Source organism: Rattus norvegicus, chromosome 18, assembly GCF_021556685.1.
Source record: "Rattus norvegicus strain SHRSP/BbbUtx chromosome 18, alternate assembly SHRSP_T2T, whole genome shotgun sequence".
NCBI classification, from domain to species: domain Eukaryota; kingdom Metazoa; phylum Chordata; class Mammalia; order Rodentia; family Muridae; genus Rattus; species Rattus norvegicus.
The window spans coordinates 15,188,746-15,457,490 of record NC_141551.1 but is presented as its reverse complement, the minus strand read 5'-3'; the positions used below and the strand labels follow the sequence as shown (position 1 = coordinate 15,457,490).

The window sequence follows — 268,745 nt, the reverse complement described above, 5'->3', positions numbered from 1 at the left end:
TTGCCTAGGAAGCTCAAGGCCCTGGGTTCGGTCCCCAGCTCCGGGGGAAAAAAAAAAAAAAGATGTCGGCCTGCTTTCGGTCTGCCATCTCTCCGTTGGATTTTCTCGAGTCTGGTTTCCTCTTCTGGCACATGAATGGTGCTCTCAGGTCCACTGCCTTCGCTGTTCTAAGACTAAGGAAATCCTCTTGTCAAGCAGATTTTTCTCCTTGTGTCTCATTAGCTAAGACTGCTGTGATAACTTATGCGTAGGCGACGGGCGCATGAGACTAGCATTATGTGTAGGAGGTAGAAGAATGGGATAAGTGGATGGAAACCGTATCAACAGTAGCATCCACCTCAACAGGTCATCCGATTCCTGAGTGTGTAAGATGAAACGCTAAGGAAAAAGCCGGCTCATCTCATTTCTTCCAAGATGGTACCCAGGCCATCTGGTTCTTCCTGCCGTGGAGTAGGCTCTTCCATGATGGACTGAACTCTTTGAAACCTGCTGCATTTTTTGAGGAGATTCCTGACTGGAATTATAGGATGTGCTTTAAAAGATATCTGGAAAAAAGCAGTCAGAGCCAAACTCTGTCTCCTTCACATGGAAATGACTTCCTTGATTTTTGACCATTCAGCATCCCTTCAAAAGAAAAGTTTCAATTTTCTGTTTTTTTGCTTCCTCCCCTTATGTAAGTCACAAGCATTGTTTGTGTGATACTATATTTAACGTGGATGAAGTTGTATGATAAGAGAAAAAAGACAGTGGGTAGAATATGTTTATTTTAAAATACACATCAATTACTTAGTCGCAAAAGATATGTTCAGAACTAATAGCCAGGATTGGGATATCAGCCAAACTGACACTTGAAGCCCTTTTCAAAAATTCCCCCTTATATATGCCTTATTTAGCATTTTTTTTTAGATTTATTTATTTATTCTGTGTATGTGAGTACACTGTCACTGTCTTTTGACAGACCAGAAGAGGGCATCGGATCCCATTACAGATGGTTATGAGCCACCATGTGATTGCTGGGAATTGAACTCAGGTCCTTAGGAAGAGCAGTCAGTGCTCTTAACCGCTGAGCCATCTCTCCAGCCTCTTATTTAGCATTTATTGTTCTCAATTATGCTAGTGCCGTCAAGGGCTCTTTCCTCATCTCAAATACATGGGGGCTGCTTAAATGTGAAATCTCATAAATTATTGAACACAGGGTAGGGGAGCAAAACATAATTATTTTGGTACCTTGTATCAGTTACTCTTGTGTCATTAAAGGAGGAAGGATTTATTCTGGCTAACAGTTGCAGACGACTTTCAGTTGGCAGAAGTGGGGAAGGCATGGTAGAGTGCCCTCATCTGTGGCTGACGGAGAGAGCAAAGCAGCATCTGCTGACATCACTGTGGATCGGGAAGCAGAGAACGGCTGGAATTGAGATCTGGGTTAACAACCCTCAGTAGCCTTTACCACTGAGCCATCCCACCCGTCCACAAGATAATTCTTATTATCAGTCAGTTTGGAAACTATTGTGGTTTGCCCTGGGGTTATCTGTGTTTTGATGCTAATTTCACTGCTCCAAGTCACTGCTAGTCACTACTCAGGACTCTGGTGACTTCATCAGAACCTTCTCATTTAATTTGTAAAATACAGGTGAGGTTCGGTACAAGATAGAATGAGGCCTGTCATTGGACGAGAAGGAAGGTGGGCGGGAGAAAAGTTTGAGGGAAGGGGAGGAGACTGGAACAGAAAGGAGGAAGAGACAGGAGAGACTGAGAGAAGCGGCAGTGGAGAGAACATGGAAGCTGATGTTAAGATTCCACTCTGTGTATTTACAGTTGTTATACATGGTGTTAAGGGATGGATGTGTATAGGGCTTTGTATGTCTAGGTGGGCAATTATATCTTATCAATTGGATCTAAGGTTATTCTGTTGTGTGGTCTTTCATGTGGAGAATTGAATTCGGGAGAGATGTGTGTTTCTGGCATGGAAACCTGCCTTGGGAACTAGATAGGTAGAGAGATTGCTGCCAGGCTCAGAGAGAGGCCTTCGGCAGTGTGATATGGGATGGAGCAGAGCGGGTGAGAGGCTTTGCTGACTGAGTTTGAGATACCTATCAGATATCTTGGGGCACTGCAGTGCCGGACCTAGTGGGGGATAAAAGACAGCATTTTATTTTTTTATAATTTTACAACAACAGGAAACTGTCTTAGGATTTTATTGCTGTGATGAGATACCATAACCAAAGCAACTCTTTTTTTTTTAAAGATTTATTTATTTATTACATACATGATGTTGTGCCTGCATACCACAAGAGGGCGCCAGATCTTATTATTGATGGTTATAAGCCACCATGTGGTTGCTGGGAATTGAACTCAGGACCTCTGGAAGAGCAGACAGTGCTCTTAACCTCTGAGCTGTCTCTCCAGCCCCAAAGCAATCTTATAAAAGAAAACATTTCATTGGGGCTGACTTACAGTTCCAGAGGGTTAGTCCATTGTCATCATGATGGGAAGCATGGCAATGTGCAGGCAGATGGTACCAGAGAAGGAGCTAAGAGTTCTACATCTTGATCCACAGGCGGCAGAAGGAGACCATGTGCCACACTCAGCATAGCTTCAGCATAGGAGACCTCAAAGCCTGCCCTCACAGTGACACACTTCCTCCAACAAGGCCACGCCTCCTAATATCACCACTCCTATGAGCCATGAATTCAAATACATGAGTCTATGGGGCCATTTCTATTCAGACCACCACAGGAACTGTGATGTGGTAGCTGGAGTATTGACTTTGGGGTCACGCATATTTGCTCAGAAGTTTTATCTATTCACTAAACAATAATGTCTAGATTGTTTAAGTGTTGGAGATAATGGCAGAAAATTGAAACTGATAAAAGTTTCTCTCCCCTTTATCCTTATAGACTTTATCATCTGTTGTAATTCCCACTCTGGGTTTCTGAGCAATGAAGCTTAATCCAGTGCATCGTGCAAGAAACTCACACACACACACACACACACACACACACACACACACACACACACACATGTCCCACGCTATCGTCTCGCCAGCAAGAACGCACGCGCAGACACCAGGATCCTTCTGTAGCAAAGCGTTTATTGCATCTTGAAGAGGAGAGAGCCGAGCCCCAGAATGGCGCTGCTTATATACACCCTAGCGCGGCGCATCCACATCTGATTGGTCGCTTACCCATGATCTCATAGGCACGCCCCGGGGTGGGCAAAGACTTGGCGCGAACACACTCTTGCACATGCTCACACAGTTAGCTTTCTGAAAGGAAGTCGGGCTGACGCAGCGGAAGCCAGCGCCATCTTGTGATGGCGAATGCTATTGTGGCTTTCCACAAACACACACACACACACACACACACACACACACACACACACACAGAGAGAGAGAGAGAGAGAGAGAGAGAGAGAGAGAGAGAGGCAGGAGGGGGGATTGATTAACTCTAGTCGGGAAGAACCTATTGTTTCCACTAAGTGAAGAATTCAACATGGAAAAAATGACAACTTTTGTTTGGTGGCTATCGTGATGGTGGCAGGGAACTTGTTTACATGGCTTTACATTTAAGTGAGAAATTGACGTCCTGGCCACTCAAAAGCAGTCAGCTTTTGTTTCCTTAAATTTGGAATTTCTGTATTTATTCTCTCATTGGCTGTTGTCAAGTTTCATAGATTGATTTTGAAAGATCCCTGGAGCGGGGGAGACCCTCACTCAAGTCTCGGGATGACGTGACCCCCCAAGAACTCACGTGAGACCGTCCTTGCTGTAATCACATGAGGTTTATTGATAGGAACCAGTGCCCTGGGGGTAGAGGAGTTCGAAGTCGAGTAGCTGGGAGAAGGAGTATTTAAAGGAAGAAACCACAACTCAAGGGGGTAGGAAGGGCATCATTGGAAAATGTTGAGAATACCAGTGAAAAATCACAAGGAGGAGCTTCCTGTTTCTCAAGATTGTTCTTTAAGATTTTAATCTAACTTTAAGGTCAGCCAGTTCCTGGGATAGAGTTGCCGAACCGACTGGTATAATTCTTCTGCTTTAAGCTTTTTGTCTGGGGGGGGGCAACCTTAAAACTTAAAACCTTTCACCACCACTCACTATTTAGTTCAGGCTGGTCTTGAACTTTTTTTAATGGGAAATTGAACCCATTGACCAAATAAAGGTGACCAGATTCAGTTTTCTTTGGACCTCAACCGAAAACACAGTTTTCTTTGTACCTTCTCACTGTCTTTGATTCAGGTACACAGGTTGGCTTTGAGCATGACCTTGACCCCTCCACCTTCTGAGCACGGGGGTAGGTGGGGAGCAGTTACAGGAGCACTCCCCAGGCTGTTCATGAGGTGCTGGTGACAGAACCCAGGGCTTTGTGCCCCCTGCCAAGCAAGCCACATAGTGGCCATGATGCTTTACATGACATTTTATATAGCCGATGGTTATTACCTCAAAAGCCAAAATGGGCACATTTTTGCTCCTTTTAAATATGCTGCTGTAGGACCCAATCAGCCCTATGTCCAGGAGATCCCACTCACAAAAACAAGGAGACGGAGAGACGGAGATCGATGTAATAAGCAAGAGGTTTAATGATCCAGTACACTGGGGTGGCCCTGTAATTGGGACAGAGGCAATCCCGAAGAACAAAGGCCCACACCCTTTATACTGTTTCAGGTATAGGCTTTAGGTTACAGCATGAGTTGGTTATTTCTCATTGGTGGGGCCTATTACTTTTTTAATTCATTGATGGCCGCCTATTTTCCTTTGAATACATTGGAGGCCCTTGGTGGGGAAATATCTTTGGCTTGCAGAGGGGGTGGTGAAGGACCCCTGCTGATGGCGGTAGCTCATTTCCTGGAACAGGGTGTTATCCTGAATTCCACCTGGTGTTTGCCTAAGACAGGCTTACGTTTGAATCTTATATTGCACACTTAAAGTCTTTTGAAAAAAAGTGTATCGGTGTACTGGATTCCTTCAAGGCTCTGGTTTTACTCTAAGGTATGATTTTTGGGAATGATGAAAGCATGCAGCTCAGAACACCCCCTTATTTTACTGTCAGCCTGATGCGATTCTGTTTCTTCTTTCCTGAATTGTGCTCTTGAACACAATGACATTTCAATATCTATCCTTCCCAAAACTCTAGCGCTTTCCACTGGTGACAGCCATTTGACGTCCCAAGGCACTCATTTTCTCCATCTCCTCCCTTGCCTCCGGCCTGCTATCAGAACTGTTCTTTATCTTCTGTCCAGAAGGCTTCAAGCTTTCTTATCTCTTTGCCCTCCTTCTCTGAGGAGTTCACTCTTTTACTGATAAATAAAATTCACATTCCGTCCTCGACACGTCTACGATACCAAAAAAATTTTGACCCTTTAAATATTTTGTTTGTGCATGTCAGTATGCTTGTGTGTGTCTGTGTGTGTGTGTGTGTGTGTGTGTGTGTGTGTGTGTGTGTCCAAGAAAGCCAGAAGAGGGTGTTGGATCCCTTAGAGCTGGAGTTACAGATGTTCGTAGCAGTGTGGGTACTGGGACCTGAATTGGGGTCCCAGAGTGGCAAGGGCTCTTAACTGCTAGCCACTCTCTCCAATCTTCTAATTTTATTTTTAAAATTTATTATCACGCATTAACTGTATATAACAATGAGATTCATTATAAAGTTCTCGTAGGAGATAGAAACTGTCACGATCACAGTTGCTGGCTTCTCCACCTCTGCCAACACTTACATTTGGTTCCCCAGGACAGTCTAAAGCACTTAGAGGAAAGTGCTTAGAAGCAATTAATTACTTTTAAAAAGCTTTCATGAAGGGCAAACCTAAATGAAAGGGTGACCTGTGATTGAGTTAATCTTCCCCTTGGCATCCAAACCAGAAGGAAAGTACTTTTCTAGTGCATTTTTGGGAGAAGAATATACATGAGGTAGCTCTGAACTCTTGGGATCTCTACAGCTCTAGATATGGCCTGACACACCCAGGAACCCATACAGTCCTTTTCTAAATTAAATTCTAGATTTGTAAACTTTGATCCGGAGCTGGGGATCGAACCCAGGGCCTTGTGCTTGCTAGGCAAGCACTCTACCACTGAGCTAAATCCCCAACCCCTTAGTCTTAAGTAGCAGATAAACTTCCAGCGGTTTGATAACAGGGTTATGGGTGATTTATTGCTTTCTGTTGAGAATAGTCTTGAAGAAAGAAAATAGAAAAATACCCTAACTTTCTTTCTTTTTTTTTTTTTTTTTCTTTTTTTCGGAGCTGAGGACCGAAGCCAGGGCCTTGCGGTTGCTAGGCAAGTGCTCTACCACTGAGCTAAATCCCCAACCCCAATACCCTAACTTTCTATATGCAACTGTATCCATTATCAGGGGTGCTACTAACACTCATTGCAATTAGGTAAGCAATGAGGCCCTTTGCTCAGTTAATTTACTCGTTCTGTACTTACTTCTCTCATTCCATGCTACCCTTTCCTTTGCCTTCATTCTGAAGAGTATCTTTAAAACAAGATTTTATTTTATTTAAATGCTGTCTCTGTGCATGTCTGTGTAATATACACCATGTGTTCAGGAAATCCCAGGAGACCAGGAGAGGGCATCAGGTGCCCTGCAGTTGGGGTTACATGTGGTTGGGAGTTGCCTGATGTGGGGGCTGTGAACTGAACTAATGCCTTCTGGGAAAGCAGCAAACTTGCTTAAGCACTGACTCTTCAGACCTGAGACTGTCTTTAAAAACCTTTTTTGCTCTTTGTTCTTGAAAAAAATACTAAGCTGACAAGTCAAGTCAGTTTATTCCGTGTTTTAAATATAACCGATCTTTCCGTTTCCTGGGAGACTGCACAGGAAGTAAGAACTCAAATAAAAATGGTTTAAAAGCAGGCCAGGCACTCCTTAGGTTTCACTCAAGGATGCCGTTAACGAGTGGTTTAGAGGTAAGCATGTCAGCTTGGTAGAATAAAACAAATTAGGAAGGTATGCAGATTAATGTATTTTGCTATTGATCAACTCAAATCCCACCAAATAAACAACTAATTTAGTATATGTGTCCTATAATCTATTTACCTAAAATTACTGTTTCCATATTCTGCTGAAAGATTACGTGCTAGTGACATCTTAAAGGCTTGATCCCCGGTGTGAGGCCACAGAATTGTCCCAGCCTCACACGGTGTATCAAAGTCTGAGCAGAGGGACCCCCTCCAGGGATAAATTCTTTGGCCAAAAATGGAGGATTTACATAGCCACAGAATCAGCAAGTTAACCAAACTAAAAATATCTGTTAGCTTTTGTTGCTGTCCCATTTCAATGAGTAGTTATCTATGTTAGTTAAATACACCCCATGTTAATCATGTGTAATTGGGTTGAAAGGTCATTAAGTGAGCTTGAACACGTCCCCGCCTCGCTCCCCTGCAACCCCCCCCCCCCTTTCTCCCTCACTCCCTGCCGAGTGAGGACGTTGCTGTATCACACCATTATGCATGAGCAAACAAGCGGTAATTGGTAGCAGCGGATCCAGCTGTTGATTGGTTGAATCCGATCCTCATCTCCGCTGCTTTGAAAACAGCCTGCTGGAGCCCGTTCTTTGTTTACCACACTCTCAGAGGCCCGGAGTTAAGGAGCCTTTCTGACATCCGCGAAGGCTGAGCACAGCCATCTGGTGACATTTCGCTGGAGCATGCTGCCCCCTTCTGGCCACACACGGCAGGCCTCTTCAGAAGATGCGGGTAGAGCCTACAGTGTGTGTAGTTTCTCACCATATCCACTAACAGATAAAACAAAACTAGCCTTGGAGAACGTCACTATGATGTTACACTGACACTCTTTCTTAAAAATTGTATCAAAAATAGATTTCCCCAATATATTCTAATTATAAACTAAAAATATATGAGTTTTTTTTTCTTTTTTCTTTTTTTCGGAGCTGGGGACCGAGCCCAGGGCCTTGCGCTTGTTCTACCACTGAGCTAAATCCCCAACCCCGCGTTTCTTTTCTTATGCGTTCCTTTCATATCGTGTAGCTTTGGTAGGCCTCAGAGTTCCACTGTTTTGGTCCTTCGTACCCACTCAGTTAGGAGTTACTGAAGCACCTTTTGGTCCATCTCCGAGTCACCTTACTAGCTGTTGACATCGACTGTGTGCTAGGCGCCAGCTCCTGCCAGCCCTACCCTCACACTGACCTTGCAGGAGCTTCTGCTCTTACACCCTGGCAGGACCTGCTGGCTCCTTAGCAGACAACAGTCTCTGTTTCCACTTCTGCATGACCAGCTGTCACATCTGTGGCAGAGAGCTAATTCGATCCAGCTACCAACTCGTCACCAAAATCCGTGTTGGCTACCTCACATCCAGGGCTCTGTCTTTGGGATGTCTTCATGGATGTGTTAGAAGGCATCCATGCAATCACGTCTTGTACAATGAGCTGTGTTTGGAGTAAGAACCAATAGAAGGGCGTCAGTGCCTCAGTCATGATCCTCAAGGAAGGGTGGCTCCAGGGGAGTCAGGGAGTCTGCCCAGTGTCCTTTTTTTTTTTTTTTTTTTCTTTTCTTTTTTTCGGAGCTGGGGACCGAACCCAGGGCCTTGCGCTTCCTAGGCAAGCGCTCTACCACTGAGCTAAATCCCCAACCCCTGCCCAGTGTCCTTTTACAGAGTCTGTCTGGTAGTCTTGTACCTGCCATAAGCCTTTGCTTCTCATCCTCACATCTGTAGCTCTGATGTCTCTTCTTATCCTTTTTTTTTTCTTTTCTTTTTTTCGGAGCTGGGGACCGAACCCAGGGCCTTGCGCTTGCTAGGCAAGCGCTCTACCACTGAGCCAAATCCCCAACCCCGTCTCTTCTTATCCTTAATGACCATCCACACTACATCACGAGTGGGTCAATCCAGTCAGGGACTCGTAGCTTAATGAGTTTGCAGGAAGGAGCTTTGTCATATATAAGATCTAGCTAGCTTTCTTCTTGTGTAGTGGCTTCTATGACCTGAGCAGCCTTCCTCTGCCTGCATAGCTGTGTATCTGCGCTCCTTCTCTGGATGCCTCAGGCGATATGCAGGAGTGACTGTGTGTCATGGCCTCTAGAACCGTGGACTCAAACACTCTTTTCTCCTCTTCAGGAATTTTGTCACTGTGATGGATACTAGCTAAGTTACCCAGTGAGTCTAAAATTTATTCTCCCCCCCCCAAAGACTACATTTGTACCGTATTACTTACTAAATAGTTCATCTTTCCCCTGTCAATTTCAGATGGCACACTATCCATATACCACATCCTTCTACCCATGTGGTTTTTATTTATATTTATTTATTTATTGCTGATAGTACCGAGGATTGAACCTGGGACCACATTCATGCTGGGCAAACACTCTGGCACCAGGCTATGTCCCCCGCCCTATGTGCTTTAGTTCTCGGTTTTCTATTCTGTTTTGTTCCTTTGGTTTTGCCTAGTTATACTCATGCAAACACGTACAAAGCTTCTTAACTGGCATTTTGCATTTGTGATTTTGTTTTTGTCTGTCTGATGAACGGCACGGGGTTGTACACACCTTGTGCTTTGGAAGTAACCTTCTTGAGGTAAGATCGGAACAGGTGCCAGAGCTACCTGTCTCTCCTGGATTTGTTATGGATTTGGTGTAACGCTACTTATGTCAATTTGGTCCCCAGAATTACTCGGGAATCCACTTGTCTGCATGTAAGACGCTGAAGGACCCTGCCTCCAGTTGGTTTTGTTTGGTAAATGAAGTTGCTGGTGACTAATGGCTGGGCAGAGACACAGAGGCAGGACTTTAGATTCCCAGGGACTGAGGAAGGAACGGGAAAGGAGAGAGCTGCCATGCTGTGAAAGGAGTAAAGAGCGGGCTTGAGAGGTGCAGAAGAGAGAGCACAGCCATCATGTAAGAGTCGGGGATCATGGCTGAGGATGGCTGCAGATCTGGGTCTGGGGCAGCCAAGATGGGATATAGGCTTTAGTAAATAATACTTAGGAATATTGGAGGGGACAGTGTGTTAGTCATGTGGAGGTTAAGAAGTGGCCCAGCCATTGAGCTGTTTAAGACATATTAAAATATAAGATTCTCTCTCTCTCTCTCTCTCTCTCTCTCTCTCTCTCTCTCTGTGTGTGTGTGTGTGTGTGTGTGTGTGTGTGTCTTTCAGGAACCCAGAGCACTGTTGCGTGAGTAGCGAGGAACATGCACCGCCTCTGGGTTGATTTGAGTAGGGTTAATTGGCTAACACTGCAGGATATGCTCCATGCCTGTCCTCTGTGTTCATCCTGCAGTCCAGAGATTATGACTTTCTTTTTTTAACATGTGTTTAAAATGTTTCATCAGCCATGTATGTTTGATCTAGACCATACAAGCAGCTATAGACTGAAGGAAGGCTTGATTTTTACCTATCTTTGCAACATGGGGACGATCACCAAGCATCCACAGAGTGGCTATTTTTTTTTTTTTTTTTGGTTCTTTTTTTCGGAGCTGGGGACCGAACCCAGGGCCTTGCGCTTCCTAGGTAAGCGCTCTACCACTGAGCTAAATCCCCAGCCCCGTGGCTATTCTTTTAATGTATCATTCTAGTTATTCTTACTGTAAGGAGGCAGATAGTGTCCTGTTAGTTCATTTTTTTTCTTTTCTTTTTTTTGGAGCTGGGGATCAAACCCAGGGCCTTGCGCTTGCTAGGCAAGTGCTCTACCACTGAGCTAAATCCCCAACCCCAGTTCATTTTTTATGGATGTTAAGACTAAGGTGGAAATGGGGTAAATTAAATTTAAATGAACTTCAGCTCACACAGGAAATGGGGGAAAGATAATTATTTAATTTTCAGTTACATTTATATAACTATAAAATACATACATACATACATACATATATTATGCCATTATGTATGTATGTTTTTTTTCCTGGAAAGATAGGAAATTCCAAAACTGCTAGGGAGAGGGCGTATGCATCCTTGTCCTATGTCCCTGAAGGTTCGATCAGATAGATGTAAGCACGGGGGGAGATGCTCTTAAGAGTCAGATAAAATATAAAGGTCAGTGATGTGTCTATCATGGGGCCAGGAGTTCCGGGAATGGGGCCAGTTAGGAGCTGAGAATCAGCCTCCCCAGTTAGACCAGCACCTTTTGTCAGACCCTGTCTAACGTGATTATTTTGGAGCTTGGAGTCTAGCGAAGGTTTTCACGAGCCTGGGGATTGCTTAGATGTCGCGCGCCCAACGTCTCGCCAGCAAGAACGCATGCGCGGACACCAGGATCCTTCTGTAGCAAAGCGTTTATTGCATCTTGAAGAGGAGAGACTGAGCCCCAGAATGGTGCTGCTTATATACACCCTAATGTGGCGTGTCCACGCCTGATTGGTCGCTTACCCATGATCTCATTGGCATGCCCCGGGGTGGGCAAAGACTTGGCGCGAACACACTCTTGCACATGCGCACACAGCTAGTTTCCTGAAAGGAAGTCGGGCTGGCGCAGCGGAAGCCAGCACCATCTTGTAATGGTGAATGCTATCTCGGCTTTCCACACTTAGAGAGGTAAACCGTGGATATTTTGAAAGGTTCAGCTCCTAAAACAACAGCACTTACCTGTCTTCTACCTTCAGCCCTGTGATAGGCCACTGTATTTTCTTGAGGCAACTTTTTTTGTTGTTTCCCCTGCCATGGTTGTCTCATGTAGTCCAAGATAGCCCCCAACTGTGTGTTTTGGGCTGGCTATTGAACATGAGATCCTCCTGCCTCAATTCCCCAAGGGCTTCAAAAGAAAACAAAACAAAAACAACAAAAACTTCTTTACCAGTATATTGGCTTTTCTCCTATTTCTTTCTTTGTTGTGTTCTGAGTTGATTCTTTTTGGGTCAATTCTGGCACTGATAAATACCAAGAACTCAACACCTAAGGTCCATAGCTAGTCTGCCTCTTGCTATGTATACATATCACATACATGCGTGTACAAACACACATACACACACACACACACACACACATGTGCACGCACATACACTTTAGCTTAGTTTGCAGAAAGAATTCATTTACCTCACTTTGATCTGGGATCAGAAACTAATGATGTAGCTTAAAATATGTCTTAGTATTTGTGTTCAGACTTAGTAAACAGGGACTCAAACAGCTGCCAACCTAGAGCTAACTTTGGTTTTTCTTTCTTTCAAGCATCCTATCATCATCACTGGTGGTGGTATTATTATTATTATTATTATTATTATTATTATTATTATTATTATTGTGTGTTCTGAAGTCTTGAGAAAATGTCAAGGACAAAGATTAAGATATCACATGCAAAATCTAAGTGCACTTCCAGGCAATGTAAAGTGACTCATTTGCTCAAAACCATAGCTTGTAAGCAATATCAGCTACAGCCATTTAGGGTGGCTCACACCCACAACCATGGCAGGGGAAACTGAAACAGGAGGATCAGGAGTTCAAGGCTAGCCTGAGCTACATAGAGTGACTTTAGCCACTTTAGCCACTCACCTGCTCTAGGTATGTTCGTTTCTGGGAGCTTAAAAACAAAAATATCCATTTGTGAAAGGAAAGGGCCCTGTAGCCCATTGGATTGGGGTCCCCCCAAATTTACACATATGGAGTTTCAGAGAAACACACTCACAGTTTTATTCAAGTCGTATCACGCACATTGGCCTGGGCATTGCAGCAGACTTCATTAGCATTTAATCAAGTGTCAGACTCCAGCCATCCCAAAGCTGGCAAAGAAACCAGATACAACCTGGCTTCTTTTTAAAAAAGGAAGACAAGGCATTGGTGTGTTTGTGAATGTAGACAAGGCATTGTGTGTGTTTGTAGGAGTCGCCATCTAGGTCACAGAGATCTAATTCAAGTTGTCAGGCTTGGCAACATTTTTGACCTGTGATGTTTTCTAGGGAATGGCTTTAAAAGTCGATCATGAGAGCACAAGGTGTAAAATTGAGAAGTACGTAAAAAAGCAACCTTCAATCCATGCCCCGTGTCCACCGCTGGGTCCTGCCCTGTGTCACGCTTCTATGTCATTTACCTTCGACAGATTTTTATAAACATCGATTTAAGTCACTCATGGAAAATGATTTAAATGAGGAACAGTTTCTTCTGTCCCCCTTTCCTTCCTCTTTCCTTCCTTCCTTCCTTCCTTCCTTCCTTCCTTCCTTCCTTTCGATGTGACCTTTGGAAAATGGAAAAGGTCTTTCCTCTTCTCTGCCTTTCTGAGAGCAGAAATGGAGTAAGTAAGCATGCCATCTGACAGAGTGCACATCTGCTCTGAGCTTGCTTGGGGTAGACCTGAGGCTTGATGAATTATGGAAGCCACTTCTGGTAGGAGGAAGGCTCAAATCTGAGCTAATCACTGGGGTCCAGCCATCCAGAGTTCTCAAGGGAACAGCCCAAGCTAAATGCCTTCCTTCGTTGATCATCAATCTAAATAAAAACCCGTCTGTTCATTAAACTGAAAGGGGCCATCTGCTTGGTTAATCGAGTCTCTCTTTCCTTTAGGCTGGTTATCACTGTCTAGACACCTCTTTACTAATTATAAGAAGCTTGAACTTTAGGTTAAATAAAAGCTAATTTTATCTGGAAGCATGTATGGGTTATTCCGTTTGGTTAAACAATCTGGGGGGAAATAAACCAAATTTGGTGTCATTTTACATTTGACAAAGATTGGCTATTTAGAATCCAGATTGACATTTGACTTTTGCTGAGGATCTTTGTGCACTCCCAGATGAATTGTTTTATGTTTTTCCTTGTCTTAACTTGGCAGAGGGGGTGGGGAATGCTTACAACTCACCGTTTAATTTTAGAGCCTGTCAGTCTCCTTTCTTTATTAAGCATATGTATGTTGTAATGGATCCAGCTAGAGGACAAGGTGACATTAAGATTCCAGTGTTCTCGGTCTATTGTGCATGACTTAGTGTGGAGTGGGCTCAAGGTTGAAAGGAAACACAACTATTGAAAGATACTTCTAGAACGTGGTGGGATGCAACACGGGCACAGGGAGGGGGCTCTCCTTGAGATGACAAAACCCCTGACTTCCTATGTCTGGATGGCATAGAATCAGAAACAAAGCCAGCCTGTTTCCACCCCACTCCTACACATCTTCAGTGTGCCCCTCAGAGCTAAAGACTTTAAATATGTCAAATCAAATTTTTTTGGCAGCTGAGGTGTATACAGAGCGTTACATACAATTTAAAAGAGTAAATTCTTTATTTTATGTGTTTCTCCTACTATTAGGCTATTGGCTCACTCCACGGAGCTCTGTGAAGCCTGAGAATAGGACACTGTGTATCATGGCAACCACTCCAACATTCAGGAGCCTGGAGGGGGACAGAATAAACAGAGACCCAAGAACAGCACCCTGGTTTAGTCCTGCCCGGCAAGGACCATGTGTGGATCCTGTGCAGACCCAACCTGCAGCCCCTCCATGCTACCTTTTCTGCCCAGGGAGAAAGACCACATGTCCAGAAACTGGGCTTGGGGCCACACAGAGAATTAATTCTAAGGTCGCTGGGACTGGAACATGCTCTAGGATGGAGGTGTCACTAACCATGAAGAGGAATGCTGTGACAGAAAGGACAGACACAGGGCCCCCAGGACGGCCTCTGCGTTCGGTATAGAACTTGACCCAACAGAAGAGAAATTGAGCATGTCCCTGGATACGTCATAACAAAGTGACACGTCCATCCTGGAGGCTCTAGAGAAGGGGTTCACCTCCCTAATGCTGCCACTCTTTAACACAGAGCCTCATGTTGTGGTGACCCCAACCTTAATATTATTTTCACTGCTACGTCACAACTGTGATTTTGCTACTGTTATGAGTCATCCTGTAAATATCTGTTTCTTAGGTGATCTCTGTGAAAGGGTCATTCAACCTCCAGGTTGAGAAACGTTGCTCTAGAGTGATATGGAAATGTTTACTGTGTGCTGTATCCTCCATGAAGTAATCAGGCTGCTACACTGAACAGAAACTTCAGGGCTGTGCCAAGGACTGCACTGCTAATGAGCCGGCATATCTGCACCGCATATCTGCTCCACGTGTAACTTCTGCAACATTGTTGCAGCATTGGTTACAACAGTAAAACTATTGGGATTTTTTTTTTTTTTTGGTTCTTTTTTTCGGAGCTGGGGACCGAACCCAGGGCCTTGCGCTTCCTAGGTAAGCGCTCTACCACTGAGCTAAATCCCCAGCCCAACTATTGGGATTTTTGAAGTGACTGGGTAAATAATTTATGGTGTGTTCATGTGTTGAAATACCATGGACTTCATAGGAATGAAGGGTGGCAATGATATCACTGTGAAATCCCCCTTGAGAAGTACTTTAAGTGAAAATGAGAAATTTGTATACAACATATTCCTACCGGGTTAAAAAAAACTAAGACTCCCGGAGAAGATTACAAACAGTCATAAAGCTGGTGCCCATTTCTCGAAGTGACACTTCTGAAGGGCTGAGTGCCAGTTCCCATCCGTGTGCCTCTTGACTTCTGTTACTACGATTCTAATACTTTATTTTTTTCAATTTCTTGCTTATAATCACGCAAACAAATTACTATCATAGATGAAAGAGAAGCAATCCTAGATTTATTTTGTTTCACTCCAGGCTAAGGCAAGTTGTAAGCTTCCTTAATTGTCATCTAAACTCACATTTAATTGTGACTTAACTCCTGAAAATACAAGTCTTTGGCATTGGAGAAATCCCTTGATTTATGCACAGAGTTTTCATGTGCCCTCTGCAGTGCCTTATTCAAATTAGTAAGTAATCAAATTGCCAAGTTATGTTTATATAACTTGGAGTTCTAATTAGTTTAGGATGTAGCTCATTTACGTGATGCCGCCTTACAAGCCAAAAGTAGTGTCGTAATTTTTAATTAAACGGTTGTCTCAGATCAGAGCTACTGAATGTTTTAACCTTCTGCTTTTTTGAATTTGAAATCTCCCTGTTTACTCTAGAGGACCAGATTTTGCGTATCTGTCTCTTGAATTTTGCCAACCCCCACCAGGAGTTATCAGATTGAAGTTGGGCGAGCGCTGGGTGTGTGTTGGGGGGGGGGCATTTGATTGGTTTGGAAATTGTTTTCTCTCTCTGTAAAGTTTGGCAAGCAGAGTAGGGTATGAACAACCTGGGTTTTGAAGTTGGGCCAGACTTAGAATGTTGATGCATTAATTAGCAGTTACTTTATGTGACTTACTAGGTGTGTATCCTGGACGTTAGCATTTCTAACAGGCAGTTGGCTCACCTGTAAGACAGGTATGAACTTTAGCCCACCGGAGAGCAGGGGAAGTAATAAGAGCAAATAGTGAAAGGACTTGGGGAGGAACTGGCATCGCTGCTTTCCACTGTGGCCTTTAATTTCATGTGGGACTTTACACTGAATACTCAACGCTGTCTCGGCATCACTCAAAGTTACATTCTACAGATAACTTCTTTCCATTTCTCTTGCTGTTTGGCTCAAGGTCTCATGAAGCTCAGGCTGGCCTCGAACTTGCTATATAGATGAGGATGACTTTGCTTGCTTGCACCTCCTTACTGCTGGGGTTACAGGCATGAACCACCACACTTGACTACAGGTGACTTCTCAATAAATGCATGAGGGTCCATGAGGAAGTTGTGGTTATTAAGATCAATATACATTGAATCCACCAGTCCTGGCTGGTTTTACAGGCTAGAGTCATCTGAAAGGAGGGAACCTCAGTTGAGAAAATGCCTCCATAAGATCCAGATGTAGGGCATTCCCTATGGTGCGCTCCCTGGCCTGGTGGTTCTGGGTTCCATCAGAAAGCAAGCTGACCAAGCCACAAAGAGCAAACCAGTAAGCAGCATCCTTCCATGGCTTCTGTATCAGCTCCTGCTTCCAGGGTTCTGTCCTGTTTGAGTTCCTTTCCTGGTTTCCTACAATGTGGAAATGTAAGCCAATACTAAACCCTTTCCTTCCCAACTTGCTTTATGGCCATGGTGTTTCACTGAAGCAATAGAAAGCCTAATATTGTATGTGAAACTTTAAAAAAATAAATAAAAATATTATAAAAACAAAAGCATATGTCACAGAATGGTTGGCTACAGTAAAGAATAATTGATATTTTATGGTGACAAATTCCCTTACTCTGTACATCTGCATATCTACTCTGTAGTAATACTGGTGGATATTTATTAGTATATCCTAACCACAAGGGTCTTTGCAAATGATTAAAGATAGTATAAGTTATGTGACTTCATCCACAAGTGTCATTATTATTAAATGTCTTTATTATTATCACTGTTATTATTGTGTAAGTATTGATATGTGTGGGGATACATAAGTGCTATGTCCTGGATGTGGAGATCAGAGAATGACTGTGTGTAGCTGGTCCTCTCCTTCCACCTTTATTGTGTTTCAGAAATGGATCCCAGGTTGTGATGCTTACGTGACATCTCTCTGGCCAAGTAGTTTCAGAACTGCTTAAAAATCAGAAGTCCAAAATCACAATAAAATTCTCTCATCAATCAATTGGGTTTCCTTCTGGGAACAAGCAAAAGTTCCATAGTTTAATCCTACATGTAAGTGTGTGTGTGTGTGTGTGTGTGTGTGTGTGCGCGCACACGTGCACACATGTTTATATGCACATGCATGTGGACATCCTTGGGAAAGCACCAGATCCCTGAGGTGGAGTTACAGGCTGCTGTGAGCTCTGGTCCTTTGGAGCAACAAGAAGAGCTCTTAACTGCTGAGCCATCTCCCCAGTCCCTACAGAGTGCTTTTAACGTTGGTAAATTGATCTAAGTACTAATGACACAGACATCCTCCCTGTATAATTGTTCCATACAGACAGAACATTGAAAATTATAAAAGCTATCATGCATTATCTAGTGTCAACCTGTGAATCTTTCATCTGATCTCATTTAAGCATTAGCTTGCATCATGCAAAAATGTGTAATATCGTCTCCATTTTGTAGATTAAGGAACTCAGAAGAGGTGAAGAAGGGAGAGAAGTCATTTGAGACTACACAGGAAGATGTCACAACCCGCATTTGAGGCCGTAGTCAAGGACATCAAAGCTCTCATTCTTTTTCAGTCCTGAGGCAGTTTCAGGACCTCCTCTTCCCACCCTCTGGGGGACTCTGCCTCTTAGTGAGGCAGCCCAGCCCCAATCTTGTGCCTTAGGAACTGAGGTCACCATACCGCAGTAGTGTTTTATTTTCTAGTGAATGACAAAACATATTTATATGACACAGTCTATTTAAAAATATTTCTATTTTACGTGTGTGTTGCCTACATGCTATGTCCTGGATGTGGAGGCACACCGCATGAGTGCCTGATGATTATGGAGGAGAAAAGGATGCTGGACACCCTGGAACTGGAGTTGACTGTGAGCTACCATGTGGCTGTTGGGAACCTAATCTGGGTCTCCTACAGGGGCAGCGACTGCTCAAACTCCTGAGCCGTCTTTCCAGCTTTGACAAAAAAAAAAATGTTTATACTTACGAAACATGATTTGTTTAAGATTTGTGGAATCCTTTAGGGTCAAGTCTCTTCTGTTCTCACGAGACGTGCACATTCTAAAAAACAGAAACAGACGTTTATTGTTTTTCTCTTCCTGCAGTAAAGGCCATAGAATAGCTCATGGATTTACATTTATATTTTATGAGTGGGATATGAAAACATTCATTTTTCCTTTCCCAGAGTCTCTGTCAGAGAATAACCTTTGCAAGAAATAGTGGAGTTGGACTGAGAGCCATGATTTAAACTCATGGTTTAGATGCCATGATAGGTTTTGAGAGGTTTTTCAGGTTAGAGTTCATGGCTCCTGGGGCTGGTGCTCTCTCTCTCTCTCTCTCTCTCTTTCTCTCTCTCTCTCTCTCTCTCTCTCTCTCATTCCCTCCCTCCCTCCTCCTCTCTTGGTTTTTCAAGACAGGGTTTCTCTGTGTTGCCCTAGCTGCCCTCGAACTCTCTCATGGACCAGGCTGGCCTTAGGCTCAGAGATCTGCCTATCTCTGCCTCCCAAGTGCTGAGACTAAAGGTGTGAACAGCCACCACCAGACACCTCTCAGCTCTTGGGAAACTGAGGCACTCCTGAGGCAGTGGATCATTCAGGGCACCTGTGTATCTGTGCACTCCCAAGAAGTCAGTGATGCACATGGAAGCTTGGCTGGACACTTAGTCTTAGACCTTAATCTTATGTACCCTGTATAGCTTGCAGAAGTCACTGTGTCCTGGCAACTACAATGTATTCTTCCTGGCGACTGCCACTGTATCCTATTTCTGACAAAAAGCCTGATCGTTTGCAATAGACGCGTCTCAGCTTCTGTCTTGCTGGGACCCCTCCAACCCAGACTGGTTTTCACTTCCACCAACCCTGCCAGGAGACCCTGGTTTGGTAAGTATGTGCTGCCACCAACAACCTCTTTCGTAGTTTTGCTTTTGCTTTGTCTTTGCACAAAGCTGGTGTTTTATAGTTGCTGATCTGACCGAATGTATAATCACAATATTCAAGCATTTCCAATCGTTTTCGGCAACTGTGGAAAATGTCCATGTTTCCCTTTCTTCTTTAATGACATGGGATATTGGTGGCTTCAGTCCTGCCAGAGGAGGTAAGTTTTGATCAAAAGAAAACTCCAGATGGTATGCTGGTATGCATAGCAAGAGAAGTTGAAACCATGAAGAAGGTTAGGCAAGCGACAACTTACAATTCATCTCCTAGCCCTTGGGCCGTCAGAGCACCAGTGGTCGGAATGGCTCCTGTCACCGTCTTGGACAAATTCCACAGCACAGAGTGTCCACCACTTACGGTAAAGAGATCGCCTCTTCCCATCCTTGTGACTCATAATTTTGTTGTTTGTTGGATAGCATTTGTGTTTCTTTCTTTTTCTTCCCTTCTTTTTTTTTGGTTTGGACATAATAAAATTTGTATTAACAGTCCTGGAAAGAAAGTTCAGGATTAAGATGTCAGGAGATTGGGTGTCTGGTGGGGGTCACTGTGTGGTGTATGCCTGGTACCTGTTAGCCATGTAAGGTTCTATATTTTTATCACTGTAGTCACTAATTTCACCCAAGAGATGACAATTTTCTAGTGTATACTCTCGTTTTTAAAAACAGCACATTTTGGTAGCAAGATTACTTCTTAGGAAAAGATATCGGTAAGGTTGTCTGGCCAGAGAACTCCAGGTATCCACTTGTCCCGAGCCACCAACACTGGTGTCATAGATGTGCATAACTAGGCCTGGATGCTGGGGCCTAACATGGATGTTGGGACCTTAATGCAGGTGTTAGCACCTGCACAGCTTACCCCAGGAGCTGACTTCCTACCCCCAGTAACAATTACTATTTTGATACAGTCTCATGTAACCCTCTGTCCTTGAGTGTATTATGTGACAAGGCTATCTTGAACTCCTCATCTTCCTGCCTTTGCCTCCTGAGCACTAGGACTTCAATCTTGTGCTACTCTATCAGGCAGGGGCTGGTACATACTAACCGTATATATCCACAAAGGCAGAGCATGGAGACGGGGAGGGGAACACAGTCCAGAGTGATTTGTATGCTATGTGGAGTGTGTGGTCCACAGGTCAAATCTGTATGGCTGTCCATTTTATTTAAATAAAGTTTTATTAGAACACTGCCAGTAGTTCTTCATTTATGTAGTATCTGTGGTGATTTTTTCTTATGACACGACAGCAAAATTTAGTCATTGCCCATGAACCTAGACTATGCGGCTTGGAAAATGTAAAATGTTTACTGTTTGGTCCCACATAGAAAAATGTCTGTAAGGCTCCAAAGTAGTGTTTTTGTTCTTTTTACATTCATGTATTTCCATTGTCCAATAGTGAATGTGTTAGCTACAGATCTGGCAGAAGTGTTTTCAGCTACAATTTTCCCTCCCCAGACTCGTGAGAGTCTGTAGGTCACAAAACTCCCATGAAACAGCACATTGTACCGCCAAGGAAGCTGAAGGGCTGCCCAGTGTCACAGAATGAATTGCGACTGTGTCTTTTGTGGTGGCACTGGGGACTGTTGACACTAATATGAAGATTACCTTCAGAGCATTTATGCAAGATAATTTAATTTTAGAGCCCATAAACAAGCCAGAGTTATGTGGTTTGACAAAAGGTCTCCTTCTGTGCACGGACCCCTGCCAAAAGCATGGTGAAACCCCGAGGCACAGAAACCTTAATGTGCAGATTTACATGTGGCTGGCAGACGTCACTAACGTCCACCAGGATTGTCGCTGCTATTGGAAGGCTCGCAGGAAACACAGACAGTTCTCAGATATGGAAGGCCCTTCTTCCCCATTGCAGGGGTGGGGGGGGTCCTCATCTGAATAAGTACACTCATACCAAAGACCTGCAGGCCATTTTTCTTTAAAAATAAAAATACAGATCCCAACGATGCAAACCTACTCCGTTCTTCCAGCCTCTTTTCTATTTACTTGGAACCTTCTTTGTTCACTAACTGTGTCTGTTTCCGATACCAGCTCCTACTTGTGGGGCCCTGTTTTGCAGTTTCTAAAAATGCGGTAGTGTGCAAAAACAGTGAGGTCTAGCGTTGTCAGAGACTAAAAATTAAATTTGACTTATTGGCCAAACTTTCCCGGAGAAGCTTCAAATGAGAAACAACTGTTTCTTTCAGCGTAGTTTATAACTATCAGGTCAAATCATGGTGAACATATTAACCGGGGGTGGGGGGGAATCAATAGAAAGAAAAACCTTAATTAATTTAAAGTTACTAAAGTCATGAGAGCAGCCATTCAGCGAGGCACAGATAGTTAAGGGCTTGTACCACAAGCTCCGAAGACTGATGGTTTGCTCGGTGACCAGTTTCACTCAGCAAGTACCACCTAGAAGAGCCTTTCTGTAGGGCAGGCCCTGCTTCATTGGGCTGTCCTGGAGTCACGGTTCTATCCTGCCTGTAAACTTCAGTAAGGATGCTGGTTTGACTATTGTCTCATCGCTACATCAAATGCTATGCAAGAACACCTTGAGGAAAGAGGGGCTTATTTTGGCTCGAGGTTTAAGGGTACAGTCCCTCACGGAGGGGAGGCCATGGTGACAGGGGCTTCAGGGGTACAGTCCCTCATGGAGGGGAGGGCATGGTGACAGGGCCTCCAGGGGTACAGTCCCTCATGGAGGGGAGGGCATGGTGACAGGGGCTTCAGGGGTACAGTCCCTCATGGAGGGGAGGGCATGGTGACAGGGGCTTCAGGGGTACAGTCCCTCATGGAGGGGAGGTCATGGTGACAGGAGCTCCAGGGGTATAGTCCCTCATGGAGGGGAGGGCATGGTGACAGGGCCTCCAGGGGTACAGTCTCTCATGGAGGGGAGGGCATGGTGACAGGGGCTTCAGGGGTACAGTCCCTCATGGAGGGGAGGGCATGGTGACAGGGGCTCCAGGGGTACAGTCCCTCATGGACGGGAGGGCATGGTGACAGGGGCCCAGGGGTACAGTCCCTCATGGAGGGGAGGGCATGGTGACAGGGGCTCCAGGGGTACAGTCCCTCATGGACGGGAGGGCATGGTGACAGGGGCCCAGGGGTACAGTCCCTCATGGAGGGGAGGGCATGGTGACAGGGGCCCAGGGGTACAGTCCCTCATGGAGGGGAGGACATGGTGACAGGGGCTCCAGGGGTATAGTCCCTCATGGAGGGGAGGGCATGGTGACAGGGGCTCCAGGGGTATAGTCCCTCATGGAGGGGAGGGCATGGTGACAGGGCCTCCAGGGGTACAGTCCCTCATGGACGGGAGGGCATGGTGACAGGGGCTCCAGGGGTATAGTCCCTCATGGAGGGGAGGGCATGGTGACAGGGGCTCCAGGGGTATAGTCCCTCATGGAGGGGAGGGCATGGTGACAGGGGCTCCAGGGGTACAGTCCCTCATGGAGGGGAGGGCATGGTGACAGGGGCCCAGGGGTACAGTCCCTCATGGACGGGAGGGCATGGTGACAGGGGCTCCAGGGGTATAGTCCCTCATGGAGGGGAGGGCATGGTGACAGGGCCTCCAGGGGTACAGTCCCTCATGGAGGGGAGGGCATGGTGACAGGGGCTCCAGGGGTATAGTCCCTCATGGAGGGGAGGGCATGGTGACAGGGGCTCCAGGGGTACAGTCCCTCATGGAGGGGAGGGCATGGTGACAGGGGCTTCAGGGGTACAGTCCCTCATGGAGGGGAGGGCATGGTGACAGGGGCTCCAGGGGTATAGTTCCTCATGGAGGGGAGGGCATGGTGACAGGGGCCCAGGGGTACAGTCCCTCATGGAGGGGAGGGCATGGTGACAGGGGCTCCAGGGGTATAGTCCCTCATGGAGGGGAGGGCATGGTGACAGGGGCTCCAGGGGTATAGTCCCTCATGGAGGGGAGGGCATGGTGACAGGGGCTCCAGGGGTACCGTCCCTCATGGAGGGGAGGGCATGGTGACAGGGGCCCAGGGGTACAGTCCCTCATGGAGGGGAGGGCATGGTGACAGGGGCCCAGGGGTACAGTCCCTCATGGAGGGGAGGGCATGGTGACAGGGGCCCAGGGGTACAGTCCCTCATGGAGGGGAGGGCATGGTGACAGGGGCTCCAGGGGTATAGTCCCTCATGGAGGGGAGGGCATGGTGACAGGGGCCCAGGGGTACAGTCCCTCATGGAGGGGAGGGCATGGTGACAGGAGCTCCAGGGGTACAGTCCCTCATGGAGGGGAGGGCATGGTGACAGGAGCTCCAGGCTCCTTAGTTGGTTACAGTACATTCACAATCTGGAAGCAGAATAGAGATGGATGCTGGTACACTCTTCATTTCTCTTCTTTCTTCAGTCTGGAACTCCAGCCTATGGGATGATACCACCCACACTTAGGATAGGACTTCCCCTTTCAGTTAATACTCTCTGGAAACATCCTCATACATATGCTCAGAGCTTTGTCTCCTGAGAAATTCTAAATTCTGTCAAGCTGGCAAGATCAACCATTGCAGATTAGATACTTAATATTTTGACTCATTAACTTAATATCTAGGACATGAACTTTAATCACTATGGCATCTCATCATAAGATACACAGCATATGCAATTTCATTTTACAGAATACGCACAGTAAAAACTTCACCTAGAGTTAAAATAAGCAGGTTAAAATGAGATAACACCGGCGTGCTGGACAGATGTGATGCAGGCTGTGTGCTGTGCGTGATGGGAAATGACAGCGCTCATTCACTGCTAGAGGAAGTTCCAATCACACAGAAATTTGGGGGACAATGTAACAGCATACAGATGGATGCATTCTTTCCACTCGGCAGTTCTACTCTGAGGAGTTAATTCTACGGACACACTCACACACATGTGCAAAGCACATACGACAGTATTTATGGCGGCATTGTTACAACAGCAGAAGGCTGGAACAACGAAGTCTGTAATACATCTATTATGGGTTGAGCTGTGTCCTCTGAAAGCCACATGTTGACGTCCTGACACCCCTACAGCCTTAGCGTACTTACTAAGGTGTTTAAAGATGTATTTGGAGGTAAGACCTGCAGAGGGGCAATTCCATTAGAAGGAGTCATGAGTATGGGGCCCTAACTCAGTGTGGCTCCTGTTAATGATGAATTTGGGGAGCAGGAAGAACCTTGATGTAGCAGCATGGTGTAAGTGAGTCATTTTCCAGTGAGGCCTCTTCATTTGTTTTTGTGACATTCATTTGTTTTTGTGACATTGTCATTGCTCATTGGATTCTTGATTTTGGGAGGAGGGACTCAAAGAGCTTTGAGCTGCATCTTGAATTAACAGAGTCCCCTGGTAGGATGGATACTGCATTTGAGCTGAAATTAGGAAGTTAGAGGGGGGCTGGCACACGCGTGCATGTATACATACATGCAAACACATATGCACACGCATACATACACACAAACACACATCCATATGCATGTACCTACTGTGTGCCAAAGGGAAATCAATTTTGTCCTCAGAATCAGATATGTTTAGTTAATCAAAAACTTGAACACAACCTGGATCTCATCCAGCATGAAAACACAGATGTGGGAGATCCACCACAGAGGAGCATGGGAGAGACTTCCTAACGTCACTGAAGTTCTTTGATTTTTATAGTTTTATGGAAATCTATCATAGTGGCTCAAGCAGTCTCCAAACAGAATTGATTTTCTTCCAAAAGTTTACTTATAAGTTGTCAGAACCCAGAACTTACTTCTGTGTAAACAATTCTATATTGTTAGTCCCTTCCCAGGCTTGCTCTTAAAACCCTTTGAAACATACGTGTACCAAGCAAAGCTGCTATAAACCAAGTTTACTAATACTCAAAGGCTCTTTAGGGGCCTTCAAGTTAGTAAAACCGCTCGGTTGTGGAGTGGTTCATACAGGCTAAGTGACTTGGTTAGTGCTACCCAGCAGAGCTGCAACTCCAGCTCCTGACTTTTTAAGGCCAGCTACTTTCCCATTATAATGTAATTTATAAGATCAGACCACTGCTTACCATGGCATAGCTCTGGAAATGATTAGTTCTGAATAAGTAAACACCACTTTAGGCCTTGGGAAATGCCTTCCTATGTATTGGGCTTATGATCCCTTCATAGCAATCCCATGAAGAGAACAGTAAAGCTCTTGGAGATTCAGTTAACTGTTCGGTGATGCACAGTGAATGGAGGACTTGGGGTTAGAGCTCAGCCTGTCTTAGTTGGAGGCCAATGGCTGCTCTTCCACTGACTTAAATAAGAGTGTAGTCTGTAGTCTCTGCATTAGGGTATCCATGCAGGAAGCACATGGCTGGGCAGGTAGGAGAAAGGTGGGGTCCATTGTGGAGATTGGTGGAATCTTCTAAAGAAGATTGCAGTGTTCATTGACAGACAAGGAGGGACAGGGCTTGTAGAGGGGACCAAAAGCTCTGGCATTGTAGGTAGGACACCCATTGTCATGGGGAAGCTGCAGTTCTCAGTGATGGCAAGAATGGCCGTGTGGGCGAGTTACGCTTGCTGGTGCTTTGTTCATGGCAATGCCTGGTCATAAAGTTGAGTTTTACTTCAGTAGATTGTGTAGCACATAGCCCATGCTGTCATTTGAATCTTGTGTAAATCAGATCCTGGTCTTGTTAGAAGCTGAACAAGTTAAGCATTTAACTTGAATCCCTTAATAAGATACTTCTGGGTTTAACAAAGCACTTCTCTTAAAAACAAGAACCACAGGATACCTTTCCTGGTTGCTTCCCTCCCTTTTCCTTTCCTTTCCCCCATCCCTAGACTCCCTTCTTTTTCCAAGGTTGGGAACCCAATCTGGAGCCCAAGCAAGCTAGACAAGTACTCAACCCTAAGCTATATCCTCAAGCCTACCTTTTTCTTCTTTTTAAAAATGTATTCCCGGGGCTGGGGATTTAGCTCAGTGGTAGAGCGCTTACCTAGGAAGCGCAAGGCCCTGGGTTCGGTCCCCAGCTCCGAAAAAAAGAACCAAAAAAAAAAATGTATTCCCATTTGAAGAACTAATATATTGACGAAATTTTCCTCTAACACACACACACACACACACACAGGCACAGATACACACACACAGAGACACATAGACACACACATACACTCACACACAGTCATACTCACAGACATGTACACTCACACAGACACACACACACACAGACACATAGACACACGCTCACACACACAATCATACACACAGACACATATATTCACACAGAGACACATATAGACATACACAGGCGCACACACACACACACACACACACCCCACAAGTTGTTGTTTTTTTTTTTGGTTCTTTTTTTTTTCGGAGCTGGGGACCGAACCCAGGGCCTTGCGGTTGCTAGGCAAGCGCTCTACCGCTGAGCTAAATCCCCAAGCCCACAGCACAAGTTTTGTTTTGCAGTGCTGCAGTTGGACCTGGGCTTTAGGAGCCCTAGGTGAGGGCCTCTCTCCGAGCCACACCTCAAGCCCCTGCCTCATGCATAATTCCACCTTTGAAGGAAGGAACGCTTTGAAAGGAGACCAGTAAGTGTGGAAGAAGCACCTATCTCAACTGCAGGCAGAGTAAGGATCTGCACATGGTGAGCAGAAACTCCCCGAGTCAGAGAGATAAAAACCTTTTGGGACAATGTCTGGGAGTTCGTTGCAGTAGAGGCAAGGGTCTGGACAGCTGTGGTTAAGGATGCTGGTAGGAGTGTGTGCGAGCTTCGAGGATGCTTCTGTAGGAGCCCTCTGCTGGCTCAGTAGTAAAGATGGGGTAGATTCCGAGCTACAGCTTGGCGGACAAGGATGGCAGGATAAAGTCTGTAGCAGAGCCTGTGGTGTGGAAGCTCACTCCGGAATGAAAATGATTTCAGAGCGTGGCGCTGAGCGCCACGTGCCACAATGGAAGCATTATGTCATGTGCGAGCTTCATTTGCATTCCTTGGAGCTGAATTTTTATTGTGAAGGTCTGTTTGCTCACTGATGCTTTCAATTTATTACTCTGCCATTGCAAAATGTATCACTCAAAGTTGCTGGTCCTGTTACTGTCAGGAAAGGGAGGGAAACCTGCCCCCAACCCCCACAGCAGGGCAGGGCATGGAACTTGTGAAATGACTGGAGGCCTTGCTCGCCTTCCAGTCAGTTATCTTGCCTCCTTGTCTCTCTCTTTTCAGCGATTTTTATTTTTTCTCATTCTATATTGCTTTCATTTTCTGTAACTCTTTTCTTTCTTTGTTTCTGAAACCCACCCCCATATTGTGTATTTTTGTGCTTCTCTTTATAGGATCATTTTTGTCCTGTCTTCTCTTTTTAGCCCTCGGGCTTAGAGTTCTCTCATGCTCTTCCTGCAAGCTTGCTTAGTGGCCTCCCACTCAGTCTTTCTTGTCACCTGTTCTTCCTTCCTCCCTCTCAGTATTTACTGCATTTGGCCTGTGTCTGTCTGTCTGTCTGTCTGTCTGTCTGTCTGTCTCTTTCTCTCTGTGTTATGTATGTGCTCACATGGATGTGTGTGTGTGCATGTAGGTGTCAGAGGTCAGTATTGTGCCAATGACTGGCTTTGGCATCTATTTGGTGGGTAAACTGAGGCAGGCAGTCACTGGGAGTCAGAGCCGCTGATGGAGTGGATCTAAACACCTACAGGAGCTGTTGCCAAAGACAGCCAGCTGTTAGAGAAGTTACTCAGGGAAGTTTTCTGAGGGAACGAAGCTTAATTTATTGGGGCTGGCTCTCTCTGTGGCAGCAGAAAGACTATGAATTCCTTTAACTCCTTGGGGCTGGCAAGAAAGAGAAGGAAAGAGAAAATTCACACACACACACACACTCACTCACACACACACTCACACAATACACTCCCTCTCTCTCACACACACTCACTCATACACACACATACACACTCACACACACTCTCACACACACATTCACACACACTCACACACACACACTCACTTCCTCTCTCTCTCACACACACTCTACACACACACTCTCTCTCTTACGCACACACTCACATACACACACTCACACACACTCACTCCCTACACACACATACTCACACACACTCTCTCACACACACTCACACACACTCACTCCCCCTCTTACACCCATACACTCACTCATACACACATACACATACACTCTCTCTTACACACACACATTCACTCGCACACACACATACACACACTGGATGAAACAAAGGAAGAGTTCATACACATAAATAACATACATGCCTATATACATACACATATACACACATGCATATAGACCTACATACAGACATGTACACATCCACACATAGAATAGTTAGAGAAAAGCTCCAGCAAGCAGGCTCCAAGTATTCCACATATCCATAAATAAATGCACACAATTGGTGGATGGAAGGAACAATGTTCCAACCCCCATCCTCACAAACTTACACACACACACACACACACACACACACACACACACACACACACACACAGTTGATGGATGGAGAAACAACGTTCCAGGCACCCATTCTTTATTCTTCCTTCCATAGCCTATACAACCCAGCAAAATCTTTTAAGCTGTACACAATTGCATTGTGATTACGTTTTAGTTTTCTTCTAGTGAATGATTATGAAAAAGCTGTGTTTTCCGATACCTTTACAATAACCTAACATAGTACAGGTAAAGAAAACAAATTATTCTTAAAAAAAAATCCATGTACATTCATGACCAAGCAACTTGTTATAGATTTAAAAAGTGAAAGCTAGCGAGGTCGTTTTCTCAGTCTCTTACTGGTAGCCAGCCATTTGTGGTTACAAAGAAAGAAGTAATTATTTTATTCTTTATCTTTAAAAGTGGCCTTGTAAGAATCTTACAAGTCACATCAGCCAGTGCTGGTCCCCTGACCATATGGGTCCCTAGCTTAACTAATAAGAGTGTGCCCTTCTAAACCTCAAATTGTTCCCTAAGATTTTCTACTTCAGAATCAGTAGCAAACACATCTCGACCTAGCTTCACTAACAACTTTATTTTCCCAAACATTTTCTAAGTGTGGTAGTCACTGCTGACAGTGTGCACCTCTATGTCCTCTGGGGTGGTGATGGAATCACTAATCTGCTCTGGCAGTAATGCCTGAAAGAGATCAAGCATTAATGCTGTGAATGCTAGAGAAACTATCCAGTGAGGGGACTGAAGCCCCCTTAAGTTTTCGTATAATTCTTAGATTAAGAGGGATGAGAGGGCAGTGGGCAGAGAGAATTCTGTAACAGCATAAAGTCCTCTGGACCGTGCCACACAGAGGCCCACCCATGTGTCTGTAGCAACCCCTGGTCTGCACTGCACGAGTCCTAAAGCTGTTTGTCATTCCTCCTGCATGGCCCTCGCAGGACCGCATGTCTTCCTCCACCTCGTGTTTTGAGACAGGGTCTCTCACTGAACCTGGAATTTATCAATTTGACTAGACTGGCCAGCAAGTGAGCCCAAGGATCCTCATGTCTCTGCCACACCCCCGTGGTGGGTGACATAGTGACGTGAGCCACTACACCTATTTACGTGGGTGCTGGGATCTGAACCCAGCCTTTATGCTTGCCTTGCAGGCACCCTTACTGTGCCATCTCCCCGGCTGCATGGACGCTATTTGATTTAAATTCCTCCTTGGATTCAGAAAAAGAGGCTACTCTAACCTTATACACCACATCCCAAAATGCTTAAGAACGAGGGACAACTTTCCCAGTAAATACAAGCAGGTCAGAACTGCTGCGAGCAGGAGAAGCAGTCTTCCCCAGGGATGACTGATCATCCAGGTGCTCATCCCTGAAATCATGTGCAGACGTGACACTAACTGGACCAAGCAGGTTTATGCACATATGGCCCCCTACATGTGTACTAATAACAATTAGAGACACAGAGGCCGTAAATCTGAAAGGGAGCAAGGACAGTTATGGCAGGGTTTGGTGGGAGGAAACAGGGGCAGAAATGATGTAGTTATATTTTAACTGGGAAAATAAAACATTGGGGAGAAGGTTACGTGAACCTAAATATTTGTCACATCTGTGTCACCAGAACTGCCCAGAATCCCTTCAGTGTCTTCAGTCCCTCGGGCAGGTCTTCTTATTGGTTATGGGCTTGTAAGGCATCCTCAAACTATTCCTTTGAGGGAGACAACACAACTTTGTGGGGGACATGAATGGTCAGACAGATGGGAACATGGGCTGAGGCTCTGTCCGTAATTGGCACTGTATTTCGGGGAGCCTCTTACCACCAGCTATTGATTTGATTTTAGTTTTCAGTACCCCGGGCTCACAGAGAACCATGCTGGATCATCTGCTCACCCACTGTTTCTCACTGTCTGACTCTCCCTTCCGCCCTGTTACTATCAGAGTTTTTTTGTTTGTTTGGTCTGCAATTTCTTTGGTTCTGAAACGGGTGCGGAAACGGTTGCGGGGAGGAGGGGGCTACACCTCTATGTCAGGGTTATAACAAATGTACCCTATCTGCCATCTGGGATGTACTTATGAAAACCAGTTTATTCCCTTCCCATTTCCCTTCTCCCATTTTCCCACGTGTGTATGTGGAAGCTTGGGATGGGTTTCTGGAATCTTCCTCCACTTTGATCTTCCACCTTTTTCCCTGAGTCAGGGCCTATCAGTCAAACCCAGAGCTCACCGATGTGGCAAGTCTAGCTCCGGGGATCTGCTTGCTGAGGCTGGAATTACAAGCCAGAATGCCGTACGCGCCCTGCTTCTGGGGATCCAAGCACAGGTCCTCACGGCTGAGAGGCTAGCACTTAAAATGCTGAACCATCTCCCTGGCCCTGATTTTCTTCTTAAGTGTGACATCATGAACAAATTATTTTAGTGGACTTTGAGAACTTTGATGAAATTTAAAAACCTAACAGACCATAATTTTGGTAACTAAAAGATGCTATCGTTTGTTGGTCTAGGTAATAAATTTGATTTCACAACCTCTGTTTTAGTAACATAATCCAAAATGTAACAGTTCTTGAAACTAAATTTTCTAGGTCTCAAATTTTGACAAACATTAGAAACTTCAAGTACTAAGGGGTTCCTCCTCCGTAGATGTGTTTTAAAAATAGCATATTCTAGTCACTAAATTTAAATTTCCTTTTCTGGTACATAAGGTCTGAAGTGCTCTCTAAGTGAGATTTCCACATGCTAAGATGAGAAACGCTGCTTCTGGTAGCTACCGTAACAGCTTCCCTAATGCACGGCCCAGGGAACAAAGAGTATCCTATGTGGGAAAGGGAGGGACTTAGGGGGGCGGCTTACTGGGGAGTCTAAGAGAACTAGTGCGGTGAGCCAGGAGCACTCCTTATCCTGGCTGTTTGTCCCCTTCCTGAGGGAATTCCCAGCCTTGAAGGCTTTAGGGGAGAAGTTCAGCTTAGTCAGAGCAGCCCTGTGGCCAGTCACAGTCCCTCAGAATTGTGGACAGTGAGACGGTACAGTGGGTACATCCAAGCTTGACCATCTAAATTTAATCTTTGGAACACACGGTGGAAGAGAGAACTGACTTCCCGAGGTTGTCTCCTGACCTCTGTATCTGTGTCGGGGGCTCTCATTTTGATAGTTCAGGTCACTTTGTGCACGCTCACTTGCTCAGTCCTGGGCACTTGCTTGTCAGGTACAGGGAATTTAAAAGGCTAAAGCCGGTCCTGCTCTGCGGGGTTTAGTAGAACTGATTACAGGGACGTGAGGTGGTGTACTAGTGAGTTGAGGGAAGAGCCTTGTGTCTTAAGGAAACACAAGCTTGCCTAGGAACAGGGTGCCAAAACCCAGCCGGGCCTCACAGCCTCCCATGCTAACGCACTGCCAAACTTCTACGTTGGTGGCTGCTAGCCTGCCCTTTCCCATTTTCCATTCTTCTTTCTGGATACTTACCCATAAGTGACTTTAAATATTCTTTACTGAGTTTAAATACTGTATTTTTGTCTAATTCTGATGGGCTTGTTCTCCCCTTCGGTGATGCAGATGCAGGCCAGATTAGACCAGATTAAAAGCAGATATAGGCGGGTTTATTTGGGGTTAGCTCCCTGGCGGGTTCACTGAAGTCATGCATCCAGGCTCTAGATTTTATAGAGTTTAGGCGAGGAGTGATGACGTGTCACTAGGCGCTGGGCGTGGTCGAAAAACTGACCTCCTGGGCGGATACTCTTGAGTGGATTGCCAGAAACACGGAGGTGAAGAGTGATGTTGTGTTAGCCCAGATTTTTCCCTATGTAGGCGGGGTAGTTTTTCTGGCCAGCAGGGATGGGGAGTGGGGCGGACGGGGGTGGGGGGAGAAGGGCAAACAGGGTTTCCCAGCTTGTTCAGGGGTTCAAGCCTAACAGTTACCGCTACTGCTATTTTGCTAAACATTTCAATATATCTTTCTTCCATTTCTTTTCTTTTCTGTCCATTTCAACCTCACTGGAATTAAACTGATTCCTGTCTGTATAGGACATAGAATATTAGTGTTAAGTAATACCGAGATCTTTAAAGGTATGCTGGACTTTGAAGCAGCAATGTTTAGCTCCCAGTGCAGAGCCCTTCTGAGAACTCCGGGTGCAGTTATATACGTGGAAGGAATATGTGGGGTCCGTGTGAGCTGTAGGCCTGCCAAGCCTTTCCCATTCTTGCCAAAGGCGAGTCTAATCTTTCCATTTTAGTGTGGACCACCCACCGGTACTTGATTTTAGGGATTGTTGTGACTTAAAGGGCCAACTTAGAAGATGTGACAAAGCTCTTGGCTGTTTCTTTCTTGAAAAGAGTCGCCATGTTGGGAGAAAGCCCAAGACACACAGAAAAGCCTGTGTAGTGGCTCTGGCCTCCCATCTTTCATTCTTCCCTACATAGTAGCATGCTTTCTAGTTTCTTTTAGGGTTCACACATGATGCCTTCTAAACTTGTTCTTTTTTCCTTTAATTTAAACTAGAGGTTCAAGTTTTTAGACATTTCTTCCTTCTTTTATAGGTTGTTAAAACTACACGTTTCATTCTAAATACTGCTTTAGTGGCCACTCACAGTTGGGGGGCAGTTCAGCTTGCCTTTCCTGCACATGGCCTGGAAATTCGTTCACACCAATATGTTGGGGAAAATCACGAGATCCACTTTATTTGTTCCTCATTCATCAGGAATTATTGTTATCACCTGATGTCCAGTGGTTTGAGAACCATCGTTTCATATTTGTAGTTCTCCAACCCCAGTACTTTTTGAGTAAGCTGGTAAAAATGTGGTTCTTATTAATCCATCATGCTTGGGAGCAAGAATTCACATGCATTTTAAAAGTAAATGTTCTCACTGATAGGCGTTTTTGATCACATCATGGCTATTCTTTGGCATATTTATCCTGAAATGTCTTCCCTCCTATTTTCCAGACTCTCCTCTCCACGACCCGGTGTCACGTGGTGTTTGGACACTCACTCCTTTCCATGAACTTCTACTTTGCCATCATCGTTTACTTTACTTTTTGCTCGGCTTCTGTCCACTCTCCTCTGTATAAGCACTGGTGCCAGGAAGCAGAGATGGATGGAGGGCTTGCTGGCCTGTCAGGTTAGCCAAAATGTCAAACTCCAGGCTCAGTGAGAGACCCTGTCTCAAGAAATAGGTGGAGAGGGACTGGAGAACTGGCTCAGCAGTTAAGAGCACCGACTGCTGCTCTTCCAGAGGTCCCAAGTTCAAATCTCAGCAACCACATGGTGGCTCACAACCGTCTGTAATGGGATCTGACGCCCTCTTCTGGTGTGTCTGAAGACAGCTACCGTGTACTCACATACATAGAATGTATACAGACTTAAAGTTGTAGGATTGTCATACAGGGGAAGGCAGGTACAAGATAGAAGGAGGCCTGTCATTGTATCAGAAGGAAGGATGGGCAGGGAAAAGTTTGAGGGAAGAGGAGGATACCGGAACGGAAGGAGACGGGAGACTGGAGGAGGCTGCAGAAGAAGTCGTGGAGAAAACATGGAGGCTGACTTTAAGATTCCACTCTGTGTATTTACAGGTTGTTATGAATATTCTTAAGGGATGGATGTGTATAGGGCCTTGTATGTCTAGGTGGGCAATTATATCTTATCAGTTGGATCAGAGGTTATTGTGTTGTGTGTTCTTTCTTGTAGCAATTTAAGTTTAAGAAAGTATGTGGCGGCTGGAGACACTGGGCCGCCACAGAATTGGGATGTGTGCTTCTGGCAAGATGTCTACCAGACATCTTGGGGCACTGTGGTGCGGGATCTAGTTGGGGTAAAAGACAGCCTTTTTATTTTTTATAATTTTGCAACAACATAAAGCATGTACTCACATACTTTGGTAAAACAGCTTAGCACATGCTAGAATTATTGTAATTTTCAGTACCAGCAACTTACTTGCAGATCTGAATATACTAATTGTGGTTCTTCATTCACTGGAAAATAGTGAATATCTGACAGGTATATTTAAGCTTTAATTAGTCACTTAGACCTGTGCATATTGAGTAATGGGGAAAACAAGTTCTTCACATTTACCTCCAGGAAGAAATGAGGCTGGGTAGATGTCATGGGAACTGAAGACTCCGTAGGAGAGAGAGAAAAAAAAACAACAAAGTTTTTCATGTCTGGGTGGACATTTATTCTCATTCTCATGTGTAGGAAAAATTATAGTAACTCATCTACTTTAGCCACCAAGAGAACTGGGCTCGGTTTACAAATGAAATAAACATTTTAAAACAATAGCTTGTACTTTCCCCCTTTTATAAAATGGTTTGAATGATGCAGCTGAAGCCCAAAAAACAAAAACAAAAACAAAAACAAAACAAAACAAAAACCCAATTGTTTATTGACTCACAAAGTAAGGGACTGTAGAGAGTTGATCTGGGTAACTCGGTTAAAGCCCTCTGGAAACCTCATAGACATACCCAGATGTGTACTCCCATGATTATATACTTAAGTATGCTCTACATATATTTAAGGTGAAAGTGAAGGTTAACCATTTTGGTGGTTAGAATGAGAATGGCCCTTGTAGGGTCATATGTTTAAATGCTTGCTGCCCAGATAGCAGAACTCTTTGGGAAGGATTAGGAGGTGTGGTCTTGTGGAAGTGTGTTACTGGGACAATGGTTTGAGGTTTCAAAAGCCCACAACATTCCCGGGCTCTCTGTCTGCCTCATGCTTTGTGGATCAGATGTAAGCTCTTAGCTGTTGCTCCAGCACTGTGCCTACCTGCCTACCTATTGCCATGTTCTTCACCGTGACGCTGATGAACACCAATATTTTTGGGAATCATGACCCCCAAATTAAATGCTTTCTTTCATAAGTTTCTTTGGTCATGGTGTCTCGTAACAGCAATAGAAAAGTATTAAAGACAACCAGCCATCAGTAAACACAAACACAGTAAAATTACTACCCTCGAAAAGCCTGCATTTGTGTGTATGTGTTCATGCGCATGCTTGTGTGTGAGTGTGTACATGGTAGCATTTTACAGAAGCATCTGTGTAGTCCCACAGTAGGTCAGTATTGCTCTCTTTAAGGCTGACCGAGGAAGCAGTTGTAGGCTTGCAAGTGTAGACTTAAGAGCTGTTACTTAAGCTGAATTCTGGCTGCACGTTTTTGCTGTTTTGTTTGCTGGTTTGATTGGTAGGCGGTTTGGGCTTTCTTCTAGAAGTATATGTTACGTAAAGCCTACCCAACCCCAGAAGAAGACTGAAATAGCATCTTCAGAAATCCAAGTGTGTTGCCAGTATTTTCTGGAGAGGAAGATGTAGCCATTTGGAACATGTTGGAGGAGGAGAGTTGGAGAGGAGCCTTGGCATCTCCCGTGTCACACAGACTCCAGGTGTGTGTTCTGTAGTGTGGAGGGAGGCTTGATCATAAAACAGAATTCTTACTGAGTTTTGTCTCTGTGTCTGTTGAGTAACTGCCGACTAAATCTGTGCTTTAGAGAGATAGCTAAGTGGCTTTTGAATCTTGGGCTAAGGACATTTTTTGGATTGCTTTTCTTTGTTGCTTTGTGGCCCTAGACTCTCAAGCTCTTTCAGAACTCTGGCAGGAAATTTAGATTTAATCTCAAGAGTCAGTGTTTTGTCTGGTGTCTCTTCTAATGTAACCCAGATGTTGGGATGGCTTTATTTGATTTGAACACTCATTGACTCCGCTCTGCTCCTCTTCTCTTTGTAATGGGAAACAGTCTAACTTCAGTGTTCATTAAACTCAGAAACTACAAGTTGTAATCTTGAGTATGTACATGGAGAGGGGGATATATTTAGGCTATGTACACAGATGACAAACCCTTAAACTGTAGCAGTGTTTGAGGGAAAAACACCTCCTGGGGAGGGTGCAGACACAGAAAAATAAACAGATAGGAAAATGAAGTGTCTGTTGGAAAAGTGTCCCTCCAGAGTGTTCTTGTTTTGAGCTGTGTCAGTCCGTTACCTGGATGGTCTGTAGTGTAGCTGAGATAGAACGTTCTAGCACATTCTGAGTTCACACTGCTGGTGCTTTTCCCTTTAAATTTCCACAAATCGTCTAGGTAGTCTTCAGCGACTGTCCCAGTGTCCAGGTTCTGCTCTGTGCAGTGTAATAACCGGCTCTGACCAGTGACTCCGATACAGTGACCCCAACTATAGCTACTTGTTGCTTAACCAACTATCCGAGTTTTTACTTCAGCTTAGTAGCAAGTTTATTTAAGAGATGAAAAACACCCACTGTATAATGTGGGCACATTCTGTGAGTCTTTGTATGTGGTTTATGTATTGATTCTTTACTGCCCTAGTGATATGTTCTTCTTATATTAAAAAAGAAAACCCAAAAAGCAAAAAAACCTGTCACAAAGTAAGCTCCCTTCAGATTTATGTGACTACAGACACTTGCGTTTATTTATTTGTGTTAGTAAGGAAAACAAACACATACATGTGTCCTCAGGCACCACAGATTTTTATGCTCTTATAGCTATGACTAATCATGACATGGTCTAGATGACCAGAGATGGAACAGTGCCTCTCCTGGGATGATGTAGCCATTGGTCAGTGCTTCTCCTGGGATGATGTAGCCATTGGTCAGTGCTTCTCCTGGGATGTAGCAGCCATTGGTCAGTGCTTTTCCTGGGATGATGTAGCCATTGGTCAGTGCTTCTCCTGGGATGTAGCAGCCATTGGTCAGTGCTTCTCCTGGGATGATGTAGCCATTGGTCAAAGCAGCTAGATGACTGGCGTCATTCTGTCATTTGTCCAGGCAACTGCATGTGTTCTGTGAACTTTTCCTGAGGAGACAAACAAATACTCACTCATCCTAGATAGGGCACCAATGATAAACGATTCTACCCAAGTGTTGTTTGGTGAACCAATAAGCTTAATTGGGGTTCATTACAAGAGTAACATGGACAATTTATGGGCAGTTATGTTATTGAAGGAAAAAAAATGATCTCTTTTCCTTAGTGTCTTAGTTGGGTTTTATTAATGTGAAGAGACACCATGACCAACTCTTGTTTAAAAGGCAACTCTTTTAAACAAAAATATTTAATTGGGGCTGGCTTACAGTCTCAGAAGTTTAGTTCATTCTCGTCATTGGGGGAAGCATGGTATTATGCGTGCTTACTTGGTGAGGGAGTAGCTGAGAGTTCCACATCTTGATCCAAAGGCAGTGGGGGGGGGGCGGTCTTCCTCAGGCAGCCAGGAGGGAGGTCTCACTGGGTGGAGCTTTAGCATAGAATATCCAACCACACTCCCACAATGACACACGTCCTCCAACAAGGCCACACCTAATAGTGCCACTTCCCATGGGCCAAGCATATACAAACCACCACACTCAGCAATTCTTAACTGCCTATATATCAGGAAGGGGAGGGGCCTCCTAAGTTTCTCCCTACCAGTTGTTAACTGCCTAGACACCTTCTGGGAGGAGCAAGGTCTTGTGATTTCCTCCTCTATTCTATGGTGAGAAGTTAATGTGTCCAGTCTTCTTCAGGTCTCATACTAGTAATCAATAGGGTAATGACCATGTTCTGCCCTGAGGACTGCATTCCACAACAGGGCTTTAACCAGGTATTAGGAACTGTCTGTATGGCTGGTCCATATACCTTCCCCAGGCCCTTGTAGCAGTTAGCTCAGTACCCTCAGGACTGGCAGTATCTGTGGAACTGGACCATTTAACAAGCATTTTGGAGTTCTGTTCACGTCTCCTCTGCTGCGTACCAGCGAATGTGCCAATGTTACACGTGGTGTGTAGAATCAACAATCCATGGGAAACAACATTTAACATCACTTATTGTTTTGATACCGAGATTTTCTTTGAAATTTAAAGCTTCTATCATGTGCTCTTTAGATGGTAGGCATCTGACTTTAAAAAACTCCAACAGCCCATTATCAGCTGGTCCTTTAAAAATAACAAATGTGAACTATACCGATGGCAACATTTCCTGAGTCAGTGATGCTCCTATCACTGTGGGCAGCAACTTAGCGTATCTGGTAAAGAACTTTATTATTTCTGTAAGTCTTACTTTGGTACAATTTGTAATTCATTTTCCCCTGACTCCTGATTGTCATGCCCAAGCCTCTAAGCAGCCTTGCCCTTGGCCAGACTCTGCATGTTATTCATGCCAGGATAGATATAATAAGGTAAATAGAATGTACTGATGAGGAAAGGACATGGCTGCTGTTGAGAACAGTCTGAACTAGAGTAGCAGATAGTAACATCGTGGATCTCTGAGGTTCTGCCTGACATGGATCCTCTGCCCAGAGAAGAACATCTCTTCTGAGAAGGATGGCTGCTTCTAGCTGGGCTTAGAGCACTTGTAGAACAAGGGGCAGGAACATGGGATAAAGGCAACATCAGACCTCTGCATTCTCTCTTCTCATATGTGTTATGGACTTTCACCCTTGTCCACTGGGTGGTGGGAGGTAAGAGAGGAAATAAAAGCAAACAGGGAGAGCAGGATGTTGTCAACAGCAAGGACTGGGATGGTTTTGTTAGGGTGGATTTAGCTTAGAGACATTTGTGTAGCGAAGATGAAAATGTTATCAGACTTCTGACAGTAGGAAATCGTGTGTGTGTGTGTGTGTGTGTGTGTATGAGTGTATGTGAGTGTGTATCCTTGTGTGTGTGAGTGTATGAGAGTGTGTGTGTTTGTATGTGTGTATGTGTGTATGTGAGTGTGTGTATGTATGTTTGTGTGAGTGTATAAGTGTGTGTATGTGTATGTGAGAGTGTGTATCCTTGTGTGTGTGACTGTATGAGTGTGTGTGAGAGCATGTATGTTTGTGTGTGTGTATGTATGTTTGTGTGCACGTGAGTGTATGAGTGTGTGTGAGTGTGAATGTGTGTGAGAGAAAGAGAGAGAGAGAGAGAGTGTGTGTGTGTGTGTGTGTGTGTAAGGTTGATTGAAAGAGGACGCTAAAGAGGTTGTAGGAAGCTTTGCTCCCTTCGGTGTCTCACACCTTGTTCCCTCTCTTGGTGGCTTTATCCCTTGTGGCATGTTGGTCAGGCAACTCAGTGGGTTTGTATTTGTATCTGACATGTTTTCTCTAGTCTGAAAAAGGCCATAAGACTCCAGTATTTCTGACAAATGCTCTTCCAAAGTGATGATCTGAGTTCTTCAACCAAGATTGCTTTGATCAGCTTGGCCATCTTCGACACTGCATATTCCATAGCTATCTGTCTTTGGCAATAGCAGGTCATGCCTCACACGGCTGAGGTAGTTATAGTTGTCTCAGGATGTGTTGTGGTTTCTGGGTCTTATTTAAACTTAAAGTTGTTGGTATTCAGAAGATTCTTTTTTTTTTTTTTTTTTTTCGGAGCTGGGGACCGAACCCAGGGCCTTGCGCTTGCTAGGCAAGTGCTCTACCGCTGAGCTAAATCCCCAACCCCTCAGAAGAGTCTTATGGTTTCATTGTAAACCATTCCCCTCCCTCAGGTGGTGCTGTTTTGAGAGTTGTAGAATCTTTGTGATGTAGGTCCTCTTTGGCAGAAGTGTGTCAGTAAGGGAGGCCTTGAAGGTTTTTAGCTGGACCTGCTTTTGGTCTCACCTTCTTCCTGTTTGTCACCGTGATCTGGCCTTGCACTTCTGCCCACATGAACTGAACTGCTTCTTTTGACATGTTCTTTCCACCATGATGGTCTAACATCCCATGAAACTGTGAGTTATATTATGCCCTCCCTCTGTCCTTCATACATGTTTAATTTCTGAGATTATAATATACAATATCTCTTTCTTCCCTGTCCTCCTCCCAGACTCTCACATGTATCCCTCCCAGCTCTTCTTCAGAGTTATGGACTCTCAGTTCCCCCCTTTTATTTATTCTTCTCTCATACATTACATCCTGACTGTAGTTCCCTCCCTGTCCTCCCTCCAGTCTCTTTTTCTCACCCTCGCCCCACCCCACCCCCTTTCCTCCAGATTCAGCCCCTTTCACCTGCCCTCAGAAAAGAGCAGACCTTCCAGGGACATCAAGCAAATACAGCATAACAAGCTCCAATAAGACCAGGCATTTAGGGCTGGAGAGATGACTCAGTGGTTAAGAGCACCGACTGCTCTTCCAGAGGTCCTGAGTTCAAATCCCAGCAACCACATGGTGGCTCACAACCATCTGTAATGGGATCCGATGCCCTCTTCGGGTGTGTGTGAAGACAGCTACAGTGTATTCATATACAAAATAAATAAATAAATCTTTAAAAAAAAAGATAAGGCATTTATTCTCACATCAAGGCTGGAAGAGGCAATATGGTAAAAGTATCCAAAAGGCAGGCACAAGAGTCAGAGAGCCCTGACTCCCATTGTTAGGAATCCCAGAACACCTAGCTTCACAATCATAATGTATATGCAGGGGACCTAGGCCAGAACCACACAGGCTCCATGATCTCTCTGAGAGGATCTAGGCCAGAACCACACAGGCTCTATGATCTCTCTGAGAGGATCTAGGCCAGAACCACACAGGCTCCATGATCTCTCTGAGAGGATCTAGGCCAGAACCACACAGGCTCCATGATCTCTCTGAGAGGATCTAGACCAGAACCACAAGGCTCCATGATCTCTCTGAGAGGATCTAGGCCAGAACCACACAGGCTCCATGATCTCTCTGAGAGGATCTAGACCAGAACCACAAGGCTCCATGACCACTCTGAGAGGATCTAGGCCAGAACCACACAGGCTCCATGATCTCTCTGAGAGGATCTAGGCCAGAACCATACAGGCTCCATGATCTCTGTGAGCACACTTGAGTCCAGTCAGTTGATTTTGTGGGCCTTGTTCTTGTGGTGGCCTCGATCCCTCTGGTTCTGTGATCCTTCCTCCCCTCTGCAGGACTCCCTGAGCTCAGCCTAATGCTTGGCTCTGTGATCATTCCCCCCCTCTGCAGGACTCCCTGAGCTCAGCCTCATGCTTGGCTCTGTGATCCTTCCCCCCCTGTGCAGGACTCCCTGAGCTCAGCCTAATGCTTGGCTCTGTGATCCTTCCCCCCCTGTGCAGGACTCCCTGAGCTCAGCCTAATGCTTGGCTCTGTGATCCTTCCCCCACTCTGCAGGACTCCCTGAGCTCAGCCTAATGCTTGGCTCTGTGATCCTTCCCCCCCTGCAGGACTCCCTGAGCTCAGCCTAATGCTTGGCTCTGTGATCCTTCCCCCTCTGCAGGACTCCCTGAGCTCAGCCTAATGCTTGGCTCTGTGATCCTTCCCCCCCTGCAGGACTCCCTGAGCTCAGCCTAATGCTTGGCTCTGTGATCCTTCCCCCTCTGCAGGACTCCCTGAGCTCAGCCTAATGCTTGGCTCTGTGATCCTTCCCCCCCTCTGCAGGACTCCCTGAGCTCAGCCTAATGCTTGGCTCTGTGATCCTTCCTCCCCTCTGCAGGACTCCCTGAGCTCAGCCTAATGCTTGGCTCTGTGATCCTTCCTCCCCTCTGCAGGACTCCCTGAGCTCAGCCTAATGCTTGGCTCTGTGATCCTTCCCCCCCTCTGCAGGACTCCCTGAGCTCAGCCTAATGCTTGGCTCTGTGATCCTTCCACCCCTCTGCAGGACTCCCTGAGCTCAGCCTAATGCTTGGCTCTGTGATCCTTCCCCCCCTCTGCAGGACTCCCTGAGCTCAGCCTAATGCTTGGCTCTGTGATCCTTCCTCCCCTCTGCAGGACTCCCTGAGCTCAGCCTAATGCTTGGCTCTGTGATCCTTCCTCCCCTCTGCAGGACTCCCTGAGCTCAGCCTAATGCTTGGCTCTGTGATCCTTCCTCCCCTCTGCAGGACTCCCTGAGCTCAGCCTAATGCTTGGCTCTGTGATCCTTCCTCCCCTCTGCAGGACTCCCTGAGCTCAGCCTAATGCTTGGCTCTGTGATCCTTCCTCCCCTCTGCAGGACTCCCTGAGCTCAGCCTAATGCTTGGCTCTGTGATCCTTCCTCCCCTCTGCAGGACTCCCTGAGCTCAGCTAATGCTTGGCTCTGTGATCCTTCCCCCCCTCTGCAGGACTCCCTGAGCTCAGCTAATGCTTGGCTCTGTGATCCTTCCCCCCCTCTGCAGGACTCCCTGAGCTCAGCCTAATGTTTGGCTCTGTGATCCTTCCCCCTCTGCAGGACTCCCTGAGCTCAGCTAATGCTTGGCTCTGTGATCCTTCCCCCTCTGCAGGACTCCCTGAGCTCAGCTAATGCTTGGCTCTGTGATCCTTCCCCCCCTCTGCAGGACTCCCTGAGCTCAGCTAATGCTTGGCTCTGTGATCCTTCCTCCCCTCTGCAGGACTCCCTGAGCTCAGCCTAATGCTTGGCTCTGTGATCCTTCCTCCCTCTGCAGGACTCCCTGAGCTCAGCTAATGCTTGGCTCTGTGATCCTTCCCCCTCTGCAGGACTCCCTGAGCTCAGCTAATGCTTGGCTCTGTGATCCTTCCCCCTCTGCAGGACTCCCTGAGCTCAGCCTCATGCTTGGCTCTGTGATCCTTCCCCCCCTCTGCAGGACTCCCTGAGCTCAGCCTAATGCTTGGCTCTGTGATCCTTCCCCCCCTCTGCAGGACTCCCTGAGCTCAGCTAATGCTTGGCTCTGTGATCCTTCCCCCCCTCTGCAGGACTCCCTGAGCTCAGCTAATGCTTGGCTCTGTGATCCTTCCCCCCCTGTGCAGGACTCCCTGAGCTCAGCTAATGCTTGGCTCTGTGATCCTTCCCCCCCTCTGCAGGACTCCCTGAGCTCAGCCTAATGCTTGGCTCTGTGATCCTTCCTCCCCTCTGCAGGACTCCCTGAGCTCAGCCTAATGCTTGGCTCTGTGATCCTTCCTCCGCTCTGCAGGACTACCTGAGCTCAGCCTCATGCTTGGCTCTGTGATCCTTCCCCCCCTCTGCAGGACTCCCTGAGCTCAGCTAATGCTTGGCTCTGTGATCCTTCCCCCTCTGCAGGACTCCCTGAGCTCAGCCTAATGCTTGGCTCTGTGATCCTTCCCCCCCTCTGCAGGACTCCCTGAGCTCAGCCTAATGCTTGGCTCTGTGATCCTTCCTCCCCTCTGCAGGACTCCCTGAGCTCAGCTAATGCTTGGCTCTGTGATCCTTCCCCCCTCTGCAGGACTCCCTGAGCTCAGCTAATGCTTGGCTCTGTGATCCTTCCTCCCCTCTGCAGGACTCCCTGAGCTCAGCCTAATGCTTGGCTCTGTGATCCTTCCCCCTCTGCAGGACTCCCTGAGCTCAGCTAACGCTTGGCTCTGTGATCCTTCCCCCCCTCTGCAGGACTCCCTGAGCTCAGCCTAACAGCTTGGCTCTGTGATCCTTCCCCCCCTCTGCAGGACTCCCTGAGCTCAGCCTCATGCTTGGCTCTGTGATCCTTCCCCCCCTCTGCAGGACTCCCTGAGCTCAGCTAATGCTTGGCTCTGTGATCCTTCCCCCCCTCTGCAGGACTCCCTGAGCTCAGCCTCATGTTGGCTCTGTGATCCTTCCCCCCTCTGCAGGACTCCCTGAGCTCAGCCTCATGCTTGGCTCTGTGATCCTTCCCCCCCTCTGCAGGACTCCCTGAGCTCAGCCTCATGCTTGGCTCTGTGATCCTTCCCCCTCTGCAGGACTCCCTGAGCTCAGCCTCATGCTTGGCTCTGTGATCCTTCCCCCCCTCTGCAGGACTCCCTGAGCTCAGCCTCATGCTTGGCTCTGTGATCCTTCCCCCTCTGCAGGACTCCCTGAGCTCAGCCTCATGCTTGGCTCTGTGATCCTTCCCCCCCTCTGCAGGACTCCCTGAGCTCAGCCTCATGCTTGGCTCCGTGATCCTTCCCCCCCTCTGCAGGACTCCCTGAGCTCAGCCTCATGCTTGGCTCCGTGATCCTTCCCCCCCTCTGCAGGACTCCCTGATCTCAGCCTAATGCTTGGCTCCGTGATCCTTCCTCCCCTCTGCAGGACTCCCTGAGCTCAGCCTCATGCTTGGCTCTGTGATCCTTCCCCCCTCTGCAGGACTCCCTGAGCTCAGCCTCATGCTTGGCTCTGTGATCCTTCCCCCTCTGCAGGACTCCCTGAGCTCAGCCTCATGCTTGGCTCTGTGATCCTTCCCCCCCTCTGCAGGACTCCCTGAGCTCAGCCTCATGCTTGGCTCTGTGATCCTTCCCCCCCTCTGCAGGACTCCCTGAGCTCAGCCTCATGCTTGGCTCTGTGATCCTTCCCCCCTCTGCAGGACTCCCTGAGGTCAGCTAATGCTTGGCTCTGTGATCCTTCCCCCCCTCTGCAGGACTCCCTGAGCTCAGCTAATGCTTGGCTCTGTGATCCTTCCCCCCCTCTGCAGGACTCCCTGAGCTCAGCCTAATGCTTGGCTCTGTGATCCTTCCCCCCCTCTGCAGGACTCCCTGAGCTCAGCCTAATGCTTGGCTCTGTGATCCTTCCCCCTCTGCAGGACTCCCTGAGCTCAGCTAATGCTTGGCTCTGTGATCCTTCCCCCCCTCTGCAGGACTCCCTGAGCTCAGCTAATGCTTGGCTCTGTGATCCTTCCCCCTCTGCAGGACTCCCTGAGCTCAGCCTCATGCTTGGCTCTGTGATCCTTCCCCCTCTGCAGGACTCCCTGAGCTCAGCCTAATGCTTGGCTCTGTGATCCTTCCCCCTCTGCAGGACTCCCTGAGCTCAGCCTAATGCTTGGCTCTGTGATCCTTCCTCCCCTCTGCAGGACTCCCTGAGCTCAGCCTCATGGTTGGCTCTGTGATCCTTCCCCCTCTGCAGGACTCCCTGAGCTCAGCCTCATGCTTGGCTCTGTGATCCTTCCCCCTCTGCAGGACTCCCTGAGCTCAGCCTCATGCTTGGCTCTGTGATCCTTCCCCCCCTCTGCAGGACTCCCTGAGCTCAGCCTAATGCTTGGCTGTGTGATCCTTCCTCCCCTCTGCAGGACTCACTGACCTCAGCTAATGCTTGGCTCTGTGATCCTTCCCCCCCTCTGCAGGACTCCCTGAGCTCAGCCTAACGCTTGGCTCTGTGATCCTTCCCCCTCTGCAGGACTCCCTGAGCTCAGCTAATGCTTGGCTCTGTGATCCTTCCCCCCCTCTGCAGGACTCCCTGAGCTCAGCCTCATGCTTGGCTCTGTGATCCTTCCCCCCCTCTGCAGGACTCCCTGAGCTCAGCCTAATGCTTGGCTCTGTGATCCTTCCCCCCCTCTGCAGGACTCCCTGAGCTCAGCTAATGCTTGGCTCTGTGATCCTTCCCCCCCTCTGCAGGACTCCCTGAGCTCAGCTAATGCTTGGCTCTGTGATCCTTCCCCCCCTGTGCAGGACTCCCTGAGCTCAGCTAATGCTTGGCTCTGTGATCCTTCCCCCCCTCTGCAGGACTCCCTGAGCTCAGCCTAATGCTTGGCTCTGTGATCCTTCCTCCCCTCTGCAGGACTCCCTGAGCTCAGCCTAATGCTTGGCTCTGTGATCCTTCCTCCGCTCTGCAGGACTACCTGAGCTCAGCCTCATGCTTGGCTCTGTGATCCTTCCCCCCTCTGCAGGACTCCCTGAGCTCAGCTAATGCTTGGCTCTGTGATCCTTCCCCCTCTGCAGGACTCCCTGAGCTCAGCCTAATGCTTGGCTCTGTGATCCTTCCCCCTCTGCAGGACTCCCTGAGCTCAGCCTAATGCTTGGCTCTGTGATCCTTCCTCCCCTCTGCAGGACTCCCTGAGCTCAGCTAATGCTTGGCTCTGTGATCCTTCCCCCTCTGCAGGACTCCCTGAGCTCAGCTAATGCTTGGCTCTGTGATCCTTCCCCCCCTCTGCAGGACTCCCTGAGCTCAGCCTAATGCTTGGCTCTGTGATCCTTCCCCCTCTGCAGGACTCCCTGAGCTCAGCTAACGCTTGGCTCTGTGATCCTTCCCCCTCTGCAGGACTCCCTGAGCTCAGCCTAACAGCTTGGCTCTGTGATCCTTCCCCCCCTCTGCAGGACTCCCTGAGCTCAGCCTCATGCTTGGCTCTGTGATCCTTCCCCCTCTGCAGGACTCCCTGAGCTCAGCTAATGCTTGGCTCTGTGATCCTTCCCCCCCTCTGCAGGACTCCCTGAGCTCAGCCTCATGCTTGGCTCTGTGATCCTTCCCCCCCTCTGCAGGACTCCCTGAGCTCAGCCTCATGCTTGGCTCTGTGATCCTTCCCCCTCTGCAGGACTCCCTGAGCTCAGCCTCATGCTTGGCTCTGTGATCCTTCCCCCTCTGCAGGACTCCCTGAGCTCAGCCTCATGCTTGGCTCTGTGATCCTTCCCCCTCTGCAGGACTCCCTGAGCTCAGCCTCATGCTTGGCTCTGTGATCCTTCCCCCTCTGCAGGACTCCCTGAGCTCAGCTAATGCTTGGCTCTGTGATCCTTCCCCCCCTCTGCAGGACTCCCTGAGCTCAGCTAATGCTTGGCTCTGTGATCCTTCCCCCTGTGCAGGACTCCCTGAGCTCAGCTAATGCTTGGCTCTGTGATCCTTCCCCCTCTGCAGGACTCCCTGAGCTCAGCCTAATGCTTGGCTCTGTGATCCTTCCCCCCCTCTGCAGGACTCCCTGAGCTCAGCCTAATGCTTGGCTCTGTGATCCTTCCTCCGCTCTGCAGGACTACCTGAGCTCAGCCTCATGCTTGGCTCTGTGATCCTTCCCCCCCTCTGCAGGACTCCCTGAGCTCAGCTAATGCTTGGCTCTGTGATCCTTCCCCCCCTCTGCAGGACTCCCTGAGCTCAGCCTAATGCTTGGCTCTGTGATCCTTCCCCCCCTCTGCAGGACTCCCTGAGCTCAGCCTAATGCTTGGCTCTGTGATCCTTCCTCCCCTCTGCAGGACTCCCTGAGCTCAGCTAATGCTTGGCTCTGTGATCCTTCCCCCTCTGCAGGACTCCCTGAGCTCAGCTAATGCTTGGCTCTGTGATCCTTCCCCCCCTCTGCAGGACTCCCTGAGCTCAGCCTAATGCTTGGCTCTGTGATCCTTCCCCCTCTGCAGGACTCCCTGAGCTCAGCTAACGCTTGGCTCTGTGATCCTTCCCCCTCTGCAGGACTCCCTGAGCTCAGCCTAACAGCTTGGCTCTGTGATCCTTCCCCCTCTGCAGGACTCCCTGAGCTCAGCCTCATGCTTGGCTCTGTGATCCTTCCCCCTCTGCAGGACTCCCTGAGCTCAGCTAATGCTTGGCTCTGTGATCCTTCCCCCTCTGCAGGACTCCCTGAGCTCAGCCTCATGTTGGCTCTGTGATCCTTCCCCCTCTGCAGGACTCCCTGAGCTCAGCCTCATGCTTGGCTCTGTGATCCTTCCCCCTCTGCAGGACTCCCTGAGCTCAGCCTCATGCTTGGCTCTGTGATCCTTCCCCCTCTGCAGGACTCCCTGAGCTCAGCCTCATGCTTGGCTCTGTGATCCTTCCCCCTCTGCAGGACTCCCTGAGCTCAGCCTCATGCTTGGCTCTGTGATCCTTCCCCCCCTCTGCAGGACTCCCTGAGCTCAGCCTCATGCTTGGCTCTGTGATCCTTCCCCCTCTGCAGGACTCCCTGAGCTCAGCCTCATGCTTGGCTCCGTGATCCTTCCCCCTCTGCAGGACTCCCTGAGCTCAGCCTCATGCTTGGCTCCGTGATCCTTCCCCCCCTCTGCAGGACTCCCTGATCTCAGCCTAATGCTTGGCTCCGTGATCCTTCCTCCCCTCTGCAGGACTCCCTGAGCTCAGCCTCATGCTTGGCTCTGTGATCCTTCCCCCCTCTGCAGGACTCCCTGAGCTCAGCCTCATGCTTGGCTCTGTGATCCTTCCCCCCCTCTGCAGGACTCCCTGAGCTCAGCCTCATGCTTGGCTCTGTGATCCTTCCTCCCCTCTGCAGGACTCCCTGAGCTCAGCCTCATGCTTGGCTCTGTGATCCTTCCTCCCCTCTGCAGGACTCCCTGAGCTCAGCCTCATGCTTGGCTCTGTGATCCTTCCCCCCTCTGCAGGACTCCCTGAGGTCAGCTAATGCTTGGCTCTGTGATCCTTCCCCCCCTCTGCAGGACTCCCTGAGCTCAGCTAATGCTTGGCTCTGTGATCCTTCCCCCCCTCTGCAGGACTCCCTGAGCTCAGCCTAATGCTTGGCTCTGTGATCCTTCCCCCTCTGCAGGACTCCCTGAGCTCAGCCTAATGCTTGGCTCTGTGATCCTTCCCCCTCTGCAGGACTCCCTGAGCTCAGCTAATGCTTGGCTCTGTGATCCTTCCCCCCCTCTGCAGGACTCCCTGAGCTCAGCTAATGCTTGGCTCTGTGATCCTTCCCCCTCTGCAGGACTCCCTGAGCTCAGCCTCATGCTTGGCTCTGTGATCCTTCCCCCTCTGCAGGACTCCCTGAGCTCAGCCTAATGCTTGGCTCTGTGATCCTTCCCCCTCTGCAGGACTCCCTGAGCTCAGCCTAATGCTTGGCTCTGTGATCCTTCCTCCCCTCTGCAGGACTCCCTGAGCTCAGCCTCATGGTTGGCTCTGTGATCCTTCCCCCTCTGCAGGACTCCCTGAGCTCAGCCTCATGCTTGGCTCTGTGATCCTTCCCCCCCTCTGCAGGACTCCCTGAGCTCAGCCTCATGCTTGGCTCTGTGATCCTTCCCCCCCTCTGCAGGACTCCCTGAGCTCAGCCTAATGCTTGGCTGTGTGATCCTTCCTCCCCTCTGCAGGACTCACTGACCTCAGCTAATGCTTGGCTCTGTGATCCTTCCCCCCTCTGCAGGACTCCCTGAGCTCAGCCTAACGCTTGGCTCTGTGATCCTTCCCCCCCTCTGCAGGACTCCCTGAGCTCAGCTAATGCTTGGCTCTGTGATCCTTCCCCCTCTGCAGGACTCCCTGAGCTCAGCCTCATGCTTGGCTCTGTGATCCTTCCCCCTCTGCAGGACTCCCTGAGCTCAGCCTAATGCTTGGCTCTGTGATCCTTCCCCCTCTGCAGGACTCCCTGAGCTCAGCTAATGCTTGGCTCTGTGATCCTTCCCCCTCTGCAGGACTCCCTGAGCTCAGCTAATGCTTGGCTCTGTGATCCTTCCCCCTGTGCAGGACTCCCTGAGCTCAGCTAATGCTTGGCTCTGTGATCCTTCCCCCTCTGCAGGACTCCCTGAGCTCAGCCTAATGCTTGGCTCTGTGATCCTTCCTCCCCTCTGCAGGACTCCCTGAGCTCAGCCTAATGCTTGGCTCTGTGATCCTTCCTCCGCTCTGCAGGACTACCTGAGCTCAGCCTCATGCTTGGCTCTGTGATCCTTCCCCCCCTCTGCAGGACTCCCTGAGCTCAGCTAATGCTTGGCTCTGTGATCCTTCCCCCTCTGCAGGACTCCCTGAGCTCAGCCTAATGCTTGGCTCTGTGATCCTTCCCCCTCTGCAGGACTCCCTGAGCTCAGCCTAATGCTTGGCTCTGTGATCCTTCCTCCCCTCTGCAGGACTCCCTGAGCTCAGCTAATGCTTGGCTCTGTGATCCTTCCCCCCTCTGCAGGACTCCCTGAGCTCAGCTAATGCTTGGCTCTGTGATCCTTCCCCCCCTCTGCAGGACTCCCTGAGCTCAGCCTAATGCTTGGCTCTGTGATCCTTCCCCCCCTCTGCAGGACTCCCTGAGCTCAGCTAACGCTTGGCTCTGTGATCCTTCCCCCCCTCTGCAGGACTCCCTGAGCTCAGCCTAACAGCTTGGCTCTGTGATCCTTCCCCCTCTGCAGGACTCCCTGAGCTCAGCCTCATGCTTGGCTCTGTGATCCTTCCCCCTCTGCAGGACTCCCTGAGCTCAGCTAATGCTTGGCTCTGTGATCCTTCCCCCTCTGCAGGACTCCCTGAGCTCAGCCTCATGCTTGGCTCTGTGATCCTTCCCCCCCTCTGCAGGACTCCCTGAGCTCAGCCTCATGCTTGGCTCTGTGATCCTTCCCCCTCTGCAGGACTCCCTGAGCTCAGCCTCATGCTTGGCTCTGTGATCCTTCCCCCTCTGCAGGACTCCCTGAGCTCAGCCTCATGCTTGGCTCTGTGATCCTTCCCCCTCTGCAGGACTCCCTGAGCTCAGCCTCATGCTTGGCTCTTTGATCCTTCCCCCCCTCTGCAGGACTCCCTGAGCTCAGCCTCATGCTTGGCTCCGTGATCCTTCCCCCCCTCTGCAGGACTCCCTGAGCTCAGCCTCATGCTTGGCTCCGTGATCCTTCCCCCCCTCTGCAGGACTCCCTGAGCTCAGCCTCATGCTTGGCTCCGTGATCCTTCCCCCCCTCTGCAGGACTCCCTGATCTCAGCCTAATGCTTGGCTCTGTGATCCTTCCTCCCCTCTGCAGGACGCCCTGAGCTCAGCCTCATGCTTGGCTCTGTGATCCTTCCCCCCCTCTGCAGGACTCCCTGAGCTCAGCCTCATGCTTGGCTCTGTGATCCTTCCCCCCCTCTGCAGGACTCCCTGAGCTCAGCCTCATGCTTGGCTCTGTGATCCTTCCTCCCCTCTGCAGGACTCCCTGAGCTCAGCCTCATGCTTGGCTCTGTGATCCTTCCTCCCCTCTGCAGGACTCCCTGAGCTCAGCCTCATGCTTGGCTCTGTGATCCTTCCCCCCCTCTGCAGGACTCCCTGAGGTCAGCTAATGCTTGGCTCTGTGATCCTTCCCCCTCTGCAGGACTCCCTGAGCTCAGCTAATGCTTGGCTCTGTGATCCTTCCCCCTCTGCAGGACTCCCTGAGCTCAGCCTAATGCTTGGCTCTGTGATCCTTCCCCCTCTGCAGGACTCCCTGAGCTCAGCCTAATGCTTGGCTCTGTGATCCTTCCCCCTCTGCAGGACTCCCTGAGCTCAGCTAATGCTTGGCTCTGTGATCCTTCCCCCCCTGTGCAGGACTCCCTGAGCTCAGCTAATGCTTGGCTCTGTGATCCTTCCCCCCCTCTGCAGGACTCCCTGAGCTCAGCCTCATGCTTGGCTCTGTGATCCTTCCCCCTCTGCAGGACTCCCTGAGCTCAGCCTAATGCTTGGCTCTGTGATCCCCCCCTCTGCAGGACTCCCTGAGCTCAGCCTAATGCTTGGCTCTGTGATCCTTCCCCCCCTCTGCAGGACTCCCTGAGCTCAGCCTCATGCTTGGCTCTGTGATCCTTCCCCCCCTCTGCAGGACTCCCTGAGCTCAGCCTCATGCTTGGCTCTGTGATCCTTCCCCCTCTGCAGGACTCCCTGAGCTCAGCCTCATGCTTGGCTCTGTGATCCTTCCCCCCCTCTGCAGGACTCCCTGAGCTCAGCCTAATGCTTGGCTGTGTGATCCTTCCTCCCCTCTGCAGGACTCACTGAGCTCAGCTAATGCTTGGCTCTGTGATCCTTCCCCCCCTCTGCAGGACTCCCTGAGCTCAGCCTAACGCTTGGCTCTGTGATCCTTCCCCCCCTCTGCAGGACTCCCTGAGCTCAGCTAATGCTTGGCTCTGTGATCCTTCCCCCTCTGCAGGACTCCCTGAGCTCAGCCTAATGCTTGGCTCTGTGATCCTTCCTCCCCTCTGCAGGACTCCCTGAGCTCAGCTAATGCTTGGCTCTGTGATCCTTCCCCCTCTGCAGGACTCCCTGAGCTCAGCCTCATGCTTGGCTCTGTGATCCTTCCCCCTCTGCAGGACTCCCTGAGCTCAGCCTAATGCTTGGCTCTGTGATCCTTCCTCCCCTCTGCAGGACTCCCTGAGCTCAGCTAATGCTTGGCTCTGTGATCCTTCCCCCTCTGCAGGACTCCCTGAGCTCAGCCTCATGCTTGGCTCTGTGATCCTTCCCCCTCTGCAGGACTCCCTGAGCTCAGCCTCATGCTTGGCTCTGTGATCCTTCCCCCTCTGCAGGACTCCCTGAGCTCAGCCTCATGCTTGGCTCTGTGATCCTTCCCCCCCTCTGCAGGACTCCCTGAGCTCAGCCTCATGCTTGGCTCTGTGATCCTTCCCCCTCTGCAGGACTCCCTGAGCTCAGCCTCATGCTTGGCTCTGTGATCCTTCCCCCTCTGCAGGACTCCCTGAGCTCAGCCTCATGCTTGGCTCTGTGATCCTTCCCCCCCTCTGCAGGACTCCCTGAGCTCAGCCTAATGCTTGGCTGTGTGATCCTTCCTCCCCTCTGCAGGACTCCCTGAGCTCAGCTAATGCTTGGCTCTGTGATCCTTCCCCCTCTGCAGGACTCCCTGAGCTCAGCTAATGCTTGACTCTGTGATCCTTCCCCCCCTCTGCAGGACTCCCTGAGCTCAGCTAATGCTTGGCTCTGTGATCCTTCCCCCTCTGCAGGACTCCCTGAGCTCAGCCTAATGCTTGGCTCTGTGATCCTTCCCCCTCTGCAGGACTCCCTGAGCTCAGCCTAATGCTTGGCTCTGTGATCCTTCCTCCCCTCTGCAGGACTCCCTGAGCTCAGCCTCATGCTTGGCTCTGTGATCCTTCCCCCTCTGCAGGACTCCCTGAGCTCAGCCTCATGCTTGGCTCTGTGATCCTTCCCCCTCTGCAGGACTCCCTGAGCTCAGCCTCATGCTTGGCTCTGTGATCCTTCCCCCCCTCTGCAGGACTCCCTGAGCTCAGCCTAATGCTTGGCTCTGTGATCCTTCCTCCCCTCTGCAGGACTCCCTGAGCTCAGCTAATGCTTGGCTCTGTGATCCTTCCCCCTCTGCAGGACTCCCTGAGCTCAGCCTCATGCTTGGCTCTGTGATCCTTCCCCCTCTGCAGGACTCCCTGAGCTCAGCCTAATGCTTGGCTCTGTGATCCTTCCCCCTCTGCAGGACTCCCTGAGCTCAGCCTAATGCTTGGCTCTGTGATCCTTCCCCCCCTCTGCAGGACTCCCTGAGCTCAGCCTCATGCTTGGCTCTGTGATCCTTCCCCCCTCTGCAGGACTCCCTGAGGTCAGCTAATGCTTGGCTCTGTGATCCTTCCCCCTCTGCAGGACTCCCTGAGCTCAGCTAATGCTTGGCTCTGTGATCCTTCCCCCTCTGCAGGACTCCCTGAGCTCAGCCTAATGCTTGGCTCTGTGATCCTTCCCCCTCTGCAGGACTCCCTGAGCTCAGCCTAATGCTTGGCTCTGTGATCCTTCCTCCCCTCTGCAGGACTCCCTGAGCTCAGCTAATGCTTGGCTCTGTGATCCTTCCCCCTCTGCAGGACTCCCTGAGCTCAGCTAATGCTTGGCTCTGTGATCCTTCCCCCTCTGCAGGACTCCCTGAGCTCAGCCTCATGCTTGGCTCTGTGATCCTTCCCCCTCTGCAGGACTCCCTGAGCTCAGCCTAATGCTTGGCTCTGTGATCCTTCCCCCTCTGCAGGACTCCCTGAGCTCAGCCTAATGCTTGGCTCTGTGATCCTTCCTCCCCTCTGCAGGACTCCCTGAGCTCAGCCTCATGCTTGGCTCTGTGATCCTTCCCCCCTCTGCAGGACTCCCTGAGCTCAGCCTCATGCTTGGCTCTGTGATCCTTCCCCACCTCTGCAGGACTCCCTGAGCTCAGCCTCATGCTTGGCTCTGTGATCCTTCCCCCCCTCTGCAGGACTCCCTGAGCTCAGCCTAATGCTTGGCTGTGTGATCCTTCCTCCCCTCTGCAGGACTGACTGAGCTCAGCTAATGCTTGGCTCTGTGATCCTTCCCCCCCTCTGCAGGACTCCCTGAGCTCAGCCTAACGCTTGGCTCTATGATCCTTCCCCCTCTGCAGGACTCCCTGAGCTCAGCTAATGCTTGGCTCTGTGATCCTTCCCCCCCTCTGCAGGACTCCCTGAGCTCAGCCTAATGCTTGGCTCTGTGATCCTTCCTCCAGTCTGCAGGACTCCCTGAGCTCAGCTAATGCTTGGCTCTGTGATCCTTCCCCCCCTCTGCAGGACTCCCTGAGCTCAGCCTCATGCTTGGCTCTGTGATCCTTCCCCCCCTCTGCAGGACTCCCTGAGCTCAGCCTAATGCTTGGCTCTGTGATCCTTCCTCCCCTCTGCAGGACTCCCTGAGCTCAGCTAATGCTTGGCTCTGTGATCCTTCCCCCCCTCTGCAGGACTCCCTGAGCTCAGCCTCATGCTTGGCTCTGTGATCCTTCCCCCTCTGCAGGACTCCCTGAGCTCAGCCTCATGCTTGGCTCTGTGATCCTTCCCCCCCTCTGCAGGACTCCCTGAGCTCAGCCTCATGCTTGGCTCTGTGATCCTTCCCCCCCTCTGCAGGACTCCCTGAGCTCAGCCTCATGCTTGGCTCTGTGATCCTTCCCCCTCTGCAGGACTCCCTGAGCTCAGCCTCATGCTTGGCTCTGTGATCCTTCCCCCTCTGCAGGACTCCCTGAGCTCAGCCTCATGCTTGGCTCTGTGATCCTTCCCCCCCTCTGCAGGACTCCCTGAGCTCAGCCTAATGCTTGGCTGTGTGATCCTTCCTCCCCTCTGCAGGACTCCCTGAGCTCAGCTAATGCTTGGCTCTGTGATCCTTCCCCCCCTCTGCAGGACTCCCTGAGCTCAGCTAATGCTTGGCTCTGTGATCCTTCCCCCTCTGCAGGACTCCCTGAGCTCAGCTAATGCTTGGCTCTGTGATCCTTCCCCCTCTGCAGGACTCCCTGAGCTCAGCCTAATGCTTGGCTCTGTGATCCTTCCCCCTCTGCAGGACTCCCTGAGCTCAGCCTAATGCTTGGCTCTGTGATCCTTCCTCCCCTCTGCAGGACTCCCTGAGCTCAGCCTCATGCTTGGCTCTGTGATCCTTCCCCCTCTGCAGGACTCCCTGAGCTCAGCCTCATGCTTGGCTCTGTGATCCTTCCCCCTCTGCAGGACTCCCTGAGCTCAGCCTCATGCTTGGCTCTGTGATCCTTCCCCCCCTCTGCAGGACTCCCTGAGCTCAGCCTAATGCTTGGCTCTGTGATCCTTCCTCCCCTCTGCAGGACTCCCTGAGCTCAGCTAATGCTTGGCTCTGTGATCCTTCCCCCTCTGCAGGACTCCCTGAGCTCAGCCTCATGCTTGGCTCTGTGATCCTTCCCCCTCTGCAGGACTCCCTGAGCTCAGCCTAATGCTTGGCTCTGTGATCCTTCCCCCTCTGCAGGACTCCCTGAGCTCAGCCTAATGCTTGGCTCTGTGATCCTTCCTCCCCTCTGCAGGACTCCCTGAGCTCAGCCTCATGCTTGGCTCTGTGATCCTTCCCCCTCTGCAGGACTCCCTGAGCTCAGCCTCATGCTTGGCTCTGTGATCCTTCCCCCCTCTGCAGGACTCCCTGAGCTCAGCCTCATGCTTGGCTCTGTGATCCTTCCCCCCCTCTGCAGGACTCCCTGAGCTCAGCCTAATGCTTGGCTCTGTGATCCTTCCTCCCCTCTGCAGGACTCCCTGAGCTCAGCTAATGCTTGGCTCTGTGATCCTTCCCCCCCTCTGCAGGACTCCCTGAGCTCAGCCTCATGCTTGGCTCTGTGATCCTTCCCCCTCTGCAGGACTCCCTGAGCTCAGCCTCATGCTTGGCTCTGTGATCCTTCCCCCCCTCTGCAGGACTCCCTGAGCTCAGCCTCATGCTTGGCTCTGTGATCCTTCCTCCCCTCTGCAGGACTCCCTGAGCTCAGCCTCATGCTTGGCTCTGTGATCCTTCCCCCTCTGCAGGACTCCCTGAGCTCAGCCTCATGCTTGGCTCTGTGATCCTTCCCCCCTCTGCAGGACTCCCTGAGCTCAGCCTCATGCTTGGCTCTGTGATCCTTCCCCCCCTCTGCAGGACTCCCTGAGCTCAGCCTAATGCTTGGCTGTGTGATCCTTCCTCCCCTCTGCAGGACTCCCTGAGCTCAGCCTCATGCTTGGCTCTGTGATCCTTCCCCCTCTGCAGGACTCCCTGAGCTCAGCTAATGCTTGGCTCTGTGATCCTTCCCCCTCTGCAGGACTCCCTGAGCTCAGCTAATGCTTGGCTCTGTGATCCTTCCCCCCCTCTGTAGGACTCCCTGAGCTCAGCCTAATGCTTGGCTCTGTGATCCTTCCCCCCCTCTGCAGGACTCCCTGAGCTCAGCCTAATGCTTGGCTCTGTGATCCTTCCTCCCCTCTGCAGGACTCCCTGAGCTCAGCCTCATGCTTGGCTCTGTGATCCTTCCCCCTCTGCAGGACTCCCTGAGCTCAGCCTCATGCTTGGCTCTGTGATCCTTCCCCCTCTGCAGGACTCCCTGAGCTCAGCCTCATGCTTGGCTCTGTGATCCTTCCCCCTCTGCAGGACTCCCTGAGCTCAGCCTAATGCTTGGCTCTGTGATCCTTCCTCCCCTCTGCAGGACTCCCTGAGCTCAGCTAATGCTTGGCTCTGTGATCCTTCCCCCTCTGCAGGACTCCCTGAGCTCAGCCTAATGCTTGGCTCTGTGATCCTTCCTCCCCTCTGCAGGACTCCCTGAGCTCAGCTAATGCTTGGCTCTGTGATCCTTCCCCCTCTGCAGGACTCCCTGAGCTCAGCCTCATGCTTGGCTCTGTGATCCTTCCCCCTCTGCAGGACTCCGTGAGCTCAGCCTCATGCTTGGCTCTGTGATCCTTACCCCCTCTGCAGGACTCCCTGAGCTCAGCCTCATGCTTGGCTCTGTGATCCTTCCCCCCCTCTGCAGGACTCCCTGAGCTCAGCCTCATGCTTGGCTCTGTGATCCTTCCTCCCCTCTGCAGGACTCCCTGAGCTCAGCCTCATGCTTGGCTCTGTGATCCTTCCCCCTCTGCAGGACTCCCTGAGCTCAGCCTCATGCTTGGCTCTGTGATCCTTCCCCCTCTGCAGGACTCCCTGAGCTCAGCCTCATGCTTGGCTCTGTGATCCTTCCCCCCCTCTGCAGGACTCCCTGATCTCAGCCTAATGCTTGGCTGTGTGATCCTTCCTCCCCTCTGCAGGACTCCCTGAGCTCAGCTAATGCTTGGCTCTGTGATCCTTCCCCTCTGCAGGACTCCCTGAGCTCAGCTAATGCTTGGCTCTGTGATCCTTCCCCCTCTGCAGGACTCCCTGAGCTCAGCTAATGCTTGGCTCTGTGATCCTTCCCCCCCTCTGCAGGACTCCCTGAGCTCAGCCTCATGCTTGGCTCTGTGATCCTTCCCCCCCTCTGCAGGACTCCCTGAGCTCAGCTAATGCTTGGCTCTGTGATCCTTCCCCCTCTGCAGGACTCCCTGAGCTCAGCCTCATGCTTGGCTCTGTGATCCTTCCCCCTCTGCAGGACTCCCTGAGCTCAGCCTAATGCTTGGCTCTGTGATCCTTCCCCCTCTGCAGGACTCCCTGAGCTCAGCCTAATGCTTGGCTCTGTGATCCTTCCTCCCCTCTGCAGGACTCCCTGAGCTCAGCCTCATGCTTGGCTCTGTGATCCTTCCCCCTCTGCAGGACTCCCTGAGCTCAGCCTCATGCTTGGCTCTGTGATCCTTCCCCCTCTGCAGGACTCCCTGAGCTCAGCCTCATGCTTGGCTCTGTGATCCTTCCCCCCCTCTGCAGGACTCCCTGAGCTCAGCCTAATGCTTGGCTCTGTGATCCTTCCTCCCCTCTGCAGGACTCCCTGAGCTCAGCTAATGCTTGGCTCTGTGATCCTTCCCCCTCTGCAGGACTCCCTGAGCTCAGCCTCATGCTTGGCTCTGTGATCCTTCCCCCTCTGCAGGACTCCCTGAGCTCAGCCTCATGCTTGGCTCTGTGATCCTTCCCCCCCTCTGCAGGACTCCCTGAGCTCAGCCTAATGCTTGGCTGTGTGATCCTTCCTCCCCTCTGCAGGACTCCCTGAGCTCAGCTAATGCTTGGCTCTGTGATCCTTCCCCCTCTGCAGGACTCCCTGAGCTCAGCTAATGCTTGGCTCTGTGATCCTTCCCCCCCTCTGCAGGACTCCCTGAGCTCAGCCTCATGCTTGGCTCTGTGATCCTTCCTCCCCTCTGCAGGACTCCCTGAGCTCAGCCTCATGCTTGGCTCTGTGATCCTTCCCCCCCTCTGCAGGACTCCCTGAGCTCAGCCTAATGCTTGGCTCTGTGATCCTTCCCCCCCTCTGCAGGACTCCCTGAGCTCAGCCTAATGCTTGGCTCTGTGATCCTTCCTCCCCTCTGCAGGACTCCCTGAGCTCAGCCTCATGCTTGGCTCTGTGATCCTTCCCCCCCTCTGCAGGACTCCCTGAGGTCAGCTAATGCTTGGCTCTGTGATCCTTCCCCCCCTCTGCAGGACTCCCTGAGCTCAGCTAATGCTTGGCTCTGTGATCCTTCCCCCTCTGCAGGACTCCCTGAGCTCAGCCTAATGCTTGGCTCTGTGATCCTTCCCCCTCTGCAGGACTCCCTGAGCTCAGCCTAATGCTTGGCTCTGTGATCCTTCCTCCCCTCTGCAGGACTCCCTGAGCTCAGCTAATGCTTGGCTCTGTGATCCTTCCCCCTCTGCAGGACTCCCTGAGCTCAGCTAATGCTTGGCTCTGTGATCCTTCCCCCCTCTGCAGGACTCCCTGAGCTCAGCCTCATGCTTGGCTCTGTGATCCTTCCCCCTCTGCAGGACTCCCTGAGCTCAGCCTAATGCTTGGCTCTGTGATCCTTCCCCCCCTCTGCAGGACTCCCTGAGCTCAGCCTAATGCTTGGCTCTGTGATCCTTCCTCCCCTCTGCAGGACTCCCTGAGCTCAGCCTCATGTTTGGCTCTGTGATCCTTCCCCCCTCTGCAGGACTCCCTGAGCTCAGCCTCATGCTTGGCTCTGTGATCCTTCCCCCTCTGCAGGACTCCCTGAGCTCAGCCTCATGCTTGGCTCTGTGATCCTTCCCCCCCTCTGCAGGACTCCCTGAGCTCAGCCTAATGCTTGGCTGTGTGATCCTTCCTCCCCTCTGCAGGACTGACTGAGCTCAGCTAATGCTTGGCTCTGTGATCCTTCCCCCTCTGCAGGACTCCCTGAGCTCAGCCTAACGCTTGGCTCTGTGATCCTTCCCCCCCTCTGCAGGACTCCCTGAGCTCAGCTAATGCTTGGCTCTGTGATCCTTCCCCCCCTCTGCAGGACTCCCTGATCTCAGCCTAATGCTTGGCTCTGTGATCCTTCCTCCCCTCTGCAGGACTCCCTGAGCTCAGCTAATGCTTGGCTCTGTGATCCTTCCCCCCCTCTGCAGGACTCCCTGAGCTCAGCCTCATGCTTGGCTCTGTGATCCTTCCCCCCCTCTGCAGGACTCCCTGAGCTCAGCCTAATGCTTGGCTCTGTGATCCTTCCTCCCCTCTGCAGGACTCCCTGAGCTCAGCTAATGCTTGGCTCTGTGATCCTTCCCCCTCTGCAGGACTCCCTGAGCTCAGCCTAATGCTTGGCTCTGTGATCCTTCCCCCTCTGCAGGACTCCCTGAGCTCAGCCTCATGCTTGGCTCTGTGATCCTTCCCCCTCTGCAAGACTCCCTGAGCTCAGCCTCATGCTTGGCTCTGTGATCCTTCCCCCCCTCTGCAGGACTCCCTGAGCTCAGCCTCATGCTTGGCTCTGTGATCCTTCCCCCCCTCTGCAGGACTCCCTGAGCTCAGCCTCATGCTTGGCTCTGTGATCCTTCCCCCTCTGCAGGACTCCCTGAGCTCAGCCTAATGCTTGGCTCTGTGATCCTTCCTCCCCTCTGCAGGACTCCCTGAGCTCAGCTAATGCTTGGCTCTGTGATCCTTCCCCCTCTGCAGGACTCCCTGAGCTCAGCCTCATGCTTGGCTCTGTGATCCTTCCCCCCCTCTGCAGGACTCCCTGAGCTCAGCCTAATGCTTGGCTCTGTGATCCTTCCCCCCCTCTGCAGGACTCCCTGAGCTCAGCCTAATGCTTGGCTCTGTGATCCTTCCTCCCCTCTGCAGGACTCCCTGAGCTCAGCCTCATGCTTGGCTTTGTGATCCTTCCCCCTCTGCAGGACTCCCTGAGCTCAGCCTCATGCTTGGCTCTGTGATCCTTCCCCCCTCTGCAGGACTCCCTGAGCTCAGCCTCATGCTTGGCTCTGTGATCCTTCCCCCCCTCTGCAGGACTCCCTGAGCTCAGCCTAATGCTTGGCTCTGTGATCCTTCCTCCTCTCTGCAGGACTCCCTGAGCTCAGCTAATGCTTGGCTCTGTGATCCTTCCCCCTCTGCAGGACTCCCTGAGCTCAGCCTCATGCTTGGCTCTGTGATCCTTCCCCCCCTCTGCAGGACTCCCTGAGCTCATCCTCATGCTTGGCTCTGTGATCCTTCCCCCCCTCTGCAGGACTCCCTGAGCTCAGCCTCATGCTTGGCTCTGTGATCCTTCCCCCCCTCTGCAGGACTCCCTGAGCTCAGCCTCATGCTTGGCTCTGTGATCCTTCCCCCTCTGCAGGACTCCCTGAGCTCAGCCTCATGCTTGGCTCTGTGATCCTTCCCCCTCTGCAGGACTCCCTGAGCTCAGCCTCATGCTTGGCTCTGTGATCCTTCCCCCTCTGCAGGACTCCCTGAGCTCAGCCTAATGCTTGGCTGTGTGATCCTTCCTCCCCTCTGCAGGACTCCCTGAGCTCAGCTAATGCTTGGCTCTGTGATCCTTCCCCCTCTGCAGGACTCCCTGAGCTCAGCTAATGCTTGGCTCTGTGATCCTTCCCCCCTCTGCAGGACTCCCTGAGCTCAGCTAATGCTTGGCTCTGTGATCCTTCCCCCTCTGCAGGACTCCCTGAGCTCAGCCTAATGCTTGGCTCTGTGATCCTTCCCCCTCTGCAGGACTCCCTGAGCTCAGCCTAATGCTTGGCTCTGTGATCCTTCCTCCCCTCTGCAGGACTCCCTGAGCTCAGCCTCATGCTTGGCTCTGTGATCCTTCCCCCTCTGCAGGACTCCCTGAGCTCAGCCTCATGCTTGGCTCTGTGATCCTTCCCCCTCTGCAGGACTCCCTGAGCTCAGCCTCATGCTTGGCTCTGTGATCCTTCCCCCCCTCTGCTGGACTCCCTGAGCTCAGCCTAATGCTTGGCTCTGTGATCCTTCCTCCCCTCTGCAGGACTCCCTGAGCTCAGCTAATGCTTGGCTCTGTGATCCTTCCCCCTCTGCAGGACTCCCTGAGCTCAGCCTAATGCTTGGCTCTGTGATCCTTCCTCCCCTCTGCAGGACTCCCTGAGCTCAGCTAATGCTTGGCTCTGTGATCCTTCCCCCTCTGCAGGACTCCCTGAGCTCAGCCTCATGCTTGGCTCTGTGATCCTTCCCCCTCTGCAGGACTCCGTGAGCTCAGCCTCATGCTTGGCTCTGTGATCCTTACCCCCTCTGCAGGACTCCCTGAGCTCAGCCTCATGCTTGGCTCTGTGATCCTTCCCCCTCTGCAGGACTCCCTGAGCTCAGCCTCATGCTTGGCTCTGTGATCCTTCCTCCCCTCTGCAGGACTCCCTGAGCTCAGCCTCATGCTTGGCTCTGTGATCCTTCCCCCTCTGCAGGACTCCCTGAGCTCAGCCTCATGCTTGGCTCTGTGATCCTTCCCCCCTCTGCAGGACTCCCTGAGCTCAGCCTCATGCTTGGCTCTGTGATCCTTCCCCCCCTCTGCAGGACTCCCTGATCTCAGCCTAATGCTTGGCTGTGTGATCCTTCCTCCCCTCTGCAGGACTCCCTGAGCTCAGCTAATGCTTGGCTCTGTGATCCTTCCCCCTCTGCAGGACTCCCTGAGCTCAGCTAATGCTTGGCTCTGTGATCCTTCCCCCTCTGCAGGACTCCCTGAGCTCAGCTAATGCTTGGCTCTGTGATCCTTCCCCCCCTCTGCAGGACTCCCTGAGCTCAGCCTCATGCTTGGCTCTGTGATCCTTCCCCCACTCTGCAGGACTCCCTGAGCTCAGCTAATGCTTGGCTCTGTGATCCTTCCCCCCCTCTGCAGGACTCCCTGAGCTCAGCCTCATGCTTGGCTCTGTGATCCTTCCCCCCTCTGCAGGACTCCCTGAGCTCAGCCTAATGCTTGGCTCTGTGATCCTTCCCCCTCTGCAGGACTCCCTGAGCTCAGCCTAATGCTTGGCTCTGTGATCCTTCCTCCCCTCTGCAGGACTCCCTGAGCTCAGCCTCATGCTTGGCTCTGTGATCCTTCCCCCTCTGCAGGACTCCCTGAGCTCAGCCTCATGCTTGGCTCTGTGATCCTTCCCCCTCTGCAGGACTCCCTGAGCTCAGCCTCATGCTTGGCTCTGTGATCCTTCCCCCTCTGCAGGACTCCCTGAGCTCAGCCTAATGCTTGGCTCTGTGATCCTTCCTCCCCTCTGCAGGACTCCCTGAGCTCAGCTAATGCTTGGCTCTGTGATCCTTCCCCCTCTGCAGGACTCCCTGAGCTCAGCCTCATGCTTGGCTCTGTGATCCTTCCCCCTCTGCAGGACTCCCTGAGCTCAGCCTCATGCTTGGCTCTGTGATCCTTCCCCCCCTCTGCAGGACTCCCTGAGCTCAGCCTCATGCTTGGCTGTGTGATCCTTCCTCCCCTCTGCAGGACTCCCTGAGCTCAGCCTAATGCTTGGCTCTGTGATCCTTCCCCCTCTGCAGGACTCCCTGAGCTCAGCTAATGCTTGGCTCTGTGATCCTTCCCCCTCTGCAGGACTCCCTGAGCTCAGCTAATGCTTGGCTCTGTGATCCTTCCCCCCCTCTGCAGGACTCCCTGAGCTCAGCCTCTTGCTTGGCTCTGTGATCCTTCCTCCCCTCTGCAGGACTCCCTGAGCTCAGCCTCATGCTTGGCTCTGTGATCCTTCCCCCTCTGCAGGACTCCCTGAGCTCAGCCTCATGCTTGGCTCTGTGATCCTTCCCCCTCTGCAGGACTCCCTGAGCTCAGCCTCATGCTTGGCTCTGTGATCCTTCCCCCCCTCTGCAGGACTCCCTGAGCTCAGCCTAATGCTTGGCTGTGTGATCCTTCCTCCCCTCTGCAGGACTCCCTGAGCTCAGCTAATGCTTGGCTCTGTGATCCTTCCCCCCCTCTGCAGGACTCCCTGAGCTCAGCTAATGCTTGGCTCTGTGATCCTTCCCCCCCTCTGCAGGACTCCCTGAGCTCAGCTAATGCTTGGCTCTGTGATCCTTCCCCCTCTGCAGGACTCCCTGAGCTCAGCCTAATGCTTGGCTCTGTGATCCTTCCCCCTCTGCAGGACTCCCTGAGCTCAGCCTAATGCTTGGCTCTGTGATCCTTCCTCCCCTCTGCAGGACTCCCTGAGCTCAGCCTCATGCTTGGCTCCGTGATCCTTCCCCCTCTGCAGGACTCCCTGAGCTCAGCCTCATGCTTGGCTCTGTGATCCTTCCCCCTCTGCAGGACTCCCTGAGCTCAGCCTCATGCTTGGCTCTGTGATCCTTCCCCCTCTGCAGGACTCCCTGAGCTCAGCCTAATGCTTGGCTCTGTGATCCTTCCTCCCCTCTGCAGGACTCCCTGAGCTCAGCTAATGCTTGGCTCTGTGATCCTTCCCCCCCTCTGCAGGACTCCCTGAGCTCAGCCTAACGCTTGGCTGTGTGATCCTTCCTCCCCTCTGCAGGACTCCCTGAGCTCAGCTAATGCTTGGCTCTGTGATCCTTCCCCCCCTCTGCAGGACTCCCTGAGCTCAGCCTAATGCTTGGTTCTGTGATCCTTCCCCCCCTCTGCAGGACTCCCTGAGCTCAGCTAATGCTTGGCTCTGTGATCCTTCCCCCCCTCTGCAGGACTCCCTGAGCTCAGCCTAATGCTTGGCTCTGTGATCCTTCCTCCCCTCTGCAGGACTCCCTGAGCTCAGCTAATGCTTGGCTCTGTGATCCTTCCCCCTCTGCAGGACTCCCTGAGCTCAGCCTCATGCTTGGCTCTGTGATCCTTCCCCCACTCTGCAGGACTCCCTGAGCTCAGCTAATGCTTGGCTCTGTGATCCTTCCCCCCCTCTGCAGGACTCCCTGAGCTCAGCCTCATGCTTGGCTCTGTGATCCTTCCCCCTCTGCAGGACTCCCTGAGCTCAGCCTAATGCTTGGCTCTGTGATCCTTCCCCCCCTCTGCAGGACTCCCTGAGCTCAGCCTAATGCTTGGCTCTGTGATCCTTCCTCCCCTCTGCAGGACTCCCTGAGCTCAGCCTCATGCTTGGCTCTGTGATCCTTCCCCCTCTGCAGGACTCCCTGAGCTCAGCCTCATGCTTGGCTCTGTGATCCTTCCCCCTCTGCAGGACTCCCTGAGCTCAGCCTCATGCTTGGCTCTGTGATCCTTCCCCCTCTGCAGGACTCCCTGAGCTCAGCCTAATGCTTGGCTGTGTGATCCTTCCTCCGCTCTGCAGGACTCACTGAGCTCAGCTAATGCTTGGCTCTGTGATCCTTCCCCCCCTCTGCAGGACTCCCTGAGCTCAGCCTAACGCTTGGCTCTGTGATCCTTCCCCCTCTGCAGGACTCCCTGAGCTCAGCTAATGCTTGGCTCTGTGATCCTTCCCCTCTGCAGGACTCCCTGAGCTCAGCCTAATGCTTGGCTCTGTGATCCTTCCTCCCCTCTGCAGGACTCCCTGAGCTCAGCTAATGCTTGGCTCTGTGATCCTTCCCCCCCTCTGCAGGACTCCCTGAGATCAGCCTCATGCTTGGCTCTGTGATCCTTCCCCCCCTCTGCAGGACTCCCTGAGCTCAGCCTAATGCTTGGCTCTGTGATCCTTCCTCCCCTCTGCAGGACTCCCTGAGCTCAGCTAATGCTTGGCTCTGTGATCCTTCCCCCCCTCTGCAGGACTCCCTGAGCTCAGCCTCATGCTTGGCTCTGTGATCCTTCCCCGCCTCTGCAGGACTCCCTGAGCTCAGCCTCATGCTTGGCTCTGTGATCCTTCCCCCCTCTGCAGGACTCCCTGAGCTCAGCCTCATGCTTGGCTCTGTGATCCTTCCCCCCCTCTGCAGGACTCCCTGAGCTCAGCCTCATGCTTGGCTCTGTGATCCTTCCCCCTCTGCAGGACTCCCTGAGCTCAGCCTCATGCTTGGCTCTGTGATCCTTCCCCCTCTGCAGGACTCCCTGAGCTCAGCCTCATGCTTGGCTCTGTGATCCTTCCCCCCCTCTGCAGGACTCCCTGAGCTCAGCCTAATGCTTGGCTGTGTGATCCTTCCTCCCCTCTGCAGGACTCCCTGAGCTCAGCTAATGCTTGGCTCTGTGATCCTTCCCCCCCTCTGCAGGACTCCCTGAGCTCAGCTAATGCTTGACTCTGTGATCCTTCCCCCCCTCTGCAGGACTCCCTGAGCTCAGCTAATGATTGGCTCTGTGATCCTTCCCCCCCTCTGCAGGACTCCCTGAGCTCAGCCTCATGCTTGGCTCTGTGATCCTTCCCCCCTCTGCAGGACTCCCTGAGCTCAGCCTCATGCTTGGCTCTGTGATCCTTCCCCCTCTGCAGGACTCCCTGAGCTCAGCCTAATGCTTGGCTCTGTGATCCTTCCTCCCCTCTGCAGGACTCCCTGAGCTCAGCTAATGCTTGGCTCTGTGATCCTTCCCCCCCTCTGCAGGACTCCCTGAGCTCAGCCTAACGCTTGGCTGTGTGATCCTTCCTCCCCTCTGCAGGACTCCCTGAGCTCAGCTAATGCTTGGCTCTGTGATCCTTCCCCCCCTCTGCAGGACTCCCTGAGCTCAGCGTAATGCTTGGTTCTGTGATCCTTCCCCCCCTCTGCAGGACTCCCTGAGCTCAGCTAATGCTTGGCTCTGTGATCCTTCCCCCCCTCTGCAGGACTCCCTGAGCTCAGCCTAATGCTTGGCTCTGTGATCCTTCCTCCCCTCTGCAGGACTCCCTGAGCTCAGCTAATGCTTGGCTCTGTGATCCTTCCCCCCCTCTGCAGGACTCCCTGAGCTCAGCCTCATGCTTGGCTCTGTGATCCTTCCCCCACTCTGCAGGACTCCCTGAGCTCAGCTAATGCTTGGCTCTGTGATCCTTCCCCCTCTGCAGGACTCCCTGAGCTCAGCCTCATGCTTGGCTCTGTGATCCTTCCCCCTCTGCAGGACTCCCTGAGCTCAGCCTAATGCTTGGCTCTGTGATCCTTCCCCCTCTGCAGGACTCCCTGAGCTCAGCCTAATGCTTGGCTCTGTGATCCTTCCTCCCCTCTGCAGGACTCCCTGAGCTCAGCCTCATGCTTGGCTCTGTGATCCTTCCCCCTCTGCAGGACTCCCTGAGCTCAGCCTCATGCTTGGCTCTGTGATCCTTCCCCCTCTGCAGGACTCCCTGAGCTCAGCCTCATGCTTGGCTCTGTGATCCTTCCCCCCCTCTGCAGGACTCCCTGAGCTCAGCCTAATGCTTGGCTGTGTGATCCTTCCTCCGCTCTGCAGGACTCACTGAGCTCAGCTAATGCTTGGCTCTGTGATCCTTCCCCCTCTGCAGGACTCCCTGAGCTCAGCCTAACGCTTGGCTCTGTGATCCTTCCCCCCCTCTGCAGGACTCCCTGAGCTCAGCTAATGCTTGGCTCTGTGATCCTTCCCCCCCTCTGCAGGACTCCCTGAGCTCAGCCTAATGCTTGGCTCTGTGATCCTTCCTCCCCTCTGCAGGACTCCCTGAGCTCAGCTAATGCTTGGCTCTGTGATCCTTCCCCCCCTCTGCAGGACTCCCTGAGCTCAGCCTCATGCTTGGCTCTGTGATCCTTCCCCCTCTGCAGGACTCCCTGAGCTCAGCCTAATGCTTGGCTCTGTGATCCTTCCTCCCCTCTGCAGGACTCCCTGAGCTCAGCTAATGCTTGGCTCTGTGATCCTTCCCCCTCTGCAGGACTCCCTGAGCTCAGCCTCATGCTTGGCTCTGTGATCCTTCCCCGCCTCTGCAGGACTCCCTGAGCTCAGCCTCATGCTTGGCTCTGTGATCCTTCCCCCTCTGCAGGACTCCCTGAGCTCAGCCTCATGCTTGGCTCTGTGATCCTTCCTCCCCTCTGCAGGACTCCCTGAGCTCAGCCTCATGCTTGGCTCTGTGATCCTTCCCCCTCTGCAGGACTCCCTGAGCTCAGCCTCATGCTTGGCTCTGTGATCCTTCCCCCTCTGCAGGACTCCCTGAGCTCAGCCTCATGCTTGGCTCTGTGATCCTTCCCCCCCTCTGCAGGACTCCCTGAGCTCAGCCTAATGCTTGGCTGTGTGATCCTTCCTCCCCTCTGCAGGACTCCCTGAGCTCAGCTAATGCTTGGCTCTGTGATCCTTCCCCCTCTGCAGGACTCCCTGAGCTCAGCTAATGCTTGACTCTGTGATCCTTCCCCCCCTCTGCAGGACTCCCTGAGCTCAGCTAATGATTGGCTCTGTGATCCTTCCCCCCCTCTGCAGGACTCCCTGAGCTCAGCCTAATGCTTGGCTCTGTGATCCTTCCCCCCCTCTGCAGGACTCCCTGAGCTCAGCCTAATGCTTGGCTCTGTGATCCTTCCTCCCCTCTGCAGGACTCCCTGAGCTCAGCCTCATGCTTGGCTCTGTGATCCTTCCCCCCTCTGCAGGACTCCCTGAGCTCAGCTTCATGCTTGGCTCTGTGATCCTTCCCCCCTCTGCAGGACTCCCTGAGCTCAGCCTCATGCTTGGCTCTGTGATCCTTCCCCCCCTCTGCAGGACTCCCTGAGCTCAGCCTCATGCTTGGCTCTGTGATCCTTCCCCCTCTGCAGGACTCCCTGAGCTCAGCCTCATGCTTGGCTCTGTGATCCTTCCCCCTCTGCAGGACTCCCTGAGCTCAGCCTCATGCTTGGCTCTGTGATCCTTCCCCCCTCAGGACTCCCTGAGCTCAGCCTAATGCTTGGCTGTGTGATCCTTCCTCCCCTCTGCAGGACTCCCTGAGCTCAGCTAATGCTTGGCTCTGTGATCCTTCCCCCCCTCTGCAGGACTCCCTGAGCTCAGCTAATGCTTGGCTCTGTGATCCTTCCCCTCTGCAGGACTCCCTGAGCTCAGCTAATGCTTGGCTCTGTGATCCTTCCCCCTCTGCAGGACTCCCTGAGCTCAGCCTAATGCTTGGCTCTGTGATCCTTCCCCCTCTGCAGGACTCCCTGAGCTCAGCCTAATGCTTGGCTCTGTGATCCTTCCTCCCCTCTGCAGGACTCCCTGAGCTCAGCCTCATGCTTGGCTCTGTGATCCTTCCCCCTCTGCAGGACTCCCTGAGCTCAGCCTCATGCTTGGCTCTGTGATCCTTCCCCCTCTGCAGGACTCCCTGAGCTCAGCCTCATGCTTGGCTCTGTGATCCTTCCCCCTCTGCAGGACTCCCTGAGCTCAGCCTAATGCTTGGCTCTGTGATCCTTCCTCCCCTCTGCAGGACTCCCTGAGCTCAGCTAATGCTTGGCTCTGTGATCCTTCCCCCTCTGCAGGACTCCCTGAGCTCAGCCTCATGCTTGGCTCTGTGATCCTTCCCCCTCTGCAGGACTCCCTGAGCTCAGCCTAATGCTTGGCTCTGTGATCCTTCCCCCCCTCTGCAGGACTCCCTGAGCTCAGCCTAATGCTTGGCTCTGTGATCCTTCCTCCCCTCTGCAGGACTCCCTGAGCTCAGCCTCATGCTTGGCTCTGTGATCCTTCCCCCCCTGCAGGACTCCCTGAGCTCAGCCTCATGCTTGGCTCTGTGATCCTTCCCCCTCTGCAGGACTCCCTGAGCTCAGCCTCATGCTTGGCTCTGTGATCCTTCCCCCCCTCTGCAGGACTCCCTGAGCTCAGCCAAATCTTGGCTCTGTGATCCTTCCTCCCCTCTGCAGGACTCCCTGAGCTCAGCTAATGCTTGGCTCTGTGATCCTTCCCGCCCTCTGCAGGACTCCCTGAGCTCAGCCTCATGCTTGGCTCTGTGATCCTTCCCCCTCTGCAGGACTCCCTGAGCTCAGCCTCATGCTTGGCTCTGTGATCCTTCCCCCCCTCTGCAGGACTCCCTGAGCTCAGCCTCATGCTTGGCTCTGTGATCCTTCCTCCCCTCTGCAGGACTCCCTGAGCTCAGCCTCATGCTTGGCTCTGTGATCCTTCCCCCTCTGCAGGACTCCCTGAGCTCAGCCTCATGCTTGGCTCTGTGATCCTTCCCCCCTCTGCAGGACTCCCTGAGCTCAGCCTCATGCTTGGCTCTGTGATCCTTCCCCCCCTCTGCAGGACTCCCTGAGCTCAGCCTAATGCTTGGCTGTGTGATCCTTCCTCCCCTCTGCAGGACTCCCTGAGCTCAGCCTCATGCTTGGCTCTGTGATCCTTCCCCCCTCTGCAGGACTCCCTGAGCTCAGCTAATGCTTGGCTCTGTGATCCTTCCCCCTCTGCAGGACTCCCTGAGCTCAGCTAATGCTTGGCTCTGTGATCCTTCCCCCTCTGCAGGACTCCCTGAGCTCAGCCTAATGCTTGGCTCTGTGATCCTTCCCCCCCTCTGCAGGACTCCCTGAGCTCAGCCTAATGCTTGGCTCTGTGATCCTTCCCCCCCTCTGCAGGACTCCCTGAGCTCAGCCTCATGCTTGGCTCTGTGATCCTTCCCCCTCTGCAGGACTCCCTGAGCTCAGCCTCATGCTTGGCTCTGTGATCCTTCCCCCTCTGCAGGACTCCCTGAGCTCAGCCTCATGCTTGGCTCTGTGATCCTTCCCCCTCTGCAGGACTCCCTGAGCTCAGCCTAATGCTTGGCTCTGTGATCCTTCCTCCCCTCTGCAGGACTCCCTGAGCTCAGCTAATGCTTGGCTCTGTGATCCTTCCCCCCCTCTGCAGGACTCCCTGAGCTCAGCCTAATGCTTGGCTCTGTGATCCTTCCTCCCCTCTGCAGGACTCCCTGAGCTCAGCTAATGCTTGGCTCTGTGATCCTTCCCCCCCTCTGCAGGACTCCCTGAGCTCAGCCTCATGCTTGGCTCTGTGATCCTTCCCCCCCTCTGCAGGACTCCGTGAGCTCAGCCTCATGCTTGGCTCTGTGATCCTTACCCCCTCTGCAGGACTCCCTGAGCTCAGCCTCATGCTTGGCTCTGTGATCCTTCCCCCCCTCTGCAGGACTCCCTGAGCTCAGCCTCATGCTTGGCTCTGTGATCCTTCCTCCCCTCTGCAGGACTCCCTGAGCTCAGCCTCATGCTTGGCTCTGTGATCCTTCCCCCCTCTGCAGGACTCCCTGAGCTCAGCCTCATGCTTGGCTCTGTGATCCTTCCCCCTCTGCAGGACTCCCTGAGCTCAGCCTCATGCTTGGCTCTGTGATCCTTCCCCCCCTCTGCAGGACTCCCTGATCTCAGCCTAATGCTTGGCTGTGTGATCCTTCCTCCCCTCTGCAGGACTCCCTGAGCTCAGCTAATGCTTGGCTCTGTGATCCTTCCCCCCTCTGCAGGACTCCCTGAGCTCAGCTAATGCTTGGCTCTGTGATCCTTCCCCCTCTGCAGGACTCCCTGAGCTCAGCTAATGCTTGGCTCTGTGATCCTTCCCCCCCTCTGCAGGACTCCCTGAGCTCAGCCTCATGCTTGGCTCTGTGATCCTTCCCCCCCTCTGCAGGACTCCCTGAGCTCAGCTAATGCTTGGCTCTGTGATCCTTCCCCCTCTGCAGGACTCCCTGAGCTCAGCCTCATGCTTGGCTCTGTGATCCTTCCCCCCCTCTGCAGGACTCCCTGAGCTCAGCCTAATGCTTGGCTCTGTGATCCTTCCCCCTCTGCAGGACTCCCTGAGCTCAGCCTAATGCTTGGCTCTGTGATCCTTCCTCCCCTCTGCAGGACTCCCTGAGCTCAGCCTCATGCTTGGCTCTGTGATCCTTCCCCCTCTGCAGGACTCCCTGAGCTCAGCCTCATGCTTGGCTCTGTGATCCTTCCCCCCTCTGCAGGACTCCCTGAGCTCAGCCTCATGCTTGGCTCTGTGATCCTTCCCCCCCTCTGCAGGACTCCCTGAGCTCAGCCTAATGCTTGGCTCTGTGATCCTTCCTCCCCTCTGCAGGACTCCCTGAGCTCAGCTAATGCTTGGCTCTGTGATCCTTCCCCCTCTGCAGGACTCCCTGAGCTCAGCCTCATGCTTGGCTCTGTGATCCTTCCCCCCCTCTGCAGGACTCCCTGAGCTCAGCCTCATTATTGGCTCTGTGATCCTTCCCCCCCTCTGCAGGACTCCCTGAGCTCAGCCTAATGCTTGGCTGTGTGATCCTTCCTCCCCTCTGCAGGACTCCCTGAGCTCAGCTAATGCTTGGCTCTGTGATCCTTCCCCCCCTCTGCAGGACTCCCTGAGCTCAGCTAATGCTTGGCTCTGTGATCCTTCCCCCCCTCTGCAGGACTCCCTGAGCTCAGCTAATGCTTGGCTCTGTGACCCTTCCCCCCCTCTGCAGGACTCCCTGAGCTCAGCCTCATGCTTGGCTCTGTGATCCTTCCTCCCCTCTGCAGGACTCCCTGAGCTCAGCCTCATGCTTGGCTCTGTGATCCTTCCCCCCTCTGCAGGACTCCCTGAGCTCAGCCTAATGCTTGGCTCTGTGATCCTTCCCCCCCTCTGCAGGACTCCCTGAGCTCAGCCTAATGCTTGGCTCTGTGATCCTTCCTCCCCTCTGCAGGACTCTCTGAGCTCAGCCTCATGCTTGGCTCTGTGATCCTTCCCCCCTCTGCAGGACTCCCTGAGGTCAGCTAATGCTTGGCTCTGTGATCCTTCCCCCCCTCTGCAGGACTCCCTGAGCTCAGCTAATGCTTGGCTCTGTGATCCTTCCCCCCCTCTGCAGGACTCCCTGAGCTCAGCCTAATGCTTGGCTCTGTGATCCTTCCCCCTCTGCAGGACTCCCTGAGCTCAGCCTAATGCTTGGCTCTGTGATCCTTCCTCCCCTCTGCAGGACTCCCTGAGCTCAGCTAATGCTTGGCTCTGTGATCCTTCCCCCCCTCTGCAGGACTCCCTGAGCTCAGCTAATGCTTGGCTCTGTGATCCTTCCCCCCCTCTGCAGGACTCCCTGAGCTCAGCCTCATGCTTGGCTCTGTGATCCTTCCCCCTCTGCAGGACTCCCTGAGCTCAGCCTAATGCTTGGCTCTGTGATCCTTCCCCCCCTCTGCAGGACTCCCTGAGCTCAGCATAATGCTTGGCTCTGTGATCCTTCCTCCCCTCTGCAGGACTCCCTGAGCTCAGCCTCATGTTTGGCTCTGTGATCCTTCCCCCCTCTGCAGGACTCCCTGAGCTCAGCCTCATGCTTGGCTCTGTGATCCTTCCCCCTCTGCAGGACTCCCTGAGCTCAGCCTCATGCTTGGCTCTGTGATCCTTCCCCCCCTCTGCAGGACTCCCTGAGCTCAGCCTAATGCTTGGCTGTGTGATCCTTCCTCCCCTCTGCAGGACTGACTGAGCTCAGCTAATGCTTGGCTCTGTGATCCTTCCCCCCCTCTGCAGGACTCCCTGAGCTCAGCCTAACGCTTGGCTCTGTGATCCTTCCCCCTCTGCAGGACTCCCTGAGCTCAGCTAATGCTTGGCTCTGTGATCCTTCCCCCTCTGCAGGACTCCCTGATCTCAGCCTAATGCTTGGCTCTGTGATCCTTCCTCCCCTCTGCAGGACTCCTTGAGCTCAGCTAATGCTTGGCTCTGTGATCCTTCCCCCCCTCTGCAGGACTCCCTGAGCTCAGCCTCATGCTTGGCTCTGTGATCCTTCCCCCCCTCTGCAGGACTCCCTGAGCTCAGCCTAATGCTTGGCTCTGTGATCCTTCCTCCCCTCTGCAGGACTCCCTGAGCTCAGCTAATGCTTGGCTCTGTGATCCTTCCCCCCCTCTGCAGGACTCCCTGAGCTCAGCCTAATGCTTGGCTCTGTGATCCTTCCCCCTCTGCAGGACTCCCTGAGCTCAGCCTCATGCTTGGCTCTGTGATCCTTCCCCCCTCTGCAAGACTCCCTGAGCTCAGCCTCATGCTTGGCTCTGTGATCCTTCCTCCCCTCTGCAGGACTCCCTGAGCTCAGCCTCATGCTTGGCTCTGTGATCCTTCCCCCTCTGCAGGACTCCCTGAGCTCAGCCTCATGCTTGGCTCTGTGATCCTTCCCCCCCTCTGCAGGACTCCCTGAGCTCAGCCTAATGCTTGGCTCTGTGATCCTTCCTCCCCTCTGCAGGACTCCCTGAGCTCAGCTAATGCTTGGCTCTGTGATCCTTCCCCCCCTCTGCAGGACTCCCTGAGCTCAGCCTCATGCTTGGCTCTGTGATCCTTCCCCCTCTGCAGGACTCCCTGAGCTCAGCCTAATGCTTGGCTCTGTGATCCTTCCCCCCCTCTGCAGGACTCCCTGAGCTCAGCCTAATGCTTGGCTCTGTGATCCTTCCTCCCCTCTGCAGGACTCCCTGAGCTCAGCCTCATGCTTGGCTCTGTGATCCTTCCCCCCCTCTGCAGGACTCCCTGAGCTCAGCCTCATGCTTGGCTCTGTGATCCTTCCCCCCTCTGCAGGACTCCCTGAGCTCAGCCTCATGCTTGGCTCTGTGATCCTTCCCCCCCTCTGCAGGACTCCCTGAGCTCAGCCTAATGCTTGGCTCTGTGATCCTTCCTCCTCTCTGCAGGACTCCCTGAGCTCAGCTAATGCTTGGCTCTGTGATCCTTCCCCCTCTGCAGGACTCCCTGAGCTCAGCCTCATGCTTGGCTCTGTGATCCTTCCCCCTCTGCAGGACTCCCTGAGCTCAGCCTCATGCTTGGCTCTGTGATCCTTCCCCCTCTGCAGGACTCCCTGAGCTCAGCCTCATGCTTGGCTCTGTGATCCTTCCTCCCCTCTGCAGGACTCCCTGAGCTCAGCCTCATGCTTGGCTCTGTGATCCTTCCCCCCTCTGCACTACTCCCTGAGCTCAGCCTCATGCTTGGCTCTGTGATCCTTCCCCCCCTCTGCAGGACTCCCTGAGCTCAGCCTCATGCTTGGCTCTGTGATCCTTCCCCCTCTGCAGGACTCCCTGAGCTCAGCCTAATGCTTGGCTGTGTGATCCTTCCTCCCCTCTGCAGGACTCCCTGAGCTCAGCTAATGCTTGGCTCTGTGATCCTTCCCCTCTGCAGGACTCCCTGAGCTCAGCTAATGCTTGGCTCTGTGATCCTTCCCCCCCTCTGCAGGACTCCCTGAGCTCAGCTAATGCTTGGCTCTGTGATCCTTCCCCCCCTCTGCAGGACTCCCTGAGCTCAGCCTAATGCTTGGCTCTGTGATCCTTCCCCCCCTCTGCAGGACTCCCTGAGCTCAGCCTAATGCTTGGCTCTGTGATCCTTCCTCCCCTCTGCAGGACTCCCTGAGCTCAGCCTCATGCTTGGCTCTGTGATCCTTCCCCCCCTCTGCAGGACTCCCTGAGCTCAGCCTCATGCTTGGCTCTGTGATCCTTCCCCCCCTCTGCAGGACTCCCTGAGCTCAGCCTCATGCTTGGCTCTGTGATCCTTCCCCCCCTCTGCTGGACTCCCTGAGCTCAGCCTAAGGCTTGGCTCTGTGATCCTTCCTCCCCTCTGCAGGACTCCCTGAGCTCAGCTAATGCTTGGCTCTGTGATCCTTCCCCCCCTCTGCAGGACTCCCTGAGCTCAGCCTAATGCTTGGCTCTGTGATCCTTCCTCCCCTCTGCAGGACTCCCTGAGCTCAGCTAATGCTTGGCTCTGTGATCCTTCCCCCTCTGCAGGACTCCCTGAGCTCAGCCTCATGCTTGGCTCTGTGATCCTTCCCCCCCTCTGCAGGACTCCGTGAGCTCAGCCTCATGCTTGGCTCTGTGATCCTTACCCCCTCTGCAGGACTCCCTGAGCTCAGCCTCATGCTTGGCTCTGTGATCCTTCCCCCTCTGCAGGACTCCCTGAGCTCAGCCTCATGCTTGGCTCTGTGATCCTTCCCCCCCTCTGCAGGACTCCCTGAGCTCAGCCTCATGCTTGGCTCTGTGATCCTTCCCCCTCTGCAGGACTCCCTGAGCTCAGCCTCATGCTTGGCTCTGTGATCCTTCCCCCTCTGCAGGACTCCCTGAGCTCAGCCTCATGCTTGGCTCTGTGATCCTTCCCCCCCTCTGCAGGACTCCCTGATCTCAGCCTAATGCTTGGCTGTGTGATCCTTCCTCCCCTCTGCAGGACTCCCTGAGCTCAGCTAATGCTTGGCTCTGTGATCCTTCCCCCCCTCTGCAGGACTCCCTGAGCTCAGCTAATGCTTGGCTCTGTGATCCTTCCCCCTCTGCAGGACTCCCTGAGCTCAGCTAATGCTTGGCTCTGTGATCCTTCCCCCTCTGCAGGACTCCCTGAGCTCAGCCTCATGCTTGGCTCTGTGATCCTTCCCCCCCTCTGCAGGACTCCCTGAGCTCAGCTAATGCTTGGCTCTGTGATCCTTCCCCCTCTGCAGGACTCCCTGAGCTCAGCCTCATGCTTGGCTCTGTGATCCTTCCCCCTCTGCAGGACTCCCTGAGCTCAGCCTAATGCTTGGCTCTGTGATCCTTCCCCCTCTGCAGGACTCCCTGAGCTCAGCCTAATGCTTGGCTCTGTGATCCTTCCCCCCCTCTGCAGGACTCCCTGAGCTCAGCCTCATGCTTGGCTCTGTGATCCTTCCCCCTCTGCAGGACTCCCTGAGCTCAGCCTCATGCTTGGCTCTGTGATCCTTCCCCCTCTGCAGGACTCCCTGAGCTCAGCCTCATGCTTGGCTCTGTGATCCTTCCCCCTCTGCAGGACTCCCTGAGCTCAGCCTAATGCTTGGCTCTGTGATCCTTCCTCCCCTCTGCAGGACTCCCTGAGCTCAGCTAATGCTTGGCTCTGTGATCCTTCCCCCTCTGCAGGACTCCCTGAGCTCAGCCTCATGCTTGGCTCTGTGATCCTTCCCCCTCTGCAGGACTCCCTGAGCTCAGCCTCATGCTTGGCTCTGTGATCCTTCCCCCCCTCTGCAGGACTCCCTGAGCTCAGCCTCATGCTTGGCTGTGTGATCCTTCCTCCCCTCTGCAGGACTCCCTGAGCTCAGCCTAATTCTTGGCTCTGTGATCCTTCCCCCCTCTGCAGGACTCCCTGAGCTCAGCTAATGCTTGGCTCTGTGATCCTTCCCCCCCTCTGCAGGACTCCCTGAGCTCAGCTAATGCTTGGCTCTGTGATCCTTCCCCCTCTGCAGGACTCCCTGAGCTCAGCTAATGCTTGGCTCTGTGATCCTTCCCCCTCTGCAGGACTACCTGAGCTCAGCTAATGCTTGGCTCTGTGATCCTTCCCCCTCTGCAGGACTCCCTGAGCTCAGCCTAATGCTTGGCTCTGTGATCCTTCCCCCTCTGCAGGACTCCCTGAGCTCAGCCTAATGCTTGGCTCTGTGATCCTTCCTCCCCTCTGCAGGACTCCCTGAGCTCAGCCTCATGCTTGGCTCCGTGATCCTTCCCCCTCTGCAGGACTCCCTGAGCTCAGCCTCATGCTTGGCTCTGTGATCCTTCCCCCTCTGCAGGACTCCCTGAGCTCAGCCTCATGCTTGGCTCTGTGATCCTTCCCCCTCTGCAGGACTCCCTGAGCTCAGCCTAATGCTTGGCTCTGTGATCCTTCCTCCCCTCTGCAGGACTCCCTGAGCTCAGCTAATGCTTGGCTCTGTGATCCTTCCCCCCCTCTGCAGGACTCCCTGAGCTCAGCCTAATGCTTGGCTGTGTGATCCTTCCTCCCCTCTGCAGGACTCCCTGAGCTCAGCTAATGCTTGGCTCTGTGATCCTTCCCCCCCTCTGCAGGACTCCCTGAGCTCAGCCTAATGCTTGGTTCTGTGATCCTTCCCCCCTCTGCAGGACTCCCTGAGCTCAGCTAATGCTTGGCTCTGTGATCCTTCCCCCCCTCTGCAGGACTCCCTGAGCTCAGCCTAATGCTTGGCTCTGTGATCCTTCCTCCCCTCTGCAGGACTCCCTGAGCTCAGCTAATGCTTGGCTCTGTGATCCTTCCCCCCCTCTGCAGGACTCCCTGAGCTCAGCCTCATGCTTGGCTCTGTGATCCTTCCCCCCCTCTGCAGGACTCCCTGAGCTCAGCTAATGCTTGGCTCTGTGATCCTTCCCCCTCTGCAGGACTCCCTGAGCTCAGCCTCATGCTTGGCTCTGTGATCCTTCCCCCCCTCTGCAGGACTCCCTGAGCTCAGCCTAATGCTTGGCTCTGTGATCCTTCCCCCTCTGCAGGACTCCCTGAGCTCAGCTAATGCTTGGCTCTGTGATCCTTCCCCCCCTCTGCAGGACTCCCTGAGCTCAGCCTAATGCTTGGCTCTGTGATCCTTCCTCCCCTCTGCAGGACTCCCTGAGCTCAGCTAATGCTTGGCTCTGTGATCCTTCCCCCTCTGCAGGACTCCCTGAGCTCAGCCTCATGCTTGGCTCTGTGATCCTTCCCCCACTCTGCAGGACTCCCTGAGCTCAGCTAATGCTTGGCTCTGTGATCCTTCCCCCTCTGCAGGACTCCCTGAGCTCAGCCTCATGCTTGGCTCTGTGATCCTTCCCCCTCTGCAGGACTCCCTGAGCTCAGCCTAATGCTTGGCTCTGTGATCCTTCCCCCCCTCTGCAGGACTCCCTGAGCTCAGCCTAATGCTTGGCTCTGTGATCCTTCCTCCCCTCTGCAGGACTCCCTGAGCTCAGCCTCATGCTTGGCTCTGTGATCCTTCCCCCTCTGCAGGACTCCCTGAGCTCAGCCTCATGCTTGGCTCTGTGATCCTTCCCCCCTCTGCAGGACTCCCTGAGCTCAGCCTCATGCTTGGCTCTGTGATCCTTCCCCCCCTCTGCAGGACTCCCTGAGCTCAGCCTAATGCTTGGCTGTGTGATCCTTCCTCCGCTCTGCAGGACTCACTGAGCTCAGCTAATGCTTGGCTCTGTGATCCTTCCCCCCCTCTGCAGGACTCCCTGAGCTCAGCCTAACGCTTGGCTCTGTGATCCTTCCCCCCCTCTGCAGGACTCCCTGAGCTCAGCTAATGCTTGGCTCTGTGATCCTTCCCCCCCTCTGCAGGACTCCCTGAGCTCAGCCTAATGCTTGGCTCTGTGATCCTTCCTCCCCTCTGCAGGACTCCCTGAGCTCAGCTAATGCTTGGCTCTGTGATCCTTCCCCCTCTGCAGGACTCCCTGAGCTCAGCCTCATGCTTGGCTCTGTGATCCTTCCCCCTCTGCAGGACTCCCTGAGCTCAGCCTAATGCTTGGCTCTGTGATCCTTCCTCCCCTCTGCAGGACTCCCTGAGCTCAGCTAATGCTTGGCTCTGTGATCCTTCCCCCCCTCTGCAGGACTCCCTGAGCTCAGCCTCATGCTTGGCTCTGTGATCCTTCCCCCCTCTGCAGGACTCCCTGAGCTCAGCCTCATGCTTGGCTCTGTGATCCTTCCCCCTCTGCAGGACTCCCTGAGCTCAGCCTCATGCTTGGCTCTGTGATCCTTCCTCCCCTCTGCAGGACTCCCTGAGCTCAGCCTCATGCTTGGCTCTGTGATCCTTCCCCCTCTGCAGGACTCCCTGAGCTCAGCCTCATGCTTGGCTCTGTGATCCTTCCCCCTCTGCAGGACTCCCTGAGCTCAGCCTCATGCTTGGCTCTGTGATCCTTCCCCCTCTGCAGGACTCCCTGAGCTCAGCCTAATGCTTGGCTGTGTGATCCTTCCTCCCCTCTGCAGGACTCCCTGAGCTCAGCTAATGCTTGGCTCTGTGATCCTTCCCCCCCTCTGCAGGACTCCCTGAGCTCAGCTAATGCTTGACTCTGTGATCCTTCCCCCCCTCTGCAGGACTCCCTGAGCTCAGCTAATGATTGGCTCTGTGATCCTTCCCCCCCTCTGCAGGACTCCCTGAGCTCAGCCTAATGCTTGGCTCTGTGATCCTTCCCCCCCTCTGCAGGACTCCCTGAGCTCAGCCTAATGCTTGGCTCTGTGATCCTTCCACCCTCTGCAGGACTCCCTGAGCTCAGCCTCATGCTTGGCTCTGTGATCCTTCCCCCTCTGCAGGACTCCCTGAGCTCAGCCTCATGCTTGGCTCTGTGATCCTTCCCCCTCTGCAGGACTCCCTGAGCTCAGCCTCATGCTTGGCTCTGTGATCCTTCCCCCTCTGCAGGACTCCCTGAGCTCAGCCTAATGCTTGGCTCTGTGATCCTTCCTCCCCTCTGCAGGACTCCCTGAGCTCAGCTAATGCTTGGCTCTGTGATCCTTCCCCCTCTGCAGGACTCCCTGAGCTCAGCCTCATGCTTGGCTCTGTGATCCTTCCCCCCTCTGCAGGACTCCCTGAGGTCAGCTAATGCTTGGCTCTGTGATCCTTCCCCCCCTCTGCAGGACTCCCTGAGCTCAGCTAATGCTTGGCTCTGTGATCCTTCCCCCTCTGCAGGACTCCCTGAGCTCAGCCTAATGCTTGGCTCTGTGATCCTTCCCCCTCTGCAGGACTCCCTGAGCTCAGCCTAATGCTTGGCTCTGTGATCCTTCCTCCCCTCTGCAGGACTCCCTGAGCTCAGCTAATGCTTGGCTCTGTGATCCTTCCCCCTCTGCAGGACTCCCTGAGCTCAGCCTAATGCTTGGCTCTGTGATCCTTCCTCCCCTCTGCAGGACTCCCTGAGCTCAGCTAATGCTTGGCTCTGTGATCCTTCCCCCTCTGCAGGACTCCCTGAGCTCAGCTAATGCTTGGCTCTGTGATCCTTCCCCCCCTCTGCAGGACTCCCTGAGCTCAGCCTCATGCTTGGCTCTGTGATCCTTCCCCCTCTGCAGGACTCCCTGAGCTCAGCCTAATGCTTGGCTCTGTGATCCTTCCCCCTCTGCAGGACTCCCTGAGCTCAGCCTAATGCTTGGCTCTGTGATCCTTCCCCCTCTGCAGGACTCCCTGAGCTCAGCCTCATGCTTGGCTCTGTGATCCTTCCCCCTCTGCAGGACTCCCTGAGCTCAGCCTCATGCTTGGCTCTGTGATCCTTCCCCCCCTCTGCAGGACTCCCTGAGCTCAGCCTAATGCTTGGCTGTGTGATCCTTCCTCCCCTCTGCAGGACTCACTGAGCTCAGCTAATGCTTGGCTCTGTGATCCTTCCCCCCCTCTGCAGGACTCCCTGAGCTCAGCCTAACGCTTGGCTCTGTGATCCTTCCCCCCCTCTGCAGGACTCCCTGAGCTCAGCTAATGCTTGGCTCTGTGATCCTTCCCCCCCTCTGCAGGACTCCCTGAGCTCAGCCTAATGCTTGGCTCTGTGATCCTTCCTCCAGTCTGCAGGACTCCCTGAGCTCAGCTAATGCTTGACTCTGTGATCCTTCCCCCCCTCTGCAGGACTCCCTGAGCTCAGCCTCATGCTTGGCTCTGTGATCCTTCCCCCCCTCTGCAGGACTCCCTGAGCTCAGCCTAATGCTTGGCTCTGTGATCCTTCCTCCCCTCTGCAGGACTCCCTGAGCTCAGCTAATGCTTGGCTCTGTGATCCTTCCCCCCCTCTGCAGGACTCCCTGAGCTCAGCCTCATGCTTGGCTCTGTGATCCTTCCCCCTCTGCAGGACTCCCTGAGCTCAGCCTCATGCTTGGCTCTGTGATCCTTCCCCCCTCTGCAGGACTCCCTGAGCTCAGCCTCATGCTTGGCTCTGTGATCCTTCCCCCCCTCTGCAGGACTCCCTGAGCTCAGCCTCATGCTTGGCTCTGTGATCCTTCCCCCTCTGCAGGACTCCCTGAGCTCAGCCTCATGCTTGGCTCTGTGATCCTTCCCCCTCTGCAGGACTCCCTGAGCTCAGCCTCATGCTTGGCTCTGTGATCCTTCCCCCTCTGCAGGACTCCCTGAGCTCAGCCTAATGCTTGGCTGTGTGATCCTTCCTCCCCTCTGCAGGACTCCCTGAGCTCAGCTAATGCTTGGCTCTGTGATCCTTCCCCCTCTGCAGGACTCCCTGAGCTCAGCTAATGCTTGGCTCTGTGATCCTTCCCCCCCTCTGCAGGACTCCCTGAGCTCAGCCTAACGCTTGGCTCTGTGATCCTTCCCCCTCTGCAGGACTCCCTGAGCTCAGCTAATGCTTGGCTCTGTGATCCTTCCCCCTCTGCAGGACTCCCTGAGCTCAGCCTAATGCTTGGCTCTGTGATCCTTCCCCCCCTCTGCAGGACTCCCTGAGCTCAGCTAATGCTTGGCTCTGTGATCCTTCCCCCTCTGCAGGACTCCCTGAGCTCAGCCTCATGCTTGGCTCTGTGATCCTTCCCCCTCTGCAGGACTCCCTGAGCTCAGCCTAATGCTTGGCTCTGTGATCCTTCCTCCCCTCTGCAGGACTCCCTGAGCTCAGCTAATGCTTGGCTCTGTGATCCTTCCCCCTCTGCAGGACTCCCTGAGCTCAGCCTCATGCTTGGCTCTGTGATCCTTCCCCCTCTGCAGGACTCCCTGAGCTCAGCCTCATGCTTGGCTCTGTGATCCTTCCCCCCTCTGCAGGACTCCCTGAGCTCAGCCTCATGCTTGGCTCTGTGATCCTTCCTCCCCTCTGCAGGACTCCCTGAGCTCAGCCTCATGCTTGGCTCTGTGATCCTTCCCCCTCTGCAGGACTCCCTGAGCTCAGCCTCATGCTTGGCTCTGTGATCCTTCCCCCTCTGCAGGACTCCCTGAGCTCAGCCTCATGCTTGGCTCTGTGATCCTTCCCCCCCTCTGCAGGACTCCCTGAGCTCAGCCTAATGCTTGGCTGTGTGATCCTTCCTCCCCTCTGCAGGACTCCCTGAGCTCAGCTAATGCTTGGCTCTGTGATCCTTCCCCCCCTCTGCAGGACTCCCTGAGCTCAGCTAATGCTTGACTCTGTGATCCTTCCCCCCCTCTGCAGGACTCCCTGAGCTCAGCTAATGATTGGCTCTGTGATCCTTCCCCCTCTGCAGGACTCCCTGAGCTCAGCCTAATGCTTGGCTCTGTGATCCTTCCCCCCCTCTGCAGGACTCCCTGAGCTCAGCCTAATGCTTGGCTCTGTGATCCTTCCTCCCCTCTGCAGGACTCCCTGAGCTCAGCCTCATGCTTGGCTCTGTGATCCTTCCCCCTCTGCAGGACTCCCTGAGCTCAGCCTCATGCTTGGCTCTGTGATCCTTCCCCCTCTGCAGGACTCCCTGAGCTCAGCCTCATGCTTGGCTCTGTGATCCTTCCCCCTCTGCAGGACTCCCTGAGCTCAGCCTAATGCTTGGCTCTGTGATCCTTCCTCCCCTCTGCAGGACTCCCTGAGCTCAGCTAATGCTTGGCTCTGTGATCCTTCCCCCTCTGCAGGACTCCCTGAGCTCAGCCTCATGCTTGGCTCTGTGATCCTTCCCCCTCTGCAGGACTCCCTGAGCTCAGCCTAATGCTTGGCTCTGTGATCCTTCCTCCCCTCTGCAGGACTCCCTGAGCTCAGCCTCATGCTTGGCTCTGTGATCCTTCCCCCTCTGCAGGACTCCCTGAGGTCAGCTAATGCTTGGCTCTGTGATCCTTCCCCCTCTGCAGGACTCCCTGAGCTCAGCTAATGCTTGGCTCTGTGATCCTTCCCCCTCTGCAGGACTCCCTGAGCTCAGCCTAATGCTTGGCTCTGTGATCCTTCCCCCTCTGCAGGACTCCCTGAGCTCAGCCTAATGCTTGGCTCTGTGATCCTTCCTCCCCTCTGCAGGACTCCCTGAGCTCAGCTAATGCTTGGCTCTGTGATCCTTCCCCCTCTGCAGGACTCCCTGAGCTCAGCTAATGCTTGGCTCTGTGATCCTTCCCCCCCTCTGCAGGACTCCCTGAGCTCAGCCTCATGCTTGGCTCTGTGATCCTTCCCCCCCTCTGCAGGACTCCCTGAGCTCAGCCTAATGCTTGGCTCTGTGATCCTTCCCCCTCTGCAGGACTCCCTGAGCTCAGCCTAATGCTTGGCTCTGTGATCCTTCCCCCTCTGCAGGACTCCCTGAGCTCAGCCTCATGCTTGGCTCTGTGATCCTTCCCCCTCTGCAGGACTCCCTGAGCTCAGCCTCATGCTTGGCTCTGTGATCCTTCCCCCCCTCTGCAGGACTCCCTGAGCCCAGCCTAATGCTTGGCTGTGTGATCCTTCCTCCCCTCTGCAGGACTCACTGAGCTCAGCTAATGCTTGGCTCTGTGATCCTTCCCCCCCTCTGCAGGACTCCCTGAGCTCAGCCTAACGCTTGGCTCTGTGATCCTTCCCCCCCTCTGCAGGACTCCCTGAGCTCAGCTAATGCTTGGCTCTGTGATCCTTCCCCCCCTCTGCAGGACTCCCTGAGCTCAGCCTAATGCTTGGCTCTGTGATCCTTCCTCCAGTCTGCAGGACTCCCTGAGCTCAGCTAATGCTTGGCTCTGTGATCCTTCCCCCCCTCTGCAGGACTCCCTGAGCTCAACCTCATGCTTGGCTCTGTGATCCTTCCCCCCCTCTGCAGGACTCCCTGAGCTCAGCCTAATGCTTGGCTCTGTGATCCTTCCTCCCCTCTGCAGGACTCCCTGAGCTCAGCTAATGCTTGGCTCTGTGATCCTTCCCCCTCTGCAGGACTCCCTGAGCTCAGCCTCATGCTTGGCTCTGTGATCCTTCCCCCTCTGCAGGACTCCCTGAGCTCAGCTAATGCTTGGCTCTGTGATCCTTCCCCCTCTGCAGGACTCCCTGAGCTCAGCCTAATGCTTGGCTCTGTGATCCTTCCTCCCCTCTGCAGGACTCCCTGAGCTCAGCTAATGCTTGGCTCTGTGATCCTTCCCCCTCTGCAGGACTCCCTGAGCTCAGCCTCATGCTTGGCTCTGTGATCCTTCCCCCCCTCTGCAGGACTCCCTGAGCTCAGCCTAATGCTTGGCTCTGTGATCCTTCCTCCCCTCTGCAGGACTCCCTGAGCTCAGCTAATGCTTGGCTCTGTGATCCTTCCCCCTCTGCAGGACTCCCTGAGCTCAGCCTCATGCTTGGCTCTGTGATCCTTCCCCCTCTGCAGGACTCCCTGAGCTCAGCCTCATGCTTGGCTCTGTGATCCTTCCCCCCTCTGCAGGACTCCCTGAGCTCAGCCTCATGCTTGGCTCTGTGATCCTTCCCCCCCTCTGCAGGACTCCCTGAGCTCAGCCTCATGCTTGGCTCTGTGATCCTTCCCCCTCTGCAGGACTCCCTGAGCTCAGCCTCATGCTTGGCTCTGTGATCCTTCCCCCTCTGCAGGACTCCCTGAGCTCAGCCTCATGCTTGGCTCTGTGATCCTTCCCCCCCTCTGCAGGACTCCCTGAGCTCAGCCTAATGCTTGGCTGTGTGATCCTTCCTCCCCTCTGCAGGACTCCCTGAGCTCAGCTAATGCTTGGCTCTGTGATCCTTCCCCCTCTGCAGGACTCCCTGAGCTCAGCTAATGCTTGACTCTGTGATCCTTCCCCCCCTCTGCAGGACTCCCTGAGCTCAGCTAATGATTGGCTCTGTGATCCTTCCCCCCCTCTGCAGGACTCCCTGAGCTCAGCCTAATGCTTGGCTCTGTGATCCTTCCCCCTCTGCAGGACTCCCTGAGCTCAGCCTAATGCTTGGCTCTGTGATCCTTCCTCCCCTCTGCAGGACTCCCTGAGCTCAGCCTCATGCTTGGCTCTGTGATCCTTCCCCCTCTGCAGGACTCCCTGAGCTCAGCCTCATGCTTGGCTCTGTGATCCTTCCCCCCTCTGCAGGACTCCCTGAGCTCAGCCTCATGCTTGGCTCTGTGATCCTTCCCCCCCTCTGCAGGACTCCCTGAGCTCAGCCTAATGCTTGGCTCTGTGATCCTTCCTCCCCTCTGCAGGACTCCCTGAGCTCAGCTAATGCTTGGCTCTGTGATCCTTCCCCCTCTGCAGGACTCCCTGAGCTCAGCCTCATGCTTGGCTCTGTGATCCTTCCCCCTCTGCAGGACTCCCTGAGCTCAGCCTAATGCTTGGCTCTGTGATCCTTCCCCCCCTCTGCAGGACTCCCTGAGCTCAGCCTCATGCTTGGCTCTGTGATCCTTCCCCCTCTGCAGGACTCCCTGAGGTCAGCTAATGCTTGGCTCTGTGATCCTTCCCCCTCTGCAGGACTCCCTGAGCTCAGCTAATGCTTGGCTCTGTGATCCTTCCCCCTCTGCAGGACTCCCTGAGCTCAGCCTAATGCTTGGCTCTGTGATCCTTCCCCCTCTGCAGGACTCCCTGAGCTCAGCCTAATGCTTGGCTCTGTGATCCTTCCTCCCCTCTGCAGGACTCCCTGAGCTCAGCTAATGCTTGGCTCTGTGATCCTTCCCCCCCTCTGCAGGACTCCCTGAGCTCAGCTAATGCTTGGCTCTGTGATCCTTCCCCCTCTGCAGGACTCCCTGAGCTCAGCCTCATGCTTGGCTCTGTGATCCTTCCCCCTCTGCAGGACTCCCTGAGCTCAGCCTAATGCTTGGCTCTGTGATCCTTCCCCCTCTGCAGGACTCCCTGAGCTCAGCCTAATGCTTGGCTCTGTGATCCTTCCCCCTCTGCAGGACTCCCTGAGCTCAGCCTCATGCTTGGCTCTGTGATCCTTCCCCCTCTGCAGGACTCCCTGAGCTCAGCCTCATGCTTGGCTCTGTGATCCTTCCCCCCCTCTGCAGGACTCCCTGAGCCCAGCCTAATGCTTGGCTGTGTGATCCTTCCTCCCCTCTGCAGGACTCACTGAGCTCAGCTAATGCTTGGCTCTGTGATCCTTCCCCCCCTCTGCAGGACTCCCTGAGCTCAGCCTAACGCTTGGCTCTGTGATCCTTCCCCCTCTGCAGGACTCCCTGAGCTCAGCTAATGCTTGGCTCTGTGATCCTTCCCCCTCTGCAGGACTCCCTGAGCTCAGCCTAATGCTTGGCTCTGTGATCCTTCCTCCAGTCTGCAGGACTCCCTGAGCTCAGCTAATGCTTGGCTCTGTGATCCTTCCCCCCCTCTGCAGGACTCCCTGAGCTCAACCTCATGCTTGGCTCTGTGATCCTTCCCCCCCTCTGCAGGACTCCCTGAGCTCAGCCTAATGCTTGGCTCTGTGATCCTTCCTCCCCTCTGCAGGACTCCCTGAGCTCAGCTAATGCTTGGCTCTGTGATCCTTCCCCCCCTCTGCAGGACTCCCTGAGCTCAGCCTCATGCTTGGCTCTGTGATCCTTCCCCCCCTCTGCAGGACTCCCTGAGCTCAGCCTCATGCTTGGCTCTGTGATCCTTCCCCCCCTCTGCAGGACTCCCTGAGCTCAGCCTCATGCTTGGCTCTGTGATCCTTCCCCCCCTCTGCAGGACTCCCTGAGCTCAGCCTCATGCTTGGCTCTGTGATCCTTCCCCCTCTGCAGGACTCCCTGAGCTCAGCCTCATGCTTGGCTCTGTGATCCTTCCCCCTCTGCAGGACTCCCTGAGCTCAGCCTCATGCTTGGCTCTGTGATCCTTCCCCCCCTCTGCAGGACTCCCTGAGCTCAGCCTAATGCTTGGCTGTGTGATCCTTCCTCCCCTCTGCAGGACTCCCTGAGCTCAGCTAATGCTTGGCTCTGTGATCCTTCCCCCTCTGCAGGACTCCCTGAGCTCAGCTAATGCTTGGCTCTGTGATCCTTCCCCCTCTGCAGGACTCCCTGAGCTCAGCTAATGCTTGGCTCTGTGATCCTTCCCCCTCTGCAGGACTCCCTGAGCTCAGCCTAATGCTTGGCTCTGTGATCCTTCCCCCTCTGCAGGACTCCCTGAGCTCAGCCTAATGCTTGGCTCTGTGATCCTTCCTCCCCTCTGCAGGACTCCCTGAGCTCAGCCTCATGCTTGGCTCTGTGATCCTTCCCCCTCTGCAGGACTCCCTGAGCTCAGCCTCATGCTTGGCTCTGTGATCCTTCCCCCTCTGCAGGACTCCCTGAGCTCAGCCTCATGCTTGGCTCTGTGATCCTTCCCCCTCTGCAGGACTCCCTGAGCTCAGCCTAATGCTTGGCTCTGTGATCCTTCCTCCCCTCTGCAGGACTCCCTGAGCTCAGCTAATGCTTGGCTCTGTGATCCTTCCCCCTCTGCAGGACTCCCTGAGCTCAGCCTCATGCTTGGCTCTGTGATCCTTCCCCCTCTGCAGGACTCCCTGAGCTCAGCCTAATGCTTGGCTCTGTGATCCTTCCCCCTCTGCAGGACTCCCTGAGCTCAGCCTAATGCTTGGCTCTGTGATCCTTCCTCCCCTCTGCAGGACTCCCTGAGCTCAGCCTCATGCTTGGCTCTGTGATCCTTCCCCCTCTGCAGGACTCCCTGAGCTCAGCCTCATGCTTGGCTCTGTGATCCTTCCCCCTCTGCAGGACTCCCTGAGCTCAGCCTCATGCTTGGCTCTGTGATCCTTCCCCCTCTGCAGGACTCCCTGAGCTCAGCCTAATGCTTGGCTCTGTGATCCTTCCTCCCCTCTGCAGGACTCCCTGAGCTCAGCTAATGCTTGGCTCTGTGATCCTTCCCCCTCTGCAGGACTCCCTGAGCTCAGCCTCATGCTTGGCTCTGTGATCCTTCCCCCTCTGCAGGACTCCCTGAGCTCAGCCTCATGCTTGGCTCTGTGATCCTTCCCCCTCTGCAGGACTCCCTGAGCTCAGCCTCATGCTTGGCTCTGTGATCCTTCCTCCCCTCTGCAGGACTCCCTGAGCTCAGCCTCATGCTTGGCTCTGTGATCCTTCCCCCTCTGCAGGACTCACTGAGCTCAGCCTCATGCTTGGCTCTGTGATCCTTCCCCCTCTGCAGGACTCCCTGAGCTCAGCCTCATGCTTGGCTCTGTGATCCTTCCCCCTCTGCAGGACTCCCTGAGCTCAGCCTAATGCTTGGCTGTGTGATCCTTCCTCCCCTCTGCAGGACTCCCTGAGCTCAGCCTCATGCTTGGCTCTGTGATCCTTCCCCCCCTCTGCAGGACTCCCTAGCTCAGCCTAATGCTTGGCTGTGTGATCCTTCCTCCCCTCTGCAGGACTCCCTGAGCTCAGCTAATGCTTGGCTCTGTGATCCTTCCCCCCCTCTGCAGGACTCCCTGAGCTCAGCTAATGCTTGGCTCTGTGATCCTTCCCCCTCTGCAGGACTCCCTGAGCTCAGCTAATGCTTGGCTCTGTGATCCTTCCCCCCCTCTGCAGGACTCCCTGAGCTCAGCCTCATGCTTGGCTCTGTGATCCTTCCTCCCCTCTGCAGGACTCCCTGAGCTCAGCCTCATGCTTGGCTCTGTGATCCTTCCCCCTCTGCAGGACTCCCTGAGCTCAGCCTCATGCTTGGCTCTGTGATCCTTCCCCCCTCTGCAGGACTCCCTGAGCTCAGCCTCATGCTTGGCTCTGTGATCCTTCCCCCCCTCTGCAGGACTCCCTGAGCTCAGCCTAATGCTTGGCTGTGTGATCCTTCCTCCCCTCTGCAGGACTCCCTGAGCTCAGCTAATGCTTGGCTCTGTGATCCTTCCCCCCCTCTGCAGGACTCCCTGAGCTCAGCTAATGCTTGGCTCTGTGATCCTTCCCCCTCTGCAGGACTCCCTGAGCTCAGCTAATGCTTGGCTCTGTGATCCTTCCCCCTCTGCAGGACTCCCTGAGCTCAGCCTAATGCTTGGCTCTGTGATCCTTCCCCCCCTCTGCAGGACTCCCTGAGCTCAGCCTAATGCTTGGCTCTGTGATCCTTCCTCCCCTCTGCAGGACTCCCTGAGCTCAGCCTCATGCTTGGCTCCGTGATCCTTCCCCCCTCTGCAGGACTCCCTGAGCTCAGCCTCATGCTTGGCTCTGTGATCCTTCCCCCACTCTGCAGGACTCCCTGAGCTCAGCCTCATGCTTGGCTCTGTGATCCTTCCCCCCCTCTGCAGGACTCCCTGAGCTCAGCCTAATGCTTGGCTCTGTGATCCTTCCTCCCCTCTGCAGGACTCCCTGAGCTCAGCTAATGCTTGGCTCTGTGATCCTTCCCCCCCTCTGCAGGACTCCCTGAGCTCAGCCTAACGCTTGGCTGTGTGATCCTTCCTCCCCTCTGCAGGACTCCCTGAGCTCAGCTAATGCTTGGCTCTGTGATCCTTCCCCCCCTCTGCAGGACTCCCTGAGCTCAGCCTAATGCTTGGCTCTGTGATCCTTCCCCCCTCTGCAGGACTCCCTGAGCTCAGCTAATGCTTGGCTCTGTGATCCTTCCCCCTCTGCAGGACTCCCTGAGCTCAGCCTAATGCTTGGCTCTGTGATCCTTCCTCCCCTCTGCAGGACTCCCTGAGCTCAGCTAATGCTTGGCTCTGTGATCCTTCCCCCCCTCTGCAGGACTCCCTGAGCTCAGCCTCATGCTTGGCTCTGTGATCCTTCCCCCCCTCTGCAGGACTCCCTGAGCTCAGCTAATGCTTGGCTCTGTGATCCTTCCCCTCTGCAGGACTCCCTGAGCTCAGCTAATGCTTGGCTCTGTGATCCTTCCCCCTCTGCAGGACTCCCTGAGCTCAGCCTAATGCTTGGCTCTGTGATCCTTCCCCCTCTGCAGGACTCCCTGAGCTCAGCCTAATGCTTGGCTCTGTGATCCTTCCTCCCCTCTGCAGGACTCCCTGAGCTCAGCCTCATGCTTGGCTCCGTGATCCTTCCCCCTCTGCAGGACTCCCTGAGCTCAGCCTCATGCTTGGCTCTGTGATCCTTCCCCCTCTGCAGGACTCCCTGAGCTCAGCCTCATGCTTGGCTCTGTGATCCTTCCCCCCCTCTGCAGGACTCCCTGAGCTCAGCCTAATGCTTGGCTCTGTGATCCTTCCTCCCCTCTGCAGGACTCCCTGAGCTCAGCTAATGCTTGGCTCTGTGATCCTTCCCCCCCTCTGCAGGACTCCCTGAGCTCAGCCTAACGCTTGGCTGTGTGATCCTTCCTCCCCTCTGCAGGACTCCCTGAGCTCAGCTAATGCTTGGCTCTGTGATCCTTCCCCCTCTGCAGGACTCCCTGAGCTCAGCCTAATGCTTGGCTCTGTGATCCTTCCCCCTCTGCAGGACTCCCTGAGCTCAGCTAATGCTTGGCTCTGTGATCCTTCCCCCCCTCTGCAGGACTCCCTGAGCTCAGCCTAATGCTTGGCTCTGTGATCCTTCCTCCCCTCTGCAGGACTCCCTGAGCTCAGCTAATGCTTGGCTCTGTGATCCTTCCCCCCCTCTGCAGGACTCCCTGAGCTCAGCCTCATGCTTGGCTCTGTGATCCTTCCCCCACTCTGCAGGACTCCCTGAGCTCAGCTAATGCTTGGCTCTGTGATCCTTCCCCCTCTGCAGGACTCCCTGAGCTCAGCCTCATGCTTGGCTCTGTGATCCTTCCCCCCCTCTGCAGGACTCCCTGAGCTCAGCCTAATGCTTGGCTCTGTGATCCTTCCCCCTCTGCAGGACTCCCTGAGCTCAGCCTAATGCTTGGCTCTGTGATCCTTCCTCCCCTCTGCAGGACTCCCTGAGCTCAGCCTCATGCTTGGCTCTGTGATCCTTCCCCCTCTGCAGGACTCCCTGAGCTCAGCCTCATGCTTGGCTCTGTGATCCTTCCCCCTCTGCAGGACTCCCTGAGCTCAGCCTCATGCTTGGCTCTGTGATCCTTCCCCCTCTGCAGGACTCCCTGAGCTCAGCCTAATGCTTGGCTCTGTGATCCTTCCTCCCCTCTGCAGGACTCCCTGAGCTCAGCTAATGCTTGGCTCTGTGATCCTTCCCCCCTCAGGACTCCCTGAGCTCAGCCTCATGCTTGGCTCTGTGATCCTTCCCCCTCTGCAGGACTCCCTGAGCTCAGCCTCATGCTTGGCTCTGTGATCCTTCCCCCTCTGCAGGACTCCCTGAGCTCAGCCTAATGCTTGGCTGTGTGATCCTTCCTCCCCTCTGCAGGACTCCCTGAGCTCAGCTAATGCTTGGCTCTGTGATCCTTCCCCCTCTGCAGGACTCCCTGAGCTCAGCTAATGCTTGGCTCTGTGATCCTTCCCCCTCTGCAGGACTCCCTGAGCTCAGCTAATGCTTGGCTCTGTGATCCTTCCCCCTCTGCAGGACTCCCTGAGCTCAGCCTCATGCTTGGCTCTGTGATCCTTCCTCCCCTCTGCAGGACTCCCTGAGCTCAGCCTCATGCTTGGCTCTGTGATCCTTCCCCCTCTGCAGGACTCCCTGAGCTCAGCCTCATGCTTGGCTCTGTGATCCTTCCCCCCTCTGCAGGACTCCCTGAGCTCAGCCTCATGCTTGGCTCTGTGATCCTTCCCCCCCTCTGCAGGACTCCCTGAGCTCAGCCTAATGCTTGGCTGTGTGATCCTTCCTCCCCTCTGCAGGACTCCCTGAGCTCAGCTAATGCTTGGCTCTGTGATCCTTCCCCCTCTGCAGGACTCCCTGAGCTCAGCTAATGCTTGGCTCTGTGATCCTTCCCCCTCTGCAGGACTCCCTGAGCTCAGCTAATGCTTGGCTCTGTGATCCTTCCCCCCCTCTGCAGGACTCCCTGAGCTCAGCCTAATGCTTGGCTCTGTGATCCTTCCCCCTCTGCAGGACTCCCTGAGCTCAGCCTAATGCTTGGCTCTGTGATCCTTCCTCCCCTCTGCAGGACTCCCTGAGCTCAGCCTCATGCTTGGCTCCGTGATCCTTCCCCCCTCTGCAGGACTCCCTGAGCTCAGCCTCATGCTTGGCTCTGTGATCCTTCCCCCTCTGCAGGACTCCCTGAGCTCAGCCTCATGCTTGGCTCTGTGATCCTTCCCCCTCTGCAGGACTCCCTGAGCTCAGCCTAATGCTTGGCTCTGTGATCCTTCCTCCCCTCTGCAGGACTCCCTGAGCTCAGCTAATGCTTGGCTCTGTGATCCTTCCCCCTCTGCAGGACTCCCTGAGCTCAGCCTAACGCTTGGCTGTGTGATCCTTCCTCCCCTCTGCAGGACTCCCTGAGCTCAGCTAATGCTTGGCTCTGTGATCCTTCCCCCTCTGCAGGACTCCCTGAGCTCAGCCTAATGCTTGGCTCTGTGATCCTTCCCCCCCTCTGCAGGACTCCCTGAGCTCAGCTAATGCTTGGCTCTGTGATCCTTCCCCCTCTGCAGGACTCCCTGAGCTCAGCCTAATGCTTGGCTCTGTGATCCTTCCTCCCCTCTGCAGGACTCCCTGAGCTCAGCTAATGCTTGGCTCTGTGATCCTTCCCCCTCTGCAGGACTCCCTGAGCTCAGCCTCATGCTTGGCTCTGTGATCCTTCCCCCTCTGCAGGACTCCCTGAGCTCAGCCTAATGCTTGGCTCTGTGATCCTTCCCCCTCTGCAGGACTCCCTGAGCTCAGCTAATGCTTGGCTCTGTGATCCTTCCCCCTCTGCAGGACTCCCTGAGCTCAGCCTCATGCTTGGCTCTGTGATCCTTCCCCCCCTCTGCAGGACTCCCTGAGCTCAGCCTCATGCTTGGCTCCGTGATCCTTCCCCCCCTCTGCAGGACTCCCTGAGCTCAGCCTAATGCTTGGCTGTGTGATCCTTCCTCCCCTCTGCAGGACTCCCTGAGCTCAGCTAATGCTTGGCTCTGTGATCCTTCCCCCTCTGCAGGACTCCCTGAGCTCAGCTAATGCTTGGCTCTGTGATCCTTCCCCCTCTGCAGGACTCCCTGAGCTCAGCTAATGCTTGGCTCTGTGATCCTTCCCCCTCTGCAGGACTCCCTGAGCTCAGCCTAATGCTTGGCTCTGTGATCCTTCCCCCCTCTGCAGGACTCCCTGAGCTCAGCCTCATGCTTGGCTCTGTGATCCTTCCCCCCCTCTGCAGGACTCCCTGAGCTCAGCCTCATGCTTGGCTCTGTGATCCTTCCCCCTCTGCAGGACTCCCTGAGCTCAGCCTCATGCTTGGCTCTGTGATCCTTCCCCCTCTGCAGGACTCCCTGAGCTCAGCCTCATGCTTGGCTCTGTGATCCTTCCCCCCCTCTGCAGGACTCCCTGAGCTCAGCCTAATGCTTGGCTGTGTGATCCTTCCTCCCCTCTGCAGGACTCCCTGAGCTCAGCTAATGCTTGGCTCTGTGATCCTTCCCCCCCTCTGCAGGACTCCCTGAGCTCAGCCTAATGCTTGGCTGTGTGATCCTTCCTCCCCTCTGCAGGACTCCCTGAGCTCAGCTAATGCTTGGCTCTGTGATCCTTCCTCCCCTCTGCAGGACTCCCTGAGCTCAGCTAATGCTTGGCTCTGTGATCCTTCCCCCCCTCTGCAGGACTCCCTGAGCTCAGCTAATGCTTGGCTCTGTGATCCTTCCCCCCCTCTGCAGGACTCCCTGAGCTCAGCTAATGCTTGGCTCTGTGATCCTTCCCCCCCTCTGCAGGACTCCCTGAGCTCAGCCTAATGCTTGGCTCTGTGATCCTTCCCCCCCTCTGCAGGACTCCCTGAGCTCAGCCTAATGCTTGGCTCTGTGATCCTTCCCCCCCACTGCAGGACTCCCTGAGCTCAGCCTAATGCTTGGCTCTGTGATCCTTCCTCCCCTCTGCAGGACTCCCTGAGCTCAGCCTCATGCTTGGCTCTGTGTTCCTTCCCCCCTCTGCAGGACTCCCTGAGCTCAGCCTCATGCTTGGCTCTGTGATCCTTCCCCCCCTCTGCAGGACTCCCTGAGCTCAGCCTCATGCTTGGCTCTGTGATCCTTCCCCCCCTCTGCAGGACTCCCTGAGCTCAGCCTAATGCTTGGCTGTGTGATCCTTCCTCCCCTCTGCAGGACTCCCTGAGCTCAGCTAATGCTTGGCTCTGTGATCCTTCCCCCTCTGCAGGACTCCCTGAGCTCAGCTAATGCTTGGCTCTGTGATCCTTCCCCCTCTGCAGGACTCCCTGAGCTCAGCTAATGCTTGGCTCTGTGATCCTTCCTCCCCTCTGCAGGACTCCCTGAGCTCAGCCTCATGCTTGGCTCTGTGATCCTTCCCCCTCTCTGCAGGACTCCCTGAGCTCAGCTAATGCTTGGCTCTGTGATCCTTCCCCCCCTCTGCAGGACTCCCTGAGCTCAGCTAATGCTTGGCTCTGTGATCCTTCCCCCCCTCTGCAGGACTCCCTGAGCTCAGCCTAATGCTTGGCTGTGGTTCTCTGTGTTTGCTTCCATCAGTTGATGGGTGAAGTCTCTCTGGTCTCTCTGACGATGATTATGTTAGACTCTGGTCACAGCACGTCATGCAGGTGCGACAAACTGTAGGTTAGAGATTTGATTGGTGTGCCGGTCCCTCCACCTGAGGCCTTGACAGGGTACAAAAGATAGCTGGCTCAGGCTCCTTGTCCCCCATTACTAGGAGTCTTCCCTGGTGTAGAATCTATGGAGTTTCCTTTGCACTATTCTCCTCGAATCTTTTTTGTGTATTTCTAGGAGTGGTGTAGCTGGGTCTTCTAGTGGTAGAGTTATTTCCAATTTTCTGACAAACCATCAGACTGATTTCCAGAATGGTTGTACCAGTCTGCAATCCCACCAGCAATGGAGGAGTGTTCCTCTTTCCCCACATCTTCGCCAGCATGTACTGTAGCTTGAGTTTTTGATCTTAGCCATTCTCACTGGTGTGAGGTGGAATCTCAGGGTTGTTTTGATTTGCATTTCTGTGATGACTAAGGATGCTGAACATTTATTTAGGTGCCTCTCAGTCATTAAAGAGTCCTCTGCTGAGACTTCTCTGTTTAAGCTCTGTACCCTGTTTTTTAATCGGGTTATATGTTGTTTTGGAATCTAACGTCTTGAGTTCTCTCTATATTTTGGATGTTTGCCCGCTATTGGATGTAGGGTTAGTGAAGATCTTTTCCTAGTCTGTAGGCTGCTGTTTTGCCCTAAAGACAGTGTCCTTTGAGCGCCACTGGTTCTGACTCCTCATCTTCACAGCAGTTTGCAGGACATCTCAGCTTTCAGCTGCTGCCATCCAACCCAGGATGTAACAGCTTCTCCTGGAGTCTTAGTCTGACTGGCGTTGGCTTCTGTGTTGTTTGTTGGGATACCCCCCCCCCATACCCTCCACACACATAAGAAAGATCTACTGTGTACCTAGAAAGAGTTGTGAAGAAGGTAAGTAATATCTTAACATGAAGTAGCACTGTGCAGACAAATTTTGATTCTTAGGACTCAGTGGAGGGCGCTTAGGGACAGCACAGGTTCAGGGATCACTTTGTGAGGAACGCTGGGTAAAAGGTGGCTATGCTTTTCCTAACTTGGCATTTTGTGTTTCTGGTTCATGGCCTTTTGGGGTTAGTCATGGTTTTATATAAGGAGAGTCTAAATTAAACACTGCCCTGTAATATTTGTTGATAGAATTGATTCAGCCTCTAAGCTTTAACCTATGAGAGAGGGGTAGCCTTTAACAACCATGATGCTTGCCTTCCATGAGCAGAGTCAGCCACATTTCATTTCTTCCTTCGTGATGATTTCATCTCTCCCATTCAGACCTCTTAGATGATCATTTTTCTCTGGTGTGAATCAAATTTCGTTCTCAGTGTTTATGGAAGGCAAAATGGATTTCCAGCAAATAACACTGACACGAGACTCTACTGTGGCGCCTTCCCTTTCTGTCATTTTTATTTGAGAACCGGGTTTGGATAAATGCTCTATATTGCCAAAGGCTGGGCATGTTAAATTTACAGATCAAATGGTTTCACCTGAAAACAATACTCTAGTAGGAAGGGCTCAACAGCAGAGCTCACGTGTAATGTGCTGGTGGCTGTCTCGGCCTGAGTGACACGGTGGGCTGCTGCTCTTCTCTTTTAATACTTTTCATTATTTGTTATTTTGTGTGTGAGTGTGTATATATGTTTGTGTGTGATATGTGAGTGCAGGTGTGTGTATGTGCATGTGTGTGCACGTGTGTGTGTGATATGTGAGTGCAAGTGTGTGTATGTGCATGTGTATATGTGCGTGTGCATATGTGCGTGTTTGTATGTGTGTGAATGTATATATCTGTTTGTGTGTGATATATGAGTGCAGGTGTGTTTCTGTGCATGTGTGTGCACGTGTGTGTGATATGTGAGTGCAAGTGTGTGTATGTGCATGTGTATATGTGCGTGTGCATATGTGTGTGTTTGTATGCATGTGAATGTATACCTGTTTGTGTGTGATATATGAGTGCAGGTGTGTTTATGTGCATGTGTTGTGTGTGTGTGAAATGCAGGATCTGTGTGAGGGCAGGTGTGGGTGTACCGTGGCACCATACCTGTGATGATCAGAGAACAGCTTTTGGGAGTCATGCTATGGTAGACTGTAGGGATTAAACTCAAACCCTCAGACCATCAGGCTTGTGCTGCAAGTGCTTTTACCTAATGGGCCATCTTACCATCTTTCCTCTTCTTAGACAGCAGAAGGTTTCTTCAGTTGCCTCAGAAGAAACCATTTAGGTAGGATGTGTGGATCCAGAGATTTCCTTTGCTCAACTTGAGGTCATAGCTCATCACGTCTCAGTGAACCAGAGGTGCCTTTGTTCTTCTGGGAGTTAAATGTAAGCCAGAAGAGTCTGGGTGTGTGGAGGGCGGGTCGGTCATCAGAAGAGGTGGTGGATAGAGAAGCAAAGGTGGTGGGAGCGACCTGAAAGGGGGCAGTGGTGTAGGCACTCACGGCGTAGGGTGACACTGCTTCCCACTCACACTTCCGTTAGCTACGGATGGAGAGAAACAGTGCCACGTGCCCACTGCTGCCACTAATCAATCACAGCCGCTGGTGATGGACTAGCAAGCACTATAGGGTACGTGAATGGCTAAACTCCACAGCCACTGCTTTATTAACCCCGCCCCCTGACAGGGTGCATTCACTAGGGGTTTGTATGCCTTTATTGTGTCAGTTAAGTCTGTGCTGGCTTCTAAGGTTGAGTTTCTCAGCCAAACATATATAGTCTAGATGGGTGTTTGGAAGCAAAAGTTTAGTACAGTAATTAAAGGGAAAATCTCACTAAAAATGCATAACTGTATACTGTGTGTGTTCCTCTATATGATGTTTGTTTTTTAGATAGGTCTCATTGTGTAGCCCTGACTGGCCTGGAATTCACAGAGAACCACCTACTTCTGCCTCTTAGGTAGTGGGATTAAAGGCTCCACCACAGCTGACTCACGTGTATAGCTTTTACGGAGCACTTCTTATGAGCATATCTTGGAGACACGGCTGTAATCCCTGTGTTTCAGTGAGGATCATGCATAAGTCCCAGGGAATAACGTGAAAAGTAGACAGACATCAGAGATGGAGCCTTATCTACTATGCCACTGAGCATACATGGGGAGTGTTGGAGAGACCATCCTTTTCTGAGCCTGTCTTTAGAGAACACACAGGACTGGCTGAGAAATGACTGAGATGGGACAGGTAACAAAAACCAGATATTTCTTCTCTTTTTAAAATGATAATTGATTAATTAATTAGTTAATTAATTAATGTGTGTGTGCATATGTGGAGGTGAGAGGATAGCTTGTAGGAGTTGGTTCTCTGTTTCTGCTGCGTAGGTCCCAGTGCTGAACTCAGGCTATCAGGCTTAGCAGTAAGCACCTCTACCCTCTGGGCTATCTTGGGGATCCTGGGCATTTATTTCTTATAGTTTTGGAGCTGTGGAGCCTAAGGATGAGGGTGCTATATCGTCTCATGATTAAAACACTTCACTAAATCCCTCATGACAAGGGAGTGCTTAGGAGCCCCTCGCCTCCCTACCTGCCATTACTGCTGTGTGGGGATTGAGTAGGTAACCCACACTTTGGGGGGACACACTGAACCAGTAACAATCCCCATATTCCCACTGTGTCACCACAAATGGCTACAGCAGTGTGCTGTGAGATCTCACCAGGCTCCTGGGAGCCATTATCCTGATGACCGAGTCAATGGCTAGTCTCTCTTCTCCAGTGTTTACAAGTAGGGAGTACAGAGGAGGTTAGGGAGTGTGATTTCTGTGTTAAAAGTGAACGGTGTGTCTGGTAAAACATGTGCTTTAAATGAGCCAAAGCTGGTTTTTAAATTACAGGAAATGAAAGACGTTTATTCCAAGGACATTTCCTATAACCTCGTCATTGGATGGAGCCCAGGTTTCCCAGCCCTCAAAACAAGGAAGGCATTTTCAGGAGGAAGTTTGGGGGAGGCAACAGGGCAGGAAGAGGAAGCTTTTATAGATAATGGCAACTTTTAATGAGCTTTCTTTAGCCTATGATGCCCCCTGCCACCTTGACACATGGTAGTTCAATCATTTGTGTAGAAGGAGGTTGGCCAGATGAGTTTTTCCTCAGAGCTCCATCTCTGGTTCAATGTTGTCCTGGCCCCTTCAGTCCCGGTCATGTGAAACCGTTGGAAAGGATGGGGAAGGGTATCAGTGCTCCCAGACTAGTGTCACAGCCAAGGCAGAGTTTACATGGTAAATGCAATTTTGGTTCTTTTTTTTCGGAGCTGGGGACCGAACCCAGGGCCTTGTGCTTCCTAGGCAAGCGCTCTACCGCTGAGCTAAATCCCCAGCCCCAAATGCAAGGTCTTTTAATGTAGTCTGGGAGCGGATGGAAAGGGGTATGTAGCTCAAAGACGTTCTCTCGGCGCATTGCTTTTAGGAATGAGAATTTCCTAGACCTTGAAGGTAACTCCGGAATCACGTGGTCTAATTCTCTCCTTTCACGTTTTATATTCTGTGAAGCTTACTAAAGCGATACGCTTGAATCATTTGACATCTATCACAGCAACCACATTCCTTTCGTATGACGCCTGTACAAACATCAAAGTAAAATCTGCCCTTCATAATCATCGTGCTTCCATAATTGCCCGTGGTTGCCTATGGCATGTTTCAGTTTCCCATGGCCCCATGGCCTCGCTGGGTAGTGCCCACTCGGGGTCCCTGCTAAAGTGCTGTCACATGACTGGATGCCCAATTGCAGGCTGAGGGAGCTAGGCATGGAACGGTGCTGGCTGTTAGCCAGGGGCTTGCCTGGAGATGGAGGTGGTCTTTCTGAAGGTCGCCTTTGGTCCAGAAACTCAGAAGTTAACCCTGCCTTCAGCTTACACACACACACACACACACACACACACACACACACACACACACACACACACACGGCCTCTAGAAAACAAAGCAGGTTTCAGAAAGTCTTAGCTTGGTTCTTTCCTGAGGGTCAGCTCCTCTGTGTTGGGCATTTTTGTCTTTCTGTTTCACAACATGTTTATATTTAACCCCGATCACCACAAGGCTCACCACCCTCCAGGCCTTTAGGCTTATGCTCCCACCTTGAAAGCACACAGAAAGAGGCAGGTAGGCAGGTAGGAGAGCATCTAATCACTTCGCCTAGAGTCTCAAACCATTTGGTTTCTGGGTTCCTAATACTACTCTTGAGTGAGTATTTCAGGACCATGTGACTTGCACACCCTGCCTGGGACTGTGCCAGCTGCAGGCTGGTACAGTGCTGAAATGCTTGGCACAAGGGTAATATAGCACTATTAATATATTCTGTGATATTTATATACTAAAGTAATATAACAATGTTATATATTACCTCCCTCACAGGACTCCTATTGAAGCAAAGATTGCTGAAGCTAGCTATCCCTTATTATCTACTCCATGCAAAGTATTCATAGCTGTCATTTTAATTTGCTTTTCAAAACAGCTGCGTAAGCTGGGTGTACTATACATAGTCAAATTAATAGGGCCTACAAGAAGGAGCAGTGGGTAGAGGGTGCTTGCTACTAGACACAAAGACCTACGTTTGATCTGTAGGATCAAACATGGAAATAAAAGGTGACTCTTGGAAAGTTGTTCTCTGACCTCTATGTACATAATGTGGCATGCATGCCCTGCCCCCAGAATAGATAAATGTAATAAAAATTAAAAATGAAGAAAGGAAGAATGGATGGCAGTTTACTGAAACGATACAGTTAGAAGTGGTGAGGCTGGGAGGAGCCCATTTACACACTTCCTCCTCCCCCTCCTCCCCCTCCTCCCCCTCCTCCCCCTCCTCTCCCTCCTCCCCCTCCTCTCCCTCCTCCCCCTCCTCTCCCTCCTCCCCTCCTCTCCCTCCTCTCTCTCCTCTCCTCTCCTCTCCTCTCCTCTCCCTCCTCTCCCTCCTCCCCCTCTTCCTCCCCCTCCTCCCCCTCTTCCTCCTCCCTCCTCCCCCTCCTCCCTCCTCTCCCTCCTCTCCCTCCTCCCCCTCCTCTCCCTCCTCTCCTCTCCCTCCTCCCCCTCCTCTCCCTCCTCCCCCTCCTCTCCCTCCTCTCCCTCCTCTCCCTCCTCCCCCTCCTCTCCCTCTTCTCCCTCCTCTGCACAGATAGCACGTGTGAAGCCATTTTACATGGAGTGGTTTTGAAGATGCAGCATGATTTGCTGTCTCCCTGTCTCCTTTCACATTTAGACTTGGGAAACTCACCAGCTGTCAGAGGATTTTCGCCAGGACTGGCTTTCAGATTTAACTTAACTGTTTGGTGCTGAGGATGGGCAATCTCGGGATTCATGCTAAGCAAATGCTCTACCTAAGTTCTACCCTGGGCGTCTCCAACACAATCTTAAGACTTCGAAGATTAAAAGCCAACTGTTTTACTCTGAAATACCGAACAAACAGAAACAAACTTCCCAGAAGCCTCACCCTTGCCATGCTTCGGGTAAGCTTGTGTCCCTGTGAGACTGTCCCTCCCTCATCCCCTGCCTGGATCCCCAGAATCACCACCCCAGGGCTGCTCCACCCCTGAGTCTGTTGACTTCTAGGGAACCCAGGTCCCTTAATCAGCAGCATTCAGCGTCTTCGTCTTCCCTCTAGTACTAGTTGGGCCACACAAGGTCACACCCTGCCATTCACACTGTAGCTGCATTAACACTGCAGGCAGTAGGCAGGGCTGGCCCTCTCCCCTACCCTTGAATTCTTCTTTGTTTTGGGAAGCAAGCCAGTTCCCAGGAGCTGTTACATGCCCAGTTGGTCCCTGAAGGACTGCATCCTACTGAAGTGCATCTTGTCATTGTGCCACCAGGATTAGCTGGGATAGTCACTTTCTGTGCTGAAAGAGTGGTTAAAGTCAGGCTCCCTAAGTCATCTTAGGGTGGCATCTAGCAGGAGCTGTGCAGAAATCCCTCAGGCCTTAGCATCAGTGTACTCAATGATGTATGTTTATCTCCTGAAGTGTGTGTGTGTGTGTGTGTGTGTGTGTGTGTGTATGCATGTGCGTGTGAGTGCATATGTGTATATGTGCATAGCAGGAGCTGTGCAGAAATCCCTCAGGCTTTAGACCTTACTGATATATACTGGACAGTGAGGATGTGGGTGGGGAGGGGGCAGAGGACAACCTTGGGTGGTGCTCCTTAGGAAACAACCACTTCTTTCTCTCTCTCTTTCTTTCTTTCTTTCTTTCTTTCTTTCTTTCTTTCTTTCTTTCTTTCTTTCTTTCTTTCTTTCCCTTCCTTCCTTCCTTTCTCTCTTTCTTTCCCTTCCTTCCTTCCTTCCTTTCTCTCTTTCTTTCTTTCTTTCTTTCTTTTTTTTTTTTGAGACATGGTTTCTCATGACTTGGCACTTGTTAAATACACTAGGCTGGCGAGCTCGTGAACTCCACAAAGCTGCCTGTCTCCATCTCTTTGAGATTACTAAGCTCCTGCAACTATGCCCAGCTTGCAAGGCAAGCATTTTACCAACTGAGCTACTCCCCAGTTCTGATAGATACTTTAAATTAAGTGATGATTTCATTTGGGCTGTGTTGGCTACTTGGAAACTCATGACTGCGTTCCCTTCTGTCCTGGGAGAGTCTAGGAGATGGGGCATGCATAGAACATCAAACTTCACTTTTGTCCTGACCATTTTTTCTTCCATTCTCTTCTCTCTGCTTTAATTGTGTATAATATGCTGCTTAAAAAAAACAAAACAAAACAGGACAAAAAACAAAACCAAAACAAAACCCCAAAGCAGTGTAAAGGGCTTGTTTTCTCTCCTACCTGAGGCAGGAAACCTGAACTTGGGAGGTCCAGAACTCCTCTTCCCGTAGGTAGCACCAGGACGCAGGAACCAGTGACACGGTTCTAAGAGGAAAAGATTGCTTCTCTCTGTTGGTCTGCCTTCATACCTGGCGTTCAGTTTTTAAGAACAAATCGGAAAGCTGGGCGTGGTTGCTTATGCTGTAATCTTAGCCAACGAGAGGCTGAGGCAGGAGGATTGTTTGAGCTCCTGTCCAGCCTGGTCTACACAGTGAGTTCCAGGGCAGTGCGTGGACTACGGCTGCCTGTCCTACAATGCAAAATCACAGTGAACCGAAGGTTGGACGTGGTGACTTTCGCCTCCCATGGTTTCTTGGAGGGGATTCCCAAGCTGTGCCCCATCACATGAGGCTGTGTCTTTTTCCTCCAATGACTGTGCCTGCCAACGGGGACTGTCCGTGATGCAGCCTCCAGCCTCTCCTTTGGTTTGTCGGACATAGGTTCTCCGGAGCAGTCACCTGACCAGCGGTGGTCACCTGACAGGAAAGGAACTTGGCAAGATTACCTCTTTTGTGTGAATGGTGCAGTCTTTGTGTGATGCTTCCAAAGCCTTTACTCTCACCCTGGCTCTGTGGACCTTTAGCTCCCATGTAGGACCCGGCTTCTCACCTTGCCTGTCCTATGAAGGCAGGTCCAGCCTGTGACTAACCTCATTTTACGAGGGCTGTTTTGGTTGGGCCAAATATGGCTAATAGTAAAAATAGGGTCAACCAACCGAAGGCCACAGGAGGGTCCTAAAAGTACGGTATCTCTTAGAGGGGGCTGTCTCTCATCCTGTTCCTTTCTACTCTCGCTCTTTCAGACAGAAGTTGTGTTGTGTGGCTCCTAGTAAAGGGGGGTTTGGCCAGCAAACCTCAAAGACACAGTTTTGAAACCTAGTACAGCTTTCATAAAGCCTGCAACGACTTGGGGCTGTTCCCATGCGTCCATTCACCTCCCCCATACATCTATTTTTTTTTACTGCTTTTGTGGAATTTGGCAGAGGACAGCCACACTGGAATATGACAGGGAGGATTTCATGGCAGCCTGCATGCCAGGTAGGGAATAGGTTTGCGGCATTGCCACCCTGCCAGTTTCTTAGCCGTCAACGACGTCACTTCATAAGGCCACCTGGCAAATGTAATTAATTTGTAGCTTACGGCTGGAGGCGAACTTGTGAAGCTGAATGTAATTTGGCTATAACGTAATGAGGCCTTTGCTTGCCAAAATCACGTTGCTCGATTTCCTCCATTGAGCAGTCAAATGAGGCAGAGCCCTTTGGATCTACACAGGCTGGAGGCACAGTCTCCCAGCCCTCGGATGCTCAGACAAACTAAGGATGTTTCGGCATCTCAGGTAGAAGCCGGAACAGAGAAGCATTCTGTCTTGCTTCAGAATTATTCTCTCAAGAAACTTGAATGAAATAAATGTTCTCTGGTAAAAATCATATTGGCTTTCTCTTTCACACTCTTACTTCAGGTGAGTGTGTCTGGGCAATGTTTATGACATCCATGAGTTTGTCTTGACATAGTGAAGTGGAAACTTAAGGGTTCTTTGGAGTTGTGATGGATGGTTTTGCTGGGGCAAACATGTGAAGGAGTGTTTTCCTGAAGTGGACACAGGTGAAAGAAGAAGGTAGATTCATGATGGGATGTTGGGCTGAAGCAGAGACAGGAGAGACAATGTTCTGCTAAAGCAAGCATATGAAAGGACACATGATGAAGGATTCTTTGCTGACAACATGCATGTATTGGTCTACCTTACATTGCATAGTTGAGCTCCATTTGTCAGGACTCTGAGGGCTCGGGCTGTTCGTATGCTCATGCTGAAGCAAGACACATGATGTTTGACGGGTATAAAGAGGATTCCACGGAGTGATGGAGACAGAGCTTGCTGGTGCAGCTAGCTGTGCAACACTTGTGGGGCTCCAGTCTTCACTGATCTCATTTCCTTGAGAGAGGCACAGCTAAGAACTTCTCCTGAAGTCCCTCTGGGTTCCTCCTGCTGACTTGTGAGGCCTGGCTGTCTCTGCTAGGTCATGTCACTGCTTGCTAACCTGACTCTACCGAATGGGACTGCTGGTGAATCTGTGAAGTATTTGCTAGTGGACCGAGCTGCTGCCAACCTGTGAACTGAACTGTTGATTTCCAGACAACACAGACGGGAGTTGCTCCAAAGAACCTTTCTAAACAGGTCCACTCCCCCATCCCCACCCTTTCTTTTCCATTACCTCTGGTGGGCTAGAAGGGAGGTTAAAGCATTTAAGAACCATCATTAAAAATAGGATTTGAAAACAAATTTACAACACACTTTAACCTATAGACACTAACAAGGGGCTGGCGAGATTCCTCAGAAGATAAAGATATTTGCTGTGCCATCCTGAACTTGGTCCTCAGAACCCAAGGCGGACAGAGAGATCCCGACTCTTGACAGTTGTCCTCTGGCCTTCACACATGTGCTGTGCTACACACCCCTGAAGATGATGATGGTATACTAGGTCAGACATGCCTGTAACCCCAGCACCCAGGAGGCAGAAGTAGGCGGGGCTCTGTGAATTCTGGTCTACATAGTGAGCTTCTGGCCAACCAAGGCTACATGGTAAGATCCCGTCTCAATAATAATAATAACAATAAGAATAAATATGAAAAAACATTCTTTATGTTATTATTGTGAAAACACAGAAAAGAACATAACTCACTTGATTTGGTACTTTTTTGAGGGGGTCACAGTGCATTTGTCTAATAACCATACACACTGGAAGAGAACAAGGGAAATTCTTCACATATCAATGTGGATTTTTCGGTACCTCCTAATTCCTAATTCCTATAGGCTTCCTCAGTGGTTGCAACCCTTTTACCAAGACAAACCTGCTCTTGGGGACTGAGCCTCGCTCCTCAAACCCTCTGCATAATTCTTCCAGAGTTGAGATGTACGCTCAGCCCTGGAAACCTTAAAACCCGTTGTTTTGTATAGATGATCTTCCAGCCCTGAGGCGAGGCTACGGTGTGAGGATGTGAGGTTACTTATTGCTCTGGAGGAAGTGCACACTTAGCTTGTAATTGTCTGAAAGAACACACAGGACTACAGGGCTGGTTTCTACTGATAGTTTGTACGCTTAAAGGTATATCAACGTGTCATTACTTTTCAGAAACACAGAATTTACACCCAGTCTTGCTAAAGGAGTTTAAAACGTTACAAGAAACCTGATTATGAGATTAAAATTTGAACAGATGTCACATTTTCTTTCAGAGGAAATAAAAGCCAGTCCAGCTACTAACTTCAGCTGGGCCTGCCGTGCTACATACAAGGGTGTGTCAGAGTCTGGGCCTGCTCTGAGAGCCTGGACACTTGAAGGTCCTTGGGGCATCTGTAGTTTTTCTCTTTCGGCACAGTTTCCCTTCAGGCATACACTGTAAAACTCTAGAGTTCCCAGTCCAGCAAAACAGGAACAGAGAGTTCCAGAGATGCCCTCTGGCACTGCCTTAGCACCGGAAAGCATTAGCAGTGTTTTCTGGTGACAGCCTCCACGTTCAGTGTGAGGAAGCTGCCTATTTAATTTTAGAGAACTGCATTAGTCAGGGCTCTCTAGAGGAACAGAAGGAATCTCTCTCTCTCTCTCTCTCTCTCTCTCTCTCTCTCACTCTCTCTCTCTCTCTCTGTATGCACATATATGTATATATACATATATATATGATGCACACACACATATAACACACACAGATTATATATCCTTTATGCATTCTAACAAATACCATATATGCATATTTGCACAGGCGTCAAATCATGAGATCCAGGGTTTAAAGTGGAGTTATTAGAATGGCTTATAGCCTGTGGCCCAGCTAATCTAACAATAACTGCTTATGAATAGAAGTTCCAAGAATCCAGAAGTTCTTCAGTCTACAGGGCTCAGCTGGGCTTCAGTAGACACTGGAGTCCGGAGCAAGTGGGTTCTAATGCAGGTAAAGGAACGGACTTGCTAGCAAGATGAGAGCAAGCTGACCGAAAAGCAAAAGCTTCCTTCTTGCACGTCTTATATATAGGCTTCCAGCAGAAAGCATGGCCCAGATTAGATCTGGATTAGCCTCAAAGATCCAGATCAGAAGTAAATCTTCCCGGTTCAAATTAAGCAGAAATGCCTCACAGGGGTATCCTCTATTTTTAGCTTCTTGTAAATTTCAGATGTAGTCATGTTGGCAACCAAGAACAGCTATCATAAGAACGGACAGGATAGATAGAGCAAATGGTAGGATTCTATTAATTCATTTATTCCGTCTATGGGCTCAGGAACTCCCTAATAGCAATGCTGTGAAATTCTTAGATGATTGGATCTAACAAGATGGTGGGAGCAAGCTATCTCACACTTGAACTGTAAGTGACAGGCTTTCTAGAGTACACCAAGTGCCTTCTTAGGGAGCTGAATCACACGTATTACTATTTATACTAGCATCAAAACATGGGATCCAGTGTTCAAAGCCCCGAGCTGTTGAATTAAAGAAGGCAGTCAGGTGCTTCAAGCACAGATCTCACGACTCCTGGCTCAAAGATCCCTGCCACCCATACGCCCTGGGAAGGAACGATGGACAAGTATGATAGTGTGCAGTCATGTCCCCATTTCTCACAGAGAAATCCCCAAAAAGAGAACAGAAGAACCTTGCCAAAGAGGGGTGCAGGTGCCGCACCTCTGGCTGGTGCCTGAGCAGCTGGTGGAAAGCCAGCTCCTTCAGGCTGGGGAGGGCAGCGGAGGCACAACTCAGCCGCCTGCAGTTCAAGTCTGCGAGGGACTATCACTTGTCCTAAAGTGTCATCTGGGCCAGTTTAAAAAAACATACACACATATTTGTGTTTATCATATTTATATTTTCTAAAGCTTCACTTTATATGTATAGGTGTTTTCCTTCCATGCATGTCTGTGCCATTCGTGTGTAGTACCAGTGGAGGCCAGAGGAGGGCACTGGACTCTCTGGCCCTGTAGTTACAGATGGTCATTTATTACCATGTGGGTGATAGGAACAGAACCTGGGGCTTCTGAAAGACACTACAGCTCTTAACCAATGAGTCGTCTCTCCAGCTCCCCCTCCTTCCTCTCCTCCTCCTCCTCCTCCTCATTATTATTATTATTATTATTATTATTATTATTATTATTAATTTATTTATTTTATAGTTTAAGGAAGGGAAAGGCACTCCCAAGGACTGAAGTTGTCCAGAGAACTTCGGAAGGTCTGAGGCTCTGGGCCCAAAGAGTTCCTTATTGCTCATTTACACAGCATTTGCTTTCTCTGACACTTGGCGAGCTTGATCCCTTCCAATCCCCTTCCCGCACATGCTCTGTTTTGCTTTGGGTGACCTGAGGTCAGAGGGGCTCCCACCTTTTTCCGTCACTGGTTTCTTACGTATGTTGACCTTATGCCTCAGGAACTCCCTTCTCTCCTGGGCCAATTCTAGTACATTTCTTTTCCATTTATTTCAGTAGTTTCCAGTTCCGTATTTCATTTATAAATCACTGTCGAGATTCAGCAATCAATGGGAGTTAAAGAGCCACAACATACAAGGAATTTATTCCAACTGGATCCTTCTGGTGGAAAGACTTCCAGGTTAGTTCAGTGTATTAGTCAGTGTTCTCTAGAGGAATGAAACTTGTAAAATGAATCTCTCTAATATCTATCATCAATGCATGTATTGATGTACATATGCATCTACCTACCTATGTATCTATCTATGTATGTATCTATGTATCTATCTATATATGTATCTATGTATCCATCTATGTATGTATGTATGTATGTATGTATATATGTATCTATGTATGTATCTATGTATCTATCTATGTATCTATCTGTATCTATGTATCTATGTATCTATCTATGTATCTATGTATCTATCTATGTATCTATCTATGTATCTATGTATCTATGTATCTATGTATCTATTTATGTATCTATGTATCTATGTATCTATGTATCTATGTATCTATGTATCTATGTATCTATCTATCTATCTATCTATCTATCTATCTATCTATCTATCTATCTCTCATTTAAAGGGGACTTACTAGAATGGCCGGCTAATCTAACAATGGTTACTTACCAATGCCTACAAGGATGCAGAAGTTCTTCAGTCCATGGGGCTGGATGTCTCATCTGAGCTTCAGTGGACACTGGAATCCCAGAGAAGTGGTCTCTAAGGCCAGTGAAGGAGTGACTTGCCAGCAAGAGCAAGCAGGCAAAGAGCAGAAGCGCCTGGCCTTCTTCCTTGTCCTTATATAGGCTGCCAGCGGGAGCCGTGACCCAAATTAAGAGGTGTCTCTTCCCACCTTAAAAGCTTTGGAGTAAAAGTGTATAGATCAGAAAGTGGGTCTTCCCACTTTCTATGATTTAATTAAGAAACCCTCACAGGTGTGTCCAGCCATTCAGGTTTTGATCTCAGATGCAGTCAAGTTGGCAACCAAAATTTGTCACACAGTTGCCTCCTCCCAGAGGCTCTTCTTCATCATGTCTTGTCCAGGTGGGGCAGACTGAACCTGCAGATGCCAGGCAAGCTGCTTTACTTACACGTACAAAGCTTCTCAAGGGAGTATTTTATGTTTTTTTATATCACACACACACACACACACACACACACACACACACACACACAGTGTGCTTGCTAGTTTTATGCCAACTTGACACAAGCTATAGTCATCTGAGAAAAAGGAACTTCGACTGAGAAAATGCTTCATGTAGGCAAGTCTATAGGACATTGTCCTAACCAGTGATTGATGGGGGAGGGCCCGGTGCATTGTGGGCGATGCGTCTGTAGGCTGGTGGTCCTGGGTTCTATAAGCAAGCGAGCAAACCTTGTGAAACTAACCGGTAAGCAGCACCCCTTTACGGCCTCTGCATCAGCTCCGCCCCCAGGTTCCTGCCCTGTGTGAGTTCCTGTCCTGGCTTCTCTCAATGAATCTGATTCAGGATTTGTAAGCCAAATAAAGCCTTTCCTCTCCAAGTTGCTTTTGGTCATGGTGTTCACCATAACAGTAACCTTAACTAGGACACTTGGCGAAATTGTAACAACCGTAAATTCTAAGGTATTACAGCTGTTACATTTGATTTCAGGTAAGAATCTATACTTACTTATCCGTGAACACAAATGAAGACACCCTCCCTTCCCTGTGTCAGTCAGCAACAGAGTATGGATTGATCTGTGAATCCACACAGACATTCTGTTACACAGACATGTGCTCCCTGGAAAGACAACTTGTTCTGATAAGAATGTAAGAATCTGTAAGTCTAGGCAGATTTTAACATATATTTTTTTATTAAATATGTAAAAAGGTCAACGCAAGTCAAGTTATTCACATATTCAGAGACAAAAAGCTATCCTATCATGCGACAATAGGTGGGCAATGTAAAATGAATGTGATGCGTCTGAATAAGACCTCTTCATCTAGTATGCCATTACTTATCGATATTTATAATTAACAATACATATGTTTACATTCCTTTCAGTTTACATTTAATATATAACAAAAGCTTTATGGTGTACTATTTAGTAAAGTAATCTGAATGCATATTAAACCTTAACGGAATAATGGAAACACCAGGAAAGGGAGGAAATCTTGGTTCCCTTTTGGAGTTTACTTCTCTCAGTTCAACAGGGTGTTTGTCTTTTGAACGTTTTTTTTTTTTTTTTTTTTTTTTTTTTTTTTTTTTTTTGTCCTGCTTCTCTATACTTAGGATGTGAGCTCTCTCTTCATCCCCTGCTTCAATCACTTCCAATCTGACAGTGGTAATGGAAGCCCTTCCAGCCAACAGTGGGTGCGGGGAAACTGAGGAAAAAAAAAAACCAACTTCTTGAGAGGGAGGAGCAGGGACCCATGCTGGGATGCCTCTGGACCCAGTGTGATGTTCGATGGCTGGGCTGGGGCTTAGAGGACTGTGTCCCCTGAATGCCGAGATAAGACAATGGATGTTCCGCCATCCATGAGTGGTGGGTGCCCAGAGGCAGGGGTGGAAATAACTGCGAAGGGTTCCCCAAAGCATCCATGGCACCATCTGGGACATAGCACTTCACCAGATATGTACGATGGGCACACGGACAGGAGTGGATGAATGGTCTGGCGTGAGCCACTAGGAAGGAGAATGGAGTACACCAGCTGGGGAGCAGTCTTTTCAGACATGTGGCCAGTAGGTCTCCAGCTTAGTAGTCCAGGGAGGTGGAAAGGAAGAGTGCTTCCAGCGAGAGGCACTGGGAGATGAAAGATCCTGACGCATCCCGATTCCCGGTACCCACTCAGGAGTGTGGCCATGAATCCCCCAGCCCTGGGTGCTAAGACGTCCTGGGCAGGTTCGGGAACCACCCAGGGGTCTGTGAATAGCTGCTCATTGTACCTCTTTAGAATAGCCATTGAAAAGCCAAAAACAAAGCGAGTGAATAAAGAAGGCTCAGGAGAGCAGCAAACCACGAGGCCTGACGCTGCTGCGTGGAGCACAGCCACTACCGCGGCCAGGCGTGGGAGGACGTCACTGCGAGGGGCGAGGCTTTCCAGCCTCAGAGAGATGCGCTGCGCTGCAGGGCTGAGTGAGCAGGAGAGAGAAGGAAGGAGAACCAGACGCCATGGAACAACTGTCCGCTTCTGCACAGTGTGTCGTGATCATTTCAAAAATACAAGCCATCTTTTCCACATGGGCCTCAGTTATATACTACGCTGCCGCGAAGGTTTATTTTGCAAAGCTTTCTCTTGGTGGAAAGCTTCAGCGCTAGGATTTAAGGTTAGTATCCCATCAATTAATAAAGAAATTTCAAAGCTTTATGATGCATAATTCAGAAATTTATTTTGAGACTTTTTTTTTTTAAGTGGAAGGTGGGGTGGGCACATTTGTTTCTTGTTTTTTTTCTGCACTTGCTGGCCATATGACAAGGGACAGCAAACCTAAAGCTAAAATCGAATAAAACGGAGGGAGTTGGGAAAGAATGCCATCTGTCAAGAGGGGAGGACAGGTGACCATCAGGAAGGAGACTAAGAAAATGTGCAAATATTAGTTAAAAACAAGGAATGCTTTCAATTCACTAATGTTTCCCGTTTATGAATTGCTGTGGTTTAGCAAATGTCAGTGACAAGGAGGGCCCCTTGTTGCAGAGAGGGTGGAGTCCTCACTCCAGAAGGTGATGGGGGTCATTGGCATTTTTGTGTGTGGCCACTCTTCTCCCTTGCTATCGATCAAGTCTTCGTTTCCAACCCTGGCAGCCAGCACCGAGTGAAGGCTGGCGTGTAGGGTACGCTCCCTCAAGTTCCCCTCTAGTATGGATTCCTTAAATGTGAACTGGAGGACTTGGGTTGAAGCCCTTACGAGGAGAAAAGAGGGATGAGGCAGGAAGCCTTGTGCCTTCTGAGACCACCCTACCCCCTTTGCAACTGCGGATTGCCAATGACAACATCTTTTGGGGAGTGGACCCCCCACCAAAGAAAGGACCCTGAGAAAGAAAATAACAGGAGAACCGGGGGAGAGGGGGGAGGCAGGGACACACAGAGCAAGGGCAGAGCTGAGATGGTATTGTCTGTGGAGCGAATGTCTGAAAACTAACGACTGTGTGGTTGTCTAATATGCTGCTCTATCAACACTGCTGGGCCCTGAAGTCATAGTTCTGAATCCATTTTTTCCCTTTAGTGTTGTGAGTAGAGGGAGAAAACTGTTTTCCCCATGACACAAGCTACTGTCATATGGCTTTCATATCAAATATCTGTTTCCCTTTGTTCCAATTAATCATCTGACCAAATTTATGAGAGGAGGTTAGACTCGCAAACATCAAAGCACCACAAATGCGCGTGACACCTACTGACACTGGGTTGAAAAATGCCAATATAAATACCATATATCAAATTACCATTGTTTCACACCAGGATAAAAAGGGGTGGTGGTGGTGGTGATGGTGGTGGTGGTGGTGTTGGGGTGGGAAATAGTTATGAGGGAGGAGCAGAACCAGTCTCAAGCAGCCAGGTGGTGAAGTTGAAGGTGAGCCTATGACCTGGCAGGGAGCTGACCAGAATAGCCATCTGCTAACGCGTCTTGGCAGAGAAGTGGGAACCAAGAGCAATGGCTGGAGGGTGCAAGATCACTGTCGATGGGAACAGGTTGGGAACAGCTGGTTTCTACTGCGCTCCAGGCCACACGCGTTGCAATTCTCCAGAAGAAAAGTCCCCACGCAGGATGGAATCGTCAAGAGCGGACAAGATGGCTCAGTACTCTTCCTGCTGCTGGGGCTGTTGGTCATGGGTTTGCTCCTCCACTTCCGGCTCCTCTGTTTGGCCCTCCTGAGGGATAGGGGAGAAGTTTTTAGCTAAACTGGTTCCCTTTCAGGCCCTGTGAGGTGTCAGGCCTAATCAGCATCAATCAGCTGAACACCGAGTTCTGGGGTTCGCCAGTCTCAGGCACGACTCAACACGCAAATGTTTCCCAGCTTCCGGGTGTCAGCCCCAGACACAGGGACACCGTCACATCCCAGTGCCATCCAAGGAGGACCCCTCTGCAAAGCACAAGCACCAGGTGTTAAGAACTCATTTCTTCTGCCGACTGTTTTCCCAGGAAACCTTTCGCAGGACAAGTTGTACACTTTGCTCTCCCCAGTAAGAGCTGATGGATAAGCCAGACACAGCCACTCCACAGCCTGTAACTACAAAGATGCCTCAAACAGGACCCCAGGCCTCTGCAGATGTGTAGGAAGGCTGTCCCTCCCCAACAGCCCATCATGCATTGCTTCTGACCTATTTCCTGTTCCCTCTGATGCTGTCATTCATCATGCCTGGGTGGTGTCTTTGTGAAGACGCTTTCTGTCACCTAACACCGATATGAGGCAGACTGAAGACACCAGAGAAGCAACTTGTTAGTTTCTGAGGGGAAGGAAGGGGAGAGAACGCATTTCACAGGCTGCTGTAGGCAAAGAGGCCCCTTCCGGCCCTGTGTTAGAAGCTCTGCCTCCAGGACCTTGCCATGCATCTTTAGGGTGTGTGAGGGCCTATCTGCTTACTTTCTGCTCCTGACTGGGAAGAAGACAGGATCAGCTTTCCTTCACTTAGCTCCACTCGTCCTATTTATTCAGTGAAGCAGATCACAGGCATCGTCTCAGCCTCAACTTTTGTCAAAAAGAATAATTAGTTCTTTACCACCCAAGCAGAAAGGGTGAGGCAAACTAAGAGTAGCTAACTGCCCCTCAGGAATGGCTCAGGACTTCAAGAAGCAGCCCTGCATGCATTCGGACATGTGACACACGGACTCCGGGTCCGCCAAGCCCATCCTCTTCCTATGTGGTCATTTCCTGTAGGCCACGGCAAGCTAGTTAGGATCCAATTAGGATCTAGTCATTCTCGGCCTCCACTGGGCGGGAGAAAGCCTCTCACGTCCCAAAGATGCAATGCATCCCAGCAAAAAGTGGAAAGGTCGTTTGGGAACTGCCTTGACTCATTTTTAACATGGTCTCATATAGCCCAGGCTGGCCTTGAACTCCTGCCTACGCTTCAGAGAGAAGGCGTCCAACCCTTAGTGCTTCCTTCAGAACAATGGCTGAATTCGTGGACTCTACTTCACGCCAGTGTGGGAAATACTACTGGTCTATGCCAGAGGAAGGAGGGGCAACCCATGTCTACCGCTGTCACAGAAGGAAGTCTCTGGAGATACACATGTACTCAGACACAGGGCACAGAACAAAGAAACGGGAGGAGAGACATCTGTTGGTCCAGGAAGCCTCTTTTAAGCATCAGAGCATTCTCGAGAGTCATCTTGGCCTACTGGGAACATCTCTAAGGACCTCTACACAGAAGTATATCCAGGGACCTATTCTGTCACTGTGGGCTCAAGTGCCTTAACCAAGAAGACACATGTGGCTGCAGTTGACTCGGGGCAAGGTGTGGACTTGGTGTTCCCAGCATGATGCTGGCCATTACTGCTGTCATTTCAGTCTTCAAGGAGGAAAGAGAATGAAACCACCCTATAACTGTCTTAATAATGATGCGTTAATCCTGGTTTTAATGCTGGATAGATAGTGGGCCGGCCTTTCTGAACTGGAGTCTATCTCTTTCAAGCTCATTCTGACCTGGAATTATAGACATCCCCCATCTTTGTGTGCCTGAAAATAGTAACGTAATGGTGCTTTCTGAACATCTTTCACTGCTGGCTTTCCAAGTACGCATTCATTATGGTATTAAAGGGAGAGATTGGAAACAAAGATCCAATTCAGGCAGGGCCTCACCATCTCCCTGTGTCAGACCTGCATCTTCCCTCTGCCTTCTGCAAGAAGCCTGAGGTTCTTGAGGTAGGTAGCCTTGTTCAACTGAATTGCCTCTCATTCCCTACAACGTTCAACACATGCCACGTCAAGAGGAAATTGGATTCCAGAATGGGTGCCCAAGACAAACTACCAGCCAAGACTGTATGGCCTTTTCTCAGAGACCATACAATGTTAAGGTTATGTGCAGTGACTGTAGCGTTCTCTGCCCAGCTCTGCAATTTGTGACCTGTGAGACTCTGGGCTTATAGTGCAACCACTCTACTCACGTAACAAGTTTAGCGTGTATTTCACTGATCATTCAACACTGCACTCATCTCATCTAACAGAGGAACAGGTAAGTTAAAACTGGTAACTTGCTTAGGTGCATGTTTTTCTTGTCAATATGGTAAGTATGAGCTGTGACTGTAATTTCTTAGTGTGAGAACGCTTTGGGATATGTTTCAAATGTGCAAATAATTAATAGACAGTCGCCCTTTCTACAGCAGGTGAAAGTGACATAAAACTGAAGACCTGAGGCTGATTCTAGCATTGCCCTTTATTGGCTCTTGGTCAACGGCCACATGATTTGGTCTACGTGAGCCCTGGCTATGCTTATGACCGTATCATTGTCACCTCCTACAACTGTCCCATCTTTGGAAGGTCTGGGTAAATATCCTGCTCTCTCTCATCCCCACTCTCATGCCAGGGCCCAGGGCTTTGCTCTGGCTGCTCATTTAACAGCATCTTCTGCCAGCTGCTTTGCCTACTGTTCGATATGTGGGGCAGTAGCCTTCTCAGCCTTGGCCAACAGTGGCACTATCAGGGGGAACTGGCAGTGTGGACAGTCACAGATCAGAAAGCAGGTGCTGGCTTCAGTCAGAACAGGAGTCCTGTGCTCCAGGGGAATGTGGGAGGGTCCAGGGTCCATTTCCCACATGAAAACATACTTTTGGAAGTCTCTCTGCCTAACCCCGTTTCCGTATTAATGGCCCCTGCTCCCCTGGTTAAGCTGCCATCTTTCGTTCTTGCTTCTCCCACACTGTAGCCCCCAACACGATGGGGATGCTGACTTACTCATCCTAAGCTCCCAGGCTGCCATACTGTCTTTCATACTGTGCCCTCCTCAGCTGCTTGTGTGGCCTTGTTCCTCACCACTAGTCAGGACCTCTCTCCTCAGGTCCAGGTTGAACAGGAGGTAGCGCTGCAGTCTCCAGCTGAAGAAAGCAGTTTCCCCCACACACCAGGCTGAAGTGCCAGCCATGGGAAACTTGGTGATGCCACACCTACAGAGACTGCCCCTCTCAGCACATGCTGATCAGGCAACCCTGGTGTAAACAGCAAACATGCCCAGAGCTGCTTTGCTAATGCATGGCACAAGTTGACTTAGGACCCTCAGGATGCAGTACAGCTCCCCCCCCCACCCCCCAGTGGTAGCGAGGCAAAACCTGTGCTGAGCACAGGACTGACATACTGGCTGGTACAGCACCAGATGAGTACTGATGTTTCCATGGCAACCCCGTACTTTTCTAAATGCCTCGCTGTGAGCACTGTTACTATTCTTCACTTTTACTCTACCCACCAGAAAGAGAGGCAGATTGGAGAGAGTGTCAAAGGATGATCTTGGCCATGGTGGATGAAAAACGAGGCCAGAGGTCACCAGAAGCTGATGTTCCTGATCCCTAAAGGGGAGACACTTAGCCTCATCCCCCCGTGTGGTGCCAGCCACGGTTGGCTGCTCTTTTCTCACCCATCTTGACTCTCACTGCTCATGTCCCCAGTCCCATGTCAACTTCCAACCCGAATGCCATCTTTACAGTGACGTCTGTTGGGGTCTCCAGGCCACGGTGTGTGTCCCACACAAGTTATTTATGTCTCTGTTGTCACACTTATCACGATCTGACACATTTTCCAGTCAGCTGAGTCCCTGGCTGTCTCCTTCCTTAGGTCTGTGAGTTCCTCTGAGGTAGCAGCTGTATCTATCTCTAGATAAGTAGTATTTTAAGGCCAGTGCACAGATTCCCCAGTGGCTGACTGTCTCAAAAAAGTTCTGAGGAGAAAGTCTTCAGTTCACTGTAACAGTGGCGTCCATGACAGTACTTCAGGAAATGAGCAACCGTTTGTCAGCTGGTTTACCTCGGCTAGCTGGTTGTCTACCTCGGCTAGCTGGTCTACCTCGGCTAGCTGGTCTACCTTGGCTAGCTGGTCTACCTCGGCTAGCTGGTCTACCTCGGCTAGCTGGTCTACCTCTGCTAAGAGGACCCACAGGTAGCAGGCAGGCAGCCAGTGTTTAAGCCAAGACACCTAGGGCCCGAGTTACAGAAGTGGGGGATAAACTAAGGATGGTAAAGAGGCACTGTACGCCTGGCTGGAGATCTGTTCTGGAAACTTCCACCAGGCTTCTACACTTCAAAGCTGAATAACCTGATCACCGCTCTAAGCTGGAGGTTTACATCTATACGTCATATTCTGGGATTTGCTTGACTCTATGAGTCAGTGACTAGTCACCAGCAAAAATAAATAAATAAAATAAAAGGAAGATCCCTTAGCAAACATTCCTAGGAAATCAAGCCATGTTCAGACAGTTTAGTTGAAGAGCACACATGTAATCCACTTTGATTCTCAGCCCATCTTCCCCTCTGGGAAAGCCAGCCAGCCAGCCAGCCAGCAACCTCTGTCATCTCAGGTGGTCACACGTCCTCATGCTAAGAGCCTCAAGCAATATACAGGCTTTTTTTCTGGACTCCCTACTCTTCAGACCCACACAGCAGCACAGACCTGCCCACCACCCACTGGACACAGGACATAGCATTGGGACAAACACAGTGGGACAAAAGGAGGATCTGAGGGCTGTGGGGGAGCATGGGATGACACGGAGACCACTGAGCATGCATTTCCAGAGGGAGGCCCTACAGGTAGGCAGCCTCTTCTGTAGACACACTCCTTCTAGCGCTGATTGTGCTTCAGGGCAGCCCCATGGAAGCAGGACCCGTGCACCTCAGGGATGAATGTGATGCTTAAAGACTCCAAGGTTTCTTGGATAACTCCTTGAGCCTTTAGCAGGGAAGTAGAATGGAGAGCGGGCCGGTGCTCACCTCACATGTGTGCTTGTGCACAGCATGGCACACACCCATCTGGCATGCTGTCTGCACACACATCTTCCCTTTCTTACTGTAGAAGCAAGGTCTAGAAACCTTGGTCTTAGGCCACATCACACTTGCAGCAAGGACTCCTTGTACACTGTGGATCAAATGCCTTGTTGCGCCTTATTCCCCTTGGGAATTTCGGAGCCTGTTATCTCAAGGGAATTTTCCAGACAGAGTTACAGTGTAATGTATCCTGAACTGGAACCCTAAGCCAGGGGCTGCATGTGAAGACACAGCTTCAGCCACACACAGGGCTGAAGTCTATGTTCCTTCTGGATAATATCGGTTCCTCTAACCTCTTCCTGGCTGTGAGATAGTTAAGTGGGTGTGTCCATGGCCTCGTCTCTCTTCCTTAACACATTTCTCTTCACGTGGTGATAATCCGAGGGCTAAGGCTTCACAGTGGTAAAGCCTGTTCCGGGCATGCACAAGACTGAGTTTGATCTTCAGAACTAAACTCCCCCCGCCCCGCCCGAAACAGAGATGGGAGAAAGAGCTCGGGTTCAGACTCTAGCTGCTTACAAAGTACCAATGCTCTTTTCTGTCTCGTTCCCTTTATCTAGAAGACAGGACAATATGTACTTGATAAGATTCTCAAGGGAATTAAAGCATCTGCTAAAGTGTTAAACATAAAGCCCAGGGATGCAGGTGTCAGCCTCAGACTCCAGTACGTGAGACGGGGTCTATGGAACCCACTGGACCTTAACTGATGCAGCTTTATGTCCGATGGCTCCTGGACCACATGCTCTGTAACCATGCCCACAGTACAAGAACCCTTCTGTGGGTCTAGTGGGTGGCAAGTTACCCTGTGTGTGGGGAACTGGAAGAGCGGAAAGAGATCCAGGCAGGGTCTCCTCAAACCACTCACTGGAGGAGAGTGAAGTTCTTGCCCATGCTCACCTGCCTATCTGCAGCCAGCAATTCAACTGGGTCACACGATTCACACATTCCAGGACCAGGCCTCCTCCCTCTTGGGATCAGCTCTGGCTTTCAGTAAGGTTTCCTTTCTGCCACGAGGGCACTGCAGGGAAGATCTAAGCAAGCAGGTGGGCCTTGCTCCTGGGAGTACCCACCAGCACGGACGGCAGCCACATACACTCAGCATCATGTGACGTACTCATTTGACGTCATTTCAAGCAAGCTTTAAGAGGCAGCCACTGCAACTGAGGCGTACCTCAGTACATCCACAATGGTCACAGGCACACTACAAACCAGCCTCCATGCTGACAGCCACATCTGGTGACATCATGGCTTCGGGATTTAACTAGACAGAGTTCCAAGGTTTTGAAAGCCACACTTTGAGCTACTAGTAACCAAGAAGTTACCAAAAACAATTTGAGAGGACAAAAAAAGCAATAGTGGGGAGGTCCCAAGCATGGCACAGCTCCCTGTGGCCGACGGAAGTTCCCAAGCACGGGAAGCTCCTGTAGCGAATGGAAGGTTCAACGTTGGAATTTTTAGGCACACGTGGAGCAAACATCTGCCCTTGGCTGGAATAAGAAAATAAACTTTCTGGTGGCTCACTATGCTCTGTGGGAACACTAGCACACGTGACTCTCCCGTAGTTCCCTCTGAGCACCTACAAGCCTCTGGGTCAGAGAGCCAAACACGGCACCAGCTTTGACCTAGGCTAAGGAGAAGCTTGACCCCCAGCCCTGGATTTTGCCTTCCCAAGCCCAGCTCTGAAGAAGGAGAAGCTTCAGTAGGTCTCTCATGTCTCCTTAGGCCGGGCTCTGCCCTCCTGCACACAGACTGCACTGACTTGGCTGTGTTTCTCTATCTGCCTGTCAACTGCCAGTCACAGTGTCCTTCCTGACCCCAGCTTGTTCTTCCCGATCCTCCACTCTTCCCTTTCTCTTCCTCTTCCTTCCCCTCTCCTTACTTTTCCTTTTGTTGTGCTGTTTTTGTTTGTTTGTTTTTGTTTGTTTTTGTTTGTTTGTTTTTTTGAGACAGGGTCTCATTAGGGTCTCATTATGTTGCCTGGCTGGCCTGGAACTTGCTATGTAGACCAGGCTGGCCTTGAACTCACAGAGATCTACCTGCCTCAGTCTCCCAGATTCTAGGATTAAAGGCACACGCCACTAAGCCTGGTTTCCATTTTTTAAAACAAAACAAAACAAAACAAAACAAAACAAGGTCTCATGTAGCCCAGGATAGCCCCGGATTCACTTTGTATTCTTGATACTCCTGCCTGCTCCACCATACCCAGCACACATTTATTACCTTCACAAAGGTATACCCGGGCTCTTCCCCCACACTCGTGCTCAGTGGCAGGGCCTGCCTACAAAGAAGTCTGTATGTAACAAAATAGACGGCCATGTGGCTCATGGGGTCAGGAAAATTGTCTTCTCGCTCAACCATTCTCAGAAAACAGATCCTCACACAACTCTTACTGCCCATTTGCTCAAGCTGAAGAGCTATTGGGGTCTGGCTGTGTGTTTTAGCTCCGGTCTCCATCTCTACCCAACTCCTCCCGAATTAACTGGTGGATGCATATCTCACAGGCACGGCAGATGACAAGCACATTTGTTTCTCTGGGACCACCAAGGCTGCCAGCTAGGTTGTAACATCACCAAGACCCCAGGGAAGGATTTAAGATGCCTCGTGAAAACTAGATAAGATGGATGAAGCAAAGAAGTGCAGGCTGACAGGAGCCGGATGTAGATCTCTCCTGAGAGACACAGCCAGAATACAGCAAATACAGAGGCGAAAGCCAGCAGCAAACCACTGAACTGAGAACGGGACCCCCGTTGAAGGAATCAGAGAAAGAACTGGAAGAGCTCGAAGGGGCTCGAGACCCCTTATGAACAACAATGCCAAGTAACCAGAGCTTCCAGGGACTAAGCCACTACCCAAAGACTATACGTGGACTGACCCTGGGCTCCAACCTCATAGGTAGCAATGAATATCCTAGTAAGAGCACCAGTGGAAGGGGAAGCCCTGGGTCCTGCTAAGACTGAACCCCCAGTGAATGGGATTGTTGAGGGGAGGGCAGTAAGGGGAGGGAGGATGGGGAGGGTAACACCCATAGAGAAGGGGAGGGGGAGGGATTAGGGGATGTTGGCCTGGAAACCGGGAAAGGGAATAACAATTGAAATGTAAATAAGAAATATCCAATCTAATAAAGATGAAAAAAAAAAACCTAAAAAAATAAAAACCTTAAAAAAAAAAAAAAGATGGCTGGGTGAGCTGCACTTCGAGCAGGGGTGGCTTCAGAACTCGGGAGCCGGGGGCTTCGCACACCCACCTGTTCGTCGGAAGCATACAGCACTTCCATTAGTCGCTGCACGAGGTCATCGTTTTCCTGCCCATGTTCCTGGCATAGCAGCTCAATCTCTCGCAACTTCCCGAAGTAGAAATCCCTCTCTTTCTCCACACCTTCCAGGGCGAGTTTCAGTGAATGAACCTGCAAAAGGCAGAGAAGGAACCCCCCAGGTAGAGTAAGAAATATGCAACCAGCTACGTCTGCATATGACAGGAAACATGGGGGGTTGGACACAGACAAGTGTAAGAGACAAGCAACAGGCCTGGCAGCCAGTCTCAGGAGCATGTGGATTACTTGCTACCAGAGTATTTATTATATAAACCTGCATAGCTGTACCTGGGCTTACACAAGCCTTTCCTCTCCTGGTTATATGTGCTGGACCACATCTTGTTGCTATGATCCAGGGTGTCTGTCTCTCTCTACAATGTCTTATGGTAGAACCCTACAATGTGATGGTGTCCCAGGGAGGGCCTTTGAGACATGAATGAGATCTGTGTAAGAAAGACACTTTAGGGATCCTTCCCAGCATGGGAAGACCATGAAGACCGGGGCCTGGCCACACAACTGATCTGCTGACATCTTGATATTAGATCTCACTGCCACCAATGGTAAGAAGGAAAATTCTGTTGCTCACACAACATCCAGCTTAGGGTACAGCATCCCAAACGGACTCTAAGCACTGTCATAGTCTACCGAGAAGGACGGTAAGAGAGTCATGTGTTTTTTTAAATGACCTCTTCTTTCTTCCAGTCACGGGTGTTAAAAGCCACTCCTCAGATGCCGAGACAGAGCAGACACACGCTGTCCATAGTGAGGGGAGATCTCGGTGCACACAGATGGGGCAGGGGTGGAAGGCTAGCTGTGCCAATCTGTGTCCAATTGTCCAGCTCTGGCTCTGTGTTCTTGCTGGAAGGGCAGGGTGGGTTTAGGGACTTTCTGGAATTATGAAATTTCTAACTTATAGTTCTGGGCCAACGACCAAGGCAGGACCACATTTGGGTGGTGTCAGTCCTGAAGAAGGCATGGGGGTGGGGATGGGGAGGAGCTATTGACTTTCAACTCTTAGGATGCGATTCTCGGACAGACACACACAGGTCCAAACTATGCCGTTTCTCATCCCCGAGAACCTCCTCTTTCGAAATACTTTTGTTTACATTTGTGTAGAGCAAAAATTCTAAGTGGTGGGTCATGACCCTACACTGGGTTATGTAACTGAATGTGCATGTGGCGGGGGGGCTTACCAAAAATATCTGGCAATAGTAAAAGTCTGTGGTGTTCACAATTAAAATTTATTAGAAATCAAATGCACAATGGAGGGGAGGTGCTACGGGCAGAGCGCCCCTGTGCCACACCACACGACGTCACTGAAGCTTTGGCTCTGAACGCTGAGGCTTCGCACTGCGCATGCTGTCATGCCACATAAGGAGATGCCTCAACTCAGTCACGGATGGTGGCACTTGCACTGCAAACACTGTTCCAACAGAAGCATGGTGGTCTAATTACAGAAAAGGAACACTGTCGCACCTTAGCAAATGTCATACTGTTAGATGAAGAAACGCCAGGTACTTAGTGTGCAAATTTGCTTGCCTTTGCTTTTGAGACAGAGTCCTGTCTGGCCTGGAACCCACTGAGATCCACCTGCCTCTGCCTTTTGAGTCCCGAGATTCAAAGTGTGTGCCACCACGCTAACTCCAAAGGACTATCTTAAAATAAAAATTTGTTATGATTTATTATCAGTTAATTTGACTTGTGTACCCTTTTATGGTCCTATAAACCTTGGGTCACAGGAAATTTCTGGGATGAAAAGAAGCTGTGGGTGCTGAAGGCTGACGAAGGTCTGGCACCCAGACACTGGGGAAGAAATGAAGCTCATGGTTTTCTTTAGGTGAGGTTTGTGTATACATACATACATACATACATATATACATACATACATACAAACACACACACAAACACACACACACATATATAATTCTGGACATTCTTGTGTGTGTGTGTGTGTGTGTGTGTGTGTGGTGTCTGTGTTAATATGTTGGGCCTTTGGTCCATGGAGCCACTCCTTCACCCTGCATCTATTAAAGAGATCTATGCAGGGATCTATGTAGACCTCAAGGATGCCCTCATAGCTACCTGCAAAGGCGAGTGGGTTAGTTTGTTAACCCTGGATTTTCATTCCCTTTAAGACTACACATTTGCAAAAGTACAAGGTAAACCAGCTTGCACTTCAGAGCGAAGAAAACTCCCTTCATTTTAGACCCTGTGTCTGAACTTAGCTAGAGGGTCCCTCTCAGCTCTGCACTGAGTCAGGTGGAAGGATTGTAGCATGTGGCTCCCTCACAGCAAGCAGAGGCTGACATTAGCGCCTTTCCACAGATACAACTTAAGGGAGGGTTACTGTGGCCTGCAGTACGGGAGTCAGAGGGCATCACGGCACAAGTGGTGTAGCAGAGGACGTGGTTTGTGACATCAGAAGCCAGTAGAAGCCAGCAGTTGCTGCTTGTTGCATGGTGCTGGCTAGGCACTAGTGACCCAGACCAGAAGTGGGGCTGGGCTAAACCCTTCAAGGCCTACCATGTTCAGCACCCTGCTTCTTCTAGCCAGGCCTCAGCACCTCCCCTAACAGCACAGCCAGCTGGGAACCAGGTGTTGAAACATGGGATGGGGGTGGTATCTACATTCATCACGGCAGACACACAGCTAACTGCCAACACCCAGGCTTTGCCTCTGGGTGCCAGTGGTTTACCTAGCACACTGTGGCTTCTGTGGAGGTACCCAGCCTGAGCTAGGCCAGACTGGCATTCCCGGAAGTTGTATGGACCTGTCAACACCCTCCTAAACACTGACAGCAGCTGGGCATGATGGTGCATACCAGTAATTCTGGTACTTAAGAGGCTGAGGCAGGAGAATTGCTGTGAGTTCAATACCAGTTTGGGCAACAAAGCGAAAAATAAAAATAAAAAAATCTTGCCAGTAGTTACTTTAAATGACCAGAGATGAGGGGGCAGATTCAATTCCATTTGAAGGTGTCATAAGAGACAAATGCCAGGCTCTCTCCTCACAGGTCACAGCAGATGGGTAGGTGACGTAGGCTGAGAAAAGTCGGATTCGAATGCCCCATAAGGGAGGTTTCCTTCCACAGGTTTCTGAACTCTCCCCAGCGTGTCCACAGACTGTGTCCTTCCAGGGGCGCCATGGCAGCAGTGCCTATAATCCACTTCCTGCTGGCTGACCCCCTGACCAGAAAGAATCCCCAATCTCCCTCCCGCCACTTCTGATTCACGGCTATCACTGGAATTGTGTAGTGCAGTGTGCGTGTGCAGTATATCACGGGAGACTGCCTGAGGAAAGGAACGGGGCCAAGCAAATGAAAATCCCCTAAGTTTATGGTAGTTGTCACTTTCTCTATTACCACCGTAAGTCATGGCCCCGCCTGTGCATTTCCACTTGGCTTTTCCTTCTCCCTGTGTTCTCTCAGTTCCAACACTGGGGCCCTTGTGTGGCTACCCATTAGCCTCAGGGCCTTCCTCCTGGAGGCGTCAAAGCTAGGCACCCAGACTCAGACCTTAGTAAGTATCTGCCTGGTCTAGCTGTACCCTCGCCTGTCCTCTGATGGATGGGGTGGAGGAAGGAATGTACGACCTTCTCTTTTCCTTCCTTCCTTCTTTCTTTCTTTAAATTATTTATTATGTATACATCATACAGCTTTCTGCCTGCATATATGCCTACTGGCCAGAAGAGGGCACCAGATCCCATTACAGATGGTTGTGAGCCACCATGTGGTTGCTGGGAATTGAACTCAGGACCTCTGGAAGAGCAGTCAGTGCTCTTAACCCCTGAGCCATGTCTCCAGCCCATGTACGACCTTCTCAACATCAAGGTGTTGGGACGGGGAACAGACAGTACTTTGGGAAGGACAACAGGTAGACTATTCCCCTCTCCTGTCCCTCTGTCCTCTCCAGTGGCCCTAAAAATGGACAAGGCCTTTTGGAAACAGACCCTCTGCATGTGATTTGAGAGTTTATGGAGCTTAGAGCCAGCCCCAAGAGAAGTGCCTGACTAGTGTAGGCTACAAGGCACTGGCATGACTAACAGACAGGAGGTTTCCACGTGGTCAGAATTTGGGCCACCGGGCTGGAAACTATGAAGAAGGGGGTGGGGGGTGGGGACGGTGATAGGAACCCTGAGCATGAGTTTCTAATGACTGCAGAAAAACTCAAGTTGGTCTGGGAAGGGGTACAGATCTAGACTATGATGAACTCAGGCTTGATTTTCACCAGGTCCCTGCGGATTTGTGTGGAGTCATAATCTTGTGGCCTGAGGCTCATTCCTGCCTTTTTTTTTTTTTTTTTTTTTTTTCAATCTGAGTAGAAGTCATTACTGAAAACCCTCCGGCTCCAATAGGAGATGAGCAGGTAACAGAACATTCCACAGTTACCCAATCAGAGCCCAAAGGTGGCTTAAGATTTTACCTCAAGTGCTAATGCGACCAGCTTGCAGTGCCCTTGTTAGGCAGCCGTCCGCCTCTGTAACGAATTCCTGACTGAAAACGCACACTTTTCAGACTCTTGTCAAGCAGGAAACTCGTCACTAGGACAGACCCAGCTAGCCTCTGGGTCTAGCCTAAGAAGTCAGAGACTCCTTCACAGTAACAGGGCCCCCGGTACGGGAAGCAGGCAGCTTCCACCGTGGGCACAGCACTGCCCAGTGTTTTAGTATTCTTAAGTTGTATTAAGAAAACTAGGCATTACGAGTTAGAAAACATACCTATGCTTTTGGATCAAACCCAGGGCCTCTTGCTTGCCAGATCTGTGTTCTACCACAAAGCTACATCCCACTCCCATACTTAAGGTTTTGGTTGGAGATGCCAATGGGTTTACCATAATTGTAAGGGGCTATTAGGTCAGAGGAAATGCATACTTAACACACAGCTGCCGTTCAGGGCTCCTGGGCACCCCACTTCTGCCACTGTAGAGGACTGGTGTTTTATTTAACTTTAGTACCAAGGTCTGGCGCTCTGGTGTGTAACTGCTGTCAGAGCTTTAAATGAGGGGATGGTGTCGCCCATCTTGCTATTGTTAGGCCCCCCGCCAGAATTAAGCATGGTCTCTATTACGTAAGATGGGCTCATCCACTAGCTGCTGAAAAAAAGGAAGGGATGGAGAGGGAGTCAGCTGAACTATAAGGCAGCCTAACACTTTTCAGACTGGCCAGGAGTGGGCAGGCTAGGCCTGCAGTTCAGGATGGGCACTGAGGAACCGGGAGCCAGGAGGGTGGCCTGCATCAGGCTGTGTCATCTTCCACATCCTCAGGTTTGGCGTCAAGCTTTGTGACTAATACTGCTCGTCACCAGCTTCCTGAGCAGGTTCTCCTCTTCTCACTGGCTGTCTTGCTTCTCTCCCTTACCCCAGGGCCTGCGGGTGTGACCTCCTCACCCCTCACGCACTGCACTATTCCCAGAGACAAGGGTGGAGGAGGTGAGGTACCTGTTCGTTGAGCTGTATGACCTGCGTTTCTAAATCTTTGTCAGATCTGGATGCAGAGCCGCTGGACGAAGCCCTTTTGGCAGACGAGGGACGAGAAGGTGTAGATCCCGGCTTGGCGGCCGGACTTGACTTAGCCGCGCCTAGAAGCAAGCAGAGTACAGTGTGAACACAGCCAGCATTGAAGAAGGTTTTCAGACACACTGCAAACGCATGATATAAAATGAGCTTCCTAAAAACCACAAGCAATGTGCCAACCCCTCCTCAATACAGTCAGAGCCTCCCCTTCAGCAAAAGCCAGTGTCCCCGGGCAAGAGCAGCTGCTCCAGTGAGCCGGTTAACCCTTTCCCTCCAGGCCTCAGAGCACAGCTACCATGGACCTGAGAAGAGGAAAGACTTTGGGTGCTGTGGAGATGGCCCAGTGAGTCAATCCTTATTGTCCAAGCCTGAGGAGCCAAGTTCAAATCCCAAGAACCTCTCTGAAGCCAGATGTGATAGCCTCTACTGTGAGACAGGAGGTAGAGACAGACTCACTCTGTGACAAACGCTGAGAGCCCTGTCAAGCAAGAGGGAATTCAAGGACCAGCACCCCAAGTTATATTCTGTCCTCTATGGTGCATGTATGCATTTGCTCCCACACATGAACATGTAAACACATACCGCATACACATGAATGGTTAAAAATAAATGACAGAAAACATTCTTTAGTCATCCCAAAATTATTATTTTAAGAGCAAGGCCCCATGACAGGCTCATACTTAAGAAGAAACACTGGCACGCAGGTATATGCTTTCTCTTCTAGTACACTCTATAGCTTCAGTAAGGGAAGGTCAGCGGTGGGGACATCTACATGGTAATGAGCACCCTGAGGCCCACTCTTGGTTTCTCAGGACCTTCTTGCAAATCTGCTGATAGTGCAGAGCCAGGAAGGTGAACTCAGGACAGCTTGTGGCAAGATGCGAAGATGCTCAGGGCAAGGGGCACAAGGACCACCTTGGAGGGGACAGTCTGCCTCACATAAGGAATGACGGCTGTAAGTTATGAAGTGTTTTAGAACATGAAGGCCACGAGGAGGGGAGGGAGGAGAGGGGTGTGAAGGGCTTATAAACTCATCACCAGGGAAAGCTGAGGAACTGCTAGAAGGAAGATATGTGGTACCCTAGTAAGGAGGAAACACAAGAGCTGCTCCTTACGAGGTGCGAGGCACGAGAGAGGGAGATAGGACATGTAAGGAGAGAGGCCTTCCAAGTGGCAAGGTCACCAAGTTCCTAATCATGGCACTGTTATTCCAGGTAAGCCTTTACCCACCGGGCACTTGACCTGCAGTGGACTTACTGTCTAGAACACAGGACAGCTATCGGAATAACTTCTGGAGCCAAAACAGAAGCAGTTAGGTATATACGAAAGAAAGCTCCCGTGCTTAGGGGAAAGAACCGGGCCTCTCCTGGGATGTGCCCTCTTGCTCTGTTATAACATAGTCCGACAGGCAACAGTTCTGGTTCTCCTGTCCACACGGATCTCCTGTATGTTCCCTCTGCCCAGTTAAAATTTCCACCACGGTCTCTCATCCTCCCCCTTCTAGAATGTTCTTAGAGGGCAAAGAACATGCCTCACTTATGTCAGCAACCCCAGTGGCTTGTAAAATGTTAGGCTAAATACCTTTGGTAAAGGAACAACTTTAGATAAACAGATAAACAGGCAATTAAAAACTTGGTCTGTGGTTTCCAACTTCAGTTTCCAGCCTTTCTGACAGAGGCAAGGGATTATAAGGGCAGGCATGTAACAGCAGCTGCAAGTTTCAACCAACACCCTAATTACAATGTAGCCAACAGAAAAGCTGTAAAATTTATATGATGTGTCTTCAGGTGCCTGGAGTCACTGGTTACAGACAGGAGTCATCCACACCTCTGGGAAGTCTTAACAATGTCACAGCCTTTAAAAAAAATATGCCCTTTTGTTACAACAGGGGGAAAGGGATCTTCTTTAAGAGCACAGGGAAATACCAATGTTTACCAAAGGTATTTAGCCTATTTTAGATGTGAATGGCCTAAATCAGTGTGTATTCTGAAAAGGGCGATCAGTGGGGCCCAGAGACCTCACCTACGTACAGAGTGGACCAGGGCACTTGGCTTGCTTAGGATGGACAAACTGCTGTGAGAACCTTTTTCTCTGGAGAGGCCCATACAGAATTCTAGAGAATTCAGAATGACTTCTCATTTCTACCGCACGGCTCCTTTGGCTGTAGAACAGACTATGGAGGAGGAGGAGGCAGGGAACAGGAGCCCTTCTTCAGAAGGGAAGAACACTTCTGCAATGACACAGCCCTTTTTGATTTTAACAAGATGGGCATTTTAATAGCTAGGAAGTCCAATGGAAAGGTACAGAGAACAGCGCTTCTTATCTAAAGACCCGTATCAAGTGTCTGCCGCAGCCAAGCGCAAGGACTGCTAAAATGATGATGATGCAGCCTCTCGTGGAGTGACAGTCACCTAAGATTCCCCGGGCTTGGGGTGCTCTCGGCCTTCTTGGGAACAAGCCAGTGTTCTGGGATGCCGTGCCCATAGGCTACATCTTCTCTGCATGCAGTACCCCTCTGCCTTTCATGTCCGATCTGTCTCCTTTGAGGAACTAGGACTTCCATCCTTCCTTCAGGTCTCAGCTTGTGCTGTCACATCCCCTGGAGGGCCCAGTGCCTTGAACTCTTTCCTCAGAGGCTGCACCAGCTGCACCACTGCATGTAACCCCATGAGGCTGGGACTTGTCTGTTCTGTTTGCCACTGATAAATACAGCAAATACAGCATCCGACCCGGATGACTTCTGGGCACTGCCACAAGTTGCTGAACACCTAGCAGAGACACTGAATCAGTGATGACACCCGGGAAGCTCTGAGGTATTGAAGCCAATGTCTAAGTCACAGACTGGAAGAGCCAACAAGAAAGAAACCATTTGGGTGTCAGCCTCCCAGCTGGGTCCTTCCTGTATTTTCTTTCCAGGCCTCTTTCCTAAGTTACGATGTGGGGTTCTTTCCATGTGGAATCTGGCCTCTCCACTGATGGAGTGAGTGCAGTCAGCTGATGTCTGGGTTAGGAGCCAGGTGGTTGGTGCTGGGCTGTCCATCTCTCTGTCACTGGCCTCTGCTCACAGAAAGTCCTTCCTAGGAGAGTGCATACATACTCACTCCAGGCAGTTCTCCCTAAGTAGGTCATCAAAATATGTGGCCGGTGACAGTGACTAAGCTCAGGTTACCAGGAAGTCATGGCCTCACATTTTGACATCAGTTCCAAGAGAAAAGAGCAGGAAGAGGGAGAAGGTTGTTAGAGGTCGTCTACGCAAAGCTACCACTAACTGTGACCACAGGGTACCATCAAATAAAAACTGAAACAAACTGAACTGTTGGCTACAGAGGAGAAGAGCCATCGCAAGGGACGCTGGGTGACATATTTCACATGGCTCATGGGCGAGGTCAGAGCTGGTGGCCGTGGGGCTGTAGCTAAGCTGCCTTTTACTTGTGGAAACATATCCTCACTGTGGCCAGAGCTCAGCAGAACCTTTCAGTAGTCTGGTTTTCCAAGTCCATGGGCCCAGCCTTAACACAGCACTGGTTTCTTGCATACTGCAAAGGTCAGCTGGGACCCAGGAACCGGGGTTTTCACCCTGGTCCACATCAGTCTCCCTTAGTCTCCCTCAGAGATCCCCAAGATGAGAAAGAGGAAGGCATGAGGATCAGACTTGGAGTTGTCAGCTGCTCCACAACACACACACACACACACACACACACACACACACACACACACACACACACACACATTCTCTCTCTCTCTCACACACACACACACACTCTCTCTCTCTCTCTCACACACACACACACACACACACACACTCTCTTTCTCTCTCTCTCTCTCTCACACACACACACACTCTCTTTCTCTCTCTCTCTCTCTCACACACACACACACTCTCTTTCTCTCTCTCTCTCTCTCACACACACACACACACACTCACCACACTCACACACTCTCTCTCTCTCACACACACACATATTCTCTCTCTCACATACATATGCACACACACTCTCTCTCACACACACACACTCTCTCTCTCAAATACTCTGCTACACTCATTCATACACTTATTCACACATACACATTCTTAAACATATACAAGCTCTTTCTCAATACTCTGTCACACTCTTATTCATACACACATTCACACACATACTGTTTTTCTCACTCTCACACACACTCTTAAACACATACAAGCTCTTTCTCACATACTGTCACACTCATTCATTCACATACTTACACACACACACACACACACACACACACACACACACACAGAGGGCACAGAAGCACAGCTCCCACGTGAAGGACATGGAGTGGAGCACACACTGGAAAACCCTGGTAACAGATCAAAAGAACTTTGCATTGGATATTTCAAATGAAGGAGGTTTTACAATTCTGATTAGATTGTTTGGAGAGAAGCAGATAGAGAGAAATCAATGGAAATGAAAGTGTCGCCCCTAATGAAAAAGCAGGGGGGGAGAACAGAATAAGGACGTCTTAGCGTCACCTCATGTACACGATGGAGTATGATACTCCCCTCCAGGAGTGGGTGCCTGAAACATCACACGCTGTGACTGATAGGGACAGACTTACACTCACGTAAGTCACACACCCAGAGAGTCGCCACATATAAAAGACTCTCATGTAAGTCACACACCCAGAGAGTCGCCACATGTAAAAGACGCTCATGTAAGTCACACACCCAGGGTCACCACATGTAAAAGGCTCTCATGTAAGTCACACACCCAGAGAGTCGCCACATGTAAAAGACTCTCATGTAAGTCACACACCCAGGGTCACCACATGTAAAAGGCTCTCATGTAAGTCACACACCCAGAGACGCCACATGTAAAAGACTCTCATGTAAGTCACACACCCAGAGAGTCGCCACATGTAAAAGACTCTCATGTAAGTCACACACCCAGGGTCACCACATATAAAAGACTCTCATGTAAGTCACACACCCAGGGTCACCACATGTAAAGGAAGACAACTGTGAACTTTGGCTTCTTCTTGTTCACTGACGTCATTCTTTCTTTACCGAGGACTACAGTAGGTAGTACCTTCAAGCTCAGCTCAGCTCAGCTCAGCTCAGCTCAGCTCAGCTCAGCTCAGCTCAGCTCAGCTCAGCTCAGAATACCTGGCTTCTTTATTGTGCCTTCTTCTCTTTTACTTTAAATATCCACACTCTAAAGTATATCTAGCTTCTGGGGCCAGGTATCTTTTTTTCATTTATTGGGACCAACCACCCTAAGGATATTATCGAGAAAACGCAGCTATCAGTATCTGTAAAATTAGTGTTGGTATAATCCAGTTATGTAAGCTAATTTTTGTTTTCCCATCTTCTCGAGTGACTGGTCACCTTGTCTAGTGTCCAGTCCTGGATTTAGAGGCCAGGTCCTCAATGGTGGCTGCCTTCTTCATAACCCGAACGCTTATCCCAGTCAGTGATTCTGCTGCTGTGTCTTCCCAGGTCTTGTGCTTCAAGGGTGCACATGTGGAAAACATTATGACTTTTAAAGGCCGTGCAGCCAGTCACTCTGACTACAGTTTAGACGCAGTTTTTTTTTCCCTCACAGCTATCAAACACTTCTGTTCCTTTTGAGCTGCATTTCATGACGTCCTGAGACTGTAATCAGCAGTAGCTCTGTTCTGCCCTTAAGCTATTCTACTCCCCCTTAATTTTCCCTTTCAAAATAAAAAGGGGGTTCAGAAGCAGAGAAAAATGGACATAAACTCTGCCCAAGTCCCTGTAATTCTCAAAAATTTCCCCGCCGGAGATGGACATGATTCACAATGCCTGTCTTTGAGCAGTCCCATCTTAATGAATGCTTTTAGGATCTGGGGCATAAATATGATTCTAAGATATTTTAACCACAGTTGTAAAAAGGGGTGAGTGGCTTGATTCAGTGTCTTCATGAAGTCAGAGCATCGCTGTGTCTAATGTCTGTAATTAGTAGCTTGCTTGATGTGTATGGAAAATGCTGCATTTTGGAGAAAGGAGGCTGGGTCAGTTCAGAAGGGAGAGAGAGAAAGAGGCGAATGAGAGCAGTGTTGTCTCTGCTTCTACCGGACAGTTCTCGAAGACTTTAGAAACTCTTCTCACAGTCCGCTGGACTCCTTTTACCAAAATCATAAATGAAAAGTAGCTAATTACATGACACTAATATCACGACAAGGACGTTAGTGTTAAACACAAGTGTATGGGCACACGCATCCCCTGCCCCGACACAAAGCCACTGACCTCTTCCTTCCTTTGGGAGACGTTCCTCTCCTGTTCCACCCCCACAAGCCTCCTTCATTAAAACCCCTTAGGACAGCTGAAACACAGCAGGAGGACAATTCCTTACGGATGCACTGATTAATCATGTGTGGATGAAATCTGACATCACTTCCTGGTCCCCTTCACCTTGGCACACATGTTTTGTCTTTTAATTGTGATAATGAACTTGCTTTAAAATCAAACAAAAGGCTAGAACTGGTGAAAGCAGCTGGGCTGGACTGAGGATGAGGAGAGGGGCCCCATGGGCACAGGAAGGCCTTCCTCTGTCATTAGTTGACACCAGAGCCATCAGACGGCAAGGAGACACACCACTCCCATATGATACTGACTTCTACAAATTCGAGGAATAAAGACTCCGTCTTCTGCTTCATAATTGGTGCCATTCCCTCACCTTGTAGACTGCCATTAATTTTACTCTGCAAGGGGAAAAAATATCAAGGTCTCAGAGGTGGCCAGGGCTCAAGGTTCATTATCAAGGGAATTTTAACAGGGTTCTGGGGTCCCTAGTTTTATGAGCCCATGGAAAGGCTGGCTGTTTATTTTGCAAGAAGCAATTCAGAGCCCTTCTGGCTGTCTTCAGCAAGACAGCCCGTAGCAAAGCCAGGCTGCAGCTCTTTGTACTCAGTATCAGCTGATAGTGGAAGCCTCTTGGAGCAGCCCAGACCTGCACAGAGCATGAACCACACTGATCCTGTGGGAACGAAGACCTGGCATAGCCCTGGGCATCCGTCAGCTCGTCTTGGGGTGACTGTGGGATGTGGCACTTACCGGCAGATCCCCGTCGCCCCATGGGTCCAAAGGACCCTGGACCTGCTGCTAGCTAAGTGGGGTGACTCGCTGCCACCCTACGGGTTTTAAGCTCAAGACAGGAAGAAGGATGTTGCTTTCCAGAGCTGGTGGATCCATGGAGTAAAAACACAGGATGCCTGGGGATGGAGAGAGCTGGCTCAGCGGTTAGAAACGCTTGAGTCTCCCAACGCCCACAACAACAGGCTCACAAACACCTGTAACTCCAGTTCCAGGGGAGATGACCTCCTGTTCTGGTCCCCAAGGGCACCTGCATGCATGCCGGTAGCCTTAAACTCACGCAAACACAATCACGCTACACAAACACACAATCTTTAAACACGGGAACTTCCCCCACCTAATTTTTGTTTGTTTGTTTGTTTTCAAGCAGGGTTTCAAGCAGAGTTGCATGGGATGTCCTGGAACTCACTTTATAGACTAGGCTAGCCTCAAACTCATAGACCCACTGCTCTCTGCCTCCCAAGTGCTGGGATTAAAGTTGTGTGTCACTACTCCTGGCTTAAAATCTGGGCGACTTTTACCCCAAAGCCTAGTACATAGCACCCACTTTGTTAGTACTGTCATTCCTCAGCAAATGAGATCTGGCTTAACAAGGCATTCAAACGTACTGGCTTCCTATTCCAGACACTAGAAAATGAACCAGCAGGGTTCAAAGGAGAGACTCATTTCTACTGGAACCTCCACCAACCTCTTGTGAGCTCCAAGGCACAGGATGTCCCTCCTCCACTGAAGGAAGGACATCAATGAAACTACAGTGACTATCGGAGTGAGATAGTGCAAGCATGTTCTTAAACTATCTCTCTCCATCAATCAGTCAGTCAGTCAATCAATCAATCACCATGTAGTTGGCAGGCTAAATAGATACTGGCACCAAGTAGTGAATGAAACACAAACGATGCCTGTCTGTGTGGAGTTTCCATCCCATCCGGGAACATAGCCGTAAACAGTAACACGATAAGATGGTAATTAATAGAGCCAATGAGAGCATCCCTGCTCCGGGATCAAGTAGAGCAGGATGGATGAAGAGGCCCAGTCAGCTGCCTGTGTGAGGATGGCTGGGCTGGGCGGTTAAGTGATTTTTACCTAAGCTCTCGGTTTTCTCCAGTTTCAACTACTCTCCTAGACCTGCAGGGTTCCACAGGCCACTGGAACTGAGTCTGCTCAGTAACTCTGTGTATCAACAGGGTAGCAAAAGCCATCAGCCAGGGGTGTATGTGTGTGTGTATGTGCGTGTGTGTATGTGTGTGTATGTATGTATGTATATGTATGTACATATATGAGTATGTGTGTTTATGTGTGTGTGCGTGTGTGTATGTATATGTGTGTACATATATGTATGTGTGTGTTTATGTGTGTGTGTGCGTGTGTGTATGTATATGTGTTACATATATGTATGTGTGTGTTTATGTGTGTGTATGTGTGTATGTTGTATGTGTACATATATGTATGAGTATGTGTGTTTATGTGTGTGTATGATGTGTGTATGAGTGTGTGTATGTGCATATATGTATGCATATGTGTATACATATATGTGTGTATATGTGTGTATGGATGAGTGTGTGTATGTGCATATATGTATGTATATGTGTGTACATATATGTATGAGTATGTGTGTGTATGTGTGTATGTATGAGTGTATGTATGTGCATATATGTATGTATATGTGTGTACATGTATGTATGAGTATGTTGTGTATATGTGTGTATGAGTGTATGTGCATATATGTATGCATATGTGTATACATATATGTGTGTGTATGTGTGTATGGATGAGTGTGTGTATGTGCATATATGTATGTATATGTGTGTACATATATGTATGAGTATGTGTGTGTATATGTGTGTTGGGATCGGGGAGCTGGCCACTTTAACAGTCTTACTCCTCACAGAGGGTAATGCCCTTTAGAATGTCCTCCAGGATCCCTGCAAAGGATACAGAAGAGGCAGGAGTCACCCTTTGGTCCTTAAGACCTCAACAAGAGAGAGGATTTAAACCAGGATGTGATGGAAGCAAACGAAGCAGCCACCTGACCAAGCAGGGAGAGGAACAGGCTGTGTGCAGGCCTACTGTGTTTGGGTTCTGTCTCACCAGCTAGGGGCCAGTGTGCAGGCCTACTGTGTGGTTTGGGTGCTGTCTCACCAGGTAGGGGCCAGTGTGCAGGCCTACTGTGTGGTTTGGGTGCTGTCTCACCAGGTAGGGGCCAGTGTGCAGGCCTACTGTGTTTGGGTGCTGTCTCACCAGCAGCTCAGGTTGCTTGGCGGAGAATGCACAGGGCAGAGTTACAGAGTCACACTGGAGGGCGGATGCCCAGGTCCTTCTGGCTTCCATCAGGATCCAGGACCCTGGGCAGAGGGTGTCAAAGGTCACGTCTCTGCTCTCAGAACAGACTGGGAGGGCAGACCCACAAAAGGCCGGTAAGGAGCAGTGCATTCATTCCTCTCGGTACATTCGCCACAGATTTGGTTTTGTCTGGGACAGCGTTTGAGATGTTGTAGTTTAAAAACCTTATTCTACTCTGTTTACTGCAGCTGCCAGATGCCCATTTTTACACAATCTATATTTTGGGTAATACTAGTGTTAACAGGAGAAAAAGAAAGGAAACATTCTCAGATGGGTACCATGTGCTACTGATTCCAAAGGGAAGGCAGGCAGAGACAGACCTGGGAGCCGGCCACGCCCAGTCACTGCTCTGGGGACATTATACAGAGTGATAAACGGCTCTGCCCTGGGACAGCCTACTACAGAGGCTCCCTGAAAGGCAGGCGTGCACACTGCTGAGGGTGTGGCCGTCACAGAAGAGTAAGCAGTACTGGAGGACCCCTCAGGACCCCCTCCCCCAGCTGACCAGCCTACACAAAGGCAGCCCCTGGGATGGCTGGGTGGAAGCTGAGCTCACAGAGCATGCCTGAGTGGGTGCCCTGACATGCTGTCTCTGTTGCCCTGCTCACGGTCCCTGCTGGCGATGATTACTTATTTTTAGGCAATCATGTGATTCTCCAGTGTTTTCCAGACTCTGCTTGAGTCACTTTGGTTTCAGAGAATTTCTCACAGAGGAGGAACATTCAAGGAAGCGCTTAGTGTCTCGAAATGGCTCAGGATTTTGAAATCATAACTTTTAAATAGCCATTTCAATGTGGAATGTATGTTTTGCAATAAACTGTTGACTTTCCATGCTTCTCGCACCTTGGTGGAAGATTAACCCGGCTTTCAAACATATTACATGCCAAAACCAATCACCACCTTGGCTTAAATTTGTATTTTTCAGTTGGCCCTCAGAGAAATAAAAACAATGAGGATTCTTTCACCCCGAGGAATGGTTCCCACATCCTATCCCAGCACTAATTGACAGCAGCAGCCCCTTGCCTGTTTCTGCAGTAGCGGGAAAGGGAGTGGCTGATGGAGCCAGCAGACTGAGCCAGCCCACAGAGAATAAAGACACACGGGTGTTGCCATGACGACACCATCGTGGGCGCCACTGCACTTCTGGCATGCAGCGCTCGTTTAAGAAGGAAGCTTATGAAGTAACATGGCCATTTCTGGGGTACCTCCGTGCTTAATTACTTTAGTTGTGCTGCCTTCAATTCCAGCCTGAGTGCCTGTTGACACTCAATCTCCCTCTTCTGATGGTGCTAAGCCTGTTGTGTTCCCAATAACACAATCTTGTCTGGACTTCCCAGAAAAGTGTCGGAGCTGTTCTGACAGGATGCGAGAGGGTGAACAGAGCACACTTCGGCTACCCAGTCTCCTTTACATACCGAGTCTGGCTTCTGTACCAGGGTTTGTGGCTTCTAACAGCCATCTACCAAGCCGACCACGCATGCGCATTAACAGTTCCCAACACTGCCTTTCCCCTTCACTCCCGGTGCACCGCTAATCCTTGCGCTGTGTTGACTATACTCCCCGAAGCCTTCACAGCACACACTGCAGCCACCATCTCAGGCTGCTGTCTTCTTTTCTCTGCAGTCAGAGCTGGTACTGAGGTTGTAAGCTGATATGTGAGCATGCCCCTTCTGTGTCTGGTCCCGTAAAGCAGAGCAAACACCGCTTTAGCCTTCCGGCAGACCCCATTATAAAAGTGCGAGCTCTGTGATCCTCTGTGACAAACCGTCCTGAACGTGATACCCATCCCAGAGATCTCTGCTGCTGCTTTCGCATTCACAGAACATCAATCCTAGAACACGGTGGTGGGGACCAAGAGACTTTGACAAAGGTGATGGGAAGGCACGCTCGCTGTTCTGTCACTATGTTCTCTCGCTAGCACACACACCGGGCGGGCTGTCCCTCCTGCTCACGAAGTAGCAGTTCCTGAGGAGTAAGCATTTTGTTGGAAAGGCCCACATTGGCGTTGTGCAGGTGACTTCCGGGAACCAAGCGAGAGTGGCCTGCGGAAAGAACCCAGAGAGACTCAGCCCCATGGGTCCACAAACAACAGCATGCGACTCCTTCTCCAGGCGAGCCACCGATGAGATCCTAGCCCTGTGGATGCTGGGTTGCTGCCTGTGGGTTGCAGATCAGAGAACCCAGCTGAGCTGTGCTGCACTGTGAGACACCACCTTTGCTGTTTCAAGGTGCCAAACTTTGACATTTTTGAAAGCGGCAACAAGGGACCTGTTTACCTCTACAGCCTCATGGCTCAAAACATCCAAGCAAAACGACATGTGCTTCACTGAACTGAACACATTCTCTTGTGACCTCAACACTCTGTTCTGTCTGGAATGTTCTTGGCCATGCCTCTCATCTGGCTCACCTCTACTCATCCTTAAGTCTCGGCTGAGGTTTTCTTTTCCTGGAAAACCTTTGTAGAAGCTGCAAGGCCAGTTCAGGTGGGTTTCCTCAAACACTCGTGGAGGGAGCACACTCTCCTCAGTTTCCTCCCATGACAACTCCTCCAAACATATGGGCCTTGTTGGGATCACCATGTACCTCAGAATCCCTTTCAATGTCTCAGCTGTCACAAAAATAGGAACTGTCTGCTGTTCTGGTGTTTTCTGAGCTGCTATGTAGATACTGTTGTTTCCTAAGTTACAGTGAGGTGCAGCACTGCAGACGACAGAAACAGCTGGACAGACTTTGAATGTGCAGATTTTCCCTTGACAGAAATGAATACTGCAGTGACTCAAGTTCAACAGACAGATGGGTTTCCCTGTGTCAGCCTGTGGACAGTGACTAAAAGACAGAAGTTCCTTCAAAGGGACTATGTAAAGTGCTATGCATTCATTGCCTTTTCCGGCTGGGAAGCTGGCTCAGTGGGGAAAGGCGCTTGGCCGCCCAAGCCTGATGACCCTAATCATGACAAGCCATGTATAGAGCCAGGTTCAGCCCGTACACCTGTAATCTCGCATTCATTCCTGCAGTGAGATGGATGCCAAGAGAAGAGTCTGGAAGCTTGCTGACAGTGGCCTGGAGGGCAGTGCAGAAACAGTGAGAGACCCTGCTTCAACGGGGTGGAAAGTGAGAACTCCTAAAGATTATCCACTGGCCTCTTTATAATGCTGTGACACACATGTGTACACACGTACACACACATACACACACATGATATATATATATTCACACACACAAATATACACATGCACACAAGCATGTGTACAGACACTATATATACATATATACAATACATATTCATATACAATACAAATACACACTTGCAGTCACACACAATATATATATATTCACACACACATACACATTTATATTTTTAATACAAATTTATATTTTTCACTCACATGCATACATGCACATTTGCATACACACAATATATATTCATGCGCGCGCACACGCAGACGCACACACACACACACACACACACACACACACACACACACAGCTCTTTACTTTGCCCGACATACTAAATGATTAAGAAAGACGCTTATAGCAAAAGCGGGTTCAGGGGCACGTTGTCACAGCCTGCTTGTGGGATGACGAGAGGGACTCCAAGAGTGACTGCGATGCCATTTCCCTTTGAGAACTGATGAGGTTCGCTGCCAGAAGAGAAGCCAACTCTCACTACTGTATTATTCAGAGACAAGGAGCAGCCTATGAAGAGGAAGACATACTTCAGCACACACAGCGAGTGTCCACGCAGGAACAACCCACGCTGTTTTATAAGAGGACCCAAGGCTGCAGGAGGGGCCACTACCAGTCCTCTTGGGTGGAAATATCTGCCAGTTTTGTTCGTCAGGCTTTTTTTTTTTTTTTTTTTTAATGTCAGTATCTCTCATACCATTTGTTCGGAGATGTATTTGGATGGGGAAAATCTGGAAACCGGAGCTAAACACTCAGGAACAAGTAACTTCACATTTTCTGCATTCATGAACACACTAAGATACAGTACACGTCTTCTCACTTAAAGTGACAACAGACAAAGAATGAGGATGCTATAGACATCAAAAGCATGTATGCCACTCCCAGAGTCATCTCTCAGTGATACCTGCAGCCTTCATCCTCCTTGTTGAACCTCACAATGTGGTTTTGTATGTTTCACTGATACACAATGTGTGTGTATACGTCTGTGAAGTCCGAGAGGAGGTCCAGGAAGGAGCAAGGGTTCTGGAATCAGCGTCACACCCCAGATCCCATGTCTCTTATGTAGACAAGTTACTGAAGTTCTGGTTCCAGATTCCCAGATGCTAAAACGAGGCTGATATTAACGGCCATCTGTCTGAGTGAGGCTAACCTGAAGCTTACAGCAGGTGGTGCTGACTGCCCAATGCACAGATACCCACGGATAGGACATATTCCTTCTCTAATTGAAATAACCCCTAAAGTTCATGAAAAAGTTTGACTGGGGTCGGGGGAGTGAGATTTTATGAGTTACAGGACAGCAACATTACAGCATTTTATAGCTTCTGATCTCCAGAATTTCTAAAAATCTAGTTTTAAAGAAAACTATGCATGTGACGTTGATTCAAGAAAGCAAATAAGGAGAGAGAGAGAGAGAGAGAGAGAGAGAGAGAGAGAGAGAGAGAGAGAGAGAGAACAACCAGGAACTGATTTCACATCATCTATCTAAAATGCCATGCCAGCAATCAAACTCAGACAATAAAGACAGACACTGTCAGAGGCTCCGATTTGACATTCCTGACTTCTTCTGGCTTCTTTGCTTGTGTTTTGATATTCTAAACTCAGGTGTCCTGAAAGTGCGATCTGGTAGAGTCCTACTCCTATGCTATGCTATGGTTTTGTGACTAATACTGGTAGGTGGCATGTTGTAAAACCTTGCTCCCCACCCCCACACCAAGATATATTTAAAATCCCCCTTAATAGAATAGTCTTACGAGGTGAAGCCTTCCAGAGGAGAGGAAGTCACGAGGACAAAAGGAACGCAAGCAGTATTCTTAGAAGAAAGGCTCAAGAGAGTTTGTCTTGAGAAGCACTGACTCATCCCCGGACACAGTGGAAGGCATCGTTTATGAACAGTTCTGTGGGAACCAGGTCCTCATCGGACACTGAATCTTCTAGCACCTTACTTTTGAACTTGCTGGCCCTCTTTGCAAGAAACATACTCCTGTTGTTTATAGGATGAATTTATGTAACTATAGCAGCTCAAACATCAGTAGAGAACTACAGGCTTGATTAGTGCTTGATAAGACAGTATCTAATCCCTAGTGGTATCTCTTCTGGGCCATTAGAGAATTTCCTTAAATTTTTCTCCTGGCCTTGACACAGCTAAGGGGTAGCGACCTCATGCAGGTCAGCAACAGAGCCTTGTCTTAATGTGCTGGCCATGGAATATCATGGTGGTGAGGGGCAGAGGCTGTGTGCTCCACTGATACTTGACAGAGATGTGCTTTCCTGACGTACAGAGTCAGGAAAGGTAAAGATCTCCACATTAATCGTGGTCAGGCACCACAGTTAAAACAGAAAACCAAAGTTAAGGAGAAAAGCTTGGGGAAAGGCCAATCATGTCGTGCACACGTTTAAAGGCCACAGGATCTTTTTTTTGGAGCTGGGGATCGAACCCAGGGCCTTGCGCTTCCTAGGTAAGCGCTCTACCACTGAGCTAAATCCCCAGCCCCAGGCCACAGGATCTTTAAAGTACTAGAGGAAATGCTGAAGTGATTCATTTAGTACAAACACTAGGAATGAATACACAATAAAGATCTTTACAGAGAAAGCTGACAATGTTTTACTGCTGAGCCTGTCACTGTAAGAAATGTTAACGGCTCCTCAGTTCAGAGAATATGTATGGAATGTAAATGTTCTGAAATGAGGAAACTGGATATGGTAAAATATAAAACCTAAAATTTTTAGTAACAGAGAAACAAACAGGAAACTAATAATAATTTGGTAGATTTAAATCAAGAAAAACCACTAGTTACACTAAATATAAATGGACTAATCACTCTAAAAGGCAGAGATTACCAAAGTGAATTAAAAGGCAGGGCCCAATTATATGATGGTTAAAGACACATTTTACCTATAAAGACGCAGATAGGTGGGTATTTAATAAATAAGGATATTTACCTCATTAAAAACCATTCAAACCATAAATATAAAAAAAACAGTAGTAGCTATATTGTCCTTATCGTTCTTAAGACAAAGAGTTGTTTCAAAAACATTAGTGCAATTCAATAGGACAACTTAATCATAAATATATATGCACTAGTAAAAGACTCTTTAAAAACAAAGCCAGAATTAAAGGAAGGCACAGTTTCACAACCAATGTAGAAAGACTAAAAATTATTTCTACAACAGTTATTTGGGATAGACAAGCCCCTCCCAGTAAACTGTGGAGAATCTGAAGTACACCGTCAAACTCCTTGGTTTTACGTAATTTGCCAAGGACTGTTCAAATGGATTGTTATATTCTTTTCAAATACATTTGGTACTTTAAAAGGGACATATTCCAAATGAGGCAAAACAAACAAACAAACAAATAAACCAAAACAACAACAACAACAAAAGCCCCACTGTGATTACTGAATCTCTTGGGTAAGTGTCATCTGTGAAGGCTGGGGTACAGAGATCTGTCCTGGAATCTGTGTGGGATTGAAGCTGGAACATTACAGAGATCTGCCTGCCTCTGCCTCCCGTGTGCTGGGATTGAAGGCATGTACCACCACACACGGTTTTGTACCAGCAACCATTTCAACCACTTTTAACCTAAAGAGGCCAGACCTTGTAACTGTTTCAAACCAGAGACACGTACATTTCAAACAATGGGACACGGGACATTTCAGATGAGAGCGCTTACAGCTAAGCAACCTGAAACGCCCAGACCCAAACCAAAACCAACTAACAAAAAAAAATATGAACCAAGAGCTTGAGCAAGATGGGGGTATACAGTTAGACTAAAATTTTTAAACACCAATTTGGGGGGGAGGGATTTTTGCACGGCTGGCTGCAGGTGGCAGGGGGTACTTTTTTCCTGTTTTTATTCTTTTGGGTTGATTACAGCGGAGGTGAATCTACGGCAACTCTAAGGATTCTGACTTGAAATGGCAGAGAAGCCTCGCTCACTCTCATAAAGAATGCACCAAATGTGCAGAGAGCACTGATTTTACACAGGAAGCCTTCTGTGGGCCACATAGGGCTGCAAAAAAGGACAAAAAAAACGTGTGCAAGAATCGGCTGCAGGCAGGCAGGAGGATCTGAAACTGGGAGAATTCAGAAGAAGGGGAGGCCCAATGAAGGAAAAAAAAAAAAAAAATTAGGGGGGGGGAAAGGGGAAAAAAAAATGGGAGAAAAGGGGGGGAAAAAGAATGCACCAAAGAAAAGGAGCAAAAAAAAGGGGAAAAGGGGCACCAAAAAAGAGAGAGCAGGAAACACAGGGAAGGAAAAAAGGCAGAAAAGGAAATTAAATGAAGGGAAGGCCCATCAGGGGGGAAATCTGGGAAAAACAAAAAGAAAATGATGGGAAAATGGAAAAAAATAAGGGAAAATGGAAAAAAAAAAAAAAAAAAGGAAAAAAAAAAAAAAAAAAGAAAAAGTAAAAAAAATGAAATGGAAAAGGAAAAAAGCAAAAAGGGAGGGTTGAAACAATCAAACGAAACCCTGATCTCCAGATGTAATGGGGGGGGTTGTTGGGGGGGGGGGGGGGGGGGGGCCTTGGGCCTTGGGGGTGCATTAAAGACATTAGGGTCGGTGTTCTGAATAGAGAATTCTAAGAGAACCCTGAGTCCTACTACATCACATTCAAACGGCCGGGGGGGTGGGGGCGGCGGGGGCTGGATCTGAAACACGGAGCCAGGCTAGCAGGCTCTCTGATCGACCTCTGAACTTGAGACTCTTAAATCTTTCACTGCTGTGCTTGGCACCTACAAATCCTGTGATAGGTCGGTCACGTGTCGGGAACTGATGTCCTCGTCTCTGTAAAAGGATGATGCTCTCAGTATCACAGCCTCATTTCCAATAATATGCATGTCTCGATCAAAGGGGAATGATTCTGAGAGAGTCCCTGGAAGCCTTGACTAAAGCACAGGCTTCTATTTATAGGTTTGCAGCACCGCTCCTGACTTTTGGGAAACATTTTGGTGGCCTTGTCTGGGGTGGGGCCTTGGAGGGAATGGAGGAATGGGGGGGGGAGGGGGGGGGGGGGGGGCCTGGTGGGGGGGGGGGGGCCTTTCTCCAACTACGGTCCTTAAAATGGTGTCCTGCATGTGATGTATGTCTTGTGGTAATTTTTCTCCAGTAACGTTTTACTGCCCCACAATGTCTAATATTCAGGACATATTTGAATAAAGGGGAGTGGAGTGTGGGCGCTCTGCGTTCCTGACATAAAAAATCCTATTTATTAACTGTCGATTTCAGTATGAAGCAGAAAAGAAAAAAAAAAAAAACAGAGGGAGGGGATGTGTGAGGAGAGAAGAAGAGGGGGGAGAGAGGAGGCCAGAGAAAGAGAAAGAAAGGGAAATGAAAAAAAAAAAAAAAAAAAAAAGAGGAGGAGAAAGGGGGGAGGGGAAAGAAAAAAAAGCCAAAAGTAACAGAAGGAAAAGGGGAGAGAGAGAGAGAGAGAAAGGGTTGCAAAGTTCTGGCTCACTTCAGGGCAAAAGGGGGGGGGGGGACCACCAAGCAGGGAGGGGGGGGGAGGATGAAGACCAAAAAGGTCCAGGGGGGGGATGACATGAAGGAGACAAAAAAATGGAAAAGGGGGTGAAAGAGGAGAAGCTTCTGAGAAAAATACATAAATAACTCCCCCCACCCCACCTCCCCCTGAAGGATGCTGACTGAAGCCCGTGTCCAGGGGGTGGTCCTCTAAGCTTTCCTCTTTCTCTCATCCCTGGCTCACCAGAGATTCTACTCTGATCTTACAAACCTGATAATGCTTCTGCTCCAGAAAAATACATCTTCCCTTTCCCATTAACTCCCCACTTGAGCCCTTGACCTCAGCGTCTCCTGAGCCCTTGTCTTCACGTTCAGGGTCATGGTAGGACTCGGCTCTCTACATACTATTTTCAAGTTTCCCTGTATCATATTTCTGCAATTAATATTCATGATAATGCTGTCCTTTAAACAAACACGAAAGACTGTGAGACACAGATGAAAGAATTCTTGGAGAATGGGGACAAGGCAACAGACTGTAGTTCTGCTTGGAAGGCAAGTGCTGGAGCTGAGGCAAAAAGAATTAAGGTCACAGTATGATTGTGGGAGGAAGAAGAGGATTCTAGGTCTCTCCACTTCACATAGTACTAATGACTTCAATTTTTCTGACTTTGTCTGTGTTCTTCCTTTCAAAAAAGCTTCTTCCCTTCACATATGTCTGACTCCCAGAGATCAGGGCTCAGTGCTTTTCCGTGGTGTGGGGGGTCACAGTATGATTGGGGGGGGGACACTGAAGAACTTTTGTCCAACTCATTCCCCAACACAGGCCTCTTCTCATCGCTCCACAGATGATTCTCAAGCCGAGCGACTCCTCAGCAGAGTTAGAGACCATGGGTCATTCTGTCTTCTTCTTTCTGTCCAACTCATTCCCCAACACAGGCCTCTTCTCATCGCTCCACAGATGATTCTCAAGCCGAGCGACTCCTCAGCAGAGTTAGAGACCATGGGTCATTCTGGGGAAGGCGCCCTCCCTTTATCTTTCTGGACTCTTCTGATCTTTTTGGCATTTTTTCTGCATTCCACGGACATTTCTTCCCCTTCACTCTGTGCGCACACGCACACACACACACACACACACACACACACACACACTGGTCATTTAGATCATCTTTTGGATACTGCAAAGAAACCTGAAACTCAGTATGTTAAAATAAACAGTGTCTTCTCAGCTCTAGCTCTCTTTCAAAACAAAAAAAAAACAAAAGAGGGGAGAAAGGGAAAAAAGGGGAAAGCCAGGAGGACCCAAAAAAAAAACAAAAAGCGAGTCAGAGATATCTCTCAGAGATATGTATTCTCTTTCTTCTCCTCCCACACTAACAGACTGGGCAAGCATACACACTGATCTTGTCACCTCTAACAATATTTTTTAAAACAATGTCAAAATCTTTTGGAGATGTCAGATTTCCAGGGGACACAGATTACCTGGCATATAGATATTTATTCCAATAGAAAAAAAAAAAGGGAAAAGGTTTCTAAGTAGGAAGCTAAAGTATGATAGATAATAAAGCTACCAATACTTACTATGACCCATAGCTAATCCATATCGACTGTAGTAGAATGGGTAGAAATAAAAAAATCTGTATCGTAATAGGTCTGATGGTGGGCTCTGCATTTGTGGTGGAAAGTTTTGGGTGTTTCACTGTTAATGGTCTAGCACACAATCGGTGTGTATAACAATGACCTCACTTCACAGGAACATATGTCATCTGGTAAAGTTGGTTGTTTACGGCAAGGATATTTCTAAAATATTTTAGAGGTTTTTTAAATCCATAAAAATTAAAATACTCCTCAAAGTTTTAGGTATGTATCCTCAATAATTTCAAATTTGAGGACAAGGACTCACGATAAATGATATGTCTGCAATAACATACAAACCACTCACTGATTCCCTTCGAACATCTCCATAAAACGACCCACACTTAGCGGTGTGTCAGTTCATAGTATGATCTGCTTTACTGGCAATTAAGCACTAAAATATTTTGGTCCAAATCTAAACAAACTACTCAAAAAATTTTCAGGACAAAAAACGAAATCTATCCTCAGGGTACTATCTTAGCAGGCAGCTATGAGACACGGCGTGCACGGCTGTGCCTTTTTAATATCCGATATCCAGATCATGAGACTCAGGACAAGTGGGTCATAGAACAATCAGAATGCTCACACAGACAATACTGAAAACCATCCAAAGGCATGAAAGTACTGCTACCCCCAGCACAGACTGAAGCACGGCACGGTTGGACCTGTTCCCTGTGAGGAGAAGGAAAGCTGTCCTCGCCACATACCTGCTGTGGGGGAGTTTGCATGGTGAGACTTCTTGGGCAGGTTGAAGATCTGCTCCCCAGGGTCAGGGGGAGGAATTGCATCCTGCCCTTGTCGAGCCTCAACAGGATCATACTCCTTCCCGTCATAGTTAGCATCGTAGAATTTCTTAAACCACTGAATAAAATCCAGGTTGTCTTGGAAACGCCCCTTCACCAGCTTCTCCACCGGGATTACCTGCAACGTCAGGTTTACCACATGAGTCACAAACCTCAGGTTAGCTGGGAGTTTTATGGGATTGTATCCTAAGAACCTCTTGCTTGCGATTCTCTTGTGAGCAGAAATTTTAGTGTTTTGTTTACTTTGATTCAGGTGCTTCTGTGGGAAACATGTGTGTCCAGTGCCTGCTGAGGCCAGGAGAGATCACTGACCGGATCCTCTGTAGCCATCAGATACTGGGGCTGGGAACTGAACCGGAGTCGTCTGTGCCAGTAGCAGGTGGTCCTAACCACTGAGCATTCCCCGGGCCCCACTGCCTGCAATTATTGACCACCGATTGTTCCCTGTCTTCTCAGCAGTATTCTATAATTAATATAACTTTTAACTATTTAAAGACTTGGTAAAAACAAAACAACCAACCAACCAACAACAACAACCCAGAAGCCCCAGAGTGGATTATCCTGTAAAACTGAATATTCCCTGAAAAAGGAATAACCCGAGTTGTCAAGACGAGGGGGACCTGCCAGGTCTGCTGTAGCACGTGCCTGTGATCCCAGCACTTGAGAGACTATGGCGAGATTATGAGTTTGAGAGCAAACTGAGCTAAATAGTAAGGTTTCGTCTCAAAAAGGCCAACCAACAAAACCAGAAAACAACAAATCCCAAGTCGAGGGACTTACCTCATGTATAGGGTATGTATAGTTATGTCAGGCCTGAGATGCTGTACTGTTTCCAAGTTGAAGTGTATTCCTATGGCCCAGTTGTATTGAGATAAACTCTTATAAGGAATATGGCTACCAGATACAGCACACGAACCAGGGGCAGGCCAGGAAAAACAGACACTGTGCTGATGGGGCATGTGGAACAGAGCTCATTAAAATGTAGACAAGCATCCCAGCTAACACAGCGCAGGACCCAGGAATGAGCCACCCAGGAGCACAGCTAGGGCTCCGTGGGAGCTTAGAGACAGAAAGGAAGATGCTCGTTAAGAGGGTCATGGAAGCACGCATCAGCTCCGGAGAGAGGAAGCCCGGCTTCTCGGAGTGAGCTTTCCACTCCAGCCCAGAGTCAGCCAGGATTCCCTGCTAACTCTTACAGGAACCCCTGGGATTTTGACAAAGGACATAGGAGGGACTTGACTACTGATCTGTAATTCAGTGGGTCACTGTGCGTTTTTATTAAAGGACATGGAATGGTTCCATGTGTCCCACATTGCACAATGGCTGGATTTTACTTCCCCTCTCACTGGGTGACGGGAACCATGAGAGAGCGAGGAACTAAGTTGTGACTCAGGATGCAAATGTGTGTGTGCATGATTCAGACAGAGGCCCGGTGCACGGGAACCAAAGCTTCATAGGATGATAGCATGAATGGAAACAGAGGAGACGAACTCTGCAACAAGTCCTTGCCACCTGGGAAACGATAAGCCATCGATGGTCATAAATGCCAAGGGGGCCACTTTAAAGACAAAGGAAAACAGTCTGTGCCTCCCTCCATGATCCACAACTTTACCAGCTCTGGGAAGTTTAACTCGGTTTCCTGTCCCAGGCATGGCTTCCTATTTCGGGGAGGGTCTTAACTCCAAGGAGAGAGCTGCTTGGGTACCTTCACGTCTGTGAGTGCCACTGCTGCAGTCTTAGGGTTCTCATGCCATGCTGGTGTCCCTCTCTCCCCTCTTTTAGAAGCTAGCACGATACTTTCTGGCGCCATGAACAACAATTAATGAAAAAAGAGGCCATAAATTTGAAAGAGAGCCAGGAGGGTTAACATATGGGAAGAAAGAGGAAAAAGGGAAGGAGGTAACAATACAATTATGTTATAATCTTAAAGGTAAAAGAAAGAATTGAAAAAAGAGAACAGAATCAATCAATCATAACTTGAACAAAAAAAGGAGGGAAGCAGCACCCAGGGTACACGCTCAGCTAAGTCATCGGTAATAAATTTCCCAAAAATGTTTAAGTGCAGATGTGTTACACACCAACAGAGGTGCAGAACAAAAAAGAAGTTTCTGGAAGGGACATTTTTCCATCAAGCTGCACCTGGTTCTGGTGCTGCCGTGTCCCCTCTTCTCGCTTCCCTTGAACCCTTGATGGAAGGATTCCTGCCCCATTCACACTTCCCTGGCTTCCCTGTGTATTTCATTACAGTTGATGCCTTTGGGATTTTACGGTTTGCTTGTGAAGAGCCTGACTGGGTAAGTGTCCTTCGTGGACAACTGAAGCAACTTGCTGCCTACGTGTGGAACCTTTACGTGATGGAGGCATGCAGAAGCTCTTGCTTCTCCACTTCACTTTGCATTCCTTGTTTCGGGGACATAAGCTTCAACCAAACCCTGGAGCAGACATGATAGGTACATGATACTGTGTCTCTCTAGGGATTTGACAATCCTGCGCTAGCATCTTGTGGCTAGGGGAGCTGATAGGCTGGGAGGACAGTCTCCTCCCACCGCAAACTTGGTTTTCAACATTCTTAGCTCTTCTGTGTGTCCACTTATAGGAAGATGCACAAAGCTCTCTGACTTGATTTACAGCAAGTTCCAGCCAGAAACCTATGGACTGGTGTTTCTCCTTTCTAATGAACAAGAAAGGATTTAAAAGGGAAAGAAAACAGGTGTTTCCTAAAAGTAAGGAGAGCTCCCATGGCTGGGTGGGCTGGGAAAGGACTACTTGGAAATTAGACAAAGGGGAAAGGAATAAAAGCTAAGACTTTTCAGAGAAACATTTTTTCTTTTTGATTTGAAATAGTGGTCTTGCATGTATTGTCCAGGATGTTCTGAAATTCTTAGGCCTGAGCAATCCTTCAGCCTCAGACTTCAAAGCAGCTGGAACGAACTACCCTGGGTGGCTAAGAGCATACAATATAGAAGATGAATTCTGACAAACGAAGAAGCCAGATTTTCTTGACATCCTGGGAGGAATGCTTCTTACTTAGGAAAGCAGTGAGCTGTATTGAATTATTAAACTTTCCTCCAGCCTTCATGTCTTATAACCTAGTATCTGTTTCTTACCCTGTGGCCTATTTATTCCTTTTATTAATATGTTTTTCAAAGAGTTTCGTTTCTTCTCTGCTGGCTTATCTCTTTCCCCTTATTCACAATTCATGGCTTGTTATGCTAGTTCATTCTAAGAGGTACAGCCAGTCATACTCTTCATGAGCGAGAAACCCTAAATAACGGACACATATTAGTAAGTGAACATCTGGATAGCAGCCAGCACTCCTGGAGAGACCAGTGGGTCTTAGCGCTGTAGGAAGCGGACACAAAAGATTTCCATCTGTGTCACTCTAAGGCAAAATTATAATCTGAAGGAGAAAAGCAACATTCATAAAGGCTGGAGTCTAAGGAATGCGCTATGCTGGCCGCTGTTGCCTGCATCCCCCAGGTACCTGAACCACAAGGAAGGAGGGTCCGAGTCCTCTACTACAGAGGAGTCCCGTTAGACAGTTAGAAAATGTAAATTACTTGCTTCAGTCTTGAAATGGAGATTCATATCCAGGATGGGTCCCCCAGTTAACAAGTTGTTTTTCCAAAGGAACAAAATGCTCAAAGAACTCCAGCGACATCTGGTAAACATAAAAGCTCCTCATTTGCAACACTGAGAAGGTAACAGCGGGCTATAACATTTAGGATTCCTGCTAAGAGGTTTGTCTAATGGCTGCAGGATTAAGGACTTCTTAAAACTAAAACCTCACATGCATAGGGAACTCAGAGCTGTTGTTTATGTATGTACAGACATCCTCCCGCCCCTCCCCGAGGGGGAGTTATCTAAGTATATCTCACATGGATGTGTTCTTAGACTTCTTCATTTTTTATTACAAAGTATTTAAGGGTGCTGGATAGATGGCGAAGGTATCTGTGGTGTTCTTTCAGAGGACTGGAGTTCAATTCCCAGCACCACGTTGGATGGCTCCCAGTCTCCTGTAACTGTGACTCCTGGGGAATCCCACAGCCTCTTACGGGCTTTGCAGGAACTGCACTTACACTACAGACCCACATATGAATGCACACACACACAATCCAAAACGAATGAAATATTAAAGGCAATTTTAAAGGGTACATGCCAGGGACATTAGCAAACCTCTTACCTTATCAACATTCATCCGTTTAAAGGACGCTTGCAGAAGTTTAAAGTTGTGGATATACTCGTGCTCCAACTTTGCTTGGAATTTTACTTTCTTCAAACTAATACAGCCCGGGAAGAGCATGTCCATGAACTGGCAGTAGGCCGCTCCTAGAAAGAGGCAATGAGAGGGACTGATAAGCCTGGCTTGTACCCAAGATGAGACGGCAGCCATGAGTACAGGCGATGTGTTACAGAGCACAGCCTCCTGCACACATTTTGCCACTACACCCTGTGGACAGCAGGGGTTGGGTAGCGGAGGGAAGAACCCGTCACTTCTTTGTCAGGGCCACCATGTCTTCGGTTCTCATGATGAGCATGTGGAGTCCTCCACAGATGCCAAAGCAGCTGTGTTAAGAACAATTCCTGCTGCGTCTATCAGGAAAGGGACACACCCTTGTCCTTTTATCTTGCTGCTGTCCTGCTCCCTGTCATCAAAGTGGACTTAAGAAGAAAAAGCACAGGACATGTAACCATGAGGGGGGTACACAGGGTCTTACAGGATGTGTGGCCCAAATACATATGCTCGTGCTGCTTCATGGCCATCCTGCAAAGTAACTCGGCTGGAAACTGTATCACCGAGCCTTCTAATAGCAGAAGCAGCTGCATGCCAACCTCGCTCTAGCCCAAGAGCAACAGGCTTCCCTCAGGAGCGTAGAGGAGGAAGCCAGCGATCTCCCGAAAAGCACAGATGTTCAGAGTCCTGCTGTTTACAACCGAGAGGGACGCGCACGGAAACGGTCAATGGGACCCTAAGGGAGAGTCTGTTTACCAAGGTTTTTACTCTTAAACATGAAGGAAGAACTATTGAAACGTGCCAATCTCAGCTAGGAAAAAAAAAAAAAAACCCCGGAAAGATGGCATTCACTTGGCTCTTATCTGAATGGCAAAGGCTAAGGACATTTAACGCCAGAAACTGTCACGACACCCGCCCCCCATCTCATAGAAAGAACAACTGTGTGCCAAGAGCGGGATCAAGTGGGACGTTTTCCTTTCTTTGCCGTCTGCAGAGAGCTTGCTCTATTTCTATGATGTGCTATTGATTAGTCTTTCTGGACCCTGAAGGGCCTCCCTCGTATTCGCCATCAAGCCTTCTGGAGGCCTTGTCTTCCTCAAGGGAGACTCCCCTTTGGCTAGGGCACCACAGCGTCTTCCACCAATCCTCAGCTGAGATGGAGTTCCAGGGAAGAGAAACCTAAAGGCTGTGGAACCAGAGACGCTGGGCTGGAGCAGCTTGTTCTTTGTAGGTAAGGCAATGAAGAATTGAAAGAGGCATCTGGCTTTCCCTTAGATGCCAACGCCATGAATTAAGCATTTCTTCTCAAGCAGATGGCTTCTCTTAAAAACAAGACAAGGCATAGCAAATCCAAACCCAAAACACCATGCTGGGGAGGTAAGAGGAAACATGAGGCTTGCAGAGAGGGGTTCGATTAGCTAATCCTCCTTTTAAAGGCGCCACCAGATGGAGCGCAGTTCACTTCCTCTCCCCCCTTGGTCTAATCCCGCAGGTGGTCGTGGGACACACCGGTCTCTGATGCACTCTGCAAAGTTATCCTCATTTTGCTGGAGGTTAGCATTAAAACTGCCTCTGGAGACCCTGCTTCAGACGACCGTCTGAATCCTTCACTTTCCAAATTGAAAATGAGCAGTAATTTTAGAGGGTGGGGTGGGGGTCAGTACAGTGAGGAAAGTTAGAAAAACCATTCACCATCTCTAACAGCCAGCACCAAATGGTAACCAACCCGTATTCCAACAAATGCCATTCTGATTTTTTCAGAGGTAGGGTCATACATTTACTTATAAGGTATAAATGAAAATGCTTTGAAAATGCAATCGTACCTATCTTTACATACACCTTTGTTTCTTCGGTGCTGGGAATCACACCCAGGGCCTGTTCGAGCTATGCAAGCACTCTACCACACCCAGGGGCATTTTCTGGGTCACTCGATATTCTCTCTCCAACGTTTTAACGGCATTCTGGTATTTACATCATGCTTAGCAACTTCCCCCAACCAACATCCCATAAATATTCATGCATAGATTCTGTAAGTGCTTTTATGATCTCCAGTTTTACATTCGGATTCTGGATCCATGTGGAATTTATTTTGGTTTGTGATAGAAAGTATGGTTCTAATTTTAGTCATTCCAAATGTTAGTGGGAATCTGTCATTTTTTTTTTTTTTTGACTCCTCTGCATTTGGGCGCATTCTTCCTGGGGAGATGCTACAGGGCCCCGCCTCATACCCCAGAAGGAGAATGTAGGTGAGTCTCCTTTTCCTGCCTTCGCACTAACACTGAGAGCCCGCGTCCCAGGCTCTGCTGGGCACGTTTCTATCCCCATCCAATGGAGGGAGTGAGAGAAATGCAGAGATAGGGGTTTAGCACTGTGGCAGCAGGATGTCTAGAGCAGAATGTAGTATCTTAGTCTACCATCCTCTTCTCCAGGCACAAGGAGGTTCCTTCAGCACTGACCTTGGCTTTCCAAGGATCCCAACCTACCCAACATCTTCCCTAGACATTCTTTTCTCCATAAGCTTGCAAAGATCACTTTCCGTAGAGCTCATTCCAAGCTGCCAACTGATACCAGCCAGGTCCTGACACCACCTGTGATGGGTCAGTCTACACTGGATTCCAGTGGATAAAGAACTCGTCGTTACTATGGTTACTCTCCTAATGCAAGTGCTGGGGGCTCTTTTTTTTTTTTTTTTTATCTAGGGAAGTCATTTTTCTTTGTCACAACATGTAACATACAAGCCATCTGGGCATACAACTGGAAAGTCTTATTGCTATTAATATTAAAATATTTTGTGGTAAAAGTTAAAAATAAGAGTCAATGTTTTTAGCATAATTTTTGCATATTTATATTCAGCCTCACTCATATTTTTAAAGGTGTAATTGTAGACTATGAATTGTGTGGCTTAAATGTGTCCTCACGATAGTCTTATCTTCTTTGTTATGTAAACTCTATGCTCTGTATTAACAGAGCCTGTGTTTTACAACTTCTCCTCTCTCACTGGGTGGTGGTGGTCCTCGTCCTTAATCCCAGCACCTTAATCTTGGGAGGCAGAGGCAGGTGGATCTCTGAGTTCAAGACCAGCCTGGACTACAGAACAAGTTCTAGGACAGCCAGGGCTACACAGAGAAACCCTGTCTCAAAAACCACAAAACAAAACAAACCCCCATAGAACAAGCAAAACGAACAGTGCTTCCCTCCTTTTGAAAATTAAAAAAGTAATCTCCATTTATTCCTTCCATTGTAGTTTTGAATTGAAAAGGCATACAGGAAATAGCCTTTAAAAACATTCAATATAACCCATACACTCAACCTTTCAAATGTGCGATTTGGCCAGTGGGTCAATGTATTCACATTCACAGGACTGTCAATCCAATACCAGGTCTCTAATTCCAGATTTTTAACACCACACGCAGACCTCACAGCCACTGGCACCACTCTCTCTGTTCCCCTCCCCTGCTCACTGGCAACTGTTACTCTAACTTCCACGTTCTGCCTTTCCCCAGATCTCACTTAAGGGGAATCTCACTTTGTGACCCTTGAGCTTGGCTCTTTTCCTCGGAGAAACCTTTTAAGGTGCATCAGACCTCCAACCCTTTCTGTGGACGGTATTCCACTATATAACTCCTATCACATCTATCGCTCCATCACCAGCCGGGCATCTGGGCCATTTGGGGACTGTCGGGCAAAGCTGCCGAGAACATTTGTAGGTTCTTGCGAGGCGTATGTTCTCATTGGCTGTGAGGAGGAGTTTCTGGTGAGTCACATGGTGTGTCTGTGGTAAACATCCTGAAGACTTGCCCATCTGTTTTCCAAGGCAGGCATACCATCTTATTTTCCCACCAGCTCTGTACGAAAAATTCCACTCCACACTGACTGCTGTCTGCTTGGATCCTCGATGTCCTAGTGGGTGTGGTTGGTGCCTCAGGTGGATTTCACTAATTACTAATGGCGCTGAACACCTTCCTAAAGCACCTCTGGGCCACCGTAGACTGTCTTTGGAGGCTTCTTTGCAAGTTCTTTGCCTGTGCTTACACTGAGGTACGCTTTGGTTGAGTGGTGGGAATCCTAAGTTCCAGACACGGCTCCTTTATCGGACATGAGGTTTGCAAACGCTTCCTGCCTTGTGTGGATTCTCCCAGACAGTATCACCTCAAGTGCATGCTTTCAGTTTTGAACTAAGCCAATTTAACCCTTCATCGCTTGTGCTTTTGTTGCCATGGTAAAGAAAGAACAGCCTGCTCCAAGGTGGGCGAAGGTTCACACCCACACTGCCCAACCCAAGGTCAGACACACCCACACTGCCCAGCACAAGGTCAGACACACCCACACTGCCCAGCACAAGGTCAGACACACCCACACCACCCAACACAAGGTCAGACACTCCCACACCGCCCAGCACAAGGTCAGACACACCCACAACGCCCAATACAAGGTCAGACACACCCACACTGCCCAACACAAGGTCAGACACACCCACACCGACCAATACAAGGTCAGACACACCCACACTGCCCAACACAAGGTCAGATACACCCACAATGCCCAACCCAAGGTCAGACACACCCATACTGCCCAACACAAGGTCAGACACACCCACACTGCCCAGCACAAGGTCAGACACACCCACACTGCCCAACACAAGGTCAGACACACCTACACTGCCCAACCCAAGGTCAGACACACCCACCCTGCCCAGCACAAGGTTAGGAACACCAGTACCCAATGCTTTCTTCCAAAGGCTTCATGATTTTAGTTTTTACATTCAGGTTTATGATCAATTTTTGAGTTGACTCTTGTGGATAGGGTGAGTTTAAACATTTCATTGTTCTGAATTTGAATACTGTCATCCCAGAATCATTCATAAATTTAAAAATTGACCTATTTATTTGGAGGGGGTGGGTATACATGTTTTGCTTGAATGTCCATCTCTCCAAGTAGGCCAGAAGAGGACACTGGATCCGCCTAGAAGTTGGCAGCTGCGAGTCACCACATGGGTGAGAAGAGTCAAACCCAGGTCCTTTGCAAACATCAAATACTCTTAACTACTGAGCCACATCTCTGGTTCCCTCCCATCTGATTTTGTGAAACTAATCAACATTTATCCAGGTTCTCTCATGGAAAAATTAATTAGCTTATAATTAGCTTATATTTACTTAACCCCTTTTCTTCTTGATTTCCAAGACTACTCTACCTATATATCTAGCCTTATGCCAGTAACATACATTATCTTGATTACTGTGTCTCTGTAGCAAGTTTTGAAATCAAAAGTAAATCCCCTGGGGCAGGGGTGTAGCTTGGCAGTACAGTCTCTGCTGATTACCCAGAAGGCCGTGGGCTGAATCCCTAGCTCCTGCCCCACCCCCACACCTCTGTTACGGTGTTGGTGTTAATTTATGTGTTCATATCTGCAGTTTGTTTTATCCACTGTGTTTGGTGTGCATGCTTAAATCAGTTTTTCTACGTAGTTTCCTTAATAGTAAGTGATTTTTTTTTTTGATATCTGGCTAATTTTTGTTTGAAGTTTATTTTGTGAGGTATTGGACAGTGACACTCACAGGCTCTCTAGTTACATGTCCTTTAGCAGTCCCTCACCTAAGGCTGCTCGTCTGTGAAGGTGAGGACCCTGTTCTTAGTCATTTGCTGGTCTATATTCTGACTAGAGAGCCGAAACCATTAACGCTCAGTAATCTGTGAAACTCCTACCATCTGATGGGTCCTCATTTGCTTAGCAACTATTCTAGCATGGTCTGCCCTTCCCTATAACCTCTTGGATGTGTTACTTTTCTCTTCAGTGTGCAGAGAATGTTCTGTAGCACTGAATGAGCAACCCAACCAGTTAGTGGGCCAGTGAAACACACAGCTAGTTCTCAGAAATAAGTATAAATGGACAATAAACGCATGAAAAAGTGTTCGACTTCAACAGCCACTAGAGAAATGCAAATTAAAGCACATTAAGAATAATAACTGTAATCATCAAGTAAGCAAATACTAGAAATGCAGATGAGGTGGCCAGAGGAGAACTCTTTTGTTTTTTTTTTCTTTCTTTTTTCTTTTTTTCGGAGCTGGGGACCGAACCCAGGGCCTTGAGCGCTCTACCACTGAGCTAAATCCCCAACCCCCAGAGGAGAACTCTTACACACTGCTGGTGGGAATATAAGCTTGATACTTGGTCAGAATATTCTGTGTTCCGGAGGCAAAGGTAGGCAGCTCTGTGAGGTAAGTCCAGCCTGGTCTGCAGAAGGAGTTCTAGGATAGCCAGGGCTATACAGAGAAACACTGTCTCAGACCAAAAAGCAAAAAACAAAAAACAAAAACTCACTACCACCAAAATATGTGTGTGTGTGTGTGTGTGTGTGTGTGTGTGTGTGTGTGTATTAGCCACAGATGTTTAATACTAAGGAAATACTCTTAAATTTTACTAGCAATTAACTTTCACTGAATTTTATCAACAATCAGGGAAAAATCTTTTTCCTTTAGTTTGTTAATATGATCAATCATATCCATTGACTTTCCTTTTTTTCTTTTCTTTTATTGGAATTTTTAAATGTACACTTCGAATGTTATCCCCTTTCCTAGTTTCCCCTCCAGAAACCCCCTATCCCATCCCCTCCCCCTGCTCCTATGAGGGTGCTCTCCCACCCATCCATTGATTGTCTAGGTCTGAGCTCTGCACTTCTGGAATAATCCTCACTGCTAAGCCTTCAGTGCAGGGCTATATTCACAAACGGGATTTGATGTGCGTATTTTCAAGTGAGCTGTCTGTGGCGCTGTGTTCTGCCTTCTTGCCATGGTTCCTTTACACTGGAAAGATAAGCTGGGATGTACTTCATATTGTTGAAAAGCTTAAGCACCAAGGCTACACTAAATGGTGTGCTTGGAATCCTGACTGCATAGCTTTCTGCCTGTACGGCCCAAGCTTTCCCCGACTTCCTATGCATTACACAGGCATATGGGCGTTGGGGCAGGAGAGTAACTGCCCTGTAGGCAGGACACATAGAAAGAATACCGCCTGTGAGCTCCTCCAGCAAGGACATGCTACGTGGACATTTAGATGTCATGACACACGCCAGCTTTTCTAGACTCAGAGGAGATCCTGGCCGACTTGTGGAGCTGTGCAGAAGTCATGTTGCTGGCCCATGTGTGTGTGTGTGTGCAGTAGATTACTTTCAGGTCTTGTTTCCCTGTGTCTTTTAAGGGTATGCTGATTACACATCGTAAAAAGAAAATCTTGAAGTCCGTTGAGCCCACCAGCAGCACTTTAAAGGTACTCACAGGGACAGGAGCTTTACCACAGAAGGACCCACACCAGGTTCCTACTGTGCTCTGGGTCTCACCTCATCTTCTTGCCTTCCTACTGAGTGGCTCCTGCAACAGCCCTCGGCCTTGCTTGCTCTGCTAATTCCCCTCCGTAAAGATCTTCTATGAAACTCCGAAGTGTGCTCTGGTACCACGGGAGTTTGACAAAATAAAGCAAAACCAACTCTCTCAGCCTCACACACACCACTGAGCCAGTGGAGCAGAGCGGGCCCTCTTCCTCCTGTTCCCACTCCTACTGCTTCCTGTGCCAGTTCTACTCCACGGCTAGCAACTGTCCTCCAGTCTTACATTCTGGTCAGAGTTGTCCACAGTACACCCATTACAGAATCAACCGCTCTCTCGTCCGTCATTCTACTCAACCTCATAACGGCATTTGGCCCCCATTCTTGAGACCCTGAATTTTCTCCCTTTATTAGAAAAAAAGCACTGTTTCATCTATGTAGCGGGGCCAGTTGGCACACACCTTTAATCACAGTGCCCTGAGGGCAGAGGTAGGCAGATCGGGTCTCTGGGTCTGAGGCCAGCCTAGTCTACAGAGCTAATTCCAGAATAGCCAAGGCTACACAGGAAAAAAAAAAAAAACAACAAACCGAACAAACAAAACAAAACAAAACAAAACAAAACAAAAGCCCAAAACAAATAGATGGCACCTAACTAGAACAGTCAAACACCACTTCCTCTGCTGGGAAGTCTTAGTCAGCCATCGATGGTTCCCTCTCAGGTACATGGATCTGGGTTATTTCCTTAGCCCGGATATGACACGGTCTGTTTTCCTTGAATTCTAGTTTGCCACGGTTTCTACAACTCAATCTCGATGACACTGTAGGAGCGCCAGGTGGCTTCTTATGAAGCTACTGTAAGACCCACATTCCTTCCCCAGGGCACCATGCCCAGAGGACACAGCTCTACCTCACTCCGAGGCTTCCCCTAGGACGCTCCTTTCACTGCAGGCTTCTCAGCTTTTCCTGGGACATGCCCTTTGGTTCTGCATCAGGACCTGTACACCCTGGGGCCACCTAGAACCTTATGCTCTGTTTCCTTCAACCAGAGAGCAGAAGGCACTGTCTCAGAGAGGTCTTCCTTCCTGGCGCCATCTGAGGTAGCCCTACTTCCCTCCTTATGACCTCGCGCTGGTCATATCTTATGTCCTATGTATGTCTCTGTTAGTTCTTGCTTCACCTTCTACAGGATGTAGTGTTAGAGCACGTTTGCCCCTGGCCCTTGTCCCTTTTGTACCTAAGCATTTAATATAGCATTTGAAACCAGAAGATTCCAGTAATTATTTGGATAATGAATGAAGCTCAGAGGCTGGGAAAATGGCAAATGGAAATGTTACCAAAATCCCCAGTGAGACAGTACAAGAGCTGCTAGGTGTTCTTTTAAGATTTGGTGTTTTCCTTTTATAAAGACTAAACAAGTATCATACCAAGTCTTCAGAGAACGTAAAAGGATAAACATTGAAAGACTAAATGCAAGATGAATCAGTGCAACCCAAGGGGAGGATGCTATGTCCACCAAGAGGCTGGTTGTAATGTGCTGCCCTCAGAAGCCATCGGCACAATGTGCTCGCGTTAGGAAAGGCGACGAGAGTTTAGAGACGGCTTGAAATAAAGGAAACAGTCCTGCTTCTCCATAGTGCTGGGCTACATCCAGCCCTGAAGCCTTCAGATGGTCTCAGCCATGACCATGACATAGCTGGGGACATGAATTCCAACATCATAGGAGGCATCAAAGGAGGAAGGCAGGGTCAACAAGGAACAGTTAGATGCAGAAGCTGTGGGGATCTGATTGACACTGTTTATCTGTGAGGATGAGACGTGTGGCAAAACCTCTTGTTCCCCAATCCCCTCCAAGGGCAGAGTGAGCACCAGAGTAAATGGGCATTTTCACATGGAGGATTTCAGGTCAAAGGGGGCGGGCATTTAACAACACAGCCATGGGAGGATGTATTATACCAGAAATATAAGATAGAAAACACCCATACATGCCTATACAATCTGTTAGTGACTGCACATGGGTTTCCATCATCCTGACACCGCACAGGACCCTTATGAGGTGTTTTCTCGAGAATGCCACCTTACAGATTTGAGGACATGCTCAGGGTACCATCTGCTAATCAACAGCAAAGCAGAATTTAAACTCTGGGGCACCAGTTTTCTGCCAACTTGACACGCGGTGGACCCACGTGAGAGGAGGGAACATCAACTGAGAAAATGCCCATGTATGGTTGCTCCAGGTAAGACTGGGGGGACATTTTCTTAACTGATGGTGGATGTGGGTGGGCCCAGCCCAGTCTGAGTGGTGCCATCCTCGTCTGGTGGTCCTGGGTGTACAGGAAAGCACACTGAGTAAGCTGAAGGGAGCAAGCCAGTAAGCAGTGCTCCTCCATCTTCTGTGCCTGCCTCCAGGGCCCTGCTCGAGTTCCTGCCCTGCCTTCCCTCTGCGTTGGACTGTGACATGTTAGTGTAAGTCAAATAAACTTTCCTCTCCAAGATGCTTTTGAACATGGCTTTTGTTTGTTTGTTTCATCACAGAAACAGAAAGCGAACTGAAGCACTTGCTTATTATACAGCAGAAAATTAGGCTGGACATACTGTAAATCTACTTCAACGGTATAGAATCAGAAGCATTCCATTTAAGTATAGACGGTGTGTGCATAAAGTTAAATAAATGTCTCCTTTCTCTCTGTTCCTATTGTTCTCGTATCTCTTTTCCTCTTCCCCTCACCTCTACTGTTGAAAACACACAAACCTACCTACCTCGCAGTTCATTTCCCAGAATGCAATGTGATTTGTAGTGACCACATCAAGCCTGACATCAAGGCAGAACCCCAGGTTCTGCCATAAGCAGCTACCCAAACTGCCTATCTAACTCCCATAGGCCAAGGAACTAGGCAGAGGTGCCAAGCTGCTGGGGGACTGGGTACAGCTAATCTTTCCGTTAATCTTCCTACTCGATGAGGGGCAGAGAATCACAGCCTTAATTAAAAGAATTAATTGGGCATACTGATGTGGTCCTCTCTTTCATTACAGGAATCTTAACAGGTAAAGAACTGTTAGAACGCCGCCACACTTTCTTAAGCATCTATCCAGGAGGAGGTGGGCGGAGGAGGAGGGGAGCGGAGTGCCAGCCCTTGGCTCCGAAGCCTTCCCCATCTTGAATACGTTGGACATGCCATCACACCCTCTAAGCCAACGATATTCTCATGTGCAAAACGTTAGGGCTGGATAGAGTGCCCAGCTCTAAACTTAGATGATGATCTGATTCTCGCTCGGGCTGCCACCAACTTCTCCTTCAAAGGCTACTTGAAGTTCTCTGCTAATCAGAACAGGACGTCTCACCTACTCATGTCTCAGACTCTCGCCAGCATGGTTGCTTCTGGCCTCCCCGTCTTTTGTTGTGGTTTATGTCAGAGAGGCCCGGTGTGCTGCATGCTCCCAGGGGCAGTAGGGGCTCCTCTCCTCTCTTGGTGACTTATTTCCACACACTCCTTTCTGAGCTCCTGATGGTCTCATAAATTAACAATGTAACTGTTTTCAGCCATATCTCAACAGCCACATATTAGCAATTAAAACAGCTTTCATGAGAGCATGATGGGTTGGAGGCTCGGTACACTACAGACACAGAGGCCTACTGTCTCTCTGTATTTGGCCTGGTCACTCTTTGAACCAATGCTTCTGTAGGACTGCATCTGCCACCAAAGCCCAAACCTCCTAGTGGAGGAAGTGTCCCTGTGGGAAATCAGGGCTGACTAAAGAGGAAAGTGATACTTCAAAACATGAGGTTCTGTTTCCAGCAGTCAGCAGAAACCTCTACCCATATACACAGACAGACAGGCAGACAAGAGGCAGAGATAGACAGACAGACAGACACACAGACACCACATACACCACGCATGCTTTAAGAGTTCAATTGTGAAGCTGGAGAGAGTGTTGAGTCAGTAAGTGCCAATCACAAGGCCCAGAGTTTATCCCCTAGGACCCATGTGAAAACCAGGCTTCGGTGACACGAGATGACTGCATTCCCAGTGCTGGGGCAGCAGTAGGAGCAAATCTCTGGAACTCACTGACCAGCTAGCCCAGCTGAACTGGTGAGTTCCAGTCCTAGTGGGAGACTCCCCGCCCCCCTCATAAAGGAAAAGTGGATGAAGCTCATTGGCCAGCCAGTGTAGCCAATCAGTGAGCTCCAGGTTCAGTAAGAGACCCTGTATCAAAAAACACCATCAGGAACAAATAGAGAAAGACATCCAATGCTGACCTCTGACCTGTGCACGCACAAATACAGTAACTTGCATCCCTGGGTATGCATGCACGCACACATGCACGCTTTCACACAAACGTATACATACAGGCCCACGCACTCTTCCCCAACACAGAGACCTGCAGAGCATCACTCACGGATAGCCTGACTGTAGGGATTCTGATGATGTGGGACAATCAGTGGACACTCTGAGTAGATAAAAGTGCTGCTATGTCACGGGAGACAGAACATTTCTTCTCTCTTCCAAATGGAAGTTTGGGGGCAGTAGAAATCAAACTCCAAAGAGACCTTGGCTGAGATGTAGGATGGACTCTTTATTAAAAGGTAAACTTTGGGGAGACACAGAGAATGTACGACAGCTGAGGCTTACGATATGAACAAGGACTGCTGTTTACATGTTACTTGGAGAAGCAACTTTCTCAGAAACTCGCCATTAAGATGGCGGATTGAAAGTCAGCGCATCCGTGTCAGGCACACTAACCCCAGCATTACGGTCACCGGTCTGTTAGTGGTTTACCCACCCACCACAGCTGAAGAGTAAGACTGTTGGCTGGAAACATTAGCTGAGTTTCTACCTAAGGACTAAGCCAGTTCTGGATACTTTAAGTTTCACGCCCAGTTCCCAACGTGTGACTTCTGTTCAGGCAACACGTTCATCAAGTTTTACTAAACCTATCCGGCCTCCCGCAGTGACACTTGGCTTCCACAGCAGAGTCCAGAAAGTAAGTGTGTGTGTGTGTGTGTGTGTGTGTGTGTGTGTGTGTGTGTGTGTGTGGTGAGTACAAAATGTCACCGGCTTCCACAGAGCTCAGTGTTGTCAGTGTTGAAACTGGAAGCATAGGTCTGAGTCTGAGACCACAGCTAAAGTTAGAATTTATCATTCCAGACCGGGCAGGGGGTGGGGAGACCTTAACACAAGTCTCTATCACAAATAAAAACAAGTTAGGAAGGTATAAACAAAACCTACTGGAGAGAGATTTGGGTTTTTTGCTGGAGTCAGGAAGAAAGAAGGTTCTGGAAGGCTCTGCCATCACGGCTCTGTCTTCCCACCTGCACTGGAAGGGTCTCTACAAGCTTGTTTCTAATGTCATCTCTAAGCTTTCACAGAGAAAGCTTTGTTCTGTCTACCTGCCCGTGCTGGTTTGTTAAGACAGGCTGACATAAGGTAAGTTGGCCTTACAGGCAGGAATCTGGAAAGAGTGTCCACGTGTAACTTTTGTGATGTGGTCACCTCTGAACAAATGCCCATCTGTAGGTGGCACATGGGGATGCCCCTCTGCTTATTGGTGAATGAAAAACCAATAAACGTCTGGGTATGGTGGCTTATACCTTTAATCCCAGCACTTGGAGGCAGAGGCATGTGGATTTCTGTGAGTTCGAGGCCAGCCTGGTCTACACAGTGAAGTTTCAGGATAGCCAGAGTTATATAGTGAGTCCCCTAAAACATTCTTCCCTAGGAAAATGATCTCATTTTAAGGGGCAAGTAACTGAGGTTTGAAAGGCCAGAAAAACACTGAGATACAGAATTCAGAAAAACAGAGAAAACAGAACAGACAGCCCTGCAAACCCAAATACAACAGCAAATGCAACAGCAAATACAAAATAAACGCAGGGACGCAGATGTGCTAAGAGAGTCAGGGGAGAAGTCTACAGAGAAACTGGCTGTCGTCCCACAGACAGGGTCAAGTCTAACTCAGCATCATGTTTCGGTCTTCAAGGGTCTTTGCTGAGGGCGGTCAGGAAGCAAGGAGAAAAGGGGGCACGTGGGAGCCCTCAAAGTGGAACTCAGAATACATGCAAGATGGGAGTGATGTGAACGGACCAGCACAAGCCTGAGGCTCACTCCCACAAAACATTCTTTTGCTGACAGAGGTTCCTGTCCCTGTCCCTGGGGTTAGGGGCCTTGTCATCTCTCTTCAGATGGAAACTTTTGCCCTCCTCTCTCAGGTCACAGCTCCTCACTCTTGCCATTCACCCAAGTCAGGCTCACGAGCTGTCACACATATCAACAGCATCCTTAACAGGCATTTCCTGCAGAAGGATGCACCTTCCCCACAGCTCCCTGCACGGGGCCTAAAGGCTCAGGGTTCAGCAGACCCAGCTTGGCACGGAAGAAGGTCACCAGCACCACAGAGGACGGAGAGCAGTTACCACAGAGCCTCGGTGCACTCCGTGCCACCTAACAGAAAGCTGTTGTATAATAAGCCGATTTATCGACACATCCCAGGTTTGTCCCAGGACATTTTGTTATGTAAGCACAATTTCAGTAATTGAAGGAACTCAAATCAGCAGGGAAACCTCCCAGCATTTATTTTAGGGATTTAGTCAGACGGGCAAAGCATAGAGGATAGAAGAGTTAAAGAGGGAGAGGGGTTAGGGAAGAGAGAGAAATTGTTTTTTTTTTTTTTTTAATAGTGGATTCTAACATTGTATTTAATGTTGACATATGTACTTTCTCTAAAACTTGGCTCCTTTATTTTTTTACAGTTCTTCTGTGAATTGTCACAAATGTCCTTCGGAAGACATAGGAATAAAGACCGATCTTCCTGACCGTGACTGAAGAGAAACTTCAGGAAACTATGCTGAAGCTAATATCAGCGTTATGCTTCTCATGGTCACAGCAGGTGGCCATAAAAACATACTGTGTTAAAATCCAGGGAAGAACCACACCCCTGGGAAGGAGGTGACAGAGAGGTGACATGCTGTCTGTCACACTTACATCATAGTTTCAGGGTGGAAAGAAACTCCAGCCTGCAGAGTGATGGTTATCTTAAGCCGTTCTCCTCTTCCCTGGTATGCAATTCTATCTGGTACCTCTTTTCTTCTTCCTATGTCACTTATGAAAACTTATAAATTAAAAATGTAACTCGTAGGAAATGGCGAGGAAACATCTGAAGAGCTGCCAGTCGTGGACATGCCTGACTTGATCACTGCAGACACTGAAGCTGACTGGAGAGTCAGACGTCACCAGGTGTGCCCTGCTCATCAGTGCTGAGAACTGTCTGACACAAGAAAGGCCTGGTACCTCACGCTGGCCAGGGATCTCCCCCTCCCTCTGCTTTGTCTGTGGATAAGCTGACAGGACAGACGAGAGCTCTGCATAGAAATGTGTCAGAGAGACTGCAAGCCAAGGTCAGGTCCTGGCTGGGGTTGATCTGAGTTGCTTTTGCTGGGACCCCAGATGCTAGCCGTGCTCAGCTTGTACTGAGTCGACTCCTGCTGACTCGAGGAGTAAAGGGGACGGGGCAGGGCCTCAGAAGACAGTCATGGTCCTTGGTGTCCACCTTTCCTCAGCTTGTCCACGTTAGGAGGCCCCTTCTCCACATGTGAGCTCCACTTCATAGTAGCCGTCAGCCCTTTACCAACTCCTCATGGCCACTTGGCCAAGGACCTAAACAGGATGAAGACCAACCTTTCTTTTCCTTGAATACGGTGCTCACTACCTGAAACGATACTGTACGTGTTGCCTCAAGCCCTAATACACACCACAGACATCTGATGTGCACACTTCACAGGCAAGACACCAAACTGGCTCCCTGCCTCCAACTTTCTATCCTAAAAGTCTCTTCGTAACACGTAAGACACAGACAGCTTCTTTTCCTTCACAGCTTAGTCTATGGTCACCTTTCGCAGACGCTTTTTCTGTTCTTCATGTAGGATTCTCACTGCACTGCCTAAGGAAGCCCAGTGGCAGACGGACGTGCAGTCTGCTTAGTTGTTCTGCCTCTTTAAGACCGATGCTATCATTTGGAACTTGACTGACCCTGAAAGACCCGCAGGTTAAAGGCACAGTCTCCAGGGTGGAAGGAAGCAGAAACTTGAGGAGTGGGTCCTTGTGGGAGTTCTTTGGTCACCAGGGACAAAACTCTGACGAGATTTGGGGATCCTGGGCCTCTCTTCTTCCTCTCTTTTGCTTCCGGGCCAATGAGCTGGATGTACCCGCTCCTTCACCTACTGAATCTATGATATGTTAGCTGTTCCCAGGCCCGCGGAGATGAGCCAATCAGATAAACACTGGAACCATCAAAACCGTGAGCTAGAATAAACCTTTAAAAAATGGGTTGATCTCATAGGTAGCAATGAATATCCTAGTAAGGGCACCAGTGGAAGGGGAAGCCCTTGGTCCTGCCAAGACTGAATGCCCAGTGAACGTGATTGTTGGGGGGAGGGTGGTAATGGGGGGAGGATGGGGAGGGGAAGCCCATATAGAGGGGGAGGGAAGGGGTTAGGGGGATGTTGGCCTGGAAACCGGGAAGGGGAATAACAATCGAAATGTAAATAAGAAATACTCAAGTTAATAAAGATTAAAAAAAAAGTGGGTTGATTATCTCAGGTATTCTGTTATGGCGATGGGAGGCTGATGAGCATAACTGGGAATGATGTCATTATTCTACTGTGCTAGCAATGGCTGGCATCTCTGGACTCTGAATATAGAAATGGCTTCGATCCTGCAGCCAGGGTGGAATTAGTACAAAAAAGAAAGAAAGAAAGAAATTAAATGGTAAAAATGAGTGGTAAAATAGTAATTCTCTGTTGTTGAAACAACAGGTTCTTTTATACACAACTGAAACACATCAACTTTTTAAGAAGGTGCCCGAGAAGTTTGAGGGAGTGCTAGGGTAGCCCCTCAAAACGGGTGCACTGGATGAGATCAAACATAAAGGAACAGGCATGCGCCAGCGAATAAGTCCTTTGGTACGTGTGAATGTTCATGTGTGTGTGCGTGTGTGTGTGTGCAAACACACATGTGTGATTCTGTGTATGAATGCACATGTATGAGTGTGTTTGTGCAGATGTGCCCATGTATATGTGTATGCACTACGTGGTGGATGCGGTATGTGATGTGTATATTTATGTGTATGAATGTGCATGTGTGCACATGTGTATACATGCAGTGTGTATATGTATATGTGTATGTAAATATGCATGTATGCACACATGTATCTGTGTGAGTCCAGAGTATACATAGGTATATGTGTACGTGCAGGGACCACGCTTGCAACAAAATTATTCTAGATATTCTGTTTTCCTCGGTGGCATAAAATGGTTAAAACCAGGACATGAGATCCTCTTGGGAATAACTTGCTTAAGTGAGGCCAACATGAGGAAAGGCTAGACTATTTCAGACATGAAATATGAAAATGAGTTTAGTCACAGAATGAGATCTGTGACTTCTGCCATGCACAGGATGGGTAAGCACGCACTCCTGAGACGCTCTGGTTCCTCTTCTGGGAAACATCAGAGGGGTCTCCAGTTCTTAGGTCTTCGCTCAGAAAAATACAGAGGTGCTTAAGACACAGTAAACTCATTTGTAAAGAGAAATGACTGTCTGAGGTCTCCCTCAAATATACATTCTTCCTGTAAGTCTTTAGAGGTTTTAAACTGACAGAAAAGGAAAAAGAAAAAAATGGAAACAAGAATTTGTCACGTCACATAAATGACATCTTGAGAAAAAAATCCAAAATAACATTCGGTATATTGGAACTCACTTTTCTCTTGTAAGGATACTGGTTTTTATAGACCCAGTGAATGATTTCGAAATAGGCAATGTCTTTATGTGCTTCAGTGGCAAGGATTGTAGGCCGGGCTTGGTGGTGCATACCTATAATTTCAGCATGTAGGAGGCAGGGAGAGAATTCAAAGTTCAAGACTAACCTGGTGTACTGAGATTATGTCTAAATAAAACACCATCACCAATAACAAGTACAAGCCCTAACCAACCAACCAACCGACCAACCAACCAACCATCCAACCAACCAACCAACTGACCGACCAACCAACCATCCAACCAACCAACCAACCGACCAACCGACCAACCATCCAACCAACTGACCAACCAAAATATCCAAAACCTAAACCAAAAGACAAAACAAACAAGATACACTTAGTATTTTAGGCCATGTGTGGTCTCCTATGCCAATGATAGAAGAATCTGGGAGATTATCAATTCCTAACCACTAGCTTACCAGGGACACACTTGGGAAGATGAGGCAGGAGGATTGAAAGTTGGAGACCAGCCTAAGCTAAATAGGGAGACGATCTCAAACAAAACCCAACCAAGTAAAAGCAAGCAAAAAAAAAAAAAAAAAAAAAAAAAACAAAACAAAACAAAACAAAAAAAACCCAAAAAACAAAAAACAAAAAAACCAAAACAAACCAAGTAAAATCAGAGATGAAGTCACAAGGGAGGGCTCTAAGGTCACCACACTTATGACCTCAACAAGTCTTAAACCCACAGGTACTTCAAGGCTTCCATACCCCTTAAGAGGCCAACTACACACTGCAGTCACAGCCTCAGGCCCAAAAGTCAATGGAATTTATGGCAGGGCTCCCATTAGCTCCAGAGTCCACACGAACACGTTTCTCCTCTCTAAGCACACACATACAGGATGGTGGCTTAGGGACAGGTAGAGCCCAGCATGGACACAGGACGTTGTGAACCTATAAGACCTTCAACCATAGCTGTGAAGCTTATATTTCTACCACACATGGTCCCCACGTAATGGAAAATCAAAATCAAAATATAGGGTGTAACTAAGGATATTGCTTTTTATAAATTCCTCTAATTATTTTTGCAATCTATTAAGAATTCACAACTTATTGGTTTATGTTTCTAATAACGTCGTCAATTTTTGTTTACTCCTGTTAGTTCTGAGACATTTTCAAGTTTAACATGGATGTGTATCCTTTGACTTGTCACTAATATGTACATACACACACCACACATGCACACACAGGTGGAGCTTTCAATGAAATACATATACAGTATATATTTCAGGGGATCCATCCTCCAGCTGTTGGTCTTCAATTTATCTTCGTCATTGGTGCTTATAACCAGGACGAAGGGAAGAAGCTGAGAACGGGATGCAGGAATGGACGGCAGAGTCAACAGTCCTCGGCACCTACCCAGCTCTCTGAAACCTAGGTGTGCTAGTCTTGCTCCTCCAAAGAAGTTAGGTTCCCTGGGATATCTCATGCACGCCCAGTGGCCTCGAACCAATGTTCACACAGCCGTGCACTTCATGAATCCGAGTGCGATGAAGCATGCTTCTGAAGGCAGGGGCACAGGCTACCCTGGCTTGGGGAGGCTGTCCACTGAAGAAATGCAGCACCCTATGCAGGCTCCTACACACTGGGCAGCCCCACCCAACTCTAGGAGGAGGACAGACTTTCTGGGGTGTTCCTTGAATAGCTGCCACTCTGTCACTCAGGAGCACCCTGCCACACCCATGCATCTGAGTGTCTCTTCGCTTACTCCCACCTTCCTTTAGTTAGCATAGCATTCTCCTTTGCACGCGGCCATCTCTCTTCAGAGGCACTTCCTGCTGTGGTCTCCTCTTTTATGGACAGGGCTTCAAGGACGATAATCTTGCCCTATTTATTTCAGGCCTATAAATGTATTTGCAGAGTAAAGCTCTGTTCATGGTCAGAAGAGCGTGCACAGCAGGGAGACCGGGTGGACATGTGTGTCCAGGACCAAACATCCCAATGTGCAAAAAAAAAAAAAAAAAAAAAAAAAAAAAAAAATTCCTAGTAAAACTCTGGTAAGTCAAGGTGAATGCATACTGGTGTTTGGCATTTCAAAGGCAGGTGAACACACACACACACACACACACACACACACACACACACACACACACACGAACTTTAGGACAAAACACCAAACCAAACCCTTCCAATCCCACTGATTCATGTTTATCTTCAATAACAAAAGTATCAAGATAATGGAAATATACAAATTATAAGGGAAGAAGAAAAAAAAACCCTTATATTCTATACTCTCTTCTCAAGAAAATAAGCTGTATTGAGCCAGTGAATTGGTGGGGACTTCAATGTGTTACCCACTCCAGCAAGCCACCCTCCAGCTGGACCAGGCCTTGACATGGCCCACGTCACTTGCTATCTGTCTTTCTCTAACTATTTGGTATGCTGAAACCAAGTAAATGGATTTTGAAATTAGCTGGTCAAATAAAATTAAGAAGAAAAAAAAACAAAAAAACAAAAAAACAAAAACAAAAAAAACAACACCCAGCCTAGACAAGATCTCTACAGAACGCCGCTAAGCACAGATAATATTCCATTCGTATACTATGACCTAACCGCAGTCCCATTATGAAATGGCTCAGTTTCTTACCTCTGATTTTATAAAGCTAAGGGAACTGCTGGGCCCGCTGACACTGAGGGATAGCCTTACTTGGTTTCAGTAAGAGAGTCAGTCAGATCAGCCCTACTAAATTTAGCCTGTGAGCTGACTTCATCCCTAACCTGTCTTCTCTGCTGACACAAGAGAGTAGGCACAGGGGACACAGTGCTAGCCTGGAACCAACCTATTTAACAAGCACAGATCTGCAGCCAAAAATGGTCACAAAGAACTTGCGACCCTCACAGGGATCACTGCCACCAGGGTAAATCGGAGAGGGCCTGTCCTTCAGGCTCAACGCTCGAGGGCCACACCTCTACAGAGCCCCGAATGCATTCTATAAATTGTATTCCCTTCCATTGTTCATATCTCAAGAGTAGTAGATGTAACTACAATTTCATCAGCCAAATTCAAAAAGCACCCAGAATAAGAAAATACCAGGAACTTGATTCAACACAAAGCTTGAACCAATCTGGAGAAACACATATTGAACATGAATCAAACCCTGATCATTTTTTTTTCTACCTTAAAAAAAAAAAAGTCAATCAAGAAAAATATTTTAAAATTTCAAAAATGCTTTCATTTAAATGACATTTTATTTAAATAGTCAGATGCTGAGGAAAATAAGGGAGCCTTCCACCAGCCACACAGTGCCAGTATGGGCTGTGATGATATTGGCTGAGGTCCCGTCAGTGTGGAAGGCCTGCTGGTATCTGCTGTCAGTGCTTCCTGTCCCGGACCGAGTGGGAAACAGAGGGAGAAGATGCACAGACTGCAGGAAGAGCCAGCTGAGAAAGCTGGCTTCTCAGTCACTCAGCCTAGGGGTGGAGAGCCACACATAGCAAGGGGAGTGGGAATAGGGTGCAGAAAGAAGGCTGGGGACGGCAGGGGGCTGAAAGGTGAGGGGGAGATAATATCTTCTGCCTCAGGTCAAACTCCTTCCTGTTCCTTTCCCTGTTCCTTCCCACACCTTCGACAGTTGCCCCAAGCCAAGGAAGTCGCTTTTAGACACATTCAGCACTACGCTGGCCTTTCTCCATCTCCACCACCGAGGAAACAGGTACTAAAGTGGCTTGAACAAAACAGAGGACACCATCCGCTGCCCACTCCCCTGTACATAACACAAAGCGACAGGAAGCATTTCTAAGCTGGACCAGTGCGGTGGGGCACATGGCTCAACCTCCCATTCCACACGAGGAACTCAACAGGACTTCAAAGTGGACTTAGGCAACCCGCAATACAGAATGGATACGGCCCTGTGCTCTCCTTGAAACAGACTGCTCCTCTGAGAAATAAATGCAGCCCAAATATGCATACAGATCCATGACCCAGATCTAACGTTCAAAGAAAGTGGTCATAAAGTAACGTTCTTGGGATAAAAATAACGAGAAGTGAGTAATTTTCATTATTTCTCAATGTAATACAAGATATTTCCATGGGACCTATTTACTTATTTACTTATTATGACGCTGGGTATTGAATCCAGAGCCCTGTATAGAGGAGACGAGTGCTCTACCACTGAGCTACGGCCAACCCGGCCCACAACTTCTACTTTATAGAGCATTTGAAAGTGTTTATGTGCAAGGAAGCTATGTCAGATAGAGGCAAAAGGTTCCAAGCAAGTCCAGCACCACAGCTGTATTCAGTATTTCTCACAAACTGAAGAAAAGCTGAGGCTCATTTTTTTCACCTTGTCTTATATTTTAAAAAGAAAATTATTAAAACTTCATTATGAAGAGCTTCTAAATTACTATATCTCTCTGTGTCTCTCTGTGTCTGTGTCTGTCTGTGTCTGTGTCTGTCTGTCTGTCTGTCTGTCTGTCTGTCTGTCTCTCTCTCTCTCTCTCTCTCTCTCTCTCCTTTCTCTCTACAAAAGTAAGCAGGCCCAAAGTCTATGTGTCTCAATGAACTCCTGCACAGTTGGAATTCCATACATTCTAATTGCTGTTTGTTTTAACAGTGGCTTTGAGGGAGAGCTGCTAGCTGGGACTGAAAAGAGAGAGAAATGCCACAGTGGGAGAAAGGCGATGGAGAACCGCCAGGTGTGGAGTGTAGGTCTTTACGGGGTAGAGTGTTAGGGAAGAACAGTCTGCAGTGTGCAGGTGACCTGCGTGTACCTTCCTGGAGCACGCCACTAAAAGCTGATACCACAGGACAAGCTGTACGGAGCCAAAACAAACACCGGAGACGTATTAGACTCTGGGCATTCCTAAGCATGAGGACAGATGGCTTAGGTCAACTGTATTTGGATTTGTTCTCATCTAGTGGCACGGTCCTACCTGCCTTCAATGTCTTCTAGGACAAGAACAGAGAAATGAATTCATAAATAAGTAAATATTAAAACCGCTTCCTCCTGCCAATGCTACTGCTGAAGACAAAATTAAACGAAGAGCATGCGAATGGTGCCGCACAGGTTTGGGACGCCTGAACTGCACCGTGGTTTCTCAGAAGTGCAGCAAGGCAAGTGGCAGACTGCTGGGAGACCCATCCAGGATCGCAATAGAGCACAGGAGCCTAGGCCTCGGGCCCAGGGGTACTGACTGAGGTACTGACTGAGAGCGCAAGAATATGTGTGCTCTTTTGGCAGCTCCCAGGAGGTCAGATGTGTTCTGGTGCAGTTTCCATTTTGAGAACCGATGCCTGTCTTTCCACAACACGGATTCATACTTGTTTTCCAGTCAGAGTGCTAAAGGCAGATTATCACACTGCAACTTTGTTTTTGAAATTGTACCTTTTTTTTTCAAAGAGGTTTAACTCAATATGTATTCTCTAACAAAATTCTCCGTATCAGGCACATTGGGCATTAGACAAAAAGTAAACTACAGGCCTGGTCTTAAGAACTCCTGGCACCTCCTCAGATCATACACATGACGGGAGTTATCCTGGATGGTGGGTGGTCAGGGTTTGGGGAAAACCACACAGCTTGGGGGAGTCTTCTCAGAGTGGACAGTAGATGAGGCAGTTTAAACTGTGAAGACGACACTACTGACTAAAACTGTGTGGGAATGTGTCTACAGAGAACCAAGAGCGGCTTGTGGAGCAGTGGGTAGGGTGGATCTGAGAAGGGCAATATGGAGGAAGCCCCAAAGGTTCAAGGTCCATTATGGGTGGCGTTAACTGCTTGGTGCTCCAGACACGTGCTCCATCCTGGAGGTGGTCCTCAGCGCTTTTGATTTTGGAACAATCCCACTTGGTTACCCAGCTGGCCTTGAGCTGGTCATGTGGTCCAGGCAGGCCCTGTGTTTATGATACACTGGTCCGGGCCTCCTGAGCGGCTGGGATAGGGCCCTGAGCCAGCAGGCCAAGCCATCTGTATGGTGACAACAGGATGATGGTGGAGCAGAGGCCAGGAGCCAGCACTACAGAGGGGTGTGGCAGACAGTAAGCCAGAGGCAGTGCACACACTCATCTGGATGGCTGTGTGCTCTTAGATGTTCTCACACCCCCTCCCCCCTGTGCTCTTCACTCCCAGCCAAGTTTCCCCTTTTAATTATGTAGCTATACTTACATACATGTCTGTGTCTTACCCCCAAATACGTCACGTGTGGCTCATAAAAATCACATTCAATCGCCAGCAAACGCATCACGTAAGTACTAAAAGGATAATGTCGTACCTGAACAGAGCTGTTCCACTTTTGTGTAGTTTAGAGACACGATGTCATTAACCCATGCGATGATGTCATGCCGGCTCATAGTCTCCTGGGTTATCGAGGTAGAATACACATTGACCGCCATTCCCCAACTAGGATAAAACAGAAGAAAACAAGTTTACTCACAAGAAAAAAATCAGCTTAGGACGGTCAGAGACACTTAATCAAGGAGGGCATCGTTGGTGGAGATTATGACAGAGCTACTTAGACGTGCGTCCTGACCCCTACGGGCGGTGGGATGGCACAGGGAGGTGGTGAAAAATCAGGCATCAATAAACGGTTTTTGATTGTGTAGCAACCAACAGTTAGTTCATAATCAGATGTGCAATGAGTCCAAAGTGTTCCCGGCAGTGCTCGTCCACACTGCGTTAGGAGACGTCCTTCACTGCAGCCTTTACTGTGAATGCTACGAAATGCACTTCCCCCGAGTGCCGTGACACCTGGCAGTGCCAAGATCACTGCCTGAGCGCCCTGGCTCAGGTCCTGAGGCTACTGTGTTTCGTTAAGGGCAGTTATTTTCGATGTACATACGAAGGTTTCTGCTCTTACAGGAACAAGCTGGCTTGATTGCTGAAAACAAGGCTTTTAATATTTTCCTGATGTTGGTCCTTAGCACCTAAGTATTAAAACAATGTATCTTTGGACTACATTGTACTCAGACAGGCACATCCATCTCATTACCTGTAAATTTCCTTTTTGTTTTGTTATTTTGTTACAGGGTTCTCTGTGTAACAGCCCTGTCTGCGCTGCAACTCCGTTTAAGATCAGGCTCAAACTCACAGAAATCCACCTTCCTACCTCTGCCTGCCACACCTGGCTTGTCTTTTCTGAGACGGGGTCTCTCTATCTCTGGCTGGCCCAGGACTCAGTGAACCACCTCTATTTCCCACCGCTAAGGTCACTGCTAGGAGTCACTGTGCCTAGCTTCACGGTAAGATCACACGTGTACTCATGGACTGTTTTAAAGTTCTTTATGGTTCACTGCCATAAATGTTTGATTTGTGTACCTACTTGGCTTACCCACCAGGCTGAGCTCAGGCAAGCATTCGTGGGTGGAAAGCGGTTTGGGGTGGGAAGTTTCACCAGCTCTAGAGTGCAGCAGGCCCGACTCTGTCGAAGCCATTTGCTGCTCGACCCTGATCCCCAGTCCCTTCTAACTGCCTGTTTGGATCACATTTCATGCAGTTCTGCTGGGGGGGGGGGCACTACATGTCTCCCCTATCTAGGCACTTCAGGCTCTGAGAGTCTTAATTTGTAATAGGATTTAGTCTCACGTTTGACCTCGAGTCTATGTGGGACGTTAAGTCACCAGGCTCACAGCACTGTGCACCACGGCAATCTTCTTTCTTTTCAAATCTATTTATTTTTAAGTGCGTGCGTGCATGCGTGCGTGTGCGTGTGTGTGCGTGTGCGTGTGTGTGCGTGTGCGTGTGCGTGTGTGTGTGTGTGTGTGTGTACTGCTCATGGAGGGAAGATGAGGATGCTGGATCATGTGGAACAGGAATGACAGGTGCTTGTGAGTGTCTCAGTGTGGGTGCTGGGAACTCTGCGAGAGCATCTAGTGCTCCTAACCACTGAGCAATCCCTCCAGCCCGGGAGAGCTTCCATTTTACTCATTACCTCACGGAACCTTTACTACAAGTACTCAAAATGCCAGTGTCTCAGAGGCTGCCCCTTCTAACAGCTGTGTGTTAGTAAAGGACCCTTTGTAACATTTAGACACGGTTAGAAGCTTTGCAATTTTATGAATTTCACAGAATGATTATATGCATATAGAATGATAGGCATATATTAAGTTTTATTGGAGCAACAGTCAAATATACGCAAAAAAGAGATGAACCAGAATGACAAACTACTCATGTCCACTTCTCGGTTTTAGCAACAATCAACTCGACCAAGCTTGTTTTTTTTTGTTTTTTTTTTTTTTTTTTTCTTTTCTTTTTTTCGGAGCTGGGGACCGAACTCAGGGTCTTGCGATTGCTAGGCAAGCGCTCTACCACTGAGCTAAATCCCCAACCCCTCAAGCTTGTTTTAATTACAGCCCCGTAACTCCCCCCTGCTAATCCCATTTCTGGCCCCACAGCCCATATTACTTTAGAGTAAACGCCAAGTATTGAGTCATTTCGGATATAGATGAAGACACCAGAAAACATTAATTAAGCAACAAAGCCAACAGCCCCCCTACACTGAAATGACCACCATTTCTTCATACGGCAGGTGCCAGGATGGCCGGGCATCGTCTTAGTCTGCATGGGAACTTCTGGTTCCTGAGTGGACCCGCTCCCTCCCTAGTCACTGCAGGCTTGTCTCCTATGCCGGTCTATCATGGAGACTGTGTAACTGCTCCTGAAAGGAAGACTCTGGTGGTTTACAAATCTGGATGCGTCCAGTCCATCACTCTGGGTGTGGTTTGATGCTGACTTGGCCTTTGCTTTCCTGTTCCCTCCAACTTACTCTGCAGGCTTTGTCTGGTTCAGGCCCTAATCTGGGGAGTGAGGTGAAAGACTCTTTCGTGTAGTGACTAAGCTTTCACTGGAAACCAGGGAATGTCTGGCTCCTTCCGCCACACTGTTAAACACTGCCTAGATCCAGTAACTTCTAAACGATTGTCTGTAGGCCCTTCTTAACGTACCATCTCTGATGATCCTATGGAGAGAATCCTTCTGAGGGAGTCTGAGGTCGGATGGTGGGCACAGTACAGAGCAAGTCCTGATTGCTTCTTCCCACTTTCCCCATGATGGGTGTGTCCTGAATGTTCTGTAGCCAACAGGACTTTCGTTTCGATTCTGTGAGGTAGATCCACGAGGTACAGTGCTTTAGCATACTTGATATGCCTTAGTCCATTACAATTTATCTCGATTGATAAGAGGCATGTCTGAGTGTCTGTGTGCTTCTTTGGTCTGGCCTTTCAGTTCTTTTGATAAAGTCTTGTTTTCTGGTGTGACAAGATGTTCCAGTCTCAACTAGTAACCGTCTGACCTAAAGCCCATCATTTCTCCAAGGGCCCCTGACTCCTTTCTATAACAGACAGTATTTGATGATACAGAAGAAGCAAATGTTTTAAACATAACTAGATAAATACTGAAATCTAAAGCTTTTAGGCTCTATAGGAGAGGTCTATGCATTTACTGGACAATTACTAAACTCAGAGTCGTTTGTTTCGCTTAAGGCGACACCGATCTGCTTCCTGCTTCAACGTAGTAAACGAGGAGTTTACAAATGTGAGAACAACACCCACGCACCCTCCAATCGGTGGCTCTCACCTTCCTAAGGCTGCAAGCCTTTAATACAGTCCCCCATGTTGTGCTGACCCACAGCCATAACATGGGTTCACTGCTGCACCATGACTGTAACTTGGCGATTGTTATGAACTGTAATGTAAATATCTCATATGCAAGATATCTGGTATGCAACCCCTCCCCCAAGGCGGTCACACACCACAGGTTGAGAACCACTGCTCTAAATTCTCCTTCCCTTGAAGACCTGAGAATCTGCCCGCATGAACCCCAGGTATATGACCATGAATGTGACTTTTCTACACTTTTGTTAAAGCTTCTATTGCTTTTCAGTCAACAGCTCTCCTTGTTTTAATTCAGAGGATGTTTTACTAAGTGAAACCATTTACTTTTACAATGTAGTCACCTTTTGCCACCTTTATGAATTCTATAAAGCCTTAGTCAGGATAAATAATTCAAAACTTGAAGTATTTTGGGCTGCGTGACAGGATTTCTATAGACCAACATAACTTCTGCAGCTGATGCACTTTCCTAATGATTTTTTTTTTTGTGGTAATAAAGAGCCTTCACATTTCCCAGCAGTGGATGGATAGGCAGAAGGGGAACCTTCAAGTGCCAGGTGGCATCTGACCCAGGGGGACGAAAGTTTTGCTCCAGGTGATTTAAAAACAAAACTAAACAGAGCAGGGAAGATACTAACAGATCTGTGTCTGACGAACGCACCGCGCTGAGTGAAAAATGGTCTGTAGTTAACAGAAGATGGTAGTTCAGTGGTTAGGAGCACTGGTTGCTCTTCCAGAGGACCGGGGTTCAGTTCCCAGCGCCCAAATGACAACTCACAATTGTCTGTCATTCCAACTCCGGGGCATCCGACACCCTCACACCAAAGCACATTAAATTAAATTAAAAAAAATTTTTTAAAAAAGAAATACCAAATAGGGTGGGAAGATAAGTTTAAAACAAAACAAATAACAAAACCATGAGTGGTTCTCCAGCCCAGCCATAAAGCACCGCTTCCCTCCCGGTTGTAGATGATAATATTCTCCTGAGGACAGCTGTCCTTGTATTCATTCATTCACAAAAGGCACCCTACATTTTCATAAAGCTCATTAGGACAAGCGGCTAACGACGAAAATGGCAGCAGTGTCGTGCTTCAGACACCTCGCTAGTTATCAGCCCCGCCCTCCGACTGCTACCGTAATAGGTCTCACCGCACCTGCAGCCCTGGCAATGCTGGACGGGAGGGCCCTATGGGAAAACCAGGTAAGTGGACGGCGTGAGGCGGGAAACCCACAGAAAGGCAGGAATGTGCTAGTGCTCACTGCATTGACACATTTCAACAGGTCTTTGAACCGACAGCGACAGGCTCATCACAAATGTCTCTCTGTGCAGACTGGAGCACTCGTGTGTGTACTCTCTACTCTTCCGAACTTCAGAAAGATGCTATTTATTAGCTGCCATACAAAGTACTAGATTTCATGACACTGTTTTCACACAAGATTAGTTTTTGTTGCTTCTTCTCCTGCGTCTTCACCCCTACTCCCTGCCTTTCCTGTGGCCATTTCACCCACAGTGGCCTCCTTCCTGTTTTCATGTCACCTGCTCTGTTGCTTTCGCTGTCTTCTTCAATACCTCAACCCTCCCGATAGTCCTCTGTCTGGTTTCATATGTACATGTATGTACTGTACATATGTACACACACACACATACACACACACACACACGCGATTATAAAGACTGGAAACTAGGATCTGCACGAGAGAACATGACTGTGCAAGTCTGTGTCACCTGGCTTAACGGACAATTTTCCTAATCCATCCGTTTCATTTTTCCCTGCACTCCATCTTTTTTAGGAGCTACATAAAATTCCTGTGTGAACATTTTTCTTATCCACTCATCCAATGATGGACATCTAGGGTGGTTCCATTTTCTCTCTGCTATGAGTGGAGCAGCAATAAACATGGATGAACAAGTGTCTCTGTGGTAGATGCAGAGTCCTTGGGGCATGTGTCAAGAACCGGCATAGCTGGGTCATTTGAAGTTCAATTTTTATTCTTTGAGAAACCTCCACACTGATTTCCATGTTTGTACTACTTTATACTCCAACCCCTAGTGAGCCCCACCCTCCAATCATGTCTAAGGCTTGCTGCCGTCCATCCTCTTGTCACGGGCATTCACGGGCATTCCGACGGCAGTCAAGTGGAATCTCCAGGCGGTCTCTCTCTTTCAGTGAGACAGCTCTGTGCGTGCCTGACTTTGTGGTGTCTTTTGTTAACTGCCCACCCATACATGCCAGCTTTCTGAGCTTAGGCCTGACAGTTTTGGCTTGGCATGCCCTTTGTGGAAGTGTCCTTGTAAACATCCAGCAAGCCACAGTGTCCATGCCCCTTGCCCGCCCCTCCCCCTCTGTGCGCACGCGTGCGTGTGCGCGCATGAATGCATCTCTCTCTCTCTCTCTCTCTCTCTTTCTCTCTCTGTGTGTATGTGTGTATGTGTGTCTCCCTCTCTTTCTGTGTACATGCATGCATGTCTCTCTCTCTCTCCCTCCCCTCTCTGTGTGTATTCGTGTTTCTCGCTCCCTCTCTTCTCTCTGTGTGTGCATCTCAGTGTGTGTGTGTGTGTGTGTGTGTGTGTGTGTCTATGTGATTTTACTTCCATACTGACATCATCTTTTCTCTCCCCAGTCCCTTCTACTTTTTTCTACCAACACAAATTTCTTATGCTTCTCTAAATATTAGCCTCTGATGAGAATCAAATAATCTTAGCCTTTCCACAGATATGTTCTGAGATTCTAAGGTTTCATTACAATTTCTTGCATCTTAACCGACATGGAATTTTAAAGGCGCGAGAGAGCTCCTGCCTCGCAGAAGTGCTGCGTGCTTAGCACAGGGAGTTTGCCATCACCTCAGAGATAAAGTCATTTCCTGCTGCTCCTGGGAGGAAAGCAGGGCAGGCCTCTCAGTGAAGGATCTGCACCAGTTCACAGCAGACACACTCCAGGCCAGTGTGCCTGCTTCACAGGACACAGAGCACTCCGATGAAGACAGAGATAACAGTGATTTTAAAATATCGATATTGTTTATTATTTTATGTGTGTGTTTTTCCTGGATGTATGTATGTGTGTCGTGTGCATGCCTGATGCCCTTGAAGGTCAGAAGAGAGCACTCGAGTCCTTGGAACTGGAGTCAGGAATGGCTTGGATCCCCTCTCTGGGCTGCCTCGTCTGGCCTCTGAGGGAAAGGATGTGCCTAGCCCTGCAGAGACAGGATGTGCCAGGGTAGGGAGATACCCTCCTGGGGTGGGGCATCCACCTTCTCACAGGAGAAAGGAAAGGGGGAACGGAGGGAGGGACTGTGGTGATTGGGATGTAAGTGAATTAATTAATTAATTAATTAATTGAACAGAAAAGAAAATATTGCCAAAAAAAAAAAAAAAAAAGGCTGTGAACCACTATGTGGATGCTGGGAACTGAATCCAGACCCGAATGCTCTAAACTGCTGAGTCATCGCTTCAACCCTAAGATATCAGTTTTTTAACTGACTAACTTCTGATGTTTTTATCAGGATAAGTGTCAAACCATGAGAACTGAGGTCACCCTGAATGCCACAGAGCAAAAAACCAGCACAGGAACAGAGCTGAAGCTCAGGTCTGGAACTTCCTCAGGTCTTTTGGATGGAAATGGCAGTCAGTTATCAGGTGGCCTACCATGGGGCCTCTGGGACAGAGTGAGCTCACTTTGCCAAACTTACAAACGAAGGTCCACAGAGTGACTTCAAGACCTGGTTAAATTCACTACTGTAAAAAGCAAATAGGGGAGATTGGGGAATAAACATGAGGACCTGAATCAGATCCCAAAACCCACATAAACAGCCAGGGCCGTGGGGAGGTAGGGACAGGTAGATCACAGGGGCTACTGGACAGTTAGTGTAGCCTAACAGGTGAGCCCTGAGTCACAGTGAGCCACCTTGTTGAAAAAAAAAAAAAAGCAAAACAAAGGGGTTGGGCATGGTGGCACAGATCTTTAACCCCAGCACTCAGGAGGCAGAGGCAGGAGGATCTCTGTGAGTCTGAGGCCAGCTTCCTCAGTCTACAGAGCGAATTCCAGGATAGCCGGGGCAACACAGAGAATCCCTGTCTCAAAAAAACAAAACCCAAATTAAACAAACAAACAAAACCCCGGAAGTCCCTATCCTCAGAAAGCTGCAATTCTGGCTTTCCTTTGGACAGTAACTTCAGAGCAAGCAGCCCAGCCGGGGACCCGGTGTCCTGCTGACGTGTCCTGCTTCTCTTGCATTTGGTGACTGGTGGTGGGCAGGACAGAGACACACAGCAAGTGTATGCTTTACAGCAATTATTGAGCTACACAAAATTAGACATTGATTTTCTGCTCGCTAAAGCAAATGGAATTTTCTGTGAGTCAATGAGGCAAGTTAGCTTGGAGTAAGGTCTGGCAAGCCTCAGACATGGAAAAACCAAAACAGGAATTCTACCGCCTTACCAGTCATGGGTCCTGAAACCCATAATCTGCAGGTTTGCCCTAGAACCAATCTGTCAAGGTTTAAGAATTATTTCAGGGGAAGCATCCTTCAAAAGTAAACAAATATGTAAAGTGTCTGTCAGCATTGGCTGCTAACCCAAATTATTTCTTGGGGGAGTCAATCTGTACCTCAGGGTTACCCTACCCAACCCCACCAAATGGACCCCCCCAGCCACAGTCACCATTTTCTCCTCCACATTCTCAGAGTCAACCCTTGCACAGCCCCCCAAGATGGGGTCCTGATAGGTCAGGTGTTCCAGGATCCTACCTCTTGCTTTGGGGTTGTTCATACAAGAACAATTTAAGAAATTAATTTGATCCCTCCTGGCAATGGGCAGAGACATTCTCTGTCTGTGCTGCATGGTGTGGCAACAAACGGGTGTCTGTAGCCCAAATGTGTCACGTGCTGAAGGGAGGGTCTTTACGCATGGCAGCTCACAAGTCTGTCTGTCTTCCTCCTCCTGTGGAGGACATCACACCTTGTTGTTGTTGTTCTTAAATCAGTCAGGAGCAGGGCAGATGGTAGTCCTTTCTTTATCCTGGTTTGATGCCTGGCTTGGTGGCCAGTCTATCTTATACCTAGGACAGATATAAATCCAATCCAATACAATCCAGGCAGCACAGCATGGGAGGAGAAAAACAAGAGACCTGCAGGCTGCCATGCCACCAGGGACCCGACTTTCAGTGTGTGGCACAGTTGGGCCACAGACACCCGTTTGCTGCCACGCCATGGAGCACAGACGGAGAATGTCACCCAGGGGCTCCCAGGCGCCATCACGACGTGCAAGTGTATAAGTGGTCAGATGGGAGAGAAAGAGAAGTGAAGCAGCTTGAACATATGCAGAGAGGCGGAACTGGGGACTCGGTGGTAGAGAGGAGCAGCCTCTTGTGAGGAGTCAGCCTCAACTACATGGACTCATGGTGAGGGCCTGGCCTGAGCTGCTGCTGAGGGCCATGCATGAATCCTGGGCTATGTAGTGGCAGGGGTAGGTGGTCAATGTCCCTGGCTGGGGCAGCTGCCCAGAACCATATGGATGCCCAAGGGTTGTGCATAACCGGTCTCACCTCTCACTGGATGCTGTGCTCTGGAAAGCAGGCCCTGTGCCCTACCCAGGCAGCCCAGTGAACCTGGCCTTGGTGACGGGGGTAAGCCAGTCCCCAGGGTGTGAGTCATCTACCATGGGATGGTGCGGGCTGAGAGGTGATGCCCCCACCCCTCACAACCTCTGGCAGTAAGGAGAGCTGCCCACAGGATCATGAGCTTGGGAGAGCAGGCCCTGGACAGCACAGTAGAGCTGGCCCTGATTGTAAAGGCATGGGTGAGCCAGCCTTGAGGGTGTGAGAGCAGAGGAGCTGGCCCAGCCCCTCACAGTCCTCAGCACTTGGGAGAGTGCCCCCTCCACCCCCAACCTTGCCGATGGTGGCATTGGGAGATCTAGCCAGAGCAGAGCTTGCCCTGATGGTGTGGATAAGAAGAACTGACATACTGACCAGGTCAGCTACTGCCCAGTCCCAGGTCCATGGCTCTGAACTGGCTCACCCCAAAATCTATATCATCTGTGAAAAGCTGGGACACATAAAAGGGCCAGCCCTCCTGTTCCAAAGCTGTGGGATCTCCGTGACATAGAACAACAGGAGGATTCCCAATGAGGAAACAATACTGTTGGTGTCACAGAGGCCAGAGGCCTCAAAGCAGACTAGTGACTCACTGCAATGAACATTTGCAAGTGTGTGGACAGAGGGATACACTGAGGGACACACTGACACACTACAGCTTCCACAGTGAGATTTTTCCCCCCCTCTGCTTTGTTGTTTGTGTGTGTTTTATTTTAGGGAGGAGGCAGCAAGGGGCATGGGCAGATGTGAGGGGACAGGGGGATGAGGGGACTGGGGTCATTAATGTGAAATTCACAAAGAATCAATAAAAAGTGAAAAAAGAAAAAAGAAATAAACTTGAGGATTGAGGCATGTGAAATCTATTTTGATTCTTAACAACTAACGCCTGTGTTCACAATCTTCCCCAGTTTAGAGAAGACCATCTGCGGAGCAATCAGCCCTCTGTATGCAGTGGCCCTGCCTGCCGCTTGTTGCAGTGGCCCTATTTAGCTTACTCCAATCTGAGCCCATGTTGAAGCTAAGCCTTTCAAAGTCATTATGGGTACTGCTGGGCGGCTCATTAGCTAAGAGTGCTTACCACTGCTACAGAGGACCTGGTTCAGTTCCCAGCTCCCACTTCAGATGACTCACAACCCTCTCTAACTCCAGCCCCAGGGCCTCTGATGCCGTCTTCTGGAATCTAAAGATAACCACGTGCACAGAGCACAGAAAACCTCACACAGCACGCGCATACATGTAGGAATAGACGCGTCTTTCCTAAGGACAAGAAGGACCCATTCGCCCTGTTGGCTCACTCCCGTAAGGACACTATACTCAACTGGAATCTTGGTGTTTTGCTATAAAATGTTCAGGAAAGTCTGACCAGCTACACCAGTACATTCCATTCACATATTTTGTGCAGACAGTATCAGTTCCTATGACTATCTTTCTTCTCTCAAATGATCTCTATTTTCGGCAATCCTCTCATCATTGGGAGAAGTAATCCACCACTGAGAGTCTCAGGAAAATACAGTTTTGCACAAATGAAAGGAAGAGCAGACTGGAAAAGATACATAAGAGGACGAATGCCATTTTTCTTTCATGTGAAAGACTTATGTATTTGAGTTTATGTACACAGCGATCTCCTTATAAAGGTCTACAACCAGCACAGCTCAGCCACAGCTCTCGGGGAGTGAAGCACCCATGGTCCCTAAACACCCCTTTTCTCAATCAGCCATGCACTCACACCTCACTCACTCAAAGGCTACACTGTCAGATCCCAAGTCAGACTGTTCTCTGGCCAAAGTTTTTAGGATTGTCAAGGTTAGAGCCCTCCACAAATAAGGTAAGAAGAGGGGCTGTGTTTCAAACTTATAACTGGACTCTTTACTCAGAAATATCTTTTTATGACTGTTCTAGTAAAAGTAGATCTTTTATGGATAGTCTTAGTATGCACAAATGTGTTTAAAAGAGATTTATCAAGTTGATGATACAAAAATGGCCTTAAGCTTATCAGTTATAGTTCCTAGAATAACTTCAATCATAAATATTCTTTTTTTAAAGTACATCTATGTCTAGAGATTAAGATATTTAGTCAGCTGGGCGTGGTGGCATATGGCTCTAAGCTCAGCACTTGGACGAAGAGTATGTGGGTCTGTAAGTTCTAGGAAAGTCTGGTCCACATAGCATGTTTCAGGCTGGACAGGGTTACACAGTGAGACGCTATCAAAACCAAAACCAAAAATCCTTAGGCAATAGCAAAGAAAGAGGATAAGCCAAAGGCAGGAAGCCCCACGCTGCTCTCCTCGGTCTACTCTGCCTCTCTGAAGGGGGTGGGAAGCCCTGTGACAACACTCACAGGTCCCAGCTCCTCCAGAATGAAAACCCCAGATAATCCCCCTTGGTGAACTGGGGCTTTCCATACAGAGCCAGAAAGTTCCATGTGTATAGTTCATTCCCCAAATGAAGAGCTCTGAGAGGCAGGTCTGAAGCACTGCTTCATCGAAAAAAGAGTATCTCTAGACCATGCCCATTCATTCATCACTGTCCGTCCGTCCGTCCGTCCGTCCGTCCATCCATCCATCCATCCATCCATCCATCCATCCATCCATCCCTTTCACTTTATTCATTCATGACCCAGATATAGGGGCAGGTGAGGAAAGATTTGCCCAATTTTCCAAGATTTGCAGAGATCAAGTCTAAGCAGAGGGGTCCAGAGGATGTCATCGAAAGAAAAACCTTGACAAGACTCAATCATCCCCCAAAGGGTACTTCAGCGAAGATGGTGTACTGAGGTTTCTGTGTATCTGCAGATTATGAGGAAGGAAATTAAAGCCCTCACAGGGTCTCTGTGACGTAACTACACAGCTGTGGGCAGATTCACGTATGCACTTTACTCACGTCTTATCTCCTGTGAAGGGATGAGATAGACAAGGCAAGTCAAACTCCTTGGGAAGGAGGGGAGGCCTCCAAGGTGGCAGAGGTCTGAGCCCAGAGCTGAATTCACACAAGGATGGAAAGGAAGTGTTGGCACCAAGCATGTTACTAGACCACAGGCCCTAAAACACCATTTCCCCTCAAATTAGGCACCTGTAGTTCAAAACTACAAAGAAACCAGTGGAAAGGCCTTCACGGGAAGGTACTTTGAAGACAAAGGTTAAGAGGAAATTGAGTTTCAAGAGAGGGCTGGGTTCAGAATTGGGTTGCCGGCTGGCAAAGACTCCAGGCCTTTCTAGGCTGTTGTGTATCAGCTTCTGCTGGATGCTATCAATGTGAGCATAAGGTTCTGATTAGCTTGGCCATCTGAACTTGTAACTCCTGCTAATAACTGCCATTTCCTGGAGAGGGTGAACAGAAAAATAACGTAAGGGTGCTTGCTCCTTCCACAATTAATCATTACGTTTAACTTTTTATTCTGTGTGTGTGTGTGTGTGTGTGTGTGTGTGTGTGTGTGTGTGTGTGTACACTGTATGCGCCTGTGAAAGCCAGAGGAGGTCATCAGACATCTTGTTCTCCTCTTTATCCTCTTGAGACAGGCTCTCCCATTGAACATGGACCACCCAGCAGCCCGTGAGTCCCAATGATCCTCCTGTCTCCGTCCCCTACAAGGTCTGTTTTTTTAATATATATATATTTAACACATGTATTTATTAATATAATATAATTGCATCTATTTCTAAAATAGCAGCAAATGCATCTGGAAAATAGTATGACATTTTCCATTTGAATAGTCAGATACAGAAACTCCCTACAATCCTTATAACGAAAGGAAATTTTTTCACTAAATATTGAGAAATGATACCATTTGCTGAGCTGGACTTGAAAAACAACAGAGATGACAACATGGACACAAATTCTCAATCAAGCTCAATGGGCAATCTGTATTACCACAAAGAGATGAAAACCATAATTCAAACATAACTACCAGCTCTGCATGATAGTTTATATGTCATATAAATATAAGCACATATTGGAAAGACACTTCTGAAGGACATAAACAAATTAAACCTAATATTTAACTGGAGATCTGTTAAATATTCTTTGGTATCTTATCTTTATTACCGCCATAACTAATTAATTAATTAATTAATTTTTTGTTTGTGAAACCAGAACATTTATTTTATAACTGATTGAAATCTTCAACATCAACTGGATGTGGCAACAGCTGCCCTCTTGGGTTTAGGTGTTGTTCTTTCATGGAATCCATGTCTGAATCTACGGTAGACGATCTTTAGGTGCCTCATCTGAAGGTCTGGTTTTTTTTTACAAAGGTGCTTGGGATTTGAACTCAGGTCTTCGTGCTTGTGCAGCAAGCACTTTTAACTGCTGAAGCATCTCTCCAGCCTTGCCCCCTTTAAAAGGCACTTTTAGAATATGGCTAAAACACACAGATTGCTGCAGCTGTCTGCAAAATGAGGCCCCATGGCTTGCCTTGGACACGAACCCTCCACCTTCAGTAGGCAGCTGCTGCCTGCGATGCCGTCAAGTGCTTTCTTTCATCAGGAGTCTCCTGAGCATGTCCTCTGTTCCGTTTTTAACCAAGAAGAAAGAAACCTTTAGATGTCAAATACAGGTAGACATTTCTGCTATTTTCATTTTTAATCTCAGAATCAAGTTGATATCTAGGACCCTCAAGTGAATCAGAAGCTTGACTCTTATCCAAGAAATATGAAAATTTTAGAATTCTAAAAAGTCTTTTTGTCCAGGGATATGAATGGAAGCTAATCTCATAGACTGAGAAAGTGCCGAGGTCTCTCATACGCATACACTGTGCACACATTCGTGCAGGCACAGTGGACACATGTCTCTTCATATGGTCAGAAATGCAGCTGATTGTATTTGCCTAAATATCCATCTGTTCCAAGCAGTAGGTGGCTTTCTCCGTGTTCTGAAAATAATCCCAATAACCCGGGGCTTGTTCCCATGCCACAAGATTTGGCTGGCCTCCTCGGGGCACCAACTTTTGCCCAGCAGCCCCGCCTACCCCTCTTGGCTCCCTCTATATCCTCCTCTTCTCCATATGCCTTCTGTTTACTTTCCCAGCCTTGCTTGGCCTTGTTCCCTGCCACTCTGACCTTTCCTCTCTCCCAGGATCCCAAGTAATTTTAAGTCAAGGCCCAAGTCACCCCACCCGGCATGGCCCCTGGTTAACCTTTCAGGAAGTGGGCGCACTGGGTGCCACTGTGCGGTCATGCTCAGCTGTGTAAGAGTCAGTGCAGAAGAGCGTGTGGCAGTGAACGGGGCTCAGGTGCTGCTGCTCCTCTGTCAGCACCTTCAGTTTGCCTCCTCTAAACCTTCCGGTAGTGAGGAACAAGTGACAAGCTCCCAGCTCGTCATGAAGGGATAACAGGGGCACAGGCAAAGAAAACTGAAGCTGTGTCCAGAACCTGGCACTACCACCTACACCTCATGCTTCAGGTCCGGCCTCCATGTCACCTTCTCAGCAGGCCCTTCCTGCCGCCCTGAAGTGGCCTCTCCAGTTACTCTGACGTTATTCTGTTCCTGACTCCTAGCTATTACACAATCTCTGATTAGCTTCAATGTCAACTCCTCAGCCAGCCTTCCTATCCCCCCAGTGCAAAGTCTGTGCAGGCAGGAACTTTATAGTGTATGTCTTATTTACTGCCGTATCTCCAGGGTGTGCACAAAACTAAGTCCACGCTGAATAAACGAGTGTTCGAGAGAGTTCTGAGGGGAAGAGAAAGCTGCAGGACGGACATCATAACTAAGGCAGGCAACGTTCTGATATATCCCTGTGCTATGAGGCAGCTTGCAGGGAACAAATTAGGGCTGAGCGGACTAAAGGACTTTGTCTTTTGAATTAAAAAAAAAAAAGTGAGGGGTAATTAACGTGCACTCTTGATGGCAGCTACAAAAGGCTCCGTAGCATAGGATACTCAACAGGGCTCTGACCTAGGGAGGAGTCAAGGGCATCAGATTCGAGATCCAGAGCTAGACCCAAACACCCAATTGGTTGGGTAAACTTAGTCATCTGTATAACCCCACCAGAGACTCCTTCAATGGGGAAGCATGGGGCCTGGATGAGGTGATATGGGACAGTATTTAGCGACTACCCATTTCTACTGTAAGAGGAAGCCATGAGCACAGCTTTTGTCCACCCGACAATGCCTCACAGCTTCTTTTACGCCTCGATGTGGGAAAAGTTAGAGGTTCTGTGAGGTCACAACCATCATGCAGAAGAGCTGGGGTCTGGAGCGGGGGTGATTCTCAATGTGAGCCCCCTCCTCTCCAGACCCGGAAGAGAAAGAGCTGCTGTGTAGACCCAGTGTGGCTCTAGGGAGCTGTTCTGTAACTGTATCAAGTCTTCATTTTGTACAGGGGAGCAAACCCAGGCCTGGAGCATGCTAGGCGAGTGCTCTGTACCTGTGAGCTACCGTCCCAGCCTCCTAATCTTACCTCAGGACTGGGGTTCGGCTAAATTCTCCAGGACAGCCTTGAACTCCTGCAGCCCAGGCAGGCGCTAAACCCTGTTCCTCACCCTGCACTTAAACCACAATGGTTTTTAAACAAATGTTTCCAGGAAGAGAGGCCCTGAACAGTAGAGATCTGGGTGAGATTTCCCCCGTTTATTGATGGGAAAGGCTTTCTGGCGAGAGCACCTGGCAGCTGGAACACATAAGCCACGCTAGTATTTTAGGATCCGTCACATTTTACATTTCAAGTTACTATGTATTCTAGAGCCAAGGCTCTCAATTTACTCTTTTTGTGGCAGATTAGCAAAAATTGACTGCTTATAGGTTGGTTTTTTTTTCAAAGCTAATAAAGGAATTTAGATTGGTATCTAAATAAAGGAATCTTGACTATGTGTTCAGAATAACATATCCTTAAAAATACAATCTTGGTATCTCGCTCCCAAAGCCTTATCCAAAGGCTTGCACCTTCTTTATGGTAAAAATGATTTTTAAACACGTGAGAACATTTTGAAATGAAAAGGAAGTACCATAAAACAGACTGTTAATAAGACAGTAAACTGCAGGCTAACATTTAAAGATATTCTAGTAAACTTGAATTGAGTAACAGACTCTCATCCCCTGAGTCCTTCCTCTCGAAATTCTTTCCAAAGTAGGCTTGGTCAAAAGGGAAAACTTCAGACCGGGGAACAGAACGCTACGAACTTTTCAGCTCCTACCTGGAATGGAAAAGCTTCCCTTTGGCGTCTCAGTCACCCTGTCATCTACAAAGTTTGGGGTCAGCCACACTGAAGCTATCCTGGGCCACATGTCACCACAGACAGCAGGATGAACATCCTTGCGTGATTATCAAACTCACAACACAACCCCAGAGACCACAGTCTGTATCACATACATGAGAAAAGACATCGTTCCTGAACATGGCAACAAACAGACGTGCTGGTGACCACGGTGGCTGAGACAGAGTGAGTGATCTGGGCCCAGGGCTGTGGCTGTAGGCGACTGTACTGAAAGCCAGGAGCCCTCTTCCTCTGCCAGTTCACACAGCAGCTTCCCCCAAACTAAACATCCTCTCAGCAGAGGTGTGGAGTCTGAAGACGAAGGAACTCAAGGGATCCGTCTTTCCTCCCTTTTAATTCAATCTGGGGACTCCGGCCCACTGGTTGGTTCTATCCACATTCAGGGTAGGTCTTCCCTCTTCACAGAAACCCCTCTGGAAACCCCACTGATATACCCAGAGGAGTCGCTCATTGGTAATTCTTCTCACAGTCAAGCTGACAATAACGAGTAAATTAGAATACTCTCCAATTTGTTTTGCAGTTCTGGGAATCCAACCAAAGACCTCAGACACGCAGACAAGCGCACTGCTACTAGGACACATCTCAGCCAACTTCTTAGTGTTCTTGTTTATGACGCCAACTACCATCTTGTATATTTGAAATTTGTTTTTAAGTCAACAAACTCATTACCATTACCAGAATGAAGACACTAACAGTCTTTTTAATATCAGAAATATCTATAGAAACACCAATTTACCCTTACCAGAGGCGGGAAGCAGAAGGAAGGAAGGAAGGAAGGAAGGAAGGAAGGAAGGAAGGAAGGAAGGAAGGAAGGAAGGAAGGAAGAGATATCAGCAGTATTTCTTTGCTTTATTCTTTTAGTCTTGTTACAGGTCAAAAGTTATAGCATTTACATGCTCTTGTACAAGTGCACACACATAGATACACTCATGCACGAGTGTACACACACACACACACACACACACACACACACACACACACACACACGGTGTTGCACTATTTCTTTGCTCTCCCCTTGTTTTAGTTCTAGGTCAGAATCATACCATACCCAGCAAGGGGGTTCAGCACTGAAGTTTCCAGAGGAAGAGCAAGAGCTGAACACGTGAGCGGGTAGGAGCTCTGCCACATATAAACCAGATCAGGCACAAAAATAACTGACACGCAGTTAAGACCCTTGGCTTCAGGAATGGAGGAAGTGAGGTGGCTTGGACAAAGAAATCTTAGAGTGGTAGTAGGTTAATGTGGATGGTTTGTGGGCTCTACTGAATTTAAGAGTTTTATTTACTACACACCCGTGTCTTCTGAAGAGTACAGGGGATTCTAACTCAGGGCCTTACACAAGTGCACTCAACTACCATACTGTCTCTATCGCCCCAAGATGTGGGACTCTTAAGGACAGAGTAAGAACTGGTTAGTTACTCACTGACCTGTCTAGAGAATGGCATGGTGAGGAAGAACCCAGGTCCAGAGGCCACGTGCGATTACTGCTGCTCAACTTTGGAGCCAATATGAACCGATGAAAAGTGACACTTTGGAAGTAGTCATGCCCTGTCCCCACACCTAGTTCTAGTGAATCCCAGAATTAATTTGACTTAGAAACTTTAAAACATGTTTTAAAAATTAGTCTTGAATTCAACCATTAACTAATAAATAACTTCATTCTGACTGTCAAATTGGAGCCAACATGACATCACGGAGGCCACATGGAGGTCATATTGAGACAATGTGACATTACTTCTCACTGTCCCCGAATTAGCTGCTGTGAAAGTTAATATCACATCAAGCACAACAATACCAAGTTCACTAAAACACCAACAGATCCACTCGCATGTTTGTGTGTGTGCATAAACGTTAAGATGAAATTATTAAATAAGGTCAAGTAGTTTGTAATAATTTGATAAAGCAAAGAAATGGCTTTTTAAAATGTCTAAGTGCTTTTTTCTTTTAAAAGAGATCTTTGTGTTAAAAAAAATCTGCACATTTCTGCACTACAGAAGAAGTGGAGAATACAGAAAATTAAGATTTAAGCATTTTAAATATCCATAATTCAGGCTGGAGGTTAGCTCAGTGCGTACCACACACAAGGCTGAAAGTTTAATTCCCAACATGGATAAAAAGAGCCATTATTTCCTTTCTCTGTCACAACCCTTATCCTTTAAGTTTCTTTTAAACTTAAAGGCAGGCATGGTGGCATAATCCTGTAATTCTAGTACTTGGGAAGCAGAGTCAGGATGATTAGGGGTTCAAAGCCCTCTCTGGCTACACTGTCAGTTCACAGTGGACCTATGCAACAGGAGACCTCACCTCAAAGAGCAGCAGCAACAACAACAACAACAACAACAAAAACAAAACAAACCCCCCCAAAAAAATCAACCCAATGTTTTGTATGTATAATAGAACATTTTATGCGTTTTTATAAACACACACTTTAAAATGGGTTCTCACACATAATTAATGCATAGTCTTCTACACTTAGCTATATAATTAATGCATACACATACTGCTCTACACATAACTTCGTAAGCAATGTGTGCATATAGTCTTCCACATATAACTACATAAACAATGCATACACATAGACTTCCACACAGAACTGCATAGGCAATGAATACATAGAGTTGAAGACCGTCCCTTCTCCTAAAGTCCCGTGTATTGGTAACCTCAGAATGACACTTTGCAAACAGGATCTTTATAAATGAATTCGTTATGAGGAAGATATAATGACTTTTAAATGATAGTCCAAGAAAAATACACAGATGAAGAAGGGGTCAGAATAATCAAAGGCAGGGACTGATCGTTAAAACTATAGACCATAGAACACATGGGGCCACCAGGATGGGAAGGGACAAAAAAGATTCTTTCCTAGAGCCTGTGAAGGGAGCATGGCACCGCCAAGGGCACAGTGCAGATCTAGCCTCACCAGTAGGAGAGGACAAAGGTTAAACCACCCAGTGTACAGCAGTCTGTTGTGGGAGCCTTCGCAAGAACAGCTTTGGCAACACCCAGCCTGTGCCTGTTATCACCTTGTGAACCTGTTTCATGTTCATATTTAAGGGTGTAGGTATCTCACAATAGACCCAATCCTAGAACCATATATTAATGTTTGATTTAAAGAACACCTCTCGAGAGTGGAGAGAGGACTCAGTGGTTAAGAGCACTTACCCGCTCTTCCAGAGGTCCCCAGTTCAATTCCCAGCACCCACATGGCAGCTCACAACTGTCTGTAACCCCACTTGTGGGTGATCTAGCATCCTCACACAGATATACACCCATGCAGGAAAAAACACCCATGCACATAAAAAATAACCATAAATGAATCTTAAAAGCAACAATAAAAATGTCTCTGTTCATTGTTCATGTTCATATAATTCTTTTAAGTCAACGAAAATGGTAGTTGGTGAAATCATGACTGCTCACATAAGAAGCTGTGAATGTTTTCCACAATGGCCCAAGGAAAACACACAGATGAGGGAGGAGGAGAAAATGAGTTCTGATTTTCTGGGAGTGTGTTGTTTGTTGGAGATTCAAAGCGAAAGTAATCATCACAGCGGGCTCCCTACTTAACAGGGAAGGAAACAGGAGACCATCCGAGCATTTAAATAACAAGCCTGCCCACAACATAGTAAACCAGAGGATCACAGGATGTCCTGTCTGATAGGACAGCTTCCTCTCACAGAACAGGCCCAATTACAGCAAAAGGATGTCTCCACTCTGCACTCATTGTTTACTGGCTGTGGCCGGCTCAGTCCCAACTAGAACAAAGAGAACCACCTTCTGCAGGAGACCACGCTCCTCCAGGAAGGCTGACTACGTCTGGCCTTAAAGGTTTGGGAGTAAAAGAGAAACTGACTAAGGAAATAAGTAATAATCACACAATCTCCTTAGTAGGCCTAGGGCATTTGTGAAGTCACAGTGAACTTCTGTGCTGAGGCCTTCGAAGCAGCTGTGGGGCTGTAACTGGGTGTGGAACTACGCTCATTCGCCCTCTCTGAGCAGCACCCACAGACGCCTCTCGCTGCTTGGCCTCCAGCGCCAACTATAGGTAGTTACCCCCTAGAGGCTTAGAACTAAGCTGAGAGCCAAACAAAGCTTCCAAATTAAGACAAACCTGGTGGCACAGGCATACAGTTCCAGCTACTCAAGAGCCGGATGTAATAGAGTCCCAAGTTCAAGGCCAGGCTGGGTAACTTACTAAGCTATAGTCTCAAACGCTAAAAATATCAGGCCTGAGTATTTACCCTAAAGACTGTAAGCCAACACACGACAGCGACATTTGCTTATCAGTGTGCAGTACAGCACAGTTCAAACGGTGAACTGATGGACCCAACCTAGGTGTCCCTCAACAACAACAAAAAAACTGGATAAAGAAACTGTCTGTATAAACACAACAGAATTATCTTCAGCCATAAAGAATGACATTTACATCATTTGAAAGAAAATGGATGTAACTAGGGAGGATCATAGTAAGTGAATGGAGTCAGTCAGACAAAAATCAATTGTATCCAGATGACAGGAAAATACAAGTCAATTGTCTAGCTCAGTGGCTTCCTAATGCCGTGACCCTTTAAGATATTTCCTCATGTGGTGGTGACCCCCCAATCATAAAACTATTTTCGTTGCCACTTCATAACTGTAATTTTGACACTGTTACAAATCTTAGTGTAAATACTTTTGGATTAGAGGTTTGCTGAAGGGGTTGCGACCCACAGGTTGAGAACCGCTGGTCTAGGGCGAAGGGAAGACTAACAGGTGAGGTAGGGTGAGAAGGGCAGGACAGCAGAGTACAGAGGGAGGGAACGTGTTCAAGCAGATTGTAAATGTGTGTGGAAAAGGCTTAAGCCCTAACAGTACAACACAAACAAGCAGTCCCTCAAGTCAGAATGGAGTAAGAGGTGGGTGTCCGCTGCAGAATTTCAAACAAGGGGGCAGCCACGGTTCAGGCAAGATTTCGAAAACAGGCAAATGGTTCCTAGTTGGCTTTAAAGGAAATACAAACAGTCTCTACACACGTTTTGTTCTTAAACTTAATAGCAGAACCTTTGATCTCCTGTAAGAGAGCCCACAACATAAAGGAGAGATTATCTACATAATTACAGTGCCCTCCACAGAAATAAAAGAGCAGTCTGTCAGGGTGGAAAAGAGAACCCCGCTCCCAAATCTAACACCTTCACGTGGCACTGAAAAAGTGGATTTAGGAGTTTTTCTAAGTTACTGTAATTGTTCTCAGGCTGGAGAGATGGCTCAGTGGTTAAGAGCACTGACTGCTCTTCCAGAGGTCCTGAGTTCAATTCCCAGCAACCACATGGTGGCTCACAACCATCTGTAATGGGATCTGATGCCCTCTTCTGGTGTGTCTGAAGACAGCTACAGTGTGCTTATATATAATAAAAAAATTAATCTTTAAAAGATATTTAAAAAAAAAAGCTGCAGGTAGTCTGCAGCAGTCTGTAGACAGAGGCCAGTAGAAGCAGCCTTTCTTCTTGAAGGGTCTACATGCAGGTGTGAAACACAAAACCCGCCCACATTAAAATCTAAACTGGGACTACATTAAAGTATTCAAAATATACTTTGTGTTTTGTTCTGTTTCCAGACAGGGCTTTTCTGTGTAGTCTTGGGTATCCTGAAACTCCTCTGTAGTCCAGGCTGGCCTCGAACTAAGAGATGCACGTGTCTTGGCCTCCTCGGTGCTGGGACTGCAGGTGTGCACCACCACTGCCTGGCTTAGAAAACACTTTTATCCACTCTCTTGTATAATAGCTGTTGAGAATGGGCTAAAGAGTTGCACCACCCGCCATGACAGAATGTACGCAGTCAATGTGCACACAGAAGGATTCTCACCGTCAGTCACCACCAAACTCCTCTACACCCCATAAAGGATGCCCCAAATCTGAAAGAGTGACAGGACCCATCAGCGAAGGCTCTGGTAGAGAGGGAGATGGCACAGCCACTCTTGAGTAACTGCTCTCAGATTAAACCCTGGAGGCTAAGGGCTCAGTTGGTAAAAAGATTGAACCCACACAGAGGGCGTGGGGGGATGGCACAGGCTTTTAATGCCAGAGCTGGGAGGCAGGGACAGGTGATCCCTGGCCCTCACTGGTTAGCCAGCACAGCCTACTAGGTGAGTTTCAGGGCGAGTGAGAGACCCTGTCTTTAACAAACCAAGTGGCAGGTGCCTCAGAAACCCTCGAGGTTGTTCTCTGGTGCACTTTCTCCCTTGCCCACCCCATATAGTTAAACGCAATCACTTCACGAGAGACACGTAAACATGTCCCCACTGAGATTTCTACATGAATATTCACGGAAGCTTTATCCGGAACCACTCCAAACTGGAAATGCTAATGTTTGGCAACCGGTGAGTAGATAAACAAACTGTGGTAAACTGTGGATGGAGTACTATTCAGCAGGAAGGAGGAAGGAGCTATACAACGGTAGATGCAGCCAACATGGATGGATCTCAAACACCCAGACAATGGGCTGGGGCACTCCATCTGATTCTATTTCATATAAGCTGTAGTGACAGAAAGTGGCTCTGGTGGCTCCTGGGGCTGTGGGCAGTGGGAGCACGGGCTGGAGAGGGCACAGAGAATTTGGAGCGGAGGTCGATATCCAAAGCCACTGAACTATATGCTTTAAATAGATACAGCTGATTGTTTCTTCATGAATTCTTAATGAGGCCGACAGAGGGATTTTTTAAAGAGCATCTGCCGAGTGTCATGTACTGTGCCAGGTATTTAGGACACAAAGATCACAGACTGTGAAGCCAGGTAAAACGTATCAGACTCAAACTGGTGCTAGCATTCTGAACAGGACTGACTTTGCCCCAGGCAGCTGCAGTGTTCTTTACGCTCCTAGCATTCAGTCGTCAGGACAACCCTGTGAGGTTGGTGCTGCTGGCTCCCTGGGTATGGGAGGAAAAGGATGCTTAAAGAGGCAGAGGCATTTGTCCTGGGTCGTGCAGTCCTGAGGAAGCCTATGACAGAGAATATAGGACTTATGCCAGAGCAAAGTGTCGCCATTCGCGTCCAGGGAGCTCGCTGGCTGGGCATTCTGAGCGTCCCACCAGACCTCGATATTTGGTAGGAAGGAGGTACCAGACCTGGACAGAAAAGGCAAAGGAACTGAGGAAGTAGAAGCCACCAGTGCTGCTCATGGGACATCTTGAAGTCCCTGCTATGTCCCTTTCAACAATCCCAGGGAGAGGAAGTCAGTTCCCCAAATACAAATACTTGTGGATTGATCATGAGTTCCAGGCCCCCGTAGGAGAACTGGGGGAGGCTCACTTGGTCTCCCCTGCCTGGGGCCATGCCTACCCTAGTTCACTTACTCTTCACCATTGGCTACCCTAGAACTGCTGGAGGAGTAGATTCACTCCGCCCAGAGTGAGTAAGAGAAAGAAAGAGGAGGACAGGGGTGAGGGAAGCCAGACACACTCGCCCCAGAAACCCTCAGCCTTTATCACACCTCACACACTGCCTCTGGGAACCTGCCCTCCCAGGACCCTTGCATCCATCTGCTTCCTCCTTTTCTAGCAGAGCCCTCCTGGTTACACACTCCAAGGTCTGTTTATTCCAATGCAGACAGTGCGCAGGTCCACAGTGAAGTTACTGCACGCAAAGCTGTCCTTTGTTTCTTAACTGGCAGTGTCCCTGGGGATGCTCTCAGGCTTCATCCAGCCTGCTGGGTGGGGAGGCTGCCTGTGCAGGAAGGCAGGCTCTGAGTGGATGGATGGCTGCCTGCCTGGCCACTGTCACGGGCTCTAGGGGTTACTCTAAGGTCAGATACTGATAGTCTCTCTCTCTCTCTCTCTCTCTCTCTCTCTCTCTCTCTCTCTCTCTCATTCTGTGTGTGTGTGTGTGTGTGTGTGTGTGTGTGTGTGTAACTGCCCTAAAGTGGGAGATTAGGTGGATCAGAAGTCAGAGTAACAGAAAAATGGCAGTTCCTTGTTCTCGAACAATGTCAGGACCCCACACAGCACCTCACAAACAGCAGGTGCTCAATAAACAAGAAGAAAATGAAACTGCAAAGAGGATATTGAAAAATAATCCTCATAGAGGATTAGCGTGCAGTTAGGCTGAGACTTACTGAGCATACTAAGCAGGCTGGACTCACCCTCAAATGCAGCAGTGTGCCCTGGAGAAAGCAAAATGAAGTTAGGACGATGGTGGCTCCCTCAGATGGGGGTGGGGTACTGCTCATCTGTGACTTGGGAAGCTCTAACATAAGAAAGGTACTTACACAGCTGGGGTGATGGGGAAATTACAAGCTGTGCAAACCAAGCAACCTGAGTTCATCCCTGGAACCCATGGAAAGGTGAAAAGAGAGAACAGGCCATACAAAATTGTCCTTTGACTTCCACAAAGGAAAACACACACACACACACACACACACACACACACACACACACACACACACACACGTACGCACAAATGCACATACACTAGACACATAATAGCAAATTTTAAATCTTAACTGGGCAATGGCTGCGTATACCTTTAACCCCAGCACTAGGGAGGCAGAGGCAGGTAGGTCTTTGAGTTTCAGTCCAGCCTGTGCTGGTCTACACAGAGAATTTCAGGACAGCCAGGGCTACACAGAGAAACCCTGCCTCAAAATAATCAAAACCAAAACAAGCAAGCAAACAAGCAAACGTTTTGTAGAACAGGACTTGCGGCTGGACCAGAATGGCGTGGGCTTGTAACTCCAGCACTTGGGAAATAGAGTCAAGGAATTCAAGGCTAACCTTGAATATACAGAAAATTTCAGGCCAGTCTGGCTACTGAAGACCTTGCTTCAAAATGCAGGGTAGGAGTGGGGGAGGCAAAGGAGCAGCTCCGTTGGTAAAGTGCTTGTCACGAGAGGATACAACCCTGAGTTTGATCCCCAGCACCCACAGAGTAGGGTGTGGTAGCATGTGTCAGCAGTACTGAGGAGGTGGAGGCCGGAAGCTCCCTGGGGCTTGCTAGTCTGGTTGAATCTGGTGAGCCAGTGTCAGCCGTACCCCAGAATAAAACAGACACACGGGTCTTCTCTGGGGCCATGGGTGAGCATCTCTCCTCTTTGGGTCTCTCTGCCAAGACTCTCTTCTTGCTGCTACCTAGCCTTCTGCCCGCCCTCTGGCAGCGAGGTGCTGGCATTATTGACCCTTGGATTCTAAGGGCCCGATAAGCAGACTGGCAGGTGGAAGGAAGTCTGTTTGCTAAAGGGAAGAAAATTTGGGCTTAAATATTAACACGATGGCACCTGTGTAAAGTTTAATGCTGACAACTTCAGGTGTTTCACATTTCTAGGCTGGGAACATGTCCCCGGCACCCTAGAACGATGGGAGGAGAGTGGCAAGGACCACAGCAGGGAGGAGCCAACTTCAGTGATGCCACTTCCCTGTGATTTGTGCAGCACCAACTAAAAACCTTGCGGTTACCAAGGTGGGCTCGTAAGTAAGGAACATCGGCGTTCATATGCAGAGTGAACAGTGAGCAGGAGAGAGTCTTCACGATGCCTCCGGCATCTCTGAAGAATGACATTACCTCTCAGAGCTCTGCCAGGGCAGGCTGGCACTTAATAAAGAACAAGCGATTGATGGCTTCAAAGTAAAACAACACAAGATAAGAAGCATCACAGACCATCCAAGGCAATCTCAGGAGATGCTCCCAACTGAGTTCAGGCGACGGTAGGCATCGACTGGAACCCTCAGGGTCAATTCTGTGTTAGGGAAGGAAGGAGGCAAGGAGAGAGGGAGGGAAGGAGGGAGGGAGGGAAGGAAGGAAGGAGGGAGGGAAGGAAGGAGGGAAGGAGGGAAGGAAGGAGGGAAGGAGGGAAGGAAGGAAGGAGGGAAGGAAGGAGGGAGGGAAGGAGGGAGGGAGGGAAGGAAGGAAGGAGGGAGGGAAGGAAGGAGGGAGGGAAGGAAGGAGGGAAGGAGGGAGGGAAGGAAGGAAGGAGGGAGGGAAGGAAGGAGGGAGGGAAGGAAGGAAGGAAGGAGGGAGGGAAGGAAGGAAGGAGGGAAGGAAGGAAGGAGGGAGGGAAGGAAGGAAGGAAGAGGGGAGGGAGGGAAGGAGGGAAGGAAGGAGGGAGGGAAGGAAGAAGGGAGGGAAGGAAGGAAGGAAGGAAGGAAAGATGATAGACAGACAGACAGACAGACAGACAGACAGATAGACAGATACTGCTATGTTGCTCAGCCTGGCCTCAAATGTAAGATCTCTGCATCCGTGTGCCAAGATTACAGATAAACTCCCTCATCTGCCCCCCCACCCCCGTGCACAATTAAAATTTAGATTTCCACAAGTTCTGTCCCGTCGAATGTCATAGATGCCAAATGACTGCAGAACAAAAGTGTTGGTGCTGAAACCGCCAAGTTTTGCCAGTGAGCATCTCTGCATGTGCTCCGTGCCCATATGCATGTGCATACATGCATACAAATTACTTCTCCTCCTTAAACTCCTCGCTGGCATCCTTCTCTATGCCAAAGTCATGACCAAAATCAGATTTCTGTGGTACAGTTACTGAACCTGATGGAACCATGCTAGGTGCAGACGCATCAGGAAGACTGAGTTTGAACCCTCTTTTCTTAACTAGCTGAACACTGAGGGGCACCACTACTAAAAGCATCAATTGGATCACCCTATATATCTGTCATCAACTCCTCCTACCTTAGAAGAAAGAAAAGACCTTTAAGACAATCTGTCCTGGTTCAAGTGAGCAAAATCCTAAATAACATGGGGCAACTTGAATGGAAAATATGTAAAATGTATCTTTTTTTTTTTGGTAATTTATCAAAAGACTACTTTTGCCCTGGTCTATAAAAGCTTTCTCAGTCTTACCTTACTGGTTATTTTCATTAAAATAAACAGTCCATCTTTGGAGATGCAACTAGCAAAAATTATGTTTCATTAAGCAAAGGTTCTGGGACATTTATTTACTAGTTACATATGCGGACTGGGGGCTTCCGCTTGAGAAGAATTCTCTCCACGTAGTAATAAATACCAAGGGCCAGGATATGAAGACAGACTCTTAAGGTAAGTTGAGAAGTAAGGCTTACAGAACACCAGTGAGATGTCCACACAGTGTTAGAAGAGCTCAGTGCCTCCGAGACCAGCTGAATGTATTAGTATTTCACAGTCACACGGTAGCCTGACAGCACTGTCTTCTTTTCCTATGTTGAGATAGAGGCTCACATAACCTAGGCCAGCCTTGAACTCCTGATCCTCCTGTCTTGGGTGTTGGGATTTCAGGCACCTGCTGCCAGATCCAGCTTTTGAAGGTAGTTCCCATAACTCATTGTGGGAAACGTTATTTTTCATAAAAAAAGGGTTGCAAATATATTTGTCCTTGAAAGTGAAATCAACAAAATTTAAGCCACGATCGTATGACACAGGGTAAACTTTTGGGCCACTTTTGTGACCTCCGTCACAATGATGATGCTGGGATTGCCTGAGACCCTTCCTGGGCCACACCTATCCACCCTTCTGCATCCTTCACACCGACAGACCAGGTCCTCTGTTCTGAGTTTCTGATCAAGACACAGGGGCTCAGGTACATCAGCCCCTTAATCAGACTGCCAGCTAGGAAGTGACCCCAGTTGCTGTCCCTTTAATGAAGCATGCTGCTTTCCTTGCTTCACCACCAGGAGGGATTCCCTGAGCCAGGCAGAGAAGGACCTTTCTCTCGTCCTGCTAACTGCTGATTATGAGTCTTCTCACTGCAAAATGAGGATATCTTTCCTGACTTGAGTCACCGTGGGCTCAGGAAATGCAAGCCACTACTGCAAGCCGACTAAGCAAAATATTGACAGCAGTGTAAATCTGATATAGGAGGACCTGTTTCTATCCCTGGCTTTATTGGCACTCAAGATTCTTCAAGGGGCATATAGCACAGAGGCTGACCAGAGAGGACAATCAAATATGGATTGAATTTTCCCATCCAAATGGGATATTTGTATCTTTCCAAGTCGTTGTCCCTCCTTGAATCTGAGGGATTGTTTGTTTCAGTATCACATGGTCCCTAAGGACAGAAAAGATGCTGGATTTGGAAAGCAAATCTGAATCCAGAAGGGGAGCTCACGCTGCCGCTCTACTAAGATCCTGTACCACAAATGGATACCAGGGAGCGGGGCCAGCTTCTCCCCAAAGGCACAGCATCCACACCCCTTTCGTAGAGGTTCTGAGGAAGGCCCCCAAACCAAGTCTTAAAGTTGAGCACCCAGAACAGCATTAAGTAGCCTCCAGGGCTTTACAAGCACTAAGTCAAACATTAAAGACAAACCCCAGTATTTGTAAAAGTCTCCTTTGGCGAGAATCCACAGGCAGATAACGGAGACAGGTGAGGTTAGCCCTTTGCTGTGTGTAACTGCTGTTCTTGGGGTAGCATCTGAAAGGTACACCCTGGTAATGTGAGGCATTATTACCACAGCTCCTACTGACTGGAACACACGTCACAACCGGACATTTTCTAGATCTGCACACGGGGATATTTCTCTATGTTCCTAACAACAGCTCGCTTTAATAAACAAACAAACAAACAAACAAACAAATAAAAATAAAAGTGGTAAACGCCGGATGTTCTAAGTGAATATTTTGGGCTTACATTTTACTTCTGCTTTCCTTTCCAGTTCACTTCCTGGGGCCGAGTAAAACATTTTAAAGCATTCAGACACGCGCGCTACCGTGGCTGCAGGCTGGAACACCCATTCTGAGATAGCCCTCTCTGCACGCTCATTCTCAAAAGCCCAGACTATGCAAACAAAGATGCGTCGGGCAGCAGGCCAGTTAATAAATCTCATTTCCGACCGGCATCTGTGTGGAGCAGAGCTGTAGGGAGTAGCCTCTCCAGGGAGATCCAGACCACGACTCATTCGCTCTCTGAATTAAAGAGTGTCACCTCGGATGGCCCTCGCCACATTTATTTTTTAAGCAGCTCTTAAAATATATGGATTCCTAACTGCAGCAGGGAAGCTGGGGCTGTAGACGCTCTCTTGTGTAGTCGCTGGAGAAATGTATGCAGGCGGCTTTACCGGGCCATTTTGGTACTTTGTTGCTTTAAGTGGAATTTCCAACACAAGGCTGATTTTTGAGGGAAGCTTGCTGTTATAATTAAAGTGCACAGGGGTTTTGATAATGATTTATCTATTAAACTCCAGGCACTGATATCTTGTTTATGATGGTCTACACCAGAACAACATCTCATTTTTATGGTGAACAATATGGTACTTGGCCCTAGGGGATGGCCCAGTTGGTAAAGGGTGCGTGCCTCCAAGCCCAGAGGCAGAGTTTGATTCCTAGAACCTACATGGTGGCTGGAGAGAGCACACTCAGGCAAGGTTTGCATCTATGGCATGTACACCCACCCACCCTAAATGAATAAAAGCCTCATCCCTTGTGGGATGCCATCATTCCTTCTACGTGTTCACACCTTCTCTTGCCAGCAATGCCAGAAAGGCCAGGTGCCTTCCAGTCTAAGCTCTTGAGAGTGGCTCCTCTTTGGTAACAATGCATTCTCCCAGGTTACATACCTATGTGCTTGCATGCATTCTCCGCTGAGGAGGAAACCCACCGCCTTAGCAGCTAACCTCACATGGCCTAGAGTGATGGCTTAACAGTTAAAGGCATTGGCTGCTCTTACAGGCGACCTGGGTTCAATTCCCTACACTCACAACTGTCTATAACTCCAGTCCCAGGGAATCTGACAACCTCGTCTGGCCTTGGAGGGCGTTGTATGAATGTGGTGTGGAGACAGGCAGGCAGCAAAACAGACACAAAATGGAAATCCTTCATTGTAAGAAGCAATGTCAGGAAAGGGAGACTGGGATAAGAGCTTCGAGAGTCTACCTAGGTACCAGGGAAGCAGTCAGGGAAGCGGCCAGGAACAGAATTGCTTCTGCTCTTGCCAGGGCCTCAGGACATTCAGGATCCCCAGGGACTGCACAGAAAACTTGCAGGCACATCTCCTCGTCGAGAGCTACCTCAAGCCTACAGCCAAGGTCAAACTGTTACTTGGTTAAATCTCTATTGTGGCTTTCAAACTGCCTTCCAAGTTTCCTCAGCAATCAGATGGCTACATTATTCCAGGATGCCAAGGCAATGATGGAATGCTTCCTGCACAGAGAAATGTGCCACACTCTTCCCTTCCCTCAGGTCTCTCCAGAAACCATGCGGTGGTTGAGCGACCGCTCTACTGCTCATTCACTGTAAAGAGAGCAGAGCAAGGGGAGCACCCAGCGTGTCTGTTTCTGAGCGTGGCCCGCACACCATTCGGCAAAAACGGAACCATGAAGACTCTTTCTTCATCGGGCCCACGGCATCTCTCCCTACAGCACCTGGCAATCCTGCTCTGTAAGGTTCAACACAAGGATGCCTCCAGCAGGGCACGGAAATCACTTAATGACTGGGAGGAATAACTCGAATTAAGAACACACATTCAGTTTCATTTAAAAGCAACGCCTCTTTTTTTTTTTTCTTTCACAAGACAGGCCCGTTTGACCTTTCTGTCAAACAGTTTTCCATTACCACTTTGAGCTGGTTCACATGAGTAATAAAATCCAACTAGGCAACTTCCTCTGACCCACGTGGTACAGTGTGTACTCTATCCTAGGAGCAGCGGCTACTGACAGAGCAGGGACTGAGTCACTTGGGGAACAAGGATTTCAAATGTGTCGCCCCTAAGAACAGATCAGGTAAGCGAGGCAGCACAGCGACCTGTTCTGTTCATCTCTAAGTTCTCCTTTGAGGTTTTGAGGTGGGTGTCCCCAGATAAGGAAGGCGAGGAGAAGACAGGCTTTCAAACTGCGAGATCCCCAAAAGGTGAGTCTCAGAAGCTGAGGATGAACCACCGTGGCTTACATTGGAACAACGATCGCTCGAAATCTGTTAAGGATGCTCTTGCAAACTCCATTCATTGGAACCGTAAGACATGACACTTGGTGACCCAATGGGTACAGCCAAAATTAACTTAAAGTATTTATATAACTGCCAGAGATGACAGGGCAAAGGGTTGCTTTTAACACTCCCCTCCCTTTTTGAGTCAACAAATGGCGTCTCTGCTCAAAGAAAAGGAAGTGGGCGCTTTGGGTTCTACTTCTCGATAGGCATGTAGATTTTGAACACAGAATATTCTGCCCAGAATACAATTTGGGGATTCAGATGGAAGGCTTATTTTTTAAAGAGAGTTATTTCCTGTTGCTTACTGGCTGAGGGGGTCCATCTTACAGGTATGTGTGTTCTGCTCTAAAGTAAAAGCATTGTTGGTGGTTATGAAGGCTACGTTTAAAAATAACCACCTTAGTACAAAAGAACTTCCGAGGAAACACAACCTCAGTTATCTATCTCTCAGTAAGTCTGGCCCTGAGCTGCCTAAGACCCACGTTCTGCATCACATTGTTATCCTTATCAAACAATGCAAACAATTTTAATGAGCTTATCTATGGGAACATATTGCCAGATATGTTAATGCGGAATAGATGCTAACAGCACAGACAACTCATTAATCAAAAAGCTCACAATGAACGATAGCATTCCCATCCTCACGTTAGACCTCGGCAAAACATCAGGCATCACCTTTCTACTGTAAATAAGAAGGAAGGGCTCCCCCACCCATGTAGAGGCCATAAAACTCTTCAGAAAATGCACAGCGGCACGGTTTTTGTGGTTTTTTTCCTTTTTCTCCTAGATCTGAAACAGTCCGGTCTCTTTCTAATCAGCCTAGGCTTCTATGGAGAGAATTTTGGTGAATGTCTGACACTGTGACCTCTGCTGTCAATCCTTGCACCAATCAGCGCGCAGAATTCTTACAAAGCTCCATCAATCTGGCGGTTTAACATCACACACTGCAGCTTCATCTAGAGGATTCCATCTTTTCCTGCATGCTCCCCAGGTTAAGCGCAAGCGCGCTCCTCACCATCCTCCCTTTCTCGCCATTCTCCCGTTTGTTTGCTTCTTTAGTGCCCGCCACCTAATGGTTCCTTTAAATGCTAAAAGGGAAAGGGGAGAGGAAGTGCAGAGCTCGCGTCCCTTCGGGGATGCAGGAAGATGGCATGCAGGAAAGAGATGGAGGAAGGACCCCTTGCAGGCAACAAACCTATCCACCCGCTAAAGCCTCCATGCTCACACTACCTACACGAGACCCTGCAACCAAGCAATCCCGGCCTCCGCGTTACGTAACGGGACAGACCGTCCGCAGCCTCCTGTGCCAGTACCTGTAGGACCGCTCCCCGCGCACTGTGTGCTTCCGGAAAGGAATGATAGTCCCGTTATCCTGGATGATGTCGTTGTTGTTCTCGCCATTTGGGGACAAGGTTTGGGTCGGCCCCGGCATTGGCGCTCTCCCGACTGAGGGAACACACGCGGAGGCTGACTGGGGCGGAGGGTTGTGTCTCCCCGCTGCTTGCTGCTCACCCTGCAGCCGCGCTCTGCTCCTGCTCCGCGCCCGGCCCCGCCCTCCAAAGGCTCCGCCCTCGAAAGCCACGCCCTCCCACGTCAGGGCGCCCGCAGCAGCGGCTGTGACTGGTCACGTGGCCGCCTGTCGCCATAGCAACCCTCTAACTCGTCAGATTGCCTAGGTTCACGCAGAGCGGCGCAGCACGAGCGCCCCGGGCTGCAGGCTGCAGAGCAAGGGGCTGGCCGGCATCTGGCATGGACCCGCCCTGCACCCGTACGCGAATGGCTCTTCCTCTAGCTGCTTCCTCTTGGACCAGGCTGTCCCTGCAGCTGTACACACAAAAGGACCCATACCCAGGTCTGGGGAAGCTCCAAGGCCCCGACAGGAAACGTGGTCAGGTTGCACGACAAACCCACAAAGACCTGGTGGCTAGCTTCTAGAAAAGGTGGGGGACTAAAAGGGGTTAAGTTTTCCCGCGTCCTCTACTCTCCAAAGCAGCTGCCTCCTGCCTAAAAGGAGCAGAAAAATGAAACCCGTGAGGAAGCAGCATCTTCTGAGACCATACTGTGAGGACGACCGTTGCAAATTAAATGACTCTGTGCAAAAGAATTCCCCAAGAGGGCTTAAAAATTATCTATGTAACCACCAGTTTACAGTATTACCATTGCAGGAGACCCTTTTTTGTCTTTTTTAAAGCAGGCTCTTGGTCGGTCTAAGCTGGTCTTGAACATGTGATCACCTTGCTCAAACTCCCAAGTGCTCGCATTATATTTGCCACAAAGCTCAGCTGCCATTTAATTCTTTTTTTTTTTTTTTTTTTTGGTTCTTTTTTTTTTTGGAGCTGGGGACCGAACCCAGGGCCTTGCGCTTCCTAGGCAAGCGCTCTACCACTGAGCTAAATCCCCAACCCCCATTTAATTCTTTAACCTGCCCTCTGACTCATATCAGTGATTCTGTCTTGTATTGCCATGCGAATTAAACAAGTGACCACCGCATTTAACACTGGGAAGCCCAACTTTCCAGTGCAATTGCTGCTTGCAAATAATTTGCCTGTAAGTCAGGGACTATTGTCCCCAATTTAAAACTCAGTAAACCAGAGAAGTTCACACAGGAAATGGTAAAGCCAGGCTTGCAAAGATGTGTTATTTTTAACCAGTGTGACCACACACTATGATCTCTGGTGTTACAAACCTAGGTAAGAAGTGGGTATTTCAGGTACGTGTCCAAAACATTGTGATGAGATGGCTGTGTACAGAATTAAGTACTACACAAAGCCCGAGGATCCAGTAAATAGACTCCAAACAGCCCCTGCATGGGGCCAGTATGTTTTCTTCCAGACAGAAGAGGGTCTAAAGGATTCTCTACTCATGAGAACATCCGCCTCTCCCATAGGAGAGAGGAAGAAACATTGGGGGTGTAAAGGTACCACACGAATGATGATAAGTTGCAAATACTGGTCAGCTATGGCTGCATTCCACCATTGGCCACTACACAGCCTGTCGGCTTCCCCATTTTGTGATACAGATATTAATAACAAAAATTCTGTCATTCCTGAAAATTCAACAGCATGTGTCCCCGCTTATAAGTTATTTCTGTGTCAAGCTTCTGGGATTGGAATCAAATGTTTCACAGCCCAGATGGTAATGATAATCTCAAGCAAGTCCCTCCCCATTTCCTTTTTATTTCATACTCCATTTTGGCCAGTTATTTTAATAATTTTATTTTTCTGCTTGTTCAGTTACTTCCACAGGGCAGAAACGGGTCCCTTCATCTGAATCCCTCTTATGACAGCTGTGTTTCTCATCCAGTCAGGATTCAGTTCTGACCCGAGGCTCACTAAGGTCCATGAGGAGATGCTTAAGCACAAGAAGCACACCAAGTCTCATTTGCATCCAGCAACTAGCTAAGGGGCCTGGCCATTCACACTTCTCTTCTGCTATTTCCGTTACTTGACCCACTTGTCCATTTCTCTGACTCGTTTCCTTTCACAACCACTTTCCCTTTCCGGCAGTCAGTCTAAACTTGAAAGATACTATCTGCAGCTCAAACGTTCTGTTCTCCCACTGTGCTCTCTCAGTGGGGGGTTCTTTGATGAAGCTCACTTTTGCATGACCTCATATTTAAATATGCTAGACATGATTGGTGCTATGGTGAGGACTAACTTGGTCAAAATTTGAATGCACAGCCCATTAATTTAAGCTCCTTTCTATCAGTAATATGCAGAGTAAATGCTCCTACCCACCCACCCTGTCCAGTTGCTCAAGGAGGGGGACAGTGGCCACAAATTTACTTGGTAGGCTAAAAAACAGAGGGATAGTGAGCCCAGCAGGGGAGGGACTCTGAAGCTTTTGTAAATCTTCCTCTATGACTTCTCTGAGCCATGCTACTATAAAGGGACCCAGAGAGCTCCCGAGGCCAGCCACTACCCTCTAAGATACAGGGGTAACAGGGGTAATAATTTGAAAACATTAAACAGATGTGTTTTCATTCCTCTCCCCATAAATCAGGTTACCTGGCAGCTATTCTCCCATTTGGCCTTGGAGGAAAGAGGAAGGCAAATTCTACTTTGGGGAGAGGATGATACAGGCTTGGGAAATTGGTCCTAGGATTTCCACCAGCAGAGGTGGAAAGGGGCAATCTTTTCAGGGCCTGGTTGAATGTAGGAATGAAGGTTAAAACAAAACAGAAACAATAAACTAACCAACTGGTCTCTAGGTCTATGTCTCAGAAGAGAGACATCAAATAGGCTGAAGGTGCAGCCTAAACGTAGGGAACCTTCTTTGTTTCATTTCACACTGAAAAATCTAGGAAAGGGTTACCCTTGAAAGAATGTCTCACAAATTCTTTCCATCCCAAACAGAGGTGCAGCTTATCCCAGGGAAGACCTCCTTGCTCGATGAGATCCAGTCCTGCACTCCAGTGAAGAACTCTTTCTTTAACAAGGTATGCCCCATCATAGCCCTGGCATGGTGAAGTCTGATCAGTTGCCAGAAGAGAAGACGTTCTAGACGTTTCCATCTGCCCTCAAGGAAATAAGCAGGAGGTTGAGTGGTGGATGCTTCAGGGAGGATCCACCAGAATGCCCCCACATCAGACCAGAATGCCTCAGGAGGACTAGACATTGCAAACTGAAGGACTTCCATGGGATCCAGAGCCCCACCTCCCTCACCTCTTGGCTTTCTACAAGCCCTTCTCATCCATCCAGTCCCCCAGACAGCAGGGAAAGGATAGAGGCTCTGAACACTTGATCATTTGTCCAAGATACGGAGCTCAAAGGTGCCTAAACTGGAAGATGCTGCAGTACTCTGAGCTGGCAACTTTCTGGTTCCTTAGTGCCCATTTGGCTAAGGGAAGTCACACAGAAAGAAGGGGGTTGGGTGTCACATATGTACATCTGATTACAGGTGACAGTTTTGCTGTGCACCCAGAGGGTTACCTAAAATTGCATGCAGACCATAGTCCTACATCTCTAGGTGCCTATGGGGTGGTGTGTGTATGTGTGTGTGTGTAGGGGGGGCATGAACCATTCCTCTCACCAAGCATCATATTAAAGTTGGAGCTCTGGACTCAGGCAGCTGTGGGTGCTAGACTTGGCTTGACTACTCACTGCTATGTAATCTTAATAACCTGTTTCATATCTTTAAGATCTTGATCCCTGATCTATAAAGCAGCTGTAATAATACTGGGGTTAAATTACACAATACCCTGAAAACATCTGCCATTGAGGCAGGCATAAACCAAGTGCTATTAGAAGTATTATTGCTTTTATTTTTATTTAACACAGTTTTCTTTCTTGTGTCCTAGCAGTTGATAAAACAATAGAGAAAAAAAAAGAAAAGCAAAGAAAAGAAAAACCCTCAGGCTCTGACCTCAAGACACTTCCAAGGCCGGGGGTAATGAACGGGTACAGCGTATTTACAGTACATCTGTTAAGATCCGTACCAAACTCACAGTTGAGTTTGGGATCGGGAAAGAGGGTCTGAGTTCTCTGGGCATCTGACATCTGTCTAGGATGAGTAACAGTAACCTCTTGGTCACTTCCCATGTGGCACTTCTCTTAGGGAAGGGCCCTCCACACTGTGGTGTTCACTGCGATGTTTGTAAGCAGTAGGCACTAATGAATACACTCATTCATTCATTCATTCATTCATTCATTCATTCATTCATTCAATGAATGTCTTAGGGCGGGAACAATTTGTTGGTGGTTGGTATCAGAATTTCTTGCCCATCAGGCGAGATGCTCATCCAGTAGGAGGTGCTGTCATAAAGAGGAATGGAGTAGAGAGACAGGATGGAGTAGTGAGGCTTTTACAGAGACAGGAAAGGCTGTACTTCTTGCAGAACACTGCACACTGTTTTGTAAAAAGGAAAGCAGAGTGCACAGTGGCAGGGCTAACAGGAGAAGGGGCTTATGGCCATGCTAAGAGCTTGGTGTAGAGCTGACCTACACGCAGGAGGTATAGAAAGGGCCACTAAGGATGAACTCTGCATACCACGTTGCGATGAGGGTAGCATATGATGCTATACTGAAGAAGACTGAAACCAGCCCCCTCACCTAAGCCAAACAAACCCCGAACAAGGAAGACTTAAACCAACAGACCACAGGACTAGAAAAGAAAGCATTCATTTGAATATTAAAAAATATAAACCAGCATTTGGTAAGTAAAGTAGATATGGGCCAGGTGATGGGTTTGAGTTAAGGGTAGGTAGTGAAGGAGGCAGAAACATCTCAGATGGATCTACTTGGTGACCAAGTGGATAATAATATAATTTAGCAAGCTTAGGAATACAGATCAAACAGTTCTTTTGAAAGAAAGTTTTTTGAAATGTGTTTTAGTCATGGAGAAAAACCTACAGGGGCTTCATACACAATGGACAGTTCTTCAATATTTGTTGAATATGGGTGGGTCTTCTTAGCAGATGTGTGTTATGTGGATATACACTAATTTGTGGGATAACGGTCCCCTGAGCAATTCATGGATCTGCATCCCCCATTCTCTCACCCAGGAAGCAAGGTAAGGCTGTAAAGGCTGAGTGATGAAAAGCAAAGTGTGCACAAGGAGTCTGCCTAGGGCTCCAGGCCCCAGGAAAGAGTCTTCCCAGGAAGAGACAGGGCTCTAGGGCCAAATATCATCAAAGGCTGGATCAGATAAGAACTGAGAGAGAAGCATTTACTCAAGAACCAAGAGAGAAGCATTTACTCAGTTTGATAAGTTCTCAAGATATTTTGAAGGGGTAGATTTCAGATCAGACCTGCCAGTGATTGCTGAAAGAAAGAAAGGCATCTTCCAAGGAGAATGAAATCTGCAGTTCTTGCCGAGGACATGAGTTTTCCAACTAAACCAGGATAGGAAAGGAAAGGTAGTACATAGAGTCAATAGCTAGTGGGGCCCTATGAGCATTCGCCCTAAAATACTCCTTGCCATCTTGGACCAATGCAGTAATTGATGAGTATGCCTTATATACCACACACAGCTGGACTGACACCCCTCCTCAACTCTAATGGAGTGAGTGCACACACACACACACACACGAGCAAAAACAACGAACAAGTAAAACTGGAGGTATTTAAATCTTATGTTTGGCAAGCAGGGTTTCTAGGGCATACCCAGAGGACAGAGAGTTAGAGGCAGGATAATAATAGCCAAAGTGGGGGGAAAACACCAACAGATTTCATCAACCAGACCCATGCAAAGACTGGATGAGACACAAGCTAAGGGTTCTCTCGGGATGTAGGACAAAGAGCATCAATAATTTCGTGTTATCTAAAACTCTTCTCTCTCTCTCTCTCTCCTCTTCTCTCTCTGTATTGCCTTAGATGTGAGGAATAACAAAACTGTCACAGCAGAGCCAAAATGGAATAGCAGAACTGCAGACAGCAGCTCATGGACCAGGACTGGGTGTGAATCTGACTCCATCCCAGAAGCTCCTTCTCCTCTTCAGGCCCTCACAGGTTAACGTGTTTATGGGCGCTCGTCTTCAACACTGTCAAAGGCATTCACAGCTGTCGCACCACCTCACGTGGGGGCTTCCCACTATCATTATCACCTCCACATACAGATGGATTCCAGTTGGCAGTCACCTCTGTTGCCCCAGGACAGGCCACTGCTCACACGCTTGTGCTCTATTGTATTTTTGAATGGGAAATGGGAGATTCTGTGTGTGACTTAAAATAGGCTGCACAGCCACATTGCATCAGTGAATAAAACGCACAGTCTGTCAGCCAGTGGTGCTGTCCCTGACATCACACCAGGGATGTAGAAATGAATTTGGATTTCATCAGGGCTTCCTCTGGGCCTGATAAGGACTTTTGTGATACAGGCGTGCCTCTGGCTTTAGATAATGCACGTTATTAATCCAAACTGATAAATGTTCTCTCTGGGATTCAGAAGGTCTCTTCAGAACTAACCTACAAGGGTTTGCTCCTCCAGTATTGGAGTTCTGTTTTCTTCTTTTTTGCTGGACACAGGATCTCTTTGAGTAGCTCTAGCTGTCCTGGAACTCACTATGTAGACTGGGCTGGATTCGAATTCACAGAGATCCGCCTGCCTTTGCCTCACAAGTGCTGGAGTGCTGGCTTACTTCTCTCTTGGACCAAACTCTGGGTCCTCTGGAAGAGCAACAAGTACTCTTTTTTTTTTTTTTAATTAACTTGAGTATTTCTTATATACATTTCAAGTGTTATTCCCTTTCCCGGTTTCCGGGCAAACATCCCCCTCCCCCCTCCCCTTCCTTATGGGTGTTCCCCTCCCAACCCTCCCCCCATTGCCGCCCTCCCCCCATAGTCTAGTTCACTGGGGGTTCAGTCTTAGCAGGACCCAGGGCTTCCCCTTCCACTGGTGCTCTTACTAGGATATTCATTGCTACCTATGGGGTCAGAGTCCAGGGTCAGTCCATGTATAGTCTTTAGGTAGTGGCTTAGTCCCTGGAAGCTCTGGTTGCTTGACATTGTTGTACTTTTGGGGTCTCAAGCCCCTTCAAGCTCTTCCAGTTCTTTCTCTGATTCCTTCAACGGGGGACCTATTCTCAGTTCAGTGGTTTGCTGCTGGCATTCGCCTCTGTATTTGCTGTATTCTGGCTGTGTCTCTCAGGAGAGATCTACATCCGGCTCCTGTCGGTCTGCACTTCTTTGCTTCATCCATCTTGTCTAATTGGGTGGCTGTATATGTATGGGCCACATGTGGGGCAGGCTCTGAATGGGTGTTCCTTCAGTCTCGCAACAAGTACTCTTAACACCAGAGTAATCTCTCCAGCCCCCTAATACTGACTCTTTTGAGATCATCTGCCTTTGAATATTGTAGATGTGTTCAGAAGGCAGGGGCTGGCAGGTCTCTTAGTATGCCAGCAAAATAATAAGATTTGCATGATGCTAAAACATAGACTAGTCAGTCCACCATATACGGTAAGAGTTCTATGTTGAGCTTTATCTAATTTACTTTTCCTTAAATTTTTAAGAGCTTAGGTTTTGTTTTTCGGAATAATTTACAGAACACGGTGTGGATGGAATTTTAAAACACTCACAGAACATTACGATTTTTGCAGTCATTCAATCAGATCTGCAATGTCAGGTTCCAGTCCATTAAATAAAATGTGTTTTTGAACTATAGCATCTGGTTAAATCTCAGAGTGTTAAACACATTTTTTTCCCAGAGAAATACAGAGTAATAAACATAATGAAAATTTTATTATCACATGAATACAGAAAATCGAGCAGCCATGCTTGCAGAGACCAAGGAAGCCCCACTGTGGTGGCAATGCTTTGCCTTAGGGCTTAACCTCTCTTTGGTGAGTATTGGCCGAGCACTAATTATATGCTAGGACTAGTCAGGGCATTGGTGAAACACATTTACAGATCCATTGCCCTCACAAACTGACAGGGAAGTGTAAGTGGGCACTCGGTGGGGGTGAACAGATAATGAACAGCATGCCAGATGTTGTATAGGGAAGAGTAACGCTGGGGGAAGGGGTACAGAAAAGGGGTGGTCTAATTTTCAATGGACCGGCCGGTGCAAGCATGGCTGTCAGGAGGACCTTCACCCTGCATCTTGGAAGGGAAGGCAATGAGCATGGATCCCAGCAAGGACAAAGGCTTTGAGGTGGGATGATGGACTAAGGAATAGGAGGAGAATCAGGTGTGTTTTCAGCAGAATGCGCCTGCATGTGCAGTACAGAAAGCAGGGAGAGAGAGCTGTTAGAAACAAGGTCAGAAAGATCACAGGGAGGCAAGAATGTGCAGGGCTTTGAAAATTCGTTGTAAAAGCCTTTGGTTTAAAGCCAGCATTAGAAGCCATTCATATGTAGTAGTGTTAGCAGCGTGGGCACACATGTGGAATGCTCCCTAATTGTAGTAAGAACGGCACCTAATATTTCACTGCTTTTTATGGGCCAAATGTTATGCTTTACAAGGTGTCAGTATTTTAATCCTCAAAGACATGTCGAGGAAGGGGGCTATTTTAAGTCCCATCTGTCAAGGAGGTAAGTAGCTAGATGACTTTGTGAGATCTGCAGCCAGGATGTGGCCGAGCTGGGCATGAATGTGCCTGTCATGTGTTAAAGACAGGTAGGTATGTCATCTTTGGTTTGCCCAGCTCACCTTTCACTGGGGTCTGGTTAACCTGAGGAGAGGAATGCAGAATCCAGGTCAGGGAGGGGCCGGGGAGGAGCAAGACAGCAGAAGGGGGGGGCAGCAAAAGAAGGCAGCTCAGCATCAAAGGAGTGTAGGAAGCAAGGGATGTAGGATGAGCCCCAGGCTGAGAGGTAGGATTGAGGTCAGAGGCGATGCCTTCTGGAAGGAGAGGAGACCATGGGCACTTTTTGCTATTTGTATTCAAAGCTAGAATCTGTTTTCATTCAACATTTTGTAATTCACCCATCCAGCCCCAGACATGGCTGTCTGAATGCTTCCACTGAAATGTGTCTGTGCCTGAATTTATGAAATTCCTTCTATTTCCTTCCCATGCTTTATTTCCATGCTAAAATGGGAACATGTCCTCATGGCGTGAGTGGATGGGACATCTTAAAAGGGGTAGGAGGCATGCAGGGCTCAGTTCGATAGGGAGAGAAGAGAGTCTAAGTACCTCTAACAAGTCAGTAACCTTCCAGAAGATTCCAGGGCTTTCAAGAGAAGATTTCCTCAGGGGTTCTCAAATGCCAGTCAACCCATTGAGCTTTAGTAGCTGAATCTGACACTGCAAAGCTGAAACCATGCAAAGGGACTCCTTACTGCAGCCTCAAAGCCAGAGAGGGGTAACAGTTGCTCTACCAAGTACCAGGTGGCCCTAGACTTCCAGAGTCACTCAGAGCCCAGCCACAGAACGAGAGCAGGAAGGAGGGTCTTTATGAGCCTGGGGGCTCCTCTGTCAAGCCTGGTGTGTACCACTGCAGAGATGTGATTCTGGAATGCCTCCCCTACAGTGTGTCAAGGGAACAAGAGGCCAGCAGCTGGAAAACAAGTAATGGGAGAGGAATCCCCAATTTCTGACCTCATCCAAATGAAATCTGCAAAGAGAAAATTAAAGCAGCTTACTTCATTATGGAAAAGAAAAAAGAAAAGAAAAAAAATACAACTGGAAATTATGAACTAAGACTAAATTTCCACCAGAAATGTTTTAATTAGGATTCACAGTTTGTTTCATCAGAAATGGCTTTAATTAGAACTTAGAGAACCCAGTACCTTCGAGTTCTTAATCTGTATGGGCTCAGCATCTACAGAACACCGGCATGAACTGTGAACTTGGATGGGAGGGTCCCTCCCAGAGAGGGTAGCACACGCACACACTGTGGGCCACCTTCAAGCAGCTTCCACTTAATTTCTATCTAAAGGAGTCAGACCTAGACATCTGAAGGGATCTCAGTCTTTTAACTTAAAAATTTTGTTTTCTTTTATTCTGTGTAGCTGAGTGTTTGGCCTGTATGATTTACTACACGACATCTGCTTGTCTGGTGCCGGAGAGGTCAAAAGAGGGCGCCAGATTCACTGCAACTGGAGTTACAGTGGTTGTGAGCCACCATACATGTGCTAGAAACAGAGCCCATGTCCTTTGGAAGAGCAGCCATTGCTCTTAACCACTGAGCCATCTCTCTAGCTCAGGATCTCAGTCTTACTCAGTCTTAGCTGACAGATCCACAACCGATTCTCAGAATTAACTCTGTTCCCCAGCCATCTTCTCAGTACCCTTCAGGCTAAGTTCTAGCCTGTCGAGAGTCCTCCCATCAGCGTTCAAGGACACAACAGAATCAGTACAAATGAGAAATGGACCTGTGTGTGAAGAGGCAGTAATATTATCGCTGCGCTCTTCTGGGAAATAAAGTTCTTCTAATCTGGTGGTTTAGCCGAGTTTGGCTGTGAGAGTTGGTTCAGTGATAGGCCTATGGGGCAAGAGGTATAGAGCTGCAGTGTGTGTGTGTGTGTGTGTGTGTGTGTGTGTGTGTGCGCGCGTGCGTGTGTGTATGTGTGTTATTCTTTATTAATGACAGCACTTCAGAATTTAAAAACAGTGTAAATCATATGTCTCTCACATGGAAAGAATAGCAAAGTAGAAAGGATTCATGGTTGGGTTTCGGGTTTACATTTGAATTTAAGTGCTGGTGCTTACAAGTGAGATAACTCTGGCCAGATTATTTAACTTCCCCTTAGTATCTTCATTCATAAAATAAGATTTCTAATAAAACATGTTGACATATAAACTTAGGTTTTACGTTAGTCCCTGTGTTCATAACTTTTTTTTTTGATCACTTGTCCCTTCAAAAGATTGAATTTATTTCTTATCTCCTTGAATATGGAAGGGCATTACACAGTTTTAATCAATTTGGTAGATATAATTCCAACCTATGCCTGGCCTACGCCAAGACCTGGTGGTAGCTTTTGCTTCAGTATCTTGGCTGTCACCTCACAGGCTACTTTGCACCCCTCCTCCTGCAGCTCCTGAGTCTGGAGAGTTTCTTTCTTCTCAGTGAAACTCCCTGTCACCTCTACATCCCTTCTCTCCTTTTTAAGACATTTTCAGCGGTCTCCTGTTACTTCAAGATGATCTTTCCAAATCTTAACTTAGTAATTCTGGCCCTAAGTAACCTACCTTAAATTTTATTCCTGCCCAACTATGTAAAATGAAAGTGACACTCCACGTGGTGGCTTTTGGATGTGAAGCATTAGTCGGATCTATTTCTGGGTATCAACAGCATCTTTTTGTTAGAAATTTAGTTGTACCTAAGTTAGAACACCTAGACTAGGCCTTTCTATAAGGCATAGACCCCCTCAGCATAACAATTGAGGCCTAAGTGATAGGGAACAGGCACAAGGGCAGTCTAGAAATCACGGTACATCATTTCCACAACACCTGATCCAGGCAGCCAGGAAGGCCCACTTGGATCTAAGAGGAAAGTCTTCGATACCTTCCGTAGGATGGATGCCATTCTCCTACAGTAAGAGAAGCATGGGTTGAAGGAGACTCTGGTGGCCATCTTTGGAAAGAGCATTCTGACAGATTACACACACTGACTTGCTTCTCAATTTCTATGTCCACAGCACAAAGGACTGTTAAAGCAGAAATATCAAAGAAGAAAAGAAATCAAGCACTTGAAGACTTGTTCTGGGACTGATGTATAAGTTCAAGCCAGACAGTATAACCTGTGGAAGGAAACACCGTCAGCCTCAAAAGTCTAACTTTCAAGTATCCAGAGTTTAAAATCATTAACATACTTTGAAAGCCACCCCCCCCCCCCAGCATGACTGGTCAGAGACTGCTAATTGTGGTCATGTCCGTGAGGAGGCACCTGGCTCTGCCTCTCCTCCTCTCTAGCCACTCCTCACAGGTCTGGAATTTAAGATCAGAGAGACACTATTTTCTGCTTACTGTCTGGATGCCAGAGCCCTGGTGGTTTGCTGAGCCATCTCAGCGTGGGGATGAGAGGGCCCAGGTTCAGGTGAAGGGCTGCAGGCAATGTTGGGTTTCCTGCAATGTTGCCAAAAGCTCTGGTGGTGAGGAGAGAAAAGTCAGCAGAAAACAGGCCTCTGCTGTCAAGGGGGAAATCATGGCTCTCCTGGCCTTTCCAGAGGCACCTTGCCCAAACATGGCCCGGTGCTACAGCCTCTGTACTTCTAACCAGTCTCACCTCCTACTTACTAAGACAGAGGGAAAAGCCCGAGTTAGCTGAGGAGTGCTGGTTTCTAGTTAACAAGAATGCTATTTCCAGACCTGAGCCGGACTCACAGCCAGTGCTGTTTTGATCCCTTGGGCCCTTTCTGCTCCCCTCACCTGTGTCTCTCTGAGTCACCACTGTGGCTGTTCCTTCGTGCCACCTTCCTTCTCCCACACCTCACAGGATACTTTGTACCCCCTCCTCCTGTAGCCCCTGAATCTTTCTGGAGAACTGCTTCCTTTCTGCTCAGTGAAACTCCATGTCACCTCTACATCCCTCCCCTCCTTTTAAAGACCTCTTCAGCGGTCTGTCACTTCAAGATCATCTTTCCAAGTCTTAACTTAGTACTTCTGGCCCCAAGGACCCTACCTTAGAGTTTATTCCTGCCCAACTATGTAGGATAAAGAGCGGCGTTGCACTTGGTGGCCTCTGAATGCAGGGCAACAGTTAGATCTACTTTTGGGTATCATTGGCATTAGCAAAGGCTCTGTTTGAATCGCTCATCAGTGCTTGGGTAGAAATTGTTCTTCATTTCTCTGATGAGCCCTGTCTGTTAAGTACCATTTGCAAAGAACTTTTAGTTGGTTCATTAGGAGGCAAGGGAGAGGAAAGAAATTAGTCACACAAACTACAAGGACGTAGAGTAACAGAACATCAGCAGTTTCCTCCTGAGAGAGGAAGCGGGAACCTGGACTGTTCAGCCACCACAGCCTCATCTTTACAAATGCTTTGACTATAATCAGATTACATTATTAAAGGCAGAATCACGATGTTTTTCAGCAGCTTCAAACAGCTTTAAAATCCACAGGGAACTATCGATCGGGAGAAATGAGGACTCAAAACGTTGCTATTTCCTGCTGATGGCTAGAACACTTAAGAGTTCCACAGAGAGTGAGTGCCGAGGCTAGATGACAAGTTGAACAAAAAACAAGACAAGTTGCCTTGGCCCGTCACTTTGGACGAACAGAACAGCAGCCTCACATTCTGCACGCAATGCTCTCAACTCTGGGTGAGCAGCGGCTGCAGAGCAGGCCCCGCCCACACTCGCTCCGCTTGAAGACTGCAGGCCCCGCCCACACTCGCTCCACTTGAAGACTGTTGCTGAGGTTTGGACACGGTGCGGTGGAGGGCAGCCAACCAACTCCACAGTGGTTATGAAACAGCTGCAGATCCGTGCTTATGTCATGCCCTGCACAAATACTCCACAGAGAACACATTCCGACTACGAGAAGAAATACAGCTTTGCTAACAATGCCAAGGTGAGAAGCGGAGCGTACCTAAAAAAATGTAAATGCAGTGTCCCTAAGACACACCACTTTTACTTTTCCCTCCTCCTCGTCCTCCTCCTCCTTTTTTGAGACAGGTTTCACGGCATAGCCCTAGCTGTCCTGGAACTCTTTCTGAAGACCAGACTGGCCCCAGACTCACAGAGATCTGCCTGTCTCTGCCTTCCGAGTGCTGGGATTAAGGGCGTGTCCCCCCAGCACCACCCTGCTTCCCTTCCCTTCTTCCGAGTGAAGGAGTCATTTACTTCTGTCTTCTCATTCTGTCCCACTTCCATGTTTAAAACATGGAAGAAGACGTAACAATGAACCAAGCCCAAGAAACAGCCAGAGCCAGGGATGGAAGCATGTCTCTGCAATCCCAGGGAGGATGACGGACGAGGAGGGCTATCACAATTCTAGGCCAGCCTGTGCTCCAGGGAGATAGGGTACCGTTCCAAATCACAAGTCAATGCAAGCTACGTGACTGAGTGAAGTTCCAATGCTTTGTTACTGGAAGATTTTCACTAAAAAAAAAACGATGCTCCAGTGGGCGTGGCACTTCTCTGTAACCATGGCATTCCAAAGAGTTAGGCAGGAGAGGTGTGAATTCAGGGCCAGCCTGGCCTGCATAATGAGACTGTCTCCAAAACAAATATATTATTTAACATAATCTTTTTTTTTCTTTTCTTTCTTTTTTTTTTTTTTTTTTTTTTTCCCGGAGCTGGGGACTGAACCCAGGGCCTTGTGCTTGCTAGGCAAGCGCTCTACCACTGAGCTAAATCCCCAACCCCTTTAACATAATCTTTACTGTGGCCTCCAGTAGACCTTTGATATGATATGACTGCTATGTTATCTAGTAGTGTAATATGTAACTTAAGGAAGACATATTTGGGTTATCACATTCCTGTCACAAACGTTTGCCCATGGTACAAATATTACCTAACAAAGTCTTTATTGTTTGTATTTTGATTTCCCAGTAATCCCAGTGAAATACTATTGGTAAAGAAGCTGCGAGATATCAGTGAATTAGAAGATAGGTCTATTATCTGTGGCATCCTTTTATCCACAGCTCTGACTCCAGGTCCTCCTGAGTAAGTCTGAAGATATCATGCACCTTTGTCTGTTCCCTCTTTAGAAAAGTATCCAGTTCAGAGATCTACCCAGCCAACTCTATCAATTTCTTTTCCAATGGCCTCTTGGTTTCTACCACCTTCACATTCCCCACAATGTAGACAAATGAAACATCCGAAAAGCCTGCGCGCTCCCCTTCCTTCCAACCTGCTCCCCTGTGTAAGCACCTTTCCTCCGTGACTTGTAAAAGTAGCGTGCACAGGTTAAAACGTGATCGGAAACTTCTCTCATACTGCTTTTTACCCTGGACCCATTTTCAAGAACTCACAGGTTTTTAATTCTTTCTGTGCTTACTTGCTCTGTGGTTAAAACTGCCAGGTGGTGGCACATGGCTTTAATTCCAGCACTCAGAGGAGGCAGAGGCAGGCAGATCCCCAAGTGTGAGGACAAGTCAGCTTGGTCTAGAGTGAGTTCCAGGATGGCCAGGAGACACAGAGAAACCTTGTCTTGGAAACAAACAAACAAACAAACAACCAAACTGCCTCTCTAAAGTTTCACATACCATCTCTTCCTGTTTTCTCAAGCAGAGTCTCTATTTCTGCTGACATAAATTCAATATGTATCTACCACTTTTGCTTCTCTTTTCAATGTTATTGGTAGAATTACTTTTCATGTTTAAGTACTGCTAGTATGTATTCATTGTATCTAGCGCTGGACTTAGAACAGACAATTTCAGTTCACACATATCATGTACTGTGGCAACATTTAAAGCCCCTTCTTTCCTCCCTTTAGTCTCCTCTTCCCCCACTTGGTAGTTTTCATGTCAAGTGCATGCATACATGTGTGTGTGTGTGTGTGTGTGTGTGTGTGTGTGTGTGTGTGCATGTGCGTGTGTGTATACATGCTCTTGCTTTATTGTGTGTGCATGTGTGTACTGTGTGAGTATGGCACTCATGAAGGCTAGAAAGATCAACAGATTTCCTGGAACTGAAGTTATAGGAAATTCTCAGCTACTTGATATGGGTTGTAGGAACTTAATTCCAGTCCTCTGCACGAGTGAAGTGCAAGTGTTCCTATCCCTTGAGACCTCTCCCCAGATCTGTGCTCTTTTTATTTACCCAGAAGTAAATGCAGTAGCTTTCCACCTTCTAGAACTTTGCCAATCACTGGTCCCCATCCATGTTCAAAACTATGATGGATTTGCTCCTGTTTGTACAGGATGATTTTGTTGTTTTGAGACAGGGTTTTGCTATGTAGCTGGTCTCAAGTTCATACTCCTTATGTCTCTTTGTCTTTATAGTGTGTACACCATGATGCCTGGCCCCATTATTTTTCAGTAACTACCTTAAATTTATTAACATGCATAAGCTATACCCACTAATGTGGATCCGTGTGGCCTTCCTATACATGCACCCAGTAGTTTGACCAGATCAAACCTATGGAAGCGCTACAGAAGGCAGAAACCTGTATTTGAATGGAACATTGTGGTATTGGCTTTGTTTTGGTCTTTTAAAGACAGGATCATACTGTAGCCGAGGCTGGCTTCAGACTTAGAGGGCTTGGCTTGCTGCTGCCTCCTGAGTGTTGGTATTACACATCGGAGGCACCGCACTGGGCTAGACTACAGAGGGATCTGTTGGCTTTACCGGGGCACTTGCTTTTTGTTTGATATTTACCCCATGCCCTGAAATAAAAACTTTAGAAGTCTGGTGTTTGGGGTTCTACAGAGTTGGACCTGGCCTAGCTTCTCTCTGTCTCTTAGTCCTGCATTATTTACATGGTTTTCCAATCTTGTAAGATGACTAGAATGTCATTTCTCCTTGTTACCTGCCATTTTACAAAGGCAGCCTGAACTCAAAGTCTACCCGCAAAGATTTTTGTGACCATAATAAAGTAACCCGGTTCCCTAAGAGTTAAAAACAACCATTCGGCAAACGACTCCATTCTTTCTGCGAGTCACATCAATTTTCCCAACCACGATTTTCTTCTCTCCCTTTATGACAATGTAATCCAACATAATTTTTCTTAATAGGATTAAAGTGTAAATTAATGCTTTAAATCTGGCTATCTTAATACACAATGAAAACATCAACTTTTGAGGTCTTTTTTTTTTTTTAAAATAAATCAATATCGCCAAATCTGGTAAGTTTTATTTTTTTTAATGTGTGGACTATGTTGCCTTAAGTAGGAACCCAAAGTGATTGGATAGTCTCTTTTCAAGATACCATTAGAAACATTTGTGGTTCCGCACTGGAAGTTCTAATGTCATTACAGAGTGTTGTAAGCACTCAACTCATACTTTATGCAAACCGAGGGAAGCTCTTCTCTAGATCAAGTATGAAAGGGCATGCTAATAGTCCAGCCTATTTTATAAACCAAATGCTACATGGGTCTGAGATGTATCACTCCCCTGGAACAAAACTAACAGCAAAGACACCAGAATCTCATGAGACAATGCTAACAAGGACAGTCAGAGTCATAACAGAATACTAAGCCAGCATTCAAAGCAGGGTTTAGAATCCAGCTGGCTGACAGCAAGTCCCGACCACTGAGAATCAAGCCTTTCTCAGTTTGCTCACAAGGCTCTTTTTTAACATTTACGGTTTAAGTCCTCTAGAGCAATTGGTTCTTAACCTGACAGTCTGAAAGTCTTTGGAAGTACAGTCTTAACAAAGACACACAGCTAATGTCAGAACACAGACAAATGCATGAATGTGCTCATTTGAAGCTGAGTGTTATACGAGGTAAGGGACGCTGACCGTCTATGTGATCTGCAGTACACACGCCAGGCAATCTGACCCTGAGCCTGTGTACAGACTGCAGCACACAGAAAGCATGTGTCAAGTACCCAGTGTCTGCAGAACGATTAGGATGTGTCATCTGTTACCTTGGAGAATATTACATCTGAAAACTAAAAATAAGGCATGTGAAGAGTTTCTAAAATCAGAGGTGATATCCAATCAGGAAGTCCATAGAATAATAAACATGGAATTTACAGGGGATGTGGGGACAGACAGGTCTGAACTTGCTCAGAGGTATCATATAACTATTTACACCTATACACTTACAATACAAATAAATGTTAATAAATGACGGTGTGTGATGCTATAAACTATGTTTGAAACTTTAAAACTACAGTCGTCAATGTGCACCACAGTTCACAAAACTGCTCATGATATAACAGAAAACAAATGTGTATAAGGTCTGACAATAGTCAAACAAGGATTGAAAGGAAAAGACAAACATACAATGGAGGCTAGAAGAAGGAGACAAAGAAGACAGTGGCTCAAAAGCTGTGATATACGACAGTGCCTGACACACAGGAGGGACAGCTCTAGAGCTGTGATGTATATGACAGGACCAGACACAGGGGTAGAGGGCTCTAGAGATGTACAGCTGAGTAGGTAGACATATGGGATGGGTGGCTCAACACAGGTCATGCACAATATCAGACACGTGCGATGGAAGCTCTAGAAATGTGATTTATAACAGGTGTCATGAATACAATTGTATGGTGTAGGAAGTCATGCTAAGTAGACTTTCATGCTATTTTGACAAAAGAGCAACAAATAACCAATTCTAAGATAATAGATGTATCTTTTAGAAAAAAAACAAGAAAAAAATCCAAAACAACTATCATTAACTGGGTGTGGTGGCACATGCCTTTAACCCTAGCATTTGGGAGGCAGAGGCTGGCATAGCCCATATCTCTGTGAGTTTGAGGCCAGTCTGGTCTAAGAGTGAGTTCCAGGACACCCAGGGCTACATACAAAAATCCTGTCTCACAACCAACCAACCAACCAACCAACCAACCAACCAACCAACCAATCAACCAACCAAAACCAACCTACCCAAAACCAACCAACCAACCAAAACCAACCAACCAATCAACCAACCAATTAACCAACCAAAACCAACCTACCCAAAACCAACCAACCAACCAACCAATCAACCAACCAACCAATCAACCAACCAACCAATCAACCAACCAAAACCAACCTCCCCAAAACCAACCAACCAACCAACCAACCAAAACCAACCAACAAACCAACCAATCAACCAAAACCAACCAACCAACCAACCAATCAACCAATCAAACAAAAGCAACCAACCAAACAACCAATCAACCAACCAAAACCAACCTCCCCCAAACCAACCAACCAACCAAAAACCTACCACCAAAACCAAAAAACCCAACTCATCATTATTTTATTTTAGTGTGTGTTTTGCATATATGTGTACACACACACACACACACACACACATACACACACATACACACACACACACACACACACACACACACACACACACACACACATACACACACACATATCCAAAGCATCACAAACACCAAACATCTCTGGTGTCCCTGGAAGCGAGGAAAGAGTGTCAGACCCCTTGGAACTGGAGTTACAGAGTTATGGGCTGCCATGTGGGTGGTGGGAACAGAACCCAGGTCCTCCGGAAGAGCAGCCAGTGCTTTTAACCTCTGAGCCATCTCCCTAGCCCTCCATTTCCATATTATCTTTATTAGTGAACATTTTGAAAGTGCTATAAAAGTAGAAGAAAATACTCCTATGTAAGAGACACTGGGAAGGCACATGGGAACCAGCAGATCCCTTCTGACACTCCATTAAATGATTACAGATGATACCATATATTTATTATAATATATAAGTACATATAAGCAGCTAAATATAAATTAAGGTGATGAATATGTCTGTTTCTTGAGTAGTCTTAATGAAACGATAAGTTGTGCATCTTCTATTCCGGCAAAGAAGAGCTGACGCGTAACAACTGAAGTGGTAGAGAAAGGCGGGAGAACAGGAGGCAGAGGAGATGGGGGGAGAGGAGGCAGATCAGAGGACAGTGTCGTACTGAGGACACTGCACCGCCTGCCCGTATATGTTAGAGATAACGAGGTGTGGACCCCTCTCCGCTTGGGCTCTGGTCGAGGTTTGAATAGGATGTACTGCATAAACGACCAGTCTTCAACAGCAAAGTCACTAACCTATAAGCTCAGTTTCCATACTTAAAAGGTATTTAAAAGTTTCATATAGCATATATAAGGGTTAATGAAACAACGGGACAGCATAGATAACAGGATGCTGGGACACAGTAGGCATCAAATGAAATTTGTTCTTCTATGTTCTGTCCTTTGTATAAAAGACTCTGGTATTTGGGCAGAAATGAAGACGTGCCCACTGTGGCTACTGGTTCTCAGATCTGTCTCTATCCCGGACACTCCTTTTTATACCAGCAGAATTCCTTTGCTACTAGTCTCTTGCTCAAGGTAGAGCCAGGCCAGACTTGTGCGACCATCAGTCTGGACTGAGCTTCCTTGGTTGGCACATTTTGAATCCACATTCAAAATCCCCATTCTATCTGTGCTTATTTCTGTGTTCGGGGAGGGAGCTTAGTCAGTAAGATTCTTGTTGCAGAAATGTAAGGACCTGAGTGTGATCCCTAGAACCCACCTAAAGCATTGTGGCGGTGTATGCTTAGGATTTCAGTTCTTGGAGACAGGCGGATCCCTGGGTTCTGACTAGCCAGCTTAGCCTAGGCAGGTGATTAAGTGAGATAATACGTCAAAACAAAGAGAAATCACACACACACACACACACACACACACACACACACACACACACAGAAAAACTAAAATACAAGAAAGCAAACAATACCGCCAACAGTGACCTAATAAAACAAGCAGTTACTAAAAGATGAACTACATACATGTGTATTTCAAACATTTAACTGTGGCTGGCCTACAGCTTCAGAGGTTTAGTCCATAGGCGGATAAACATATGAAAAGCACTTTCAACATCACTAGCCATCAGAGAAATGCAAATGCAACTACATGGAGGTTCCATCTCACCCAGTCAGGATGCCCAGTCACTAACATCACCGATAGCAAACGCTGCTGCTGAGGAGCGGACCTCGGGAACCCTTACACAGTGCTGGTTGGATGGTAAACTAGTGTAGCTGCTACTGTGCACGCCAGCTGAAGGCTGCTCAAACTTAAACCTTAAACCTACCATAGGACGGCGTTGTTCTTACTCCTGGACATCTGCATGGAGATTCAAGGCCACAGAGCACAGGGATGGCTGCACCCCGGTGCTTACTGCAACAGAGTCCACTACAGGGGACCAAACCAGTTGTTCAGTCACAGCAGAACTGAGAAAGGAGATGTGGTTTATACACACAGTGGAGTTCTTTTAGCCGTAAAGAAAGACAAGGCTATGGAGTTTGCAGGAAAATAAATGAGGCTAGAGGTAATCATATTAAGCAAATTAGGTCTATTGCCCCAAACCAAATGCCATGTTTTTCTATCACTGGTGCTTCCTAGATTTTATATGGCCACATTGAATCATTTATGTGTGCCTGACATAAAAACAGAAATGAAACTTAAGGGAACAAAACGGAGCAACAGGAGAGATGGGAGACAGGGGGTGGGGTGGGGTGCAGCAGGAGAGTGTGCATGTGTGTAGGGCTATGCCTGCATCTGGGGGTCATAGGTCAACCTTAGATAATGTTCCTCAGGCAGCAGGAGGGCGTGCATGTGTGTAGGGCTATGTCTGCAACTGGGGGTCATAGGTCAACTTTAGAAAGTATTCCTCAGAAGCTCTCCATCGTCTGTCCATCTTCCAGACAGGGTCTCTCATTGACTAGAGCTTGCCAAGTCGACTAGGCTGACTGTGAATCCTAGGGACCCACCTGTCCCTGCCTTCCCAGTACTGGGATGATGGGTGTGCATCACCACACTTAATTTTTAAAAAGAGGTTGATGAGCTTTTTTTTTTAATTAAAAAAACCATTTATTTTATTTTGTGTATGAGCATTTTGCCTGTTTGTATGTTTGAGCACTGAATGTGTGCCTGGTGTCTGCAGTCAGAAGGGGGCATTGGAACTCTTGGAATTCCAATTAGTGGACGTTGGGAACCAAACCTGGATTCTCTGCAAGATCAACAACTACTCTTAACTGCTGAGTCATCACCGCTGCCCACGTCTGCTTTTTTTAAACTTGGGTCTGGGGTCAAGCTCAGGTCCTCATGCTTGCACAAGCTATTCCTGAACAAGCTATCTCCATAACTCACTTGTACGAAAATAAAGTGCATTTAAGAAAAAGTGTTTGTCCCATAGCTCCAGTTAGAAGGTTTATAAAGAGATGTAGTCCACTTAGATAATGGTTCCCCTTTTCCTATATTACCTCTTCTGCCATGCCAGTTAGGGATGTCGGCTGATGATGAGACTTACCATCAATAGAGACATTCTATAGGCAAATAGGCTAGTTGGTTCATACATAGGGCCCAGATTATCAGGATTATCCCAGACAAACCAGCAGATGGGCTCCCACCAGAGGGGCCAATGACAGAGGATTCATTTCCACAAGGATCCCTGCATCTTTGCAGCAATGGCGTCCTATGGCTACAGGGGAAGTTGAGTAGGCTTCTCTTCTTGGTCTATACCTGCCTTTTTACTCTTTGATTCTTCTCTGCCCTAAAGTCTGCTCTGGGCCCTAGGATAACAACAGACAGAGTCCAGGGGTCTGCTTGACTACAGTGAACAGGAAGGCTTGGCTTGTACCCGCTGGTAACCTTAACCATCCCAAGCCAATACAAATGACAATTCCGTATGTGCACATTTCTCTTGCTTTCATATCAAGGTGACTTGCTAACAAGTATCCATAGGGGAGGAGCTTCAGGGTTCTTTTCTCTTAACGATATCTGTCACCCCTAGCATTTCTCACAATAACAGGTGAAAGCCATCGTGCCACACCCACAGATTGGAGACTTGAAAGTGCACCAACGCCTTCTGGGAGAATTATTAACAAAACCGAGACTTTAACACCTTCTAGAGAACTATTTGAGGACTAGGTTTCTAATTTTAGCATTCCAGAGGTTAAGACAAAAGGGGGAAAACAAAATATACAATCGCACACACATCTTTCTATACATTTTTAAAAAAATTGATAGAGGAAAACATTTTTGATGAAATCTAGGACCTGATGCTTCCTGAGACCCGTCCCCACATGAACAATTACAGCGCAGAGCTTTGAAAGCTCTCTGAATGGCTTTCCAAATATTGCCATCTGGTGGAATTTTAGTTAATTGTTCTTTTGTTCTAGGGGAGCCCCTGGCGGTACACTTTGAAGGCATTATCAGGCAGAGATTTAGGGTACCCATGGGAAACAGCTAAAGATCAAAATGATCCTGTCTCAGACAAACTAGAAACTGTAAACACAGAGGGGCTCTCAGGGGCTTTGCCATTGTCCTGATACGTGTATTTATCTCATGATCCTCTCTTCTTCTCTCCCTCCCCTTCTCTTTCTTCCTCTTGTTCCCTCTCTTTCTGCTTCCTTCCTCCCCTAAGGTTCACCTTGTATTCTTAACAATAAAAAATAACACTCCATTTATTTAAAAATAACTAGAAATGTCTCAGGATTATTTTGACCATATCTTGATATTTCTTCCTCCAACGACCACTAATACGATCTCGCGAATTAAACTTTAATTGACTTGCCCATGTTTCAGAGGACTTTCTGTTAGCAGTCACTAGCTCTAAGCACACTTGGGAGGGAGGGCATCATTTGAAGAGTACATAGTACTCTTTACATAGTACATTTACTCAAACACTGGCTTTAACCATGCAATAGACTTTTTAAAAACAAGCCGGCCATTTAGGCAGTCCATACCAGGCCAATTTAATTCACAAATGGAATCTACAAGGTAGTCATATTGAAACCTTACTTTGAACATCCAGGCACTCTCCCTGGCTGTTGAAGCGAGTGGTTCTTCTGGGAAATGGGACCCTGGAAGAAGACAAAACACAAGGAAAAGAATTGAGTGAAGTAACGTCATGAAAACACTGTAGATCAATGGAAAAAGAACTTAAAGAAAGCATATTCCACAAATACCCAAAACTGACTGATTTTGCTTGGAAATTTTGAAATTTTAGTATAATGGCAGATCTAGAAAAAGAATTGTTTTCATCCCCCAACCTCCCTAGCATGGTGTGAAGAGAAAAAGCCCTGCGTCTGTACTGGAATGATGGCTTAATGATTATGAGCACTGGTTGCTCTTCCAGAGGTCCTGGGTTCAATTCCTGGCACCCACATGGCAGCTTATCGCTGTCTGTAACTTCAAGGAATCTAAAAGTCCTGTGTCATCAGATAACCCAGAAGCAGGCCCCTCCTGAGGCATTATGAGCCTTATCAGTTAGAGCTCAAACTTGCATAAAATTTATTTTATGACTTATTTTATGATAAGCCAGACTTGAAAAGATACACACAACAGATGCTCATTTGTTTTCTTTCTTTCTTTTTTTTCTTTTTTCTTTTTTTCGGAGCTGGGGACCGAACCCAGGGCCTTGCGCTTGCCTAACAAGTGCTCTACCACTGAGCTAAATCCCCAGCCCCACTCATTTGTTTTCTATCAGTTCACTACTCCCTCTAACACACTACTTGGCTGCACCTTATAGTCAATGACTGGTATACCCAGTTCTAGAGGCTGAGTGATGTGGCAGGTCCTGGGTTCAAGACCCACCATGGGGACGTCTGTGGCTACTGGGGAGAGACTAATGGTCCCACCGGATACTGCTAAAAGTGACCTGCTATACATGTCTTTCCCATCACCCCCAGCAACAAGTGAGAGAAGACTCATCTGCTGTGTTTCCACAACCAACTCAGAGATGCTTCTGATCGTTATCCAGAACCAACCACACAAAAATCAACATATCTGCAACACATCTAACACAATGAGGTTCATCCTGGACAAAGCTCTGAAGTTACTACTGCTGATTTTTAAATGGGGAATTGGTAGGATTTTTACAGTTTCCGTACAAGGGTAGTGAAAGAGAAAAGAATAATCTGGTAACAGGTGAACAATAAAAGCATGGGTAAAGATGGCTGCCGTCTTGTTTTTGTTGTTGTTTTGTTTGGTTTTGTTTTTCCTGACTGTCTTAGAACTCACCCTGTAGCCCACGCTGGTCTTGAACTCAGAGATTTGCCTACCTCTGTCTCTGGGGTGCTGAGATCAAAGGCGTGGGCCATGACCACACAGCCAGGTTGTTACACAGGGAACACATTACCTAGTCCAGGAGGCTGAAACCCCAGAGTCTCCAAAAACTGAGTCTCGTTGAATGGTGACACGATGCCACAAGTAGAGGATGTCACAGCCTGAAGCTGTTCTATGTAGATAACTATTTAAAATATTATATGAAATGACCTTGAGGCTATATGCCCAAGGCATATATGAAACACAATGAATTTTGTTGAAATTCTGTTGAAATCTCATATCTGGTGCCAAGCATTCAGATAAGAGAAACTTAACTGTAGGGTTCCAAGTTCAGATAAAAACTTAATTCTCTGCCTTATTTAAAAGGCAGAAAAATCCATAGTAATGCTTTTAAGAAGTAGATTTAGATAAACTCATACACACACACACACACACACACACACACACACACACACACACACACATCTCAGGTAGAATAAATGTCCATATATGTTTTATAACAGAATTTATGTCTGCAGGGATATTTTACATGCTTTTATAATTTAATACTAGTTTCATAAACTTAAAATCAGATTAAAAAAACCTAGTTCTCAACAATTTTTGACTCCTAAAGTCTCCCAATTTTTCAGAAATCTTAACAGCTTAGAATAAAATTTTCATTTGCCTTCTTTATTAAGCTAGTTCTCAGTAGCTTTGTTACCAAACAAGAGGTTGCCTACCAAGCGCTGAGGCAGGAGCACAAGTTTATCTGCAAACTAGATAATTAGCCCTTAGAAGATGCTGTCTCATCTACACACAAGTGACCTTTCTCTGTTTACTCAAAACAGCCAGTTGCTAATTTCTCGGCAGCTGTGACAGAGCAGCTTGGAGAATCGTGAGCTCATCTATGGAGCCCTGTATGTGCTAGACAGTTCACTAATTTAATTGAATTTTATTAGATAAAACAATCTTACAAACAAAACGGAGGCTCAGAGCAATGGGGCTCAGAGTAATGGGGGCGAGATGTACAGTGGGCAGGGCTGTACCTCACAGACCTTACCATCTATCTGTTCTCTCTTTCCTCACACTTTGAATTGTAAAAACCAGTCCCCTGGGGCTGGAGAGATGGCTCAGTGGTAAAGGCTCTCCCTGCTTTTGGAGAGCATCCAGTTCAGTTCCTAGCACCTACATGGCAGCTCACAACTGACCGTAACTCTGGTTCCCGCAAATCTCACATCTCTGCAGGGCCTCAGCACATGCGTACAGGCAAAACACACATGCACATAAAATATAAATAAATCTTTTTTTTTAAAGCCAGTCCTTTGATACATCTTAGAATCTGCTTAGAAAAAAGAAGACATAAGCAAGCAAGGAGGAAGTCTTTGGGATCCAGAGCCTAGCAAATATTCTTAGTTTTGACATCAGAATTATAGTCTGTTAAAAGCAAATAAACTGATGTTTATCAAAATTAAAAATTTTTGTCCAGGTGAAGCAGACAAATCCCCTGATGTGATTCTCCTACATTTCCACTCTCCATTCCTTATGTGTGTGAATGCTATGCCTGCATGGATGTTTGTATAGCATAGGAATGCCTGGTCTCATGAGGGTCAGAAAACAGACTCAGAACTTGAGTTACAGGGAGTAGTGAGCCACTGTGAGGATCCTGGGAATCCAATCCAGGTCCTCTGTAAGAACAGCAAGTGCTCTTAACCTCCAAGTCATCTCTCTAGCCGCCAGTCTGTCCAATTCTCCATCAAAATTCCTAACGTTGATACAAATGCATACAGTGAAAGCTGAAAGTGAATTCTTTTTTTTTTTTTTTTTTTTTTTTGGTTCTTTTTTTTCAGAGCTGGGGACCGAACCCAGGGTCTTGCGCTTCCTAGGTAAGTGCTCTACCACTGAGCTAAATCCCCAGCCCCTGAAAGTGAATTCTAAACACCAGTTTGGTACCTCATGCATTTTAATGAATCTCTATTCTCTGAAGTTCACACTGAGCAGGGATCCCTCTGAATTCCACATCTCTCTGCATAGGAGTAGAATTTTATTCTTTCCTGGACTTTGTGGACAAGGCAGGTGGTCTGTCTCTCACTCTGTCGTCTCCTACAGACTGCGGTCTTCTGTCATTTTAAGCACCAGGTAGCTCTTCTTCAGAAACAGGCATCAAGAAACCAGCCCCTCTCTCTATGATTTATTTTAATCAAAATTTGTTAGGATACAAATCATGGCAGGATCAAGCAAAGCACATTTTCTGTTTCATAGAAGTCTACTCTCTAGAAGTTTCCAATCCTTCTGCTTTCAACAAACCCAGAATTCCAGCATCTTATGTCCAAGGTATGCCACCAGAATATCTGTTTCACCTAGGACGATCTCTCTACCCCTGAACTCAAACAACCGTTGTCTTTATGCCTGGCCATAAAATGCTAGGAACATAAGAGAAACATCAGGAGGAAACATGGATGTAAAAGTATCTCTAATCATGCAAGCCACTGGATAATTTACTATTCTTTCTGCTTTGTAGCTGGCCAGTTTATCCTCTGATCTACACGAGGTCAGATCATTCTGTTCTTAGAGACAGCATCAGGCCTCCCGAGTTGCCTCTAGCTTTTCTAAGAAGGTGTCAGGGCTGGGGCCTGGGCCTGGTTTGCTCCCAGGGTTTGACTCAGCCTTCCCAGGTCTTCAGAATGGGTTGTATCCTGGATTCCAAACTCCCTACTGCATTCTGAGATTCTGAACGGCTCCAGCTGCAGATTATACTCTATCCTGTGGGAGGTCCACGACTTTCTAGGAACAGGCATCTTATAAACATTAACAGAGAGGCACATGCTATTAATCCTGAGACTGATCTTGCTTGATACCAACTTCCAGCAAGCACATCAATTAGTGGTCTTGCGCTGGGACTGCGGCCTCTCCAGGGGCAGCCTAGGGCTGCTCACTGACGGGAAACACAGGGCTCAGCATGCACCAGAGAAACCAAAACCCAAGGGCGGAGGGTATGCGCTGGCAAAGGAGGTCAGGTTACACGGGGGCTTGGATATCAAGTCTACTATGACTCATTCTCCTTAAGAAAGACAAATTGGCAAATGATCCATGCTGTATACTTAAGGACTTTGAAAATCTTGCTTGATGATAAAGGGATTTGGGTGGCATATACTGAAGGTGATAATGGTGGTATAAACTCCTCAGGGCTACAGGCTTTGGTTTCTATACACTGGAAGGACAATCCCAAGCGATAGCTACAAATTTGGCTCCTTTTCCTCCAAGCACAGCGTAACCATCTCTTCTTGGAACCCCCACTTCTCCATCTGTTGCTTCCCATGTGAACCAGAACAAAAATAATTTTTAAGACTGCCCTTTTTATTTTAGATTTTTTTTTTATAAAAGAGTGGTAACGTGAAAGTAAAATTCTCTGAAAAACAAAACACCCTCCAAAACAAAAACAAACAAAAAACCCCAAAACACCGAGGCAAGCTACACCCATAAGAAATATTGGATCCATGCATTGTAACCCCACAAAATGCTTTTTATAATTGCATCACTGAAGCCAAGCCTTTGTCCATTTTTAACCGTGTCACTGGAAAACCAGTAAGTGGAGAACAGCCCTTTGCTCTGTGTGATGGACACCAACACATAGGAAAGTGGGAAAGTTGCCTGGAGAGCCTCAGTTTCTTGTTTTCTGTCACAGTTTATGGTACAGTGTTCGAGACATGGTGGATACTCAAGGCATGTTTTCCTTGTGTCCCGTCTTTGTAATCCGTTATTCTCCTGGCCCACCGAGGAAGCAGCATATTAAAAGTATTGCAGGGCTTTGACAGGCTAACAGAGACGTTAGGACATTGGAGTTCAGCGGGCATGATCTTCCTTAAAACATGGATGACTTCACCTTGTGCTGTGTGCTTTGGGAAAATCTTTTTTTCAGAGTATGAAACATGTTAGTAAGTGACTGGAACTGTGGAAACGTTGGCAGAGTGTCTGGACATAAGTTCCCTGTCCAAGCCCATGTGAGGGGCCCAGGACTGCTCTCAGAGCCTCTGCTGTGGGCTTTCCCTTGCAGAGGAATCTACTTCCAACTGTCTGAGTTACGCCAGTATCTCAGACCCTTGAATGGAAGGTGCACGCTGAGCTCTATCTGACTGGAAATACTCCAGGATGTGCCAGAGGTGACGCTCCAATCACACTCAGGGAGGTGCTGTTTAAAGGAGGAGGGTCCAACCAAAATGTGTAAGTATCTGCATGTGTGTGTGCTCACACGTGGGTGCACTTGTGTGTACACGCATAGCTGGAACATGGAAGTCAACCTGAAGTGTTGTCATATTTCAGGTGCCAGCCCTCTTATTTCTTTGAGATGGCAACATCTGAAATTCACCGAGTAGGGTAAATCTAGTGTATCCATGAGCCCCAGAAAGTCTCTGGTCTCTGCCTCACAATACTGGGATTAAAAGCCTGAACATTACCATTCTTGGGGTTCTTAGGTAGTTTCTGGGGGACTGAATCCAGGTCTATATGTGACTGAGCAGTCCACCAGCCCCACTTGGAGTTTTTTTTTTTTTTTTAAAAGAAACTTCCTCTCATTATATCTATTGGTGGTTTTTATATATTTTTCTTCATATTTTTATGTGTATGAGTGTGTTGTCTGCATGTATAAGTGCATATCATGTGCACAGCAGTGCCTATGGAGGTGAGAAGCAAGCACTGGATCCTTTGGAACTAGAGTTGTGGGTGTTGTGATCCACCATGTGGGCGCCAGAAACCAAACATGGTTTACTCTTTCGGGAGGCTGGGTCTTGATGTGTAGCCTGTGTCAGCCTGAAAGTTGCTTTATAGACCAGGCTGCCTTCAAACTTGTAGTGATCTTTCTGCCTCTGCCTCTTGAGTGTTGGGATTATAGGCAAGTGCTACATCTGGCTACTGTAAAAATTTGCAAAATTTTAAATATTAGCTTCCAAATCATAACTTCCCTGCTGCCCCCTTGGAGGTCCCCCTGGATGGCTTTTGGCAGGACTTTTTCTCTCTCCTTTCCTGTGGGAACTCCCTTGGACTCTGACTTGTAGATACAAACTTCTGACCCGGCATCTTCTCCCTTTCGCCATCATTTTCTCTCCCACCCTCGCTGCCCACACCTTCAAGAAGACCCTTTAGACACTAGCCCTCTGGCCATTTCTTTTGCACCCCCAGGATACTGTGCGAAGCCAGTAGGTTTCGATCCTGGGTGTGTGTGTGTGTGGGGGGGTTTACATATCAGTATCCTGCATATAAGATATTTACATTACCATTCACAGCAGAAACACAATTATAGTAACGAAGCAGAAACGAAATAGTTTTACAGTTGAAGTCACCACGACACGAGGAACTGTGTTAAAGGGTCCAGCATGAGGAAGGCTGAGAACCACTGCTCTAAGGAATATGATTTTGTGTGTTAGGGGTGAGGTTTTCATCCCCACAGAGAGCACAGGCTTGAATGTCACCGGGCAGTCCTGCACTGCCGCCATCTCCTATGGGCTTGGTACTGTGTTAAGAAGTTGGTCGGGAGACTGGTATGAATAAGGTCTGATTTTGTACACCACAAGCAGCAGAATGCTTCTCCCTATGAAAGAGGGCTTTGTGGATATTATTCTTAGGAGGAGAAACCAAGGCACAGACAGAGGCGACAACTGATACAAATGCTGCTGTGCAAAGGTTCCCAACCACACAGGCTTCCTGCAAGTTCATCCTGGCCCTGCTCACCTTTCCCTTTCCTTGTGTTCCCTTTGTCCATAATAATTTAAACTCAGCCTCATGTATGGCAGCAGCTCCAGGACGCCACCCTCTCAGCTTTACATTGTTCATAGGAGGTTCCTAGTTTTCCTTTTGTCCAGCAGTCACTGAGCACACTTGAGTCAACACCACTTAAGAACGGCTGCTGGGCACAGGTGCTCTGTTAGCACATTACATCGTTAAGTACTTTTCTTGCCAAATCCCAGAAGGGCTGTGCTTCTCCACGTCTTACAGATGCATGAACTTGAGAGAACCCTGTGGCAGGGTTGAGGCCCGAGCCAATGTTTTTCAGCCTGTACAACTGCAAGTTTTGCTGCCACCATACATGCCGGTCATATGCCAGGCACTGTGCTAGATGAGGAGCATCTACACAGAAGACTTACAGGCTGGCTCGGTGGCAAACACAGAAATATGCAGCTATAATCCAGGGCCTCTGAATGCACTGCTCCTGACAGGGAGAGTGGGCACACTAACGGGGAAGATTTATCACTGCTATTGTCTTGATTAGTGTGCAGGGTGTGACTGCTCCTGTCTTGACTACTGTGCAGGGTGTGTAAGGCATTTGTGAGCGTCTTGCCTCTCAATATCGGCTGAGGCGGTATTCAGACTTTATGATTCACTTGGCAATCTTGTTAAAAGACGCACATTGTGAGTCAGTAGCAATGGGTGGGTGTGGGAAGCTGGTATTTATCCCCCTCTAAAAGGCTTTCAGATGACTCTGATGCTGTTGGTCTGAGGACCACCCCTAGACTTAGAAGGTTCGAGTTGACTTCTCTCAGGGCTCTTTGGAAAACCTGCTACTATGGCAACCTAACACACTTAGCCAGATGGCCCATTCACTCGCTGATCCATATTCAAGCTCATCCATTCATAGTCGAGATTCTACAACGGACCAAAGTCAAACTAAGGTGGAAAGTCCACCCTGGGGCATTAGTGTTTTGTCACTGTCCTTGTCCTGTCACACCTCCGATCCTTCAGGATAATGGATTTGTCCAGCTCTCAGGTCCTTAGGAAAAGTCCTCTTCTCTCTAATTAGCTCAATTAGTTACTTAATTACTTTGCAAATGCACCGAGGTTGATTATAATAAACTTTTATTATTTCCCCTCTGCTGACCAGAATGGATAGCTCTGGATCTCATTATATGAGTACCTTAAGTGAAGTAATTGTTATTTTTCCTGGGCATGTCTGTGTGCATGCACATGTGCATGTCTGTGTGCACACATGTGTGGAGGGCAGAGGCTGTCACGGGTGTCTTCCTCCATGCTTTAGTTTATTTATTCTTTTTTTTAAAGATTTATTTATTTTATTAATGAATACACTATAGCTGTCTTCAGACACTCCAGAAGACAGTACTAGATCCCATTACAGATGGTTGTGAGCCACCATGTGGTTGCTGGGAATTGAACTCAGGACATCTGAAAGAGCTGTCAGTGCTCTTAACCGCTGAGCCATCTCTCCAGCCCTAGTTTATTTATTCTTAAGACAAGGTTTATTATTGAACTAATTTATTTACACTGGCTAGCCAATAAGCCCCAGGACACCCCTCGCCTCCCCCATCTGTTCGACCCCAGTGCTAGGCTTACCAGCATGTGGAGTCCTGGGTCCTAGGTGTTTGCTTGTTTGTTTGTTTGAGGGTGAGGGAATCTAAACTCTGGTCCTAATGTTTGCGAGGCAAACCCTTGCAAATGAGTTCTTTCTTTAGCCCTATTATTTTTATTTGTGTGGACAATGGAGATCACCACACAAACATCCACCATGCTTGAGAAATGGGAGTATGGTCAGGTGATTGCTGCTCTGTCGGAAGCACACAATAAACTAAAGCCAAGCCTTGCCCCTGTTGTTTCCAAACTAGTTGTACCGAGGGTGTCCACATGTCTGCCCTGAGGTGACATGCCAGTACCACCAGTCTGTCCCACAGCACCTCATTCCAACACCTCCTGAGATGGCCGGCACTTTCAGACACATTCTGAACAGCCAATCACGCCCTCTTCTGATGCACTGGGAATTGGAAGCAGAGAAGTGTCTGTGAATTTCAGAAGGCCAAAGGGCCCCCTCTGTGGTGAACTTTGTCAAACCATCCTCATCTCCTCAGTGTGAAATGCTATGGATCTTTCTGAGAGAAAGATGAGGTCATTGGAGGTTGGATCACTATTACAGTTCAGTAAGTTTATGAATTAAGAGGACTTCTGCATCCCCGAGAATCCAGCTATGATTGATAATCCTGTCTCCCAGAAGCATTGGAACCACAGTAAAGAGCCCTGGCTTCAACTCTTCCCCAGTTATTGACTTTAGGTATACCACTTATGTTCTGGGCTTTTGTGTTTATACTTTTCTATAAAGTGTGTCTACATAAAAATCTGCTGCTATACATAAAAAGTCCTTAGCTACCATAAATATTTATATAAGTGGAGAAGACAACTTTATGGTCATTATTAGACAACTGACATGCTGGAAACAGCTCGGTTGGTAAGGTACTTGCTTTGGAAGATTAAAGAGCTGAGACCCATCTGCAGAACCCACATAGGAGGCTGGCTGTGTCGCTGCATGACTGTAATCCCAGTGCTGAAGGGGTGGAGACAGTTGCATCTCCAGGCTTGCTGGCCAGCTGGCCTAGCCTCAAGGCCACTAAGACTGACCTTGTTTTAAACAAACAAACAAACAAACAAACAAACAAACCCTCCAGCCAACAGCCACAAAGTGGATGTCACCTGAGGAAGGACAGGTTGTCCTCTGGCCTCTAATATGAACTGACATCATAAATGCACCTATGCATACAGGCACGCTGCATGCACACACGCACACACACACATGCAAGCATACATGTACACATATGTGTGCACACAAACACCCACCCACCCCTGAATTTGAATACTGTCTTTGAACACTGAGAGAGTACTGCAGAGTCAGAAGCAGACAATAACAAGCAACTGTAGGAAAGTCCAAACGACTGAAACAGATCAAGGGAAGCCCTTTAAAAACTTTTCCATCAGGGGACATTGAGCCTTGAATTTTCCACAGCCTAGGGGATCTAAGCTATATGGCTAGCCCCTATCCTATCTTAAGGGATCTAAAACAGCTTGACATAAGGGACCCTAATAAATCCCTGGAGAAGGACCCTTACTGGCTTTTCTCAAGGTGCATAGGAACTAGGGGAGTTAGGATGAGTTAATTAGCAATAAAGCAAAAAATCTTCTTAGAAACTCCCAGCTTTCACACATTCTTGACCAGGCAATTGGTTCCCATGAGTGTTTGCCACTGGGTCTTCCCTCATTAAACAACTTAGAAACAAAGACAATCTATAATAGCTTGCTGGAGGTATTCGTTTGTGCCATGCAAAAACATGCCACTTCTAGGTGACTGTAGTAGAAAGTTCTCCACTGCTGTTTTTATCTGGAAGGAGGATACATGAGATGATCCCCCTAAGTCACCTGCAGCTTCCAAACCCTTCTACTTAGCACAAACAATGAAAGCATATGATTCCCAGAGCTGTGCGCTGACCCTGAGACCCTTCACTAAACACTGGCAATGCTGTTCATCTGAGACAGATGAACACAACCAGCTCTGATTGAGCCCAGCAGAAGTGGTGAAGTGTCCTGGGCAAGCTGATAGAGTGCAGTGACACCATGGCCCTGGGAAGGAAAGGATGGCTTGTCCCATGTCCCTGAGAAGCTCCACTGGACATTAACTTTCAGGTCTCTGGATGATAAAAAAGTCAATCACTTGTTCATCACAACTGCTGACTTGGGACTTCTATCTACTCAGGACAACTCAATTCCAGCCTTCAAAAGAGGAAGGATTAAAGGAAGTGCTTTATCAAGCTTGGTTTACTCCTGGGTTTAAAGTCTCTTCTTGTCCTTGCATGCTCTGGTGCCTTTGGCAGGTGGCATGTTAGTATCTAGGGACTCAGCAGTAACAGGAGACCAAGAGACACAACCCTGCTTGCCTTCCCTGTATCATGAGGGATGAAGGGGACACAGCACTGTGCTAGATCTGGTCGCTAGCTCTGATTTTTCCTCATCTTCTCTCACCTCCAGCAAGCTATTATAGATGGTGTCTTTATTTCTAAGTTGATTGATGAGGGAGGACCCAGTGGTAACCATTCATGGGATCCAATTGCCTGGGCAGGAATTCGTGAGCATCTGGGAAGTTTCTAAGATGTTTTTGCCTTATTGCTGATTAATTACCTTTTAGAAATGGAGTCTCATTGTATAACCAGGCTGACCTGGAATGTACTATGTAGCCTAGGCCACACAATATTCGTCTATCCTCCCTATTTGGGGTTAAGGTGTGTGCCACCATGTCTGCCTGTGAGTGGATGATTTTAGGATTAATGTATATGCTCTGCCAGAAATCACACTGCTTTAGGCTTTTGAGGAGCTGGCCTGGCACTCTGTATACATTAAATTATTAGATAGTTGAACTTATTGCTACTGCTTCATATTCCAGTATAACTAAATAATTCAACACACTGGCAGATTATTAAAGGTACCTGTTTTCCTTGAGCTTAGAAATTAATTTATGGACTCTTCAAAGGAAAGAATATATTACTTATTATATTTTACTGTAAAAATGAATTACTAACCACCTTTTAGAGTACAGCGATAGTTTGCGGACAGAGGAGAAGTAAAGGCATGATGCTGTCATTTCCTGATAAGACTGGAGTCCACAATGCTGCACTGAGATGTCTGGAGTTGCAGGTTATACACAGCTAAAACAAAGAACCATGTTTGCTGACCACCAGTTCAAACTGCCTTACAGTGACTAAGAAAAAGAGATGGAATGGTCTTCTATCTGACGAGTAAGTTCTGAATCAAGATCATTGTTTAGAGTTAACTTTTGAGCAAAGATGGGGAGTTAGGGATGATCCTTTCTGATCCTAACTCCTGCTTTCTTTAGGACGCCTTAGATCTAATAGATGTTCCATTTTCTTGCTGGCGATCACTTCTCTAATTCTCTTTGTTGTCAGTAGTTGTTGTTTTAATTTTAAAAATCTCTAGCACCTCCACTTAGGATCAACAAACATAATTTTCAGAGAAATGAAGGTAGAAAATTAACAGCAAACTCCACAACAAAACCATCCCCCACGAAGAGGCCAGTTAAGAATTTCTTTCCCTTGGGATGGGCTCTTAGCCCCATGGGAAAATATGATTCAGGTGAGCTCAGCTTGAGGTTTCTAGACACAGCGCACAATCATCCTTCTACTCAACCTGCTGGCTCGCCTGCTTCTGATTGCCTAACACGGTACACTCGAAAGGTGTCAAGATGACTCTTCCCAACTCCACCCACGGCCCTGGGTCTGAGCAAATTCCCCTGAAGAGTGTCACCACACACCGGGAGGATAAAGTTGAGGCTAGAAAGAAAACCTAATGCACTCTTCTCCAGAGGTGGTGAAGCCGGACTCAGGTGCAGGAGTGGGCAGCAGCTGGTGTCCATGGTGATAGACATGGATAGCAATAGACTCTGAAGGAGAAAAGGCCACAGATACTGGAATATATTACACTGCTTTTCGTCTGTGTGGCTGATTGTGAGGGAAGTTGGTAAGTAGTACCAGGAGGCCCGGGTTCCTTTCAATAAGATAAACAATAGCTCTGTCTAACAGATGGTTCTTGTTTGGCCACGGATTCCAAAGCCCTAACTGGCCCCTCACTACTCAAAACAGGGGCTACGGGCTGATCATCCCTGGCCCCATCAAATTGTCTCTAAGTCCACAGAACGCTCATTCTACAGCAAAAAGCCAAGTCATACAGTGCTATTTCGTCACTTAGTGATTTTTATAAAGTTTATGCATGTGTATGTGTGCTTGTGCATGTGTGTATGTGCATGTATTGTCTGTATGACTTTGTGTATCGCACATGTACCAGTGCCTTTGGAGGCTGGAATAAAGTATTGGATCTCCTGGAACTGGAGTTACAGGCAGTTGTGAAGGACCAGATGTGGTTGCTGGGAACCAAACCTGGGTCCTCTGCGAGAGCAGTGAGTGCTCTTAACTGCCGAGCCATCTCTCCCAGCTTTATCTGTTAGCATATTTAATGTGTACTTAGAAACACAGGTGTAAAATTACTTCTGCCAAGCTAGGAAGAGGGAGAGGAAACCCCAGGTGAGGCTCTTTGAGTGCAGGGCTGGATGGACAGTGTTTATCACAGTTAAGAGGTAGAAAGTGGGGAAGTCAAGGCCCAAGATTTTAAAGATATGAAATGTGTAGGTTTTTATACAGGGAAAGATGTATATTATGATTCAAGAAGAGAACAGCCTTGCCTCTGTTAGGCACTCACTGTGAACCTTTCTAGCCCCTAAGCTCTAGAGCTTACAAGGTGTTCTCAACCTTCTGTTGGACAACCTTTATGTTTACATCTCTCCCTTAACACCCATCCCAAACCACCAACTAGTAACATTCCCGTCAGCCTAAGACCATTTCTCAGTGGTACTGGGACTTAGCAAGCATTGATATTTTAGACAGAATTTTATAGGCTAGTTTTTAGACTATTTTAGACTAGCAAGATTTTCAAATGATTCACGAAAGACGTAACACAGGTCTTACCCTGTTGGGATGGATGGGTCTGGATCAGTGGGTGGAGGCAATGGTTAGGGGCTAGGATATGCTTCTTAGAACCCAATTCCACAAAGGTTAATGTCTTTAATGGACCACCAGGGATGTTACCGAAAGGCAGATTCTCAGTTAATACAGGAAGACTAGTGGGGAAATCTACTTGGAAGTAGATTGGCCCAGCAGCTCTGTTAGCAACCCTAGATGGGGGTAAATGCATCTATGACTTCGAGTTTTGTTTTTAGAAAGACTTGGCTCGTGTCAGATACCCCAAATTTTACAATAACACTTGGTTGAACTTAGAGAAGAAAAGGACACAGTTTCCTAAACGGTAGGTGGACGGATCTGCAAGGGATAAAGAGGAGAACTCCAGCCATCCGGATGGAGAGACACATTTGCAAACTCTTCATTTGTGGCAGCGACAAGTCATCCAGAGGAGGAAGTCCCCTGACTGGAGGACATCAGGAAACAAGATGTCGAGACAAGTTCCGATCAATGCGGCTACTCTTTTCAATACGCCCTCTAGAATCCTAGTCAGAAGCAGTCAGTCCAGCCCTGTTGGAGGGACTCAGGAACTTCTGGATCACTACACCATCACTCTATTGTCTACTTCCCAATTTGCAAAGTCTAAAGCAACTGTACATGGCACGACCTAATGATGCAATGCCAGCCTCAGCTGAGTTATCATGCTGTGTAGACATTATTGTCTGTTTATTTTTGACTTCGGAAAAGTCGAATCATTTCCCCCGAGCTTCCCCACCACACTTTAAGTAAGTGCATAAATTACTGATGAAAAATATCTATAACTGAACAGAAATCTCAAAATTAGGCCTTCAAACAATGAAACAGTAAGTGCACATATGTCAAGGTATGGTGCACGCCTGGAATCTCAGAGCGGGGAGGCAGAGACCAGAAAGAATCATGTTGTAAGAAGCTGGCTGCACAGCGAGTTTAGGTCAGCCAGGACTGCACAGCAAGAGAAGACCAAGTTACTGGGGGTCCCTGGGGGGCTTGTGAGAGGCTGATATTGTATCATTTGGGCTTACTGAGCTTATATCATTTGAGCTTCCATGTTTAACTGTGTTAGCAGAGTCTACATTATTCAGGAATAAACTATTCTTACAAAGTAAACACACAAGAAAATATGAAAAAAATACTATCGTCTGTCTTTAGTGATTATCTGACCTAGGTTCAGTAGGTTTTGTTTAAAATTAAACACCAAGGGTTTAAGTGTTAAGTGCTTATTTAGTTTGGAGTAAATTGAATTGGAGCAAACTAGAAGTCCACCTGAAAATTTTGATGTCAACTTTCAGCAAGTGTTCAAGGCTCTGTGAAACAACACATCCTTCACACAACTCTCCCACTGTGGTAGAGTTGTGCAAAAGAAGCCACTGGGAACATGTAAACACACAGGCAGGGGACAGTACAATGAAACTTGATTTTGGACCCAAAGTTTTGAGTTTCATGGTATTTTCTAGATGCTTTTCTTTAGACGTTTTTCAATTATGAGATGCTGTAAAGAATAATCTTACAAAATCAGATGGTGGGCCATAGCCTGTGGATCACTGACTGATATGAAGCTGTGAATTTAAGTTCATTTCTAGTTTTATGCCAGGGCATAGAGTTGGCCAGCAGTAATTATGTGTTTTTAGAATTTCACACAATGTATTTTTATCCTATTCTTTCCCATTTCCCATCTCCTCCCAGGTCCCCATTCCCTCCATCCAACTTCATGTTATCTCTCACTCTTAAAAACAAACAAACAAACAAGCACCAGCCTGGTGGTGGAGCCCCGCTCCTTTATTCCCACCACTCCCGAGGCAGAGTCAGGCACATCTCTTGAGTTTAAGGCAAGTCTGCGCTACAGACAGTCAGGGCTACACAGAGAAAACCTGTTTTGAAAAACGAACCAAACCAAAAGGAAAGGAAAGGAAACAAAAGAAAACCAACCAAACAAACAAAAATCAAGAGAAAAAGGCAACTAAGAACATGGCGTCCGTTTGTGTTGGCCAACTGCTCCTGAGCAGGAGGCCTGCCCTGGACTCTGGTTAGTATATCCAGTGTCACTCGAAGAAAATCGAATTTTTCCCTTCCAGCAGTTGTCATTTCCAAATGCTTTGTGACTGTGTCCACCTCCTCTCCTTCATGCTGGGATTTTTGTCTGGTTTGACCTTATGTGGTCTTGTGGGCGCTGCCACAGTTTCTCTGAGTTCATGTGTACGTCTAGCCTGTTGTGTCTGGAAGATGCTGTTTCCTTAAACAGTCTCCCATTCCTTATAATCTCTCTACCCCATCTTCTGTGTTAATCCCTGAGCACTGCAACCCCCTAATTTCTTATAGCTCCCCAAAAGTCAGTCAAAATTTCAGAAAGCACGAATGGATCTATTTGCACTATATCGGCCTTTGGAAAATCCCATAAGCCTTTATTTACTTGGGAGGGGAGAGTACCGGTGAAAATAAATCAGAATTCCTACTTTTAAATACACAGAAACACACTTGTTCTCATACGTATATACTGGTCATTGAGCCCAGGTCCTTGAATATGCTAAGCAGTGTTTCACCAGGAAGCTACATTCATGTTCTATTTTAAGAAGATCAGTAGGCAAATGAGACTAGAAGCAGGTTAACTATTAACCCACTATTCTGAAGCCACTCGTTGATTAATGAATTCCTGAAGGCACTTACAGTTGGACACGCTCTGCTCCTATGACAGTGAACTTCTGTGAAATGAACTTTTGATCCACGAGTGTGATTCTAACACCACAACAGTTATAAGTTTATGCTCAAAGCAGCTCAGCGAAGGCATTAGCTGTTATTTCATAGCTATTGCAGAGCTGCGAGAGGATTTTGGCTCCTACATATCTGGAATATAGAACGTGGAACTTAACGAAGCTGACTGCACCCAGAAGGTATCATTTCCCAGTGACCTCGTCACCTTCTGATTGTCGTGAGAACCAACAAGCAGTATGTCTAAGGCAAAGCCTGTGACTGCACTCTAGGTCTGTAGGCATGAAGGTCTACAGAAAACGCACAGCCCAAGCTGTGTATATGGCTGCTGTACACAGGTACAAGGGAAGCACAGAGCCTATCAGTATCTGGTGCCTGCTGTATAGCAGGCAGTGCTGGCCTGAAGGAAATGGAGAATGGGAGAAGAAAGTGTCTGTGACAGTGTGACACAGAGTGACCTGCTGAGAGGGGAAGTAAGGAAAGGAATAGAAACAGAAAGAAGGGAAATAAGTATATTTAATACAATATCTGACAGTCATCCTTTGGGAACTAGTGCTTATGATTTCCTGACAGGCCCTCACTAAAAGTGTAGGCTCGTCTCAAACTGCAGAGCAATCCTCCCAGATCAGCCTTCAGAGTACTAGGATTTCAGATGTGAGCCTGGCTTACGATTATTTTTGTCATCCTTTAAAAAATTAGCATATGATTTGTTTTTAATTAAAGTTAGCCTACAAAGTAGTGGGTTTCCTTCGTGGCATTTTCATACCTACTTTGTTCTTTTTGGTCCTCTTCTCTCACCTCTATCCTTCCTTCCCATAGCATCCTCTACACCCCCCGAAGACCCTCCTGTCCTCATGGTCCACAGAGGCTACTGTACTTTCTCTTCCTCTCTTCACTCTTTTCTTACACTCTCATGATCACCTTTCTAGTTTGGTGACCCCCCAAATACATACAAACATATAAAAGTTAAAGTTTAGGGTCTGTATATGAGAGAAACGTGAAACTTGTCTTTTTTGACTTTCTAAGTCTGAATTGTATAGGTTAAACACCTATGAGCTTGGAATGTGTGTGGCTCAGTACACTCTAGGTTCAACCCCCAATGTGTACAGGTGCCCTCGAGTGACACACACACACACACACACACACACACACACACAGAGGTTTGTTCAAAGGCAATCAAAATTTCATATGAAATGTTGGATATAGCCATTTCTATGTAAGCAGCTTATCGAATTTAGCCCCGAATGCACCAAATAGTGTATACTGTTTTAAAAAAAATTGTACACACTGCAAACTCCTTCTCTCTATTTCTTATATCTGAGATAACCCAAACTACTTTACAATTTCCCAAGAGCCTTTAAAAACGTGACATCCACAAAGGAAAGGATGGGCCGTCTGGTTGGCTCCGGTATTCCTGCTAACAGCAGCAAGTATTATTCAAAGCAGGTTGGATGGAGCGCTGGAAGAGGGAGAGGCTTTCACAAGCAAACATCCTGGTCAGATACTAAGATGTGCTTCCAAAGGAGTGGAGTGTGTGCCAGCCAATAAGGACAAGCCATAATGACTTCCTATTCACTGGGCTGGCGTTGGAGCGCAGCCTGCTGACTCACCAGGCTGCTCCTGGTTTATTTCTGCTGGGTTTCCCTGCTGCCTGCTACACATGCGTCATGGCCAGAAGGAAAGTTTCTATCCGTCTCCCTTAACGACAGTGCACACACTAGGCATGGGCAGTGAACTTCCAAATATCCAGTAATAACCAGACCCGAGCCAGGGAAGGGGAAAATATTGTTGTAGGGAGATGTCACAACCTGCCAGGCCTCCAGATGACAGTCACCTGCCCTGCAGTGTGAGTCACCGGCACCCCAGTTTCAGTGTCTTCTCTCTCTCTCTCACCCACTCAAGAAGTTAAAGTAGCTTCTTGTCTCACAACCATGCTGCTGTTAACAAAGTGGTTCTCGACGGGCTATGCAGTTGGAATCACCTGGAAGTTTCGTTTAATACCAGTGATGCGGAGTTCTCTACCCACCCCCAGGACAATCCGACTTAAATGGTTTAGTATGGGATGTAGAGACCAGGAATTCCCCAAATCTCCACAGGTGATTCCAGGAGGAAGCCAAGTTTGGAAACTAGAGCTTCGAAGCAGCATCGTTTGCCCAGGGAAAGGAAGCTTTCTTGTGACGCTTACCCAAAGACCACCCTGTTTCAGAGACCAACAGCAACGGATGTTTAGCTTGGTAGACAAAAGTGACAGCGAGGCGAGTTGCTTCCAAGTGGGACGCTGCCTGGGCGAGCACCCACCCCCTATCCTTGCTTGCTAAAAATCTAGCGTCCAAAAGCAGCACCCCACTTTACCTTTCTGATTACCCGTTGATCTCTGATCTGTTTCATCCTAGCGTCCTGTTCCGCCAAGTCGCACCCCGCGGTCCCCTCAGATTAGAAGCAGGTCCCTCAGACCTCACTCAAGACTGGACTTCTCTTGCACCTAAGCTTGGGCAGAGCCTCCGCCTCGCACCGCGCGGCCCCGGGGCAGATACTTATGCTAATCAAGAAAGTTCCAGCTACTCCTTCCCTCCTCGCACGCGGGCATGCGCGGTGTGGGCATTCACTTGCCCTGACCCCTCTGGAGTGCTTTTGGCATTATCTTTTTGCTTAGTGGGTCCAGATCACTTCCTTTCTTTTCTTTTCTTTTTTTCCCCCAGGGAAGGCTTGGAGGTGAGGAGGTGGTGAATACCAGCTGTGAGTAGGGGGCAAAGGAAGGGCAGCAGGACCGTCTGTGCCGAGGTGAAGGGACAACTAATGTTCGGAATATTAATTACTCAGCGCGCCATTGGCCCAACCAGGACTAACAGAAGGGGACAGGAGGTTAAGACAAAGGCTCCTGGCCCAATGGCTGCTGCCCCTTTCCTCCGAGGCTGCAGCTGCGCCGTTGACACTGGCTTGGCAAAGTAACTCTAGCGGTGACCCAGACCCTTTCGCTCTTTCAGAAGTCCGCGCTGCCTAAGGCTCAGGTTCAGAGCAGAGGGTCTTTTTGAGTCCACCCCTCTTTCCAGGCCTTTGTAGCATCACTCCTTGCTTCAGCGCAGCACTTGGAAGGGTAGACTGAAGAACGCTGCTCTAAACCAGTGTAGTGGTCGCTTCTATCTTTCTGCGGGTGCTGCCTGCCCAACGACTCAGGAGCAGACAAGCAACCCACTGTCCTCGCCACACACCCGATCCCAAGCCCCGGGTCCAGGAGTGATCGGTCCCAGCCGTGAGACCCCTGTCTCTGCACAGGGCACACCAGAGGCGGCCCCAGAGTTTGGGGGTTCGGGAATACACTCCAGATGGTGGGCGCGCGCGGCACTTCTAGATCTGGCCCCAAAGTGCGCAGTTTCTGGCAGCTCGGGAGGCTCTTATCCCGGGTGGTAATCCCAGTCCTCCAGCAGAAGGGGCCGAGCACTGCAGGCGCCCACCTACAAGTCGCCTTCTCCTAGGTGTCCCCAGCCTTCACCCTTCGGCCAGTGCACTTTGTGTCTGCCAGCGTGGCAGCCCTCACTCCCTTCCTCTTCCACTCGTGTACCGCTCTAGCCCCCCACCCAAAGAGAGGGGCGACCCGTAGGAGCCCGACTGCGCGCACACCCTAGGCTGGATAACTTCTTGATGGGCTTGAAGACCCCAGGATCCACTTGCTCTGCGATCTGCAGACAGCAGACCAAGGCGGGGGTGGGAGAGGCGCGGCCAACGCCTGGCCTGGGAGGGACGGACCCAGGGCAAAGGGTGTCTGGGCGCGCCAGGGTTGTACAGCTTTGAATGTACTTGACTCACCTGCTCCGGCGTTGTCGCCTCCTTCTTCTGCTGACAGCTGGGGGCTTTGTTTTCTCCACCCACTCAGCCGGCCACGCTCCGCCTCCACAGACTCACGTGACTCGTCGTCTGCCACCGTCAGAGTCCACTCCGGAGAGCCCCCTTGGCGCCGCCTCTTCCCCGGGGCGCAGGGTGCAGGTGGAGACCCCAGCTGGGAAGGGGACCCACAGGGACGAGGTGGTTCGCTGAGAAACTCCGGGCCAGACCCACTAAACTAGTGAACCAGGGAAAAGTGCCTGGGGAGAAATGGAAATAGCTGATGGCTGGATCTAGCCAGGGGCAGGAAGGAGGGCGAGGCTTGCAGAAAGCATTCAAAGGTGATGCCTCACCCTGAAGTACCCACGCCTGGGGTCTGCACTGCACCCCGAAACTATTTGCACTCATTCCTAGGACCTGGTGGATAATGAGGGGCAGACTATTAGTTTTTTTCACGAATATTAACTAAAGAAGCGCCTCTTATCGCGATTAATGACTTAGTAACTACATTGAGGATCCAAATCTACTTCTTGATTCTGTTGATATTCGGGTTCTAGCTGGAAAATAGATTCTGGACTGGAGAAGCTCATTCCGGAAGCTGATTGGTGTGGGCCCTTGTCCATCTGGAACAGCAGCAGCTGTTTTTAATAAAATGAACTAAGGACATTTTCTGGACTCAATACCAGGCTCAGTATCTGTTGCTTTTGGAAGTGGTCCCGACCCCTGCTGTTCACAATACTCGCAAGTGTCTGACATGGAAACAAACTGTGGGACTCCTTCCTTTAGTCCCCAAAGAGCAGGGTCAGCCTTATCCTGCAGCCCCCACCCTTCCCTGGTAACTTAGGGGAAGAATGCATCTCCCCCAGAGTTCATCAAATGGAGTCTTTGTAGGGATTGACTTAACACTCATCCAACATCTTGCACAGAAGGATTCGCTGGTGACCTTGTTAGGAACCAATTCTGTTTTCAGTGGATCCAGCATTGAGCTGAGATTCTGAGTGGCTCGTGAACTCCTGTGTAATATAAACGCTTGTTTAAGGCTCACACTTTATTTTGTCATCCCCCTCCTCCGCCCCCCAACCCTGGAGCTGAGGACCGAACCCAGGGCTTTGCTAGGCAAGTGCTCTACCATTGAGCTAAATCCCCAAACCCGAGGGTCACACTTTATAAGTACAAGGTTTATGCACACTCTTTGACACTGGCTAACCCTTGTCGCATCTTTGCTGCCCAGCCCTCAAGCTACACCTCGGGACTGCTATTACTCATTTTCCTTGTTGCTTTGAGAAAATGCCGGCAAACGCAGCTCAAGGGAGGAGGAGTTTGTTTCCCATAGTGACAAGGAAAGAAAGGCTGCAGGAGTGTAAAGTTGCTGGTGGGGAGGCAGAGAGCAGAGAATGCTGTCCAGTGTGCCCTCTCCTTTTTATTCCTCCTGGAGCCACAACCAGGGAATGGTGCTGCCCACCTTCAGGGTGGATCTTCTTACCTGTGTTAATTCTGACTCACAGACGTCTCCTAGGTGATTCTCGATCTTGTCAAGGTGACAATATTAACCGCCACAACAGACATACCAGCTAGCTCATTGCAGGCCCAGTGAGAATGAACCAGAATCCATCCTAGTGCCTAATTAGCTGCTGGGGTCATCCTCGCAGATGTGAAGGCCAGTATGTGCAGCTCAGTATGTGAAGCCCAGTATGCTTGCAGGAGGGGTGTAGTATCAAATGGGGTGTAAGAACAAGGTAGCCACCCCACAAACAATGACCATTCCCACAGTTCACCAGACATAAAGACGAGTAGATGTTGGTGAAATGAACAAAAATTGGCCACAGGGCAGTGGAAATCATACTTGTTCCAAAAGTTCATTTTCTGCTTTAAAGCATGATATATTGGTTCTCAGACATTGAATTAAAAAATCATTTTGCTTTTCATTACAGATAATGTCCAGCTGCCTGTTGGATGGGTCATCTATTTTAATATTGGAGCACGTAAATGGATTGTTAAGAAGATGTACATTTTGCCTCCTCATTAAAAACCTTGAAATTTAAATGTAAATGGCTTTATTAATGAAGATCCGATATTCTCGGCTCCCAGGATGAATGGGGATGTCATCGGACTTCCCATTCCTTGCCTGTCTTTGTCTCTCTGTGCACCGAATGGAGGTGTTTCTAAGATTAACTCTTTCCCTCTCTACTGATGGCTTCACATGTTCAATTCATGTTTGAGTTCAGTTTTCAAATGCGTGGAGGTTGCTTCTAAATCCAGAGTTACATCCTTAACCTCTTCCCAAGTCTCTGTTTGCATTTTCAAACACTTGCTCTGCGTTTCCACTGAATTTCTGAGGAGCCGTTAGTGTGCTCTAAATTCATCTCCTTCCTCTCATAAAATGGATGCCTTCTAAAGGTTTTAAATCAAGATGGTTGCCTGTGTTGGGCAACCCTCCACTAGTGGTCTAGAGGTCTGACAACCGTGTGGACCAGACAGCATGATTTATCTCAACGATCTGCCAGCCGTTCCTTGGTATTTGCTCTAGATTTTGTCTTCAACAATGACGTCAACAACTCACATGTGAATGTGACTTACAGGTGTAATAGCCCCATGAGCAGCTGTGTTTCGAAGGGGTGGATCAGCGTGAACAGAACTGGTGAGGGACTGTGTCCTTCAGGGTAGGACAGGCTATGCTGCTGTAACAAAATCTTGTCTTCCTAACCTGCTTCATTCCTTTGCCATCTCCATGAGCACACCCCAGGAAAGGGAGCAGGAGGAACTGCACAGCAAACTTCAGTGCTTTCTCTTACAAACTACACAAGTCTTTCTCATGTTTCATTGCTTAAAGGACATTCTCTTAAATTCAAGCTTTAAGGAACTGTGTACGCAAAGGAGTAGGAGCCTGGATCGTTTGTGATTGTGGGTAATATCACCCACGGTGGTCTACTTAGAGAAAGTTAGGGATAAAATTAAACTGACAACAGTTTAGCTATGATGGCAGAAGTTAACAAGAATTCCCAGTTGGGTGAATGTAGTACTGTGTGGCTTTTTTGGGGGCGGGGGTTGGGGGAGGCTGCTAATGAAGTGCTATTGCAATACAATATTCGCAAAAAAAAAAAAACCACTTGTCTAATTGAGGTCCATCAGATCCATCTACTTCAGGCACTGGTCATGGGGTCATCTGTGACAAAATGTCATGGTGATTCCCCAGATAGCATATCTACCTTAAACATGTAAATGTGCAAAGCCACAGCAACACAAGATGGTTCTCTAATTTTGATGATGTTCATGATTTCTTTTTAAAACATGGATGAGTGTATGTGTATAAAGAATGAAGTCTTAAAACAAAAGGGGTAAGGGGATAATCAGGATAAAATTATCCCCAGTCATCCACATGATTGTTTGAACTAGGCCTTTGACCAAGATTTTCTGGTTATGTTCATGGAGCTTTTTACCAGAGCCTTTGACAAATGAGGAATGGTAACAATGTGGCAAAAATAGAATGGTTTTCAGAAAACTTTGAAGGGCTAAGATTAAATCAGCTAAATTAGCCCCATATATCTTTCCAGACTTGATACATCATAAGAGATAGCCACTAATGTCTGCTATAAAATCTACAATACAGTGCAGTTAGAAGACAATATTTGGTGATGGCTGCCGAGCCATGGTTTTTATTTCAATCTTGTGATATCTCTAAACACATATGTCAGTGACTGCACTCCATAAAACTCTTTCCCCATAATTGTTTTTTTTTAAATGATCATTCTGATATTGACAGCTTCTATGTGCATTTCTACAAATATCTAACACGAGGGACTAAAAGGAGACACAGTTATTAATTAAGTCGTGAACTTTTTGCCTAGCCCATCTGACTGATCCCTAACCCCTTGAGTCTATGCTAAGTTGTACTGTTGCCTTAGATATGATTTGTAATCTCAGGAGATAATGCCAGAGAACTACTTATTTTTCCCCCATCTTTATTAAATTGGGTATTTATTATTTACATTTCAAATGTTATTCCCTTTCCTGGTTTCCAGGCCAACATCCCCTAACCCCTGCCCCTCCCCTTCTCTGTGGGTGTTCCCCTCCCCATTCTTCCCCCCATTACCACCCTCCCCCCAACAATCCCAGTCACTGGGGGTTCAGTCTTGGCAGGACCAAAGGCTTCCCCTTCCACTGGTGCTCTTACTAGGCTATTAATTGCTACCTATGAGGTCAGAGTCCAGGGTCAGTCCATGTATAGTCTTTGGGTAGTGGCTTAGTCCCTGGACAGAGAACTACTTATGGCTAGTAGCCTGAGGTGAAAGTGTTCATTACCAAGGTATGATGGCGCTTATTAAGATGGACAGTATCAGTGCCAAGATGGTTATGGCATGCAGGGACCACTGCCTGGTGCCGTGTGAAGCACCTGAGAGTTACAATAAAAAATCCACCAACTCTAAAGCACATGTGGATCTCTGGGAGCGATATTTGTGAGTTGCCTAAAGAGTGTCATGAAGTCCAGTTTAAACATCTCCCCAGTTTCTAGCTTTACTCATTAGTCAACCCTGCTGCCTCCATAAACACATGGTGGAAGAGGAACATGCTCATTACATAATGTGTTTATGAAACATAGGCTTTGTTTATAGTATACCGATGGGTCAAAGTTATTCTGTGACAGAAGTGTTTATCATTTTTGATGTGCTGGAAATAATTCGCATACAAAGAATTAAGATGATACATAACTTTTAATGCTGTGTAGAACAGACTTAGCCAAAGGCAACCATTTATTCTGTTTGATTTTTCTTTTACCTTCCCTGCCCCCACTTTGTTTCCAGATCTAGGATCACATTTGGAACTTTGCACATGCCAGACAACTGGTCTACCATCCAACCCCAGTCCTTGTCCTTTTGGTTGTCTTGTTTTGAGACAGGTCTTGCTAAGTCACTCAATTTGGCTTTAAGTCCCCCGTGGGGCTCAAGCAGGCCTTGAACTCAGAATCCTCCTACCATAGCCTTCAGAGCAGCAGGGACTCCAGACATGAGTTACCAGACCTGTCTTATCATGGTGCACATTAAAGGCAGAGGTTCGACTAATCCGTTGATTTGTTGAGAGGACTTAAGCGTTACCAGTAAGTAGCATATACTGACATTGGCCCTGACTTGGTTGGTGTGCAGATCCACAGAGGAACTTACTTACCAAGCTCAAGGAATTCTGAAGGGAGCGATGGGACGCACAGCATCAAGGGAGAGTCCCTAATACTCTGCTAATTCTTAAAAGAAGCTCCCATTCATCAGCTAGGTAAATGCATTTAAATAGATCTATGCATTATATCGTCTAGTTTGACCAACTCAACCTGTAATAAATAGATAATTTAAACTGACTGAAGGTGCTGGGAACAGTATGAACATTAGAAAATTCTCACAAAAGTCCTTTGAGTCCTGGGAGTATCTTTGAAAACTGAAAAAAATTAATAATTTCTTCCAATCACATCCTCCCTTCCTTTGCAGACTTGGCTCCGTGGGAAGCACACCTAGTGGTTCTCAGAGCCATCACGCTAAGCGCTGAGATTAAGCACACTCACTCATATTTGTTAACTGACCTTATCACAGTACAAATTTCCCAAATTAGCTATGCATGGTGAAGCTCGCCTGTCACCCCAGTCCTCAGGAGCCTGAGGCTGGAGAATCTCAAATTGGAGGCAACGTCATGAATTTGATGTCAGCTGCTTAGGGAGACACTGTCTCGAGCAAGGAAATAAGAACTTACAAAACTGTGAAACGTATTTACCCACACTATTCTCCTCCAACTATGTTTAGGTGACAGCAGCAGATTTTATCTCTGCACCAAGAAATAGCATACAAAACAGGACTTACTTCATTTCCATTTCGGGCATCCAATGTTAGATTTTGTGATATTTTTATGTGTATAATATGTGACTATACTGTTCTACATGTTTGTATTATTTACAAATCAACATATATGTGTGGTGGAATATTACTCAGCTATCAAAAACAATGCCTTTATGAAATTCATAGGCAAATGGATGGAACTGGATAATATCATCCTGAGTGAGGTAACCCAATCACAGAAAAACACACATGGTATGCATTCATTGATAAGTGGCTATTAGCCCAAATGCTTGAATTACCCTAGATGCACAGAACACATGAAACTCAAGACGGATGATCAAAATGTGAATGCTTCACTCCTTCTTTAAAAGGGGAACAAGAATACCCTTTTGAGGGAATAGAGAGGCAAAGATTAAAACAGAGACTGAAGGAACACCCATTCAGAGCCTGCCCCACATGTGGCCCATACATATACAGCCACCCAATTAGACAAGATGGATGAAGCAAAGAAGTGCAGGCAGACAGGAACCGCATGTAGATCGCTCCTGAGAGACACAGCCAGAATACAGCAAATACAGAGGCGAATGCCAGCAGCAAACCACTGAACTGAGAACAGGACCCCCGTTGAAGGAATCAGAGAAAGAACTGGAAGAGCTTGAAGAGGCTCGAGACCCCATATGTACAACAATGCCAAGCAACCAGAGCTTCCAGGGACTAAGCCACTACCTAAAGACTATACATGGACTGACCCTGGACTCTGACCTCATAGGTAGCAATGAACAGCCTAGTAAGGGCACCAGTGGAGGGGGAAGCCCTGGGTCCTGCTAAGACTGAACCCCCAGTGAACGTGATTGTTGGGGGGAGGGCGGCAATGGGGGGAGGATGGGGAGGGGAACACCCATAAAGAAGGGGAGGGGGAGGGGCTGGGAGATGTTGGCCTGGAAACCGGGAAAGGGAATAACACTCGAAATGTAAATAAGAAATACTCAAGTTAATAAAAAAAACAAAACAAAACATATATGTGTGGGATAAAAGTCTTACCTAAGGAGTATGTAGGCAAAACAAAAAACAAAAAACAAAAAAACCAACCCAAAACAAACAAACAACAACAACGAAAAACCCTGAAAGACAGAAGACAGTGTTAGAGGAAAGGTATCTAAGATCCGGCCTGCTTTCAGAAAGATGGCTTCAACAGTAAGGAGCAAAGTCTGGACGAACAGAGTCCTAAGAATGACCTGACTTCAAACAGTGGCACCGTGAAGAGCAGAGGTCTGCAGCGCGCATGCGTGCGCGCGTGCGTGCGTGCGTGCGGTTATTTGCAGGTCTGCATCTTGCCGGTCTGAATGGACAGTGGAACTGGATATGATGAAATGGGACATTAAACAAGATATGGAATTCAGTTTAGGACACGTTAAGTCATAGGTGCCTAAGGGATTCCAGGAAGAAATCTAGAAGGTGCTATAAATAAAAATCTGAAAATCAGGAGAGTTCAAAAGTGTGTATTTTATAGTAATTGAATCTATAGTCCTTTTAAAAACAGCTGTCCTTAAAAATATTCCATACAAATCTCCCAGGAACTCCATCTTTTGGTGCAGACCAGGGCACCCCAGTCCTATTATTTCCGTTTCTCCAGATTTTTCTGTGTACTATAGCAGTGTGCCCTCAGGATTCTCCCTCACACCCCACCGCCACTCTTTGGGGGCGAGTCTTTGGGGACTTAACCACTTGTGGTAACCAGCTCTGACTTTCCGGTTGACCCTCTCAGCCTTCTCTTGTAGCCCACGTTCATTCCTTTGTGCTACCTGGTTATCCACAAAAGCGCTTTCTCCCAGGTTCCTCCATTGGTCACACTGGGCTGGAGCTCAGGTAGGTGATTTTCATAACCATTCCTCTCCTCCGTTATACTCTCTGTAGATTTATGCCCAGTCCAGCTGCGGCCTGCTTAGGAGCCCCTCCTCCCACCCTAAGTCCATTCCCTGAGGACGCTGCCTCTTAGTGCAGACCCTAGCCCACTAGCACTTTCCTCTCAGTCTTTCCTACTAGCTCATCTCTGTTTCTTTCTGTAACGGACTGACCTATAGAAGCCCTCTCTACCAGGAACTCTATAGAGTGCCTAAGATCCAGAGAGGGCAGCGCCATCAAAGAATGATGCTCACCTCACAAAGATAAAAAGTAGATATTGAAACCAAGGAACGCCTCAAATATCGTAACTCCAAATGACTAGACCCCCATTGTAAAAACATGAACAGCCAAGACAAGATGCCTTCAGCAGAAGCAGAAACCCCATTGCAACAGGCCCCGAGAAAAACCTGAGCAGCAAGCCTCGCCAATGGACATAGGAGACATAGAAGACAGGATCTCAGGCATTTAAAGCCAAGGTAGAAGAAATAGAAAATTTCATCAAAGAAAATGTTAAATCAAAAAAGAAATCTAGTCACAAAGCATCCAGGAAGTCTGTGACACTGTGAAAAGACCAAATCTATAAATAATAGAATAGAGGAAGGAGAAAAAAAAAACAGATCAAAGGCACAGAAAATAGTTTCGACAAAATCATAGAAGAAAATGCCTCTAACTTAAAGAAGGAGGTGCCTATTAAGGTATGAGAAGTAAACAGGACGCCAAATAGACTGGATCAGGAAAGAAAGTCCCTTCAGCACGAAATGATCAGAACACTAAATGTACAGAAGAAAGACTATTAAAAGCTGTAAGGGAAAAAGACCCAGTGACATATGAAGGCAGACCTATTAGGACTACACCTGACTTCTTAGTGGAGACTCTGAAAGATAAAAGAGCCTAGCCAGATGTTCTGCAAACATTGAGAAACCACAGCTGTCAGCCCAGACTACTCCATCAGTCAAAACTATCAATCGTTGCCGGGCTAATCCACCAGAGAACACACACTCTTGAAGCCGAAGAGAAAGTCTGTCTTGCTGGTGGCGGCTGCATGGGGAACTTGTCCAACTCATGCACCCAAAGCTTCACCATTCTTTCTCTTTTATGTACAAAAACTGCATCCTGGTTGACACACTTCAGTCAGCAAGAACAGTTCCTGAGAAGCAAAAATACAGAAGCCAAAAAGCAATGTTTGTGCATCTAAGGTCTTTCCTGGATCTCAAAACAGCGAAGTCTTTGATGGACTAGATCGTTATCTTAGTATTCTCTGCTGTGAACAGATACCATGACCAAGGCAATTCCTATGACAGAAAGCATTTAGTTGGAGGTTTGCTACAGTTTCAGAGGTTTAGTCCACGGCGGAAGCGTAAGGCACGCAAGCAGATGTGGTGCTGGAGAAGTAGATGAGAGTTCTACATCTGGATCCCCGGGCAGCAGGGAGAGACTGTGGGCTTGGCATGGGCCTTTGAAACCTCTAAACCCACTCCCAGTGACACAGTTCCTCCAACAAGGCCGCACTTCCTAATCCCTTCAAACAGAGCCACTCCCTGATGACCAAGCACTCAGATCTATGAGCCGATGTGGGCTATTCTTATTCAAAGTACTACAGTATTTATTTCCATTTTAGTAGGTGTTGGGGGTCTATATGCTGTGTTTTAAAGTCAGAATGGTGCCTCCAACGTGGTGATATTGGTGCTAAGGTCTGTGAACCTATTGCACAATTGCAATTGACAGAGGAAGAAACGCATTCCATAAGAAAACCAAATTTAAGCCATTCCATCTACCATTCCAGCTCCACAGAAGGCACTAGAAGGAGAACTTCAGTCTGAAGAGATTAATCACACTTCAGAAAACAAAAGGAATAGATGATTTCAGCCCAGTAAATTGCAAGATGGGGAAAATCCACACTCTATCAATAAACACTGCTTATTGATAACTCCCTATCAGTGGTCTCAATTTCCCAATAAAAAGACAGAGGCTAACAGGATTAGAAAACAGGAGTCATCTTTCTGTTGCATCCATGAAACACATGTCACTATCAAGAATAGACATTACCTCAGGGTAAAGAGAATGGAAAAACATATTACAAACAAATGGATTAAAAAAGTGAGTGTAGTTATTTTAATATATATCAAAATATAGTTCAAATCAAAATTAATCAGAAGAGAGGGGAAGACGCTACACACTCATTAAAGAAAAAAAATCACACTAAGAGGATATCGCAGTTCTAAAGGTATATACTAAACTCAAGGGACCCATGTTCATGAAAGAAACATTACTGTAGCTAAACTTGCATTTTGACTGACCTTCACATAGAGATAACGGGTACCTTCAGTACCCCACTCTCCCCATAGCTGGGTCATTGAGACAAAAACTAAACAGAGGAATGTTGGGGTTAAATAACATCATTAATCAAACAGATCTAGTAGACATCCATAGAATATTTCACCCAAACACAGGGAAAATATACTTTCTTCTCAGCAGCTGGTGGAAATGTCCCCCAAATTGACCACATGTAAGGACACAAAGCAAGCCTTACGAGGTAGAAGACAATGGAAATAATCCCCTACATCCTATCTGAGCGCCATAGGTTAAAACTGGCTACCAGCCATCACAGAAAGCATACAAACTCATGGAAACTGAACAATTCACCGCTGAATGCGAAATGGGTCAATCAGAAAATTAAAACCTTTTAGAGTTAAATGAAAATAAATGCACTACATACCCTAATATACGAGGCACAGTTAAGGCAGTTCTAAGTAGCTACATAGAAAATTGGAGAGAACTCATCTTAATGAGCGAGTGACCCTCCTGAAAGCTCTAGGACACCAGAACAACACCACCAAACGAGTAGATGGCAAGAAATAATCAAATCAGCTGGAAGTAATGAAATAGAAACACATAAAAAACAGCAGAAAGAATAAATGAAATGAATGGGTCTTTGAAAATCAATAAGATTGACAAATGCTTAGACAAACTAATAAGGTTAGAGGTGAAACTTAGGACATTACCCTAGACATAATGGAAATCCAGAGAATCATACAGACAGCCTTTAAAAATCTGTACTCCACTAAACTGGGAAACCTAGAAGAAGCCTCACGCATGCAAACATCTTGGAAAAACTTTCACCAGTTCCACTTGTCGTAGCTTTCAGGAAAAAATTCATATGGGAGAGAAATGATTTGTGTGTAAAACATGCAGGAAACTGTTCATTCCATCTAGTGATCTTTCCAGGCATCAAAGAGTTCACTCAGAAGGGGAGCCTCATACATGTAAGCGTTGTGGAAAAGCCTCAGCCACTCCACTGGATGCAGGTGTCACACTAGTCAGTAGCCTAATGCGTTTAAGCACTGTGGGAAAGCTTTCACTTAGCACAAGATTAATTCTCGGAAATTCAAGGTGGCAGCGGCCGCCAGCACTCTTGGGATAGTGGGGCTACTCCAAGGAGTCTTAGAAACACATGAGGCTCCTCAGGGAGACTCGGCTGCAGAGGATGACCCTGCAGAGGCACGGTATCTCTGGAACAACTTCAAAAAGGTCTCCTTGAAAGACTTCTGTGCTTCATGCTGCTTCCGGGAGCAGTGTTGATGTCCGTGATCCAAACTGCTATCAGAAACCATGTTGTAGTCCACACGCAAACCATGCTGTGGCCTAAAACCATGTGGAAGTCCATGATCTGTGCAGCCACAGGTTGCTACAGGCAAGGAAACATTTTTTTGCAGTGCTCTTGATGGCTCCAGACTCAAGAGAATGAGAGATATTGAAGGCTTCCGTGACAACTCCTCAGTCCCCCTCCACACACACAAAAGGATCAGGACAGGAAGCTATTGAAGAGCATCCTTAAAAACTGTGGTAAAGAAACTGTGGTAAAGGTAGCTCTTCACAGTTAGGCTTCTGGTGGGGTGTGGGGTGAGGTGTGGGGGAGCACAAGAGTGGGAGAGTGGACATGGGAAAAATGGGAATCGAATGTGATTGGGGTGCATTGTGTGAAATTCTCAAGTAATTAATAAAAGTCTATCGGGAGAAAACCATTTACACTGCAGAGACCCCTCTCCTTTGTAAAACACTGGAAAACTGTTTGTTCTTGTCATTTTATCAAGCATAAAAGATCTCACACTGGTGAGGAATCTTATCAGAGTTAGCATTGTGCAAAAGCCTTCACCACTTCCAGTTGCCAGGATGTTCATGAAAGAACTCACCCTGGAGAGCAGCTTTACGTGTGCAACCATGTGGAAAAGCCTTTAACAGCCACAGTTCCTGGCATACTCATTGAAGAATCTCACAGTGGTGAAAGACTATGTTTGGAGTACATGTAGGAAATAATAATAATAAAAAAGATTATTCAGCATAGTCAAGTAGGCCTCATCCCAGAGATGGAGGGATGATCTGACATATGCATGTTGATAAATAAAACTCAGCATATAAACAGGCGGAAAGATTGCCCACATGATTATTTCATTAGATGCAGAAAAGGCCTTTGACAAACCCGACACCCTTTGTGATAGAAATCCTGGAAAGACCAGAGACACAAGGGACATACCTCAACACAATAAAGGCAATTTGCAACAACTTTGCAGTCAATGTCACCCTAACAGGAGAGAAATTCAAAGAACTTCCACTAAAATCAGGAACAAGACAAGGATGTTCACTCTCTCCATACCTGATTAGTACAGTACTTGAAGTTTTAGCTAGGGGAATAAGACAGCTGAAGGAGATCAAGGGGACACAAATAGGAAAGGAAGAACTCAAAGTATCTTTATTTGTAGATGAGTTTATTTTATACAGAAAAGACCTAAAAGCTCCACTAGGAAACGTCAGCTGATAAAAACTTTCAGCAAAGTAGTAGGGTACAAGGTTAGCTCACAAAATGTAACAGCTATCCTATACATAGATGACAGGTGCACTGAGAGAGAAATCAGGGAAGTGATACCTTTCATAATAGCCTCAAATATTCAAAGTATCTTAGGGCAACTCTAACCAAGAAAGTAAAAGGCTTGCATAGTAAAAACTGTAAGACATTGAAACAAGAAGTTGAAGATTTCAAAAGATGAAGTGATCTCCTATGCTCATGGATTTATCAACATGGACTTCAACATAAGAACAGATACTCTGAATCTGATAGGCTCCAAATCATTGGCTCAGAAACCAAGTTTCTGAACAGGACATTGGTAGCAGGCACTGAAACCAGCAGTTACTACATGGGATCTAACGAAAGGTTTCTGTACAGTGAAGGACTCACCATCATTCAGACAAAGTTGCAGCCCACAGAATGGGAAAGTGTGTGTGTGTGTGTGTGTGTGTGTGTGTGTGTGTGTGTGTGTGTGTACATACATATTTATATATTTCCAATTTCCAACTTCTAATTGGAATTTTCAATTTCCAACTACTATAAATAGAGTAGCAATGAACATATATGAGCAAAAGCCTCTGTAGTAGGGTGTGGAGTTCTTTGATTAATGCCCAAGCTCTATATAGTGATAAGCTCTATATAGTGATACACACACACACACACACACACACACACACACACACACATAACAAAAAACCTAAACATAAGAAAGCAAATAATTCCATTAAAAATAGGGTAAGACCTAAACAGAGAGTCTCAAATAACTGAACACAAATGGCTGAAAAACACTTAAAGAAAACTCCAACCGCCTTAGTAATCAGGGATATGCAAAGAAAAACTACTTGAGATTTGCCTTATACCTGTCAGAATGGCTACGATCTAAAACAAACAAACAAACAAACAATAAACAAACAAACAAAATGACACTTCATGCTGGCAAGGATGTTGGGGAAAGGGAATGCCAATCTGGTGCTGTGGGGTGGAGTTCAAACTTGCAAACTTGTACAGCCACTGTGGACATCAGGGTGGTGGTTCCTTAGGAGGCTGAGAATAGATCTACCCCAAGGTCTAACTAGACCACTCTTGGATATACCCAAGGAACTCTACATCCTAGCACAGAGACACCTGCTCATTTATGTAAGTTGTTGCTCTATTCATAAGAGTTGGAGATTGGGAACAGCCTAGATGTCCACCAATAGTTGGATGGATAATGAAGATGTTTTACTTCATTTACACAATGGAATACTGTTCTGGTATTAAAAATGACAATGTTACCTGTGAATTCACAGGTAAATGGATGAAGCTAGACAATAAAATCATCTTGAATGAAGTCACTCAGATAAAAAGTGACAAATATTGCATGTTTTTTCTATGAGGCTATTAGCTTGCAAGCCTTTCATATGTGTGCTAATATATGAATAACCACAAGTATCTAGCAAGGAAGGGGAAGTAGAATGCATTGTTATGGAGAGACAAAGGGACAACTAGAACAGAAGGGTCTCAGTAGGGATGGAGTGGAAGAGAAGGGTGAAGGAGGGAGGATGGGGAGGGGCAACTAATACTACGGCCCTCTTGAAAAATCATACGGAAACCTACTACTATAGAAGCTTCACACACACACACACACACACACACACACACACACACACACACACACACGAAAGGGATCTCAATGGAGTCACCAAATACCCTAGCTCATGAGAACTTGTTCCTGAGAACAGTCCTCATGAGTGACTACGAGTCCATGTCATGTGTGGTTGTTAGAATAGAAAAGGCCCCCATTGACTCATGTATTTGAATGCTTGGCCCATAGGAAGTGTCATTAGGCTGTGTGGCCTTGATGGGTAGATGTGGCCTTGTTGGAGGAAGTGTGTCACTATGGAAGTGGGCTTTGAGGTCTCATGTCATTGAGGTCAGGCTATGTTCAGTGTGGAAGCCGGTTTCCGCCTGGTTGCCTTTGGATCAAGATGTAGAACTCTCTCTCCTCCAGCAGCAGTCGTCCTGCGAGCTGCCACGATTCCCACCATGATGAGAATGGACTAGACCTCTGAAACTGTAAGCTGGCCCCAAATTAAATTAAACATTGTCCTTCATAAGAGTTGCCTTGGCCATGGTGTGTCTCCATAGCAATGGAAACCCTAAGACGACACTTTCTCCAATTCCTTATCCCATATGATTACAAATGTCCACCTGGTTTCTGCCCGTGGCTCCCAGCAGAGAGCCCCCAAAACCCTCCTAATTCCCCAGTGATAGGGAGGAGTGAGTGAGGCCACCAATGTCACTTGTTAATATCGACTCTTTGACACACAGTGATCAACACAGAGCTTCTATCCCTTGGAAGACGGGAGCATCTCTTGTTCTAGTGAGGCGACTCTGGATGGCACAGACAAACAGAAAGACCAAGCCATGGACATAAATGGGACTTTCAGTGACATACAGCCCCATCTTCAGGAACAAGAGAAGGGTTAGGGATTTGTGTTTATGACTTTGTGGTGGAGCCTCCATAAAAATACCTGAGTGAACGGGAATACTAAAATGGTGGCTGATCCAGAGAGAGCGGGGAACCTCTCAGTCTCTTCCTCTGCATTTTGTTCTGTGCCCAACTTCTATCTGGCTATTCACTTGTAGACTTTACAGTGAACGAATAACTGTAAGGAGACTGTTTTTCTAAACTCTCTTAGCCATTTTAGAGAACAGCCAAACTCAGGAAAGAGAAGGGGGGGGGAACTTATTTTCCAAGTTTATAATGGTTGTTCAGACAATCTGGAGGCCTGGCTTTGAGGTTGGGGTCTGAAGTGGGAGGGGCCAGCTAGGATGATGATATTTCCAAATGGGAAGAACAGACTTGGATGGTACACATGCGTTGATCTTTCTGGAGGATGGCTTGAGGGACCAGAAAGACTGAGCCATGACCATAAATCGGGATTTTCAATGTGTGAGAAATTCCTCTCAATCCTGAACTTTGTGGAGTAGAAATGTGAGGGCATTGACTGGGTAAGGGAGGAAAAGGGGTTGTCCTCCCACACCATCTCCTGCTAACTAGGTACCAGCGGGCAGGAGACTTGCAGGCAAGTGTTTCGGGTTTCATACCATCCCTTTCTTAACCACTTATACAGTTTTGTGATTAAATAATGAGAAGTGTGTCATTTAAAATTTGGGATTTCAAGCTGGAGAGATGGCCCAGTGGTTAAGAGCACTGGTTACTTTTCCAGAGGAGCTGGGTTCAATTCCCAGGACCCACATGGCAGCTCACTGTTGTCTGTAACTCCAGTTCCAGGGAATCTGGTTACCCCCCCCCCCCAGACATACATGCAAGCAAAACACCAATGCCCATAAAGTAAATCTTTAAAAAAGGTATTTCTTAAGTCGTGTATGGGACCAGCTATCATTTACTATCTCGAGCGGCTGTGTTTGTTCCCTTATTGGAGTTTTTTTCATTCAACTGTGACTCCACTAGAGGGAAAGGCTGCAAGGGTTTCTGTAATTGTGCTCCCTGTTCTATCATAGAATGCAGAGCTCTGCCTGGGTATGACAGATGCCAAATAAGTCTGATTAAACAGATGAATCCATACAAAGGGACATAAATGTCTTGATTGGAATTTTTCCCTTTCTATGCTTTTTCCCTCAACATAATATTTTTATTGATTCTTTTGGGGATTCCACATCCTATACCCCTATCATATTTGATTCCCAGCCCTTCTCTCCACACTTAATGACTCTCCCTAGAAAATAACATCCAGTTTGTCTTATCTGCATACTCACTGGGGTAGTCAAACTCTTAGTGGTCTGCATCCTCAATAGAGCTGAGTCCCTCCCCTCCTATATTCCTCCCAGAAGTAATCTATGGTGGAGGGCAACACCCCAGTATCCTATCACAGTTTTTAAGAGTTCTCTTCAACTGCTTCCTGTCTACGTTGTTACTGTTTTGGTGGTGGAGGTGGTGGTGGAGGTAGGGGTTGTTGCAGAAGTCTTCCTCTTTCTCAACGGTGTGTCTGCAGTTACTGATATCACTGTGAAGTAGCTTATTTTTTCTTTATGCCTCACAGGAGCATGAATTGTGGACTTCCACATGGTTTCTGGTCTTAGGAAGAATACAAACAGGGCTCCTGGTTGCAGTAGAGCCAAGGACCAGGTCAAGGGCCTCCGATGCAGCTGGGATCACAGACATCAATGTGGCTTCCAGCAGCAACAGAACCACGGATCTCCAACCGGCATTCGATGGCAACATAGCCACAGACATCAACACAGGCCTGTCTGGAATAGACCACAGTCCCAGACATGGCCCTCAGAGGCAGCACAGGCAGGACCAAGTGCAGGTCACCGACATCAATGAGGTCCTCAACAACAGCATTGCCTTTGGACTCCAGCATGGACTGAAGCTGCAGCACAGACCACAGACATCTGTGTGGCCTTTGGTGGTGGCTCAGGCCATAGCCATCAACACAGACCCAGACACTTAAAGGCCATGGACCTAGACATGGCCCTTGGTGGCAGCCCTGATCTGGTCACCATTACACTCTCAGGTGGCAGTGCAGAGCACTCACAATAGTATTGGTCACAAGGGACGGCTTGGCCCATAGACATGAACATGGACTCAGACCATGGCACAGGCCATGAACATATGTAGTCAGACTACAACTTGGTACTCGGACATCATCAACCCAGGGAGTGCTTTTTCTATCAAATCTTCTTTGATGCATTTTATTATTTCTTAGTAACGTAACAGTTGCATTTACCTACTACAATGACCTTAGTATAAGTTTGTTATGAGTAATTTTTCTATATGCATATCAGATACACACACATACACACACATGACATTTGTATGTCATCAAGTTTTCAAGCTATCATTGTTCACATATTTTAAAGTAATTTTTGGTTAGCATATAGAGAAATGGTTTTGCCGTGATGTTCCTTCTATATTTATCATTAGACTTTTCTCTTATTTGCAGTGGATCTGAAGTGGGAGAAAGTCTCCTGAGACTGTGCCCTTGCCCTGTGGGACCTGATGCTGCTACCTTCAAGTAGTGTTAGAGCTGACTTAAGTTGGAGGACGCACAGTTGTAGTCTTCTCAATGCATGGAAACTCCTCCTAAGTTTAGCCACCAGAAGTGTGAGAGGGTTGATGGTGTAAAAGACTCTCTGGTTCCCTTCCTCTTGTCCAACAGTTCCTGCCCCACCCAGTCTGCCTTTGTAGTGTATTTCATTATTGTTTCTTCTTTCTCCCTTTATACAGCTTTGTCTTCTCCCATTAGTCTTTAAAATGCTAATTTTCTTTAATTTTTAAAAATTTACCATTGTTGTATGTGTATGTTGTGTGTGTGTGTGTGTGTGCCGTGGTGCTCCTGTTGGAGTTAGAAGCCAACTTTATGGACTTGGTTCTCTCCTTCCCTCCTACGTGACTTCAGAAATGGAACTTGGGTTACCAGGATTACATGACAAGCACTTTCTCAGCGGAACCACCTTGCCAACTTCTACCATAGATTTTTTAAAAAATACAAACTTACCTTATTGCTTCAGCTAATGAACACATTGGAGATCATAGATGCAGTTCTGTGTGTCTCTTGCAGCATTGAGGTAGAAAGATTAAGATTAATCCCCAAGTTATAATCCAGAATGCAAAAATAAGTTTTATTTGGAATTTGGAACATAAGCTATAAGAGAGGAAATGTAGCATATGTGAATACCCGAACTGACGGCCTTGAAAGAAGCTTCTGGAGACCATGACTATCCCAGGGAAACATGCTCCACTTAAAGCACTACTTAAATAGTACGCTAAGCTTCACACTCAGATGAGGTCTTGCCTTTACCACTTAAAAAATGTTTCTCTCCCTCTAAGTCTGAGTCACATAATTAGAAACAATAGCCCCTGGCCTTCTGGGAAATCCAGCTGCTAAGTATGACTCTGGGGATTTGGCTCGGCTCCCTGAAATAAGAACAGAGGGTGGAGGGCAAGTCCTGTGGTGGGGGGAGTCTTGCCTGACATTTCCAAGCTCGCTGCTTTGGAGGTATACCGACCTGATTGCCTCACCGCCCGTGTTTCCTGTCCTTCAAGCCATCTATTCTGCTCATTACTTATGAGTGCACATGCAGTTTTGTCTCCTAATTAGGACGGGAAACAAGTGACTACAGAACGCATGGAATATGTTCCTATGGAGATTCCCTGAAGTCTCATTTAGAACTCCTTATTGCGTATGCTGATTTTCTTCTAAGGATAGAGATTCGGTCACGACACAACACTGATTGGTTACTTGAAGAGAGAAGCGTGTTTACAGCAGCAACTCAGAGAGAGGGGCATCGCTATCGCCAAGATGGTCCTGCTGGGGGCGGGTCTTCGTGGGTCAGTGTTAGTTTTGATGCCAGGTCAGACTTATTCTGGGTCCAGGCCAGGCTGGAGACATGCTGATTAATAATAACGAGCTGCAGGCTGCACAGGTGCAACCAAGTACAGCGCGAGGGACCCTGACCTCCAGAGACTTCAGATCGCAGACACGGCACCTACTTGGCTTCTCAAAC

At 48.3% G+C, this 268,745-nt stretch overlaps 1 protein-coding gene, 3 long non-coding RNA genes and 1 pseudogene across 8 annotated transcripts; 3 read left to right on the top strand and 2 right to left on the bottom strand.

Annotated features, from left to right (window-relative positions):
• Positions 1 to 110,384: 110,384 nt before the first annotated feature.
• Mapre2 (microtubule-associated protein, RP/EB family, member 2) lies at positions 110,385 to 249,688 on the bottom strand. Of its 4 annotated transcripts, none has more exons than XM_087593468.1 (8): positions 249,660 to 249,688; positions 229,588 to 229,649; positions 173,868 to 173,995; positions 150,486 to 150,631; positions 146,207 to 146,420; positions 125,729 to 125,868; positions 120,228 to 120,386; positions 110,385 to 111,888 (listed from the first exon to the last, which is right to left on the bottom strand). In XM_087593468.1, exons 3-8 carry the CDS (start codon positions 173,986 to 173,988, stop codon positions 111,814 to 111,816), a joined length of 855 nt encoding a protein of 284 aa, XP_087449594.1. In that variant the 5' UTR covers positions 173,989 to 173,995; positions 229,588 to 229,649; positions 249,660 to 249,688; the 3' UTR covers positions 110,385 to 111,813.
• LOC147999687 (A-kinase-interacting protein 1 pseudogene) lies at positions 113,104 to 113,501 on the top strand (annotated as a pseudogene).
• LOC134482917 (uncharacterized) lies at positions 136,695 to 139,851 on the top strand. The gene is made up of 2 exons (XR_015642817.1): positions 136,695 to 137,704; positions 138,236 to 139,851. It is a non-coding gene; the product is annotated as an uncharacterized LOC134482917 (long non-coding RNA).
• Positions 206,612 to 213,969, top strand: LOC120098207 (uncharacterized). Of its 2 annotated transcripts, XR_015642819.1 has the most exons (4): positions 206,612 to 206,809; positions 209,225 to 209,307; positions 210,172 to 210,268; positions 212,183 to 213,969. It is a non-coding gene; the product is annotated as an uncharacterized LOC120098207 (long non-coding RNA). The 2 variants fall into 2 exon arrangements; XR_015642818.1 differs by lacking the exon at positions 210,172 to 210,268 and having other exon boundaries at positions 212,183 to 213,968.
• On the bottom strand, positions 214,020 to 217,897 carry LOC147999686 (uncharacterized). Its single transcript, XR_015642816.1, has 2 exons — positions 217,756 to 217,897; positions 214,020 to 215,862 (listed from the first exon to the last, which is right to left on the bottom strand). It is a non-coding gene; the product is annotated as an uncharacterized LOC147999686 (long non-coding RNA).
• Positions 249,689 to 268,745: the final 19,057 nt, after the last annotated feature.

Bases quoted from the DNA above. Each gene is read 5' to 3' on its own strand.
- Mapre2 (XM_087593465.1), bottom strand. From the start codon at position 248,243: ATGAAACAGATCAGAGATCAACGGGTAATCAGAAAG. The intron at 229,650-248,207 runs GTAAAGTGGGGT...GTCTTCTTCCAG, and splicing joins ATCAACGGGTAATCAGAAAG to GGTCCCATTTCCCAGAAGAA. The intron at 173,996-229,587 runs GTAAGGTTTCAA...GTTTTATCCTAG, and splicing joins AGAGTGCCTGGATGTTCAAA to TTGGGGAATGGCGGTCAATG.